The sequence below is a fragment of the Phaenicophaeus curvirostris genome, chromosome Z (genome assembly GCF_032191515.1).
Source record: "Phaenicophaeus curvirostris isolate KB17595 chromosome Z, BPBGC_Pcur_1.0, whole genome shotgun sequence".
NCBI lineage: Eukaryota > Metazoa > Chordata > Aves > Cuculiformes > Cuculidae > Phaenicophaeus > Phaenicophaeus curvirostris.
The window spans coordinates 62,893,102-63,135,023 of NC_091431.1; the positions used below are offsets into that span (position 1 = coordinate 62,893,102).

Genomic DNA, 241,922 nt, shown 5'->3' on the forward strand with positions numbered 1-241,922 from the left:
AGGAGTGGCCAGGGTGCAAAACTTAGCAGTGGGAACAATTATTTCCAAATGAAAGGGCAAGTTTCTTCAAAGAGCCATTCCAATGCATGAATCTGTGACTTTGAGTGAAGTCTCAAACTGTCTTTCTCCAGAGTGGCAGCAAAGAAATCAGAAGTAAATACCTTCTGTTCCTGTTGAAAAAAAAAAATTAAAATCCTGTTTTAGCCAAGTATCAAAGTCTCCTTAAGATCACAGTGGGAAGCTGGGGACAAGAGGGTGACTTTGAAACCTTGTCCTAAATGGCTTGTGAAAACTGTCATGCTTGGCTTTTGTGTTGGATGATAGTTGCAGCATCACAGTTAGTAAATGTTAATGCATTTCCTGCGATGCACAAACGTTAAGAATATTAGGTTGGCGCAACAACAATTGCCATTTTTAACCATCAACTTCAAGGCAGAATATCTCAGCTTAGAATAAAATTTATTAGCTGAAATAAGAACCGTTAGAATCTACCCATTTTTGCCAGCAAGAAGCAAGTCTGTTGATTCTGGTAGCACAGGATTCTGGAGTCATGGAACTGATGAATTCGTCTGAGGCATTTTGAGCTGCTGCTTGGCTGCGGAAAGCCTTCCCTTGCAGGAAGAGGTTGCGATGCTTGAGAATGTGGTAATTGATGGGAGAGAGGCCTGGTGAGGAAGATGGGTGAGGTAGAGTTTCGTAGCCCAGTTTGTGCAGCTTCTGCAGAGTCATTTGTGAGAATTGTGGTTAGATGTTACCATGAAAAACTTGGTCCTTTCCGACTGACCATGCTGGATGTAAACACTGCAGTTCTCAGTGCATTTTGTTGATGTCCCGGCAATACTTCTCTACCGTGATGGTTTCACCGGGATTTAAGAAGTTGTAGTGGATGATTCCACTTGCCGACCACCAGGCAGTGTCCAGAACGCTTTTTTGATGCCACTTTGGGTTAGGGAGGTGTTCTGGTGCTTCACCTTCGTCCAACCACTGCACAGAATGCTGTCAGTTGTCATATAGAATCCGTTTTCTCTCACTTGTCACAATACAATCAAGAAATGGATTTTTTTTTTTTTGCACAAATAAATGAAGCAGGGAGCAGATTTTGTAACAGCAATTTCTGTTTTCATTCAGTTTGTATGGCACCCATTTGTTGAGCTTTGTTGGTTACCCATTTTGGTGCAGATGTTGAACAACCATTGAACGGTGAACATTTAATTCTTCTGCAACCTCTGCAGTTGCTTTTCTGGGGTCTGCTTCAATACTGGCCCCCAGTCAGTTGTCGTCTGTCACAGAAGGATGTCCATGACCCTCCTAATCTTCAAGGCTCTTGTTTCTGTTACAAAGTTTTTGGAACCAATGTTAAGCTCTGTGTTCATTGACAGTCTTCTGGCCAAATGCTTGGTTGATATTGCTGGCAGTTTTCACTGCTTTCCATCCTGTTTTGAATTCATACACCCAAATGCTTGAATTCACTTTTTTCCATCTTTAATTTGACAGCGTAACGTGAAACAGAATAAATGATGAAACCAAAACCATTAACATAAATCAGTGGAGTGAATTTCATACTTCAAAATGCTTCACTACATCAACAAAGTTAAATAAAAAATTAATCCGAAATAAGCAACAGAGTTTACAGTGACAAAACCAGCAATTATTCTTTCACCAACCTAATAATAATTTTTAAAACTCCTCTTTAGATAAGACTGGAGATAACAACTGTGATGGTGATCTAGTGGTTGAGTTATACAGGTTACCAAGAGATTGTACATGCTCCCCATGAAGAGGCTTCACTTGTTTGTCAACAGAACATGTACATGAAGAATTTAGACCTTGACAGCAGATGTCTGAAGATGAAAATGTTTAGGTAGATAAGTCTGGGGGGAGGACAAGGAAATGCAGAAATATTAATTTACTGAAAATATTGAAAGGCTGTAGCATGGCCTTCCTGGAGCCTTCTGTCCTCCAGACCGAACAACACCAACTCTCTCAGCCTTTCCTCATAGGAGTTACAGACCTCTGATAATTTTTGTGGCCCTGCCCTGTGCTCATTCCAAGTCCATGTCTTTCCTGTGCTGAGGGCTCCAGATTTGGACACAGTACTCCAGTTAGGCTCTCACCAGTGGAGCACAGGGGCAGAATTACCTTCCTCAACCTGCTAGCAACAATTCTGATGATGCAGCCCAGGGTTCAGTTGACTTTCTGTGCTCTGTGTCCAGCTTTTGGTCTGCTGGTCTTTCTCTGCAGGGCTGCTCTTACTCCCTTCTTCCCTCATCATATATTGATACCCGGGATTTCCCCAACCCAGGTGCAGGACCTAAGACTTGGCCTTGTTGAACCTCATGAGTTCACATGGACCTGGTTTGTCCAGGTCCCTCAGACACATTGACTGCAACACTCAGCTTGGTGTCTTTTGCAAATTTTCTGAGGGTGCCCAAAATCCTACTTTCTCTCTTACTGAAGAAGATATTAAACCGTACTGGTCACACTTCAGATTCCTGAGGGACACCACTCGTGACTGATCTCCAGGCAGACACTGAGCCATTGACCACTACCTAGATGTGACCAGCCAGCCAGTTCCTGATCCACTGAACAGCCAATCTGCCACTCCATTTCCTTCCAGTGTAGAGAGAAGGATGTTTTGGGGGATCATGTCAAAGTCCTTACAGAAGCCCAGAGAAATGACATCTGTGGGTCTTCCCTTGTCCACTGATGTGGTCCCTCCATCATGGAAGGCCACGAGGTTGGTCAGGCAGGACTTACCCTTGGTGAAGCCTTGCTGGCTGCCTCAAATCACCTTCCTGTCCTCCGTGAGCCTTAAAATAACATCTAGGAGGATCTGCTCCATGATTTTCCTGGGTACAGAGGTTGACAGGTTGGTAGTTTCCTTTCCTTTCTACCCTTTCTAAAGATGGGCACAATGTTTCCCTTTTTCCAGTCACTGGGGACTTATCCTCATTGCCAGGACTTTTCAAATAGCATGGAGAGTGGCTTGGCCACCACATCGGCCAATTCCCTCAGGACTCCGGGTTCTCATTTGTACCCATAGATTTACATATACTCAAGTTCCTCAGGGGATCTTGGCCATAATCTCTTACACGAAGACTTTGCTCCCTCAGTCATTGTCTTGAGGTCCATCTGCTCAAGAGCTGTGGGAAAAGAGTTTGCCAGTGACGACTGAGACAAAGAATCTGTTGGATACCTTGGCTTTCTCCTTGCCAAGTCATGTTCGCCATAGGAATATGCTTCCTTTAACCTCCATTTTCTGGATGATACACTTCCAGAAACCCTTCATATTCTTTGTGTCCTTTGCCAAGTTCAGCTCCTACTGTCCCTCAGCCATTGCACCCCCATCCCTGTACAACTGGGCAGCATTCCTATGCTCTTCACAGGATACCTGTCCCTGCTTCCACTCTGTGTATTGGATTCTTGCCCTTTAGTTTGACCACTATGTGTGTTTGCCCCAACACCTGCAGTCCAATACTCCTCTGACAGGCTTCCTCCAGCCTCACTTTTCCTCTAGAGTTCTTCCTCCTGCCACTGTCCTCTAGTGAGTTCTATGATTGCACATCCTGACTCACAAAATGCCTCTCCCTTCTTCTGTCAGCCAAGGAAAAACAGCAATTTTGTATATTCAGGAGATTCCTATTCAAATGTGACTTCCACGTGGTAGTTCTACAAGCAGCCAACAATTCTTTGAGGCCAGTGATTCTCTGGACCCACAATGACACCAGCAAGTTCTGAGAGCAGGAAATAAAAAAACCCCACAAAATTAGGAGATCAAACATGATATAATGCAATTTATCAGAGGAAGAAGGAGCAAATAAATAACAAGCAATTCCAATGAAACATATTGTATTTGTTCATGTTCTGGTCAAATTCTTCTCCACCTCCCTCTGGACATTTGCCAAAAACTTGGCAAGCACACCACATGTGCTCATTGGAAATAGGAGACGTCAGCAGCTTCACGCCTCTGGCTGCAGGTTTGTCTCTGTTGCTCATGAAATACAGAATTGCTTTATCAACACAGAGAGACAAAGCCTCAAAATACAAAGTACGTTTCCTTGTAACAGTGATTTCCTCATTTGCTGTTGCTCTTGGGGAGAAGAAAGTAACGACTTCTTGCCTTGCCTGTGTTAAACATTAAAAGTCGTTACCATGACCAGCAAGAACCAGGCTGCATTCAGAAAGGCCGGCACAGAAATACCACATTCAATAACTTACATCTAACAAGCTTTATGTAAACATCAGTGAAGCCATTAGGGGTGGGAGAATCACAGCCTAACACAGCGGTTTTCTTGTAGTGTTTCTGAACCGTGCAGAATCAAAGTGGATGGAAGAAATAAACCCAAACTACTCCATCATGCCAACATCCACTTTTCCTAAGCAGGTAGATGATAGCATCGCATTCTCTTCAAAAGCATCACATTCCTCTTCATCAAAGAGAAATCAGCAATAAAACACGGATGAGCCTGTGTTAAAATTTGCCATTAGGTTATCAGTAAAGAAATACTTTAGACACTGAATGTCTGTGCCATTGTGTTTTGTACTAAGTACAAGTGTTCTTCCTTCTTTTTTGTTTTTCAAGTAGGAGGGGGTGGAGCTTTTCCTTCCAAGTAAGGGAAGGTTTCGTTGCATCAAAAATAAACAACCTTTCATCAGCACTGACATGAGGTAAAAAGTGCAACAGTTGATGAACACAATTTCTGGGCCACTTCGTTAGAAGGAAAGTCTGCAAAGCAGCAAATAACAGTGTGATGGAGTGTGGCTATTTCACTTGGAAAAGCAAGTGGCGGCCAGCTCAGCAATGCTTTGCTAATAAAAAAAATGTTTACAATTGCCTTAAATTCTGCAGCTCAGGTAGGTGGCTACACTGGTCTCCCTGATGATGGAGCTAACCTCTGTCTATCATGAGAACAGATTTCAAGTCAAGATAGACACCGAAGAGTGATGCAAGACCAAGGCATCATTTTGAGCTGTTTTAACATACAAACAGGTTGGAGACTGTAAATAGTTGGAGCATTTTCTGTTGGCCATTTTCCTCTGAGAACATAACAGTCAGGTGTGAACAGTAGGTGATGATTTCATGGGAGGCAAGCCAAAAAAAAAATATCTTCAAAACCAGATTCTGTTTTGTTCAGAGTAAACACTGATCCTGTCTATTAAAAGATCCTTATCTGCAGAAATATTCTGGTGAACCAGTTGAAGTATCCCCCTCTTCTTTTTGGTGAGGGGAAATGCTGCTGTAATTGGATTTACTTCTGGTATCCCATGAGCAAAGAGAGGCCCAGAAACAGAACTAACATGGCAGCACATGGAGATGAACGGGCTCAGCTCTTCCTCTCCTGACTTCTAGCAGGGAAAGTAGCAAGTAAGTTTCGGAAGATCTCTGAAAGGCTCGGCAGAGGGGGTGCACCGGCTCTGACTACAAGGTGAAGGCGGAATAGGAACATCTACTTCTGTGAAAACCATCACTAGTCCAGTCCTCAGAGAGTGCGACTCCTACAAGGAAAAGTAACAGGGATGTTGTCCCTCTAGGAGAGTAGAGCAGCTTGATGTTAGCTGAACCATGGACTGAAGAGCTAACTCCAAATAAAGTTTTACTCCACCCTATGAAAGTAGCATCCACCTGTTTCCCAAGGGTCTACTGAGAGACATGCAGAGGGAGGGAAGGAGGGAAAAATCAACAGTAGCACATAATCCTGTTCTCGTGAGAGAACTTCTGGTTTATCCATTAGCCCGTTAACCAAAAGGCTCTGCAAAGAAGCCAGAGTGTGTTACGAAAAAGATCAGCTGCAGAAACACAGACACATCAATTAGCTAAGGAACTACACATGGAGATATAGAGGAGGAAAATGTGGGAAATATAAGATGTGTGTATATATAATCTTATGCATGATTAGTCAGAACAACCCAATAGAAAAATAAGAAATGGAGGAAAAGTGTTTTTTAAAAAAGGATGAATTTTTAGAACAGCTCAGTTGGGACAAGCTATAGCAATTTTTGTTTTCCTAAGGCAGAGTAACACCTTTTTGGAATCCCACCTGAGGAAACTAAAATTTCCTTTAGTGGATTAGTAGTAAGACATTTTGATCTGGCTGAGAGTTGCCAAGGTTTCATACCTTTAGGTATAAGATTATTTTATCGGGTTACATCATATCTATAGGCTTAGGGACTCAAATTTAGATATACTTTGATAAGAATGACTGGTTTTGAAATAATTTTTTCTATGTGTTGTACTTAATTTTCACACATTTTACATCTTAACTTATGTTTTCATCCTTGGTTTCTTTGTTAACTTCAGTCAGAAAACTTAAGAAAAAAGTGCTTTCTAGTTTAGATCATAATCCCCCACTTCCTTGTAGTGTTTTGTTGTAAATACCACTGATGCTTTGAGAACATAACAGGCACACTGGAGGCATAAATTATGTAAGGAACAAGTTGCTGCCTTTCAGAAGTCTCTGGGAACTGGGCACAAGTTTAATCAAGGCCTCACAAGTGTGGGTTTTGATAAAGTGAGTTCCAAAATATTTTTTTGTTAAAATTCTGAGTTTTCTGACCTGCTACTGAGCTGTTCAACACTGAGCATTTTATACAATGTGTAACAGCTATTGGAATTTTTTTTTTTTAAACCCCAGTATGTGCACAGACACTTTCTTTTCCAACCAGAACTTTTTGACAGCAAATAGAATAGATGAGAAATGACCCAAATCACTGAGAACTTGGTATTACATGAATCTGACCTGCAGATTTGTATGCGGAGGTGATGCAGGGCTGCATCAGATATGAGATGCCCAAGGCGGGCTGTTCAGAATCAAAAAATATCTCATCTCATGAATCTGAAACAAATATTTTTTTAGTCTAAGCAGGAAGCATGCAGCCATTTAATTTCTCCTCTACACATGTATTTCTGGCTTACAGGAATTCAAATTAAATCCAGGTTCTGTGTTATCTCTGTCTAAGCATAAGCCCTAACAAGAGAGCTAAACACGTAAAATAAGACAGAAAGAAAGCTGTTGCCCAAGGAAGGTGTAAGGCTTCAGCCTGTGTTTGTGAAGTGAAAATGAGGAGCAGATGAGGCCCTTTATAGGTTCTCAAAAAATAAATTAAGTAAGTGTAGTGACAGACTTGTGCTGTTACCAACAAATTTTGTAGCCCTCTCTGGTTGGGAAGATCAAATTGACAACAAGGGGTGGATGAAACTAATTCAGAAGGGTTTTTTGGGAGAAGGGAAAGGTGAAGCGTGTTAAAATTTAGCTCATTGGCCAAAAAAGTTGTTGGAGAAGTGTGTGAGGTTTACAGCCAAACTGGCCGGTGCCCTGTGCAGCACAGTTCAGTGCTGGTAAATACAACTTCCAGAAGATGGAGGCGACATCACAAGCACAGCAGCATCCTGCTTAATCATCCATCCCTGGGGAGGTGGGGCTGGAAATCAGCTGAATCATCACTCTAGATTTTAGGAAGCAGAATACTTGTTTTCAAAGCAGAAATATGAGCCTTTCAACACATTTGCACCAAGTACAGTGATGGAGAAACGCTCTTTTGAAGTCAAATAAAATTTTTTTTAAATAGTCACTGAAATCTGAGAAATATTTGCTACCCTGTGTTGGCAGCTGCAGCCAGCACAGCCAGTTATTTGGTGACACATGTTTGCAATGTCAGGGCAGCAGAGCCCCTCGCAGGGATGGACGATTGCTGAAATGCATGTCAGACAAGTACAGCCACTGCACCAGCGTTTGGTTGCCTAAGCCAGTGTTGTTCCAGGCAGGATAAACTCTCCTCTTCCACCCCTTCGGCTCCCCAAAAGCCAATGCTCAGACTAAGGACTTGTTTGAGGACAGTATTTGGAGGAGATACACAACAACTTGGGTAGCTGCAAGCAGCGTATGCAGTTGAACGCATGCTAATGGAAATTACTCCTTCCTAATACAGGGAACTCCAAAATCACGTGGGAAACCGCGTATGAATCAGGTAGAAACTAGAAACAAGGCAGTTAGGTCGGATAGTTTGCCCACAGACTGGCAAGAATTCTCTCATAATAATAATAAAATAGAATCCTTGGGTGCCTTAAAGGTGCCCCAGACAGACTTCAAGCATGGAGAGCATGATGAGGAAGCCATCAATGAAGTGTATGCGCACTCTAGGATTAAAGCTTGCAAGTTTCACTTTGGAAGGGTCCAAACCGAACTCTTAAAACATTTATTTTAAATAAATGAAATATGAAAATACTATGAATTTATTTGTATATAACAATAACACTTTAATATTTAGTCAAGGAACCATGAAATCTAAAAACTCACTACTTACATTAAGAACTCACCCATTACAACTCAGCACTTTAATGATAAGATGACAAATTATCTGTGGGATATGGGAACGCTTGGGTGATGATGGTGTGACCCTTCAGTGAGTGGAAGCACACTAGGATGTAAGACCTGTGCCTTGGCCTCTTGCCATTTCTAGGTAGTGAGCCTTCAGGAGTGTCACACAACAAAAGCATGAGGCGTTTGAACTCCATCAGAATTTATGGGGCTCAGACTTAAAACCTGTTAGCATTACAGCAAGGAGCATTGAGACTGATCCCTTCATTACCCTGGAACATTGCTAACACCCACACTGAAGCAGAGCATCAGGTGAGTCAGAGTCCATCACAAACCCTCTGGTTGTAACCTATGAACACACTGAAGAGCTATTTCAGTGCTACAAGGTATTTCATGTTAGAGCTAATGCTGAGCACAACCTAATTATTCCACTGTAACTATATTCGCACTAGTGAAAGCACAACGGCAAAACAAAGGATAAAATTTGACTCACATTTTTACTTTTTAAATGGCCACACCTCACTAAAACACCTACACTGAATATCACCCATGCCTACCTTTATAAACATTAGAGTTGTTGATACAAGCAATAAAGAACCTCAAAAAAATACAAAAGGGCATTACTGAATAATTTAAAAAAATAATTCTTTTATAATTTAAGTTTTGTTAAAAACTATTGTGATCTTTCATAGCTGCAGATAATGAAAATACTCAAGAATTATTCTGAGATTAAAAATAATCACTAAATTCTTATTTATTTAGATTGTGGAAGCATCTGTATTTTCTTAAAAAGTAAAATATGGCTAGTGTTAGCGCTGAAGGCTTGACAACACGCCTTCATTAAGTAAGCTATTGCAACAGCTTCCCACGTACAGAACTTGAACTCAAAGAGAGAAGCAGTAAGAACAAAAATATTCAATAATCATTATAGTCTTGTATGTAAAAGTCTATAGCCATACAGTGAAAAAAATATAACAAGGCTACGTCAATGCAAAGGAGTAACACTCTTGTCACTACATCAATTACTGCAGTGCAGCACTTTTTAAAAAAAGAAAACCAAAACCAAACCACACCTTTTTTCCCTTCCAACATAGAAAATCCCTAAACTGCTGGTATGTGCTGTTGCCAGTAAAGTAGCTCATGTTGGCAAAACCTCTGCTGCTCAGAGGCTGTGAGCCCATTGCTGGTGACAGCTGCAGCCTTGGGCTCTCTGCTCCACACCGCTAAAGCCGTCAGCCCAACTTCAGACAGCCAACAGGAATCTGCTTCCCAAAAAACGAACACTACCGCCTTTTTCTTTTGCATTGCAGCAAGCAGCGTGAATGTTTGCAATAGGCAAAGTAAAACTAGGTACTACTGTGGGTGGTACAGAAGGAAAAAATTCAGCTCTTAACTAGTGAGAATCTTATTAAATGTATTCAATAATCTATACTTAATTTTATAATATTATATTATAACTAAGAGATCCCATCAAGGAGCATGTACGCCCTTTGGCATATCACACAATATAGCAATGGTCCAAATCCTGTCAACTAAGACAACTTAAGACTTCAGGTTTCTAATGTTTAATTATAATTTCTTTCTAATAAATTTATTCCAATAAATACCAAGCAAATTGAAACAACAACAACAACAAAAAGTTCTCTGCTATTGGGAAAGCCATGTGACCAGGAAACAAGTTTGTTGGTGAACAAGGAAATATTCGCATTACTGATCGAAAAATAAGATGCTTTAATATATATAGCATCAGAAATGGTTAACAAACAATTCATTTTAGCCTGCATCTGTATGAAATTCTTCTTTGTATCATTAGGGAGTTTCTTGTGAAGAATTTTTTACTCTTTCTAGCAGTAACATACAGCAAGTCTTACAACCCCACTGTTCTCAAAGTATGAATTTCCCCTGTAAAAGCTGCCTCTGGCCCTGAGAATAACAGTATTTCATTGTTTGCTACATTAAATGTCCTGCTTAGAGTTCTCCCTACTTTAACAATACCTATATTAGCCCAAGGGGTGGCTTCTTGTATGGTAAAGAAAACATCATTAAGAGTGAAAAAAAAAAATGTACTAAAATATTTCTGTTCAGAAAAGCTCCAGTGGTGAAACAGCAAAAGGGCATCTCCCATAGGAACAATTACTAAGTAGATTCTGAGGAGTTATTAATCATTTCAGTTTAATGTTTTGTTTTTTTTTTCTACATGAGAATATTTTGGAATACTGTTGCTATTCCTCACAAAACAAATAACGTATTGGAATCCTGCAAGCTAGTTTAATACAAACAGCCTCCTACCATAAATTAAATTTGTAAGAGAAAAGAAACATAATAGATTTACTTATTAAGGAACACCTGTTTCAGATAAATACATTTGAAAACACAACAGGGTTTTATAGCCCCCTAAGAAGTTTAGCTGTTTTAAGTACTTTCTTTTTGCAGATACACTGCTTTTCCTACTCTCTAGGAAGGCGAGCTGCTTGTGAAAGGCTGTGGCAACGCAGCTGAAGCAAATGCTCCTGAAAGCTTTCAATAGCATTTTTTCAGTTTACAAAATGTGAAAACATCTTTCAATTAGTAAAAAAAATAGTCTAATATACAAACATTCTTAAAAAAATTCATTCGTGAAGGAATGTAGCGTAATTACGCAAACTCATACCCATTCACTCCTCAGATACCGGTAGCTATCCTCCTTTTGACACAAAACTCTATTTAAATGCAGAGAAATGCACACATGGCCAGTTAGCCCAAGCAGAAGTCATTCAGCTTTCCCCAGATTTAAACTGTCATAAATTACCATTTGGACAGCATTAGAAAGAAAATGAAGCATACAAGGAATAAACTATAGTTTCTTTTTATATCAAAATGTACTCTTGAAAATGTGTTTGGCACAGTGCTAAATCATATAGTTAATACTAAATATTGCAGGATACAATAAAACCCTGGAGTTAACTTGTGTTTACACCCTTTAAGGGATAAAAATAAAAAGATACCAATTATTCAGAAGTCAGCCTATACAAACTGTATAAACAATATTTTATGTCTTGTTTTGAAAACCACTAAAATCGTAAATTTTACATAAAAGACTGCAAAATAATATAAATGGATTTAAACAGATCTTTACAATAAGAAATTCAAATGGAAACAGACAAGTAACAAAGAGAAGTAAAAAATTTATTGCAGTATTTGTTCCACCAGATTTGCTGGGGATCCCTTTTCTTGTATTATTTCAGGGTGACCTAATACATCAAAATCTACATTTACAAAAACTCCTCCTGCAGATAGGTCATAGATACTGCATGCTTTTTTTTTTTCCTTTTTGTTCCTTTTTTTTTTTCTTGAACAGAATAAATTATATATCCAGGAGATTCTGCCATTTTACAGCCTGGAAAAACAATGCTTCCCTGGAAACTGGGCTAAGCTAAAGAAAGCCATCCGCTGCTAGGTTAAACTCCAAGAACACTTTATTAAGAACATTAACAGACTAATTTCCAACATTCACTTGTTTATTTTTTTAAACAGAAAGGTTTTTTTCAAGATATAAACAATTTTTTTGTTAAACTATAATACAGTGGGAGTAAAAATGAACTGAGAAGTTTCTGCTGCACAACAGCGAAGGAAGCTCCCACAAAAATGTTTACCAAACATTTCCTTCTTTTTTCCCGCGTCCCAGGTTCCATTCTTACTCTTCATTTAACTCTTTTTTTTTGCCAGAAAGTTGGTATTTCAAGTTTCTCTGTTATTTCATTTCATAAATTTGGCTGCATGTACAAATTCATTAGCTGGAAGTTCCATCCTTGGCGGCATACAGCGATCGTAAAGTCTGCACAACTTTATTAGTCAGCTTATTAGCACTCGTTAGAGCAATTTTTTTGTAAATAATGTCTGACTCTTTAATAGTGTCTACCCAAGGCACCAGTTTGCGGCCATCACGGCGCTTAGCCTCAGTCCAGGAGCCACTGTAGGAGCCTGCCATCCACTGAACACTGAAGCCATTGCTGGTTTTCTGTACTACTCTTGCAATTTGTGGTCGGTCTTTGTACTTTGGACAGCAAATAGCGATGACATCCATGACATCAACACTTTCATTCATCTGTGCTGCCAACTCCGTAGAGTCTGAATTTCGTTTTGACCTTCTCAATGACTAAAACATTGGGGGGAAAAAAGACCAAGTGTTACACAAAAGAACTTTAGTGAAATTATTGCTTTTATTGCTTTTAATCCCTTGACGCCGGGAGTTGGGATTTCCCGGCACACATTCCATTGCCGGCAATGAGACGCACCGCGACCGCCAGCGCCAAGGGGTTAACATATCCTTGTAAAACCACATACTCTTAATTTGTACCCGTGTCTTTATCTCTTATTGATATATAAAATTATATATACACATGAATCATAAAGCTACATAAAAACTTGGCAACAATAAAAAGGATAACACACAATACATTCCAAAGGAAAATTAATAACTTTTTATACGGGATAAATTTCATTTTCTAGTTTGTTTTTTTTTTATTGTCTTTTCTGTTAAACTTTCTACAAAAGTTGTATAAACGGTTAAGTAGAGAATCTCTATCTACAAAATGCTTTCTTTCATGTGGATTACATTACTTGGTGTACATTTAATATAATAGACTGACATTTATAAGCACATAAAAATCATTTTACGTAATACGCTGCGAAATACGTTGACTCCTCCTCCGCCTCACCCCTGAAGTGCCTCCTCCTCTATCCTCCCCATCACTTTCATCGTCCTCTGTCTCAGCTGCATTGTTTTTAGGGCTGCCTCCTCCAAGCAGCGAGGTAATTGCTTTGTTCCGAATATTTGTGCTAGCTGACACCTCTCCATCTTCTTCCTCTTCATCAGGATCCAAATGTTCCATAAGGAGCTTGAACTATTAAAAAAACATATTCATACATGTTGTAATTTTAAAAACAGACATTTATATCACACCACTTTGAAAAAAAAGCTCAAGTGACAAAGTAAAGAAACAGGATAAAACAAATGGTAGACAATGTCAAATTTGAACAGCTTATGTTTTGTTCTACAAACTTTTTACTTTCCTCTCTTTGTAGTAGATACATAAAAGCCTTCACCCGGTGTTTACAAAATAATGAGTTTTCTCTAAACGATACTTAAACAGTAGGGTGGAAGTGTGGTGTAAATACACTAGATTTAGTGACAATTCCTTTGGTGAAAATAGCCAGGATACAATGAACATGTTATATGGAGGAGGTGTACAACATGGATACCAGCAATTAGAAAATACTCTACAAAGTTGAAATGTATTTTCACTGTATTAAACCTATTAGAAGTCTTCGAAAGACAGTCTTGTTAAACATTCTGTAAGAAAGGGTTGTTCATCAGTATATTGTGTAACTGATGCAATATATCACATATGAATCTAACATTTTAAGGTGTCCATCCAATGTATCAGCATTGAGTTTATACCGTTACCTAGTCTGAAAGGATTTCAGGTTTTCTACAAAGTAATGTTACTTACATCTAAGTACTGTTTAACTATACTCCTCTTCACTTCTTCAGTGATCTTGGAATTAGCCATATCACTCCGTAGAAAATCCAGAGTTTGTTTTGGATGGAAATGCACTCCTGTCTTCCTGTTTATCGCTTTATCATAAACTTTTGCAGATTCAGATGGAGAATATTTCTGAATTTTACTGTTTAAAGAAAACAAAAGGGAAGAGCTTTGAAGGAAAGTCTACAGTAATTTCAAGGGAAAGCTTTTAAATTCTTCAATATAAGTAGTTATATTTTGGCATTTCACATACAATAGACATCTTGGTAAGAAATAAAATCACTACTTTTTCTAAGCCAAAGTTGCATTACATTCAAATTATCATGTTTATGTTTTGTTGGTTACACAAATCTATTGCTTAAACAATTAGCTGCAATCCACTTTTTAAGAAAACTTCCAAACTTAATCCTTAAAAAGAACTCACTTGATAACAAGACAGCCTATTAAATAGATATACTTACCTATCAGAAAATCCACAGAGGTTCTTTAAATGCTGTTTCAGCATCAAAAGTAATAATATGCCTTGGGAGACATTTGCAAATTCAATTAAAGGAGCAGAATTTTCTGGTAAACATTTCATCACAGCATTTATATCGTTTTCTTCATCAGAATCTGAATCAGAGTCCACTTGTTTCCGTAACCTCCGAGGCTTAGAGGCTTCCTCTTCACTTTCACTCCCACTAGCACTGTTACTGTCACTCTCAGTTTCCTCCTCCGATGAAGGTTTTCTTTCCTTTTTTTTATCTTTCACCATAGACTGCAAGACAGAGAAGTTAACACATATTTCAAAATGAGTGTAAGTAGCATCATGTATGTTTCTAAAAAATCTTAGCAAATCACTATTGATATATATTAAATTAGCAAGAATTCCCTGAAATATGTTACTAATTTATAAATCAATATTCAAATCTAAAATTATATATGGCAAAAATGCTGAAAAATCGAGCCAAAGTCCACATTTTTTGCAAGGCGGTTACAGAAGGACATTAAGCAGCAAGTACTCCACTAACATGTTACATTCTTAAAAGATTGCTCAAGTTCATTAGCAGTGACAGTAAAATGCAGTAAAAGGCCAAATACAATAAAACAAAATTCCATTTCACCTGGATATAATTTTTCACAGGTATTTCCATATGTATTTTGGTATAGACTAGTCCAAGCTGGTTTTAATTTTTGTATCTTAAAATTCTATGATGCTCATTATACTGTTGACCAGAGAAACCCTCAAGTGATCATACACAGTATCAATAATAATCAGTTCTACTATGTGTAGATGTACAGAATTTCCCATGTGCACTGTTACTGCACTCAGCATGATTCTTCATAACAGACTAAATATGTCCTAAGCAGGATGGCATCCTTTCTGTGCAGGGTGCTACACACTGGTCCCCAATCTGTCTCTTTCGAGCACATTAAAAATTGACTTTGGTGGGGTGAGAATTCAAAGCCATTTACTTCCCAGACATCAACTCTGACTAGTCAGATTGGACATTCTAGAAATGGGTTTGCTTCCTGGAAGTTTCCGCTTTCTACTGTTAAAGTTGTCTAGGAAATGAAGACACTGAAGTGTTTAAGAAGCAGAAGCCTTTTTCTTACAGAGTTCTGTATTGTCATAACAACAGATTCTATTCCATGATTCAGGTTCTTATATGGTACCTTAAGAAAAGGCAACATATTGTGCACTCTTTTCTTGCACTAAACAATATATTTAAGATATCTCAGAGGATATACAAGCAGCTGTCACCAGATACTTGGCAACAAAACAAAGAGCTAGCTGGATTTCATTATTAAAATTACACAGACAATCACAATAGACTAGTATTTCATGATGATTCTGAATTCATGTGTTGCCAGATGCATGCAATTAATTATTATTCAGAAAATGAAACAGATTTGATATTAAGATCTTAAACATTGTTGTTCTTTTTTAATAATGTGAGCAGCAATATAAGGAAAGTTTTACACTAGTATCTACCAGATGCAGACCAGAACAGAAAAGGCTGCTTGTTTTTAGCTACTGGTTACAAAACAATGCCACTGGTCCATATCATAATAATAGTACTGTATGCACTGAAAATCTGACCAAATTCCAGAGAAGCCTATGTTGCCATCATAATAAATATACTAAAACATAAATGCACATACCTCTTTAAATGACTGTAATAGGTTGCTACCAGAAACTGACAACGTAATGTCTATATGATGCATTATAAACAGTGGCTCTTCCTGTGTTTGATAAGGAAAACAGGCTAGATTGTCTGCTATGTACAACAGCATATTCACCTCTGTTTTCTGGAAGGTGAAAAAAAAAAGTACATATAAATACACATACAAATATCTTAGGTTTACACACACACCCTGTGTTCTTAACAGTCTAGAGCAAAGACATGATCATGAATTTTTTTGTACGTACCTGTCCGAACCTACTCTAAACATGTACAGATACAAAATTTAGTGATACCTGAAGAAACATTATTTCTAATCAGTTAAAACTGGATACAGAAAGGTACAGAATGATGCAAAAATAACAAATTCATCCTATTATACAGGTAATATTAGATAAATGAATACCTCAATACTACAAAGCAAAGTAAAGTAAGTATACTAGGGAAATAGAGTAATCAGTAATTATGTTATAAAAATACATTGTAAAAGAGAATTTTAGCTTGTAGTGCTGATTTTAATTTCTTTTTAAGTGGAGAAAATGTGATGCTTACTGCAGTGTCATCAAAGAGGTTGAGTAAAGAAATTAGAAACGCTCGTCTGTGCTGACGGTTCCCTCGGATCATGGAGTATAGATGTGAACACAATGCACTGGATGATTCATCATGTCTAAAACCTCTCACAGGATCTTTTGGGCAGGTATTAATTGCCTGTTGTACTTGGTAAGACATCTTCATACCAGCCACGGCTTTCATCTGAAATGGAAATGTACTTGTTTTCAAACCGCTACCTTCAAAGCAGTAAAACTTACTCCCTTTAAGTGGATGCTCACCTAAAGTTTAACCTTAAAACACGCATTGAGGCAACGTTACCTCTTCAGTGTGAATGGATTAAATCAGAGCTTGTGTCAGTGATTAGAATGTCTTGTGATTTACTTGCACTCTATAAATTCAGTTAGAAGCATATCACTAATCTCTTTACTCAGTACTGCCTGGTGTTCCAATTTAAACCATTTTCAAGAATACTGAAATGTTTTCACACATGAACAGAAAATTTTAGCTTTGTGCCCCTTGAGTGAAATAAACAACTGAGTGCATGTTAGTACAACAGGACTAACAAACAGAAAATGAGGCTTTTTTGCATATAACCTGTAATTTCCAGATTATTTTACTTACTTAAGGGCTCCCACTCTAGTTTCAGAACAAACTGCATCTCTAGTCAGGCTGCATATCCAACTCTTGTCATACTACCTATGCTGCAAAGTTGTCTCTTTATCTATACAGTGTCTTAAATCCCATTTGCCTCTGTAGCCAATTTCACCTGCTAGACTTCTCTTAGTGGACTAGTTACGTGTTTGGATGACATCAACATTCCAGTGCTCCGCTGTAGTGGAATACATGCAGATAAAAGACATCCCACAATGTGGTACACACACTGAACCTAGACTGGGGACTCCTGAAATAAGGAGAGGGTGCTGCAGTTTAGTTTCAGATCTCAGGCACAATTACTGGCACTATGCCACCACTCCACATGTGCTCACGTGGCCCTCAGATTTTCCTTTCAGCAAGATCCCTTAGATCTAAGCAGTTTCCTATGTTCCTTCTGCTTAGATCACAATTTATAAAGCCTAGATGCCCTAATGTTCTAATCCTTGTTAGAGTATTTAGTGTATAAAGTGTTCTTTTCTCTAGTCCACTGATACAGGAAAATCATTGCTAAATATTACAAAATGGCTGTCCTTACCTCTTACCAAATAAATGCTCTTAAGCACTGCTCAGTGCACAAGGTACTACTGTGAATTACAACTTGAAGAAAATTTTGGACTGGAAGAGACAACTCAAATTTTTATATCCTTTCTGTTTATAACAACAGAAATCTCCAAACAGCAGAAAGAGTCTAGATCATCTTCACAACTGCTTACAGTTATTGTTTATTTGTTACTTCACATTCTTTTTCTGCAGCTGAGTCATATTCAGATGTTAAACTAATAGAGAAGATAACAGCATTTTGCAAAATGTTAAATTAGAGTTACTTACGTGAATGAACCCAGCATATTTTTTGTCTATTTCCACCAACTGCTGGTCAGCTTTATTTCGCATAGAAGGCTCTGGATCTGTGCCCATTGCAATTAAGTACGGCACACACTTGAAAAACAAATGAAAGTATTATTCTGAGTCATTGCACCTCCTTTTTTCTCAGTTTTTGTTCTTCTAGTACATTATTTTTCTTGTTATATTCCAATTACTGCAGAAACTAGGAAACTCTATGCAATCTACTACCTGACTACTTTTTGCAGGCAAACAGTACAAAATACACAAGAAACCAGAATAATATTAATAGAAATCAAGTGAGGCTTCAGGTATTTCCCTTTCTCGCAAACTCTGAAGTCAATTTATGCTACAAAAAATGTGATTCAGAAAAAGGAAACCAAAACACATCACTTATGACTGAACATGCACAATGGCTGCAGTATGAAGAAAAATTACAAAATCATTGTATAAGAAAGGAATAATGCAGATGTTGACTGAAGTCCTGACATTGCCTGTGGAATTCCATAGTGCTTGGAGGAGATGAGGATTGAGTTGGAGGCAAGCTAACACATTCTGTAGGATAAGGAATCAAATGAATACAACTTGGCATGCGCCTGAAAATTACAACAGAAATATGCTCCAAAGTGCATCTGTACGTGCTCTTGAGGCACTGGCTGGGCTTTTACATCTTCACCCAGAAATACAAAATACAGTATTTGGAATCTCACTAGCTAAACAACATAAAATGGATTTCAAAATATGCTTTCTATAAAATAAGAAATACGCTAAAATAAGAAAATACTGTAACAAGCTGGAAGAGAAAAACTGCAAGTTTATGTAACAAGTGTAAAACCTTCTGAAAATTGGAATAGAAACCTCCCATCATAAAAGGCTACCATACCTGAACAGGATGGATGAGACCCTGGTTTAACGTCAGTGCAATGACATTTAGAGCAAAGTGGCGAACACTGGACTGGGTATGAAAAAAAGCCTCAAGGACCTGTTTGAGGTACAGCTGCATGATGGAACTACTCATCCCTGAGGATATATCACCCATTTCTTTCAGGTCTTCCTGTTTTGCTACTTTTTTCCCTGTAAGAAGGACAAAGGCAATAGCACACTCACCACAGTATAATAATTTTCTTGATGCATGCTGATCTTTAAGCTTTACAATATACGCACATTTCAGCTGTCTCAAATATGGGTTTACGATCTCATGGAATGTAGAACAGTTGGATAGTACATTGTAAATCAAAAACGAAAAGCGAAGTGACTTTAATGAAAGTCTCATTCCATAATAAAGGTTTTTCATTTAAAAGTTGTATTTATTATTTCATATCTGAAAATTAACCTTAGAGGAGATTTTGATAAAGATGTATTACTACTATCATTACAACAATTACGCACTCTGGATGGCTTCTAGGGTTTATACATCTTTGAAGTAAATAACATACCTGTTGTGTGTACGTGTTTACAAGCATAATGAATTTTTGAAAAGTATTCTAAGATACTTTTTGTACAATACTACCGACCTAATAACAACCTTAAGTGAGTCAGTTCACATACAGAATAATCCTATGCAAGGAAGTTAGGTTTTGCATCCCTCATAACCACAGAAGCACTCAACACTTACAGTCTCTGTCTGCCTGCTGCATACGTGTATCCTCCTCCTGCAAGTAGGTCTGGAGGTTTTTCAACACCTGGATTTTTAAGTTTACTGAACAGTTCTTATCTGAAAGAATGCTGTTGTATAGAGTCTTCACTTCCTGTTCAAACATTAAACTTGGGTGTTGTATAAACGCAAATCCTAAGAGTGGGAAAAAAAAGGAAATAATCCTTGTTACTGTCATCTAGAAATTGCATTTCTATAGAATTATGGTATTTATGTCCTCCCAACAGCACAGCTTTTTTTAGTCCAAACAGTACTGCTTTTCTATATGGACACCATCCATAGCTTATAAGGACTACTTCTTACAAGAATACGTCCCAAAGGAAAGGCTAAACCAGTTGAGTATCCTTACTGAAATGACACACTAGTAATTGCTGATACGGAAGTCCACACTCTTCACATGACAGGTTCATTATGTTTATGTCTTTAATCAGGTTGTTATTCCTTTTCACCTTATTGCTGCACACAAATGTTGAATGGGTTTGACAATTTGCTCAATTACCAGCTTATAAGGCAGAACTTTGCACTGTCTACTACATTTCCATACACCCAACAGCTACCCTTAAAATGAAATCAGTATAGATGAGATCAGTACATCACTGAAAATGGTTGTTGAAGGTTTAATTAAAAGGAAATTGGATAAGCTTACAGGCAGAGTAAGAGAAAAAAACTCTGAAGACTACCTACTGACAGCCACCCTCTATTCTGCCCCCTTACCACAAACTGATCACAGCTCAGTCTATAATTTAGAAACATCTTTTGCGAATGCAATATTCTCTAAATCCACAAGCAAAGCAATCCTATCTATCATTAGGAAGACAGCCCCTATTCCACATGCACTATTCTGTAGAAGACAGTTATACTGGGCTAGAGTACCATAAGTGTTGTGCACCTTGTTATAACGCCTAGAAAAACTCCCAAGTAGTCCAGAAAGCTGCAGCATTGCTCTTGCAGGAGAGGCAACTCTAAAGCTATTAATCCTGCTCAGCTGCCTGAAGTGGTTTCTCATAAAATATGAAATCAAGATTCAGTCTTGGTTCTTATCCTTGGACCCCTCCCTAGTCTCAACTGAAGCAAGATATCTAAAAAGCCACCTACGCAGCAACATAAAGGCAAATTCCTATCCATAGTTAAACTATATGATACAAATTCACAAGGCCTGGGAGACAGCTTTCTTTACATTAAGCCATAACCACAAACACAACACTTAGAGAAGCCAAAGCCTATCTGCCTGAACAAGATTCTCTCACAGGAACAGTTTTTGTCCTTAAACAGAGGACGAACATGATACAAACCACTCAAGAACAGTTCATGTGCTACTGCAAGTCACTGAAATGCCACACTAGTGCCTTCATATCAAGAATCTATTTAAAAGTGAAATACAGTTAAAATCCCGAAACAAACTAATATCTGGACTGACGTCATCTCAATGCCTTGTGAAATTTCACATAGCATGCCCCAGCTGGCCTAAACTATCAGAGTTCCCTTGACTCGTGCGCAGAATATCTGTTCATACAGTTCAAATGTTCAAAGTTTTCCCAGCACTTTTTCTGGTTGTTCTTTAACAATAAATTGTGGACTGAAAAACAAGATTCGGAGATACAAGATATTTGCATGTGGAGAAAAAAATAACACTTCCATTACTCTGAAAATCTGTTGCACTTTTAAGACTTGATCACACATCAAAAGGTACTCACTGTCAAAAGCTACCACACTTTTGCAGAAGCATGCTTTCACTTTTCTACAGCCAATTCTCAAGTAAAACATTTAGTAAGTTCTACTCCCTTGTCACTACACATATACATGAACTCCTACTGATACGTGTGGATTTTTAAATATCAAACCAAAAATATTAACACTTCTTACCAAGGCCAATAATGGCTTTTGTTTGTACTTCTTCATCTGAATGCTTCGTAAAGTACATCAGCAGTTCAAGTACTTTATCCTTAATGTTAACCTGAACGAAATAAAACAAAAATAGCTACTTGAAGATAAAGAGACGTTTCAAGTCTCTTATAAAAAACATAAATACAAAAAAGAAAAGGAAATACAGTCTTAGTGTATGGTCTTTGAAAAACTATGTATTTAAAACTCCAAAAGCTATACTGTATGCTTTACGATAAAATGCATAGTTTGAGGTACTAGGCATAATTAAAGGGAAATATTCTATATATCTAAGGCATGGGGAGTAAATACAAGTCACTTTACCTTGCTGTTGCCCTTAAAATCTTCCTGATCAAAATCAAAATGCCGACACAGTGCTCCAACAGTGAAAAGTGATCTAAGGAGTGCTGGTTTATTGGCAGTAAGTATTGTACTATTGGGGTCTTCTTGGTGTTCACTTTTCAATTTCGAAAGTGCACCTACAGTAAGATAAAAGTTTTGATCACAGTGGTTAATCATGGTGCATCCCTAAGATCAGACTTGTAGCCAGAACTGGAAAGTTACAATTACATGATATGATTTTACTTACCATAGTATCTATTAAAACAGGCCCACACAAATTTATAGTTCTGCGTGACCTTGTTCACAACAGCCCCAAGACAGCTCACACAATGCTGAACAACCTAGAGGCAAGAAAGAACAGACGAATTACATATTTCTAAGTTAAAATTGAGAATTTTGTGGCTGTATATAGGAAAAACCTATGCTGAACTACAGCCACTGTTGTAATGGATGCAATGTCAATCTCCCAGACTGCTTTGAAAACCTGCTCACACTCATTGAAACGTAACAACAATGCACACAAACTCCAGTAAATCAAGTACACTGTATTCTCATGCCTCAGAAATTATCTTCATAATGAAGACAGACTGTCTTAAAAGCGAAACCGTGTATTTCACAATGTGAAATTGAATAAACTAGATACAAAAGCTTACCGTCATGCCATATTTGATGATGAGTTTCATGAGGTCTTCCTCAATAGTGGCAAGAAATGTCTCACTTGGGTGCTCCATTAGCGGCACTACAAGCTCTAAGATTTTTGCAACATTGCAGATCACCATGAAATCATTCTGGGTCTGAAACAACAGTATTTATAGCATTTAACATTTTTGGCTGTTACCTATACACTAAATATTATTAATATGAACTGATAGTCAAAATTCCCAACTTATTTAAGACACTTGGTAAATATCCAAAAGAATATTTACGTAGTTTATATCTGCTATTAAATTACATATTATTATGAAAGCTAGTTCTGTCTTCTAGAAAACTTCTAGAAAAAAAATGTCTGTATGAGTAGAACATCACATCTCATCAGGCTGTGACAGACCTGAAAACTTTTGGTTGTGCTATGAGTCAATGTGCCTTAAACACGATGGGTAATAAAGTGCACAAATGTAGAAATAACAACTAAAATTATTACTGGTTTACATTATCATGACTGTACATGTATTCTAAATGAGAAATCTATGAAAAACATTTATCTATTAAAGACACATCTTGACTTTTTTTGACAAATCAAGCTCCCCAATGAGCAAAGAATAATGCCCAAATGCTACTATGCAGCTATTTAACATATTCAATAACAGTGGTAATTCTACAATTCACCTCTACCTATATAAGTACAAAACCAATGTAACCCACTAAATCGGTTACAGCAAGTAAATAATCATAAACCTTTTTCCTATACTGTTTGACCAGAAGCAGCTTTAAAAGTCTGTTGTAAACATGCCTAGAGAACACATGAGGGCTAAGCCTGGAAAATGCTAGGCTATACCTACAATCTAAGCGATTAGAGTTACTTCTCAAGCTTGCCCTGGGCAGCTGACCCTAGGTAATGTGTTGCTGCCACTCAAGGAGAAGCGTGGTTGAGTGATCCTGCCCTGTTCCTTCTGCCACATCACGGTTTCACCACAACATTCACTGAGACAACCATGCAAATTAAAACGGCAGAAAGTGCCACAATGTTTCAGAGGAGTGGGACTGTTTTACCAGACCGGGGGTGGTGGTGTCAACGTTACTCTCTACTATTTTTCTGACATAAACTGTCTTACCAGGGAACACAAAAACTAGAGTTAGGGAAGTGAGAAGCAAAGTGTGGAAGAGGATGGAGCACAACATTTTCCTTCTGATGTTTGCTGTATGTTACATTATTTTACCTTATGGAACTGTATCTTTAGTCTTGAGATCTGTATGCTAAATATTAACCACTTTTAAGAGGGTGACTATAAACCAAAACAATTTACAGAAGTTATTTCGTAACAAGTGAAAAACTGGGTCTCAGTCCTCAAGGGTAAGAGGCAGGTTACAGTTTCATTTGGTGTAAAATGTGCAGGTAGAGGGTGAGGAATAGCATCTTAGAAGCTAAAGACATTATTAGAAGCACCTAGCATCTTCCAAAGCTGTGACGCCCATGGAATAAAAACATAATTTCTCTTTTCCTACCTTCAATTTCATCAAGTATACAAAACAGCCATTCATTTCTATGCTTTTGTTTCTGGGGGAAAAAAGGACCGGTTTTCTCTACTTACACTACACTTAGTGGTCAGGTATGGTTGCATGGTCATGGCATGTTTGACCATTAGCTGTGGCCTGATTTTGCTGAATAAGAACAAAGTGGTTATGCAAGCAACCAAGCGACCAGAATTCACACCTTTGCTGTCAGAATCTGCAACAGATAGAAAATACAAAAAGGATATCAAGTTCAAGTAATGTTTGAGCAATGAAAGACATATGGCTTAAACATTATTTGAATATCTTTTCCACTACATCTCTTCCAAGATCAATACAGAATATTCTTATTATATTAGAGATGAGAACAAAATGTGTTAACATTTGTATGTGATCACAAAACGTGAAAAAAGAAACAAATACACTTCAAAGACATCACTAGTTTTTAAACTACTTACTGCACACAGAACACTGCCTCAGCAAATGATTCCTATTACAACTGTAGAATATACTAATGCAAATAAAACTTGCTATGTTTGTTTAGATTCTAGTGATCTAAAAGTTTGAAGAAGTTATTTCAAAAGTAGTTCTGTTATTGTGAACAGCTAGTGAAAATTAGGATAAGCCTTATTATTATGCAGTGCTCAAAAGTTCACAATGAATTTAAAACCAATAATTTATTACCACCTTTTCTTAACAGGAATTCTACAGTAATTTTTTTGCAACAGTAATTTGAACAACTACTGTTACAGTACCATATAAAACTCAAAGGAACTTGGCTACTGGGTTGTACATAATATTACCTGATAAAGATTCCTCGTATTTAAGAATGTGCTCAACCAAATTGTCAACAAGCTGAGTACAAGCTTTCTTCACAGGTTTATATGAGGCATCCTCTTCTGACTTCAAGAGCTGTAGTGGATGAAACAGAAAGTTATGTAGTACTAAGGCTGCATTCATATACACAGGATATATGCTGGTTTTATAACAATTACTATAAATACACAAGGTTTTTACACTACAAAAGTATTTCTGTAACTTCTCCACAAAAGTGGTATGTTAAAGAAAAAATTAAGGGAAGTAAAAAAAAAATCAAATAAAAATGCAAGAGAAGTAAAGGAATGTTAACTGCAATAAAAAACCAGAAAAGTTCTACTGATTTCTGTATTGGGATGAAAGTTAACTTTGTGCTCAATGAAATAATGCAGAAAATAATGTAGCCATATGTGCCAGCAGTAGCTAGTAGAAGCTAGAAGGCTGTTAAAATGTTTAGGAAAAAAAGAGCAAATTCAAAAGGAATGTAGTTTTCAACACTAAGCAAAAACATGAAACAAAGATGAAACATCGTTTAACAAACATTTTAAGCAGTTAGCTTTCTTTGATATCACTTTAGGTACTGAAATTGTGTCTATGAAGATTCTTTAGTATCGAAGAAGAGCTGAGACCATACTGTAGCCTCTTCTTCAGTACAGCCATTAAGAGACTCTGGTTTACTCAGCTACTTACTTCCAATGCCACTCCAGGCTAAAGTAAAATCAAAAGTGTTTCTTTTGCTTGAAAATTAACCAGTGCATACATGATGTAGAGGACAATGATAACACAAGCTAAACTCAATTCTTGGAAATATCAGAATAAATATGATGTATACTCTGAAGAATCACAGCTTCTATGCGACTAAACTATGCACAGATACATTGGATGTGAAAAAAACCTATATGCCATTTATAAAAAATAAATCTATATTACACTAGGTGCCTCAATTGATAATTAAGTATCTTAGCTGTGGAATTCATCTTACGTCACTCACTATTGAGCAGACTACAAAATTAAAAATAAAATCATACCCAAAACCAAGAAGTATTTTTAAAATGGATCATATAGAAAGACAGAAACTAATGTCAGAGACAGAAAACTGCACCAACAAAGACCAAAAAAGTCAGATGTTTAAAGGGCATGGATTGAATTTGTCTACTGTGAAGGACTGAGCTTGCAGTCCCCCTTCTATGTGTTTCAGTACAAAAAGAAATGTTAAAACTCTAACAATGATTGTACTACACATTCAAAATTTACTACTTACATTTTGAAGAAGCTGTTCAAACCAATCGTACCCTGTATCTCTACAAGCTGCAACCTAAAAGTATTTTTGAGAATAAACTGGTTAGTAAAAAAGGCATCTGAGGAAAAATTACTTCAATACAGAAAGGCCAGTAGGCATACATAGGTATATTTTCAGATGCTTTCAGTACAAGGATTTTATGTCTTTGGAGAAGAGAAGCTGTCTTCTGCATTTGAAAAATAGTTCCCACCATTTCAGTGACTCCACAATTTGCATTACATACAACACAAAGTGTACACATTCTACTGGAGGTCATTGGTCCAAATGTAAACCAAATTTTGTTTTTGTAGATTAAAGCACAAAAGCACAATTACAGATTAAAGCACAACTATGAACCTGACATTTTAAAAATGAACTCGTGTGTATATATATGTATATACACACTATTTTATCAAAAAAACCCAAGCCTTCCACTGGTATCATATGTCAGGAGCAGCTCACAAGTGCCCCACAGTAGAAGTAGCAGGAGAACTGAGAATTAAACTGAAGTCAAACTAACTTCTCAGCCTAGAAAATCACTGTAGACTACCACTTTGTAAAAATATTGAAAAGCAAGATGAAGTTAAAACCATAATTGTAAAGAATGAAGCAAGTATATTTAATCGATATTTACATTTTGGTATAATTGATATGAAAACACGTTCTCAACATAGCGTTTTTACAAAACACACTTTCACTACAAATTAAAGCATTTTACTTGAAAGAGATTTTGTTTATTTTGGAGTCATGCTATTGAATTTGCTAAAAGTAGTTGTTATTATGCAGATACTAGTTTACACTGACCCACTAATTATAAAATGGCTTATTAACCTTTCAAAATAAATGTTATTATTTTCCAAGGAATATTTTCTTTCAAGAGACAACTTCTTAGTTAGGCTTAACCATATGATGCTACCAGCAATTCCTGGAAGATGTTAGATATAATAAATATTTTTGTGCTTTAACTGAACAAGTATTTATACAATCTGAATACAGTGTGGTCCCAGTTCCCACCACCAGCAGAATCAGTGAGCGTTTAAAGTTTCCTACAGCCTATTCCATCAGATGACTAATTTTGGCATGTATTCAATGTCAAATTACATTCTAGAACACTACAGACAATACTTCAAAGATGCTAGAAACATAAGGAAATTTTGCATGCAATTTAACACAAATTTGTTTAACATACCACATCAGTGATGTTTAGTATTTTCCTTGTCATTGCTTCTTTGTCATGGTGTGGAGTTGGAGTAAACCAGAGCTTCTGGAAGGTCTCATTTACCAATTTCTGAAGGACAAAAATATTAGCAGAAATAACCAAACTTTTCTTGGTACATACGTATTATTTCTAATACATCCATACAACAGATTTGGTTGATGATACATGCCATTTCATAAGGAATTATTCAACATAAGGGAGACTGTTGTAGGAAATGTTATCTGAGACACACTCAGATCCACTATTACAGGATTTATATGGACCTCTCAGCAAACTTCAGCAAAATGTTCACATGGAATGGATGCTACAGAAAATGGAGTTACCACCTTCCTGCACTGATTTGCATTCCTCAGGCAAACACAGTACCCTGAGAAGCTGACAACTGAACACATGCACCTCCCTACTCAAACACGGCAAGTATACTCCCTTCCAATGTTTTTTGATGGAGGAGAAAATTGAATAGAGTGAAAGCAAACAAAACTATTCACAAATTACTTATAAAGCATCTGGTTTTAAGAAGCTCTCCTCATTCATGGGAACATAAAAATACATTGAAGATAATGCTTCATTTTTCCTGATGTTGTTGGAAAGGCAATGGCAACGGGCAGAAGGAGGAAGAACAAGGTCATCCTCCTTCCCCAGAAGCACTCTGGATGCAGATGTTCATTTACTTGATTAACAGTCTTCTCACAAAGCCACGTGGCATTACCCTATCTCAAGAGGTAAACATATGCTGCAGCTTTAAAGTTGCAGATTTCAAATCCTACTGAAAGTCTCATACAAAAAAATTACAGGTGTGTTCTTAATTAACCAACAATTTTAAAACTGCTTTAAAAAAAAATCACACAAGCCTCTAATTGTCTAGTTTATGACTTAACACATAATCCTAGACTTGTGCCCTGTACATACACATTGCAGAGTAGAGTATGATCACGTAAGTAACATTTTAGAGGGAATAACTGATCAATTGAAAACTGAGAATTAACACAAAATTAGTACAGGTTAATACTTTAGAATTTCTGTATGCAAAACTTTTAGAATTTGCATTGAAGTACTTAATTTTGTCTTGTAGTTTATTTTGTTTGCAGAAAAAGGTTTTATATGGCAATCTTAATTGTTAGCAAAGAGAAGTACCACAAACAATATTTGGAAGAAGACAAAGAATTCTAGAAAATAACTTTCAGAAGTATTTTCATTGTAACCACAACTTCAAGAAAGCTGAAGACAGTAAAGAAAGAAAAACAAGTCAGAGAGCATTTCAGAAAGCTAAAATATTTGCTCTCAAAAATTGAAACAACAGAAGTCAAACATTACAAAGTAGCACTGCAATACTTTTTGATTTTTTTTGTCAAAGTATCGAAATATTAAAATGACAATAATTAGAATTCTGAAGGATGTGTTTCATCCTACCTTAATGCCTTCTTCATCATTGACTCTCCGAATCATTTTCACACACATCTCTGTAATTTTGGGAAATGTTGGTTGTTCAATGCAGATATCCCTAAGTATCTTTATGACTCTCTTTCTGACACTGATACCAGTATCCTGTGAAGAGAAAAGCATTACACTCTCGAAAACAAATCAGAAAAATGAATTAATTTACCTACTATATGAATTCATATTTGAAGATCACCAAAACTGACTAGCAAAAGCCATTTAGAAAAGGCAGATAAAATATTCTGGAGTGCATTTATGTAAAAAGTCAGTATAACTTGTACCACTTTAAATGCAACAATTCTAAAGGTTCGGGCTGAGTCTCCATAACACTGAGATGCTTTCCTCAATTTATTCCCTCCCATCTAAGAGCTCATGATGTTGCAATTGTAGGATTCTACAGCTTACAAGCTAGATGTGATGATGCTTTAGCTATTTTGTTAAAACACAAGAGTCTTTTTAGATCTGGGCTGTAATACTTCAAGCCTTTGTATAAACCTTATCGAAAGATACATGTAGCAATCTTCTCTACATTCCTAGTTTTTGTCTAAGGAGATGGATGAGGAAATTCACTTCATACCACCTTATTCAAAATCTGCTGAATCTGAATGTCAGGATGAACTGCTTTATGCATGCTCATATGCATATGAAGCTACTTATCAACAAAACCTTCATAAACAGGTTTTGTCATCTAACTATGCAAAACAGGGGTGTTTGACAAAAAACTTAAAATGGATGCTTAAAGCTAATGTTATCTTACAATTAAATTAACATCTAATTTTACCTGAACACCCAGACAAAAAAAATTTCTGTAAAAAAACTCTAATAAGAAGTCTTTCAAAACACTAAAATAGCATAGAAAAGCAAAGTAGTTCTACCTTTTTTTTTTTTCTTATTTTACATTACAAATGGTATCTTTAGATTACTGTGTTGCAGATCTTTCTTCATCACCCATAGTACTGAACTGCTCTCAATGACCCATATCTCAGACTCCAGAGATGTGGCAAAATTCTTCATTTCACCTAGGTTGTAACTTAACTATTGTAACAAAAGGAATACAATTGTGGCCCTGATGCAGTACAACTTTCTATATATGTATACCTTCTGATATAACAAAGCCTCACTGGACACAAGTGATGCATTTTACAAGATTGGTCTAAAAAGCATTATGTTCTCCAAGTGTAAATTTATCTAACTGTTTTAATAACAACACGATATAATTCACACATGGGATAATAATTCAATATAATTAAACACAACCCAAATTTTCCAATGTCACTTATTTTATCATAAATATCACTAGTCACCATACCAAAATTCTTTCAATCAGCATGTCATAATACTGCTCAGCAAGCTGAGGACGACAGAGCACAAATCGGCCAAGCAGCTCCACAGCAGCTTCTCGTACACTAGTAGAGTTATCCATTAAACGTCCATGAACACCTCGTTGCATATCCAGCTAAAAAGAATTAAACACAGATTCAAAATAAGAAATGAAGATTTTTTTAAGCATGACAGAAGAAACTACGTGCATGATGTGTATTTCCTTCTTTACCCTGGCTAGAATACTGGGGTCCACAGCAACAACCTCGGACAAACACTTCATGGCTTTTGTTCGAACAGCAATTGCATTTTCACCAAGTACACGCAGAATCTAATAAGAGAACAAAACCAAAGATTCATTTGCTTTGGGAAGGTAGAAAACAATATTTACCACGCAAAAATGCAGCAGAATAACATGCAAACAATTTAAATAAAATAAGAATTCCTTCCAACTAAAAATTTAATGTTCTCAGACAGTAAAAAGGAGCATGTGGGCCATGTTCCATGGCATTAATGACCAAGCATGGATATTTACTATGATTTGCTACATCTGTAACACTGGTCCAAACAGGATTTACACAGGGTCCATATGTTCATTAGGAAAAAATTCTTCACAGAAAGGGTCATTGGGCACTGGAACAGGCTGCCCAGGGAGGTGGTTGAGTCACCTTCCCTGGAGGTGTTTAAAGCACGGGTGGACGAGGTGCTGAGGGGCATGGTGTAGTGTTTGATAGGAATGGTTGGACTCGATGATCCGGTGGGTCTCTTCCAACCTGGTTATTCTATGATTCTATGTTCCCTTAAAGATCCTTCACTTTAAACTCTACTTTTGTCATTCAGCTGTAGTTTTCACCATGGGTCTTTTAACAGGTGAGTTGGACTTGCGGACAATATTTTAAGAATAGCTCTGTATACAGATCAAAACTATGAACGTAAACTACGAAAACTATTTCAACATTTTGGAATTATCCTCTTATTGCGTACATCTCTAATCATAATAATTTTGCTATACGCATACTTGGACAAATAAGTAATGTATGTACAATATGATATAGGAAATACATACAAGAAAAACATGATCTCTTACGTCATCAATACAGACTACAAAAGCACACCGTGTTATCATGGCCTATGCTTAACAATGCAGATATGGCATGCACAGAAGGTGCTTGGAATCAGCAACTAACTGTATTTCACTGTATTAAGACTTCTGGCACAGTTTACCTGTGTCAAATAAATATCGAAGCTCTGGGCAAACGGCCTCATAGAGGCCAAGTAGCGAACAATCAAACATGCATCTTCATAGTCCACAGTATCAGAATTCATCCTGTAACAAATTCCAAGTCTTAATTAGGACTTGTCTATCAAAAACAACTTAAAACATCAAATGCATGACTAAGAAGAAATAAATAGTACAGAAACATACTTCAATGTACTGAACTGAGATGGTGCCGTTTTAATGATGCTGCGAAGAAACTTTTTGCGACTTTCTGCTCTGTGCATGATTTGTCCTGTGGTCTCAACATCTTTTGCATGATGAGTTCCTTCAGATGAATCCTCATCCTTCTGAGATTTAATTGCTTTCTCTGTCTCCATAGTGGTATCACGGAACCACTGCGCTATATAAAACTTCCGAGAAAACTGAAGAAATATAGCAGGATGCATAGAAAAAAACCCAAAAGATATAGAAAAGGAAAATTAACAATATTTCTGAAAATCCACAGTATTTTGGAAAACACAATCGATGTTATATGTTAGGGTGACATTTTAATTGAAGCACTAATATGCACAACCAAAAATAGTATTATTCAGTACACATTACTGAAATTATTTTTCTATACACTTGATGTGAGAAAGGTGAAATTTACCACTAATGATGCATCAGTTTCTGTGTTCTCATCCAGATAATCTAGCAAAGCCTTTTGCAGCTGTTGAATTTCATCTTCTCCTCCTGAAGCCTGCCAGAAGTAAAAAGATAAGTTACGAGCAGAGTAACACTGACAGATTTGATTAGTTTTCATCCTATGATCTTGTGTGAAGACCCTCTGTCAGAAGAAAAAAGAAGGGCTGAAATCACACATAGCACAAGAGTTAACATATAAAAGTCAGCATTAGCTGCTTCCCCAATATTAAGCACTGAAAGAGTGACTTCTCAGGTGAAGAAGAAATAAAAGGCAAAAAAGTAAAATAAAAAGAAACATGAAACAGAAAACAGTAAAAAGGTATGGGAAACATCAAAGAAATAAAAATAACTTATCTATCGTTTTGTAAAGATACCTGTTACAACTGTTTTCAGGGATAAAGCATCCATATAGAGAAAGCTCAGCAAGTGTGCACGGTCTAGGAAAGAACTTTAACAGAGATTGTTCCCTGACATATCTTGAGCTCCAGCACTGATGTTCATGTTCTCTGAGATTCAACTAAGTTTACAGCAGTCAAAATACTTGAGAACGAATACACATTACATACAAAATATTCATCCAAAAACTAGTGCTGGAGACCATGTAATTAATAATGTCTAAATTGTATAACAATTAAACAAATAAGGCATTTTTTTCCAAGAGGCTATTTAATAAGATATATTTATACTTCCCATACATATGTGTGTGTGTGTATATATATATACACACACACAAAAGACCCACTGCGGACAGAGATGCGATTCAAGACAGCCAGCATGGCTTCATCAAGGGCAAATCCTGCCTGCCTGACTTACTGGCCTTGTATAATGGAATGGCTACCTCAGTGGACAAGGGAAGACTAAGTATATCTACTATGTGGATTCTGTAAGGCCTTTGGCACGGTTCTCTGTAACATCCTTCTCTCTAAATTGGAAAGAGAAGGATTTTATGGATGGACTCTTCGGTGGATAAGAAGTTGGCTGGATGATCACATCCAGAAAGTAGTGGTCAATGGCTCAATGTCTGTATGAAGAACAGTGATGACTGGTGTCCCTCAGGGTTCATACTGGGACCAGTACTGTTTACTGTCTTCATCAATGACATAGACAGTGGGATCGAGTGCACCCTCAGCAAGTTTGCAGACGACGGCAAGCTGAGTACTGTGGCTGACAGTCTCAAGGGACTGGATGCCATCCAGAGGGACCTGGATCAGCTTGAGAAGTGGGTCCATGTGAACCTCATGAGGTTCAAAAGTGCGAAGTGCAAGGTCCCGCACCTGGGCTGGCACACAGAATGAGGGATGAAGAGATCGAGAGCAGCCCTGATGAGAAGGACTTGGGGTACTGGTGGATGAAAAGCTGGATGTGAGCTGGCAATGCACACTTGCAGCCCAGAAGACCAATGTATCCTGAGCTGATCAAAGGAAGCACAGTCAGCAGACTGGGGGAGGCGAGTCTTGCCATTTACTCCACTCTGATGAGACCTCACCTGGAATACTGCATCCAGCTCTGGAGTCCTCAGCACAGGAAAGACATGGACCTGTTGGAAAGAGTCCAGAGGAGGACCATTAAAATGATCAGAGGGGTGGAACACCCACCTAGGAGGACAGGCTGAGAGTTGTGGTTTTTCAGCCTGGAGAAGAGAGGGCTCTGGAAAGACCTTATTGTAGCCTTTCAAAACTTAGAATGAGCTTAAAAGAAAGATGTGGACAGATTTTTCAGTAAGGACTTGCAACGGGACAATGGGTAATGGTTTTAAACTAAGAAAGGGTATATTTAGACTAGATATAAGGAAGAAATTTTTTACAATGAGGGCTGTGAAACACAGATTGCCCAGAGAGGTGATGGATCTGTGGGAACATTGAAGATCAGGTTGGATGGGGCTCCGAGCAACACGACCTGGTTGAACATGTCTGTACTCACTCCAGAAGGGTTGGACAAAATGACCTTCAAGAAGTCCCTTCCAAGAAATCATTCTATGATTCCACATATACTCTGATCTATTAAATGCTCCTAGCCTATGTAAATTGAACAATTACCTTGTATGTAATCATAAGACAATGTACCCCTCCCCATATACAGGTTACAGAGATTAAATCAGTATCAATGAACTTGTGCATGAGTCAGAAACTACCTTTCTCCACATTTACAAGAAAGCACAATACCAAACCTATAAACCCCTTAGTGTTATACTGAAATATGCAGGTCCTTGAAGTTGTTGACAAACAACTAGCAGACAAGTTCAAGAGTTCAAAACATGCCTATGATGCACTTAATATTGACATGGGCTTACATATAACTTTGGCACCCCAAAGGTATTCTTGTCTTCAACCAATGTTAAATTCCATGGCTAGCTGGCTGAATAAAAGGGTTGTTTGATGAGCCTTAACTGCCTATTTTCAAACAAGTAAAAATATGGGACAAAGAAGGAGGAATGCTGAAGCCCATGACAAATCATATTCAACACTGATAATAAAAGCAGAAAGAGTAATTTCTTGCTTAAAATTCTTGAGCTGCAAAACAATTTTCTTCATCAGCAATAAAACTTATAATCATCTTAATTTCACTATGAACTGCAAAGATGGAAAATCTTCTCACAAATACAACACAAAACACAGCTTGCAAATACCAGCAAGTGGAGAAGAGTACAGTTACAAGTCCAGAACATCAGTGTACCAAATGATCATACCAATGAAAAGCATGTACATGTGTTCAAATCAACTTGACAATCCATGACAGATTTCTACAAAAAAAGATCTACCGTTAGAAAATGTCCAAACAGAATAAATTTCCTCCTACATCTAATTTTATGGGTCATGAGTCCAAACCAGAGTAGAAAGAGTTATAGCACTCATTAATCACTTGGGACTATACTGGTAATTATGTTGGAGCATAGAAGGAAATATCCATCAGCGATAAGTATGCAATTCAGTAGGAAAGAAAAATCCGTACAGGTATAAGTTAAATTTCTGAAAGGAAACAATAATTTAAGTTTCTGATGACCAAAGCTGAATATGTCTATCAATAGATCTTCTAATTTTCTCACCATTTGAACAGCAAACTGAAGCTTAGCTGTCATGTACACATTTTCAAGTATTTACCTGTTCTTATGGTACAATAACTATAAACAACGCGCTGTCTACCTTGACTGAGAGTACTGGATAGCATACAACCTCCATAATGCACGGACCTACCACCACTGATGTAAAACTTCCTGAGTAAATGAAAGAAATGCCTTTACCATTATATTAAGAAAAAGATCTGACACTATATGTTCTAGAATATTCCAGTTGCCAGAAGTTATGGAAAGAATCAGACTCATAAAGGAGTGGAAGAACTTAGATTCTATATTCGAATGCCTGTAAAGTGCAGATTTTCTTTCAACATAAAGTACATGTTATACATCAATGGTCCTTTTTTTCAGGTAATTGAAAAGAAAATGAACCTGATAAGACTACTCAACTTTAGATCATTCTGAGAACAGTTAGTGGTTCAGAAAGAAACATGTAGCATCCATAAGAAAAAGTGTAAGTCCAGATTTTTTAAAGGAGGCAAAAGATCTGGTAGTTTCTCATCACCAATGTACTGTACAGAGCCCAAATGCATATATTGCTCAAATACTTGCTGCCACTCTTGCAGATATGGAGGAGCATTAGCAGAAATACAAATCTGCACTCTAGTAAAAGATATATGCAAGTCCAGTTTAAAAAGGAAAAGAAAGATGACCAATATCAGCTAAATCAGAGAAAAACTACTCTTATGGGCCTAACAGTTTAAATCTGTAAAGCCTGTAAGTGAGTGCCACAAGTTCAGTTACCACTTTGCAATAGCAAATGGACATACATACATATTTTTAAGGCCTCTTGAGACAGAAACCAACCTTGCCCCTGTACTGTCAGAAGAAAAAAAATGTCTTAACCAGTGTAATTAACCACTTCCTAAGATCACTATGGAGATGGTGCAATGAAGACATACACTAACAAATGTCGTACCTAGAAACTGAGTATATTTGATTCAAAAATCTAAACAAAGAAAACTCATTCTCTCAAATGCCAGTTTGTCAGATATCTTTAAAATTTTCATGCATTTCAATGGATACATTTCAATCCTGCTGTGCGGGATCTCTCACATACCTGTTTGAGGATTCTAGCGATAGATCCTTGATCCATTTTGCTAGTGACTGCATCTTTCCTTAGTCTTGCAGCTACAGTTCCAAGATAGTCAAGTGATGCAACTCTTAATGCCATTTCTGTAGATTTGTTACTGAATTGGTGAACCTAAGAAAACAGAATAAACTTCTAAAAACAAATATTTATTTATGCAACTGAGATTCTTCTTACAAAAGACTGCTTGACCTTATTAAAAATTCCACCTTACCTCCATACTGCATAGAATGATGTAATTTATTGTTACATTACAGATACACTACTTAACTTCACATTAATGTTTCCTCCCTTATTGGGTTTCCCTCTGTACAACTATGCCTGTTAAGAGTTTTTTAAAATACATATTTTCATAAAATACCTAGATGATGAGTACAACTGTTATGTATTTCAATAGCTTAAATCTTAAGCAATGTAATGCACCCTCCTCATTATTCACATGTTACCAGGAACAGGACCGTAAAATTCTTTTCCAAGAAACTGCTCAAATTACTGTGATAATTGCATTGTAATATTGAAGAACGACTCTCAAAATAAGTCAAGAAAAATATTTACATTCTGTAAAATACGAGAAGTAAATGCAAATATTGGTAAAAAACCAAACCACTTAATTGTTTTCAAGTTCTGTGCTAAAGGAATAGTGCAGAGCAGATCTTTAACATGAATTACTACAACTATTAATCTGACTTCATTCTAAATGAATATCTACACTTACTAGATGCTAGCCATTGCTTTTTTTTATGTTGAAAATACCACAGAATAGCGGAAGTGGACTGCTGTTAGAAACTGTATGCATACCTGATCTTTAACAACTTCCATATCAATGGCCCTTTAACACAAATTTAATTATCTATGTATTATTACATACTTGTGATACACATAAGAAAATCCTTAAATGATGTATGTGTGTCAATATCAAAAAAGCGTTCCTGTAGTAGTTTCAGTTGAAATAAACAAGTCTTCACTGTAATAAGAAATAAGTGAATATAACAGTTAAAACCAAGAATCCCTTACCAATAACCTTCCTAATAAGCTAAGTAGTAACTCTGCGGCTGGCCATTCTGGTTTATTGACTGTGGAAAGAAGATCTTGAATAAAGTTCTCAAATAGTGGCCTGTAATCTTCTTCCCCTTGTTTACTGCCACACCTGTTTAAAAGAAAATGCATTTTGTAAGCCAATCTAAGAGCCATTTAAGCTTTTCTTCTGATGTAAACAAAAGTAATCCTATGTTTAATAAGAAAAAGTTTTATGCAATTCTAAAAAAAAAGATAATCTGAAAAATTAGCAGAAAATTTCTTTTACTAATTTACGGAGAAATAGTTAAAACAGTGATCACTCCAAGTTGCACTGCAAGTGAAGCAGCTAATCCATGATAACAGAATTTTCTTATAAAGATTTTTTTTTTTTTACTTTCAGTCTGCATTAACGTGGGTGGTGGACAAAGTAGGTAAAATTGTAAAGCTGAAATTGGAGTAGGGTATTTAGAAGGCGTTGCATCTATATTCCTTAAGCTTGATCTGATTTATCTGATAGTGATAAGATGTCTCAGTATTTATGCTCCACAAAGCTTAAAACTAGAACGTAAAAAATGCAAAAGACAATATACTGATTGTTTTTCACCTCAAAGTGGCATCTCTAACTTTAAAGAGGTATGCAGAGATTGCTAGACAGCTATTTAATAGTCTTCCAGCTTAAGAGTAATAATTAACATGATAAAAACCTCATGGCTTATTCTCAGAACTTGTTTGGTTATTCAGCTATACTAGATTTTTTTTCCACTGTTGAGACACTGACATTCCTAACTTCAGCCAAACAAAAGTACTTCTTAGGGTTTTTGATATCTTTATAATGTTGATGACTGAATGAATCCGGTTTCACTACTTAAATATTCACTCAGTCTCCTCTTCCAGGCTTCTGAGGAGCAATGGACCTCTAATAAAAGGATCCTACGTGAACTATCAAACAGATTCTTAAATGTATAAAGAACTCTCTGCAAAATATCTATTCCAGAAAAATTTTTGTCCAGATGGGTACCTCTCTTAGGGATCTATGAAATACACTGTCATAAATAACTTTATGAGTAGATATACAGCATTGCAAAGTGGTTGGGTTTGTCTTAAAGGATGTAGGAGCTCACTTCATCAATATACTAAAGAACGCAACAGTACTTACTTCTTAAGGAAAATAGAAAGGAAGTTTTGTGCTGTTCTCATGGCCGTTTCATAAGAGTTAGTAATAAGCACATCTTGATCCACCTAAAAATAACAAGATGCATTTATCTGTTATTTTAGCATACAGAGAAATATAATTTCCAGATCAGCATTTCTCATGCATCAATTAATTACCACAGTTACAGAACTACAATATTTGGTTACTAGAGCACCATAATAAAATATAATACTTAGAAACACACAAAACAATTTCAACACAGAAAAAAATCATGGCTTTTAAGAAGTATCGTACCTTTTTGTTTGATTCCTCGTCTGAGTTAGAATCTTTTTCTCCTGATGGTAAGTGTACCACACACTGAATAAGCTGCAGAACTAGTGCTGTTACCATCTGAATGTACATAGGCTCTCCATCAGTGTCACTGCTGTTCAATCTGTTAATAAGAAAAGACAGCGTTAACCCTAACACTAAACAAGGAAGACAAACAAAAACGTTGGTCCTAAATAATACCTGTCTAAAATTATTAACACAGCCAGAAATCTATATTCCAGACATTCATCCAGTCATTTGCTTCTCTCTTATGTAGTGTAAAATCTGGTCTAACAAAACCAGTAAGTATTATTCTCAGGCAGAAGAGCTGAACTGAAACAGCCCATGGGCAGCTATCAGAATACTTGTGAAGTTCAGCAGCCAAAAAATGCACAGGAATATTTAATAAATCAAACACCTACATGCTAAGGCACTTACTAATAGGCTTATTAGATATGCCATATCAGTTTCTAACATAATACCAAAAAAAAAAATCAAAAAACTTGAGCCTCTACACTTTATTACTTATATATTACCTCATATATGTGAAATGTGCAGGCCTTATAACAAGAGAAAATAGTGACTATGACCTAGACTGACTTCTACATGAGTTACACCTATGATAATCTGTGGTAGCACAACATGCTATGAACTTCGGCACACAAGTGTCTTTTAAGCATGTCTTAACTGTGTCTTTACATTGGTAAGACCACTATGAATACCTCCACATTTCTCTCGTGACATAACTTAAGAAACAGCATGGTGTTTACTACCCACACAATACATCAACACTACCACCCTTAACAATATGAAAATGTGATAATCACTGATAACATTCTCCTCAAATTATCCAATACTAGCTGGGCACATATTAGATTGTATCTTTGGCTACTTCTAGAGAGAAAACCCCTTCATATAAAGTTTTGTGTAACCTGTACCCTTCATGACTGTAGTCGCAGTTATAGAACACTCCTTAAAAGACCACAGTTACGACTCTACAGATAAACATTGTAGTCCTGAGACAGTGACTTCCTTCTAGCATGTCTCCTAATTCAAAAAGCGTATCTACCATTTACACTCCTACTCCTACTACGTTGGTATTTGCTATATCTCCATGCGTTTATAATGAAAACAATAGGAAGTAAGAGGAACAAGCACTTATGTTAATGTTAGGGTCAATTCAACTTCGGTATTTCAGTGTACTTTTTTTCCTGGATATTTCCTGTTCACCCACTCCAGTCTAGGCAAAACATTTAATTGACAATTTGTCTGCTTCTGGGGGCTAGATACATGCAAGCAATGAACAAAATCAACCTTGATTTTAACTGAAATCCAGTTCAGGTCAGATTCTTTCTCAGACTGAACCTGAACCTGTGCTATTATTCTGAAGACATTGAAATCCAGCTGAAGTGCTTGAAAGACAATTAAAATGGATAAAGTAGTTTCAAAATGAAACTCATTCAAAGTGATATTAGATTGATTTCCCCACTGGAAAGAGTTCTCGGAGCGTGTCCTTAAAGAAATTCAACCAGTATTTTCCTATTTAGCTTTAGCAACTAAGAAATTGTGTAACTCCATACTGACAGAACCAAAGAATTTTCCAATAAAAAAACCTCTGAAAGCACACTAACATTACACCCATTTACATGCTTGGTGAGACAAGTAAGAGGATATTTCATTACTATTTTTGTAAGCATGCACAAATACAACGGCATAAGTAGCAGTGATTATTACAAGACATTTGTCAGACAATTTTGCTCTCATTGGTTTGAAATATCAACCTGTAATAAAGTGCAGCTTGTGGAGTTGCAGATTTTTAAAGTACTTAATAGTAATTCTACAATCCTACAGTAAATGCTACTGTCTACAAGTTATTAATCTATGTCAGGCATTACCTGAAGTTTCTCAGACTCCTCTTGCTAGTTGGTAGTCTTGCAAGGGAAGTGAAAATTTCCTCTAGTATTAACTGTCTATGTTTTTCATACCTGGAGAACACCTATTCAACAGTTACAGGATTGTTAGAACACTTTTTACTGTTACATAAAATACTGCTTGTTAAATCTATTGTTAAGAATTGTATATAGGAACATATACTTGGATATGAAAAATTTTAACTAATGCATACCTTGCTTTTAATACATTACTTAGTTTTTTCAATGCAAACATTTCTTTATAAAATACATAAACCCTTTTCCAAATAAAGACTTTCTAAAATTTTCAAATAACATTAAATGTGTAACAGTTCTTAAAAATAGCTTACATTTTAAAAACTTCCGTCAATGTTAGAATACACATATAGGGAAGTCTAAGCTTTCAGCTCCAGTACAGAGTAAAACTCTGTGGTAACATAAATTAAGCAAACTTGTGTTCAGTTATAAAGCACATTTGAGAAAGCAGTTTTAGTTCATATCGTAAGTTTTCATGTTTGCCTGATATGACATATTCCTTCCATTTAAAAGCTCAGGATGGCAGAGTCTGCCTCTCCTTTTGTACCGGAAGGATACTGGAGTATGTTATCCTATAAAGATGGAAAACTCACTTGAACAAGCACATCTGAGTTGTGCTGCATTTTTCCTGAAATAATATTTTATATGCCCCATGCATCTTTCACATAGCCACCTCTTCCAAGGAAAAGAATTTATACTATTACCAAGAAGTATCCTACTAGTTCTGTGCCTTATTCCATTGCATAAATTCAAATCTTAACATAGGATATAAGAAAAACTACACTGCTAAGATTTCTTAAGATAAGAAAGGACTGGTTAAAATAAGGGGGTTTGTGTTTACCCTTTAAATGACATAACCAAAATTATGAAGTAGGGTTTTTCTTCCTACAGAGTACTCTGCAAATACAGGCAGCTGAGGTAGATTTAACACTGTTCCTAGATTATGATAACAAACTGTACTTAGAAAAAAACAAAAAAACCCCTAAATTTATGAAAGTTAGTTCTAAATGCCAATTCTATATGAAAGAGAATTACAGTCTATGTAAATGCTCTAATACCTTTCAGAATCACAGGAACACGAAACTGCAAATTAAAAAGTACTTACTGCAGTCACTAATTTGATGGCACATAACTGTAGTTCACTGACATTTTCTACAAAGAAAGGTGTTATCCCCATAGAAGACACCTATCAATGGAAAGAAATTATTGTAAGTTTATTTAACTAATAGATTGATATGTGTTTTCACAAGTAGGTTGTTCATTCAGCAAGTAAGGTATTCAACAAGATGTATTACTTCATCTTAGTTGCAAATAAAGTTACTAAGATATTAGAGAACAAGTCTTATGAGGGGCAGCTGAGGGAACTGGAGCTGTTTAGTCTGGAGAAAAGGAGGCTGAGACCTTATTGCTCTCTAGACCTACCTGAAAGAAGGTTGTAAAGAGGTAGGTATTGGTCTCTTCTGCCAGGTCACAAGCAATAGGACGAGAGGAAATTTCCTCTGGTGCTAGGTTGGGCCAGAGGAAGTTTAGATAGGGTATTGCAAAAAATTTCTTCACTGAAAGGGTTGTCAAGTTTGGGAACAGCCTGCCCAGGGAAGTGGTGGTCACCACCCCTGAGGTACTTTAAACAGATGTGTAGATGTGGTGCTTAAGAACACGGTTTAGTGGTGGACTGAGTAGTGGTAGGTTAATGGCTGGACTTGAAAGATTTGAAGGATCTTTTCCAACATAAATGATTCTATGAATCTGTATTTGAACACAATCAGGTTCAACTTTTGTAAAGTGTACAAGAAAAGTCATTAAAGTTTTAAACATTACATGCTTTTCTCCTGCAGATTACCTACTATACAACAAACCAGTCACTCTGAAGTTAGTAAGTTGTAAGTTTGTACTGATTTCATACATCATGTCACTGAGACAAATACTTTTTACATCCTCTCTGGGAAAAGAAAAACACCCACAGGCAGAGCTTCTGATAAACTTACCTGAAGAATAGTTGTATCAGTAAGAAGCTGTATCTCTAGCAACTCTGATAAGCTGCTGACAATGTCACAAACTTTGTTATACAACATCACTATAACTCTTTGCTTGTGGGTGGAACACTTGGCACGTTTTGCTTTTGAACTTAAAAGACCACCTAGGAAAGAAAAAGTAGCTTCAATATGTTTTTCAATATTTCACATCATGTATTAGAAAGATGATCTTCCTCAAAAAGTATCTCCAAAACAACTGCATGACAACAGCTTTGTAAAAGCAATTGCTTATCAAAGAAAACACCTAATCAGTAGCATCAGCTGGAAAGGAAGAATTTCCCATGATATTAATTTTTCATAGTTGCTCTAAAGTCTGCATCCAAGATTTTTAAAAAAGGTTCTTGGATACCTGCATGTAAAGGCATACACATGATAACTAAACACTAAATAGTTTTATCCACACAGAGATTATGACTATAAGATGACTGATAATATCTATACACAGAAGCTGAACTGCAAACAAACTTGTAAATACTTTAAATAATTTGGTTACATTGACATTATTGCAGTAAACCAAGCATGACTAAGATATTCAGGACACATTTCATTATCCTTTTTTACTCTACATTTCATCATACTCAAACTAACACAAAGCATTAATTCAGGATGCTGTACGTGATATGTAAGAACTGTCATTATATGAGTTGAATATAAAAATCTTATTCCAAAAGGTCATATCCCTTGCATCACCATACAGTAGATTATGTTTTGACATATTTTAATGTGGAAAGATCTTTAAAAATTTCTTGGCATACTAACCACCATGAGGATCCACTCTATATACAGGATCATACTGAGGATAGAGAGTATTCTGCAAATGAAATTTTGTGTATTGAATAACTCTTTCTATTACATCCTCAATATATACAGCTTTAGGCATATTTGGTGACGTCATAATATTGATAGCAGTAAGACAAGCATCAGCAGATTTTGTCACTCTTTCCATGATAAGATCTCTCCATAATCTCTCCTCATCTTCAGTGTCATTGTTCTGTAATAGTCAAGAAAAACAGGATAATGTGAACAAAGTTTTATCCCGACCAAGTAAGAGATAGTAACACTACCTTAACATACTCAACTCACAGATGCAATGTATAAAATGTTCTACTTCCTTTTTGATAGAAAAATAGTTCATTTTGGAAATCAACTAATGCTCGTTTTACTTGCAACACGTTTGTCATGTATTTCCCTAAGTTACGAGTCTTCAGTCTCACTGCATTCTTCTGCTAGAACACAAAGAAGCTCTCTCCGCACCACTGGTAAACACTATGAGGGAAGATTGCCACATAATCTTCTTAGGACTGATGTCCCTTCAACAATATCTAAACTTGTTTATCTAGTGTTCACTTCAGTGGCCTACCCTCACCAGCTGCTGCCTTCATCAGTCTAATTCTTGCCACTAGAGGGAATTCTTACACAAAAAGACTGTTACAAGCCACATGAAACTCCAGACACAACTTTGTCTGCTTCATAGGCCAACCCACCTATCATCAATGGGTTTAAAACATGTCATATCAAATATGTCCATTTAGATGTAGCACAGGGTATGGGATATCTGTATTTCTGTGTTAATACAAGTTACAAAAACAAACACACAGAAGCTTAATTCAGAACTGTATACTGTAACTTTGAAAACCATACAAACTACCTGGATGGAATTACTTAGGTACAAATAATGTGCCTCTGGTTTTCATCTGCAAGTCCAAATTCTTTCTTTTCTATGTGAATAATTACTCTCTGCAGATCAAGGGGTTTTATTCCATAAAACTCAAGAACTCTACTCATGCTAAAATATTGTTTTGACTAGAAAGTGTAGAAATAAAGAAATAAATGCGAAATATCACACATTGACCTCATAAAAACTCCAAATCCCCAAGTAGTTTCAGGTGTATCAGGACAAAACTTCTAAAACATTAAACTGCTTGTTAATTTTGTTTACTTTGACAAATTTGCAGCATAGAAACAGGCTTCAAAAACAACAAATCACTTCCCCCTTTCTCAATGCTCAGGAGAAGAATAAACTCTATCTTAAAGTTGTGGTGTTTCTTTTATTGTGTATGGGATGTATTATGGACATGTGGCAAAGAAATATCCAATGGTTCACATTACACCACTTCCCATGTGTATTTCAGGATGGAAGTGTAATACTTAAAATTAAAAATTAAAAGAAAATTCAGTTGCTCCTTGTTAGTTATCATTACTATAGCAAAACATGTTTAGGTCTGAAAAAATATAATCAATTAAATTTTACCTCAAATCTTAAAACTTGGCAATTTCAATCATATACATATTGTGTGAGAAATTCCCCTCACACACACAGAGAGTATTTGAAACCATCAATAAACAGGACTCAAGTGAAGAAAACTGTTCTACACAATGTAGTGAAATTACGTAATTTAAACTCACATGGTTAAGTAATGTAGAAAGCTTTGATCCATCTTGAATATTCTTTTCCAAAATATTCAGGACTTTTACTGTTTTATCTGTTGAGAGCTAAAACAAGAAAAGAAATACATCAAACAGCTGCAGGAAAATAAAGGCTTCCAGACTACTGAAAACAATGTCCACAGATGAAAGACGGAACTTCTAACATAATCTGAAACACTTACATTGCATGGAATTTGAAATAAGGATCATGTCTTGACTTTGGTAGTTTCCAACACAGCACAACTGAGAACGCTGATAATAAGTAAACTAGTTAAACATATTCTAAGATAGCAATTAAACTGTGTTTTCAACCAGCAAAATCCATAGAAACAGATTTAGGATTGTGTATCTGGTGTTAATGTTGTATAGTTACACTTTGCTTCTAGAAAAAGAAAGTATCAATCACAAATCCTAACCGTCCTGTTATTCTAATATTATTAGAACATTATTCTAATAAAGCTTTACTAGCAGAAAATTGGGATTCCATGAGCAAGCAGAAATAAAATTCCTCGATATTTAAGTGCTAAGAAAAAAGAAATGTGTTCTTAACATTAGTGCTACCTTCAAAGAACTAGCACGTTGAAAAAAGTAATGCAACCTCACTTACTAATCTTCTACAGAATTGTGACTAAATAATTTGTAGAACATGCTAAACTGGACCACAGCCAGTTTCACTCATGTAGATACTACTGGGTATCTACATGATAGATACATGATAGATGTAGATACTACTGGGTATCTACATGACACCCAGTATCTGCTGGAAGTACAATAGAGCAGAAAGGAAGCAGTCTAGGAGGTTCCTGGAGTGAGTGGGAGACAACTTCCTCGCACAGCTGGTGAATGAACCAACAAGGGAGGGTGCCCTCCTGGACCTGCTGTTGGTGAACAGAGAAGGCCTTGTGGGGGATGTGGCAGTAGGTGGACGCCTAGGACTAAGCGACCATGAGATGATAGGGTTTTCTGTTCTAGGTGAAGTGAAGAGGGTGGTTAGCAAGACGGTAGCATTAAATTTCCAGAGGGCAGACTTTGTTCTCTTCAGAAGGCTGGTTGGCGAAGTCTCATGGGAGACAGTACTCAAGGGCAAGGGACCCCAGGAGGGCTGGGAGCTCTTCAAAAGGGTGGTCCTAGCAGCTCAGGAGAAAGCCATCCCCGTGGTCCAGAAAAAAAGCCGGCAGGGGAGAAAGCCAGCTTGGTTGAACAGAGAGATCTTGAGGGATATCAAGAAGAAGAGAAATATTTATGGGCTCTGGAAGAAGGGACAGGCCTCTTGGGTGGACTACAGGAGGGAAGTGAGATTGTGTAGGGAAAAAACCAGAAGGGCTAAGGCTCAGCTAGAAATTGGATTGGCCAAGTCTGTGAAAGATAACAAAAAATCTTTCTACAAGTACATAAATAATAAAAGGCGGACTAGGGAGACCATAAAGTCCCTATTGGACGCAGAAGGAACAGCAGTGACAGGGGATGAGGAAAAGGCTGAGGTACTTAATGCCTTCTTTGCCTCAGTCTTTAGTCGTAAGGAGGGTCGTTCCATCTGTGTACTAACCCAGGAGCTAGAGGAGCATAATGAGGCTCCCGTGATCCAAGAGGAGGTGGTCAGAGCCTTGCTAGCCCGACTGGACAGCCACAAGTCTATGGGGCCGGACGGGATTCACCCTAGGGTACTGAAGGAGCTGGCGGATGTGCTGGCCAAACCCCTTTCCATCATCTTCCAACAGTCCTGGAAGACTGGGGAAGTCCCACTGGACTGGAGGCTGGCTGATGTCGTGCCCATCTACAAAAAGGGCCGCAGGGAGGATCCAGGGAACTACAGGCCTGTCAGTCTGACCTCAGTGCCAGGGAAAGTCATGGAGCAGGTGATCTTGAGTGCTATCATGAAGCACATGCAAGAGAACCGGGTGATCAGGCCCAGTCAACATGGGTTCACAAAAGGCAGGTCCTGCCAGACTAACCTGATCGCCTTCTATGACAAAGTGACTCGGCTGCTGGATGAGGGAAAGGCTGCGGATGTGGTCTTCCTGGACTTCAGCAAAGCCTTTGACACAGTTTCTCACAGCATTCTGCTTGAGAAACTGTCAGCCTCTGGCCTGGACAGGCACACACTCTCCTGGGTGGAAAACTGGTTGGATGGCCGAGCCCAGAGAGTGGTGGTAAATGGTGTGAAATCCAGCTGGAGGCCAGTGACAAGTGGGGTTCCCCAGGGCTCGGTGCTGGGTCCAGCCCTGTTCAATGTCTTTATCAATGACCTGGATGAAGGCATCGAGTGCACCCTTAGCAAGTTTGCAGACGACACTAAGCTGGGTGGAAGTGTCGATCTGCTGGAGGGTAGGGAGGCTCTGCAAAGGGATCTTAACAGGCTGGACCGCTGGGCAGAGTCCAATGGGATAAGGTTTAACAAGGCCAAGTGCCGGGTCCTGCACTTGGGGCACAACAACCCTATGCAGTGCTACAGACTAGGAGAAGTCTGTCTAGAAAGCTGCCTGGAGGAGAGGGACCTGGGGGTGTTGGTTGACAACCGACTGAATATGAGCCAGCAGCGTGCCCAGGTGGCCAAGAAGGCCAACGGCATCTTGGCTTGTATCAGAAACGGTGTGACCAGCAGGTCCAGGGAGGTTATTCTCCCTCTGTACTCGGCACTGGTGAGACCACTCCTCGAATCCTGTGTTCAGTTCTGGGCCCCTCACTACAAGAAGGATGTTGAGGCTCTGGAACGAGTCCAGAGAAGAGCAACAAAGCTGGTGAAGGGGCTGGAGAACAGGCCTTATGAGGAGCGGCTAAGAGAGCTGGGGTTGTTTAGCCTGGAGAAGAGGAGGCTGAGGGGTGACCTTATTGCTCTCTACAACTACCTGAAAGGAGGTTGTAGAGAGGAGGGTGATGGCCTCTTCTCCCAAGTCACAGGGGACAGGACAAGAGGGAATGGCCTCAAGCTCCACCAGGGGAGGTTTAGGCTGAACATTAGGAAAAAATTCTTTACAGAAAGGGTCATTGGGCACTGGAACAGGCTGCCCAGGGAGGTGGTTGAGTCACCTTCCCTGGAGGTGTTTAAGGCACGGGTGGATGAGGTGCTGAGGGATATGGTTTAGTGTTTGATAGGAATGGTTGGACTCAATGATCTGGTGGGTCTCTTCCAACCTGGTTATTCTGTGATTCTGTGATACTGGCTCTCACTTTTGAAGCAACGATATTCTCATTTTATATACTTCTATGTAAGTATATTCGATAAACTGGGAATAGAATTTAAGGGAGAGAACTATCAAGAATGAGAAACACTCAGGTCAACAACACGCAGCAAAGGAAGGCAGAGAGATCAAAGTAATATCCAGAGGAAGAATACCTAAATTTTAGATTTAACAAAATCCTTCAGTGCTACTTCTGTAATATATAGCTTCACAAGACACTCAATAAACAGAGTAAGAGTTGTTATCATCTGGGGTGTTAAATACTCTAAAGTTTGAAGGGTTGTTTTGGAGAGATGGAGGAAGTACGCAATTCAGCGTGATGATGGCTGAACATCATACATTTACATTGCACTGATGGCATATAACAGAAAGCGTAGATTTTTTCACTTTGCCAGCAGGTTCTGATTTACTGTTAAAAACGAAGTCTATAGATTGATGTGCTTTTGTGAAAACAGATTAATTATTTTAGATTTTACTGCTTGAGGCATGGATATTACACATTGGCATACCCTCAGTACTGACACAAAGAATCACCGTTCAATAAAACTGCCTCATCTTCAGAAGCAGCAATAGTTAAGACATGGTAACTTTTTAAGCACTTTAGCTAAGTCCCGAGAAGCACAACTATTCACCAGTACCTGTCATGTGCATGCCTGAAGACGGTGGAATGTTATGAGAGAGGACATAAGTTTTTATATGCTTAATAAAATTATACATTCAAAAGAGTTAAAGACTACAAAGAAATACCTTGTCCATAATGCCCATTGCCTTGATTTTGGCAGATTCACTACCCAACTCACTAAGCTGATGTTTTCCCAGTAGCAATTCCTGTGGAATTTCATCATCATCACCTTTAAAAAAGAATTAAGAAATTAACAGTCATATTTCTAATTAGACTTCAAAGAAATCAGTATTTTACAGTAAATAAGAAAAAGCAAACTGACAAAACGCAATGATTTTCAAAAAAACTAATATCTAATAGTTCCCAAATGTTAATATCTAATATTTTCATCTAACAAAAACTGATGATGACAACTTTTGGTTGTGTTAAAACTACCTGTCAAATATAACTGATTCTGTAATATTATTTAACAACCTAATGAGAGGCATACATTTCTGGGAGTCATAAACTAAAAATTTTTAAATTAGCAAAACCTATTAATTGCAGCTTTTGTGCCATCATCCTCATTTCAGTAAAATAAAACTTATACGACTGTAGTCCTAATTTTTGAATTAAAGACTGGGAAAGGACAGCAGATGAAAAGATACATATGAAATATACATATGATTTGAGGTCTTGTACAACCTGATGATTCAATAATTCAATGAAATTAAGAACCTTGGAATACACTGTGTCTTTTATATTTACCCTTACAAAAAAAGAATGATGTTGCTAGACACCAAAAGAACACACTTCACTTCTAAGACCAAGAATACACTACTGCTTTAAAAACTGCACTTATTTTTTTACTACGCTCTTCCTCTTGTTCTAATCTTGAAAACAAGGATGGTAGGAAATAAATTAACAAATACTCTCTTATCCATTTAAACAGAAAGCTACCCTGGTAAACCTGAACTTCCTCCTTAGACCCTTAACTCTAAGCTGGCTGGTTTTCCACTGAAATGCATCACAGAATAGCTGGAAGGAACCTTAATGATCATCAAGATCCAAACCGTTTCCACTGTGGACACCTTCCACTTGATTAGGTTCCTCAGAGCCTCAACCTGGCCCTGAACACCTCTAGGGATGGGGCTTTCAAGACTTCTCTAGGCAGCCTGCACCAGTCCCTTGCCACCCTTATTGTGAAGAATTTCTTCCTTATATCTAATATACACCTACCCTCTTTCAATTTAAAGCCACTACCCCTTGTCCTACTTGTAAAAAGTCCCTCAGACTTTCTTCTAGGCCTCCTTTAGGTCTATCCTACACCTATCCTCTTTCAGTTTAAAGCCGTTACACCTTGTCCTATCAGTACATGCCCTTGAAAAAAGCCCCTCTTGGGCTTTCTTCTAGGCCTCCTTTAAGTACTGCAAGGCCACAGTAAGGCCTCCCCAAAGTCTTCTCTCTTCCAGTCTGAAGAACCCCAACTCTTTCAGCCTGCCTTCACATGAGAGGTGCTCCAGTCTTCTGACTGTCTTTGTGGCATTCCTCTGGAAATGCCCCAACAGTTCTATGTCCTTTTCACATTGGAGGTCCCAGAGCTGGACACACTACTCCAGGTAGGGTCTCATGAGTGCATAGCAGAAGGGGAGAATTCACTCCCTTGATCTGCTGGTCATGCTTCTTTCTGATGCAGTCCAGGATATGGTTGGTTTTCTGGACTGAAAGCATACATTGCCAGCTCACATTGAGCTTCTCTTCAACCAACCCTCGCAAGTCCTGCTCCTCAGAGCTTCTCTCAATGCATTCTGTGTCTAGTCTGTATTTGTACTTCTTGGGTTTGCACTGGCCTGTATGCAGGACCTTGCACTTGACCTTGTTAAATTCGTGAGGTTCGTATGGGCCCATCTCTCAAGCCTGTCCAGTCGCCTCTGGATGGCACCCCTTCCCTCCAGCGTGCTGGCCACACCACACACCTTGGTGTCAATGGCTTGCTGAGGATGCACTCAGTCCTACTGTCCGTTTCACTGACAAAGGTGGTAAACGATGCTAGCCCCAATACCGATCCCTGCATAATACTACTCATCACTTATCTCCATTTGAATATTGAGCTGTTGACCACAACTCTTGGAGTGCAACCATCCAGCGAATTCCCTATCCACTGAGTGGTCCATCCTTCAAATCCATGTCTCTCCAATACAGAGGCAAGGATGTCATGTGGGACAGTGTTAAATGCTTTGCACAAGTCCAGGTAAATGATGTCAGCTGCTCTTCCTTTATCCACCAACGCTGTAGCCCCATCATAGGAGGCCACCAAATCTGTCAGGTGCTATTTGCCCATTTTGAAGCTATGCTGGCTGTCACCCACCACTTCTTTATCTTCCAAATGCCTCAGCAGAGTTTCCAGGATGATCTGCTCCATGACCTTGTTGGGCACAGAGGTGAGACTGACTGGCCTGTAGTTCCCTGTGTCTTCCTTTTTTCCCATCACATACAGTGACAGTACCTCAGCCAAAAATGAGTAAGGACTCTGCTGCCTGAACAAAATAATCAAGCTCTGTTGGGTCAAAGACCACAACATATGCAAAATCATGTGCCTCAGACACTACTAGCAAGAGAACCATCTTATGTTAGTGTTGCTTACAAGGATACGTTTGAAAGAAGGTAACACCCTAATGACATCCCAAAGAGGTATCCTTTCCATTCCAAGGGACCACTATTTGTCTCATGATTTATGCCTCTTTTGGATTCTGCAGGGAGGAGGAAGGATGATCTTGCTTCCTGTAGCAGCAGGTGAAATGCAAAAGGTAAAGGCCACCATTCAAGGTGGAAGCCATATAAATGCAGTATTTCTAATTGGGGAAAGCATTTTGAAAATTTCTGGCACATTACCAAAAGCCGTAAAATCCATGTCTTCCAAATTTTCCAAAATATTCTCTATTGAAGCAGTAAACCTTTTGAAAGATGAAGAATCCATCAATTCTGGTAAAAAAAAAAGAAATTCATAAATCATTATTTTATCTACAAAACAGAGAATACAAATCATAGAAAATAAATCTTCTAAAGTTACCTTCAGGTGTTAGTTTAGGTTCATAAGCTTTCCTCTTCCTTTGTTTTTCTTTTTTCTTCATTTTTCTAGCAACTGATTAATAAAATAAAGAATGAAACATACACTTTCTCAAAAATGAAATCAAGGATTATTTACATTTTTTACACTTGTATTCAATACTGCCTGTAATGATGTTTAAGATTTTCAGTGAAAATGCACTAGCATTATGGTATAAAACTAAATTTTAAAAATGATCAGTTACCCTCACTGAGGCTAGAGGGAGGAGAATAATCATCCATATCAGAGTCATCAGGACTGCGATTACGGTAACGGCCACTACCAGAAGTCCTTCTTCCTTCATGATAATGACCACTTCTCCTGTGGTCACTAGAACTTCTTCTGTCATGTTCTTCATACTCCCAAGCTTCATCTCTATCCTTTTTATGTCTTTTACGAGAAGCTAGAAATGAAATGCATTTTCATTATAAGCACAAAAATCTACTTTTAGTACCTCAAAATTAAACATTTTTAAGCATTTAAGTGGTGTATATGTGGCACTCAAGGATATAGTTTAGTGGTAGACTCGGCAGTGTTAGGTTTACAGTTGGACTTCATGATCTCCGACTTTAACGATTCTATGACACGTGAGCTAAACACTACTGTATAGCTGCTTTGTAAAAGAAGATTATACTCTAAAACAGCCACATAAATTTCCGTTCTGGCATTGTTTTAACGATTTTTTTTTTAATTGCATTAAAATTGTGCCAGAAACTGGTAGAGACACTAGCGAATATTTTCAGATACAAATTTACAGGGCATTCATCCTTTTAAGGAAAGCAAGGGAAGTGGAACAAATCAAAATAAGTTTCACCTTTTCATAAGAAAACATTAAGGTATTTTCTCCAGTTATCTAAATTGTGACGACTACTGGGTGTCCATATCCCAATTCAGTGACTCCTCTGCCTGTCTAATGCAGCAAGTTCCAATGAGACTTGGCAATCTAGTTGCTTAAAAATATTCTGTTTTGACAAGACAACTAAAGTTTTGGCTTGCTATATATTGCAGGATATGCAGTTTAAAGAAGAAAACTGGGGTCACAATTCTGGGCCACAGAGCAAGTCAGTACAACAGAAAGTTGTTCTAACCAGTTTTCAGTCAGGACCCAAAAGCCTAGCAGATGTGAACATTGAAGAAACTGGGATAGATATTCTGTACAGAAACAGACATTTGGTGAAAATAAAGCAAGGGATGAGAATGGAGATTTCTCTGTTATTTGTGAAGAAAGTCTTGTATTTTGAAGGGGGTGGGTGCTAAGATGTAATAGAAGAAGGATATGGAGGAGGTACCTTCATCCATAAAATCAGCCAAGTCTCTTATCTAATGTAACAGGATAACTAGGCTAGAAAAGAGATGCGTAACACGGACTGTGCTGTGAAGATTGAAACACCTCCAATAAATTAACGTTTTAGTCTTGCAGTTTATGCTTGTGAACCTGCAGACAACAGCTGTGACATCTGTGTGTCTCCACCAAAGTCTCCGAAGTTTAGAGAGGTATGACTGTACACAAGGTTGTTTCTGAGCAAATTGGTTCCAAGCATTTATATAAAACTGGAACTGAAATGACAAGTTCTTCCCACAACCCCAGTTTACTGAGAAGCATGGGAAACACACCAAGATACAGTCACACATGTTCCTGGATAGAGTCAATAGTCAGCTGAAGCTCAGAATTAATTAAAAAAAAAAAAAATTAAACCTGAAGCAACACTAATGCTCTGCACTTCTGAAAATTAGTACAAGACTTCCGCACAGAGGTGGTCCAAGTCGTTAAGGTAATAACTATTGAGGCTTTGAGCTGTATTGCTTTTAAAAGCAATATAGTCATGCTCATGATACCTGACCTACTAACACTGTCTAAAATCATTAACTGTCTTTTTAAAAGAGTTAACTGCAATTGAAGAAATGGAAGACCATCTTGGATACCTGGAGTGAGCATATTGGAGAAGAAAGTGTTTTATGGAAAAAGACTTTATACATTTTAACAGACTCCTTTTCCACCCCATCAGATAGTATTTTGTGGAGGCAAGTGACATATTTCACAAATCACCAGTATCACTTTAAATTCTGTAGGACGAATTCTGACCTCAGCAATTCGGTATGTGCAAGAGTAATCACCATTTTGTCACTATAAACTGTGTTGCTTATTTTGGATTAAATTTTTATTTAATTGTGTTCATATAGTGAAGCATTTTGAACTATGAAATTCACTCCACTTACTCATAGTAACGGTTTTAGTTTAATTGTTTTTTAATTGTTTATTTTAATATATATTACGCTGTCAAATTAAAGATAAAAAAAAGTGAATTCAAACAATTTGGCTGCATGAATTTAAAAGGGGACATAAAGCAGTGGAAACTGCAAGCAGTATCAACTGTCAATGAACACAGAGCTTAACATTGGTTCCAAAAATTTTGTAACAGAAACAAGAGCCTTGAAGATTAGGAGGGTCATGGACATCCTTCTGTGACAGACGACAACTGACTGGGGGCCAGTATTGAAGCAGACCCCAGAAAAGCAACTGCAGAGGTTGCAGAAGAATTAAATGTTCACCGTTCAATGGTTGTTCAACATCTGCACCAAAATGGGTAACCAACAAAGCTCAACAAATGGGTGCCATACAAACTGAATGAAAACAGAAATTGCTGTTACAAAGTCTGCTCCCTGCTTCATTTGTGAAAAAAAAAAAAAAAAATCCATTTCTTGATTGTATTGTGACAAGTGAGGGAAAATGGATTCTATATGACAACTGACAGCATTCTGTGCAGTGGTCGAACGAAGGTGAAGCACCAGAACACCTCCCTAACCCAAAGTGGCATCAAAAAAGCATTCTGGACACTGCCTGGCGGTTGGCAAGTGGAATCATCCACTACAACTTCTTAAATCCCGGTGAAACCATCACAGTAGAGAAGTATTGCCGGGACATCAACAAAATGCACTGAGAACTGCAGTGTTTACATCCAGCATGGTCAGTCGGAAAGGACCAAGTTTTTCGTGATAATATCTAACCACAATTCTCACAAATGACTCTGCAGAAGCTGCACAAACTGGGCTACAAAATTCTGCCTCACCCAGTTTCCTCACCAGGCCTCTCTCCCATCAATTACCACATTCTCAAGCATCGCAACCTCTTCCTGCAAGGGAAGGCTTTCCACAGCCAAGCAGCAGCCCAAAATGCCTCAGATGAATTCATCAGTTCCATGACTCCAGAATCCTGTGCTACCAGAATCAACAGACTTGCTTCTTGCTGGCAAAAACGGGTAGATTCTAACGGTTCTTATTTCAGTTAATAAATTTCATTCTAAGCTGAGATAGTCCACTTTGAAGTTGATGGTTAAAGCAGCAATTATTGTTGCACCAACCTAATACATCTCTGTGAGAAGAAAATGCATCCAGTATTGCTTTCCAACAGAATTTTAAATTGATCGGTTTATCAATGGTGCACAACACAACAGAATGTGTTACAGCTGTGCTGGTCTGCAAGGCAAGTAAGATGAACACGCGAATAGATACCCAGAATCGCTGCTCTACAAAATTTATTTAGAAGTAGATATAACTGACTAAAAATTTAAGTATTAATAACATTTCAGGAGTTAATTATTGATTTTATACACAAATAAAGACTATTTGGAAAATAAATACACAACTTCCTTCTGAATTCAACCTTCTGCGTAATAACACATTTAACGTGTATTAGATGAATTCAATCTTTTTTTAATTTCTCATCACTGAATTAATGGAACTTCCCTTTTTCATGAGATTCTTGAAGAAATTTCTCTTCTCTATAACAATCACTATTTCATAGTTTCTAAAGCTCTATTTTAGACAACTAAAAGAATTTTGAAATACGTATTTGTAAGAATTCAAATCTATTCAGTGTACTTATCACAAATCTTTCATTCTCTTGATCATTTTGCCTCATTTTAATTTAGTATAGCTTTGAGGAATTTTTTTTTTTAAAACAGATGTCCTCACTGAATTTTTTAGAATGATGGTCAGATCTCCTGAGCAGATATAATGAACCCAGAGTCTGTTAAAACATATAATTACTGTGAAAGTTTTTCTTCATTTGCTTTACTTTGCATTTCAGAATTTCAGCAGCCAGTGTGGCTAATAGGTAGAAAGGTATCTGAAATTCTTGACAATTCTCTCTATTCTCAACCAGCTCAGAAAATTTTGCTTTACTTATTTTTTATTAATTCACCATTCCAGACTATTAATATCATAAACAGGTGATAAGACAGGGTAAAGAAAGCACACAGGATTTTGAATGAAACAAATCACCATTAATCCTTTGTCACAATCAAGACTGATTACAAATTACCTCAAAATCTCATATTCATGCTCAAAGCAGCACTATTCAGTTAAAATTAAAAGGAACAACAAACAAAAGGACATTTTTTTCTGCTTCTTTGATAAAGATCAGAAGTTTTGCTATTATAATTTTTATGTGTATATATGCATAAGTGCTGTAAGTCTGTTGGATGAGAACTGGAAACATTATGAAGCAGAACAAACAAATCTCTCTTTTGGATCCTAAGAAAGACTAAAAAGCAAAACATTGTGTTTTACAGAAGTTCATTAAGATGTTTATACAAGCAAAGGTGGGAAGAGTCTAAACTTGGGGCAAAAAACATAAGCAAGACCCCCTCTTAGGTTAGCAGCAATAGGCACTTCTGTAGCCCTGTATTGGGGCATCAAGAACTGATTGACTCCATTTCAATGTTTCTCTTCAGTGCTGGCTAACTGAACTACCATAGAGATGAACTAGTCAAATTCTTATTAGAAAGTAGGAAAATCTTCCCTAACTTAGAGGCACATAACAATCCCACTGTACAGCAGACTTCTAACTACAAGCCTCCTCTCTTCCTTTGAGAACAGTTAATCCAAGAGCAGTATCATCAAGAAATGGTATTTCAAGAACGATCAAAAGCAACTCCAGTTTTTTAAGCAATATGTCAGAGGTATAATAGAAGAAGAAATATTTTAAGAAACTTCTGGACAGTAAGATTCAAGAGGGTATTCTTCCTTTCTCTTATCAATAAAACTAAGAACAATTTGTTTATTGAAATTTCTTTGCATACCTTTGTACGCAAGTTTTCTGTGTTTTCCTTAGGCGAAAAATGCTTCACAGTACAACTGGAAAAAAAAAATCTAGGCAGTGGCTTCCTACTAACTCCCCTAAGGTAATTAGGAAAAAGAAATTTAACAACTAGGTGCTTTTCCTCTGGACTGACAAATTGAAATCAAGTAATTCTTCTTTTAAAAGCAAAAAGCTGTTCTTGACCAAGTAGTTGCTAGGACAGCAAACTCATTTTCTTACATTTTAGGGCAGCCAACTTAAAAAAAAAAAATCTTTCTGTAAATGTGGAATATTAGCTTTCTTTAGCAGTAGGAACAAAAAGATGTACTACTTACATTCAAAAGCTTCTTCACTTTCATTGTCTTCATCAGAACTGATTTCAGCGTATTTTGGTTTCTCATTAACTGTGCTACGTTTGCGCTTGTTCATTTTCACGCGTTCACAAAGTGGCATGGTGGATTCAATTTCTGCCAGGAGCTCAGGAGGCAACTCCTTTAACACTGACTGATCTATGCTACCTATTAATGGAGAGTAAGAAGAGCAAATGTGAACCTGAAGATAAAATAAAGGCCAAATACTACAGTGCTTTCACAGGAACCACCTGCAGTATACTGCAGTTAGATACACCTGGACGTATTTAACAGCCCTTTATAAAGTTGTATTTACGTTCACACTACAATTAGAAATCAGCACAATAAACTGCATACATACCTCCTTCAATAAAATACTTTGTCAGGCATTTAAATATAAACAAATCCAAACTGAGAAATTTCTTCATAAAAAGATATCCCTGCCCTCCACAAAATTTAGTCTTATTTCAGTTCATCCTCTGACTTTAACAAGTTTTTCTAACAGTGTAGGTAAATCAAGGATTCTTTGTGTCTCATTAGCAGTTACATTTATTGTCATTCATATTACTTAGTGTACACAAGGCTTCTCTTTTCCAGTAAGTTGGGACAATGTGTGGCAGAACCTCTGGGGTCTTATACAAGACAAATCCTCAATGACCCAAGCTCTGCTCAGATTTTTTTCTTACCTCCTATGAGTGGTTTTATAATGCAAGCCCATTTTTTTCTGCATTTTGGTACAAAGCAAAGATGAAAAATTTTTATTTAATATACACGAACAGTTAGCTGGACCACATCAGGTTTGTCTTCCACAGAGGTAAATAAGTAGACAACATCGTGCCATTCTCAACACATTTCGAAACTATGAGTAGAGCCACATGCAGTCAGAATGAAGGAGATCTGCAGTCAAAGTTTTTACAACTGACACAAGGGAAACCAATTAATTCAAACACACCGGGGCTTTGTTTATTTGATGCCTTGTCTTTATTTATCAAAGAATCTATTGCATGGATTTGAAGACTACTGGAATAAACTGTTAATCTTTTTCCAACAATAGAATAAACATCTTCATTACAAGCATCTCTCTCCTTCCCAAGGCATACAGTATATTTAGAGATGAAATCACTTGCCAATTGCTATACACACACACACTCTCTCCTTCAAAAAAACATCTTCTGGATTATAATTAATTTTTAATTGCATTCATTGTAACATTAACACAAGTTTCTAAAATTTATTTCCATTTTTCCACTAATATCCTATCTTCTAATCCAAAATGAGTATTTTTCTTTTTTTTCTTTCCCTCTATAAACACCTCTAACTGGAATTAGAGGAGACTTAACATAAGAAAGTAGTTTTCAGCAACAAAATTCTTACAATGTCTCATATATTACTGGTTTTATGTGTAACTACATCCACAAAAACAGCCTATAAGCAATAAAACTAATTATCAGAAAATAATTTTCCATAATTCTCAAGTATGTTCAGTAAGTCATCTCATTTAAGTGCATTTTAAAAAAAGATTTAACTTAAGGGGATTTTGAACTGAAGCAGGGAAATAGTTATAAAGTAAAACTGACAGCAAAAGTTGGCCCTGCTTCCCCTACGCTGTGGTCGCACTCAGTTATTTGCATTAAGTTCTTATCCTCATATAATCACCACCTGTCAAAGGTAGCTATATTCTCAATATTGCTTTCAAAATTGCTAGAAAAGATTTCACAGTGTCACTGACCAGGTTGCTGTGACAGGATTATTTTCTGCGTGCAAGGCACTTAACTGAAGATAGGCAGCAGTACGACAGCATGGACAGATTAATTCCTCTGTGTGCACCAACAACTGCGTGGACGACAGCCAGGTCTAATCTGGCTGCTGCACAGCCGTGCACCTGAGCAGTGGTGTCTCCACTTCATGTCTTATTGCATGCCCACTCACTGCCTGGAGAGACTTAGCTTACAGCCAGCCCCAAAATACAGGAAAACTCACATACACAAGTTTTCAGACAATTTCCACAGATGAAATTGCTATAAGACCTCAGTCCCTGGTTCTCTTAACATATACTGCCAATTCTATACACTATTGGCAATTTCACTGAAATCAGCAGGACTACATGTGTAGCATAAAGCCTATAATGAACCTGACCAAGCAAAGACATTGCGAAAGCCAGCTATAATGAAAGCAACAAAGCTGCATTAAATCCCCAAATAACAAACAAAAATCACAGGCTACTACTCTCCTACCTCCTAAGAGTATCTATCGTTGCTTTCCTTATTTATTTTGTTCCCAGGGTAGAACATTTCTAAAGATTTAAAAATAAATCAATTACCACAGTACTAATTAGACATCAGTGGAAAAATAAAAATGCAACTTCTTTAAATAATTCAAAATAAAACTTTCTTCTCAAAAGTTTCAAGTTTTCTATGTTCTCCAGTGCTAACATCAACTAATGATTGAATTGTGCCCTATCTGTATTATAGATATTGCAGATGGCAGTATAAGCTTAACAGTTTTTCTTTTGTTAGGGAATAAGTGAAGAACAATTAGAACTATTGTAAAGTTATCTGTAAGCTATCTTTAAAGTTTTTGTCTCTGTCACAATGTTCCCTGACACAAGTCTGCCTCATGCCCAGTTGCCTTAGCTGCTCAAGACTGCAAATAACTGAATCTAAAAATTTTTACTCTTGCAATGCAAACGAGTAAGCATGACTGCACACTTACCTACAATTCTGATACACGTGGAAAAGGACTCTCCATCCTTTTTTAAGAAATCAAGGGATATTACATACTGTGGTACTCCAGTCAAGAGCTTGTTAATATTTATTTTATTCTATTACTTATGTTACATTGAGTCAGGTCACCCCAATCTTCACTAGAAACATCCTACTAAACTCTTTCTTTCATACCTCTGTATTGTACAACAAAGGTACTGCTGATTTTTTTAGGGTAGTAAAGAAAAGCTGAAGAGAAACCACTGAATCCAGTCACGTGGCAAAAAACATTAGGTTATAAAATCCACGCTAATGCCTTTTCAGCTTATGGAATACTTTTCAAAAACAATTAAAAAAAGAACATACAACACAAACCCCTTCAGAAGGACCTACAAAACCATGTATGGTCACTTCTCAACTTCTTTGATAAGTTTGCTAAGACCTGATACCTACTTCTGTGTTTCCACTTTCAATAGTTATATTTGCACAGCTTTTTAAATACATAAGGGGAAAGTAACTTTACTAAAAAATTATTCCGCAAGTTAATAACAATGTTCCAGTAAATCAACTTCCTGAAGAACTGTTCTCAACAATGGAATAACTCAAGATTTTGCAATGTGTGTGGTCAGTGTACACAATATGCCTGAAATGGGCCAAAGGAAACAAGTGTTCCTCAGACATATGTTCCTCAGTATGTGTTCCACATACTCTCAAAGCTGCTCTAACTATTAAAACAAACCAAAAAGCCAGAAAAGTACCATAACAAAATCTTTGTCCCACAGTAAGAAAGAGCATCATGCTAACAAACTCCACTCCATAAATGAAACTGAAGGGAAAGTCATAGAGTAACTCTAATTCACATCAAAGAACTGCATACTTGAACACCTACTTCTTCAGTGCTTCTCGAAAGGTATGCAATGATGTCCATGACTTACACACTAGTTGCTTGCTGGAGAACAAAAAATTTGTTTTTGTTTGACAGACATTATCAAAGTTTCTTAGAGAAGCTATTCAAGGATCTTCAGCTGTCACTGAGTATACACTGACCATCAAGATACTTGTTTTCTCAGTTCCTGACAAAACATAAAGATTAGCCAGAGAAGCTTAGCTAAAAAAATCAGTCTGAAAAGCTTCTTCCACAGAATATTGTAATCTGGGAAGCTTTTGAAGGGTAAGTCAAGTACATCTCCCTGATCCAGGAAGATGAATACCTTCAAGAGAGGCTGAACCTCAAAAAAAAAAAAAAAGTAACATCATTATGGACTTTTACTGGATCAATTCATGTGGACAGCACAATTATTTTTTGCCACAACAATCAGTATCCCTATTAGTTTCACCTGGCTTGATATAACAACTTTGGACAAGCTACGGAAAAGGCAATAGTGTTTGCTGATGCTTAGGTTAGTCTTCCTGGATCAGAGAAGTCATTCTTGACATTAAATAAAATGAACACTTATGAACTCTTATTATCTCCTCATTAATGATTTATCTTTCCTTTGTAAACTATGGAAACCAGAGGTACGGTTTATATTTTATATATTTATATTATATTTATATTATATTTATATTATAGTTTATATTTATATTATAGTTTATATTTATATTATAGTTTATATTTATATTATAGCTTCTTATGAGCTAACAAGCCACCAGTATTTGAATATATTTAGAAAACTAAACTCTGAATAGGTAGTTTTATAACTACAAGAGGCAGTGTTGAAACAATGCATACCAGTTTGCTTTTAAAATACCTGTGACATCAAAATTGCCTGTTTGCACATACATCTCCTGAGGCAAATGAACAAGTGCTCAACGAAAAACTACCCCTGAAATTAATTTCAAAACTGAGGTTAGCATTAATTAAGTCTCCCATGAACACTGTCTTTCCAATTTATGCACCCAAATAGTTTTAATAAGCAAAACTGCAGTTAATGCAATTCTTATGTGTAATCTAAATATCATTTATTTTAAAATGCAACTTTTCCAACTACCAAGACATTAAAAAACCACACAACGGTCTAAAAGGGAACAGTATCGCTTGCTTGGTGTGGAAGTTTAGGTATGATGAGGTACATCTGGTCATAAGACAGAAGTTCCACTTCTAACTCAATTCTGTATCATCAATTGAAAAACATACCATCAAATAAACACTGCTGAAAACAATCTGAGAAGTAATGCATTTATTCCAGTGGCTTTCCTCCTTCCTCTCCCATTCTCTGCCTCAAAATTTATGGAACGATACATAGCTACATCCTATAAACAGGATATAACTCTCTCTTGAGACCCTGCATCCATGAAGACATAACTCCTGAGCTCAGCTCACACACACACACGCATCCCAGAAAAAGGGTGGGAGATTGAGATGCCCTTATCATCACCCAAGGGACTGCACCCACAGGATGTTCTGCTGCAAGATATTTGGCAGGAGGGAGAGAAGTAGCATTAGAAAGAAGTAAGTTCTATATCATTCTATAGCACCTGCTTTAACACATCTTTCAAAATAATTTTTCCTCATGTGCCCCAATACTGACACAAAAAGAAAGCTCCCAGCCTACAAAAGGAAAGGTTCAGATGCCCTCATTATACTCCAGTCCTTAGCTCTGGCCTTGAAAATGGAACCCAGACAGGCTGGTGGAGTCATAGAAGAATCTGGGCCCATCAACAGATTAAGTCCATGTTTCAGTAGAGGTCATCATTGTCCAAACCTAAGCAGTACAGGTTCAAAAAGGAATTTATAATAGTGCAAAACAGTCTTAGAATCAAAAAACATTTTCTGATGTATGGAAAAGATTCCCAAAGAGCATGTTGAAAGATCCATAAAGCAGCGAACATACCCAACACACACTCTCCAAAGACGTCAGGAGAACTCACATTTACATTGGAATCAGTGGTTTCCTCAAGCTATCTGACTACTAGTGGAACAACAGCCAAAAGTTAATTTAATCTTCACTGCTATTCAGTGTTTCTTTGTCTTTATAAAAAAAAATATATATATATATATCAATAAAAGGAGGCTAGAGCAGTCTGGTTTTTTAGGATACTTCACAAAAACCAAAGCAGTGCTCAGTAAAACGGAGCGAGACTGGTAACTGAAACAAACACAGTGCTGCAACAGACCCCACGTTTTTATGAATCAGAGTGAGGGCTTTTGGATTTCACTTTTACTTTTAAACACATGCACTGAAATTTAAGGCAAATCAATTTATTGTATTAAAAATTAAGGTGTTTTATACTGTTGGAAAACACAGCATGTAATTTCCTGCTACTATGAAAGTTTGGAATCCAAAATTTTTGATTGATGCATCTTCTAAGCCACGTATTCTGTTTACTTTAAAAACTGAGCCACGGGGCCTGACTTAAGAAGGAAAAATTTAATTAAATAAAATCAAATTACACTGCATAATTTTTCTTCTTAGAAAACAAAAACTCCTATGTAAGCAATGTAATACAACCAAGATCTTTGCAGAGAATACGCAAAACCTGATCTGTGAGTATGGGCTCATAAAGAAGATCTGCTTTTTCCTCACTCTACCACAGAAACATTCTCAGCCTTACCATTGAAAATATCACATGAAGCTACTCTTGTTTTGCTTCTTCAAAGTAACTTAATTACATAAGCAACAACACAAGTTTGCTTATGTTTTAGCTTTTAATATGAATATTACATGAAAGCTCCTCAGAAGATAATGAAATTAAACAGTATGTCTATTTAAGGAGACTCTATTCAATGCAAACAACAGTTTGGTTATTTGAAGAAGAAAATAGGTCATACCCTTTCCTTTTCCATTTATTGGTAATGTTCCCATGGAACAAAACTAAATTTCAAAGTTCAAGTAAACAGTTTACATTTTCTAACACAAAAAGAGTCACCTAAATCATCTGAAAATGTTGGACAACAGAAAAGCTGATTTATCAGAAGCAAATGTGAGGCTTTGCCCTATCAATATTATTCCAGATTTACTCTTTATTTAGAGGAAAATTCAAATCAAAAGTTTTCAGCACATATTCTTGTACATAAGTCAAGAAATAACATTCTTATTTAGATACTTACACATGTGAACAGGTCTGCATTGCATATGGTAATTGACATCAGACAAATTGCTGGCCCCCATTTTTACATATTGCAATGCATTGTTGTAAAAATTATTTATGCAAAATAGCCCTAGCTATTCCCAGAAGTAAGAGGAACCTGATCAAGCTTCCATGTCCATGAACTAAAGGCAGTTTCAGACCTTTAACAAATTGCGCTGACAAATTAGGTAATAGATTTCTATCGCATACATGTGTCAAAGTAGTTTTTCAAAAATGAACTAATTAAACAGTGCACTCCTAAATCTGCAGATAAAGCACTGTATTTTGGATGAATTGTCGTACCATAAAGCCAGTGGGTTTGGTCATGTTTATCGCTGCCGCTAAGAATTAGATGCACAAGATGCAAAGTTCACTCTTACTACCCAGAGAAAACTTAAGAACATCTGAGAATCTGAATATTTACTTTAGTGGCAAAGACTAAAGCAGGAAATAACAAAAGCAGCCTCCAGGCAAAGACTTGTGCTGAAAATATCTCCTATTTACTAGTAACAGTTCAACACAAGGAAAGACTCCAGCATGCAGTGGCTGAATTCCTGCTGACTACCACTATCAGATTATCCAACATTTACTTCTGATAAAATAGCAACAAAATTAAAAGCCCCGGGGAGTATGTCCATTGTCAACAGAAGTCCCAACATGCTTTCTGGGATAGCAAGGACATACCATACTTAAAAATTCCATGCAAGTAGGATTCCAGCACATAGCATGCTAGAGAAATTAGATGTTCCCAGACTATTGGATTTCATAGATTACATATAGTTTGGTTTTGCCTTTTGATTATACAATGTCTGAAATATTTTTCAAACTGCGAATCTGTTCAATCCAGAAAGCTGAAGAGTATATCGGATCCTCAGCAAATCCAACATACCTTTAAACACTTCTAAATGCCATGAGGGAGAGTCAGCCCTTCTACTAGTCCAGTTGAAAAGATTTAGTCACTAATATGTCAGAAAAGCAGAAAACCAGGAAGACTGGCGTTCTTATGAAAATGATGCTTTTTTCCTAAAACTGCTTTAGACTTTAAGAGAACTTTTAAAGACTTCAGCTGAGAAAAATTACTATAAACTTCTTCCTGTAAACAATGAAAAAAATATAAAAAGGTTTTTGTTTTTTTTTTTTTTCCCCCTTAAATGCAGCATAATTTTCTGTAGAGCCTCAGAGAAACTTAGGGCACGCTTGATCCACCTGGTGGTGCAAGACACACAGTGGGTTATTACTCTGGCCTTCCCACATGCAAATGCAGTTGCTACCAGGAACTCTAAGACACTGATTTCACATTTTCGGATCTGAGGAACTATAGACTTTCACAGTGGTGATCTTCAACAAGATCATAATCTGCAGCAAGCAAGTTGAGTTGCAGCCTTTTCTTTTCCAAAGAAAATATGTTTTTACTCCAGTTATCTCCTAGCTTAGCTGCTTGTCTCACTGATTTCAGGGGGTAAAACAGTGTATCTTTTTCAACATCAAGAGATTGCTACTTGGAAACAAATTTGAGTGAACTCCAAAATTTGCTGGACATGTTAATATCCACAACCTATTTTTCTCAAAGGTTTGCCAATTACATCCTTACAGAAGATTTATACAGGAAGGCTTGAAACAAGTGTTTGAAACTGATCCTCCTTTTTTGTCCACAGATTTCAGCTGTGCCAGAAAGTATTTGTGAGTAGGCCTGCTTTGCTGACTAGACATCTTTGAGAGGTATCATAAGTTGGCTCACTGAGTCAGCACAACAGGGATACAGCTTTTCATCCTGGAATACTCCCTGCCTTGTCACTACTACCTAGAAGATAAGCACCTAACTCATAGCACTGCTTCACAAGTGAGACTATTTGGAACAGTGGCAGAACTCAAAGATGGACCATCATATCACATACATGCCAATAGTTACTATAGGCTCTGAAAAAGTCACCTGGAATTAAAGAAAACAAACCAAAAAAAACCCCAAACCCAAGACATCACACAAGCATAGAAAAATCTAGAAGCATTGTTTTAACACTGCAACTTGAAGATGACTAAGCAGCAATTTTTTTAGTTGATCCTGTAAGAATATGCATGAAAAGCACCTTTGAAAGCATGGAAGATCTTCAATCAAATTTAAAATCATAGCAGCAGAGAATGTAGTATAGTTAGATAGACTTCTAGTGAGCAACAAAACCCAGTCTTTAAAGTTCTGTGTTGTACAGATAATGAAATCCTATAACAAACCACACAATGAAGAAGTAGCACTCAAATCAGTTCGGGTTTTTCCTTTTTCTTTAAACAAGGAACTATTTTTAGGTGATACTAAGAACCATAAGGTGCTTCCGTACAAGCCTTAAAAAACACACACTCATTTGCTTATTTTGTAAGGGCAATCCTTCAAGCATATTCTAAACCAACTCAGACATCTCCTTATACAGACAATTACAGTATCTCTCATTAATAATATCAGTGGCATATTTTAACAAAGGAAAATTTGTCTTGTTCAGAATGCAGGAACCGTGAAACAAATAACAGCTCCCATCCCAACAGAGCTGATCAGTATAGCTCTAAGAAGCAGCAGAGAAGGTATTCGCCGAGACTCTGAAAAGAAAGGATAGCAAACATGACCTCCACATTGTAGGCACAAACTCAAAGGGAAAACACTTTGACGGATCTCCCAACAACATACATTTGCATTAAAACCAGGATAAAAGGCATTCACAGATGTCAAAAAGAAAAGAGAAAAGTGCTACAATTCATTCTGACCCAGACCTAACAGGCCACCAAATTTCACCATAAGACCCCTCAAGAAAAATACCATGAAAAAAATGTCAAGCAATATTCCTCTGAGCTAGAGTGAATCTTTCAGAAAAAATGCTCAAAGATCAAAAGAAATAGAATAATAGTGCCAAAAGCGACCGTTGGGATGATTCAATATTAACAGCCATGTACTACGGCTATCCCTCCTGTTCACACACCAACTTAATTTCAAACCTTTCTATAAAATTGGATTAAAATGTTACTTTGTCTTCTGCGGTACAATGTAAGATTTATCCACATGCACAATAAAGGGATGATTCTCAAACATAAAATTTTACTGAAACACTGTAAAATGTTGCAAAGACTAAGTTTGCAGAGCATTAATTTCAGTTTAAAACAAATCAGACTTCACTGAGTTTTATAATGAATGGCCATTAGTCCCTTAAGACAGAATGAGTACCAAAATGGTGTTTTCAACTAGTTAAACTAATCCTATTTTTAACTGATTTCAGATAAATCATAGATATGACGTGACAAAGCCAGAAGATATTTTCTTGGGGAGGGATGGATGAGAAAGCAAAAACAAAGGGTAAGAAATATAAGGAAGCAAAATAAGAAAAGATAAAGCAAAACATTCGAAGCTACATGGAATAAGAGGGATGTGAGAAGTAGAATAATGATGCTAAAAGGCAACTCTAGATAAGATTTGCTACAATCTGTTAAGAAATATAGGATGAACTAAAAGAGAATGTTTATGAAAACTACATTTCCTAGTGTATTCAGCTGTTTGTAACTAAAAATGGCACAGAGTGAAACAGTGAACCCTTTTTTTCCTCTCAGTTGGAGTGATGACATAGTGGCAATGACACGATTATTTTCAGTAGCAGTCAGTTGTCGACACATAGACTTTAGCATATGAAGAGACACCTTTATAAATGATCAATCTTTTCAAACACTGGATTTCATGTCACTATTTAACACAATATAACCTAGGGAGTAAGTTAGAAGAAAGTTGGGAAAAAGAAAATACAGCAAAAATACATACGAAAAATCTGAAGTTCAAAGACACTTCTTCCAAAATCTAACTGGCTGAATACTCAAAGCTTGATTTGTAAGAGAAACAGAGGTACAACCTTATTATTTTCAATAAACCTATTCCTAGTACCATTTTAGGAACCTTATTCTCGATTCAGTAGCAAAAAGATTGATAACAGATTCAAATGTTTTCTTTTCTTGGGAAACATGTCCAAGTTGAGAGTAAGAAATACGTAACTTCAGAAAACAAAAATTATCCAAAAACGTCACAAAAAAGTTATAGATCTGACTTTAAAATTAAAGATTTTTGACACAGCCTCTAGAACCATGACAACAAGACAAGAGTCATTAAAACCTTCACAGGTTACTGAAACATTCTATATAAATAACCACATAGAATTTAGACTCAAAGTAGTACATTAGAAACATTTTAGACCGCATACATGCACTGCATATGGCTCTGAGAGCTCTAAAATTACTGATTTTCTGCACACAGGATTGTGAATTAAAAATCCATCCTTCTGAGATGAGAATTGAGTTCCACCAGAAAGTTCTCAATAGCACCTTATCAAGAACATAAAGGTTTTACCTGAAACCCTTAGGCTAAACTGACAACAAAGATGTTAAAATTTTATATCTAACTATAGGTATCTATTACTAGAAACAGAGATATTGCCTGTTCTGAATCTCAGAAAGGGACAAAGGAAATATTCATATGTCCAGAATAAAGAGAAAATATTCAACAAGGAGGCTAATATTTTACAAATAAGTAATACAAATTCTGAGTTAAGTCTTTAAGAATTAATACAAACAGGTTAGTAGATCAAGAACAGACGTAGCACAATAAATTCATCAAACGGATATCACCTCTCTACCCATGCCCATAAACACAGTTATACATTCACAAAGATGATTTCCTTATCATTTCTTATCAGGTCAACCATGTGAGAAAAAATTTTCATCTCAAATTCATTATGTACCAGGAACTGATTCATAAATCATCCTCCATACAGCAGAAATGCTCTACCCTGCCACTTGATTTGTCTATTTTGAGACAGTGCAACTCTATAAACAGAACTATGTAAGAAATTAAGATGTTTTAACTGCTAAACATTAAACTTGAAAGGCACCCTGCCCAGTTAGTAACATTGATTTCACAATGTGAAATTATCCACTTCACTCTGAAACCAAAGAAGCCAAAAATTAGAGCACCAAGAAAAGTTGGAGAAAAGTCTTAGAAAGTGTCAAGTGTTAAATCTGTGTTAAAAACTGTTATATCTGCAGAAGAGACAATCAACCAAATATGAAACCTAGAAACTATTCTGAATTATTTCCTGTTCATATTAATAATTTCAAAATGCCAGCCAATTTTCACCAGTTCCTTTCCTCTTTCTGCATACAATGGATTCTAGACACAATGACAACTGAATTCTCCTAAAGACAGAATATTTTTTACAAGCTTATTGTCCCACAGCCTCATGTGTGGAGGCTCTCCAGTGAAGTTGTATTTATAGTTTAAAAGAGGTAGATGGGACTTTGTAACTGTTCTCACTGCATTCCACCAAAACTTGTCGTGGAAAAACACATTTTGGTCCCAATTAAAAATACTAAAGAATCTCAGGGCTTGTATATATAGGTATTTCCCACCACACCAGCAACAATGATTTAGTTACAGCAGTACCAGTCCCTTATACAGACAATTACACCAGTTTAAATCATATATAACAACAGTTACATTTCCCTTGATAAATTACTAGGTTAAACTAATGCAGCTGAAGTTCAGCTTAAGACCATTTAGATGTTCCCACATCAGGTACTGCACTGGAGTAAATAAATCATTTCAGGTACATCATAGCAGGATTTCCAGTAATGACAAACCTGTAGATGAGCTTCATTTTGTTCCCCAAAATCACCATAAGCAAGCATATAAACTAACCATCAAATGTTTGTGTTTCATTTCTTACCACAGAAGTAGAAAATCTAAAAGAATAGGGGACTAAAAGATGTAATGCAATTAATATTAAAAAAGCCTTACCTTTATTAGATTTGGATGACTTGTTCTTGTTAGGTTTAAAACAAGATCCCCTTGACTTATCTTCTCTATCCTTAATAAATTTCTGAACATCATCCAAAGAAAGCTTTTGAAGGACAACTACAGGCTTAGCTCCTTTATTTAGATCTTCAACTAGTCCAATCTTCTCTACTTTGTCCTTCTGTTCACCTCTAAATTCAGTTTTCCTTGACTCCTGAGTAACATTGCCATCTTTATCACGCTTGATTTTTGGAATGACAAAATGTTTCAATGCACCAGATCTTGCCCCCAACAAATAACTGGGAAACTCTGCTTTATTGTCAGCATGTGCTTTATTACTGTCTACTTTACTCTTATTACCATCTGTCCTTCGTTCATCCTTGCTGTTGGGTGATTTAAAACCAGGTTTATCAGGTCTTGATTTACTAGTATCCCCTTTACTTTCCTGTTTAATACGAGGGCTGTCAGGTCTTGATTTCTGATCCCCAGAAGAAAACCTTTCCCTTGATTCACCAGACTCATGCCTATGTTTCCTTTCAAATTTCTCAGGTTTTGAACCATCAGATTTAATACCATGCTTAGAATCATGTTCATTTTTGTTTGAGGACCTCAAATATTCAGGCCTTCTAATCTTGGATGGATCTCCTCTGTACCTCTCTGACTCCCCCCTGTCCTCAGATCTTTGTTTAAGGCTATCATGGTCACGCCTTGGTGTATCAGAAACCGAACGCCCATCAGGCCTCTGTTTTGTTGGATCTGATCTGCTTTCAGGTTTTACCCTTGAAAGATCAGGTTTCACATCTAGTTTATGCCTAGATATTTCAATTTTCTTATCTGACAATGGTTTACTGGCATCTCTCCTATTATCATGTCTGTGTTTTGGTGTTTCGGGCCTGCCTTCACTCTTCTGTTTCGGCGTTTCGGGCCTGCCTTCGCTCTTCTGTTTCGGCGTTTCGGGCCTGCCTTCGCTCTTCTGTTTCGGCGTTTCGGGCCGCTGCCTTACTTCCTGTTTGCCATTATTTTGTTTTCCCTCATTTTGTTTCATCTCCATTTGCCTGCTCTCATTTTGTTTAGATTCTGCCTGTCTGTTCTCATTCTGTTTCACTTCCATTTGTCTGCTTTCATGCTTGCTTTCATGTCTAGCTTCTAACTGTTTATTCTCATTGTATTTACTTTCCAACCGTCTGCTCTCATTTTGCTGAAATTCCATTTGTCTATTTTCATTTTGCTGGATGTCCATCTTTTGACCTTCAAAGTCTGACTTTTTCCTAAAAATCTCAGGATGGTTTTCAGGTCTAAATTTAAGAACTCCAACAGCGTCTTCTTGGGGAACACACACAAACCCATCATTATACTGCTTAATTTCTTCAGGTTTTTTGATGGTGTCCAAATCCTGAGTTACTGTTGCCTGAGAGTCTGCTCTTCCTGCTTGCTGCAGATCAATGCTAACCATCAAAGCTGGCCGTGCCCCATTTCCTGTAGAACTTGTCTCCTGAGAAGCTGCTCTGTTTCCTCCAGTAGCACCTCCAGCCTCCTGTGGTTTGTTTTCTTGTTTTCGCTTCTTCAGAGGCTTATCTGCAAGTCAAAAGAGAAAAAAAATCACACAAATTATATATATACAGACTGGTAAATGTCCAAGCAAGAATGCTGATTCCCCTCCACTCCCATCAAATAATTCTCAGAATGTTGAGTGCAAACACCACAAAATCCATTGAATCTAAAAGCAAGAATACAACTTCTCTAGCTAATACTCCTTAATGTATTGAGACTGTCATTCATTGTCAGTCTACTGCAGGTACCAACTAATCATTAAAAAATACCACCCTTGAAACATGAAATCAGAATCCCTCTGTAATTCCTAAGAGAAACACCTAATAAAGCAGCTACAATACATGGAGTAAAAAAAAAAAACAAAAACCCAAAAAAACCCCAAAGTAATCAAATATGCTTGAAGCAAAAGTCTGCCAATATGAAGTCAGGGTGCACCTCCACAGTTACTTTTTGAGGAATACTACTATAGAACACTCTCTCCCCTGCAGATTCAGCCTGCTTCCTTATTAATGAACTAAGCAAGGATCTGCAATGATTAAGACAGAGGTTCTCACTCATTGTTTCAGTGCATCAGTTGGACTTCACACAAATTTTAGCCAGGAGACACATGAATAACAAACAAAAATTATTAAGAGAACTCCAACATCTCATACTTCTCTTTGAAGCGAAACAGTATACCAAGAGTTGGAGTCTACACCATGACACATACATATTTGATGTGAGAGCACTATGCACTTAAAAGTTTGAGTATTTTCCCTTTGCAATCATAATGAATTTCATTAATGAAATAAGTTCAGTGATAATTCTATGCAGTGTCAAGAGCTTGACTCTGCAATAAGCCCTTCAATTTACTCTAAAAAAGCATGCAGAGTAGAATACAGAAAAACTGAGCAAGCAAACCACACACCCTGTAATTTTGCTGAAATCATAGAAATGAGAAGCACATGCAAGTATCCAAAAGAGTATGTTCTATTCATTTAAACTAAAACCTACTTATATTACCAACATGGTACTCTAAACTAAAATTAACTTCTGCCATGAAAAGCAAAAGCCCTATCTGCACAAAGGCTCATATTCTCATTTTTCAGCTATCATTGTGTAATTTGCCAAAAAACAATGACTTTCTGTTATCAGGAAATATGACTTTAAGTCTAAGGAATGAGTAAACATAGGTTGGAAAATTCTGCTGTAGCTCTAAGGTCAAAATATCTACACTACAAATGCAATGTAAGAAAAGTATCTTATTTTGTGTCTAGTTTTGTGGTGCCTTATCATCAGATGCAAAAAGGCAGCTTTCTTTTGGGAAGAAGGAACAGTAAGGAAGATGCAATCAAGGAATATGGAAATAAACTCCAAGAAAAAAAATCCACCACCCTCTCAAACTGTAAATCAGAATCGTAACATACAATTATTAATTTCCTCTATATTTGTAGGAGATTTTTATTTACAAGTATTAAAACTTTGAAGGGTCATCTTCAAAATAAACATTACAACACCATAACAAGCAGTAATGTGGTCAATTCTAGTGATGTGAGACATCATTTCCATTCTAAAATCTACTGGTACATCTCTAACTTCCTAAAACTCAAAATCACATACAACATTTAATGACTGGAAGACAGTAAAGACAGATAAAATAAACTCCATGCAGAAACTGGTTAACTGCAAACAAAAAGCCCTGCAGGAACACCTACCAACCTTATGACAGACAAGTGAAGAAAAACGAATTTGCGAAATCAAATATGCAGCTTTTTAGCATGGAGATTTTTACATTTTCTGTACTACGACTGCTGGATTCATTTGAGAACTTACATAGATAAATTTCCCTACACCACTGATTAAAACAAATATATATTTTAAAAAAACTGTAACCCAGTGACAAATCATCATCTTCTCCCTATGATTAAGGGAGCCTGGACCTCACTGAGCTTCAAGGCAGGCTTTAAGAATAGTCATGGAGTACAAGCTTCCAGATTAACAGGCTTCAAAACTGATTTAAAAAAAAAAAACAAACCACAAAAACATGTTAATACACATACATCCACACAGATCACTACCTTCTCAATTAAACCCCTTTACAGTTTGAAACACAAATTGAGAAAGGTCTGTTCTTAGAAAAAAAGTCAGCCAGCTTTTTCATTTTAACCCTAAGATGTCAGCCACACTTAAATATTTCAGTAGACCTCTGATGGTGGATCCAGCAGCAGCCTATCTGCCCCTGTTATCACGTGTAGCAGAAGAGAATACACATTGGTATTTCCCATGAGTGCACCTCATTGTCCAGCGCATCATCTTAAGGTGCTAGCGGAGATGGTTTGCATTAACCAGTCAGTTAAGAGCTTGTCAGTTAATGTTTCCCTCTGCTACCTCTACTACAGCTGCAAAGCAGATGGCCAGGAGCTGTGATGCCTTAAGCAACTGTGGCTGGATCAATCAAAACTCACCTTTCAGAGCCTTCATGCTGAAGGCTCCAAGATTAAACAACCCAAACAATTCAAGTAGAGCCAATTTTCTTGCTTGAATTTCTGTAACTGGCCAGGCTTAAAATGATGCTGCTCTTCATCATGCAAAATATCAAATTGTAAGTTGAGAAGACAGAAGTAGATGATCACATCACATCACAACTTGGCATGCGTTTTCGCTCTAAATACAGAGTTCTTCTGATGAACCTTCTTTCATTTCTCTTATCAACTAAATACTTTTGTTCTAGTAAGTCACTATAATAACAGCCTGTTGCCTGTTGACATCTTGTCTGAGAAGAAAGGGACACCTTCAAGTTTTCTTTTCCTAAGTGGCAAGGTAATTCCAGACAGTTACAGATTACTCACAGCTTTCTTCATATTTACCGTGCTTGATGGTGATCCTCTGAGCTAGACTTGATCATTGCTGTTTTTCCTCTATGAGATTTCTGAATCTGGAAAGCTGTTCCAAGTATATGAAAATAGCAGCTTGAACTGGGGCATAAAAGGTAGGATGAGTACCTAGTACTGCAATCTTCATCGAACATAATGAAAAAACTCCACTGAACGAGCACAAGAACGTTTTAATTCACTGTGAAATCTAAAAGCTGCAGAAATCCAAATGCCGAACTGGGCTTCAAGAGCTTGCACTCACTTTGAACTATATGGGAAGAATTAACAGAGAGATGAGGAGAGTGCAATTATCTTCTAAAAACAGACGTCTTCAGACAGATGCAAGTTTGCATATATCTACTTTGTTAAGGCACAAGTCCTTAACAGAACCTCTTAGGGTTTTGACAAATAGCTAAACTTAGGAACTTTTACAATATCCAAACATACTTCATATCCTTCAAGGCATCAGTATCCAAGCTTCATCCACTTCATTCTATGCATAATAGAATTCCTTTTTATTATCAGGATGTAGGACTCTGCCAAAATATCAGAGTAATGAATTTTCTTTCAAATCCTGTAGACAGAGATTCAAAGCTTGCCGCAGTTCTGAACATGTAAGCTTAGAAATTCTTGAGACTAATATGTCATCAGGTGCTTCTTGCTTCACTCTCTGTAGTAAGCCACAGAAGAGCGTTCTGACTGTATGGGAGATCAAGTATCCAAGGTACCTGTTTTCAGATTCTTTCCTTTTTAGAAACATTACTCGCTTCTTCCTGCTTCCAAGAACACAGACTGATCCAAAAATGTATCTACTTTTTGTTCGATTCCTTGAACAAATTTACGACAGTTAAGACCACAGTCTGATCCCAGTTACTCTCTTATGCATATATCTCTTTGGCTTGGCAAACCCACATGGATGTTCTCTTTACACTGCAACAGGCTCAAAGGGCAGTATTTTGGTACTCTAAGCAAGATCAGAAGCTACCTTATTCCAAAAAACAGTAGAGATGCTATGTCACATTAAACAGGTCACCATGGGGCAAGAAACAAAACATTATAGGAACCACAAGTTTGAAATGGAAAAAAAGATTAGCTGGATTTCCAAGTGATTATCTCTCACCTGTCCTCTTATGAACACTACCCCTAGAGACAGGCTGTGGCCCTCATCGTTGGATAGAACTGTGTATCAACAGGACGAGACCTTTCAGATTCAGAAATTAATGAATCAAAGTGGATCCTTTGAATTATTTAAATCAGCAAGTAATATATTTAAAGAAAATATACCAGTCCTAAGCAGTTGTTATGGTCAAACCTTCCACCTTTTAACAGCCACAGCCAAGCTGACTTAGAAGCTTATCTTATTTAAGCTAACATTGAAGATTAGGAATTTTCAACAGTTAACACATGCCATACATTTAAATAACAAATCCATGTCTACTGACAACTTTTTTCTTTTCTAACTTATTTTTCACAGCTCTTCAAAGTTCTCCAGGTGCCCTGTCTCCCAAGCAACAGTGTTCTGTAGACCACAAATATCTAAACCAATCAATCTAATGTGGGTACAAGAAGGTTTAAAATTCCTTTAATGGTACTGATGGATGACCTATCAGTGGAGTGAAGGCAAATACACATTCTTATCTTTCTAGTACTTCATGAAGATTCAGCGTTCCTGACCATCAGCATTTGACCTCACCTGACCTTCCCCCAAAGTCATAGTCTAGTAAAGAAATAATTAAACAACCAGAGGTAACTCTTCCCATCAGTGGAAGAGATTCTCACAGTACTAGCTCCTCCCCTTGAAGGAGAGACTCAGCAAACATAGGTTAAAATATTTCTTCTCACTGCTTGCTCCCTTACAGAAGAAACTAAAAAAGTATAGTCATGAACCCTATATATGAAGATTTATAGAACAGAACAGAATCGCAAACTCTAAAGCATAGACCAGAAGGCTTCCAGCTGCTGCAGTTCAGAGGAAGGTTTTTCAGGGAATCTGAACAGGAAGAGCAGTTAATTTTTAGCAATCAGTTAGAAGACCTCATCAAACTTCTCGTCACTGTGCCCCGGAGAAAAGAAATAGTCCACCAGGAGTGATGTCAAAACTGAGTCAGGACAAAACACAAAGACTACTAGAGTCTCTGACGCACCTCAGGGCGTACAGACATCAAAATCTTCATTTTGGTGAAGCTTTGCTTGTTTTCTTTAATATAACAATAATGTAATCAGCATAAATGGAAAATGAAATATGATCTTACAAATCCCTATACTTAAAAATGTCTGGTAACTCATGATTCTCTATCAATTATAGTAACATAACAGAAATATTACACTAGAAAATAACAAGAACAGAGCTACAGAAAAGTATAATTAATCATCTATACTTGTTTAGAGATTGGAAATGGTAATGACCTCCTTGAATTTAATATTGCTTTTACGTCAATACGATTTTAGTTCACTTACAACATAAAATTTTCTTGCACAAATGCTGTGTTTTATCCATATGGTTGCTCTGTGAAGAATTACAGTATTGTAGAGTCAATTGTTAAAATATCTGAGCAAAATCTTAAGTGCAATTATACAACATGGCACCAAATTTCACAAGAAAAATGCAACACACCAACAGTAGGCTTAATGATCCAAGTAGTTTTTCATTCACTTGTATGAACAGCAAACTTCAGAAATAAGCAATGACTTTGGAATATCCCTTCTAGATGTAGATTTTACACTGACACCATACTCCGCATTCAAAAATATCTTCAAACAACTAGATCCGGCAACATTTATACTGCATGATAATGAAAAGAAGTCTGTTTTTTTTCTTATGCTGGTGTCAGAGTGAACTTAGTGAATATGAACTATAGAAATGCTGGCCTTAAGCTCTTAACAAGGTTTATTAATTATACCTGCCATTTCTTTATCAAAATTTAAGTTCATTATAGAGAACTGAACATCCTACAACAAAATTAAGTAATTATTAGTAAGTAATATTATAAATCCTCCTATCCATCTAACAGGTACAATCAAGGGCATATGCTACATGCAGATTATATTTGACTTTATAATCTAAAGTGTAAGCTACTGATTTAAAAAATAGACTTCTTACCAATCTAGCTAGGTTTTGTTTATTTTCTACACTTGCTCAGAAGACCAAGTTTCTGTGCTACCTTAAGTAAAGCACAGTCAGTCTGGAAATAAATGGGGAAATTTGTTTTCATGTTACACAAGAGCACCAAAATAACGTAAATGCTATTTTAAAAGTATGCCTCTACTTAAACCAAAACAAAACTACAAACAAATAACAAAACCAAACCAAAACCAGTATTTAGTTCTTTATAAAAAATATATAAGAAAGTAACTTTTCCTAGACAGACGGAAACATTTCAGCATTTCTTTGATATTTCTCTATATAGAAGAGGAATTTCTTCCCTGAACTTTTCTTAAAAAGTGTCTGAACACAGAGACACTAAAAAATATATCATCCATAGGAACTGGAGGTTGCAAAGCTGTGTTTTCCTGGCAAAGCTATACGAGGTGCTAGTTTCATCCATTATGTCACACTATAAAATGCAGACCAAATGAAAGCTTATATACACAAAATACACGATACCTAATTCTCACACTGTCCTACTACATAAACACAGATGTTTATATTTCACACTGTCTCATTTAATATTCTGGTACTAGTGACTTATCTTCTGCCAGATTACAAATGTCTACACTTGTAACCCCATTTTTAATGAAATAAACCTCCCGTAACATATTTTTGAATGCTAATATAGTGGTTATAATTACACATTCTGTCATTTCATCAATTGGCTACATAAAAGAGAATGAAAACAAACTATTCATTCTTAATAGTGGTCTTCTATCAGTTTCCTGGTTTTGGAACTTCTGGGGGGAGATGGGTAATTGGGAAAAAGGAAGAGGAGCTGCACAAGAACTTAAAAGGTAAGAGAAAAATGTTACTTACCTATAACTGAAGTTTTGAGAGTTTTGCTCCGGCAGATTCACACTCTTGGGATGTGTGTCTCTGCTGCTATGGGCTTGAAACGAACTTAAAAAAGCAGGGCCCACAGCAGGCATCCAAATGCCCCCTAACTGATCCAATTATTGAAAATACAGTTATTATAGCTTCACTTCTTCCTAATTCAAAGAATCCACTGTAAGATTTAAAGATTCCACAGTAAGAAGTGGGTAAAATGGATCCTCAAAGGTAAAATATATAGGGAAAAAAACAGAGATACAAGCAGGTTTGGCTTATTTTAAATAGGTTTCTAACACTTCAAAGTTTTTTTTAAAAAATATTAGCCTCCCAATGAAATAGTGATTAATGATTTCATTAGTCTTCTCACAAACTCCAGAGAACAGTGCCTTTTACAAGTAGAAGTACAACTCCTTCATCTGATAAAACAGATGCATTATTTTGAAGTGTCTTTGAAGGAGGCTAAAACCTAACAGTGAATACAATACTAAGTGCAAATTAAAACTTAGCAAATAAAATAAAAAATAACAGAAATTTTAAAAAGAGTCTCTGAAAAAAAGTAGATTATTTTCTGTTTTTCCGAGTAATTTTCAATGCTACTATCCCTTTTCCCCTTATTAGAATACTCAGAGCTCCTCTTAACATTATAATCTTAAATACCTTTGATTTACAGTTTTTGAGGTATAAAACATGAACCCAGAAATTAATTCAGTAGCAGGTCTAAATTGTGAAGAGCAAGAACTTTAAGTAATGTTCTAGGAAAGTTTCAGAGTGAAGGTGTCTAACTAGCTACCAACTACTTGATGATACACAGAAATAACCCACTCCTATCTGAACAGTGGCAAAACACAAATTAACTCGAAGAACAGAGGTTAACAAAATGAAATTTGTCCCTAAACATAGACCCCAAGAATCAGAGGAAAAGAAGATTCATGAGAAGAAGAGAAATACCTGACACAATTTTCTAAAACTCAACAGGATTCCTGTATTTTCCTGGAGTAGTCAACTTCAGAATGTGAAGAAAGCACAACTCCAGTTAAGTGAACAGAACAGGCTGAAGAAGTATTCAACAGCACCAACTACAGGAAATGTGACTACTGCTTAGAAAAGAAAGTGTGGGTAAAGCTTTATTACCTTTCTGAAGATATTACATCCTCAAAATATCACAATGCACCTAAGCAGAGGATTGTTGCATTTTTGTCTACAGTTGTGTAAAAAGACAATCTGTCTCCGAATCACTTTGTTTTCAACTCAGACAATCTGAGTCTTGATAAATAATAGCTAGACCTATCTGTAATACTAGACATCCTTTCAAAAGAGAAGATATGGTCTAGTATTGACTGGCAACTTGTATCTGCTGAGGGCATAGAGGCCACTGCAAGGGGGGCAATGGGAAATGAAGATCTTAAATCTGTCACGTTCTGTGAACTTATTTCTTTGTTCTGAGGCTATTAAACCTAAGAGATCTATTAGAATGTAACTTTTGGTGCCAGGTACCTTCATCTGCAAAATATCCTATTCCTTTCATTAACAGATACAGACAAATTATTTGCAAGATTAATCAATACAGACAGATATCTTCTACGGAAAAAGTAGAAAGAGGAGATGGGCTCTTGTCCTTCCAAACAGAGGATAAGGATGAAAATAACTTTTTCAAAATTCACACCTCTCTGTCATGATGGAAAGACCATATAATCCACTTAATCCAAGATGTAAATAGACCAAAAGGATAGAATTATAGAGACAGAACTCTGAAAAGCACTTTGATACAAGGCAAAAGGTCTATAATATAAAAACACTCCTCATGCAAATCTGAAATGCATTAGGTCAAATCTGCCAGATTTTGCACTAGCGACTTTTGCACTAAGAATTCCTTTTTCAGAAAGCAAAAGTATGACAATCAGGTTCTAGAAAGATAAGCTGCTTTTCAAAGAAGGCAGTTCTCCAAAACTCAGGGTTAGTTCAGTCTCTGAATCATAGACTGCCTCCCACCTTGAGACAGACTCTGATCGGTGGAAGCTAAATATTTGAACAGTTTTGTTAAAATTAACATCTATTACAGAAAGTACTATTATTACTAAAGCGCTCCAATCCCCATTTCCCACCTTTACAAACATTATAAAAGGACTTCAGCAACAGAAAAAAACCCCACAAAACAACCCAAAACCCCTTAGCATTGTCTTAGGCAAGTGTAGCAGCTGTACAACTTTAGCAAGAACCCCTGTGCTCCTTATATATCTGCCTCTCTCCTAGAATAAACAGTTCTACTGCACTACTGATTCCAACCCTCAGAAAGAATGTGTCACATCCAACCAAAGCCTTACTGTTAAAAAGAAAGTATCTGAAAACTTCGATAAAACACAGTACTATTGAGGTTTCACGTCTAAAAAAATGGACAGATGAGACCATAAATCTTCCACCAACATTTGTGAGTACAATTCTATTCAAAATAATTTATGGAAGAAAAATACCAACGTGCACCTACACAGACAGCGTGGCTTTAATACGTATTCCCATGTTTCAATTACAAAAATAGTGAAGATGCTTCCATGTAGATTAGCATGTGCTACATCTCAAGTAATATCACTAGAGAGACACTTACTGTTGTAAAGCTTCAGCTCACACTATGCATTCCCGCTCTAATTAGGCCGAGTACTTGATACAGTCACACTACTCTCTTGAAATGATTTGATCTGAAGTTACAGTGTATGTACTAAAACACATGAATAGTGTGCTTCTGCATAAGTAAAGTAAGTGGCTTTGTGAAAAGGAATCCCATATTTAGGAGTTATTGGATATTTCTAACAGATTTATTCACATAGGAACAGTAGATGAAGCTTCTTCCTTCAGTCACACCAAACCAAACAGCCATAACTAGGACAATCCCGCAGTGTATCAACTTGCAGACGTAGTATAAACTTAAACGCAATGGTAAACACATTACCCAAAAGTAAGAACCATATTTGTCCAATGTAAGAGCTTTTCAGAAAATGTGTACCAAGACTACAAAACCCCCTTCTACTCAATGCTATTCATTCATGGCTGAAACCTCAGCAGTCAAGGTGATAAGAGCTGCTGTCTAGCTTAGGGCAACTCACCACCAGTGAATAAGTGGTGATCATTTGTCCCAGTCATAAGGCAGCAACTCTTGTACCCAATTCACAGGAATTGCAGGAACTCACGAAAGACTGCAACCCGCCAGAAGATGCAAGTAGAAGGGAGGCATAAGGTAGAATCCTGATTTGGGAAAACATTCATTGAGCAGTGGTGAAATGAAGAGATCACATTCTATAAAAATCACTCCTTTCCCTACAAGAAACAAACCAGAGCCTGCCCATGGCTGTGTGATTATGGTAAACAAATGTTACAACTAATGCTCAATATTTCTTGACAGACAGAACAGAAAAGAAAGGGTGTTTTAGACCTGCTGTAAGTCTTTGAAGGCTGTTGTGCATCATCAAAAATACAGAGCATTTTTCCAGATGCTTCTCAGCTAAAACATGCCAGAGATTCTACTCGAACTGTGTGGATATAAAAGTAGCTTTTGAACTATTAGGAGACACAAGCCACAGGCTCTTCTTCAATAAACATTAAGTCAACAGAAGAGATATAAGCAAACTAACAAATCCCTCATTTCATTAACTCAAAATTAAAGGCAGTATTAGAGGTATCTTCTGAGGTAAGCACACATGTTCTCCACATAGTCACAAACATTTCCTAAAAAGCCTTGATTAGTTACTAAATAAGAAATATCTAGGAAGTTAAACCTTTTAGTAATTGCAGCAACCACATTTACAAACGCATACATAAACTCACTCTCTCTCTCCTCCCTCCACCCCCAACACCTTTAAAAACAGAAAAAACCCCAATTTGAATAGAGAGAAAATTTGTGTTCTTTCTCCTGGTTAAAGACCCAAACTGCATGTAAAATCAGGTGCATCTATGCAAGTACGTCCCATATTGACCACTTTCACCTATGAATTTTGAAAATCAGAATACGTGCCGTTTTACAATCTGTGTGATTTTTAGCATTATATTATAGATGATTTTTAACTCAGAAATGAAACAGTGCAGAGGAAGCTTCTAAAAAATACTTGTATTAACCTGTCACTATCTAATTTATAAAATATATATTATCCTCAAGATTTACACATGGGCTTTACATCTACTTTTGAGATTTGTGAAGACGAAGACCTTCAAGCCAGTTTAATAAAAAAACCAAAAAAAACAACCAACTAAAAATCCCAAATAGGATAGATTGAATGAAATCAATTAAAGACAACTGGTACAGCCATTTGAAGCAGAAAAGAAAATATTTCAGAGCCTCAACCAGTTCTGTGCTAAAGATCATATAGATATGGGGTAGTTCTCTAAAGCTTGTAATGCCTACATGATAAAAACTATCCGGCTGAACAAACATTGGAGACAGCATGGTAGCATGTATTTCCCAATCGTTATACTGCCTTTAGAAGAACAGATGTGATTTTAACCTAACACCTCCATCACATTAGGCTCAAATGGGGATATGAATAGAAGTGGGCTAAGAGTCCTCCTGTATTTTCTTAAATTAGGCAACATAGGTAGTTAATTAGTAATTCAACTACTAAAACTTATTGCAAATTTTCACTTACGGTATACTGCTGGGATTTTAGAAACTATAAGCAGCATCAATGGTACTTCATTCAGTCTCATGATTCAAAATAGGAGTAGCTTTAAATGAATTTTGAAAAATAAGAACTTCACTTTCCAACCCTTAAAGCCCAAAATAAAGATACCAGATACAAAAAAAAGCATATATGAGAGATTACAGTTCATTGTTGGAGAGGAATGGAGATGAATGTTGCAGAGGAACCTACACTGAGTAAACAGAATTGAACTATGTGACAATGACAAGAAGTTTTTGTGTATATATATATATATGGTGTTTCATGCATACATATATATTTATATAATATATATAGTGTATACACACACACAATCCTTTTACCTTTATCTTGCACTTCTTTTGAAAATCGCTCCCTTTCAATAGCTGATTCACGTTCTATCCGCTCAATTTCAGCCAATGCATCCAATTCTACTTCATCATATGACGTTATGGTTCCTTGTTGCGAAACCTGTTGCTGTGTCTGTACCACAGGGGTCTGAGGTTGTTTTGCAGCAATTGAAGTGTTCTGTTGTAAAACAGGCACTTGTTGTGCCTGAAGGAAAGCTGTCTGTTCGTGCTGCGGCAAACACTGAGCAGCGTTTAGTGGGCGGTTAACATCCTGTGGAGTAACGGGTGTTTTAGAAGTCTGTCCTGGGTACTGCACATTAAAAGGAATATCACCCTCTGACACACTGCTGTTTTCCAAACCAGAAAGCATATCATCCTGCTGGTCCATATCCGAAGATCTTACACGAGACAGTCTTAATGTAAGCTTAGTGGAGTCCTTGGAAGGAGAACTAATGATATCATACATTGCAGCTTTTTCAGTCTGGTCTTTTTCATCCTTGCCTAACTTCATTTTCTTTTGTTTCTTTTGCTTTCTTTCTGGAGAATCTAACAATATGTCTGGGGGAACATCTCTAGGTGATGAGTAAGGTGGAGGCTGAGACTGTTGGATTAAAGGTTGTCTTGATCCTAGAATAATAATTCAGAAAAACTGAACAGTTATGTTGTTTCATGTTTATATAAAAACACACTAAATATAACCTACAAAATTTTAATTTGTATTTCTACGCGTATCTGTGTTCACAAACGTCTAAATAAGATTGGTAGGAAGCACATCATTCCTAGATCAAGATGTAATTCAGAGAGTTGTAGTGTATTCCTAGGTATTTCAGCAGTCCACTGCTGGTAGAGAAAGGATCATTTGAGAGAAGATGAAAAAAAAACCAACCCACCACCAAAAAAGAACAAACAAAAATAGTATCTGCAGGTTCAGAATATCAGCTATTAGAAAATGGTCAATGAAAGCAAGTTGAATACAGAAAAGGGAAAGATCAAAAGGATTCTTAACAAGGTCTAGTAAAGAAGACAATGATTTTGTATATGCATTAGCCATTTCAAATTTTTAATTGAAAAAAATCAAAATATATACAACATCCTTAAATGTGTTCCTGACAGTTCATTTTCAACTTCTTTTTATTTTTTTTTTTTAAATTGAAGTAGACTTATCCCAACTTCCCCCACCCATGCCTATATGGAAAACATGAACTGTCACAAGGCCTTTTTCTACCACTCCCTGCCTTATCTTGCTTCCCTTTTTTTTTACCTCTACTTGCACTCATTCCAGGTTCTGAGTAAATCTAGAGAAATTTTTAGAAGAGGATATTTTTAATTAAAAGCATTTTCCAATTAATAACATAGAATTTTTTTGTTCCTTGAATTAAACTAGCTCCCTATAACTGTGAGCCCAGAAAAAAAAGCTATGTAAAACTGAGAAGCTTTTCAATATGTCCCAGTTATCATTTTCAGCTATAATTTTTGGAATACCCGTGGGGTAAGCCTCTTAGCCGCACCAGTAGAGCCAGCCTCCTCTTAACACAAACATTTATCAGATACCATTCATCCATTGGAGAATATGTAACTTCAGAAAGCAGTGACTGAGATTATTATTAGTCACTCTGGTTCAGATCATGATAGGTCAGTACTTATAACACCAATAAAAACTAATGGGAATACAGGTCCCCATGTGCTTCATTCAAGAAATAGCATTAAGCAAGAAAGCAGCTTTATTCTGCAGCTTCAATTTCTACTGGTATTTAAAAAAATATTATGAATCATTAAGCAACGTACTGACCTGTAGATGAAAATCAGAATGGATGTCTTTAGCAAAGCTTCAATTCACATGAAAGGTGTGTATTTACTGGTGGCTTCTTTGCATAGATGGCTATACTGCAATTACTTTTGGCAATTACTTTTGGCAATTACTTTTCTCTCCCTACTACATCCTGTGAGAAGTTCTATAACTTCTGTATGCAGAGACCAGGGTATCAAATGGCCTTATCTTTCCCCTTTCTTGACCACCAGTAACAACTCTATATTCTGCCAATAGCACCCACACCATTGGGATGCCCTGTTTTGACTCATCTTGATTCTCTAGATCTTTCCATTATTCCACTTCCCCTCCTAAAATTAAATACCACACTCAACCACCAGTACTATTCACACGATGCTACTCCTTCCCACCCACCAACTACTGTCTCTTTTGCTAAGTGACCAAATTGTCTTAGTGTAATGTATAGCAAAAATCATTAGCAATCAATTTCTTTTATGATAACGATTACTACACAGGAAATACTTGCTGTGTATTTATTTCTACAAATATTACAGGTAGCTCAAAACTCTTCAAAGAGATATTACTGACATCTTAACTCTTTAATTATCTCTTACACAAATACTTCACAGGTTGCAACAATGGAACATGTACTGGTTTGCACAGTTAGACTTCAAATAGAGGACACAAACCTGATTATCTCTTGTCCTAAACTTTTAAGTAAACATGACAAGATTGTTCTGATTTGGTATTAATTTGGTATTTGGCATGCTGAAAAATAACACTGCAGCAACAGATAAGGAGATTCTTTTCATTTTTGGGTAGACTTGAGGAGGTCAGAAGGATTTCAGTGCATTCCATTGAATATACTTAGAATCCAGTAAATGAAGAAATAAAAGTAAAGTTTTCCCTCTCCTAGGCAGCACTACGAACAGGTGTTTGAAAGTATCTTCCTACTGAAGGAAATTCTTGAAAGGTGTTGATAGTAAGGCCTGTAAGTTGTGTTTTAAGGGTACATGTTTGGCAATAACTGCACATATTTCTCAGATTCTAATGATGGTTTCTAGCAACAAGGATGTTTAGAAGTTACAATGTCTATATACTGAGCTGAAAAGAAACAGAAAAAGATGAAGCATTCTGAAACAGCTTCATTCCACTACAGACATCAGCAGCTTTGAATAGGTATCATACATTGAACATGTACCTCATTCTGTTAGATGCTTAGACTTCAGACAAAAACCATCACCCATTATACAGAGAGTTGTGCCTATTACTGTTGATGTCTGTCAGGGATATTTCCTATGGGAGAAGGCTTCAGCCATTATATGTTGAGGACAAAGCTCATGTAAGACTTGTTGATAACAAAAGAAATGTTTTTGTGTAAAGAATACACAGACAAGACAGGCATGATCTGTTTGCTGAACCAGTTGAGATGCCAAAGCTGAGAAGGTTTGTCCTAGAAAATGCTGTCACTGTAGTAAAAATAACACAATAATCTTCAGAAATGATCTTCAGGAACAAACCGAATTTCAGAATATTATTTTAGAACAGTGAAATATGTAGGCAGCTGTTGAGTCTAAATCTAGAACTGTGCAGTAATTCAGGAGAAAAAAAAAAATCAGACTTTCTGTAGCTGATCTTTCATGGTATCAGTAAAAGAACTTCGTGCAATCTCTTTCTATATGGCTCTGAGGCGTGTCCAGAGAAGAGCAATGAAGCTGGAGAACAAGTTGTACAAGGAGCAGCTGAGAGAGCTGGGGTTGTTTAGCCCTGAGAAGAGGAGGCTGAGGGGAGACCTTATTGCTCTTTACAATTACCTGAAAGAAGGTTGTAGAGAGGAGGGAGCTGGCCTCTCCCCCTAAGTGACAGGGGACAGAATGAGGAGGAGTGACGTCAGGCTGCACCTGGGGAGGTTGAGGCTGGACATCAGGAAAAAATTTTTCACAGAAAGGGTCATTGGGCACTGGGAGAGGCTGCCCAGGGACTTGGCTGAGTCACCATCCCTGGAGATGTTTAAAAGACAGGTAGACAAATTGCTCAAGGACATGGTTTAGTGGCAGATAGGAATGGTTGGACTCAATGATCTGGGAGGTCTTTTCCAACCTGGTGGTTCTGTGAAAGTTTTACATATTCCTGCCATATAGAAAGAGACAGTGACTTTGGGAAGGTCACTGTATCATTACTGAACAGCAAATACCGGTGGTCAGCCAGATAACACCAAAGAGACACTTCTACAGAGGACAAACATGCACATCATCAATACCTCCACATCCTTTCAGTAACAGTTGTCCTGACCACCCATGACAATCCTGGGCCCAGTTCTCTATAATGATTCCTAGCAGTAGATGGCACTGAGTATGAAAGAAGTTTTATCAGCTGCTGCATCAACTTGTAAACACCTTTTTTTCTGTGACTCTTGACTGATTTCTTATCAAATCCTTTAAAATGAAAGCAACTATAAAATGCATTGCATTGACAGCGACTTAAGTATTCTCAAAAATGTTAAATCATTTCTTGTTTGTTTACCCCTGGAATGGCTTCACTTAACATGCATTGGTAACTTGTGTAGCAAACAAATAAGCTTCTGTCCATGTAACTACACACATCACTGACATCCCCGTCTTATGGTTTTTGTCTTTACACTTTCTAATCACAACACCACACTTGTATCATTTAAGCATTCACGACACTATCTCTGAAAATCTCTGAGCCTCTTTGAGAAAAGACCACTTGCCTTTCAAAGCTGATGCACCAAAGTCACACTGATGCTCACATTCTTTGTCATGATCCACATGGTTAAAATAGAACTATTAAGATTACCAGGAACTCAGAATTCACATATTTCACAAAATTTTAAAGACTTACTATCTTTCCATTTGCACAACAATAACTTCCAGAGGGTAACTTAAAACCGTATCCTCATATTCCTCTAACTCCCTTTCAGATAAGGGTTCTCAGGTGTTAACGGAAAGTCCTTCACCAATGTTACACCCTCTTTTGCCAGAAGCATTGTTCCCAATGCATGACAGCTGGAAAAAAACTGCCAGTGAGCAAATGAAGACTAATGTCTAATACTTGGTTCAGAACAAACTTGAAATCAACTTCAGGAACATTCAAATGCTATGTCTTTTTAAATCCATAGCAACATGACCCTCAGGACTCCAGAAATATTCTTTAAGTGTGTTTCAAATTGTTGTGCAAACCTGGATGCAGAATTCCATGCTTTTTACTAGAAAAATCTTTGGAAAGAGGGACTTTACAGAATGCATATGTGCTATGTGTGGATTATTAGCCTTCACATCCGAATAATTATATTGTAAATAAGTTCCTAAGGGCAGAAGCCAGAGAAGGAGAAAAGAACCAGAGCACCCATATTGCTTTCATACTGATGTTTGCCGTAAAAGCTAAGAACCTGGTGATGATGGAACCTGAGGACACATTACTGCCAAAAGATTTTAAGAGACTGCAGTTACAGTGCATAAATGGAAGCACCTCAGGGTTTTTTTTTAATTTAATATTTACCTATTTACCAGTTTCACATCAACGGAATGCCTTCATGAAAATGGGATCAAAGAAATTCAGCCTAGAACTCTGGCTACCTCAATCTCAGAGCTGGTAATAACCATCGTGAAAATTTATGCCTTCAGTGGGCTCAAAAAGGCAAAACCAGTCCCTTTGAAAGATGGTAAATGATTGACCAGAGTATTATATATAGTTCATATGATTTAGGCACATACTAGAAGCACAATTTCTCTGTAAAGATTGAGACAATAATAAAGAGGTCATATTGCAAAGCTGATTTCTTAAGAATAAATATAATCTAATCAAAGCAATTTTATTCTGTAAAGCAATAGGTCTTCTGTACAGCTTCTCATAACAATTTCACTAACAAGCCAAGGAAGTATGATTTAGTCAAAAATTAAGATTGAGCTATACCCCATTGGAAATCTGTATTCATAGACCAACGATTATTCTCTGTAAAATGGGACGAAAGGAGTACGGGTGAACAAGTGCAGCCTCCCAGAGTACTGTAATAAGAATAGTAGTTTAAAGCATTTTTCATTGGTAGCTTCTTGTGCGACAGACAGTATTTTATTAATATAAAGATCCTAACAGCTTTTGGTGTTGAGGCTTTGAGAGAGAAGCCAAGAATTGCTTTTAAAAACAGAATAAAAAAATGACAGCTTTCTTGCTTTATTTGAATAACCTTGTGAAACAAAAGAAATTCAGTGAAAAGCAGCAGAAACTTTTTATTAATCTGAGCAAAAGCAATTTTAACAACACAAAAGGAAGACAGATAAGCTCCAGAAAAACAGTAATATACTTAAACCAAATTGCAATACAAATCTAAGTTATCATTAGTGGGTATAATACTGTCATACACAAGAGCGGTATCATACAAAGTTGTCTGCTGCACTTTTCTGACTACTTATCCTTCTAAGTATTCAAACACAGTTGTATCTACAACTTAGGACAGTAAACATCAAGACAAATCTAGACTAATTAGAATTCAGATAAAAACATCAAAGACAATTAGAAGCTCAGAAATGATGACATGTGAAGATGATAGAAAAAAATCGTGCTGTTCAGTCTGTATATTAGATTAGTGCAAGACATGGCAAAATTCTTTGATCTACAGAAGACTGCTATAGAAAAAAAAAAAGACACGAATTGTTTTTCCTTGCCCACAGGAAAGAAGCTAAGAAGTGTCCTGCCTAACTGCAGCAAAACTGATTCAGGCTAAGCATTAGGAGAAAGGTTTACTAGCACTAAGAATTTGAAGAGGTTGCATGGCAAGAGTAAGGGAAGTCCATAATTGACATTTTAACAGTACATGGAAGCTATCTGGAGTAATACTGGAACAGTTCATCTGGTATGATGGTAAGAAGATGGGAAGCCCTCAAGTCCTTTCCTGCTGTGTTTTCTAAAACCACAGAATCTGCCCTGGAAATCTATCCAAGACTTGTACTAGGTATAAAGAAATTATTATTTCTTTTGACTAAACAAGTGTTGAAATTGATTTTTGAAGAGCATAACTTAATTCAAAACTCAAACTGAAAGGGATAGCATACTAGACAGACAAAGAAGAACATATATTTGGGAGATTTTTGGGGACAGATTTTATTCGCTGTCCACATATTCTGTCAGTAGTTTTCAGGGAAGTGTCCCACCACTTTCTCCAGAGCTTCAAATGTCTGATGAAAAACTCAGCTTTGGCTATTTAAGGTCAGAACTGCTGTAATTCAGAAGCATCTTCACATAAAAAAAATACGATTTGAAGAAAGAAAGAATGAATATTCATTTTGGCCCTGTCATAAAAAGGTCTTTGAACAAACTTCTCTCACCTTGTTTTGAAAGGGAGAGTATAAAATGACTATTTTTCATAACAAGTAGCTTTGAGAGCACTGAAGTCTGTACTACAGATTAAGAAGATTCCTAATTCTTTTTGCTACGCACTATACATTCAGAGATCCAGCTCAGAAGAATCTTGCTGAAGAACTCATGTAAACCCCTCAGAAAGGAAAAGTAATTATTCAGAAAAACAAATATCCATTAACAATTTCTGGAGAGAATATAACTTATTTCTGGAAAAGAGTGCAAAGTTACATACTTTCCTAAGGGTTGTTCATTGTCCTTATGGATGTTACCCCATGTTTATGGATGTTTAGAAGACTATGTGAAAACAGGATTGTAAATTATATGATCTCTGTTCTTTGGAAATCAAAAGTCTAAAAACATTCTAGAAGGTTTTCTTTCATACAAATCTTTAGATTTCTGAATAAAAAAAATAATATTTTCTGAGGTTCCAGAACAGTAGGGAAGTGGAACAAATGGATAAAGGATTTTAATTGATTTTGGGTAGTAGAAGCCACGGAATATTTTGAGATCAATAAAAAGAAAATACTCCGTGTTAACTCTTCACAGATGAATTCATAGAAATGATTTTTTTAAGAAATCAGATGTGATAACAGATGATAGCATGAAAGCAGAGTCATTATTCTGTTTGCATAGCTAAAAACATAAAACTTACATAAAAAAATAAAGGATAGAGATCAGCCTAGAACTTCTGCATAAAACTTCAGCTGCTCTCGTACTGTTAGAGAAGCTGAAGTGAAGCAAAGATTTCTGTAACAGAGAAATTTTACTCCACTGAGTAAGTGGATAACCAACCACAATAAGAAATACAATTTCTGCCACCTCTCAAATACTTGCTCAAGCTGCAATCAAAACTTTTCTCTCATTCAGATGCTATCAGACAGCTATATTAGTCTTAAAGTCATCCACAACTGTGCAATCACATTCTCCATGTCTCCAGAAGTCCTTACTACTTGCATGACAAGCACAGAAATGCACCCTGTTCCTGCATCTTCAACAATTGCCTCAAGTTTCTATGTTATATAAGAAAGCTTAGATATTACAACATCCTTACTGAGATCTCTCTCTGAACTGGTGATGTCTCATGTCATTCTCTTTGTCCTCCCAAACAAACAATTATGTATTTCGCCCATTTTCTTTTCACAAAAAGTTCAGCATAGATCCTTGCTGTTTGTTCATCAATGGAAAACTTATCAGCACAACTTTCACTCCAAAAATATACATAAACCCCACACTGTCAGGGATCTCATTCTCCAAATAACATGGTAATTATCCACAGCTCTTCCATATATTTCTAAAATACAAGATTAGAGGAGGTAAATAAACATCTGGCAAGATTCTTGCAGAATCAAGAACAAGTTCTCCCAGTCATGGTTCACTGCTCTCTTTAAGAGGGCCAAACAGTAGCACCATTAGAAACAGTATTTCAGCCGTGTGCTTTATCGATGGGAAAAGTAAAGCTAATATACAGGCAAATAAATAAAAAAGCCGCTCTTGCACTTTTTCAGTCCCTGTAATGCTCAAACATTACAATCTGAACTGTACAATCAGACTGTTTGCAGAAAATAAATCTGAAAAAGTATCCCTTCAAAAAGGGTTTCTGAAAAAGCAGTGACTTTAAATGAAAAATAATTCAAATATTCTTCTGTCTGAGCGGTAGTCATGTACCTGAGTGGAAGTAGCTTAGATTTACAATGTTGTCAAACTGATAAGCTCAACAAAGACAGAAAATCAACCACATTTAGTCCTCAACATCTACACCTCTTAAAAAAGTACTTTAAGCACAAGATCCCTGAAATAACTGATGCTGCTGTCATGCTATACACATATGTACTTCTCACTTGCCACTTGAACCACATTTCTTTCATCACTGTTCAACACAGTATACACCTACAGAAGGTGAACCACAGAGATCACTTAGCAGTCACAGGATCACAGTATAATTCAATTAGAGGGGATCTCAGGAGGGCTTTAGTCCACCTTCATGCTCAAAGCAGGGTGAGCAAGACTACAGTATGCAAAGCTTTATGCACTCCGATCATGTAAACCTCCCAAGGACAGAAAACACACAGATTCTCTGGCAAGACTGAATGATCCGATAGTGGAAAAAGTTCTTCTTTTGACCTAGTTAGAACCTCCCATTTAAATTATTCCATTATATCTCATCCTTCCTTCACAATACTGAAAAGTCTGACTCAAGTCTTCCTGATAATCTCTTTACAGGTACAGGAAGGCTGCCAAAGAAGTCTCTTACCCTGGCTACACAAAAGCAATACCTTCATGTTCTTTGGAATCTCCCGGATCTCTTGGTCTCCTTCTTTCCACCTAATCTGACCATCCAGAAAAATTTAATTTTATTTTGAGGCTGTATAGAAGCAAGCACTGTGGCATCTTTCTTCTACTGCCATATAAACATATAAGCACAAAAATGTAGATGAGCAAGAGTATGCCCAAACTCATACTTTGCTAAATCTCATATATCTCAGTCGTTGCTTCTTAGGGTTAATACTGAAAACAGCAGTGTGCAGTCCAGATTTCAGCATAGAGTTATTTTTGAGAAGATTTTTTTCTTTTCACTTTGAGCTGACTGACTCCTTCACAGTTAAGGTTTTTGGGCTTAAATTATGCTGTATGTATTGAGTTCAATGAACTACCCTTAATTTCATGTTCTTAAAATTTCGTGATAGCAATTATGACAAGCACTGCATGTCAAAATACTTCTGAGCTGGTTAAAAGTTCAATACTCGTAATGCTGCCTTTAAACCATTTCTTATGGAGAGCAACTGAAACCATTTTTTAGAAAATTTAATCTTCAGATTGTAAAGGATTTTAAATCCTTCTGTCCTCCATGAATTTGAGCTTTGATTTGGAGAATGATTAGTCAGTTTTCAGACCTCGAGAAATTTCTTCTGGATCAGGGCTCAAAGTAATTTTGCATCCAAAACAATGACACATTGTCTAGTGCTATTTGAATACAGAAGTCAAGAGGTATAACTAAGTATCTCTTTAAAGTCTCTGTTCTTTAAAATTGGGAAAAAAAAAATACATTGATATATATGACTACCAGACTACCTTTAAGGGTTCCATCACTTCCAGCTGGAGAGCAGACTGACTGTGGTGACCTCAAGGAAAAAGATGCAGCATTCCTCATTGAAGGATCACCATCCTAAAGTGACAGTGATAAAAATAACGTTATGAACATGGACACTTGATAAAACACAGTTTGAAATCAGTATGTACACTGATAAAACGGATTGGATCACAACAGCATACAAAAAATATTATAAAAATATTTATTTACGAGAAATCTTTGTAATTTAGATTGCTATTAGACTACTACACAGGCAATACTCCAAAGCACCATCAGCCCAAAGAAGAATCTATAACCAGAACATGCCCACAAAAATATTGTGTACAAGGCTTCTAGCTGAATAACCACTTTTGGTTTACACCAAGACTCTTTTAAAAACATTTTGTTACAAGCACTCATAGTAAAGAGCTGAAAAGCAGATACAATACCAACTAAAACAAACTGAGCATAAAACGCAGATTTTTAACACAAACTCACAATTTTTTCACTTATCCTACACTTAAAGCTTACCTAGAATTTGACCTTATTTTTACAGCTAAACATATTAACATTTTGTAATTTATATCCTCCAGCATACACACATCAGCACTGAACAAAATCTCTGGCACTCCTACTGTAGCAGCTGAGGCTGTCTCAGGTAAAACATAACTGGAGTGACTCTAGCTTGATATTTACCCATCTCAACAGTTAAACAGTTAACAACTGAGCGTCAATATGAAGCACTTCCTCAGCATGGCAAACAAGTTCTACTGCCTTCTCAGTTTTGCATAGAACAATCTGCTGCAATAGAATTAATAATTTCTGACAAATATATTCATAATACAATACTAGTTCTAATGTAATAATGTTCCTTCTCTTTCTTTTAGAATGTGTGTCTTTTTTACCCCCACATTATCTTGAAATTAAATATGAAACCCACCATTCAGATTGCCCTTAAATGTTCTACACGTGTTTTTTATTGCTTTTATGGAGCCCTCTGTTGGTCACGAGTATACTCATTCCCTCAATGCTCTAATAAGCACTGTTACAAAACAGTGTTTCCCACATTTAGCACTGTTTTTTACACAACAACTATGGGAATGTTTTGGAAAACAACGAACTAACAACCTCTACATCTATAAGGAGAAAATTTCTACAATTATAGACAAATTGCGATTACTCTTTTAAAGAGTAAAATCATAGACAGGAAGTCTCCAAAGATGTTATTTAATCTGTTTCCAAATTAAATTGGTTATTTCAGTAGCTAATATTCTAGCATTCCTCCTATTGCACTACCTGAACACATGCAGTTCTTTCATGTAACTTCTTTTCCCCAAACCCAAATTGTCTGTCTGATAAATACCTTTTATCACTTTGACCAATGTCAACCCAATTAAAAGAATGCTAGAACGCCCAACTATCATTAAGATTTTACAAGTCTGTATGAAAAAAAAAAAAAGCAGCAGCCAGTACTAAGTTAGAAAGCCGAACTGGCACTTCCAAGAGACAGAAGCCTGCATAGATGGGCGAGAACACACTCCCTCTGACAATGGCCAAACAGCTGATTGCCACGTGCAGAGCCATAGACCACACATTGTATGTGCTACACCTTGTGAAGGCATGTTTACGCTGCTTACGGAAAAAGACTGAAGGTGCTTACATTTCAAAGAATATAAATCTGTAAGAAATCAGATTCCACCAATTTCACCATCCAAAAAATAACCTTTAAATCGGGTGTATGTCCCGAGTCCTTAAGGGTTTAGTTGCTGATTTTGTAGAACCATATATCGCAAACACACAGTATCCTGCCACTACTATTTAAGTAATAAAATTCTAAAACTAAGAATTAAAAAAACTATTCTAAAGTTTTATGATTTCATAATCCTCATTCTATTTAATAATCCTCAGAACTATCTTCATAGGTCACACTACTTCTGAAAAGGCTGCAACATTACGATAAAGCTTATTATTCATGCAGAGATGTAAAATTTTAATTAATCCAAATTCTTCAAATTGTTTTCTGCAAGGTAGCCACCAAAATCAGCTTTTAAAGGTGTAATTACAAATCAAATAAATATGTTCCACTACGAAAATGCATAAAGAGATAGAAGTGTGAGTTTACAATGTTTGCTACTTCTGCAACTAAACTGACCAATGAGAGTACGCTTTATGTTTGCACAGTATGTAGATTTTGAAAGAGTTTAACTTCTAAGTTCTGGTGAACTAGCACGTGGCAGCATTGCTTGGATGACAAATTAGGGTTGAATATTTTCAAAGACTTCCTCTTTAAAAATTATGAAATATACTATCCTAATTAAGTTTAAAAAAAATCTTAACAAAACCAATATTCTCTTGACAATGCACCTTTAACACAGTTGGGGGGGTAAGTGTAAGTTTAATGAAAGTAACACGTTCCCATTTTTAAGAATTTGCACTGCTGAAGCAAAGACTAATAAAAACATTTGATGGCTGTGCATTATGAGAGATTCCTTCATTACAACAGTGTCTTGTTTAAGATTCTACTACTTAGCTAGTATTGTTAATCAGCATATTTCTTGTACTAAAAAAAAGAGACAACTACTAAAACTAACAACTCTTTTGTTGGAGTTCTACTGTATTAATCTCAGGAAGAGATGTAGGGAGACTGGTGAACAGTTGAATATAATACATTTCTGCTTCCAAAAGCTAGTTTAAGAAGACAGGAGCTGCCCATGGTTTTTGTAAGGTGAATAAAACACATGCAGAATCACAGAAAAAGAAGAGGCCTGCTTGCACCAGGTTTTAATAACAAAATGAAAATGAAAATTCAGTGCTCTTCCCTTAAGAGCTGGTAAGACACTGTGTGCCAAAATTATAAAGAAGAATCCCAACAAGCTCCACCCACAGGATGAGACACTGATTAAAAAGATTAACCAGTAGTTCAAAATATTGTGGGAGAAATTTGAGGGTTTTTTTCCTTTATATTCAAGATATCAGAAGGAATTTCACCCACATGGAAGGAACTTAGTATGGGAAAACTTCTTATGAAGAAACCAGGCCATAAGAAAACCACAGAGCAGTAATAAAACATGTCCATAGGAATTCTTGCCTTTGACAGTAGTACTATATCAACCAATAGGTTACTCAAATATGTCAAATCTAATTGGCAGCTGTGGTGGTCTTTGGACATACATGTATTTAGAACCTAGTACTGTTTTCATCAACCTATTGCCACTGCTACTGTAGAGACAGTTTACTGTTTCTTTAAAATAAACTCATATATGAGATTACGTGAAGATTTTTTTTTTCCTGATTTCATCAGAATGAACGTTACAAACTGTTCCAAAGAAAAGAGAGATCTAGAAAAAAAATAAATCTCACACATTAAAGCCGCATAGTTGAATGTGCACACCTTAAACTGAAATGTATTTGCAGTGGCTCTATACATCATCAACAACACAGTAAAATATTTGACTTCCAAGGCAGTTGAACATATACGTGCTTTATCCTAGTAAGTATTTGCTTTATTATAATAAACTGATTTAGATCACATACATCACTACTTAGTCTGTGGACCATCTGTAGGTAGTCTTCATTTGAGCCATGTCTAGAATTATCAGCATGATGATTAGCTGAATTTCCAGATAACTGACTTGAAACTTTATTTTCATGGAGATTCCTCATCCCAGCTGTGACGATGGGACTCGATACTGAAGCTGAAATACCAAACACAGAAGTAACTATACTGACATATTCACATACATTAACTCTAAGTTTCAGAGAAAACATCACATTAGTGGATATTAATGAGCTGGATGCAAGGGGTCTGGAATCTGAACAAGAACCGGACTTTTGGATTGTATCCTGTTGCCTCAAACACCTCGATAAAGATATCGAAGATTTCTCATTTTTAAGAGGATTTAAAACCTATATTCTATGTACAGACTAACCAAGTTTCTCTCCACTTTTATCCTAATTACAGTCAGTATCATACACTTACTGGTTACAGAAAACTTTGTTTTCCTCTATATAATTTGTGTTCATTACTCTTAGTAACTTCCAAGGTATTCATGCGACACATATTACATACAGAACAGCTACATATATTCTAAGCACAATGCTAAACTTTAAGAACAAATTATGTATAAGAATCTAATGAGAATTCTACTTGCCAAATAAAAAAATGCCTAGATACAGTAACAGTGTTCATGTTGTTCAAGATTGTTCTTCCCTTTTGTAAAAACAAAGGCGTTGATTCTGAAGGTCACCTTTGCCATCCTGCATACCTTCAGCATAATTCTAACCAACCTAGAATTAACTTAGTCAACATTACAAAAGTTTTGTAAGGCTAAATATGCTGGTAGTACAACTCATGTTACATTAGCAAAAATGAGTTTTCACTAGTACAGGTAAATTATGGCCATAGATAATAAATTAAAGTTTGGGGGTTGTTTTGATTTTTTTTGTCTGTCATCTACACATAGTCATTGCAAAATGGGAGCAATGCAACATGAACATGTGTTTTACCTCCTCTTCTTCCCCCCCGCCCCAAATAAAGTATATGCTACCCCTCTGAACAGTCAGGAAAGCAAAGCTCAGATATGCCTGCCAACTCAAAGATTTGCATCAAGCATGTGACTCCTTCAAAGAAAGCAGAAAGATGTGAAACGCACATAATGGTGAAGTTGACAGGAGACAGGAGACTAAAACAGACATCATTGACTTACCTTGCTGCATCTGAGGATGTGGTGTATAACTTGGAGGATGTGAATATGGCATATATCCTGCAGGGCTTTGAGGAGCATATGGACTAGGCACTGGACTGTTCTGTTGTGCCAAAAATCTATTACCAGAGCTTGTCTGTGGTGGCACAAACCGGCTAAAAATAAAAATAAAAAATTTAAAAGTCAGAAAAGCAAATTTAGCTCTATTTTTTATTTCTTTTCAAATATTACACATTCAGAAAATTATAACTTATTTAAGATATACTATTTTAAGTTACTGATACCATCCCAATTTTGATTATTACTTAATGGCCACAGCTTAGGTACTATATCAGTAAAAGAAAAGAACAGAATAAAAAGCATTCATAGCACCTCCACCTAGGGAAAGGAAACAATGACACAAATACGTACCAAAATAAGATCCACAACTTCCAAAAGTTAGTCTGAGAAGTTTGAATAAAAGTGACTGCTAAGTTTCAGTTAACAACTAGGTCACTAGAATTAACGAGGAGCTATCTACTCTAACTGTGATTTTTCCACTAAGCCTTCAAAGGACTTCATCTAACAACTGTACAGAGATACAGGAATGTGATAAGGAGTTTGGTGGGACTTAAACCAGAGCCCACTGAAACAAGTTCTTCTTTCCCTGGCTTTATCTTACACTAATCATACAAGAAAGGGAGCCATAAATATAATACAGGCTTGTGACAACAATACATGCACATTATAACTTAGTTCTTACAACAGCTTTTGAAAATAAAAGTAAGCCAAGTAAATGCTTCAGAAGTACATTACACACTTTTACAACCCTTGGTTCTAGACAGCAGCTCCATAAAAGTACGCTTACACAGAAAGAAATAGCAAGAATTTTGCAACAATTTTGAGAAGACTTTGCAATATTCACAATTTTAAAAAACCTTCAATATCTCTTTTAGATATAAAAGTAAAAATTGTACTGTTTTGTGTGCGGATACAGAGTTTTGCCAAAACAATTACAGTAACAAACTGAAATTTGAAGGAAGTTTGCTTTAGTAAATGTATTTACTAACTGAATATGAAATCTATTAAAGCTCAGTAACTGGGTTAAAACTCTTCCCCCTAGTCCAGAGTTACGTTTACATGCTACTTGCTAACACTCAGAAGTTTAAAAAAGAAGTAGGAAGTTGAGGAGGATGCTGCTTGAAGCCCGGCCAAACAACTAGGCCTATCCTCTTCCGAGTGCCCTTTTGTGTAACTGTTACAGCAACACTCCATGCTTTTACAAGCCTTCTTTCCTGTCCTCCTGTCACACTGGTACTGCTACACGTGCTGGAACACATTAGCCTCTTCTCTCCTATCCTCCTGCCACCAGTCTCAGTCTCTGCAATGCACAGAAAAGAACTGGAGGGGTAGCAGGAGACAGGGAGACTCCCTAAGCAGGAAACAAAGTTTGCCAAAATGATGGGAGGGGGCAAGAGAAGAAAATCATGACTAATCCTTAGAATATAATGATTAATTCACTAATAGATATCTCTTTGCCAGCTGAAGACACTCACCCTGCTGTCAAATAAATGCAAAATTTGTCTTGACAATGATCACCTTCCACTCACACATTTGCTAGAAGAACTGACTGCCACTGCAGGAAGAACTTGCAGCTCCCTGTCCCTCCCACCCCATTTAAAAGAAAGTGTTACCTGGAAGGGCTATGTGAGATAGTGGTTTGTTGATAATTGGAAGATGCAGGACTACCACGCATGGAATTCTGAGAAATATTAAACTGTGACATCATCATCCCTATTAAAAAGAAGATAGCAGCATTACTTTACATACAATTCCTTTTAAATCAATGCAGTCTCTCATTTCAGAAATTATTATGCACTAAGACATTACAAACTTCACAGACAACACTGTCTACCCACAACTCCTACAAAGCACTAGGAATTATTGATTCCATGCAAGATGTCCATTTTTTATAACGACATAAAAAAAAAAGTTTTCCCTAAAGCACTGTTAATTCAGTTATAACTATTAACAGTAGTTCCTTACTCTGTTCCCAAGAGCCTCCGAAGCCAAAACCAACTAGTAACTAGAAGCATTTTATTACAGGACATACTCCACACCCCAGGTTGATGTGTACAGTACTTATTGTGTCAATAAAAAGATTTGGAAACTTCAGAAGTGAGAAGAACAGAAATTTTTAGAGCAAGCACAGCAAACAACAATCTTGGGCTGAGTGTTGCAAGATATTCTCATCACTCCCATAATGTCTTTATATTTCATTTCTACCAAGGGACAAAACCTTTCTATTTCACCTCCATTACGCCTACAAGGGATGCTATCAAAGAGGGTGCTGAAATATTTCACTTGCAAAGCAGAACCAATATCCCAGCTGTAGCCTTCCAGAGACTGTCGATCCCCACAGTCATGCTTGGAAATTCAGGACTTGTACTAGACGTCATGCCAGAAGTACCAATGTGTTTGAAAATAATTTAAGAGGCATTTGGACAACGCCTTCATTTGACTGACTTTTCAGTCAGCCGTGAAGTGCAGGCTGATGGCCTTCGTGAAGTGGTCAGGCTGATGGCCTTGATGATCACTGTAGGTTCCTTCCAATCCTATTCCATTCCTGTCTTGTCCGTTTCAGGTCTAGTCCATTTCTGGTCTGCATTATCATTACGGAGAATTTAAAGGAACCTCATTTTCGCTCTCTTCAATATAGGTATAAAGAATTGCCTTACTGCATGATAGTGGATGTTGAACTGACGCCACGTCACAAAAAACTTAAATGAATTTCAAGTTATTTTAATGTTCGAATTTTAATATCTTGCAGCTGAAACATTGTCAGATTCATGTGCACACTGCAGTTTGGGAACACACGGTAAGTGATCCACAACTATGGGCAAAAAGCACATCAACAACACAAATTTTTAAACTAAAGGTTAGAGAAAAGGCTGATAGAAGTCCTGAGTCTGGAGTGTTAAGGAGCTGCTAATTCTTGACTTGCTACCCCCGATTTCAATTACGGTGATTTTCACACAAGCAAAACTGGTTTCAGAAATCCACCCTCCTCCACCCCCCATCCGGCACCCCCTTTTCTCTTCCCCTCTCCCCAGCAAAGAAAAGATGTGATAATCCTCAAGGAATGCAGCCATTACTACCTCCTGGTAAGTGTGAAGTGCTGCATTCCAAGTACATTAGCACAAGAGAAGGAGCTCAGAGCAGGAGTTCAAGTTCCATGTTGTGCTGAAAAAACACCAGACACCTCCATACTTCGATACAGAGGACATTTAAATGTCCCAAGTAACAAAAGGCTACTCTCTAGCTCCTGCAGAATTTGGATACTAGTTACCTGACAGAGAAGCCAGCGAGGAGGAAACTCCAGGGCTCTCTCGATGGAGCCACTGCCGGCTCACCTCTCACTGCCCCACTCCGGGCAGGTCAGTATAATACAGTGCGTTTGTCTAACTACGAGCTCTTTAACATTCACATACCAAAAACTGACAATGTGCCTGCATGAGCATAAAACTATACAGATGAAGTTTCAATTTATGTTTAAAGCACAGATTGCACTTTTAAGAGAGTTTAAAAGTATTTTCTCCTTCCTAAATTTAAAACACCTTTTGAACCATAGATATGGTAAGTTTTGGTTTAAAAGAATGATGCAAAATATCTGCACGAATCTATGTTAAATGTCAGTTAAGAAAAACCTAAACCTTATTCTATGATGGACAGTTCTCACTTCTCTCATCTCTGTTGAGGGCAGCTGGGACACTGGAGGCACAATCTAGGTTAACTTAAAAGAAAGAAGAAAGGAAAAAAAAACCCAACAAAAAACCCCAAAACCAACACAAAAATCAACAAGCAAAGAACAATGAAACACTCCAGTGTTTCCAAAGTTTCCTGAGAGAGAACGAGTATACCCGATAATGCTGTAATGAGAAAGAATTAAAAATAAGACCCAAACATGTATTATTAAAAAGTCATTGAAATTAGTCTGTGGCACTAAAATATCTTCTTGTGCACCTTCTACACTGGTGTCATATCACTAGGCAACAGATTTATGGTTCCACAGTGCATTTCCATACCTTAAATATTTCAGAATTTCTTTTAAACTCAATATTAATTTTGAATGCTTGTAAGTTCAAGTTTGAGAAAACATCATCCTAGTAGTAACTACTAAAATGTGTTTCCTTAACATGTACTCCTGGTCTTGATTATAATTTTTTTGCTTGGAAATTTGACATGAATAAGTCCATTGTAGTATTCCTACTAAATGCCAAAGGATGCACTACATGAAACACAGCTCAAAGTCACAGAAAAAAATTTGTATGATCACACTGCATTACAGCATCATGCATGACTGCTCACCAACAGGTGATTTTTCAGTTAAATACACACTCCTATTGAAAGTGTACATCTGCAAAGTTTTTATCTTTTACAAGTGCATGCGCACTAAAATTCTTCTATAAATGAAAAAAATTATCCAAGTAAATGGTGTTTATGGAAAGATGTATAAATTTTAATCCTCCAAAATTCACAAGTTCTGATAAAGAGCTTAAAATGAATACTAAGTCCTTTCTGAATCCTAAGGGATTCTATGAACACTAATCAACTGCAATACACTATTTTAACTGATCTCCTAACACATATCTGCCGAAAGCCAAAGCTGAGGTGTTGAGAGGGAAAACAGAAAAAAATACTCTGAAAATCAAACTAAATAATGCATTAATTTTAAATAATTATAAAGAAATCCACTTCACTCATAGGCTGTAATATATAAGTCAGATTTAGTTAAAGATGGCACCCATAACCTTCTATGTCACCTGGTGAAAAAGGTCTAAAATAAAATTAACATTTTTGCCCCCAGTACAAAGTTAAGCTAAGCTGTCTGAATACGGTTTCAACAATGGGATTGTTATCAAAGGACAGGAAAGGTGTTCAAACATTCTGTTACATTAGCCGAAATACATCAGTAAGGGGGCAGAGAAGGCTGAAATTGCCTGCTCAGGACACAGAGCGAATTAAGTGTCCACATAATACATCCTTCTTGAACTATTTGTTCATCGTAACTACAAATGATTCTTATTCTAAACTTACCATTGAACTATAGATCAACATGAACTCAGGAAAAATAATGAGCACAGAAATCTGCCTGTGCTCTACTTTCTATCCACAAGAACTCAAAACACAGTACTCGACTTTCTGAAGATGCCTTTATTTCCTGACAAACCATACCAAATTAAGAATTTTATTCTGTTTTTTATGTAATTCTTTAGCCCTGTGATCGTCCTGTACTTGCATAAGAAAAGAAGACTAGAAGAAACAAATCCAAGTTCACTTTGTCCACACTAATGCTGGAACTGACAATGAAGGCATCATGGTGCACAGACCCATCCTAGGCAGAGTAAATGTCCTGCTGCCTACATTCCTTCTTAACTCTGAGCATTACAGATACCATGTCACAGTACCCAGTGCTGACTCCACCGCATGCTGGACTCAACAGAACGTGGAAAGACAATATTCGTAAGACAGTAAAGAAAACAGAAGAGATTAATTTAAAATACTAGAAAAGAGCCTAGATGTCATTATTCTAGCTGACAAAATGCATTACATAAGGTCTCCTACCAAACCAGTAATTGTTCTACAAATCATGACTCTACAGAGACTACTGTATCTCTTCAGAAAGGAGAAGAAAACATCACCTTTGCTGCCCTAACACATCAGTGTAGTCTCTCTTGGCCCTGGAGATCTGAATGGGACACAGAAACAGCTAATAAGGCTACCACAATTTGCAAGCTTCTAGCTTAAATATACACCTATTTCCAGGTAAAACTATGGCCCTTTTCCATTTTTAGTGAAGTCACAATTCGCCCAGCTCTTTCAAACATTCATTCCATGGCCTTCATCCTCTACGTGGTCCCACAGCTATGCTTTTCCCTTTTTCCTTAATTTTCTCCAGTTTTCAGATTTCACACTTACATTGCAAAGCTTGCATTTGTACAAGGATTCAAAATTAGGTAATATAAAATTAAATATTCAAAGGAGTTTTAAAGCCCCATCTCTCCTGGTTCTCTGAAACCATTTCATTAACTTTCTTAAAATAACATCAACTATTCTTTTAAGTTTAATGTTGTATTACTTTTTACATGTATACTAATACATGTATACTAATACCTTCCTTCAATCATAGGACAAAACATTTTCTAAAGATACAGGTGATTTTATCTAACTAAGGATTATTCTTAACCTGCAGAACCAAGTTGCAAAAATGCTTCACCCTCTGAGGCACAGAATGAGCAAAAATTTGGAATAAATTAACCTTTGGAATAAATTAAATTTTTCCTCTCAAAAGCCTCGCTGGAACAGATAATTTCAAAATTGACATCTCCCATTTTCACTGACAAAAAATTATTTTAATCTATAAAACTAGTGGAAAACTCTAAAAGCCTGTATTCTTTGCAGGACCACTCTGCAAACTGGCAGGACAGTCACAACTCTTGCCGTGGCTGGGAAAATCACACTAAACACTGGATCTGGAGACTGTCTTCAGAGCTTAAATTTCAGGATATACCTATCAATGAATTTACAAATTTGTAACACTGTGTTTCACATTTTCATTCCAGGAAATTTCTGCGTTCTTTCAAGAAATGTTACATGTTCCACTCTTGGCAAGCTCTTTTCAAATACTGTATGGCTTCTTAATCACCATCCTAGCTCAAAGAACTTAATAATCTCATTATTTTTTCTTTCCAAAACCACCCTGCACCTGCTGGAATCCAGTAATACTCCTAGCTATATCTTTACAGTGCTAGCAAAGCTTTATCCTCTCACTGTGGAAACTCTGGAAATTTTCCTACTCGTTTCACAGTGTGGTGTTTAAAGAACATACTTCAGGTACAAGTCTCCAGATCTACAATTAGAATCTGTCCAATTAATGCTTTGCTTGGCCTCTCTCCATCTTCGCTATCCATCAGAATCTTTCATTACAACTCAGAAAAGAATTAGCTCTCAAAACAGTAAAATCTGCAGGGCATCAGAAATTGCTGAGAAAAGGAATGGCAGGGAGGAGCTGTTAAGTGTCATTCATTCAGTCTTATCCCATACCCTAAGAACTACTGTGGCAATGATACACTGGAATTGCATAGATTTACAGTAACATTAAGACATACTTTTCCAACTTAAATTCTTTACTGAGACAAATGCATGAAACTAGCCATAGAGAAATGAAAATAAAGTTATTATAAAATAAAATCCAATCGCTCATCTTGGAGATTAAACTTTACAGTGGAATTAAACATATTTTTACAAAAATTCCTGGTAGAGTTTATTTCAACGCTTATCTAACAGAATCACTCTTAGAAGACACCAAGGTACACAGCTTTGTATCACTACCAAATACAAGGTAAGGTATAAATATCACAGTTGTGCTTTGAATATATTTGTGGTTAGTATTACATCACCTAAGCATACAGAAGAACATAAAATACAATCAATAAATAACCAAAAGTCCTTACCGCTTTGCACTCCGTATCTGTTTTGCATGCTTTTCTCCCTGAAAACATTAGGATTCCTTGCCAGGATAGCCTGCAGCAAGACTGGTATATCTCCCTCGGGATCATCACTGCCAAGGTTATCTTTCAACTCTCTGGAATTGTGGAAGTAAGCAAATAAAGAGGCAAATGCATTTTCAAATTATAAGAAACTATGAGTCAAGTAAAAAAAAAAAGAAATAACCAAAATCCAAAAAACAAAACCAAAATGAAAGAAGACAATTTACTGTTAAAACATAGCAAAAACCGAAGTCTGCAAAGCACTGTTCCCTGCCTTTACCTTCCATGCCCCCCCTTCCTTAAGGAATGGTAGAAGTATTCCTACTAGTTTTCAAAAATTATTTTCTGTTATTAAGCACTTAAAACCACACAGCTGTCTGTTTCAGACTATTATAGGAAGTTTCTTATGCCCACTTTTATATCTTGAACTTCTCCATAAAAGAATTCTTCTGCATAACATCAATAAAGCATTACTGTTCGAGTGAAAATAAAGATATGCACATTCAGCTTGCAGCCCAATGCTCTGAGAATCTTTTATTTGGAAAAGGGAAATTGGCATATCTTTGACATCACAGGATTCCCTCTGAATCATAAATTATGTAATGGATTTTCTATGAATGCATCTATGTTTTCACTTATTGCAGTTTTGAGGAGTTACAAAAAGTAGCTCCATTTGTTCAAAACAATTGTTTGGAATATGTAGGAAAAAGACATATAATGCAAGAGAATGCAATAAGACAGACCATAAGACAATTCAAAGAACATCAGGGAACATTTTTTTAAAAAAAAAGAAAAAAAAAACACAGAAAGGGAATATGTTAGCATACTTGCTGTGTCAACTCATTAAAATATCTAAGTACAATACCTAATCAGAGTTGACGTGAGTCTTAAATGCATCACAAATATTTCCTTTTTGTGCAATACTGGGTATATAATTTACCTATGTGCATTATTAATCGACGTGGAACATAAGTGAGTATTGCACAACGAACACCACAAAGTCTGCATTCCTAACTATCAAGAACAGAAGAAGCAGCACATCTATAAAATAACCTCCAAAACTATGCATAAGGGGCGCCAGACATTTATTAATGTTCTGACAAACTGAAACATTTGACTCACATACAGCAGTCATCTGCTAAGCCAACCTAACAAAAAACCCACATATTCCGATTTCCAGATTCTCACAAACATCCTAAATCCAGTCAATTTTGATTGTGAGCAATAAAGATGGTGAGATAACATAGCTGAAGTTCAAAATACATACATGTGATCTGTTGACACCTGATTGAGACTGTGGATGAGCTGTGAAACCAGATTTTCATCCCTGCAGGCCAAAAGGCAGTTCACCTCTTCAGCTATCCGTCCATTGAAAAGCAGACTTTTTGTTGTTGTAGCAGGTAAAGGTGATGGAAGAGGCAGCTGGTTCAAAACTGTTACATGAAAACAGAAAAGAGGTTAGAATCATTTCATAATACGCAAACATACAAACATGCACACTTTTGTCCTTCACATTATTAAGAAGAAATGACAACTCCATTTGAAATATAGGGAAGATTCCTGGATTTTTTTTTAATAATGAATGTAAACACAAAGCCTGGACTCTGTTTCAAACAAAGTAATGCAGTCAAATCCAAAAGTTACATTACTAAATTACTGTAAAATATTTAACTGTGCTAAGGCAAGTATTATGAATAAAAACATACTTTTAAACATTCCAGAATATTATGTTATTTAGTATGTTCTGACAGCTTTCTCTTGGAACCAAAAACATTGATGAAAGAATGAAATGCAAAATGCTTACAGTTGTGTGCAGTACTATAAGCATATTGAGTATATACTTCAAGTTTTCTACTCTCATCTTCATTAGTGTTCCTACTTTGTATGGTCAGAGTAGATGAAAAACAAAAACAAAAAAACCTCAACCCACCAGAAAACCCCAAACAACTCAACAACCAATTTAAGCCACCAAATCAATTCTCAGTTTATTCTCTTGTTGTGTTCATTTCTACGTAAGTATATTCTCAAGAAAAGGGTAGCATTGTTGGCTGGTATGATCACTAAAATGTCATTTCAGTCAATATACCTATTAATCACCCTTAGTAAAAAGATTGAATGAAAACACCATCATAGTATTTCAATCAGATTATAAATGAGCATACTGTACTTTCAGAGGGCCTTCTAGAAAGGAAGTGCGCCACACAAGAAGCCCTGACTAGATGACTAGAAGAGCTACACAGACAAGGGGAGAACAAGCCAAAAGTGCCAAAAGGCCAAAAAGCTAGCTACGTAGAAAAGTCACTTCCATCGGTCCGCAAAAACAAACTGACCCTAAAGTTCCCAGGCAGATTAAAGTTCTGAGAAAAAAAGTTTTAACAGAGAAATAAGTAGCTCCAGGAAAATAAAAAAAACCCCCAAACACACCAAACCTTAGGTGAAACATACTCTTTGGCTCTTTTAGATTTTGAAATTCTTTATTAAAAAAAGGAAAGAGGGGAGAGAAGATGCCAGTATTTTTCCCCCCATATAATGTATATCATTACCGTATTTAGAAATAAATTGCAGTTCAAATAGAAGTGTATAATATATTATAACGGCTACCTTTCATTACAAGCATCAGATTACCTTGAATGTGTCAGTAACTTGGAAAGATTAGCAAGACCAGCAAAACATATTAAAAGAGTAAAAATGTCCTCCACGTTTTCAGGACAACAGGTCTTGCCCATTCCAGTTTCTTCTTGTCACACATAGAAAAATAAGGTGAAGCACTGACAAGCTTTCTCTTTCAGCTGTTCTTAAGTTTCTTATCACAAGGGCTGATCCCACCAACACCAGGAGTCTGGTCAGTTTTAGCGATTAAGGCACAGACCCTGTCCACAAGGCACCAAGTGAGATCACCTTTGTTGAGAGGATGTAAACTTTACATAGTGTTTCTGTATCCAGTCAGCAGCTACCCAAGTGAATTTCCACCTGTGAGAAGCCCACAGTTACAGCGATAGAGTGCAACCCACTATTTACCACAGATGTGCCCCTCATCTTCACGTTTTCCGTGTAATGCATTCTTTTCTTATTAACTCATGGGTCTTAGTAAAAACTCCAAGGTCTCATAAGCTAGCAAGCATGAGAACACTGGCCGTTTGCTCTGTGCTTGCTGCTAATGTTATGGGTAAGCCAAGACATCGGCTTCTTGTCCCAGCATACACACCACAGTGAAATCTTTCATGCCTGCAGTCAGTGACTTCCACCACCTAAGTATTTTAACTTTCTTTAGCACCTTATATGCAAATACTTACTGATGGAAAACAACCTACAGCCTGGAAAATTATTATTTGCATCCTCGTGGTTCATTTAGACATAAATAATTATAAATACACACACAAACACACAGGTGGCATCTTCCAATTTGATATTTTAGAATATCAGAATGACAAGAAGTGGATTTTTTTCCTCAAATGCATCTGTTTTTTTTTACTGTAGGCAATTAAACTGAATTGCTGGGTATATATTTAAGTGTCTCTTGGAAAGTCTCCAAAATTCAGCAGTATAATAATAAAAACAAGAGCTCAGAAGCAGCACCTGGGTCACTGAGTCCAATTATTCTCAGACAGGCTACTGAGCTACAAACTGTCTTACACTTTACAAACAACATGTGCCTTAGCCTCAGCTGCCCTTATTGCAATAGTTGTTGTAGAACCTCATTACAGCAATAATAAATCTGTTAATTTTCACTAGAAATTTATTTTTGGTCACATTATAACCGTCTGGGTTTGTGCCAGTATCAGCTTCTAATGTAAACAGTTCTTTTCCTTTCCTTGCATTTTGTCTTCCTGACATTTAAAGATCATACACACACCTCATCTGCTCCGTTTCTAGGCTGAACAGCTAAGGAAGAACACTCGTAGGTTCAGCTGGTTATTTCCATTCTAGGAGACATTCTTGCACCAATTAATCACAGCAACTTTTTTGAGTTTCACTTTGTCCAAAACTATGGAATTAGGTTTCAAATATATTCAGGATACTCCACAACTCTTCTTTAATAAGCTAAGCATCCGGCTAATCCTCTTTTTTTGCAGTGAAGATGATGAGATATATATTTTGGAGAAGTGTTTTATCATTTATGTTTTCATTATTTGTGGACTATCCAGATATGCTACTGAATGATATTGCAAATGAACAATGAATTCCTTTATTCTGTCTCAGGGTTCCTCAAGGCTTTTTTAAACATACATGTCATTTCATGTTTAAATTACCATGTTTTATTTGAACAGAGTTCTACAATTCAAGCAATCACAAAATTAACATTCTTAATTCCAAATCTGATTGTCACCAGATTTACCTTTAGGGACTTTTAAAATACAAGTATTTTTACTATTTTGAAAATGCAGGTATTTATCAAAGAAGTAGAAAACAGCATAGAAAAGACAAGGAAAAAAAAATAGTACTTACGGTCTGTAAGACTAGCAATCCCTGCGAGAGTAGTGATGGGAACATGAGGCATATCCCCATTCATCCTGAAGTTCTGGGATGGTAGTGCTTACACAGATATTTTAGTTCAGGTGCCAGCTATCATTACTTCCCATCTCCCAAGCACTAAAATAATAATAAAAAAAACCAAAATCCAATGAAAATTCTCAATTTACTTTTTTAGAATTTTAAAATCAGTGACATAAATGAAACATACATCATATCCTCAACTGCATGCTAAGTAAATTTGGTCAAGAATGGGTAAAACAATGTAGACTTTAAATATTAAGCAGTATTGAACAATTAAAAAGCAAACTTCTGGTGTCAGCAGCAGATCTCTTAGCCAAAAAACATGTAACATAAGGCAATCAAAAGAAAATTTGTGAGGTTATACAGTACCACCTCAAAAACTGGTAAGAAAACTTCTGTTAATTCACATGGGAGTGGATAGCATTGAATGCATAACCAGTTTAAGTAACTAGCTACTATTTCAGTTCCTTGTTTTACAGACGGAGATATTTTTCATACAAGGAGAGGCTAGCAGAAAAAAATTTACAGATGCAAAAATCAAGGAGTAAATACAATAACAAATCCAAAATCTCAGTATATTTTAGAAGTAGCAGATATTTCAAAATTGTTCTGAAATTCTCTTTACTCTTGAACACTGCCTGCATGGGCAAACTACCACCAGAATATGGTTTACCCGCCATTGAACTAGTTCACTTATATCCAGTAAAACAGCATAGTTTATATTCAACTATTGTCACTCAGTTGTCACTAATTAGACAGACTCCAACTGTAATGAAGTCCACAATATTAAAAAAAGGGTCATCACAGTAACTTCAACTGCAGTTCCAAAGCAACAAAAATTTTCAAAGATCACATATTACAATCCACTATTGTAGTAATGCCATTACAGAAATTTAATGTATTTTCTGAAGACAAAATAAATTAAAGGAAAGGAGGAATTTTTATATATGCAGTTACCTATTATAGGTAGGCACCCATGCTAACAGTTTGAGAAATTGTAAAAAGACTTCTTCTGTAAACATTTTTGTCATCTACTTAAGATACCAAAATCATTATTTGTTTACACTTATTTATCAGCCAACATTTTTGAGAATTACACATACAATACATACAAGTCAGAAGATCACTCTCATCTTCTTAATTTTTATCTCATTCTCTTCTTATACCATGCTAATTGCAATGTAGAGGACAGCACTGCTAATAACTATGTGCAGACTCCAAGCAAGACAAGGAAACAAAGTGTTCCAAGTCTTTTTCCTGCTCAGAATTTTCAAGAACTTGTGAAGCTAACTTTTCAAAATTTCCCTATCTACATACAACTGAATTCTTGGAAAAAAAAAAACCAACACTGATGTTAAACAGAACTGACCCTGAGCTGACTTCCTCGGCTGCACCAGCCATGGTCTCATTCTCACCATAGAATTACATTTGTTCATTAAAAATATAATACATTACAGGTACAGAAACTGAGTTAAGGAAACTGTTGCAGATAGATATGCTATGTGGGTTGTTGTCCTTCTATTTTTTTTTTTATCCAGGAGAAAAAACAGCTTTCAAATACCTAGAGCAATTTCAAATACTACTCAATACTTGAGGTTTTCTACCTGAAACAAATACTGATATACAAAGAATTTCAGTGGTTTCTCATTTACATAAATGAGAAATACTTTTTTAAAAAATAAGACTTTGCAACAGCAAATCCAAGGAGCTAACACTTTTAGAATTTAAGTTTTCATTAAACTGTTAATAATTTAAAAAGCAAACAACATCTTTCATACATAAATTAAATGCACAATAAAAAGGTCATGCCCAGTGATCTCTTATCTCCTGCCTGAAACTGCATCAAAGCTGACTAAGGCCATGTCACTAGTCAGTATTACTGGGAAACCTGCATGTAACGTAGAAATGACTGAACAAGAACAAACCCAAATCTGTTCACTTTATCCTCCTGATCACCTGTGAAAGCCATGAGGATCACAGGCTGCCACTACTAGTTCAAGTTCTTTCCTGGTATTACTGCCAAAATAATCGAATTATACAGATATACAACAGGAAAACGTCCTCCAGAACCAGACACTTTGATTAGAAACCTTCTGCACAGATATATGACAAGAAACCTGAACTGTCAAGATCCAGACCTGAGAGTGGAGCAAATGCAGTGAAGTAGGATGGTCAGGGGAAGAGTAAACTTTCCTTGCAAGAGTATAGTAGAAAGGGTTGATTTGTTTAGCTAACAAAACAAAAGGTAAAGAGGGGATGTGGTTGCTCTCTAATGCAGTCAAAGAAGGTTCCAAAGGAAGAATGCTACAGGGCAATGCTAACACAACAACAAAAAAAGGATGAATGCAGGCAAGAAGAAAATGAGGACAGAGCTGCTCACCTTCAGAGCTGCCAGTTTCTGGAACAGCCTGCCATTAGGAGTAGTAGAGATAAACAACAGCATTACTTCAACGATGTATCATGCAGATGTTACAGAAGAGACAGGATGTGGTTGCCTGCATCAGCTGGGAACCAAGCAGGGCATTTCAAAAAGTCTGTCTCTTAAACTACGAAGTTTTTCTAAGTACAATGGTGTGAGTAAACAGATGAGAGTAAACAAAAGACAAAGAGACTGATGGTACTAAGTGACAGGATTAGTTTATGCAATGAACACAATATGAAGAAACCATATATAATATATGGGTCCAAATATCACACCTGTTGTATTGAGGGGAAAGCTGTCTGTTATACCACTGGCAAACAAGCTGGGATTCACTGCTAGAACTGGAGACTGAGATCCAGTTGAACTAGAACTCAAATTTTATTTGAATGAGAACATTAGTAAACTCCCTCACTTAAATAATTTAAAATACCAAGCAGTTAGGGGAAAAAAACTCACAGTTCAAGGTGAAATAGGTTCTTTCACACAAAACATCAGAACAGCATCCAACAATTAATGGCTTAACTGCCAGACAAGTTTTGTCATGTGTTTTCTTTTTTTCATTCCTCAATGGCAACAAGAGTTGAAAGTACTACACTGTAGCAGCTCACTAGAAGAATCACCATTTCTCAATATTTGGAATATTTTGCCTTATCAGCTTGGTCCAGTAGCTGCTACCAGTAGTACAGCATTTCTTCTCAAAGAATGAAAAAATGAAATTTGTAGTTACATTAGCTGAATTAAGGAAATCAAAGCACTGTTGTATGGGAAAATTTTAAACAACGTATCACAGAGTGTAAAGTAAGAGTTCAAACAGGGACGTAGAAATCCAATTTACACATGTGTGAAGGAGGTCTAGCATATTCAGTGCATATGTATTTAGGCTCTTGCTTCTTTATAAGAAACAACAGATATTGCAAAGAAGTTTCAGACATTTCTATCACAAAGGAAGTGATACAAAGAAACCCTCAGTGAAAGGAAAACAGAGAAAGGGCAGCATATATTGAGAATAATACATGAAAGAGCTAACATTGTAATACACGCTAATGGAGTGTAGCTAAGCCAAGGAAAGGAATATTTAAAAAGTTTATGCTATGGATAATAAGTATATGCTTAAAGTGCTACTTCTGTATGTTATCTTCTTCCTTTTTTTCTTGTCAATTATGCATATTCTCCTTTAGTGCAAATTAATATTCCAAAGAAAATTCCGATCAAAGTGTTAAATTTACAGTGTGGAGGATTGTTGAGGGTTTTGGTGTCATCTTTCTTGCAAAGCAGGAAGTAAATATATGGTTGGTCAAATAGTCCATGACATGGATACAGAAAATACTGTCTGCCTTAAGTGGCACAAGGTCTGGGCTGCATCATGTGGATCCTCTCATCTCTTTCTATATCCTGGATTTCTCACCATAGCACTCTGTTACTGACAGAGCAGAAAACTAACAAGGAAAAAAAAATCTCTCTAGAAAGAAGAGATGGCCTGGGTAAAATTAAAGTAGGAAGACAGGATAAAAGTTGTCAACAACTTAGGTAAAGAGTCAGTGATCACCCAGTGAAAAGTAAGGAGACCAAAAACAGGGAATGGGGGAAAAAAACCCCACCATAACAACAAACCCAAGCAAACACATAGAAAAAAAGGCATCACAAGAAAACTACAACAAATACGAAACAAACTGCAACTGTATTTTGTCAGATAGTGCAGCATCTGACTATCAATGAAAGAACAGGATTCTGACCACTGGTTATCATACGAAGGTTCAAGCTCTGCATTTACGAAGTTTATTTATACATGTTTAATTTAGGTTAATTACAAAATCTTTATGTAAAATGAAAATACTTTAAAAATTGGGTTTTGTTTCTTATTTCCTGAGTAGCATTGTACTGATGTAACCACAGCACCATGATGAAAGTTGATTTATGCAGCTGCACACTCAAAGTAAAGCAGTACAACTCATATACTAGCTATTAAATAATTCAGGTGAGTAGTGGACTTTTAATCAGCAAACATGGCATTAAAAAGTCAAGAAGCCTTGCCTCACAATTTGAAACTTCAACATCTTGCAATAAGCTACTTTTCTTGTTAGTTACTAAATGAATCTGCTATTTATGAGACCATAAACTGCCCTTACAAACGTCCCCTCTAAAAAAAAACCTAACAGAACTTCCCCCCAAAACCCAAACCAAAACATACCACTCAGAGAATGAGGGAGAAAGGCAGAAAGAGAATCAGTGAATACACTCTAGTTCTCATTCAAATAACATCATGTGATAATGTACGCCATACAGATTTACCCACAAGAGGGCAGATTTCTGTTTTCCATACCACAACTTCACTTTGATACAATGTCAGTAATTCTGTTGCAAGCTTCCAGAGCTACATGCTTTAAAAAATAATTCCAAAAATACTAGGGAAGGAGATACAGTTGCCTAGATAGTCTAACACTTAAACACCTGGGGGGACACACCAAGTCATACACGTTACAATATAAAGCATCTTAAACAAATTCAAACTCCTAACAAGTCAGCATTGGAAATAAACAGTAATTAATAACTGATGCAGCTGTCTGAGGTTAAAATAGTAATTCAAGAAACTATGAAGCCATCTCATGTTCACTTAACTCAAACAACCAAGAGGGGTGGTGGTTGAGGTGGAGAGACAGTGTGTGGAGGTCTGTGGGTCACAAACCCAGAAAACCTGTTATTAATAACAAAAGCCCATGAAAACACATCAGTGTCTACAAAACCAGTAAATTCACAGTGCATACAAAATAGTTCTACCTTCTACAATATTTGGCACAAAAATATTAAGCGTGAAAACACAGATACAGAGACCCCAGAAGCAGACAACAAGATGAAATTAAATGCACTAGCGAAATCTGAATGTTTGGTCATAAAGTGGTTAGCCAGTAGTATCAGTGATGCTGACAAAGCAAGTGAAAAAAAGTTTGAGAGAAAAATTACTTAGTATAATTCCTAAACCAATTAGCACATGTTTTTCTAAAACCGTTCTAGGAGCAGGTGCTCAAATCATACAAACTACAACCACCGTAAGAAAAGAAATCTTGGTGAAAAATACAGTACTAGGTCAATCATAAGTTGCTTCTGAATATAAACCAACCTTTAGGAAAAAAATTTAGAGCAGCCAGCTTCCTTCTTTGTGGCTGCTGTTACATCGCTTTGCCCTTCGCTGTTCTGACAGACAGCAATGACACTGTTGTCTCAGCTGCCTACATTTCTATCTAGGTAAATTAACATAAAGCATACATTGTACTTTACACTTACAGTAACTATTCCTGGGGTAGGAGAGGAGGGGAATTGGCAGAATTGGACTGCTACAGAAAGAAAATCTGACTAAGTCACATGCAGACAACAGACACCTGTGGGTAGTACACAGCTTCACTGATACACACCACCTGAACGTCTAGTACGAAACACTGACCTCTCTTGCTACTTTGCAATTACAAAGGGTAAAAATTCATTAGAACACAACTCCCTGAAAAGAAAGAACTGGTCCCTAGCAGTATTAGGACTGGAGCATGGCGAAGAGGAGCGTGACAAAGAGGTGCGGGGCAGTTTGAGTGGCAGGGCGAACAGGCAGGGCGCAGAGAGGACCTAGAGACTAGACAGAAGACACCGAGGACCATGGTGGCCACCCGGCAGAAGATTAAAGCTGCTCTGTGTGCTGCAGCAGGCAGGGTGGATGCTGCCACTCAGACAGAGCCACAGTGGGTGCATGCAGCTACCCAGACGCTGGGCTGCAGGCAGTGCCCCCCTCCCACACCGCCTCGTGCCTCTGGTACTGGCCCCACTTGTGAAAGCTGCGCTCGAGTCAGGGAACTCCTTCACATGGTGGAGGAGTTAAGGGAGGAGGTAAAGAGGCTGAGGACCATCAGGGAGTGTGAGAGGGAGATAGACCAGTGGAGCAGGGTCCTCTCACTAACTCAGCAGCCTGCTCGAGCTGGTGTGTCCGAACACCATCCACCTGCAAGGTTGGGGGAACAAGAGATTGGGAATGGCAGCAAGTTCCTGCCAGACGAAGGAAAGCTGCTCCCCTCACCCAGACACCAAACCCCCAGATCCCCCTGGTGAACAAGTACCAGGTGCTGCAGGTGGAATCCAGCCCTGAGGATGAGGATGGTGGCTCCCACAGCCTAGAATCCTTCCCTAGGCCGCACCATCCTCAGAAAAAGATAAAAACATCCTCCATTAAGAAGAAGAGGAGGGTGATTGTTGTAAGGGACTCCCTCCTAAAAGGAACAGAGGGACCCATTTGCAGACCGGACCCGCTCCACAGAGAGGTCTGCTGCTTACCGGGGGCATCAGTGAAGGAGGTAGCTAGAAAACTTCCTTCCCTGGTCCACGAGACAGACTACTATCCTCTGATAGTAGTCCAAACTGGTAACGATGATCTAGTAAACAAAAAGACCAAAACCATCAAGAATGACTTCAGGGCCACTGGGAAAATGATGGAGGGCTCTGGGGCACAAATAGTATTCTGCTCCATCCCAAGGCTAAACAGAGAGGAGTGGGAAGTCAGGAAGAAGAATTCCATTAATGCCTGGCTCCAAGCCTGGTGCGAGGAGAGGGGCTTTGGCTTCTTTGATCTGGGGTGGCTCACGCACCCCCATGCTTTCTTGCTAAGGATGGGACACTTGTGTCTCCTAGGGGGACTTGCTAAAAACTCATAAATAGAGCTTTAAACTAGATGTGAAGGGGGAGGGGATTGAGCCCAGGCTAGACAAGAATGAGCCTGGATGTGGGACAATGGTGATTCGGAGAAGGGGTGTTGGTGTGGACCACCAGTACCTCACCACACAGAAAGTTGGGGTGAACACACCGGAGGGTGCTAAGGGAGATATGGGCACTCTGGAGCTAGCTACTCCAGTTACCAGGCAATTGGGAACGAACTCTGTTCCCTCTAAGAGGGCTGATGGCTCAGCAGCTCAGCTGAAGTGCATTTACACCAATGCACGCAGCATGGGGAATAAGAAGGAAGAGCTGGAAACTGTCGTAGGGCAAGGAGCCTATGATGTCGTTGCCATCACGGAAACATGGTGGGATGACTCATACAACTGGAGTGCAGCTATGGTGGGGTACAAACTCTTCAGGCGGGACAGGAAGGGTAGGAGAGGAGGCGGGGTAGCCCTCTTTGTAAGGAAGGACTTGGACTCCATTGAGATGGATTGTGGTGCTGAGGAGATTGAGTGCCTGTGCGTTAAAATCAGAGGAGCCCACCAGAAGGTAGATTTTGTGACGGGAGTCTGTTACAGACCACCCAGCCAAGGAGAAGCAGCTGATGAGCTCTTCTATAAAGAGCTGGGTTAATCTCTAGATCAATGCCTCTCATTCTTGTGGGAGACTTCAATCTTCCTGATATCTGCTCGAAGTACAATAGAGCAGAAAGGAAGCAGTCTAGGAGGTTCCTGGAGTGCGTGGGAGACAACTTCCTCGCACAGCTGGTGAATGAACCAACAAGGGAAGGTGCCCTCCTGGACCTGCTGTTTGTGAACAGAGAAGGCCTTGTGGGGGATGTGGCAGTAGGTGGACGCCTAGGACAAAGCGATCATGAGATGATAGGGTTTTCTGTTCTAGGTGAAGTGAAGAGGGTGGTTAGCAGGACAGTAGCATTAAATTTCCAGAGGGCAGACTTTGAACTCTTCAGAAGGCTGGTTGGCAAAGTCTCATGGGAGACAGTACTTAAGGGCAAGGGAGCCCAGGAGGGCTCGGAGCTCTTCAAAAAGGAAATCCTAGCAGCTCAGGAGAAAGCCATCCCCGTGGTCCGGAAAAAAAGCCGGCAGGGGAGAAAACCAGTTTGGTTGAACAGAGAGATCTTGAGTGATATCAAGAAGAAGAGAAACGTTTATGGGCTCTGGAAGAGGGGACAGGCCTCTTGGGTGGACTACAGGAGGGAAGTGAGATTGTGTAGAGAAAAAATCAGAAGGGCTAAGGCTCAACTAGAAATCAAATTGGCTGTCTGTGAAAGATAACAAAAAAATCTTTCTACAAATATATAAATAATAAGAGGAGGACTAGGGAGACCATACAGTCCCTACTGGACACAGAAGGAACAACAGTGACAGGGGATGAGGAAAAGGCTGAGGTACTTAATGCCTTCTTTGCCTCAGTCTTTAGTTGTAAGGAGGGTCGTTCCGTCTGTGTACTAACCCAGGAGCTAGAGGAGCATAATGAGGCTCCCATGATCCAAGAGGAGGTGGTCAGAGCCTTGCTAGCCCGACTGGACAGCCACAAGTCTATGGGGCCGGACAGGATTCACCCTAGGGTACTGAAGGAGCTGGCGGATGTGCTGGCCAAACCCCTTTCCATCATCTCCCAACAGTCCTGGAAGACTGGGGAAGTCCCACTGGACTGGAGGCTGGCTGACGTTGTGCCCATCTACAAGAAGGGCCACAGGGAGGATCCAGGGAACTACAGGCCTGTCAGTCTGACCTCAGTGCCAGGGAAAGTCATGGAGCAGGTGATCTTGAGTGCTATCATGAAGCACGTGCAAGAGAACCGGGTGATCAGGCCCAGTCAACATGGGTTCACAAAAGGCAGATCTTGCCAAACTAACCTGATCGCTTTCTATGACAAAGTGACTCGGTTGCTGGATGAGGGAAAGGCTGTGGATCTTCCTGGACTTCAGTAAAGCTTTTGACACAGTTTCTCACAGCATTCTGCTCAGGAAACTGTCAGCCTCTGGCCTGGACAGGCGCACACTCTCCTGGGTGGAAAACTGGTTGGCTGGCCGGGCCCAGAGAGTGGTGGGAAATGGTGTGAAATCCAGCTGGAGGCCAGTGACAAGTGGGGTTCCCCAGGGTTCAGTGCTGGGTCCAGCACTGTTCAATGTCTTTATCAATGACCTGGATGAAAGCATCGAGTGCACCCTTAGCAAGTTTGCGGACGACACTAAGCTGGGTGGAAGTGTCGACCTGCTGGAGGGTAGGGAGGCTCTGCAAAGGGATCTGAACAGGCTGGACCGCTGGGCTGAGTCCAATGGGATGAGGTTTAACAAGGCCAAATGCCAGGTCCTGCACTTGGGGCACAACAACTCTGTGCAGCTACAGACTAGGAGAAGTCTGTCTAGAAAGCTGCCTGGAGGAGAGGGACCTGGGTGTGTTGGATGACAGCCGACTGAACATGAGCCAGCAGTGGCCCAGGTGGCCAAGAAGGCCAATGGCATCTTGGCTTGGATCAGAAACGGTGTGACCAGCAGGTCCAGGGAGGTTATTCTCCCTCTGTACTCGGCACTGGTGAGACCGCTCCTCGAATCCTGTGTTCAGTTCTGGGCCCCTCACCACAAGGAGGATGTTGAGGCTCTGGAGCGAGTCCAGAGAAGAGCAACAAAGCTGGTGAGAGGGCTAGAGAACAAGTCTTTCGAGGAGCAGCTGAGAGAGCTGGGGTTGTTTAGCCAGGAGAAGAGGAGGCTGAGGGGAGACCTCATTGCTCTCTATAACTACCTGAAAGGAGATTGTGGAGAGGAGGGTGCTGGCCTCTTCTCCCAAGTGACGGGGGACAGGACAAGAAGGAATGGCCTCAAGCTCCGCCAGGGGAGACTTAGGCTGGACATTAGGAAAAAAATTTTCACAGAAAGGGTCATTGGGCACTGGAACAGGCTGCCCAGGGAGGTGGTTGAGTCACCTTCCCTGGAGGTGTTTAATGCACGGGTGGACAAGGTGCTAACGGGCATGGTTTAGTGTTTGATAGGAATGGTTGGACTTGATGATCCGGTGGGTCTCTTCCAACCTGGTTATTCTATGATTCTATGATTCACGCTAAAGCCATTTGTCTTTGAAACACAGGGAACTCTCCCATTTTATTAATTTTATGTAAAAATTACAAAAACCCTTACAAACAGTGTTCTGCACTTAAAAATAACATCTCAGATATTTAATTCAGCTGTCTTAGCACAAAGAACAACAAGTAAATGCCTTTTTCATTCAGGAAACACAAAAAACCCCAAAATTTGCAGAAAGTCAAATTACATTTACAGAGTATTGAGATGATCTAAGTGCAGCTTATTTCAGCAAGGTAGAAAAATGCATATCTCAGAACTGCTGACTTTCACTGAAAACACCCAATGCATCAATGGGTCTATGTAAATAACAAAGAACACTGTTCTACAGGAAGGCATATGTCCTGCTATTTCAGTAGAGAACTAACGCAACAAAGAATCTGTTTAAAAAGCCTTACTGTTAGGCACCTCAGCTGTCATCTTAAAACATGGGGATAAATTTAAAGTGAATGGAAAACAAAACTTGTACCTGGTTCCAAAATAAGATACTACTGGCTAATTCTCATTAGAAAACTGATACAAGATCAAGTCCTACTGATAAGGTAGCAAAACCTAAACTAAACAACTGGTACAATTAAAAAAGTTAACCTGTATACAATACACATTATTTTTGCAGAGAGAATAACATTAATAGCTACTAGGCATGAAATACTTCTGTAGGGTAGTTACATTCACCAGTTCGGCAGAATAAAGCAGTTAAAAGTTCTGACAGGGTGAATCCAATTATTCTGGGAGTTTATTAGTGCTCTTTTTCCATCTTTTTTAGTAATAAATATTCTCTTTATGAGGCTCTCCTTTCACATCAAAAATCCAGAAGCTATTGAGAATTACTGAATTCTTTCTGTTCTGCAGAAGCAAACATAGAATTAAACTGTAAAAATCTAACTTTCTTGGGAACAGTCATGACATTGAGTGTAGCTGGAAAACTCAAACACGAAGTGGCTTCAGTAGTTCATACATTTATTTCTCACTTTCACTACATATGTTTAGGAGACTGGTTGACCAAGTCCCTTGGAGGACAGTCCTGAAGGGCAAAGAAGACCAGGAAGGCAGGACATTCTTCAAGAAGGAAATTTTAAAGTGCAGGAACAGGTTGTCTCCATGTGGCAAACGATGAGCCAGCAGCGAAGAAGCCTGGCTGAACAGAGAGATCTGGTGGGAACTCAGGAAAAAAAAAGGAGAGTTTATGTGTGCTGGAGGAAGGGCAGGCAACTCAGGACGGCTACAAGGATTTTGTGAAGTTATGCAGGGAAAAAAGTAGAAGGGTTAAAGCCCTACTAGAACTAAATCTGGCTACTAAGGTAAAAGAGAAAAAGATGTTTCTATAAATATATCAGCAGCAAAACGAGGGCAAGGGAGAATCTCCAGCCTTCAGTGGATGGGGGAGAGGATGACCCATAGTGACAAAGAACGAGGAAAATGCTAAGGTAACTAATGTCTTCTTTGCCTTGGTCATTCACAGTAGGACTAGTTGTTCTCTAGGTATATAGACCTGCCCTGGAAGACAGGGACGGGTAGCAGAATGGAGCCTCCACAATCCAAGGGGAAATGAGCAGTGACCTGCTGCTCCACCTAGAGACACACGTCTATGGTGCCAGATGGTATCCACACAAGGACACTGAAGGAACTGGTGGAAGTGCTCACAAAGCCAATCTGCGTAAGAGTAGGAAGACTCTACAAAGGGAACTGGACAAGCTGGATTGATAGGCTTAGGCCAGTTGTATAGTGTTCAACAAGGCCAAGTGCTGGGTCTTACACCTGGGACACAACAACCCCATGCAATCCTATAGGACTGCAGAAGGGTGACCAGAAAGCTGCCTGTTGGAAAAGGACCTAAGGGTGTTGGTTGACAGTCAGCTGAAAGTGAGCTAGAACTGTGTCCAGGTGCTCAAGGTCAAAAGCTTCCTGGCTTGGATGAAAGATGTATGAAAGCAGGACTAGGGAAAGGGATCGTCCCTCTGTACCTGCACCTCAAATGCTGTATTCAGTTTTGCGCCCCTCACTGCAAGAAAGACACTGCAATGCTGGCGCGTGTCCAGAGGAGGGCAGTGAAGCTGGTGAAGTGTCTGGAGCACAAGTCTTAAGTGGAGTGGCTGGCGAACTCAGGCTGTTTAGCTCAGCCAACAAAAGGCTGATGAGAGACTTTATCGCTCTCTACACCTACTTGAAAGGTGGTGGTAGCGAGGTGGGACTCTTCTCCCAACTTATAAGTGATAGGAGGACAGGAAATGGCCTGAAGTTGCACCAGGGGAGGTTCAGACTGGATATTAGAAAATACTACTTTACAGAGAGGATTCTCAAGCACTGGACAGGCTGCCCAGGGTGGTCACCGTCCCTGGAGATATTTAGCAGGCTTGTAGATATGGTGCTTAAGGACATGGTTTAGTGGTGGACTTGGCAGTGCCAGGATAACTGTTGTACTCCATGATCTTAAAGGTCCTTTCCAACCTAAACAATTCTGTGATTCCACATGCAATTTCTATTCCAAAGAAAGTACATCTGTATTTGTCCATCTGCGTGTGTATTGTGTATTTTTTGGTGAGCACAGCCCTTTTCATTGCTCAGGCACACACACAGCAGCTTATAGTAAATAGTGTTCATTATATAGAAAGAAAACTGCTAAGAGATTTGTAGCAGAGCAAGAGCAATTTAAAAGGTTTGTTAGGTCAGCTTTCTCAAGTGCAGAAAGCTTTAGGTTGGAACACACACCTTTGATAAAAAACCAGTTGTGACAGGTATGAGAGAGGACATAGTAGCTTTTCTTTTTTTCCAGCTTTTTCTTGAACACCTCATGCATGCAAGCCGGTGCTGCCCTTTTCTAAAAGGGGTTCTATACTGTCACGTACTTATATTTTCAGGACTTCTCATTCCTCAATTGGGTTTCCTCTTAACCAGGCTAAAAACCTAGTGACTGAGCACTGAACCAAAACCTATTTAATTCAGGGCTCTCTTTGATTTTTTAATCTTGTATTTCTGTCCTTGAATGCTCTCTGATTCAGAGCCTTTATTAAAAAATTGAGGAAGAAATAAACCTGTTGAGATAGCTGCTAATTTTGGACAATTCTTCTAGTCACACATCTTACGCCTCTCAACTCTGAAAAACAATTAAAATCCCCTTAAGCTTCTTTAACACACACTAAGAAAACAGATGCACATGTGTAACATTTCTTTAGAGATCCAAAATGAATGCCATTGTAAATGCCTATATAAAAGCATTACTGTGCTACATTCCAAAAGCACCTCACTGCGCTTTTATATTCGAATTACTATTGACCTGTGGTATGTTATTCCCTTTCTCCTAACACTCATCTTGTTGCCTGTTTTTCTACTTATGCTCCATACACATTTAAGAAAGTTGCTGTATAGCAGTGCACGTGGTTAAGATGCTTTTCTTCTGGATTGCTGTATTATTTCCCCTCATCCCTCTCACCACAATTCCTCTGTCCAAGGGCTCTATAAAGACAGACCTCTGTAACACACCCAGTTCCCTCCTGTTAGCTCACATCCATTCCCACACCACTCAACTGCTAGATGGAAGAGACACAGCACATGCTGCAGCCTCCTCCTCAATGGTGACACGAGTACCTCCTCTATCCAAGAACCAACTTTCACAAACTAAGCTGTCTTGAAACTTCCACCCCTCTAAAATGTAACTGAAATTACCTGATGTGTTCCAAAATTATTAGACGGAGGAACTTTACAGATGAAGAAGCATCACAATCATTAGGCAGAAAATTATTAAATATATCAGTGCTTTCACTAACCGTGTAGAAGCAAAGAGAGCTTTGTTTGCACTGTCCTACTGTAAGCATTTGCACAATTACTGCTAATATAATTATTTTCATAATTTTATAGCATTCACTACCAAAAATTTATACCATTTTGTTCATTTTACAAAAGGCAGTTTAGATTGCTCATGCAACATATGAATAGGATGCACTCTCTCTAAAGGAAAATTTGCTAACATTTAAAAGACAAAATAATCAACAAAATTTAATATTTTAATTAAGATTGCAAAAGCACCTTGCAAAAACACTTGCTTGGAAAGACTGAGAGTATCAGTAAAACTAAGGGTTTTTTTTAAAACTCCATGTGTCTAATAAATAATTGTGTAAGAATCTCAAAACATGTAAATATTTTCATCTCTTGATAACTGATTTTAGTTAGTATTTATATACTAAAATTGAGGATTAGATAAGCTTTTTTGCACACACGAGCCAACTCAACAATACGAAAAATATAGACTCCATGACTTTGCGACTACAAAAGTCTGACTACAGTCAGGAATCCCTCAGTTTTTCCTTTATGGCATTTTTAAAATTTATCTTCCAATCCTACTTACTTACCATTCCTAGTAACACTCTAAACTAAGAGATAATCAACAAGCATGTATAACAATATCAGTACTCAGCCAAGTTAGTACTTGTTCTCAAGTGCACACAGAGTCTGCTCACTGAAGTCTTTTTCTTCACATGAACACTACAGTCAGCTAAACTTTTGGAGAACAATGAACTCAAAGACATAGTGCAGGAAACAAATGGAAACTACAGTTGGAAAAATCACATATATTCAAAGTTACTAACAATCTCTGAAGCATACAGCACACAACATCTAGAAGCATTGTGTTGGAATTATTGCTAAACAGCTGAGGTGATGACCAGCTCACCTTGAGCACCTGGGACTAGATTTAAAAATCAGGGATCTCTCAATAGACAGGAAAATACTATATCGCGGTATGGCATCTATAGGTCTGGGGATGGATTCATATAGTTACATAGGGAAGAACCCTATGTGATACTGAACTGTTGCTGCTGTTGCTAGTTCTCCTATGTCAGCGGCACAAGCACAACCGAAGTTTCTCAAGCTTGCAAACCATGTCAAAAGGGGTGATGAAGCTCCAAGAAAATCATTTGTCTGAAGTGGTGTATCCTTCACCTTACTGATCCTCTTCCATACCCTACCCTGGATAGCCTGCAGATGTTGCAATTCTAAACCAAAGCTACCTAGGAGTTGCAGAAATTGCCCTGCAAAGCTGCTTGCAGGCTTAGTCAAGCTCCCAGCTTCTATGAAGCTTAAAACTTTCAAATTTTCCAGAATTACCAATGTCACAGCTTAAAAAATAAACATTCCATCAATAACTATCGGGGGAATCTCAAAATTATGAAGACCATGCACAAAAAACCTTGAGGATTTTCAGTATTCGACCTGTCCATGTTAAACATTCACAGCTCACCTCCACAGTACCGCCACAGTTTAAGGAAACACAGAAGAGCTCTCAACAGCAAAACCACACTTGTAAAGTAATAATTTGGAGCCAAACAAAAGCTAAATATTTGTGTGGATAGGACTACCACAGCCTAGTTAATATAAAACAGTTGCAATGAAGATACTACTTCGAAGAAAATCTCCTTATAAAAGAGATTCCTGAAAATACTCATCCTATTGGGTTTTTTTATTCTAACAAACTTTACAGTCTAAAACCTGTTCAGAAATTGTCTTCATATTTAGACAGAGTTCATTCAATGCAACTTAATTTTATTGAAAATAAAACCAACTAATTTCAAGCTACTAATTCTGAATAAGAATATAAACTCAAATGTTTAACGTAGGACAACTAAATCACTTTAATTCCTTCTGTTAATTTACATTAAAAGCCTTAAGTGTTGTTACATAGACAAGGTTTGAATAATCCCTTTATTTCTAATTATTTGGATAAAGTCAGTCACACATCTTGAAACAGTTCAGCTGAACACCAATAATACATCAGTGAACTACCTTCAATTTTGTTTTTCAAAAAACCAGGGAAAATTCTAAGTTTCACATTGCAAATTTCTATCATAACTTTTGGCAAAGACTTATCAAGCACAACAGAAGTGGGTAGAACAAACAGAAGAAAACAGAAGATTCCTCATGAAATTTCAAGACTGAACCACTGTCAATTTAAAGGGACAGCAATGTTAAAACCAAGGGACAACACTGGAGACCAAGTGAAAACACTGCAGGTCGTAGAATGAGATCAGACTGTGAACAATCAATAGTAGAATTTATTTTCATCCTAAAGAGCAAAGCTGGACTGTGGTCCATGACAAAAAGCTGAGAAACCCTCCCACTGTGAAGCTCTGCTAAAAATTTTCACTTAATTTACATATTATTTTGAAAAACACAGAACATGACACTTGTATAATTCCTACCTCCTACTTCCCCAGCAATTCCAGAAGACAAAAGGCTACAGGAGACAAAGAAGGCCAAAGAGCTTACAGAACAATCTATGAAACTAAGGTGATTACTAAGCAAACAAGTTATCCTTTGCTACCCTTTTGCCCATAGCCAAGATTTATTTTTTTAGATGTAATGTCTTTGTGTTTTAGTTCGTTTTTATTCTGCTCCTTTGGGTCCTTGAGGTCCAACACACACAAAAAAAAAAAAAAAAAAAAAAAAGCCCCCAGACTGTGCCTGTACCTTTATTTATTTAACAAATTAAGAAAATCAAGTACCTTCACCTTCAGAATAGTTCCTATCTGAGGTGACACACAGCTGCACATGATGCTGCCAAAATTCAAAGCAATTCCACAGGACATCCTATGGAAGGCTGTTGAAGATCATAATTTTTGCTTTCACATCTTCTACCAACAAAAAATGGGTTTGTTTGAGCAACGACTGGATCTTTGGAATCTCTCTACTGTATGCCTCAATCAGAAATTGAGACATCTTCAACACAGATTTTTTCAGTTTCACACGAAACTTGATGTTTACTCGCTGTTCACACTCTTGTACACTGACATTTTCTGATCAAGGGTAAGAAAATGTCTACATCTGAAAACACATCCACTCATACTGAGGGAAGCGTTGGAATTGAGTCTTGCCTTACCATAAGAGGTTAGATGTTCTACAACCATCTCTTTGTCTCTCCCCTCCAGCTCTTAGTCCCCAAGATACAGTTACTCTTGTGATTTTTTGTGTCATACCTGATATGTTTTGCTAGCTGTCTTTCTTAATTCCCAAGAATGAAACTGATTCAGAGTTGGAAAGCTGCAACTCAGTTACCCAGGCAGGTGGGCACACATACCGAGATTGAGGAGAAAGATGGAAGAACTGCTTTAGATACATACAATCAGTAAATGGGATTCATGCCTTCTTACAGAATAAGCCTTCTGCTAACTCAGAGGACACCACAAAGGCAATAGTGTAAAAAGGAAGACATTTACATTTCTTAAAACTTTTATGAGCACAGCCTTTAGCTCACTGAAGACACAACACAAACTTACTGTTTCCTGACCTGCCTTTCTCCTGCCCCAACTGCTTATAATTTTCCTTATGATTTATGTATTAACCCCATTCCTCCACAAAACATGGTCTGCCTATGCAGATATTTTTGCAGAGCTTTCCTTTACAGTATGCAACATAAAGAACAGCAGAAAACAGGTCACTTTAAATGTGACAGGATTAAAAATTACCATCAAGCAAACACTGCAACTACTATGCACTGTATTGAACAACATCTTTTAGTACCAATGAGGTAGTCTATGACAGCAAATACTAGAGACACTGCCTATACTCTATTTTTTTTAACTTCTCTTTGAAAAGTGGGAATTTTCTCCATTTTATTTTAAAGAAAAGTAGCAAGACTTTAAGATTACAAAGACCCCAAGGAAAGTTGCATCTAGCGCTTCTAATCTTGACACTGGTAGAAAGAAAACAAAAACTTTCCATAAAGATCAACACGCTGAAGTCTTTACATCAAGTGAGTTACAAACAACACATAACCACACACCAAGATTACATAGAGTTAAAAATTCATATGAATGTAAAAAAAGCATCAGTAATCCAGAAATCACACTAAGTTCTGCAAAGAATTAAGTCTATACTTTAATTATACTTAAGTTTGCTTGTTTCCCCAAGCTATTTCATCTAGCAGTTTTCACTTTTGGCTTTTAATCCTATTCATGTATTACTTTAACGGACGGCAGAATCTAAGTTACTTGCTTGAAGAGAGCTGATGTGAACTCCAAACAAACTTTAAAAAAAAAGAAAAAAATCCTTTTTACTGAAAGAAAAAAAAACAAACAAAGCAAGCCCCCAAGCCACCAGAGGTTTTTAAAATGGATCCTGCAAGAAGAAACAGGTAACTCAACATCTCCAACTGGAATGGTCTTTCTAAACAAAGTTCGAAACATACATAATGACAGAGGCATATTCTCCTATGCAGTAGTGGATGCGCCAAAGTCTTCACTGTTCTATTCACAGACATATGGATCTGAAAGACACTCAGCTTTCAGCTTTAACTTTAAGTGAAAGTACTTAATAAAAGCCAAAGGCTTCCTATTCTTGGTTTGGCAAATACGAAGACATTTGGTTAAATCAATCTCTCTGCAACCAGATTAAGTGCATGAACTGGAAACACTGGACCAAAGGACCTAAGTTTTCTACTTCCCTAATTAGACAATAGCTATAGTTTAGTACAAACACTACAATTACTCAACCAACATGAAAAATAGCTATGTTCATCCTCAAAGAAAAAGTCTCCAACCAGCAAAGCCATGCCCTTTATAACTGGAGGGGGAAAAATGTTGTAAAATAGCTGTGTACTACACTAAGTTGCCACATGGCATTAAAATAGTTTAAATATAAAACTTCTATTTTGTTCAAATTTCATTCACTATCTGCAGTTTTAATGATGATAAATTACCTTGAATAATACATGACGCACTACAAAACTGAGCCTTAAACTTAAACGTCACATGACATTACAGTTATAAGATGTTATCAATCACTATCTAATCAAACCTAACTACTCCATCTGCTACTTCTGTTGTACCTGCCACCTATCTCTCTCTTTTGGAGAATATGTAATACAGTTTGCAAATATAAATTATAATTAAAAGGGTAAAATCTTGACTAAAATGCCCATAACTTTGCTACAATCAGTAAGAGAAATTAAGAGCTACAGTAATATCAAACCATTTACAATAAGGTGCACTGCTGCACAAAGATGAAAATCTACCTGTTCCTAATTTTTCTCTTTTCCCAGCAACTCTTCTCTGAGATCACTAAGTACAATGCCTTTGATCTGATGAAGTAACCATTATAAACACTCAGCACACAGATTCACAAGCAAAAGGTTGGCTTCCCAAGCATTGAAAGAACAAAATGTTTTGCCCAACTGCTAAATTCTTCCAAAATAACTTCTACTGCATGTGTATGCCTGAAACCGTTTTTTACCAGTTTGAAAGCAATGGTCATAACCTTTATAATGACCATCTGACTTCCTTGACTGACTTCACTCAATTAAATTCAGTCTTCAAGCAGAGTTCTGCAGATGAGCACCTTCTCCCAAGGGACTCTATGCTACCCGTCAACAAAAACTTGACAGTACATAACCCAAAGCCTAAATGATACTGAAAATTGCATCCCAGGTTAACAAAAAAAACCAAACAACAAACACACAAGTATACACACACACCCCCTGCAAAATTAAGACAGCAGGTTTTAGCAATGCCTTCATTAGACCTCAGTTCCTCTTGGAAGAACAAACCCCTTCACCACAAATTTTAAAATTAGATGGAAACAGGACTGGGACAGCAAGAGCTCTTGAGCTGATTCCAAGTTCTCAGTTCAGAAGGCAATTTCGATATCTAGCCTTCATAAACCATGCAAAATCTCTAATTCAAGTGTGATTTTAGTGTCCAGGATATTATGTGAGACAGGCAGTCTTGGAAAGCTGTAAGAAGTCAATCACTCTCACAAAACTTCCATTATGTTTGTCTACCTCTTTTGAAGCATATTTAGTAAGGAAGACTTCAGTGCTTATTAACACACAGAGGACAAAGTTTTCTAATATCAAAGCAAGGCTGAATTCCACTGCATATCACACAAGAACAAATTCTAGCTGGAAATAAATTTTGGATAGTAATAATAATTTGAGGAAACTGGAAAGGTTCACACTACCAGTCTCTAAAGTGACAATTTCCTCTGTCACTTAGGACATAAAGCCTTTAGAAGACCTAGTTTATCTTTTTTTCCCAAATCCAGAATGACTACGCTTACTCTATCAGTACGTAAAACAATTAGAGGGCATAACCACTCATGAAGCAGATGTTTTTATCAAACATTCCACTCCAATTAAATACAATGAAACCCAAAATAATTTTCAACAGTTCAACAGCAATATTTTTTTCACAATTGTCACAAGAAACACTTAGGAACTTTCCTCAGTTTCCATGAGTTCTCAGTACCATCTGCACCAACTACATGTTTTCCTTTTTGAATGACTACATCTTCTGTTACAGAGAAATTAGGGATCAAACTAATTTCAGTTTCTTGTTGTCATTTTTATTCCCTAGAATGAAGTATCAGTCTAGACTGCATACATGAGGGCTGTAGAATGTGGCCCCTAAGCTCAAAGGCCTGTTTTAACTCTTTGGCAGAAAGCTGTCATCATGATTCCCACTAAGACACCTAAGAATTTTAAAGCTGCCCCCAGTTACCTACTGAATACTTAATGGCTTTCCAAGGAAAAATAAGAGGAGTGAAAAAAAGACATTTTTAATTAGCAAAATTAGCACATGTGACAGGAACTCAGGCAAAAATGCCAGGAGGCCTGCATGGATAAGCAAGGAACAAACCCGACAAACTCAAACACAACAAGGAAGCCTACAGAGGGTGGAAGCAAGGACAAGTAGCCTGGGAGGAATACAGAGTTGTCTGAGCAGTCAGGGATCAGGTTAGGAAAGCTAAAGCCCTGATAGAATTACATCTGGCCAAGCATGTTAAGGACAACATGAAAAGCTTCTATACGTATTTTGGTGGTAAAAGGAAGACTAGGGAGCATGTGGGCCCTCTGCAGAAGCAAACAGGAGACCTGGTTGCCCAGGATATGGAAAAGGCTGACATAACGATTTTTTTGCCTCCGTGTTCAGCAGGAAGGGCTCAAGACACACTGCCCAAGTCACAGAAGACACAGGGAAGGACTGGGAGACAGAAAAACTGCCCACTGTAGGAGAGGATCAGGTTTGAAACCACCTAAGGAAACAGAAGATGCCCAAGTCCATGGGACCTGAGAAGAAGCATCTGCAGGTCCAAAGGAAACAAGCAGATAAGTTGCTAACACACTAGCCACCCTATTTAAGCTGTGGCAGTCTGGTGAAGTCCCCACTGACTGGAAAGGGGGAAACAAACTCTCATCTTTAAAAAAGGAGAAGACGACCTGGGGAACTATAGGCCAGTCAGTCTCACCTTTGTGCCCAACAAGATCATGGAGCAGATCATCCCGGAAATGCTGCTGAGGCACATGAGAAATAAAGAGGTGATTTGTGACAGCCAACATGGGTTCATGAAGGGCAAATCGTCCCTGATAAATGTGGTGGCCTTCTATGACAGGGCTACAATGTCGGTGGATAAAGGAGGAGTAACTGATATCATCTACCTGGACTTGTGAAAGCATTTGACATTGTCCCACATGACATCCTTGTCTCTGCATTGGAGAGACATGGCTTGAAGGATGGACCACCCAGCGGATAAGGAATTGGCTGGATGACCACACTCAGAGTTGTGGTCAACAGCTCAATGTCCTAGTGGAGATCAGTGATGACTGGCATTCCACAGGTGTCAGTATTGGGACTGCGACTGTTTAACATCTTTGCTGTAGACATGGACAGTGGGATTGAATTTATTCTCAGCCAGCTGACAACACCAAGCCGCGTGCTGCAGTTGACATGATGAAGGGAAGAGATACTACCCAGAGGGACCCTGACAGATTTGAGAGGTGGGCCCATAGGAACATCATGAAGTTCAATGAGGCCATGTGCAAGGTCCTGCACATGGGTCCCAAGCACAAATACAGACTGTGCAGAGAACAGACTGAGAGAAACCCCGAGGAGCACAGACTTGGGGCTGCTGGTGGATGAAAAGCTGGCAATGTGTGCTTACACTCTAGAAATCCAACTGTATCCTGGGCTTCATCAGAAGAAACGTGACCAGCAGGTCAAGGTGATTTTGCCCGTCTACTCTGCTCTGATGAGTCCTCAGCACAGGAAAGACAGAGACCTGTTATATGATTCCAGAGGAAGGCCATGAAAATGATCAGAGAGCAGAAGAACCTCCATGTAAGGACAGGCTGAGAGAGTTGGAGTTGTTCAGCTTGCAAAAGGGTCTGGGCAGACTGTATAGCAGCCTTCCAGTACTTAAAGGGGGCCTAGAGAGAAGCTGGGGAGGGGCTCTTTATCAGGAAGTGCAGTGACAGGACGAGGGGGAATGGTTTTAAGATGAAAGAGGGGTGATTTAGATTAGATATTAGGAAGAAATTTTTTACTGTCAGAGTGGCAAGGCACTGGAATAGGTGGCCCAGAGAAGCTGTGGATCCCCTATCCCTGGAGATGTTGAAGGCCAGGTTGGATCGGGCTTAGAGCAGCATGATCCAATTGGAAGTGTTCCTGCCCATGGCACTGGGGTTGGAACTGGATGATCTTTAAGTTCCCTTCCAACCCAAACTACTCTATCATGTATTTTTAAAAAATACCACATCCCATAAAGCTTCCAATACAAGCTAAAGCAAGAGCTTTAGAAGTAAAAAGGTGATAAAGTGTCCAGGCAATGAATTGCCACTTCTGAAACATATGTGGCACAAGAAGAGGATTTTACGTTTCATGGCAATAAAATTCATGTGAAAGGTAAGTTACTTAAGTCAGGAATTAATGCTATAAAAGTATTTTGCAATAGACAGCTGGCACTTATCAGCTGTGATGACTTGCACAACATGAGTATGTTTTTCCATCTTAGGGGAATTGCATATAAAAAAAAAATCTTAGAATCCCAAAATGGTTAAGGTTGGAAGGTAGACCTCTAGTCTATTCCTCCTGCTCAAAGCAGGGTCAGCCACAGCAAGTTGCTCAGAGCTGTGTCCTGTCAGGTTTTGAATAACTCCAAGCTTAGGCTCTACTATAACCTCTCATATTCCAATGTTTGTCCACCCGTAAGTTAAACAGCTTCTCCTCTAAACGGATTTTCTTGTATACCAGTTTGTGCCTGTTGTCTCTTGCCCCGCCAAAGGACACCACTGAGCAGAGTCTTGCTCCATCACATATTTTAGCAACGTATCAATAAAATCCCTCTTCTCTGCCTCAGGCTGAACAGTTCCACTCCTGTTGGATTCTCCTCAAATACCAGTTGCTCCTAACCCTTAAGTACATTCTTGGCCCTTCACTAGACTCAATTCAGTATGTTCATGTCTTTCTTGTGCTGGGGAGGCCAGAATTGAATTCCAGATGAGTCTCGCCATTGATGAGCAGAGCAGAATTATCTCTCTTGACTTTCTGTCAATGCTCCTCTTAATAAAGCACAGGATGCTGCTTGCCCTTATTCGCCACAGGGAACATCACTGGCTCACATTCTGCTCTATCCACCATGACTCCTAGGTCTTTTCTGCCAACCTGCTTCCCAGCTGGCTGGCTCTCAGCCGCTACTGTTATATAGGGTTATCCACTCCCAGATGCAGAACCTGGCACCTCCCTTTGTTGAATTGATGGATGTTTCTGTCTGCCCAGTTCTCCAGCACATTGAGGTCTTTCTGAATAGCAGCATGCTGATTTAGCATATCAACCATTCCTTCCCATTTTGTCTGCAAACTGGCTGAAACTACACCGTGTCTCATCATCCAGGTCATTAATGAAGATGCTAAACACCACTGGCTCCAGCATCAAACCTTGGATCACATCACTGATGACCAGCTTCCAGCTGCACTTCATGCCGCTGTTTACAGTGCTTTGAGTTCAGCAGTTCAGTCAGTTTTTGATACACTTTACTGTCCACTTATCTAGTCTGCACTTTATTCATTTGTCTATGGACGTACAGTGTTGAAAGCCTTACTAAAGTGAAAAATGAACATGCCTTCATGCACACCACTAGTCATGTCATCATAGAAGGTAAATCAGGCTTATTAAGAATGATCTCTGCTCCACAGATCTATGCTGACTATACCTCATCACCTTCATGTCCATGTTTTTGGAAACAGTTTGCAGGATTAGTTGCTGCCATCAACCTCCCAGGAATCGAGGTACAGTCGACTGGCCTTCAGTTTTCCTTCCCCTTGCCCTTCTTGAAGGCAGGGGTGATATTTGCTTTCTTTCAGTCCTCTGGTGCTTCCCTCGATTACCATGACATTTCAAAGATTACTGAGAGTGGTCTCACAATGATATTGATCTGCTTCTTTGGTGCCTGTGGATGCATCTCACCATGTCCCGTGGACTTGTGCTTCCCCAGTTTGTTTAGACGTTCCCTAGCATGATCCTGCTCTACCAAGTGTAAGTCTTCATCGCTTCTGACTTTTCCACTGGCCTCAACATCTGGGACCCCTGCAGGCGAGTTTTACCACATAAGACCAAGACAAAGAAAACAGAGTGCTTCAACCTTTTTCATGTCCTTTGTCACCAGGGTCCCTATGCTTATTCAGCAGTGAGCCCTCATTTTCCCTAGGCTTCCTTTTGCTGCTGATGTACTCATAGAAACCTTTCTTGTTGTCCACCACATTTTCACAGCACACAGCTCCAGACGGGATGTGGCTTCTCTAAACCCCATCCCTGCATGCTCAGACAGACCTGCATATCCCTGTGTCACCTGACCCTGCTTACGCTTCTTCTACACTTCCTTTTCACATCAGTGTTTTGGTCCTCCATGCTGACCTCCTGCTACTTTTGCTCAACTTACTGCATGTCAGGATGGACCATTTTTGAGCTGAGTGCGCGATCCTTGGGAAAAAAATAAAAAATAAAAATCAACCAGCTTTCTGGATCCCTCTTCTTTCCACAACTGTACCCTAAGAGAATCTTCCAAGCAGATCCCTGAATAATCTAAGGCCTGTTATTCTCAATTCCACGGTTATGATCCTGCTGTTTGCCTTGCTCCCTCCTCTCAGGATCCTAAACTCCACCATCTCATATTGCTTCAGCCAAGGCTGCCTTAGCCTGGATCCCCAACCAGTTTTTCCTTGTTTGCAAGGAGGAGGTCTAGCAGAGCATCTCCTCTGGCAGCCAGTCAGTAACCAGTGTCAAGAAGTCATTGCCAATTAACTCTAGAAACCTCCTGACCTACTTGTGCCCTGCAATGGTGTCGCTCCAGCAGATAGCACAGTAGTTAAAGTCCTCCATGAGTACAAGGGCCTGTGGAAATAAGGATCCTTCCAGTTGTCTAAAGAAGGCCTCCGCTGGTATATCTTCCTGACTTTTTAAATCCAAGAATTATATAAACATGGAAAATACTACTACAGATTCTGCTTTTGAGTGTATAACTTAAACCAGATTTTAAACTGTATCCAGATGACCTGTAAAAGAATTCATATAGAATGTGGTGATGAAGGAGAGGCAGGCAGTTAAATTAAATCCTGAAATCTATGAGTAACATAAAACATCTAATACACTTGGCCTTTAGATAACAGCAGCATTGCCAAGTCCTATACAGAGATACCAAGAAAACAAAAATATCTCCAGGTACAGAAGAACTATCAGATGATGGACGACTTCCTGAATTTCACACCATCATCAGTCTTGTCAAATACTGTAAGACAGTTTCCCACTTCTTAGCACATTTTATTGTCAAATACAGGAGTGTATCACAATACAGGAACTGCTTCAATCAGTGTGATTAATAGCAAGGATTTGGTGGCATTCATCTGACAGGTTTGAAAGGACTGAAGATCAAAGAACAAACTGAAATATGCAAATGATCCAGGTCTCTCAAGGCAAGCACAGTGGTCAAAACTGCGTAACTCTTTTAAAAGGCACTGAACAACCTTGTGGTTTCCAATACCACCACATCCTACTTTCAGAATTAGAAGTAGTTTAAACACTCATTAAAACATAAATCTAATAAATATGCAGCTATGATACTCAGAAATCAAGCTCCACAACTCATGAAGATTCTCAGTTACGGCATTTACCTGCAAGAATTACATAAGCATGAGAAGTACAACTGCAAATAATGCTTCTGAATATATAAATCACAACTGATTTCAAATGGTTTCTAGAACAACCTGCAAGATACTTTTTAACAGAAACTGGTGACCATGCAGAAGGAAGCAAATAAATTAAAAGCTGATCAAGGCTTCTTTTTTTAAAAGATGAAAGAGTAAATGATGAGAGCTTAGCATAGACACTGATGAGAAACTCCACAAAACTATCAAAGGCATTATCAAAATTTGCAGCATATTGTTTCCTCATCTGGCTTTAACCACCTAATTCAATATTACATGTTCTTCCAACACTAGCAGAAAGAACACAAGAGAACACCACAAAAGAATAACAAAAATCAGAAGGGGTCTAACATTATTCCTATAAACTAAAGTCAGGGAGAAACAGACTATCTTTCATTGCTAAAATCTGACAAAGTTTCCCTCTTTCACATTCCACTGCTGAAGAGCACAGAACTTCCCAGTCTTTTTTTATCCAGTACGAATTAATACAAACCAGGGACGAGACACATGATTACAAAATGTTCAAAAGAAAGAAAAAGCACAGGCAGTCAGAAAGTCAGTTTTCCTCTGACTGCTGCTTCAGTCTGCATTTAAGGTTTAGCTATGAAAAAAGCATAATTTTGTGGGCATGAAGGATTTCACTGTGGCGTGTATGCTGGGACAAGCTGCCAATGCCTTGGCTTACCCGTGACATTAGCAGCAAGCACAGAGCAAACGGCCAATGTTCTCATGCTTGCTAGCTTGTGAGACCTTGGAATCTTTACTAAGACCTATGAGTTAATAAGAACGTGAAGATAAGGGGCACATCTGTGGTAAATAGCGGGTTGCACTCTATCGCTGTATCTGCGGGTTTCTCACAGGTGGAAATTCACTGGGGTAGCTGCTGACTGGATACAGAAACACTACAAAAGGTTTGCATCCATTCACTAAAGGTGATCTCGCCTGTTGCCTCATCTAGGGGTCCCTGCCTTAATCGCTACCTAATTCCCTAGTTCAGCATCTTCTGTTAAGAGTACATTTTAGATATATTCTGTATCAATTCACTGACATAAATTACCCACCAGCAAAAGTTACATCTTTTACTAGGACCACCAAGAAAACATCAACATATAAATTCATAACAACTGTGTTTGCAAAAGTTTCTAGTGCATTGTCCCCCTCAGATAACTATAAAGTGCATTAATGTTGTCTCCTTATCCGAAATTCCATTAGGAAAAGTGATTTTACAAAGAAAAGACCGAAACAAAGTTATAACCACAAGGAGAAATTTAGTATTTAGAGAAAAGGTTTCTGTTGGTGAGCCTTTTCAGAGATAACCACTTCAAAAAAAGTAAAATGCAGCTGGGAATTGAAATGTGCCTGTTCCATAACAAATAGGATGATCAATTAAAAAACAGTTAAAAGCTAATAGGACTGCTCTAATTCATTATTAAGCTAGAGAAGCAAATGCTACCTTAAGTAAGGGTGCTAAGAAAGTGAAAAGTCATACATTTAAATATGCAATTTTTTAGTATTCTTTCACATTTAATTTTAGGAATTATGAAATCATAACTTACGCTTAGGGTATATCAATGTACTACAACAGATTTTTAAAACTTTAAGGATAAACACTTAAAAAAATACTCCACCTCCAAAACAGAAACTTACACACACCCCGTAGAAATTAGTAATGAAAGTCTCTCCTAAATAATCAGAAGCAATATAAAATTTTCTCTGTCAGCTGACAAATGGCACATAAATTAATTACAAAATGCCAAATATGGACTTAGTGGTCCACAGAACAGTTTTGGTGTAGCTACTGGAACTTCTAACCACTACACACAGGACCTTTCAGTGACACAATTCAGCAGCAAAGAAATAGCAAGGCCAGTGCTTTAACTGGGAAGTTAAAACTGCAAAAAAAGCCTCTATCCTGCCATTCATCATCTCTTTATCCACTGTTTTACACTTGCATTCCCAGGTGTTAAATATCTTGTTCAACTCACTCTGTTTTGCAGCTGTAATGGCTAAGCTTGATAGAGTGTGAGGAATTTTTGCTGTTAAAGCTGATGTAATTGGAGGAGGAGGAAGAGGTGAGGAAAAACACGCAGGAACTTCACAAACACACACAGTGTAAGTAAAGGGAGATACAAATGACAGTTGCAGGAGGCAGGATCAGCAGGACCATCACATTTTTCAAGAGATATTTGCTTTTAAGAATGTACCATTACTCTAGGAGATCTCAGCAGATTCCTCTTTGAAACAGAACAGTTTGTGTAACTTTGGAATTTTTGTTGCCTGCTTCGGAACAGGTATGTTAAAACTGCCATCATCCATGGCATCACATATATATGGCATTACCTGACTGATGAATAAGAAATCACATCAGTAGGAGGTGAAGATGAATAAAAATGGATAATGGTCAGCCACAGAATCAGAATGGTCAGAGCTGCAAGGAACCCCTGGACATCATCTTGTCCAGCCCTTGCTAAAGCAGGTTCACCTACAGCAGGTAGTTACAGCAGGTAGTCATTCACAAGTCTACATACCTCTTCTCTCTTCACTAATTCTTACTTGAAAGAGTATTTTGCTCTGTTATTTGACTAACTTTTCCACTTTTTTGAAACATCTTTAACAGACAGCAGGGTACGTCTGTAGTGGTGAAAACACAGCATAGCTACCACACAAAACCAAGTCCTCAGTTCAATAATGCGTATTACTAGCCTTACAGTCAAGAGTTTAAGCACAAAGAGGTCAATTTGTTTCCTTTTAAATTTTGGTTAAAACACCAGAAAGGCATTATGATGTGTCCTGCTCAACTCTACAGCCTACAGACAATTCTACTTGCATCAGTACAGTTTCTTTAAAGCACACAATATTTTAAAAATGCAAATTTTGTATGGCTGTACTTTCTAGAAAGCATCAAGATACATTAAAACTGTGCTTTAAAAGCAGTAGCTCTTGCTAATTCACCATCCACATTTTACAAGTTAACTCCAAGAGGCACAAAAGCATGAATATACACTGCATACCTCCAAGCAACTAAAAGAATTTGTCTTTCAAATCAAGTACTTTCCTTTAAAAGCACTGATTAAAAAAAACCTTCCCTTTTCCCCATTAGAATAAGGTAGGTTTTTGTGGGTGTTTTCAACTGTGTGGTTTTGTTTGGTGGGTTTGTTTTTTTTCTCCATAAGCTCTCTCTGGTGTCCTCCTCCCAACCCAGTGATTCATATACTTGGGCTAAGATTTTTTTCATTTAAAACTTCACACTGAAGTACCACTTGTTTAAGAAATTTACTACTCACTTTGCAAGAAAAATGTCACCATCAGTTCCTGCAACCAGAAATTATGTGCAGATAGTCCTGCTGAAAATTATCATACAGTACATGTATTGCACAAGGTGTTATTTCACACAGGAAAGCAAGAAGAAAAGGATGGGAAGAATAGACTGATTAGAAGAGGGTAAAGAGGCATCAAATCTTACAAGTCTCAGCCTCCTTCAGTAACAGAAACTACCACTCCGTTCTCCCATCTACTCCTCTCTAACAAGTGTCAGACTTCTTCATGATTAAACCCTACCACCAACACCCCCTCAACCCTGGAGAAGAGGGAAAAAAAAAACAAGACCAGAACAAAAAAAAGGAAAAACCACTTTTGTCTCCCTGCATGGTAATGCTATCAGACTGGAATTATGAGACAAACAGAAATGGTACGTGGAATGAGCTGCTTGTGAGGCAGACATCCATTGTACCATTATCTCATGCAGGAGACAAAACTGATGGCCTACGTGGCCCCTACCACACCCACGTCAGCCTAACTTGTTGGAGAAATTATGAGGAATGAAAGTTACCTTTCTTCAACTATCAAAGCCAAATACACTGTCACTGTGCAACTGAACATTTTGAAGGTATCTTTAAGAACGTCTCCCTGTCCTCCACCTCTGCTGAGCTACCTTAAACTTCATGCATGAAATTTACTTAAGTACAGCATGATAAAGATTTTTCCAAACACCTGTAAGGGATAGAGAATGGATTGTGAATGACAACAGCAGTCTGGCAAGACTATGTAATGCAAAATGCTATGGGGAACACTGCTGTACCAGGGATTAGGGTAAAGGATGCTGCGGGGCTGTGGTGCGCACTACAGGACAGCAGCAATAATTTCAGCATTTCAACGTTGATGCTAAAAATGTATGAAAACCTTACTCACACTTCACCCACACCCACCCACACTCAAACATAAGGGCTTCAACTGTGCATTTAAATGGATTGAAATACAAAACTAAACAACTATAGCTGGAGTAAATTTAATCACTAATATGTATTTGCAAGTGTAGAGGCTGAGTGGTTTAGGCATCCTCTTCCTTCCAGCACAGGATGGTTTTTGATGGAGAGGTGAAAGGCTTTACCCATACAGTAACATTCCAGAGTAGCATTTAAACTGAAATATGTGGCCCATTGTGTCCGTTTACTGACATAATGGAGAACACAAGCTTATACTACCACCTCGAGGCTTTATTTACATGTATCTTCCACAGCTGAAAAGGTTTAACTTTACAGGAAAAGAAATTAAAAATAAAACCAAAAAATAAAACCCAAAAAATAAAACCCAAAATCTCAGTTCCTTCCTAATGACCTGAAAGTGTTATGGCTCTTCACACCAAGCAATTCACCCAGTACCACCTGAAAAGAGGTTTACATGTCTAACCTCCAACCAACCAACCTTAAATGAGATACCTAACACCTCATTTAAATTGCAGAAGAAATTTTGTTTCTTTTGTGGATTTAAGAAAGAATTGTCTAAACTGAAACTAAAAATCTGGACTGTTAGATAATATTTTAAACAATCAAAACAAATCCATAGCAGAAAGTGTAAATTCTTTATTCCAGCATGTGGAATAAAGAATCTCTCTGTAACTAAACGGCTATTTTTTAGGAACTACTTGAAAGACACAGTTTCAAATGTAGTTACAAGCTGAGCTTACACCTTCTAAACCAGCATCTAATGAAAAGTCTCAAATTACCTCATATTCGCCGTCAAAGATTATGGGCTTGGGGGCTTTCTGTATTGATTTCGGAAAAAGAAAAGGGTATAAGGAGATAGCAATAGAAGACATGCATCCACTATGAATGCAGAGTTTCAGTCTGACTACCTTTTACTTAGCTTCAGAAGCTAATAGGAACGAAGCAGCATGATTTCAACGTTCTCTGAAAGGTGGTGAAAACTTTCATTAAATAGGGTTTATCCACATGCAGTTTTAAGTCTAGGGCATTACAAAACACACATTATCTAAACTATATTCAGCTGAAGTTTTTTCAAGCCAACAAGTACAGACAAAAAACAAGGAGCTGCTTTCCAGAAGTCCCTACCATGTCCCCACAAACACACTTCCATGGGTCCATGTAAGCCTATTAAAAATGTACCCCCCAGCAGCTAGCTCTTCTTCCTTGTGTCTGTTCAGAGTATCACAGCTCTTCAAAAGATCAGCAAGAGACTGAGTGAAAACATTTACATAAACCTTCTAGAACACTGGTTCAGAAAGCTTGCCGACTCCAAATGATTTTTTTAAAGTAAGACTTTATGCAAAGAGACAAACAAAAATATTTCAGCAGGTATTATATGGGAAAAAAAATTGCTCTCCTAAAGAGAGTCTTAAGTGTCTTCAAACGCACATGGGAAGTTCTACCAATTTCCTTTTCTGTTAAAAGGATACCATCATAATTATTGGCCATAATCCAGAGGCACCCAGCCTCAGTATGCTTCCTTTGCCCTATGGAGAGAATCAACAATGCAAACTTCATCAAGACAGTGAAGCCACGTATAAAAAGCACATACGGTGAGCAGAAAAGCTCTCTACATACAAAAGCTTGCCATAACGGCAGGGGGGACAATGTATAACCCAAAAAAGAACTCAAATCCACCATTTTCAATTTTAATGTTCCTACTTAATCCAAAACAGGGACTTTGGCTTCAACAGAGTAGATGTTTGGCTGGTGAACTGCTTCAGTTTTGTAATTGTTTAACAAAATCTAATGACTAACTTGAAAAGAAAGTGGCAACAGTCACATTTTAAAGATCATTTTAAAAAAAACCAAAACAGAACAGCTTAGAAATCCACTAGAATATTTTTCCACAATAAGCTGTAATTTGATGAAAACACTGCTCACTTTAACAGAGCATTGGTTACACTGGCAAATCACAAAACCAAAGATCAATTAGAGTTTAGAAAAAGGCAAAGACCTCTGCAACATGCATGAAATCTCAGGTTTTAATACACTAAAGATCAAATAAAACCAGAAAGCACTGTGAAACAAAAGCAAAATTCTAATACCAGAAACACTGGCAAGGATCAATGAGATTCTTTGTGTTTGACTAATGATATTGACTCAGTTGCAATACTGTGCCTTTCAAAAAGAAGGATGTCTCAGAACTTAATTTTACAAATTACATTACAAAATTTCATGCTTCATGTCAACCATTACATAATGTACGTACAATTTTAACTGCAGGTAAGTGCAACTTCGCCAGTAATTCTGGCTGGACATACAAAACATTAAAAAGTTTCAGGGTAATACTACCACCCTTCCCAAGCACTGGACCACCGTGAACAGCCAGGATCTCAGCATAAGGTTCCTTCTGACACAAAAACTTTATCACAGTTTTTCTGTGTAACTAAAATCTTGTCTTTGAAAACCTCTATGAAATAGGATGATAGAAATTTTAATTTTTTATCATCTAATTAAGTTTAATCTCCCACCAAAGCACCAATCAAATCAGTACCTCACCTGATAAAGAATGCCTTATAAGAGAGATACTAAGAATCTCCTTGGATTTGATGCCAATTGACTTCCAGTAAGCTTCGTTCTACATCTTCCAGTTACCAATTACCTACAGATTAACAAAACGTTAAATTCTTCTATCTTCTAAAGAGATAATTCCCAGCAATCTTCTTTTAATAAATGCTTACCCTAAAAATCACAGCACTGGCTCCTTCTCTGAGGGAGGGTAAAGCCATCAGATATGCTTCAAATGGGCAAATTCAGACAACCACTTTTGAGAACATTAAAAAATAAAAAAAGTCTGCATGTATTAAGCAGTCAATGGAAGAACTATTCATGATCCCCTGACACTTATTTTAGACACTTCCTGCTGTTTTCAGTACAAATTCTACCTCAGAAAGCTAAACAAATACTGGCCCTTGCAATTCTGAAACACATGACAGTTCTGTGGGTATCCAGTTTTGTTCTGGCTTTGTTTGTTGTTGTTGCATTGTTGTTTTTTTTTTAAATCTAGCTACTTGGTAATGCAAGATTCATTTTTAGCTGTTAGTTACAGAGTTTCTGGATGCGAAGAATTCCACTTATCAACTACTGGACTGCTGCTTTGTACTATCTGTGCAGAGGTACACTACTTTTTTCTTTCTGCTGTGGACGTAACTGAGTGTTTTACAAATTATTCTGATTTTTATACGGTTCAGCAATACTTTACACATTTTATAAGGAACCACATAACTGATCACTAATCAGCTTACGTTATTCTTCTTCACCAGAGTACCGAGGACTAAAAAAGTCAAGTGTTTAGACCATAAAGTACTGGTTTTCTCATTTGTCCCTCTTAGTTCCTGCAGTTGTTGAGGGAACTTCTAAAGGTCTATCGTTCACCTCAATCTGAGTGGACTGACTTTTATTTTCACATAGAATATCCCTCAAAAAATGACTTCATTGATCACTACCTTGAGAATGTTTGGTTTAGTTTTCATACACTTTTTCCTTCTAAAAACATTTTAGTAACTTATAATGACTCACACAGTTCCAGCGGCCTGGTCAAAACCAAGGAAACTAATGTAGGTCAAGATTTCAGAAGTAGGGAGGAATTTATGGCAGAAAAAAAAATAAACTAAACTTGCATACTTTGACTGTAAAATTGACAGGCAAAAGAAATCCTCAGTGGATATCCCAGACAGATTAAAAACTAATGAAAGTAATAGATACGATCAAAACAGTTTAGAATATCAGTAAAAGATAAAATCTACACAAATTAATGTGATCTAGAAATGTATTTTTTTAAAATTCGAATGTAACATTGTTTCAGTTTAAATATCCTAAGATAACTAAAGGATGATTTAAAGAATATAGTGCAGAATTATCATGCTGGAATGGAAATACAATGCTACAGCACTCTCAGTCTTAACAAACATTTATCAGCAGATAACAGAAATACTACAGGAAATGACATACGTTAGTCAGCAAGTTTAACACACCAGCAACTTAATTCAGAGGTAGAGGTGACATCAAATCCTTCATTAAAAAGAACAGACCACATGATGAAATGTTGTTACACTATCAAGTTATGAAAGGATGACGGTATAGCCAACAATGATCTAGATAATTAAAGTAATATAATTGAAATCTCATTCAACCTCTTAATTTTTTGCTTTATCTCACTGATATAACTGAATCTGCTTGCATAAACTTCTAAATTTTACAAACTTAGAAATACTGTCTAGTTTCACATGAATTTTATAAACTTCAAGAATTTCAAATATTTAATCTTTCTGTAGCTGTCAAACATAAAATTTATGTTTGAAATTATTTCCAAGTAATCAAAAGACATATGGGGGAAAAAAACCACAATAGAATCAGCTACTACTCTAAAAGTTCACACTTATTTTACTGTCAGGGACAGAAACTGTGTACTGCTGACTGCAAGGAAACCAGACAAAATGAGCAATACTATCTGAAAATTTCATTACATTAAGACCAAGAACAGAATAAAGATACAGCCAAATATCACGACACTATTCACTCTATTTACTAAGTTTTTGGGATACTGGAATTGGAGAAGTGTGTTCCACTCTTTAGCTAAGGAGGTCTGACTTTGCTGGGGAAAGCAGGGAAGATTCATCACCAAGTCCTTTGCTTTTATTATAGGTCTGCAGTCCAAAGTGGTGACAAAACTCTTCTGTTCTCCAACTGTCATAGAATAAAGGTTTCTCTATCATAATCAACGTGTTCTTTAGCTCCCAGTGTTTGGATTGAAATTATAGCAAAGGAATGGGGCTCCGAACTGGACTAGAAAGACCAGGATTCCCTTTTTTGGCAATCTATTAATTTACTATTTGAATTTGGTCTAGTCAATTATAGCTCTTGGTGCCTCAGTTTTTCTTCAAATTTGGAACAGCTTTAGACACTTCTGCCATAAGAAAAAGAACACAAAAATCCTTATGCTCCCTCACCCCTTCTGCACATATTTCTAAAACCAATAAAACATGGTCATTCACAAAGGCATTCAAACAGAAATGTGCTCTCTGAAAAGCTATGAAGACAAACTAGAACTATTTTGGACTAGACATGAAACAGACAAAGCTATTCCCTTGAACAAAGAAATGCACCTCAGCAACACAAATAGTTTTGGTAAAGAGAACAGGTAATACACTATGTAAGCTTTCCAAAACTGGGTCTTAACTACTTTTTCGTGAGTCACACAGCACAATGCCATTCTCATGTCCCAAGCAAATAGCTCCTGCAGCAGAATGACTACAATCAACACCACAATTCATTATATTCATCGCATAAAAAGAGCAACATGCAGCACTAGTTGGCTTGTTTTGTCCAGTGTCCAACTACAGACAGAGCATCAAACCAGGTTCTTTCTTTCAAATACGCCACTTCTTTAGGTTCTGCATTATACTTTGACAAATCCTTCAGTAAAAACAGTTCAACACTATAAATACTTGTTTCATTTACACCTTAAGATATTGGGACATCTTAATCCTATTATCACCGATGGATTTATATATGAATATTAAGTTCTAGCTAAGCAAAGTGAAGGGGACAAATTAATCTCAGCTTCTAGCAGTAGGGGAAAAAAAAAACAACAGAAGCTTTAGCTATCGATCTAGACATATAATGTTCAGAATACATTTCAGAAAGCTATCAGAATACACTAGATATAAAGTTCACTTTCAAAGAGAGGTACAGTCTAACAGTACCAGAAGCTGAAGGTGTAACAGTAATTCCATGGCAATGAATATGGGAAAAGATAGCAGTCCTGTAAAATAATTATCGAGATCTTTTAACTTTCATTATTTACAGATCTTATCTTTTCACATTAAATACATCAGAAATTATTTAACAGCTTATCCCACTACTTGCTTAAGAAGTAGGGATTTCCGTGATCAAAAAGTCCAGAGTCTTATAATTCATATCACATAATGTATTTCAAGCATTTTGTAATTTCATCGACTTTTCTTCCTTCACTAGTTAAACATTTTGCCTTCATCATTCTTTTCAGAAGATAACTCGAGTATCTAACTCTCTTGTATTTTAGAGCTTTATATCAATTTCCAGACTGGAATTATTCAGAGTCAGTTTATATTCCCTTTTTCTTACATAGTCTTTTCCTGTAGCTCCTCTCCTTTCCAGATGTGAACCCTTTCAAAATATCTAGAGTGCTTATTTTACCATCCCTCAACAATCCCCTAATGACGGAACTATAGAACACAAGCAGTTCACAGATTTGACAAGTTTAGCAGGAGAAGCATTGCTTCCCAAAAAGGCACAGTCACAGGCTCAGAAATGCAACAAGAAAGCAGAAAAGCTTGCGGGCTGTTGCATGAATAGGTGAGTATTAGGACTGCCACTCAGGAAACACCCTGAGATAGTCTGACATGAGCCAGCTGTAGCCCAGAAGCCATGTAAACAAATTAGTTTAGACTGCTACTGCTGCACTCTAAGTTGTGCTGAGTCTCCTCCTACAAAATAAGTTCTCACATAAAATAATTTTTCCCAACCTTCTTACTAACTTCCATATTTGATACTATCCGATTATTTCTTTCCTGAGGACAAAGGAACCATGCACCAACGCAATCTTAATGCAAATACTCTGGCACATTAACATCTCCACATTGACCTACCTTTCCTGATAAAAAAACAGCATACACTTTTGAATGGTCTCATTTTACTGATGACTGACTTGGTATTTTGTAATAAAATTAGTACACACAGATCTTACGCTTCCTCTATTACACCCAGCTGAAAAAACCATCTGCTTATAGCAGAAATTCAAGTAACGAATCTCTAAATGTATCAACATTTGGCACTTAAATTTCATCCCACTTCTACATCTCCCAGGGTTGTCAGTTTTTTCCAGACAGGTATTCCCATTCTGCCTTGTACTGACAACAGCTAGCAACAGTTAGCATCCACAAATGATACAATTAGCCTATTCTTTTATTCACGGACTTTTAAATAAATCTTAAACAGCCTGTACATCCCTCTGCAGAACCTGTATTTAGTATTATCCAACTTGTAATGTTTAACACTATTCTACAAGGCAAGTGAATTCCTTCTTGCACTTACTTACGAGCCCCTATACCGGCACATAACCTTTCACTAGCTAAAAGAATAAAATACATTCTTTAGAAAAGATCAAGTTATATTCTTTAAATAACACTACTGTGAAAGAACTCTGGATTAAAGCTATATAGCAGCCTCTGTCTACAAAAAAGCCCATCTACAGGAACAGGAGACAAAGAATGAAACTACTAGGAAAAAACTGAACTTGTAAGCATGATTGCTTTGAGTAATACCCTGTAGGAACTATTCTCTACTATTCCCACTCTTTCTTTCATCATTTCAACATAGAATTTCAAAACCAGATATGCAAATACAGTAAGTTAGATACAGCAACTTGAAATTGCATTTTAAAAGCTATTTTTAAGATAAACATCTCAGTCTAAACAAAATATTTAAACTTCATCAAAGCCTTGAGAGGTGCCACATACCTCATTGTAGAAAGGAGAACAACTTACAAGCATTGTGCTTAAATGGAACTTTGCATTCATACTCTGATTGTATTGAATATATCATACAAGTAAGATTTAAGTGGTTCAGTATTTTAACAATGCTTTCCCTTGATAACTCCTGTTACTGCAAGTATATGATAACGATTCTAAACAGAAAATCATGTACCTGTTTAGGCTTAGAGGGACCTCTGGATCTCTCTGCTTAAAGCAGAATCAATTTCAAAGTTACATCAGTCTACTAAGGGCCTTCCCAGTCAACTTCTGAGTACTTCCAAGGCCAAGGAGTCACTGAATTTTCCACCTCTTTAAATCCAATCAGTACTTCCCTTTTTGCAACAGCAGCTGTTCCTTCTTTTGTTGTACAGCCCAGAGGAGCTTGCATTGTCTTCTATCTAAACACTCATTACCTAGTTAAGGACAGCATTTCAATGACCCTTAGCTTTCTCTTCACCAGAGTAAAGAAACCCAGCTACCTCACTCTCCTTCTACACGTCATGTTCCAGCCTTCAAACCATCTCAGAGTCCTTTGCCCTCTGCCACACTCGCTCCAGTTTGTCAACAACTTTTTTCTTAACTGATCATGTTATTCACATTCTGGTTTCACTTCCACACTTTGTCTCACATCACACTTCATTCCACCTCCTCCAGTGTCAATAAGGCCAGGTCCCTCTACCATCTACCATTTGACTCTTTCACACTAATAGTCAAATGCTTTGTTCTGTCATCTGGATAGAAAGTACATTTCCTAGGTTCACCACAAATCCTTTGCATTCTCTAGCCTAGAATCTCCTTCAAACAATGTGGCCAGCAGATCAAGGGAGGTGATTCTGCCCCTCTACTCCTCTCTTGTGAGAGCCCACCTGGAGTATTGTGTCCAGTTCTGGAATCCCCAGCTTAAGAAAGATATAGAACTGTTGGGATGGGTCCATGGAGGGACTATGAAGATGATTAGAAGAATGGAGCACCTCCCATATGAGGACAGGCTGAGAGAGTTGGGGTTGTTCAGCCTGGAGAAGAGAAGGCTGCAGGGAGGCCTTAGAGCAGTATCTGAAGGGGAAAGCTAGGGAGGGACATTTTAGAAGGGCATGAAGCAATAGGAAAAGGGAGAATGGCTTTAAATTGGAAGTGGGAAGATTTAGGCCAAGCTGGATGAGGCCTTGAGCAGCCTGGCCTGGTGGGAAGTGTGCCTGCCCATGGAACTGGATGATCTTCAAGGTCCCTTCCAGCCCAAATCGTCCTATGATTCTACTGCTCTCTTTGAAAAGCATGGAGCATCTGCTGATTGTCATACACAAAACCAGTATACTCTATTTATATAAACTTAGAAACATAACCCCATTTACTTACTTTATGTACTCACAAATCATCCCACCTTTCCTGAGACTGAAAGGTTACTGCAGCTTTTCGTTTAGAAGGCAGTAGCACAGCTGAGGCAATGGGCTACTATTTCACCACTTTTGAAAACCGCTTATTTCAGGAATGCATTTTATCATTTTCCCGATAAACTGCTAAATTTTAATTTAGTTCAGTAAAAGAATTGTCTTCATCAATACTTCCTCCATACATACACTATAAACATTCTGTCTTAGGGCTTTTCTTCAGGTTCCTGTGCATTGACTGAGCTAAGGTAACTGCATGTGACTCCTGCAACTGATACACAGTAAAAAGCAAATATGCCTGTCAGTATACAAAACCAAAATCAAAGTTTAGACCTACAAAACATATGCTTAAAACATCAGTAATCTTTTCGTTTTATTTACTTCTGCAGTAGCGTGGTGGTTTTATTAAAATATGTGTTTCCGATTGCAAGTTTGGATTAAAGACACAGAAGCAGTAGTCTGACTCAGGTAGCTGTTATGCATATATTTTTAATTTAAGACCATTCACAACATAAATTAATTTAAATGACTTGCTGCATTGTGTACATAAACAGAAGAACTGGAGCAAGAAGTAGCACGATCAGTTGACAAAAGTTGGTGCCATGACTTCCTCTAAATTAATGCATCAGGAAACAGGAACAGTAAATAGAATTTAATATACAAGACAATAAATGCAGGACAATCTGAGAACCAGAGATGCTTTGTGAAAGTAGCAGCACTAAAGGTGCTCACAAAAAGCACTGAATAAAGTTCAATGTAACAGCTGAACTGTTTCAGTGTCTTACTGCGACTGAAAGCTACTGCTCTTACAGCCCTGTCTCCAATTCATTATTCATTTCAGCAAGAAAGGACAATATAGTGCACACATAGGAGGGTAAGAATGAGATGATCTAATCTTATCCTGAAAGGGGGTACTCAAGAATAAATCTGCAACAACTGGCAACTCTTCAAAAACACTGTTTTGCAAAAATCTTTCCTCAAATTTATCTATTCTGCATCTTACTGCTTTCCCTTGCTTTCAGTTGTATTCATTAGCCAGGTTTTGTTCCACACTGTCCCTACTGCTCCATGCAGAAATTAAGAGTAACTATAACTACAGAAATGCCAAGAACAACTAGAATTAATCCTGCTCTGTTTGTTCCCTAAGGAGAGGAGGCCAGCACTGTAGTGTATCAATATCAGTGTTAGTAGAAACAACAGAAAGAAACTGATGTAATTGCTGAGAGCACAGACATGCTGTGTTCTTCTGTTCAGTCTACAGGTATTTCCAAAGTCTTAATTACTATACGGTAACAATTTAAACCTGAGATGTGTGCCTGACCCCAGATACATGTGGGCAAAAAGCTACAATAACAAAAAAAATTTTAAAAAAATATATAAACCATACACAAAATAGAGAAAGGACATGGAGAACTGACTAACAATGATGAAAATGCCTTTCTAATGAGAAGCCTCTGATCTCCAAGTCCTACCAAAACTATCTGGTGACCCAAAGCATGTAATTTTTTGTTTCGTCTGGTGCTACCACCTTATCAAGAGTTGGTCTGTGAGGGGAAATGGGTCACGTCAAACGCTCACATCCCAATGTACAGTCCACTGTCAAACATCATATCTAGTCCCACACACCTGACAAAAAGCCTTCAGCTAGTCTAATGCAATCCTAGTGTAATCTGTACCTCTGGCAGGACAATTTTATAGTGATAAGCATCAGTATGCTAAAAATCATGTGCAAGAACCATATAAAATAAACACCATATACTGTATCCACATTAAAATAAAGGCATACATCCCCTATTACAGCCACTGTTCAAACTTACTTGGGTCACTGAAGAATTTCTATCATGCTGTTCTGCAGAATGCAAAAAACTTTATGCTGTTCTGCAGAATGCAAAAAACTTTATGCTGTTCTGCAGCACAACAGCATAACAACACCGGCAAGCTCTAGCCATTTTCACTGGTACTACTGTAGAGAAAACACCAGAGACTTAGCCAAGTTACTCCTACTTACTGCAGACTGGGAAGTCAGCAAAATTATCACAATTTCTATTTTTATACTGTACAGGAATTACCCACAGTGGTCTCTGGAGAATCAAACAAATTCAAATTCCACCTGATGTTTCACTTGCCAACAACCCTCTAGCAGTTCACTGGAAGGAAGTTTTGGTGTACTGAATAAACTGACTGAAATCAACTCTCAGCTGAGCTCTGAAACATCTGTTTATATGCAGATAGTTAACCCACTACATAATGTTAAGTAAACAGCACTCACAGCAGACTTGTAAATTAATTCTTACTGTCCACTAAAAGTGCCTCATTGCGTACAGGTTCCTGCTTCAGATATGGAGGGCAGGCTCTTCCCTAACTTGAGTTCTAGTCAGTGACAGCCTGATCTCCAACTCCAAATTACGTGTACATGCCTTCAAAGCAGTAAAATCTTCTGGCTGAAACTTCAAGAAAATTTTGGCAACATCTCCAACACTGTCATGTAATCCTCTTAAAAAAGCTTAATGACCCAAAACATGATTCATAGAATCATAGAATAACCAGGTTGGAAGAGACCCACCAGATCATCAAGTCCAACCATTCCTATCAAAGGAATTCACACGTAACAGTGCTAGTAAGTATTAGAAAATATGTAACACTTCCATGAAGATGCAAGTAAAGTCTTGGCTTGCATAGTTCTGTTTCTCAGAAATGTTCACAGGTCCTGCATACTTGTTCACTGACCTGTCAAAGAGCAGAAAGCTGTCAGTTTTAGAAGACAGTAGGTAGAGATGCACAATTAACAGAAGATGTGGTGGACAGGGAGAGGCTCTGTTCATTAAACTGCATGTAGTTGTTTCCAGCCTTTAACAAAAAGATCTTATGCTTGAATTCTGCAAACAAGACAAAGCTTGTACAATGACATCAATCCCACACCTCTCTCTCTCTTTTCCATCTTTCTGGAAATTCACAAAATTAAACATATTATCACACGACTAAGAATAAGCAGTTTTGAAATCCAATCTCTGACACAGTTTTGTTTTGTTGCTTTTCTCTCCCTTGACTAAAGTGGGATAATTTCAAACACAGTATGTGCTGACAGTTGTAATATCAAAATATGAAAAAAACTCACAGCTGGAGGTCATGCTGTCCACTGAATAGAGAGGAAAGCTAATGAAATTAGTTGGTCTCAGTTTGATGCAGTCCCTATGCTTTGTGCTAACATAGGCAATTTGTGGTATTTCTGTTACCCTGTTATGAAGACACACCAAAGGGAAAAAAAGATGTTTAAAAGAAGGTAAGCAGCAGTGTATCATTGGTATTTCATCACTCTCTGCGAGGGGTGACAGTGTACTGCAGCCTTCTGTAAGGGACGGAGGCTGTTGAGGTATTAGCTGACTTGTAGAAACTTGCTTAGGTCACCGCAAGTTTTGCAGTATCTGTGCAAGAGAACGGTTTCTGCAGTTCCTTGGTCACACGGAGATCTTTGTAGGAGTAAACTTGAAAATTATTTTAAAAACAAGGACAGCAGAAACTGGAGGAGTAAAAAAATCGGCTTGGGAGAACACAGCTTTTAGAATGGTTTCCAGTATTTTGCCATCACTGAATGCACTTCGACTTTTCAACAGTGTGACATTTTCAGGTGTAATATTTTTCTCTACTATTTTTTTTTTCTGAACAGTAAGAATCATAGGCTGTGCCAGTTTTTTATACTATTCACAATCAGATAACACTGCACTAGTAACAGAGTTCAATTAAGAACAGATCCCATGTTACATAACAACAAACACAAATGAAAACACTCTTCTTATCCAAAAGCTTTTCTTTAATTCTTTTTTCAGTTAATTGTTAAAATTACAACACCTGTTCATTGTTTTAATTCATCTGAAAAGCAATTTTATTGCCTAGGTCAGCTGACAAAGATTTCTCTCACTTTCACCAGTTTCAGCCTGCATGTTAAAAGCACCTGGCGCTTCAGAGAAATTATGACCAAGCATTTTAAGTCAAGTCTTTCGCTGTTTTAGCCACTTGCTCTTCAAGCTAAGAATTTGAAAAGCTAAGAAATGACACTGCACAGGTAACCTGAAGTACAGAAAAGCGTAACATGATTACTGTTAATATTAAGGTCTGGTCTTGTACAGTCTCTCAGTGGTTTAATACATCCAGTTGGATAGACAAACCCCTAAGACAAAATATAAGTAATTTGCAACACATTGAGACATGTCCTCCATAGTTTCAGAAAACAGGCTGAAAGGCAACTGACATCATCCTGAAATAATCAAATATTCTAAAGGACTTTTTTTTTGGAATAGGAAGGGACATTTTATGTTAGAGTCACAGCTTAACTGCCTACTAGTTGGGGCTTTTTTCTGCTCAGTACTCAAATTGCTTTCCACATTATACATTTGTCAGTTCTCTTTGTATTACATACAGACACACACTCAGACAGATAACACAAGCAGGATTAATGCTATGAATTCCATCATAAAAATTTCTAGCAAGTAACACTTCCCCAGAAACAGTACCTAAATTAACAACAATTTTAAGTCTAGGCAAATTAAAGCTGTTGTTACGGGCACAGTTGGACAAGCAATACCAAAATAAGCTTTAAGAGAAAAAATACTGTAAAACTAAGAAATTATATTAGAGGATTTCAGATTTTATTAGTGTTTTTCTAAGGTAAACTCTTGCATATGACAATCTATTTGGTAATATGATTTAAAACAAACACAACTCCCTAAATTATCCACCTCAAACAAAAAATAAGGGACGGGGGAAACACAATGTTGAATGGACTCTTCAGCCAACACGTAACGACTGTACCCAGCAGCACTTCCACATATGTTTTAATCTACTTTTTAGAGATTGTCCTTTTCACTGATTTAAATTGAGCTGCAGTGTTAAGGAGGGCTCTTACCACAAAATGTAGACGAAACCAATACAGGTTTTAGTCATCAATTTTGAATAAAAGTGTTTTCATTACTTTTCCAGCTCCAGAGAGTCAGAAGATCATGGCCCGGTATATCAACTATTTCTCACTACAACTCAACAGTTCAGAACGAACTAGTTCAATACTAGCAATTTTCCAAACCCCTGTTCTACATATTGAGGAGAAAGTATTACTATACAAGTAAACAAAATGAGTAAACAAAGTAACCATTCAATAATTTAGGACAGGGTGTGCGCTGACAAAGCATGGTCACTAACAAGCACTCATACTCTGAAAAGGGATCCTAACTTCATTTCACATTATCCACAGAAGCGTGTATTAATGAGTTTTATGCTCCAAGTACTGTACTGTCAAACTTGTACAGTTAAACTGCCAATTTTATAGTACAAGAAATTAGAGAATTCAGCTATGAAGTTATACTTCATTGAAGACCATAGTTTCCTTAAGTGGCCTTGATAATCACTGCATATACAATATTTTTTTAGGCTAAAGGAAATTTAGATACGAAGATGGGAAACAGCACAAACATGTGACTGCTGTCCTCTTATGTGTCCTTCATACCAGAAGAACAGGATGTCATCCAGAGGGATCTGGACAAGCTGGAGCAGTGAGCCTGTATGAACCTCATAAAGTTCAACAAGGCCAAGTGCAAGGTCCTACACCTGGGTCGGGGCAATCCACAATTTCAGTACAGGATGCAGGATGATGTGATTGAGAGCTGCCCTGCGAAGAAGGATGTGGGGATGCTTATTGATGAGAAGCTAAATGTGAGTCATTAACGTGTGCTCACAGCCCAGAAAGCCAACTGTATCCTGGGCTGCATCAAAAGAAGCGTGGCCAGCAGATAGAGGTAGGTGATTCTGCCCCCCTACTCTGCACTCTGGAGACCCCACCTGGAATATTATGTCTGGTTCTGGAATCAGCAACCTAAGAAAGAACACAGAACTGTTGGAATGGTTCCAGAGTAGGGCTACGAAGATGATCAAAGGGCTAGAGCCCCTCTGCTATTAGGACAGGCTGAGAGAGTTGGCGTTGTTCAGCCTGGAGAAGTGAAGGCTCCAGAGAGACATTATAGCAACCTCCCAGTAACTGAAGGGGCCTACAAGACAGTTGTGGAGTCACATTTTAGAAGGGCATAGAGTGACAGAACAAAGGGGAATGGCTGTAAGTTGGAGGAGGGATGATTTAGACTAGACATTAGAAAGAAATGCTTCAATATGAAGGTGTTAAGGCACTGGAACATGTTGGACACAGAAGTTGTGGATGCCTGGTTGGATGAGGCCTAGACTGGCGGGAAATCTCCCTGCCCATGGCAGGGGGTTTAGAACTGGACAATCTTTAAGGTCCCTTCCAACCCAAACCATTCTATGATTCTATGATATGAACCTGACAAGAAAAGCACAGTAGATAGGGTTATGGATGAGAAGTGACAAACCGAACTACAGACACCACAACACTCTGTGTCTTGTATTTTCTAAATTCACATTCAGGAAACAGGGAACTTTTATTTGATAAAGGAATATCAATAAAATCTACATTAGTGCCAAGACAAATGAACCACCTCCAAAAGTACCCGCCACCTCCTCTTAGGAAACCTGCCTAGTTAGAAAAATTTAAAATAATTTGTGAGATCAAAGCTGTCTGAGGCTCTCTAAAGTAGACTGTGGTAGGATCTAGAAAATAACAAGAGAAGCAAGAATCACATGAAAGATCTGGATGACATCTTACAGCTACTATCTTCTCATACATGTACAAAAAGAGAAATCATTTGATAGCCATAAGTTTAAGAGCATTATTCAGATTACATTACAGCATACAGACCCCTATGAATAAAGTAAAGGGGAGATAACTGGTGGAATCGTACTTTCCTCACAATTAATGACCAGCGGGAAAGGATTTATGCAGATCCCCTCTCCCAGACAGCTGTCCATTAAACTGACTGAGAATTTCTGAAATTAGAACTTTTCACTGAAAAGTGTCATTTGCCAAAATGGACATAGCTTAGAAAATACTTCCATTTAAACAGACTGTATTTTAAAATAACAGAACCACAGCCTTTCAGCTTTCTACCAGTACAATACTTCAAAAATAAAACACTTCAGTTACACTCAAATTACAGATATAAACCACTTTTGACTTATTTATATTTCCCACAAATACCACTATGCTGTTTTCAAATGTCAATCTAAGTACTTTTACGAACTTTTCCAGGAATTTGAACAGAGGTGCTATACATTGTTTTTATTCTGCATTGAAGTAGTGTCACTGAAAACTGTACAACATACCAAGCAGAGAGTAAGTTCACACTGGTTGATGTTATTTCTAAAACTAAATACAAGCAAACAATATTCATGTGTGCTAATCCATATGTGCCCAAAAGCCAAGGAAATAACAAGTCTAATTAAAAAAACCCCAACCCATGCTGATTTATGTATTCTACTACACTGAAATATCTAGGTTGTTAACATCAGCCTAAACACTTCTCAGGATCTATCTTATAACACAATTTCAAAGTCAGTATTCCTAAATAATTTACACATACTTCTAGTCAAATACTGCAATACTATAAAACAAATTATGAAATTACTGCAAATCAACAGTCATGTGCACTCAGAAAGCCCTCAGAAATAAAGCTTTCTCACACAAACCTACTCGACCCACCCAAGCCAAAATACGTGTTCACTTCACACACTTGCAAAGCCCTCAGTTCATGACCTGTTAATGCAGAGACCAGAGAAAGATGGCCTCATTCATACTTCCTCTGACCAGCCTCCTCTGTCAATGCTCCAAATTAAAACAAGGTGAGAAAGATTTTTATTTTTCTCCACTCCCAGAATGGTCTTTTATTACACAGCTTCTTCAGTGGTTTAGGAGAACTCGTTATTAAACAGCCAGAAACTGGGGGGAGAATGGGAAGGGAAAAAGACGCGTAAGTCTTCACTGAAAAAGAAGAGTTATAATTCTAAAATAGTAGGATAGTTATATCAACATCAAAGAAAAACAGAAATTTAAGCCTGAGAATCCAAGTGGCTTGTTTTGGTTTAGTTAAGCCTGTTTCTAACTTCAGTTACTTAAGTATTCTCGTGACCTTTCCAGAAAGCATATTCTAATTGTGTCACATATACAAGCTCTCACTTACAAAAGCAAGGAGATACTAAGGTTAACAAATATAAAACATAGCAAAAAAAAGGAAAAAGAAATTGATCTTAAAATTACTTCTTCAAAGAAGTAACAAAATTTCAGCGGATAAAGGCACTGCTACTAGTTCTCTGTTTATTAGTATGTTACAATTTTTTTCCATCATTTAAATAAGTGAGTCACACCCTTCAATATGGAAAGTTGGTCATCGATTAATGACACAGCAAAAATTGCAATTTCCTATTTGTAAACTTTATGAGTTGCAGATATCATATTATCGATTAAATAAAATTCCATGTCCACTCTATAAATACATCTCTAAATTCTAAATTGACATGCAAAAGTTAAAAAGAAGGATATTTTAGGCCAGCAACACAGTTCCAAGTTGCTGTCTGAACCACCAAGCTAACTACATTATGGGCATATGGAGAAGGCCCAGGAACTGCTCCTTGAAGGTCAGATTAGTCCTCACAGGATCACACCAAGACAATACACACAGACCCCTTCTATCCCTGCCTGTATCCAACCCAGAGATGTTCCGCATACCTTCTATGTACTTTATTCCCCAGGCACTTAATTCCAAACTATGACCATCTTATTTTCTTAAAGGGTCTAAAACTCACTACTCGGGAAGAGAGCACCAATTATAGCCCTCAATTTCTCTGAGTCTCTACTACAAAACTTTCTACCACAGAATTCAGACAGCAGTATTGTCCTAGCTGTCACTAAGGTAAAAGTGAAATGCGGCCCAAATATACAAACCACAATTAACCATGCAGATAAATCAAATTAATAAATTAATTGAAGACTAGATTACTCAGTCATGCTTATTTTTTAAATGGAATTTACACAACTGGATATTGAGCACTTTATTTTCATAACTTGTTCAACTGCAACATTTTGCAATTAAGTAGTCCTTTTTTCTGTCATGAGGATGGATTTTAAAAACACAGGTAAGCTGTATTTGAAGGGTCACAAAGGGAATAAACAGAAAAACCCCACTGAAATTGGATTATCACCAGCATATTATATTACTTAAAAACTAAACGCTTTAAAATATCCTAAAATAAATGTGATACGTATTCCAGGTCATTCTGTTACGAGAAACATGCACTTATAGCTGTTTGCCTACCACCATTCACTGATGAATCAAAATGAGCATGCAAAGACCAAGATGTAAACAACAGTACTGTTATAAATACAGATTTGTACAGCAGCACCTCTGAGGGAAAACTAAAGCTCACCTTTGCAGTATTTCCTGAGATGCAGGTGGTAATATCCACCTTTTAGAGAGGCAGCTTAATCTTTCTACGTTATTTCACAAGTCACAGGCCCATTTTGTAGAAGGTTTTCAGTTCTCTGCAGCTTTGCTGTTGCAGAAGGAATAGAATCTATTTGCTTTCTTTCCAATTGGAAATTACTTTAGCACAGAGGAGACCCAGAGGCTACCCATTAAAAAAGAAGCATGATACCCTTCCAGTTTCATTCACATACCATTTGAACCGAAACCAGAAGCAGCTGAAATGCATCAGGCCTCAACCACCTTAAACTGGCATCAAGACTGACATGTATACACAAGTAGCAACAAGTTCTCAGTCTTTCCTCCTTACATCGGATGCTGAGGAACCTATACAGATAGGGAGACTGTCCTTTGCTGGCTGTTCATCCAGGCTGTCAAACTACAGAAATTCTGTCCTGTTTTCCAGTAGTATCATCACCAGATATCACAGTTTAGCCCTGACCCAGCTTGACTGCAAGCTAAACATGAGCAGTTAGTGTTTGCCCCTCTCCCAGGGAAAGGGAAATGAGAGAAAGACTCATAATAAACAACAACAACGGTAATAAACTACTACTAAAAAGAAAATCATACAACATATATACAAATATATTGCTCTCCCCATAGCAACTACATCACCACAGGTGCTGCAGAGGAGCCATGAGGAAAAGGGGCCAAACCTGACTCAGGAACTGGATTCAGTTCCTGGATCTGGGATCAGGGCAAACACAGACAAGGTCCTCGCTGGATGTCAGCCATTAAAGAAGAGAACATGACCTTTGTGATGCCTCAATTTTATACTCAGTGTGACGTATATGGGATGGAATACTCTGTTGGTCACTCTGGGGTCACCTGTCCTGTCCACTCCCTCCTGCAGGTGCAACCCCTTTTTGACCCTTTCACTTACAGCTCCAGCAGCCTGAGAATGGCCCCGGTTACTACACAAATAAGTAAAAGCAGTGACCTTCCTGCATACCAATGTTATTATTAGAGACAAACACTGACTGAAAAACATGCAGTTACCTTTCAGAAAATGAAGTTACTTAGATGAGGCTTAGCTGAAGTTAGAAAACTGATTCTACTTAAGCTCAAACCAGAACACCAACTTAGCACCAACTTCTGTGATAATACATAGAGCTGAGATGACAGCAACAAAGCAGCATCAACAAGGAAAAGATCTGTTCCTCTGGCAACAAACAACTTATGTTCACAAAACAATAACTTCAACTCTTAGCATTAAATCACAGGATATGATCCAAGGACACATCTGTAGCATACAGGACAATGGATACAGCTACCAGACAAAACAACTGCCAGGAGCTGAACCTGCCTGAACAGGTGCAAGTTTCGGCGGGAAAATAAGGGGCAGAGTTAGTGAAATGAGCCTATTAGCAAGGCACAAGCAAAAGTGAGATTTGGAGAATGCTTTCCCACCAAAATGAACATTAGACTGAAGGGATGCCCCAGTGCCATGGGAGCAGATATCTTTATCTCTCTCTCTTCCCTTCTCTATTTCCTTTTTCAAAGCATGCCTCATAACCAAAGAAACAGTGGCACGTGACCTCATTTGAGTCCTAACTCTTTGTCCAAGTATACAAGCTAAACATATTCGTATCTTTACTGCATGTATCAACATCTCAATTCAAAATGCTTTTTTTTCGCTTTAAAGCTTGCCATGGGAGACCATAAATTAGAGCTCACAGAACCACAAGTGGCCTTCCCAGGCCACGCGTTTGACATTATTGTCTGCAAGCTTTGGCACACATGATAATATTTAAGTCTGAGACACAAGCCTATTCTGACAGTAGTATTCTGTGAGTACTAAACTGCTGTCTCACATACTCCAATACTCATTTACATTTGTGTTTTCTAGGTTCATGGTACAAGGAACTTGAGCTCCCCCCACTGCTAATTATTCCTAATGTTTATTCACAGCAAACATCCTCTTCTAGATCTTCTAAGACAGTGGCTGTCAAGTAGGTATTTCTTATTTCTGAGAGACATTAAGGCAAATTTTCAAACACACCTCTGTCCTTTTCAGTGGGCAAATATCTGAGTTATTACCCAAACATATATATAAGCCTTTTACACAGGTGATTATAAAAAAAAAATCTTTCAAGTTACATGAAGCTAATTAACACAAACTAACATACCACTGATGAGTATGTTAGTTTAATAAATTGAACACTTGTGTAGCTTACTATGTTCAGAGTCAGGAAGTTTTTACAAAGAAACCACAAGTGGGAGCCTACCACAGCTTATTAGCAATAAGTACTCCAGGCCACCCCCACCCCATGCTACCCAAATACAAGCATCATTAATTTACAGATTCATAAAATGCTTAACAATGAATACGACAAGCCCCAACGTAACTACAGAACAATACTAAGTAACTATGACAGAATCACTAAGGATATTAAGGGTCTTAACAGGGTAAACCTAATCTACAAAAAGATTATGTGTTTCTTAAAGAAAACCAAAAATGCTTCTTCACTAGTCTTGTGTGCCAAGACTATTTACTACTATAATCTTCGAGTTCAATTAATAAGTATCTTACACCTTAACATTTAGGGACTAAGCTATTTGAAGTCAGCTGAAATTCTAACTTATTTCAGGTAGTAAATACATTGATATCTATAAATTTCAAGTAATTATACCTGGGTAAATCCACTGAAAGCAATCCTTTTGCAGAAGTATAATCATAAGCATTATTTGACACACAAGCCCACCAATGAACCCACATGTTACTTGATTTAAAACATATTTGTCACAATCAGGCACATTAAAATAAAGTGAACTCTTTTTAGCAAGGTGAATGCAATTTTACTAATAAAAACTCTGAGTTCTGTACAGCAAATGCAAAGTCTTTGGTAACTGATGCAATTTCTACAGGCTCATCTTTAAAACTAAAGTACGGCTATTTTCTAATTTTTGTTTCTCGTTACAAAATAGCATAAGCATTTAAACTGTTTCATTATAAAACAGATAAAGTGTCTCTGGTTTTGTTTAAAACAGTTACCTGTTTATATCAATAGCAAGCTTTACTATACCTTCTAAGAGGATTTCAAAATCAGTGAATTTTACAAGATATTTAATCCATTTACACTGTCCTTTCTAAAACACTCACTAAAATTTATACCAGTATCAGTAATTAGGTGCAGGCAGAAAACCTTCAACAGCTTTGTTTAAAATAAGTTCTATTCTCTCCCAGAATTCATAGAGCGTTATGTGGAATATCAGCCACATTTCGGCAAGTTTATTAGCCCAGACTCCCACCTTACTGTGTATCAGCTGACTTTCAATAATTGTGCAGATACACTGAACCCATGGAAAAAATGCAAACTAATTCAACCTTTCTCAGCCAGCAATGAAACATGGGTAAATTAAATCAAGTTGTGTGCAGCTGCAACTGACTACATACACAAAATTATATACCACAGCTGAGCATGCAACAATTTCAAATTATCAGGACTTAACAAGTTATGTTGAATCCTCTGAAGTTCATCTACAGAGCTTTTTATAAGACTTAATTGGCTAATTATTTATCAAGACGCGATTAGGATTTGCTTAATCCCATGACATCATATGTCTACTTTGAGCCTAGAAATAGGATTTGTCAGGAATAAACACAAACATTTACAGAAAGAGAGAGAATTCCTATTCTGAAGTTTACTGATTCAATTTACTTATTTAACATGGCACTGAAGTAAGTAAGTATTCTTTCTCCAGGTCGCAGGCTAAGATTATAGTGTAATGTGAAAACTGAGAATGTTTACCTTCCAGTATTATGATAGTTTGTTCATGTAATGACATTTAAGGAATTACAGACAAAACAGCTTTTAAACCATACCATTTTTATTGCAATTCCTTGAACTTTTTAATGATGTTTTCCACGGTAAAAAGAAATGATTTATTTCTGCAAATAAAATGACTAAACTTTACATCATGCTAGACAGAACCAGAGGGAATTACTCCAGTGAGTAAATATGCAGAACTATAACTCTAAACAATCCTTCGTAATAGTGACCCTAGAGTGTACAGTGTGTTCCTACAACTCTCTAAGCCATTAGTCACCAACATTATCACAAGGAAACTTCACCTACAGCTTTGCCTAAGTGTATACCAGAATTGCCACTATTTTTTTAGAACTAAGCATCTTGATGCCTGTTTTATGCCTAAGCCTCTGCAAGATCTTCAGAATAGGGGAAGTCCAGTCAGACGCACACTCTGAACATGACTAACACACAAAACTGATTACACTTCACGCTGTGTGCCTGCCACCACCTCCAAGCCTTCCCTCAAAATCTTGGCAAGATACAGGAAGAGCATTTGCTCAGGATATCACACAGATTCTAAAATCCTCCCCAGTAGCAGGGGGTTCAAACATGCATTTGTCACTATTCATTAAAGACTTCAACTGGCTCTACGATTCTATGGAGTAGCAAGCATACCTTTCTCGTCTCATTGCAGGGGTACTACCATCACAGCACAAAGAAAAATAATTGGTACAGTGAAAATGCCCAAAAGAGAATATGATTATCAAATAAATTGATTTAAAGTTTCTTTCAGGAGGCAAAAATCTCTCTAATGTTTTCTATTGACTAACCAATATGGAACCCTTAGTCAGCACCACAGGAGACAAGTTCCATTTTCCATGTTCACACACCTCAAACTTTTGATTGACTCTTGAGGGCTGACCAGTTCAGCAGCAGTATCACAATAAAAAAGTGCTTTTTGATCTCAGTCCAACTTCTTTTCATGATGCAGAAATGGAGATTAAAAATTTTACTTACTGCACTGTGACAGCTGGTTTACAAGGCAACACTTAAAAAGATTTTATACTGAATGTATTTTCGTATGTTAAAATTCCTATCATTAAAAATGTTAAAGACTTGACTTTAAAAAATCCTCTAAACCAGAACATGTAACACAGAAAAGTTTACATCAGCAAATATTCAAACATTTTTTCTGTGTATCAACTCAAAGCTTTCTAGATTTCTACCAGGAAATCCCACACCCTCAGGCTGAAAGATCACATTTGCAAACTCAAAATAAATGTTCCTTGTGCTCAAGAATTCTGACACAGTCATTGGATTAAATAATTGTCTAACATTCCCCTCCCACACCCTGGCCCAGGATTCATTCATTTTACAGGCGGGATCCAATCTGTAAATGAATCAGAGGATACTCATACGGCTACCAGTTCTGTTGCACACATGACTCTCCAACTTCAAATAAAAACGAAAGAGATGCATGAAGGGAAAGAGAAAGACAGCAAGATCACATAGCAAGAAACAGAAAAATGCCACTCTTCGTAACCTCATTCTATTGCTATTACTAATGGTAAGTGTTTGTGTTCCTTTTTTCCTGCATGCTCTGAAGCCCAATTGAAGCAGCACTGATTAGTCACATTTGTAACCAAAATTAACAGAACCTGTTATAATATTATCACACATATTATGATGCACAAAAATGCAAGCTAATTTAAAAGTCAGGTCCTACAGCCACTCCAGTTAAGACTTCTGAAGTCATAAAGACCAACTTTTGGATTTCAGTTCCCAGCTTGCATGATTACATGCTCTCCTCAAAAACATTTAAAAAGTAAGTATTTATGAACTATTTCAATATTACAATACAGAAAAGCCCATGAGGAAATCAAGAATGATATCTCTAAGGCAGAGTTTAATGATGTGAAGTGATCAAGACAAAGGACTACACAACGAACACCAAAGAGAAATCAAACTACTTAATCATAAAAGACAGAGGTGGAAGCAATCTCAAGAGTCTGTCTATCCCTTTCCCCAAAGTAGAATCAACAACATCCAAAACATTAATATAACCTGTTGTGTTTGGCTTTTTTTTCAAAAAAACTCCAAGCCTCTCCATTAAGGATGCTACAGTCATTCCACATTCAGTGAAACAGGCACACTGTTGTAAGAAAAAAAAGTGACTACAGACTTAAAGACTGCCACAGTGCATTCATGAAGATGCAGACTAACAGGAATGTGAACTACAGAATTCTCTGCTGTAAGAAGTACTCCACACTTCTGAGCTTTTAATTTTTTTTCTTTTTTACTGTGTGATTTCCTTTTTTAATAATAGAAAAACAAAACAAAACAAAACCACAAAAAAAGACAATACAAACAATGAACTCCTCTCTATGGAATAACCTTTCTTTGCCCAGCAAATTCCTGTTCTGGTAGCTCAGGCAATTTTTTCTTCTTTCCCTATCTGGCCTCTCTCAGTACATACTTCCCACCCATTCCCATTCCTGAACTGCTTCCCTTGACTGTACATCCAATGCCAGAATACCCTTCTCTCTCAGCTTCTTACTAAGGCTGTTTCACAGCTCTTCCTGTATTTTTACTAAGGACGCTTGTATCTATCCCGTCAGCTCCTTTATGCCATCCTCACAGTTTAGTCATTACTTCCTTAGGGACTACAAGCTCCTACCCTCCTCCCAATTCCTGCCCTTCAAACTCTTATTCCGTTGTCATTCTGTGCAAGTCTGGTTCCAATTCACCACTCTCCTCCTTATGTTCACTCTTCCACCCACCTGCAACTTCAATCAGCACTGTGGATAAGCAGGGAACACACACCAGAAACCTAACGCTCCATACTATATCTCACTGCCTAGAATTATACTTACTACAAAACTCCTGCTGTGCACCCAAAATTTTTTGAATATTAAAGTGTACAATCAGAGAAGTCAGTCAATTTTTCAGACACTTAGCTTCCTAATTTTGGGGTAGGTTTTCAAATGGCAACAAAATGCATACCCCTAATGCAGAAAGTCACCTTCACTCTCAAATGTTAGATTTCTTTCTCAAAGAATTAAGGTGTTCTATTTACTTGAATAAATAACTTTCAAACAATTTTTTTATCTAACATATCTCTTAGGAGCCATCAAACTATTTCAGCTTTAAGCTTTATTAAAAAAGTGAGTCAACAAAGGGCAGTCACCCAAAGCATATCTGAAGGAAAAAGAGTACGAAACATACCTGAATGGAAAGTAACGTGAAAGAAAGAGTGACAGTCTCTATAAACACCTAAGACTTGAAAACAAAATTTCAGGGATAAAGTATACGTAACATCATCCTCTCTGAGTACCTGGCCAACACAGTGGTGAGATATTTAGCTCACAGATGAGAGATAGAGACTATAATACCACTGACACGTTTACAGCTTAATAAATTGCATCTTGGCTTGGATCAGAAACGGTGTGACCAGCAGGTCCAGGGAGGTTATTCTCCCTCTCTACTCTGCACTGGTGAGACCGCTCCTCGAATCCTGTGTTCAGTTCTGGGCCCCTCACCACAAGAAGGATGTTGAGGCTCTGGAGCGAGTCCAGAGAAGAGCAATGAAGCTGGTGAGGGGGCTGGAGAACAGGCCTTATGAGAAGTGGCTAAGAGAGCTGTGGTCGTTTAGCCTGGAGGCTGAGGGGAGACCTCACTGCTCTCTACAACTACCTGAAAGGAGGTTGTGGAGAGGAGGGTGCTGGCCTCTTCTCCCAAGTGACAGGGGACAGGACAAGAGGGAATGGCCTCAAGCTCCACCAGGGGAGGTTCAGGCTGGACATCAGAAAAAAATTTTTCACAGAAAGGGTCACTGGGCACTGGCAGAGGCTGCCCAGGGAGGTGGTTAAGTCACCATCCCAGGAGGTGTTTAAAAGACGGGTGGATGAAGTGCTGAGGGGCATGGCTTAGTGATTGATAGGAATGGTTGGACTCAATGATCCAGTGGGTCTTTTCGAACATACTGATTCTGTGAAATTACACTACATTTTTTTTAAAAAAAAAGAGAAAAGTTTATTACTATAAATCTAAGCACTAGTATTAAGAAATGTTAGGATTATGGTTGCTTGCATCTACAACATAGTCCCTTGTGCATTGTGATAGTCATTCACTAAATGCTCATGCACCGGTTCATGTTATTCACAGGATCTCTGCCTCATACACGCTACACAACACATATGCATTGAAACAAATCAGAAATGCGAAGTAAAAGGAGGTACCTTCTGTGAGACATTACCCTTCTTTACTAAGAAATCTGGATAAAAATACGTAATAAATCCAACCAATTAAAACCAGTTTCCCATCCAAGTGATCTTTTTCTGGAAACTGAAACTGCCATTTATAAAAATCAACACTTCTTTAAAAGAAAAAAAAAACTTTAAAAAAAAAAACCTCAACAACTTATTTTCACAGAAAACTTCCATCACAATGAAAGCAAAGAAAAAGGAAAAAGGAAAAAATGAGCACTACTTATTCTACCTGTTTCTTAACATACTCTGAGTCTCTGGGCCAAGCCTAGAGCATATGACATCAAAAGTTATAAGGGGAGGAAAAAAGCTCAAGAACTACTCTGCCAGATACAGATTAGGTATTCGCACCTGCACTTCCTGCATCCCAAAAGCCAAGTTCTTCCTAGGAATTCACTTACTACACCTCAGAACAGTCTTGCTTTTCTAACAGAGCCACAGAGCAGCTGGATCACAGACTTGGTATCATAATGAAGTAGTCTGACCACCAGGCTTCAAAGGTTTCTGCGCAGCAGTTTACATCAACTGCAACAATTACCAGTTTAAGAGGCGGAGTTTTACCCTGAACAACCCACAACCAATACTTAGGATACCCTCCAGGGTCGCTAGTTCCGGCTGGAAGTTAACAGTAACATTTTGAATCCCATTGCCCAATACTGAAGGCAAGCCATTTAATTACTTGTGGGACTTGGGTCATTATCTCGTTGTCTCTGATCTTCCTGATTAATAGATTTTGGGTTTCTCACAACATGGAGGGTGATTCTTTTTAATTTTTCAGGACAGAAAAATGTATTCTTATGCAGCTGCTGGTATGATCAAGACAGTTAAAACTTTATATGAAGTTTAGAGCTACCAGCAAAACCCTATCCTATGCTTCCTAGGCATTCTGCATGAGAAACAATGAGTCTCATATGTTGAAATGCAGTGCACTCACAATGACAAAGTCAACGAGAGCAATGTTACGAACTTACTAAATGCTGTAAAGTAATTCTGAAAGTCTGAAGACTAAAACATGTCAAGTTACAAAAGACTTAAAAGCACTTTTAAAACTCATTATTTGGATTCAGTTTCAGTCTTCCACCTATAAAATGGAAATAATACTTTATTGATGTACAAAAGAACCCAGTTCTCTAATGTTTGTGAAGCACAAGTATTTATTTTGAAATAACTCCTACAACTTCATCCCAACAAATGAAAATGCTAGTGTTCATTAAAGATTTGGAGGTATACAGCAGGTAATAAGGCAGTGGGCTGCAGAACGAATGACAAAGAAAAACAAACATATATAGGAAGTTATAACAGAGCAGCAGTCAGCTGTCATTTCCCAGGCACTGTATGAGGCACTGAACTGTGGCTATGAGAGCAAGGAGGAACACAATAACATAGTTAAAGGCCCAGCATATGGAGAAGGGGGTTGGATTATTCTTGTTTCTGTAATCTTAGTTTGCCATTTCCTTATCTGTAACCCTTACTTTGCAGCCTAGGATATTTTAACAGCACTCCTCTGAAATGCATTGCGTATCTACGTAAACACACCCCTACAAAAAAAAAAAAAAAGTGCTTCAAACCTAACCACAGCACTAATCTGAAAAATTAAAATATCTACCCATGAAGAATTTTTATATCTGTTTGGAAAACCACTTAGAACCAACTGATACACATACTAAAAGCCATAAACCAAACTTTTTTTAGATTTTTGTTTTTCTGAGTTTAACATGAAAAATGGTCTTCAGTGTTTACGTTTTTTAAAGTTAGTTGTGTACACCAAATACTCTCCTTCAAGTCCAAGAACAAATGCATTCAATTTGACTGGGACTCCTTCTAGTTTCTACACAGAGTTTTGCTAAAATCCTTCTTGCCCTTCCTTTCTCTAGTGACATTTTCCACAGTGAGCATAGGGACAGGAAGTGAGACACAAATCACAAATCCTGCACAAGCTCCTCAAACACAATTTCCTTGCTCCTAGGGTACAGCAGACGTCAATATAAAGCACTTCTCCCACATATACTTTGAGGGTCAGCATCAGCTACTAATAAGGATGCTTGTAACACTACAAAAATAAAACCACAACAACAGATTAATTATATTAAAGGTTTTTAAAATATAGGCCCTTAACAGTTGCCATTTAAAAAGGACTTTATTTTGTGAATATAGAAGAAGGATCATTATCGTACAGGCTTATCATCAATAATGCACAGGTACCACCAATATCCTGGTAGGTATTTCTGTGCAACCCAGTGTTCATTACCACTGATGATTCAAAATTAGAAGGTAACCTAATCTGTATTACTTCTAACAAAAGCATATGAAAAGCAGGATTGGAAGTAAGCAGTACTGTATTGAAACGGCCATGTCAGTATGTCAAATATTTCTTGTGATGTACTTTGTGACACCCTGGGGGGGCCTGACATGCCACACACTGGGGGCCTGAGCTGCACACCCCTCCCCTACCCAGAGCATGATCTCCCCACCCCCAGTGCCTGTCCTGCTAATCCAACACTTGACGACCCACCTGATACCTACCAGGCATCAGACTCTAAAGCTGTTGCTACTCATATTTTTTCAAATTAAGTTTGCCAATAATTATTGCCGAAGTGTCCACACATTCATTAATATTATACACTCCTCTAGAATAATTTCTAGAAAGCATAGATGTCTGCATTTGAAGACTTAATTTATTTCCTAGGTGCAGCTATTCAGAATAGAAGTATACTTTTTCATTCTAGTTACAGCAACTATCCACTAACTTTAGATTTCTTGTGCAATACTTATGAAGTAAATGTTAACATAAATTCAATATTATGACTTTAACACTTTGTAGTATAATACACACATAAAAATAATACATTTCCCACTGCACACATTGAAAATTGCAACAGGAAACTTGTTATAACACTCCCTCTCTCGAATCAATTCACACTTTGACTATTTTTTCATCTTGTCTCCTTCAAAATATAGTATATATTCTTCTACAATATACACAAACAGAAAACATTTAGAATTAAGGCTGTGTTACCTTAATCATCATACAAACAAAACAACCCCCCATGCTTTTATCTCAAGGAAGTTATTACCTATTGCCTTGATTCTGCAAGAAGAGTCATATGAACACCTTCCTAGTGGGAGGTTTCCCTGCCCATGGGAGGGGGGTTGGAACTGGATCTTTACCGTCCCTTCCAACCCAAACCATGTGATTAACGTGCACGAAGTCTCAAACACGCAATGGGGCTGTACTCACACATATTCTTATGTACAGCAGGGATCTGAAAAGGGGCTTAGTGATATAGTTTTGCTCTTTGATTTTGTTCCATTTCTCGTAAACAAAAACTCACACATTTCAAATGTGAAAAAACAATATTCCTGGTATGCCTCTTTCTATGTCTTTATTTCAAAAAAGTATAAGAGTAGACTTAAAAGACAGCAAAAGCCTCCAGGGAAGGCTTTTTTTTTTGTTGGAATAACTTCAGGTAAAATGTTTAAGCAGTTCAAAGGGAAAAAACCCAAAAAACAAACAGCCCTGTACACAGGAAGCAAATTAAAAAATTTAAAAAGTAGTCAAGAGTGCAAAATAAAAGGTAACAAGGAGATAGTATTCTCCTCTTTCAGTTAAAAGAATTGTTACAACTAGTATCTTGAGAATAGTTAATTTGTATTTCTATAACATGAATAAAGTATCTATATCCTCCTTGAGCAGCTAGCTGTTGTGATAAACACTGGGTCAATATAAACTCATGGGTATAGGGAAAAAGAAGCATAAAAGTGACATAGTCCTACCTCACACACACTCATGTAAATATGTTAAAAAATCCAACCTAAACCAAAAATAACTCATCTTATGGTCATTTCCACATTAAATATTTCTGTATGCTAAATACATATTTTCCTGATATAAAGAAATTTACAACTACATAAAATGTGCTAAAGCAACTAATTCATAGTTAATCACATGTGTCTCAGAATAACAAACCCAAAAAACTCATTACAAATCACAGACAGCATCTTAAATTTCTCTCTGGTTTTCATACCAGAAAAATGCATGCTTTCCAATAAAGAGGAAAAAAAGGCAGCATAAACACAACCCTGGCAAGATAAACTTGACAGGAACTACATAACTACAGTAGCTCATTTCCTGCTCCTATCTGGTATATTTAAAGCAAAACTCCTTAAATGAAAAATAAGCCGGAGAAGTTCACTAGTGTTAGCTTATCAAACCCGCTTTTGTTAAGAGGAGAGCTGTTTGAAACAAGATGAGGACAGAAACGCTGCAGCTAGCGTCGCTTCCTGATGATGAAAACTACCCAAGAGCTACAACTACTTCTGCACAGTCCTTTCTTTCCTGTAAAGCAGAGTTACACTCGGCCTCTATGCATGCTACGGACCAGAAGAAAACAGCAATTCTGCTGCCACACACTGAGGCAGGGACAGCCAGAGACAACTAGTGGCTCCCTCTGCAATTCACAAAGTTTAAAAATAAAAAGCTGCTTTTTCGAAGTGTAAATGGTTTCTCTCCACGCACGTAGGCCTGAGGCCCTGTTGCAAACAGTGTCTAACAGGACCAGGCAGCACAAAGACAGGAATGGGAGATTAGTGGGAGGGAGGGAGGCCGGGATTGGGGCTCAGCAGGATCTTCAGGCTTTTTAAAATTCAAACTGCTCCCTGACCAATACAAATCACGGACACGCTACTGACTACTACACGGATTTACAGCATTAAAAACACGCCTTCTACGTGACAGCTATATTAACTTGACCCTTTTAAACATGTATCAGGGCACTCGGAGGCAGGATAGCACAGTTTTATTATGAGACTCTAAACACAGCACCAGCAAGTTACTCTATTAGATACACTCCCCACTTAGTATTACAACAGATCTGCCTGAACAAAAAACCCACTAAAACCCCAAACAAATTATGTAATGTTGATACTTGTTTGACATGTAGAAGTTTCCTTTCTATATGAAAAATGAAACTTGGTATCCTAAAATTTCCCTCAATTAGGCAATTTCTGTAGGATTATTTTTATTAGTCCACAGGGTGACTGTTTTATATCTACCTCAATTTTTAGTAACACTCTCAACTCTTAACAACTCTAACACACAGAAGTCTGGGATTTACTCTACTGTAAATTCACCACCATTTATTTATAAAGACCTGATACTTGAAATCAACAGTCACTTACAAAACACATTTGACCTGTTAAAATGACACCTAATTACATATTCAAACATCACGGACACAAACAGCCAATAACAACTTCAGGATCTCAAAGTGATTTGGCCTGACAAGAAAGGATAACACCTTTTAAGTATTCTTCACTTTCCCTTAATTAAATTTACGTTTGATTCTCAGATACTTCTGATTAAGTCTCATGTTCACCTTGGTCCCTTAAACAACATAAATGCTGCAATTTACACACCCCCCCCCCTCATTTTCTGTTTGCTAGGAAGCATAAAATTGTATTTCTTCTGAACGTCATAAATATTCCTGTGCGGTACACAGCACACAGACACCGAGATTGTGCAAGGTACCTGATACAATATGCTTGCCTATCTGCATTTCCTGGGTCCGCAGGTGTCTGTGTTGTGTCGATCATCCCACAAGCGCTAGTTTTATGCTATAAATACACTAATCGCTATATTATTTCGAGATTAAATCTCTGCGTATTTTAAATCCATAAGCATTCTAACTTCTGAACGTTCAGAAGGCAGTTGGTTATGAGAAGGTAACAGCGGAGAGAACCGATATTTTTGTTCCTGAGTATTTACATTGTTTCCCTCTTCCCCTATTCCTCCACTTACTCTTTCCCCACTTTAGCGTGCTGTCTGCGCTGGGACCTTCCTTCCTCGCCCCGGCGAAGTTATAAATACGGCAAAGGATCAGCGCACATTTGCGGCTAATTGTATTGTTTCCTCCTCCTGCTCCAGCTCCTCTCCGGGTTGAGGCCTGTCACCGAGGAGCCGCTTCGCCTTTCTAATCCCCGAGCTGGAGTGAAGGCGCTGGCCGGCGGGCCTGCGCTCTCCACCGGGCCTGGGCCTCCCGGCAGCCGGGGAGGAACCAGCCTCCTCCGCCGAACCCGGCCGAACACGAAGCGGGGCGGCGAAAATAAACACCTCCGGCCGCGGCCGATCGCCCCGTACCCCGGATAACAGCTAATCCCCTCCGCTCCCGGGCCGCCGGGCCGCCGGGGCCGGGAGGCCGGGCCCGCCGCCGGCGAGGGCAGGGAGGAGAAGGGGAGACGAGCGGGGCGGGGGGGATTACCTGAGCAAATCGGCGTCCGAATCCAACGAGAATCCGAGAGAGGGGGAAGAGAAATCCACCCCCCTCCCTCCTCAGAGGAGCCGCCGCCGCTGGGCCGCCGCCGCCGCCGCGGAGCAGGAGGAGGAGGGGAGATAATATAACAACAATAATCCGGGCCGGGAGGGGGGCTGGCTCCTCTTCCGTCTCCTCCTCAGTGCAGCGAACATGTAGAGCCGGGGGTGAGCGGCCGACGCGAGTCCCTTCCCCCCCCCGAGCCCGCTTCACGACATCCGCGCGGGCCGGGCCGCGCCGAACCGGTTCGGCGGCGCGGGGGGCGCCGGGGGCAGCGCCGCCGCCTCTGCGCGCGGGGCGGGGGCTCGGGCGGCCGGTACCGAGCGGGGGGCGGGCGAGAGGAGGAGGCGCGGGGCTGGGGGGGGGGGAACGATCCCGTGCGCGTCTCTCGCTCCCTCTCAGAACAAAATGCCGACCGGAAGTGCAGCTGCGGGAACGACTCCCTCCGCCGGCGCCAAACACCAGCGGCCTCTCCCAGCGCCGCCGGAGCGGCTCCCCGCCCCCCGCTCGTGCTCCCCTGGCGGCGCGCTGGCCGGGCCGGGCGGCCGCCGCAAAACCCCCCCGGGTTGGGCTTTATTTACGACCCTCCGCACGGAGCGCGGCGAGGGGCGCACCCGGGAGGGCGCCCCAGGGTGAGCGGGGCCGGACGCCCCCGCGGGAGGAGCGAGGCCGCGGCGCAGGAACTGCAGCACCGCCGGGAGAGCGATTGATTTCCAGGTGGACGCACCGCGCCGGAGCGGCGTTTAAAAACCACCTTTTTTGGGACGAGCACGGGGGGAAACGCGGCTGTTCGGGCGCAGGGGCCTTCGCTGGAGCCTGATGCTCCGCGCTGCTACCAGAGCTACTGGAAGCGGTCCGACTGCGGGTTGCGAAGGGCCGTTCGGAGAGTGTCTGACTCTGAAAGATTTTCTGGTGTTCATCTGCATAGGTAGCACTGTGAATAACCACGGCGTGGGATAACAGTGAAGCAGCATATCCTTCCCATGACTTAACTACGCCTTTTCGTACTCACTTGTGTGGTTTCGCTCCTCGGTACTTGGACAAAAATCCCGGCATTTCTAAAGGAAGCTCCAGGATTCAGCCGTACAGTTTTGTTGGACGTGGCTGTAAAGACCCTGAGACACAGAAACACACCCGTTCAGCTCCGGATGGATATTATTTGCACAAAGGGATAATAACTAACACCAAGGCATTTGAATCTTTCCAAGCTTTCGGATTTCCTGAACTGTGCTCTGATACAGATTTAAAATGCCTCTGTCAACCCTAAACAACTATTCAGTTTGTAATGTTGGATGAATCAAAGTTCATTCTACAACTGCATGTGGTTTTGTTTGAAAGTACAAAACTGAAGATGGCACTGGAGAACACGGTAACTCAGTACTGGAACTACTGATGCCTAATGGGGTACTCGCTCATCCAAGTTCAACGGAGAGGGATTAAACCGGGCCCTGAAAAAATGTATTATGTACCTTTGCTCCAAGTTAATATAAAACATCCTAAGCCTATAACTGTTTATGCATTTACAACTTCAAGTTACCCATTTGAAATAAAGGGAAATAATTGGTGTAGTAAATTAAGCGTGTTCATAAGTCTTTGTGCTTAATTTAATACAGTGCAACTCTAACTCAGGGGGGGAAATATTTCTCTTGGTAATAAACTTAAGTTTAATGGACTACTACCTATTTGGAGTTCACATACCCATGTGTATGTGGACATACGTGCCAACATATGCACAGGAAAATGTAATTCTAAAATTACAAACTTGGCCCAGCAACACCACATCAGTCTACTTCTAACTGACTGTTACCTATTCATGGCAACGTAGTATTTCTGCAATTTTAGTAATTTATAACTTTTCTTTTCCTTACTTGGTGACTTAGTGTGTAGATAAAATTTAAATACTGGCTTGGGTTTTTGTTACTGTTTCAGTCAGAATTTTGCAGGGATACTGCCATTGGATCATTTTAGGCTTCTACAATCCCATTCAACTAAAAGAATTTGTAGCAATGGCTATTTTGCTCAAGTACTATGATATTATTACCCACACAAGAAAACAATTAATTTAGGTGATTAGTTGTTTTAGAAGGTGGTGGTGTAATATATGTGAACAAATCAGGATTTTTTTTTTCCTTAACGGCAATAAAATATTTTTTATTCCATTAGATACTACTGTAATTCAGTTTTTAAAAGGAAAGGTCAAATTCTTCAGCTGCATTCAGGCAAGGGGTTCCTTTTACTCCTGTTGTCTTCAAGGGTCCACTGACAGTGATTTATTGCAGAACGGAGGCTCACTATGTTCCTAAAAAATACTTTCATATGCATGGGGTTCATCTCATTATGCCTGAAATGGCCAGAAATCGGGATAAATCGAGTATTTCAGAATATTGGCTAAAAACATATCAAGATCCTTTAAACCCTGTTTCTGTTCCGGGCCTTAGTCATGGGGTGGGGATAGTCCTTTACGGTATGGGAGGAGCTCTGCTCTGTCGTCACACAGCGATGGCTGTGGCACACCGAGGAGGAGGGGGCACCGCACTGAACAAAGCTGGTGGCAGTGCAGAGGAAAGCAAAACTCCCTGAATTCTACGTATAAATCCACACCTATATAGTCCTGAAAATGAACTGCTTGTTTCAGGGTCAAGCTGTAGAACCTAATCCTACTCCCTTCGATGTCAAAGGAGAATGTCCCTTTTGCCCTACACAAATGATTTGGCTCCCATAACTCTAAGCTATTTGCACAGGCAGTTATTGTGACTTGTTTCTTGTTCTTCAAAGAGTATTTAAATGCAACCATAAAAGGCATGAATTAGAAATCTTCATGTAGTCAGTAGTTTAACAAACGTACTTTTCAATCCATTTTCACAAAATACACAGTAAGTCATAGGTTTGCTCTTGCTGCTGTTTACAACTGCACCCTGAGCTAAGCCCACATGAAATCACAATATGTGTGTGTGTGCTCTGTTAAAAATAATGAAGAGACCTCTTTGTGCTCTTCATGCTGATGCTAACTTCTCTGACAGCTACATGTTGTTATTCAGCTTCATAAATTATGGACAGCATGTAATATCACAGTGAAAATACACCTGGCAGCAGTGTTTTCTTAGAGGTCGCTTGTTGTCATTTGATTTTTTCCTATAGAATGAATGAAAAGTATATTGTGCTGGTATAACATACAGCAGGTAGTTATCATTTTAAGTTGTCAATGTGATCCACAAACATGGTTATATTTTACCTTTTAGTAAATTATAGTTAGTATATATTTCTAAGCAGATTTTTAAAATAAATGTGGTGTGTCAGTAAAGTAAAAAGTAACATTATTGTATGATTTTTATATTTTTTCAATAACTGGAAAGAACTTCCCCATAAAATTTTGGGAGGTCATTATCTGAATGTAATATAGTAATGTAATCATTATCTATCATCCTAAATCTAAGTATTCAGATTATTTAGAGTCTGGTATTAAGGCTGGAGTACAACAGTGAGTACACAGAATGTAATAATGAATGCTGCATGACAAATAATATAAAATTATGTTCTTTGCAGTGACTTTAGTTCACAGGAGCAAATAATGGCACCATACAATTAGTTCACTGGGGAACATTCACTTCACTTTGAGAAGCAAGCAACCTAAATATCAGAAGAGGCCTTCAGTGACAGAGATAAAATAAAAAGCCAAGGATGCCTGTAAAGTGGGGAGTAAAATATTTGTGCAGTTACGTTCTCTAAGTTTAAAACTTGATGGTAACCTCTGATTTTTATTTTTTTTTTCTGGTAAGCCAGATGGAGGGGTTATTTTTTCCCCTTCTTCTAAATATTTGTTATAATTTACCACAAAGAATTTAATACAAAATTAAAAAAATACTGTTTCACTTTTTTCCTGGTCACAAACTTGCACTGCTTCTACTATGTTAAGACTACTTCTGCTTGTATGAAGACACGGTATGAATTCTATGGCAGATACATCTTTTAAAATGTTGACTTGTGAAAAACATTTCTCTGTGGAGGAAAAATTATGGAAGACAAAGTTCTAGTACCCTCATTTTAATGTTACAGAGTCAGTTCTTATTATGCAAAGCAGCAGGGATTCTGAAAAAATGTTAAAACATAGATAATGTAAAACATGCCATTTAGCTATAAAACAGAAAAAGAGATCAGTGATCTCCTCTGCTGGACAAGGAGACTGTCCCAGTACTGTTCTATAAGGGCCATAAGAACAGACCTAGTAACAGTTGTTTTTGTAGGGAAGAAAAAAGATTCTATATTGTCACTGAAAGAAATCTGAATCTGACTAAAGATGCTCTTTCGGCTCTTTTCTGTGGATTCACCATTGGTGAAACAAAGCGGGTACCATTCCTGCTCTAAGTTCCTTAACTTCGCATATTCATTTTCTTAACTTTACTTCCTTATTTGTTTTTGGGTTTGGTTTTTTTCTGTTTTATTTGATCCTAATGTAACTCTATTCTCTCAAATGTCATTTTGGATAGGCACTGGGAAAACAATTTACTGTCATATTTTATAAGAGAGCTATAGAATTGCATGTTGGTTACATGAGAAATCCTGTGCAATTTCTTCAAAGAGCTATGAGGGCCACTATAGGTTATTTTGAGAGATAAAGATAAAAACATTCCAGTGATTACTTCTTCTTTCACTTTTCAAGGTATAAAGGTAAATCAATACAGCTTCACGGGCCAGCAAGTCAATGTGGACATCCATCTTCTGGCAAGGACAGAAGTTAAAAATTGGCTTTACAGTTTTATTCAGCACAACCCTAAAGACACACTTTCATGGATTACAGAAATCTGAGCACATCATATCATGCTTAAAATGCCTTCTCACTCTGTTCTTAACGAATTTCCCAATAAAAAGAAGATTTGAGATGGAGATATGATGATCTAAATCACGTATGTTTAAAAAAGCTCCTTGGGCTTTGAATTTATAAGCTGCTTCTTTGAAAGAAAGCAGAACCTTTCCATTCTACAGATACTGAAGCGTTAACCATCTCAGCCAAAAGATTCAATGGCTACCTATAAACTAAGAGAACTAACAGGTTAAACATGACTGGGACTGTGTTCTGGCATTGAGGCTGGTAGCCACATAATGTTCCATGCCTATATTATTACGCCTTTTTATTCTTCAAAACAGAATAGTCACGTGCATCTATTGCCCATTGGGAATGGTTCCTGACTCACACTGACTCCCAAACTATGCCCAAGAATTGTTTGGGAAAGTGCTAGGTGGCATGCTTTCAGCCTGTGCCAAGGTCTGTTCAAACACTTTAATACATGGTTTTCAGAAAAACAGTTTCCAATGTCCATGAATGTTTTGTGATGGTTTCATTTACATTGTGTTTTATAGTCACACCTAAGGCAGTCTCCTCAGAGGGATTAGCCAAAATGAAGGTAAAAGGGAACTGTGATCCCCCACGTAGAGATAAATCACGTTTGTATTTCCAACTAGTTCTTTATAGAAGTACCTAATGACCTTTTTTAATCAAAGAAAAATTATAAAGAAATTGATTGATATTTGGCTATTATCAAGTTAGCTATCTGTTCATGTGAAGACATTTTAAAGTCCTGTATAATGGCTGAAAGAGCCTTCTAACATGCAGCAGATGCCCCTTTTCCTTTTAGACATCCTTGGCCCTTAAGAAAGGATGTTGCAGTGAGAACAGGAAGAGAATGCACACCTTGTGCAATAAAATGAAATAAGTAACTTGCGGGCATGAAAGATTTCACTGTGGCGTGTATGCTGGGACAAGCTGCCAATGCCTTGGCTTACCCGTGACATTAGCAGCAAGCACAGAGCAAACGGCCAGTGTTCTCATGCTTGCTAGCTTGTGAGACCTTGGAATCTTTCCGAAGACCCATGAGTTAATAAGAAAAGAATACATTGGACAGAACATGAAGATAAGGGGCACATCTGTGGTAAATAGTGGGTTGCACTCTATCGCTGTAACTGCGGGTTTCTCACAGGTGGAAATTCACTGGGGTAGCTGCTGACTGGATACAGAAACACTGTATAAGGTTTGCATCCTCTCAATAAAGGTGATCTCGCCTGTTGCCTTATGGATGGGGTCCATGCCTTAATCGCTACAGTAACTATTGCAGTCCTTTAAATTATGGCTGTTAACATAAATCTGTAATTAAACTAACTTATAAATTATAATTTATTTAATTTAAGATAGAATGGAAGAGGGATAAGAATAAATGAAACATCATTGGGTATTTTCTAAATGCTGAGTATTCCCCTTAAAACTTTCTTTTTTGTAAAAAAAGACTATTTCATTTCGTAACTGGACATGTGTTGGCAATTTCCTTCTCAGTGTGACCATAGGGACAAACATCAGGCCATCTACTTTGTCAGCACTTCAGAAGATGTGTGGGTGCTCCATCAGTGAGCCAGAAAGCAGTATTGACTTGTCACAGATTTAATTTCTCACAGACTTGCAATGTGATGCATTCTGAAGCACAAAGCTTTTTAAAGTTGTTTTAAAACTTTTGACAAGAACAATCAGTGGTCCAGAAAACTGAATTGTTATCCTGGAGAAGCTGCCTAGGCTTTTACAGTGCAGTTAAATACAAATAGATGTCTCTGCCTAGGTGGTGCAACCTGCTTGCAATGAAGAAAAAAAAAAAGACCGAAAGAAGAATTCACCTATTCTATAATGAAAGACCACTACTGTGCACAGCTTTGTTAATTTATGCTAAGCTATAGTTTTGAGTTACTATGGAACATTTTGTAGACTTGCCAACTTTCTCTACAGTAGTCCCACTGAAGGCTACAATCCAGTGCAAGTACTCATATCAAAGGGGATACAATGACTCTCCTGAAGAGGCTGCAATATGTATACCTGAGCTTTTGCTAGTATGTTTTCCATGCAGGGTTCAATTCATTGAGGCAGTCTGTTAAACAGCCAGTTCTTAAAGACAGTACTTTAAAATCACTTACATCTTTAAATGTAAGAAGTAGTTAAACTTTCTGAAAAAAGAACACCAACCACGAGAACATGGGTACATATCACCACCTGAAACTAATACACATGTGGGTGGCACATGTTTTGTTGGGTATTTGAGGATAGGCAAGTCTGAGGAAAAAAAAAGAAAAGACAAGATGCAGAGAAGACGCAGAAACCCATACACAGGGCAGAGCAGTCACAGAACGTAGCTCTAAGAAAAATGGAGCCGAAGAGATTCAAAATGACTATCAACCAGAAGACTTGAGACTCAGAGTGAAATCTTTGCATGTCTTCAGAGGAAAACAATGTATGCACAATCTTTAGAAACAGAGTGCACAAAAACATCTGATGCCATCATGTATTTCTTCTGACAGAGACACTGCACTAGCCACTCAGGTCAAAGCAGGTAAGAATACATTTCCAGTTTTAATGACGCTTGCCTTCTAAATAGATCCATAAATTACAATAACCTGGCAGTATTCAAAATATTAATTTTCCTGACAGGAAAATATACAACTGTGTATCATAAACCACTTTTTTATACTTTCATTCATTAGATTTTTTTTCCCTGAATTTACTCATTGTTTTCACACCTTCCAGAGTTCCATTGCTGTTGCCCCTCATTGCCTGACTTCAGTCTTGTGTTTATTCCAGACCACAGTTCTGATCAATTCTTTCTGGTCAAAGAGCTTCTTTTAGGCTGCATTTTCCCTAATATTTTGGATTATTTCCTTAATTGCTCCCAAAGGCAGAAACAGCAAGTAACAGTCCTTACTTTCCTTCTTTTCCTATTTTGAATCTTCCTCATTGCCAAAAATAATTCAGAATATGAATCTGCACCTGTTTCTCTTAAAGAATCCACTGGCTTAAAAGATACCCTCTCTATCAGCAATGATCTTACTGTTTTTTTTTTCTGGCAATTGTGTTTACAGACTAGTCAAATGCTCACACAGGCCAAAGAAGGATGTACAATGTCTTTGAGTAAACAGTGAATGTAAAACTTCCTTTGGTGGGGATGCCATTTTAATGTTATAGAAAAGGTATTTGTGTTTGAATAATGTTTGGATTAAAAAGTCAGTTAAATAATACAGGATAATCTGTAAGTAAAGAGATTAATTGTAAAACTCATGCTGTAAAATTTATATTTGTAGTATAGCATAAAGTACTTAAAAGAAAAAAGTTTCACAAAAATTGTTATACGTGCACGGACTTGAAAATGTTATCTACTTTCCATTTTTTCACAGTTTCAGAAATATCATTTATAATACAGAGTGCAAATGTTTCGTTTAATTTTTTATTTAAAATGTAAATGTGCTGTGTTTATAATTGTGAATAACTTAGCATGTTACTTACTATGAAAACTTGGATTTTGCTTCATCATCTTCAGAAGTACTGAAGTTGACTATCCAGCCTAGGGGCATGTTAAGTAGAGATAGACATGCTACATATTTCAATGTTATTATCCTCATCATTTAATGATTGATAGGAACGGTTGGACTCGATGATCCAGTGGGTCTTTTTCAACCTAGCGATTCTGTGATTCTGTGACCTGAGTTTTCCTCAAGAACACAGTTTCATGAAAAACTGGTCATCTGAGCAAGTACTAATAGAAGTTTGGAGTGTTTGTTTTGTTTATTTTAGAACTAGATTAATAAAGGTAAATGCAGCTCATTCTAGTCCATTTGAATTCTGAATGGGAAGCATTAGGTTTTGTTTTAGTTAGTCATGATATTCTTATGAACCCGTCATTTCGTAAATCTTTTAATGAATACCAGCTAGAACTTGAAAAGTGAGAAAAATGCTTAGTGTTCCTACATTGTTGATAATTTAAAAAATGTAACGTGGTCTGCGGGGGAGGGAATGTTGCATATATATTTCATAGCCTGTTTGTGAGGCTTTGTTTTACTATTATGAACACTGTGTTACACAGCATTCTGATAACCTCCGTGGTGATATGTAGTATAAAACTGCGTTAACTGTCAAACGTTCAGTATCTATCAAAATGATTATCCTTAGCACTTACTTACATCTTTACCTTTTTACTCTTTTCTACTCTTCTAATAACCTTCCCTCCCAACAATAAAAAGAAATGTGTGTATTTAAGATTTCTCTTACCAGGCCTCTATCAGGTTTGCCCTCTTCTAAAAGCAGTTCAGAGATGTCTACATGAAACTTCTTTATGGGTGGTGTTCTTCACATGATACAATTTGTTCAGTTCCCAAAAATTTCATTCAAAATGCTACATACTGATGTCAAAATGTCTGAAATAGAAAATTCACATGTAATTTCAAGGATCTTATGCAGCAGTAATAATCTGGCTACAAAAATACAACTACATGTTGAGGTAACTGTAGAATTATCGCTACTTCTTACCCTTAGGAGTATGTTTTCATCTGCAGAAATTTGAAGGACAAGTTCTTAGAACTACGTCCCCCCCCAGTTACTATTAATCTAAAAGCTTTCCTCCAGCATACAAACTTCTGTCTAATCTAAAGAACATACTGCAACTTTTTCTGAATTATATTCTATTTTTAGTTATGTGTCAATATGGAGCTCAGGAAAGGTTCTGGATTGCTACGTTATTGCACTAAGGTCCCTATTTATTCACAAAAGCAAAGACTGCAGGAACAATGATTAAAGCAAACTTCCTGGTGCTGTTTGACTGGTGTTCCCAAGAGACCACCATTAAGATTATAATGTAATTCAACCTCACATCTTTCTCTTGAGTATGTGGCCTGTCTGTAGCTACCATGTTACCACAGCATTACTGCTAATGCTGCTCATTTGGTACTTCAGTGTAATTTCACACACAAGAACAGTTCTTATTAATCACACAGAAGAAAACATCAGTCACCAAATTTTATGCTCCTAATTTGGTTATTCCACATGGTTTTGGTTTGCCCATGTTTCACAGTTTCTCTGTGGCAGTGGGCTTGGCGTGTTGGTGCTGCACATGCTTAGGATGGTACCGAAATATTTTCAGTATGATGGAAAGCTCTGAAACCAGCTACTTCATGAGCGTTTCCAGGCTCGATTGGGCTGCGAGCAGCCTGGTCTGCTGGGAGGTATCCGTGTCTGTGGCAGGGGCGGTGGAACTGGACCACAGAGTAATAGAATGGTTTGAGTTGGGAGGGACCTTAAAGATCACTTAGTTCAACACCCCCTGCTATGACACCTACCACTAGATCAGGCAGTTTGACACCAGTGTGGTTTGACTTTTTATTTACTGAGGGTATGTATACCTTCCACAACAGGGTCTGTCTTTCAGGACTAGCATGGGTTTGTGCAAATTAATTTATAAGTTTTCCTGCAGCTGGTTTGTATGTTTAAGTATTTCGTCACATAAATCTGTCTTCTAAGATTAACTGGTTCAGGTTGAGAGATAACCTGTCTTAGGGCTGCAAGAATTTATTGATATGCTTAGTTGTCTTGTAAGATATAGCTGGTTTAGGTCACGAGATAACCTGAAGGGAGTCTCCAGACATGGTTGGATAATCTAAAGAATGAATATCCTTTGAAGATTTACACAGATCTTTGTCTAAAACTAGTACATATACCCAACTAGTATATAGAATCGTAGAATCACAGAATAGTTTGGGTTGGAAGGGACCTTAAAGATCATCCAGTTCCAACACCTTTCTTTCCTACAGGCAGGGACGCCTCCCACTAGATCAAGCTGCCCAAGGCCTCATCTAACCTGGCCTTGAACACTTCCAGGGATGGCGCAGACAGAACTTCCCTGGGCAACATGTGCCAGTTCCTCACCACCCTCATCATGAACAATTTTTTCCTTATGTCTAGAATTCTTCCTTATGTCTAGGAACACTGCTTTTGTAAGATGGTATGCCTTTTTTAGAAGGGCATCCAATTCAGTGCTGAATTGTAAAATAAAAATATTATCGCCTTTGCTTCCAAGACTTTTGTCCTTTCCAATATTTTACGAGTGAATGAGTGTTTCTCACAGGCTGACGGGCAGGAAAAGCAACAACAGTATATGCATTGGTCAATAACGTCATTGGATGCTGGTCCTTTCGGGAGCAGTTGCTGTATCAGAAATGGCGTGACCAGCAGGTCCAGGGAGGTTATTCTCCCTCTGTACTCGGCACTGGCAAAAGCACACCTCGAATACTGTGTTCAGCTCTGGGCCCCTCACCACAAGAAGGATGTCGAGGCTCTGGAGTGTGTCCAGAGAAGAGCAATGAAGCTGGTGAAGGGGCTGGAGAACAAGTCTTGCGAAAAGTGGCTGAGCGAGCTGGGGTTGTTTAGCCTGGAGAAAAGGAGGCTGAGAGGCAACCTCATTGCTCTCTGCAACTACATGAAAGGAGGCTGTAGAGAGGAGGGTGCTGGCCTCTTCTCCCAGGTGACGGGGACAGGACAAGAGGGAATGACCTCAAGCTGTGCCAGGGGAGCTTCAGACTGGACATCAGAAAAAAAATTCCACAGAAAGGATCACTGAGCACTAGAACAGGCTGCCCAGGGAGGTGGTGGAGTTACCTTCCCTGGAGGTGTTTAAAAGACGGGTGGATGAGGTGCTCAGGGACATGGTTTAGAGGCAGACTGATCCTATGATACATTTGCCACAGCCCTGTCACACGTCCCGGAGGAGCTCTAGGAGCAAGAACAGCAACCACCTCAAGGGTGACCTTTAAGGTCCCTTCCAAACCAAACGAGCCCACCACTCCGTGATTCCACGCGCCCTCACTTTCTCTTGGATCAAGGAGCTTATCCCAGGAGACGCCGGCGCGCGCCTCTTCCCCTCACGTCTGCCCCCTCCCCGCCTCCCGCCGCAACCGAACCCGTTTGTTCCCCCACCTCCCGCCTCACCAAAGCGGCACCGGCGCTGCCTTCCCCGCTTCTCCAAACACCCCCCAACCCCTCCGTCTCTCTCTCTCCCGTCACCAACTCTCTCCTCAGGGGGCCCGCAACGAGCAGCCGCTGAGGAGGAAAACATCCAAGCGCCCCGCCAAGCCGCCACCGCGCCTCCCGCGCGCTCCCGGTCCCCGTCCCGGCGCGGTGGAACCGGCCGAAGCGGGGGAAACGGGAGAGGTGGCCTTAAGTTTTATTGCGTCGTGAGCCCCTCTTTCCAGCCACAGATCTCCTCCTCGTGCTTTACAATGACTGCTCATGGCTCTCCTTTGGAATTTAAGGTGGTTTTTTTCGTTAATTTTACAGCGAATAATTAACAATGTGTAAGTATCCTCCACTCTCCCCCCCGCCGCTCCCACAATGGAACAGCCCGCTGGCGGGGAGAAGGGCGCTCTGCTTTTAACCCCTTCTCTGCCGAAGCCCAGCCCTACCCCTATAAAAAGTAATTTATTTTATAGACCCATAGAATGCTCTGGTTCTGAAGGGACCTGAAAGATCATCCAGCTCAAACCTGTCCTACCATGAACAGGAACATAGAATTATGGAATCATAGAATCATGGAATAGTTTGAGTTCGAAGGGACCTTAATGATCATCCAGTTCCAAGTCCCCTGCCATGGGCAGAGACTCGTCCCACTAGACCAGGCTGCCCAAGGCCCCATCCAACCTGACTCTGAACACCTCCAAGGATGGGGCAGACAGATCTTCCCTGAGCAACCTGTTCCAGTGCCTCACCACTCTCGTGGTGAAGAAATTCCTCCTTATGTCTCCTCTAAATCTGCCTCTCTTCAGTTTATACACATTTCCCCTAGTCCTGTCACTACAAGCCTTTGTAAACAGTCCCTCCTCAGCTTTCTTGTAGCCCCTTCAGGCATTAGAAGGTCACTAAAAGGTCTCCTCAGCGCCTTCTCTTCTACAGGCTGAACAACCCCAACTCTCTCAGCCTGTCCTCATATGGGAGGTGCTCCAGCACCTCATCTTTGTAGCCCTCCTCTGGACCTGTTCCAACAGCTGCATATTCTTCTTATGTTGAGGATTCCCAAACTGGACACAATACGCTAGGTGAGGTGCCACAAGAGAGGAATAGAGGGGCAGAATCACCTTCCTCGACTTGCTGGCCACGCTTCTTTTGATACAGCCCTGGACATGGTTGGCCTTCTGGGCTGCAAGTGCACATTGCCGACTCACATCAAGTTTGTCATCAACCAGCACCCCCAAGTCCTTCTCTGCAGGGCTGCTCTCAATCACATCATCCCCCATCATGTACTGAAATTGGGGATTGCCCCGACCCAGGTGTAGGACGTTGCTCTTGGCCTTGTTGAACCTCATGAGGTTCTCACAGGCCCACTTCTCCAGCCTGTCCAGGTCCCTCTGGATGACATCTCATCCTTCTGGTGTGGCAACTGCACCACTCAGCTTCATGTCATCTGCAAACTTACTGACAGTGCACTCAATCTCGCAGTCTATATCATCGACATCTTACAGTAGATCAGGTAGCTCAAAGCCCCATCCAGCCTGGCCTTGAACACTTCCAGGGATGGGGCATCCACGATTTCTCTGGGCAACCTGTGCCAGTGCCTCGCCACCCTCACAGTACAAAATTTCTTCTTAATATCTAAGCTATATGTCTGCCTTCTTTCAGTTTAAAACCATTCCTCCTCATTCTGTCCCTGCAGCCTCTGATAAAGAACTCCTCCTAAGACACCTTTCAAAGTCATAGAATCATTAGGTTGGAAAAGATCTTAGAGACCGTCAACTCCAACTTCTTTTTTTTTTTCCTGAGCAGTAACTGGTGACATAGAGGTGTACTGAACTATGACCTGGGATCTTAACTTGCATTGCTCAATTTAAGCACGTAAGTGTCTGTGGTAAGATAGCATGGCTTTTGATAGGCAGTCCTTCCCAATTCCAGTTGCTGGGGTGTTAAAGAAGATTTTAGTAAATGTACATACTTTTTGAGATACTGTAATGTGAGAGGTCACTCAGGTCATCAGATTTCTGTTTCTTCAACTATTCCTTCATTTCTCTATTCCTTTTCCCCCTCAAATTCAAGTGGAATTCAATCCCTCAAAAAGGTTCAGAATAGTTTTGTTTAGATTGGGAAAGACCTCTAAGATCGTAAAGTCCAACCATTAACCTAGCACTGCCAAGTTCATCACTAAACCGTGTCCCTAAGCACCACATTTACAAGTCTTTCAACTTTCTCCAGAGATGGTGATTGAACCATCCACTTCCCTCCGTAGCCTGTCCCAGTGCTTGACAGCCTTTTTGGTGAATAAAGTTTTGCTTATAACCAGGCCAGACCTTCCCTGATGCAGCTTGAGGCCATTTCTTCTCATCCTATCACTTGTTCCTTGGGAGAAGAGACCAACACTCACCTCACTACAGCCTCCTTTCAGGTAGTTGGAGAGAGTGATAGGGTCTCCCCTCAGCTTCTTTTTCTCTATGCTAAATAGCCCCAGTTCCTGTGCCTGCTCCTCTTAAGACTTGCTCTTCAAACCCTTCACCAGCTTTGTTGCTCTCCTCTGGATACACTTCAGCAACTCAGTGTCCTTCTTGTAGTGAGGGGCCCAAAAGTGAACACAGAATTTGAGTTGCACTTCCCTGGTCCTGCTGGCCACTCTATTTCTGATACAAGTTAGGATGTTGTTTGCTTTCTTCACCATTTGGACACACTGCTGGCTCACGTTCAGCCGGTTGTCAACTAACACCCCCAGGGTCCTTTTCCACTGGGCAGCTTTCCAGCCACTCTTCCCTAAGCCTGTCATGTTGCCTAGGTTTGTTGTGACCCAAGCGCAGGACCCGTCACCAAGCACTGTTGAACCCCATACAACTGGCCTTGGCCTATTGATCCAGCCTGTCCAGATCCATCTGTAGAGCCTTACTGCCCTCAAGCAGATCAACTTTCCCACACAACTTAGTGTTGTCTGCAAACTTACTGAGGAAGCACTTGCTGCCTTAGTCCAGATCATTGGTAAAGATATTAAACAGAACTCACACCAGTGCTGAGCCCTGGGAAGCACCACTTGTTGTTGGCCACCAACTGGATTTAACTCCATTCACCACAACTCTTTGGGCACAGCAATCCCTCCATGTTTTTTACCCAGCAAAGAGTAAGCCTGTCCAAACCATGAGCAGCCAGTTTCTCCAGGAGAATGCTGTGGGAAGTGGTGTCACAGCCTTTACAGAATTCCAAGTAGAAGATATCCACAGAATTTCCCATATCTAAGTGGGTCACTGTGTCATAAAGGAGATCAGGTTAGTCAGGCAACATGTGCCTTTCCTAAACCCATGATGACTGGACCTGATCAGCTGGATATCATGTAAGTGCCACGTAATGGCACTCAGGATGACCTGTGGGTAATCTTCCCTGGCACAGAGGTCAGTCTGACAGGTCTGTAGTTCCCCAGATCCTCCTTCTGGTCCTTATTGCAGATGGGTGTCACATTTGCTAACCTTCAGTCAAGCGGGACCTCCCTTGTTAACCAGGACTGCTGAGAAGCGGTGGAAAGTGGCTTGATGAGCACTTCAGCCAGTTCCTGTAGTACCCTCAGGCGGATCCCATCTGATACCCTTATGCGTGTCTAGGTGGAGCAGCAGCTTGCTAAACATTTCTCTTTAGATTATGGGGGATCCATTCTGTTCCCCATCCCTGTCTTCCAGCTCAGGGAGCTGACTACCCAGAGAACAACTGGTCTGACTATTAAAGACTGTGTCAAATAAGGCATTATACATACTTACGTACCTCAGATTTTTTCTTATCCTTTGTCACTACGCTCCTCTTCCCCTGATCCACTAAAGGCTGGAGATTCTCCTTCACCCTCCTTTTGCTGCTGATGTATCTATAGAAATATTCTTTTTATTGTCCTTTACCTCAGTAGCCAGATTCAGTTCTAGTTGGGCCTTGGCCCTTCTAGTTTCCTCCCTGCATAACCTCACAACACTCTTGTAGTCCTCCTGATTTGCCTGCCCTTCCTCCAAAGGTCATAAACTCTTCTTTTTTTCCTGAATTCCAGCCAAAGCCCTCTGTTCAGCCAGGCCAGTCTTCTTCTCCACCACCTCATGTTTTAGCACATGGGGACAGCCTGCTCACGGTACGTCTTCTTGGTCTCCTTTGCCCTTCAGGACTGCCTCCCAAGGGACATTGTCAGCTAGGTTCCTAAACAGGCCAAAGTCTGCGATCTACAAATCCAAAGTGGCTGTTCTGCTGACCCTCCTCCCCACTTCTCAAGGAACCAAAACCTTTATCATTTCATGATCTCTATGCTGAAAACAACCCTCCAACCATCACATTGCTTGCACATACTCCTCTGTTTGTAAACAACAGGTCCAGTGTGTGCGTTCCCTGGTTGGCTTACTCACCAGCTGTGTCAGAAAGTTATCTTCCACATGGTCCAGGAACCTCCTGGACTCTTTCCTCCCTGCTGGGTTGTATTTCTAGCAGGCACCTGGCAGGTTGTAGTCCCCTCTTGGACAAGGGGTAGAGATCATAAGGCTCCTTTCAGCTGCTTATAGTATAATTTGTCTGTCTCTTCATCCTCCAAGCTAGATGAACCATTGTCCTTGTTACTGTTTGATTCCACTTGCTGTGTGTTGTGCCTGTTGTACCAGGGCATGTGGGAAGGTGGGACAGTCAGGGGAGATGCACTTGCTGCACTGACCAGGAACTATTCGCCATTCCCTCCATCCCTTAAGTCCCTGCATTCTGCTAGATGGAGAGAGGATAGGGAATCCTCCATATCACGCATCCTGTCTGCCTGTCAGGCCTGTCTCAGGGAAGATGGAGTGCAATTCCAATAGTTTATCTCTCCCTCTCATGTTCACTGAAATTCTTCAACCTATTCGCCTTTTCCCAGATCCCTGCCATTACATAGAGGAATTCTTCTACCTGGATGCTTCTCCCATGGGTGTGCTCACTGCTGCCATCTGATGCAGTCTGACATCTGGGTCAGGTTAACCCACAAGATGATGTTCTGAACTACCCTGAACTGCAAAGTAGTCATCATTTACATTTTTTTAGGAAGAAAGAGGCATATAGCTTAAAGCAAATGCAGAAGAAAATTGTTACTTTTAGTCCAAGGTATTAATTTCATTAGGTGTGTGTTGGTGGTGGGAAACTTGTAGAAACAGTTCTGGTAGAACTTCTACAAGCAGTTTGTGCCCCCTGTGCTACTGCAAAAGAGATTTTTCCAAGTCTCCCAGGTTCTATGAATGAATGTACAGATTGCAGGTCCTAGGCAGCTTGAGGCTGAGCAGGTGAGTTACTTCTGCTGGTGTCTGACAACTCATGAATATTGGTATCATATTTCCTATAACAAACTAGGCATTATTTCAGCTACATAACTACTTGTCTGAAAAGCATTCTGCACATTTGGTTTTTATTTCAACATTAGGCCTAATTTTCTAAGCTAGGAAGCACACATGGTGTACAATTGCAACCACAGTCCTTAAAAGTAAAAGGAGAAGGAAACCATTTTGCAAAATAACAACAATAAATTGCAAGATTTTGTTTAATACAACACATACGAGAAATGTCTGCTTTTGTTTGGAGAACTTGTGCAAGTTTTTTTTTTAAAAAGTGAATTTTGTTGTTTGCTTCTCTTCAGTCAAATGTAGAGCTTTCCTTTTCTTATGAGCAAGGGTTGGGAGTACTGGGAACCTTTGAGGTGGTGCTTGATTCTGTTGACCTCCTGATCTCCTCTCTAGTTAGACTCCAGAAAGGATCTTTTTACTCTCACAATACAGCCTGCAGATGGCTATGATTCTTTGAGATTTTGTTGTGGGGTTTTTTTTTTGTTGTTATAATCCACTGCTTGTTTTTCTTCCTTCAGAAATAAATAAGTAGATAATATAAAAAAATTGTATCTAATTTCTGAGTACAAGAAGGACATTGAGTTGCTGGCATGTATCCAGAGGAGAGCAACGAAGGCAGTGAAGGGTTTGGAGAACAAGTATTATAAGGAATGATCGAGGGAACTGGAATTGTTTAGCCTGGAGAAAGAGGCTGAGGGGAGTTCTTATTGCTTTCTACAACTACCTGAAAGGAGGCTGTAGCAAAGTAGGTGCTGGTCTCTTCTCCCAAGGAATGAGTGATAGGAGGAGGAGAAATGGCCTCAAGTTGCACCAGGGGAGTTTTAGGTTGGGTATTAGAACAAATTTCTTTACCAAAAAGGCTGTCAAGCATCGGAACAGACTGCCCAGGGAAGTGATGGAGGTGTTTGAAAAACAGGCATATGTGGCATTTTGTGACATAATTTAGTAGACACAGTGATTTGGGGCTGATGATTAGACTTGATGATCTTTTCCAGCCTTAATGATTCTATGATTCTATACTCTGGGTTCAGTCTTTCAGAACAGTCATAAACCTTCCCTTGTGGAAGACACCTTCGCCACCTTTGTTTGATATTTATGGTTGCCCACATCCATGCTTTTTTTGCAGTGCTTTAAACTGAACTGAATGTTCCTTATGGTATCTGTCGTCTTTTGTCTAGTTCTCACGTCAAGAAATTTAGTATTAGGATTACATTTACAAGAAATGTATTAAGGTATGGAAGTACATAGCTACACTAGAAAAAGAACTCTAAACTCTATTGACATGTGAAAGGAGAAATCACAGCCTTTAGGTGCTGAGTTGTAGTTGGGAAGCATGTAGACCACAAAACTCCAACCCCAGTAAAAATTGCAGAATAATTACCATGTCTAATGCTGCTGAAAACATCAATACAGCTTTTAATTGTTAGTCCTATTGGATATAAAATTTGTCCTGGAACCCAATTTTTCCTTTATCATTTTGTTGGAATTACTGCTTTGAAGCTGCAGAAAGGAAAGAAGTGTTAGAAGTCTTCCCCTGTTATTTGAATTTTTGTCCCAAAGACACATATTTCTATTACTGTCACCTTCTTGTCCTTGTTTCAGGGGCTGAGTAAATTATGTTCAGTTGTTTTACTTCCCTAAAATAGTTGTGACATCTTTGTGGCTCATTTATTTACAAGAAACCTGTTATTTGAAATGAATTTTTACTCCAAATAGCAGTTAAAGAACAGTTTCTAATTTTTAACCTCTAAGCACAGAATTTATGGCATTCAAATCCACTCTGTTTCTGTCTGAATTGGTAAAAGATGAAATAAGGCTGAACTGGTAAAAAGATGAAAAAAGATGTACCCAGAGCTGTTGGGCCGGGTTTTTGACTTGTCTGGTCTGCTGTTCCACTTAGTTTCCTATCTGAGATTTAACCTCAGGATAAAAGATGCTGGCAGGCAGGAATCCTCCGGCACTTCCCAGCCCTTTCCCACTAGATGGTGATAGAGGAGCGGCTCCGGCACCTCTGGCTGTACTTTCAAACAAACATTTCCCTGTTCTGTGGAAAGTGCAGTCTATGATAAGATTGTAAAGAAGGCTGAACTTAATCAATGCAGAGGAGGTATTCAAGACTGAGTAATTACCGTGTAAATATGTGAGGTGATAATATTAATGTGAAAATTTTGGAGGAAGGCATATCTTAGATATTTGACATTGTAAGTGGCATCAGTCATAATATTTTGCCTAACTACAAAAAGAATGGCTTATTTCAGCACACAACAGCCTTCCAGTTCATATGACATAAATGATTCTGTGGAATGGCTTAGTTATTTCAGAGAGAGCAGTGTGCGAAACTGCTCTTTGTACAGGGTTTCAGGTACGTAAAGAAAGCAGGAGGTGTTGGAGCTATGAGTATATTTAGAAAGACAGATACTTAAAAAATACATGGTATAAATATTAGGCAACTGGACATTACAGAGCTGTGAGAAAGTAATGATACATCTGGTAAGGAACTGGTAACAGCTCAGTCTCACGCTTCTTTCTTACATGTGGAACTTCAGTTTCTTTAAAAGAAACAGGCAAAAAACATCTTAACTTTTGCACTTTTATAAGTGTGGACCACTTTCAAAATATTTACTCCACAGCTCTTACTCCCCAGTAATTTTCTGCTCCTTCTTCTGAGCCTCTACATGTTATCTAAGCCTTTATCTTGAAGACCTGTTAGGCTACACCCATGAAAATATAACATTGTATATAGAACCACTGAACAATAAAGTTAGTTTGGAAAGCTTGGGTTTGCAGTCAGAAAGAGAACCTTGCACCTAAGTGCAATCTACGTAGAGGAGGTAACTCCCTAAATACAGCCAGAAATTGAAACTTATCATAGTCGAAGTGCACTGTCACCATCATTGTCTCTACGACAAGTATGTAATTCATCATGTTTTCTAAAAAAATGAATCTGAGAAATTTTACAAGCCACTGGTAAGAATATTTGAGATGCAAAGTTACTGTAGTTCAGTGCCTTTAAAATGAGGGCTCAGGTTTTATTCCTGCTTTGACTTGCTCTGATTGAAAATGAAATCTGAATCTTATCAGCTTAATGATGGACACATTAATTTCCCTTCCTATCACATAAGGCCTCACGAATAGCTAATATTTATGCTGTTACATCTGCATTTATGTAATATTTATGTTTATAATAATGTTTGTGACATTAATATAATAATTTGTAAAGTAGTTTAAGCCTTTAACGATTAAACCATAGGTAACTCTGAATTCAACATGCTGTACAACTTCAAAAAATTAGCAATGGAAGGAAAACTATAATTAAATATACCACAAAGTTAGGTTTTTATTCTATTATAAACAATTAAAATTAGGTTATCTGAAAGGCATTTGCTTGGATAGAAGACTTTGTAATATCTTAGTTTTCATTACCTTATTGACACAAAAGCTAAAAGCATCTGAAAAGCTTTTACAGGAAATTTTCACATTCAGCATACTGCTGTCTGAAAACCAGTGGATTTATCTTTCCAGAATTAGGTATATATACAAAATTACTGCTATTTTAATTAAAATTTTCTATAGATAAGATTTTATCTGTTTCTCTAAACCAGATTTTAAAATATCAAGATTTTAAAATGTAATAAAATTAAAATGTTCAAAATAATAAACTAAATTAATTGCTGAGTGGTTAAACAAATCAAACAATAGCTTCACTCCCTACCACCTGCTGGAAAACATGACCCACCTAGCAATCTGGAGTTAACTCAGGCTGTTCTGCCAAAGGAAGGAAGGCTCAAGGTGGCTCTCATAATTGTGTTCAAATAGGCGAAGTGTATGTGAAGATGGTAAAAGGAACACCTGTGTTTGCTCAGGATGGGACAAGAAGCAACAGCTCAGTTTGCAGGAAGAAAGATTTACATTAAGCATTAAAGAAAAAAGAAAGCCACAATTTTCACACTCAGGTATATAAATACTGATGTCGATGGTCTAGACAGAGTGCAGAATCTTTGTCACTGAAGGTTTAAGAATAGGTGCTGTGAATAGTTCTTGGTTTTGGGCAAGAGAATGGACTCAATGAGTTTATTTCAATACTTTATTATTCTTAGATGTTATAACTGCCTTACAGAATTAAGTCAGCTGTGAGAATGAGGTACAGGGTAGTGGCAAGATAAACAAACATTTTTTCTGTCTTAATGATTGTTCTCTATTAATGCAGGTGGAAATTTGCATTGTGATTTTAAAAGCAGAAGACTTACGTTTTTAGATTCCAGCTGGAATGTAAGTTTATTACAAAGAATATGAACAAATTTAATCTCTTGAATGAGACATTGACTATGAACATTTTTTTTATAATAATAATACATTGTATTCTGGAGCTAATCGGATTTGTACCAATATGCATATATTTCCTGTAGATACACAGTAATATAAGGAAGGTAAGGCCCAAATTCTTTCTCAAGGAGGAATGATTTGATATAGTCTTTTGATTTACAAATTTAAATCATCAGGTTATACCTATTACAAAATAATTTATTGCTAATAAATCTGCATTAGGCAACAGCTGCAAAGCACCACCTGTAAATGCGAACCCTACCACTGCAATGCCTTTCTTGAGGCTAGTCTTGATTGTGTTACTAAATTTAGAATATTAAACTGTATTAAATCAAATTTAAAGTGTGGAGCTGCATCCAAGAAGCTCTTTGGCATTAAGACTATGAACATTGATGAATAATAAGTTTTATTGTGTTTTAACTTTTTATTGTTTGGTGGTTTTTTTATTTTTTTCTCACAGATGGCAGCAAGTCATAGATGATACAGGTCTTTCTTAAGCTGAAAAGAGGAAGGAGTTTGCTATCAAAAATTGCTTTTGATTAATTGATTTGCTCGTGATGCTTTCCGCTTTGTTATTATATTTCCTTTATTATTTATGAGCCACATTTCAGATACTATAAAATGAATGTGATAGCTGCAATGGTTTCAGGCTGAGTGGTTTTAAGCTGAAATCGTCCAGGCTACTTAGGGGTTGTAGATTTTTAAACCCAATGGTGATGATGATGATTTTCCTGTGTAAGCATTGGAAGTACTTCCTAATTAGGCTGCTTTCTTTTTTTATATGTGTTGGATGTGTCCTATTTCAAGTAACACATGCCAGTGTCTTCCCTGTTTTAGCTAATATGTGCGCTATGGTTGCGCTATAGTCTTGCTCTTTGTATTTGATGCATTTTCTTGATGAATCATTCAGGGATTAAAAAGAGCTTTACCTAAAATCCAATACCGTCTGTAAAAATTTCCTATGCACTTAAATGGAAGCAGAGCCAGGCTCTAAAGAGGTTAGCATGGCTTTCTTGAGCAGGTTTTATTCTAACAAGCTATCACAATTTTGCTCTTGCATTGTGTTACACAACCTTTGTACACTTGTGATATTAGGAAAGACAAAGATTGTAGAGGTAATCTCCAGAATGCAAATTCACTTTTTTCAAAAGTATCATTTTTATTTCTTCTGTTTAAGATTATCCAAGGAAAGGTAACCATAAAAGGAAATCCATACTAATCTGATTTTGTTTCTTTGCATATTTGGTACAAGTTTTTTGTGCCTGTGGTCACCTGTAGCGATTAAGGCACAGACCCCATCCATAAGGCAACAAGCGAGATCACCTTTATTGAGAGGATGCAAACCTTATACAGTGTTTCTGTATCCAGTCAGCAGCTACCCCAGTGAATTTCCATCTGTGAGAAACCCGCAGTTACAGTGATAGAGTGCAACTCACTATTTACCACAGATGTGCCCCTTATCTTCATGTTCTGTCCAATGTATTCTTTTTTTATTAACTCATGGGTCTTCGGAAAGATTCCAAGGTCTCACAAGCTAGCAAGCATGAGAACACTGGCCGTTTGCTCTGTGCTTGCTGCTAATGTCACGGGTAAGCCAAGGCATTGGCAGCTTGTCCCAGCATACACGCCACAGTGAAATCTTTCATGCCCGCAGTCACCAGTTGAAGTAAATTACTAAGTAGCTGTATTTAACTGTATTTTACTCTTCACAAATTTAGAGAAAGCACCTTGAAGAAGTACAGGAAAAAACATTTCTAGATAACTATGTAGCTACTGTGTTCTGTTGCATTTTCCAAAGTGAAAAAAATGAACAATATTCTCGTGTCATACTCATTCAGTATTTCGTTATTGCAGTAGAAAGAACCACTGCCTATCTACTAGTTTTTATTACTATCAACTCTCCTGCTTTACTAGATTTCAGATGTATAGGAAGTCTGATTTCTGTTTTTGCCTTAGAAACTTTCACAGACTCTTTTCCCCAGCAAGCACCTGATCCTTTCAGGCAGCATCCATTTTTTTTTCTCTCCTCTTATCCCTGTGATTGGGAAAAACCCTTGTTACAAAACTAATGAAGATTTTTTTTCACAATTATTTCCAAATATTTTCTTGTAATACTTATAATGATTATACTCTGCTTATTGTTAGCAACAGTTATGTATATAATTTTGCATAATTTTGTTAGCTGCTGCTACTTTGTTGTCCATTTCCTTGTGCCAACCTTATCTATTTAATTTCTTTGTATTTGGAAGTGATACTGCAAGCTTTTTAACACACTCTTTATTTTTGCTCCTTATTTTGATCAAGACTCGGGTGGTGGATAACCCAAATAGTAATAGTAAACAAGAAAAGGGACACCTTGTTGGTTTCAGTAGGACTTCAAATCATGCCTTACACAATCTGAGTATCTGGTCTGAGAAGTTACCTAATCATATTCCTTTTGGGCCATCTGTGTTTTTCTAGGGATAAAGTTAGCAAGTTTCTGTACACTAGCACTTAGTTAAACTTGACTCAAATTAATATTTAAATTCTAAACTTTCATGTAAATTGGTTTCTTTATAGAAATGTGACACACTTTAAAAAGAAAAACTGGGTAAACATTATTAGGTTTTATTTCCCCGAATTATCTCCTGGTTTTCTCGATGTTTACAATACCTTTCCTTTAAGGCAATGTTTCTTTAAAAAAGTTCTTTCTACACTACTCTATGATTAGGCCATGATATTACTTCCATATTCAATTGGCATCCCTGGACTAATTAAAAGTGCACTTTCAGTTTTTTTAGTTTTGAAGCACCAATCTCGCTTGCTTTCGCATTACAAAACAGGGGAGGCTGAACCAGGATGTGCACACCAGTGCAGCTCCAGCAGTGTAGCTGCTGATGGCCAGTCAGGCCATGGGACTGAGGCCCCGCAACACAGTCAGAAAGGACATGAGTCCTCAGCACCCATGATTTCACTGCACAAACTGACTCACTTTGCCTTGTGCTACTTGCTGACACAGCATTTGTTTCATTCTTTGAAGTGTTCTTATGTGAAAGAATTATTACTGTAGGATGCAAGCAACTGTCACAGTAGTTTATGAAAAATCGTGGTCTCTTGTAATGAGAGACAAAAGGAAAACTGCACTTTAGAAAATGCGTGAATCAGAAGTTGTGGCATTTAATCTTTTTGCTTTTTCCTAATGCTGTCAAAATTCATTTAGTGATGCTTAACTGATGCTATACTTTGTCTGAGAGTATTACTCCAAACAGTTTCCTGTTAATTTTTGCAATAATCCTGGCGACTTTGAGAAAAATATGTTACATGCAGTCCCTGTGGAAGACGAGACTGCAAAGCTGTGAGCTGAGGAAAGGAAATTATTTCAGCTCCCAAATCCTTCATGTCCCATAGGTGTATACTCACAAGTTTGCAGCTCATGCAAGATCAATTAATTTTCACCATGAAACCACACCATTTTCATCAGTTCATCACATTTAAAATATTAATTCCACCAAAGGACGATAATTTAAAATAATGTATTTTAATGTAGGAAACAAAATTATGGGTTTGATGACTGTATGTTTTACAGAGCTTTGAAGTGATTTTGACATGGAAGGCACTATGAAAATGAAGATTGCATGTTTTCCTTCTGTTACTGTAGCATTATTCCAGTTCACTTGCAGTCACTATTGGGATTGTAAGATGGGAAACAAAGTCCCATGAAGATGGATGATGGAGTGAAGTTATGATAGTAATTACTCTGTATATTCAATAACAGTTTTCCAAATTTACAAATACTACAGTTTTCTAACATAGTAAAATGGCTCCATGTACTAGCTGCTTGAAAATATTACTTCTTAAATGTTAAGTTGAAACCAGGAGATTATTTTTGACTCAGTAGGAAGAAGCAGGAATCCACACACAGTTTTTAGAAAAGAAAGAAATAAATATTCCATCTTTACTAATCACATATTATTCACAAAGTCCCAGGCTATTTTGTAGTATTGGAATATTACAGATTGCATAGTGGATTTTAAATTAGAAAGTCAAGAAAGTCAGCCTTAATTGCCAGAGCATTCTGTGCATTATTATAACAACAGTTTGCTCTCTGATTTTTTTCCCAGTCATTAAATCTGTCAGTCTGTGTCAGCTGAGAGGTACATTTATAATAATATATAACTTACATTAACACCTTTAAACCAGAAAGTACATTTCTTGTTATGGATAGACAAGAATAAGTTCAATGGCCATGAATGTGATCACCTTTGGGGTGAAATGTGACAATGTAACCGAATGAAGTAACGCTTCTTAGGTGTCTTTAATGAGAACAAAGATGATTGTAGTGCAACAAAACCTGCAAGAATAATTTGAGTAAAAGTGATTTTATTACTCAGGATATAGTTTGATGAAATCAACAGAAGAAAATGTCATGCTGTTCTTAATGATAGGGTTTCCTAGAAGTGCAAATGGAACATGGGTGCCAAAGAAGATTCAAGCATTGTCTGCAGCAGATGTATTTCTGACAGTCCTCAATTCAAAGGCTGGCCAGCTTGACCTAATTTAGCTTCTCGTGTAATTTGTGATAATGGTAAAAGAGTGAGAGCAAAACCATATCTTTTTAATTTCCACTAACTTATAAACAATATGTAAATTGTTGCTTGCGGTGATGCAATTCACTGATTCTTCCATATTTCATAAGAGACACTAAATATGTGCCTTTTGCACATAGCCGTTCCAGTTAAGTACAGCTTATCATTGTATAATATCTATCGCTTTTTCTGGTTGCTGTTTTATGAAGTTTTTGGTAATAATTACTTCAGAAATTAGGGTTCTGATGTCTTGTATCACTATTCTCACTCATCTGTGACGCTATATTATTGATACTTTTGAAACATCACAACCCCCCTGAGCTTTATTGTTCGGCATCTCCATTGTGCCCATTTGTTTATCCTCTGGACTATGACTTAAATATGTGGATTCATATTGCCTCCACTTCTGCTGTGGTCCTTATTCATTCCATGGCTATTTCCTATTGTCAACCTTACAGTTCTTACTTTAAAACAACCCTTAAAAAAAGACTTTCTTAAATTTTGGGAAACAAACTACTGAGCTACTTGGGAAGACTGATCGTATTAGTTTATTTAATCTTTTTGCATTTTTGTGGAGTGTTTTTTCTGAATCTATGTAACAATCCTCTCCCCTGGTGAAATTTCAGTATCCATCTTTCATTTTTATTGCCTCAGTTGCTCTGACCTTGTCCTCTTCTCAGTGATTCTTGCCCTTGTGAGAGAGGAGATGTCACAGTGCTTTTTTCTCCAGGAAAATAAATCATTGGTTCTCGTTTTAAAGCCTTCTGTTTGTCTTTGGCCTTTCCTTATTGTTTCATGATATTATGCACACTATGAATATTACAAAACAGCAGGGAGTGGATAAAGACTGTATTGTATTGTGCAGCAAAATTCAATGCATGGACAGATAGAGAGATTCCATTGTCTGTTCAAAAAATCAGATTTTTTTTTATTGAACATCCATTGCCAGCACTGATAATGTCTAACGAAAATACCTTGGTTAATGAAGCTCTGATGTTTCCTTTGTCTCCTGTGCTTTTCTTTATCAGTAATGTAATTTTACTGTAGTTATTTTATTATATTTAATAAGAAATTTCCAATTTTTGTGGTTTGAAACGATTATTTTTATTTCCTAACATCTTTCTTTTTCTGAGAAATGGATTTCTTCGGGTCCAACTTCAGACAAGATAAATGGCCTTTTTATTTTTAAAGACAATAACATTTTACTAAAGACAGTATGATTTTTCAAATACAGGCCAAAACCAGAGTGCCTTTTTTTCTGTTAATCACTCAGTTAGGGAAAGAACCCAAAATAAAGGTAAAGTAACATCATCTGTAACACTTCAACTCTACATAACAGTTTGAAGCTTCCTGTTGAGTTACAGCTTACTGGTTTTGTTGCAGGTCAGTCCCATTCTTTCCTATTGTCCCACAATGGGAAATGCTGTGTACAACCATAACAAAACAATGGTTTCCATCCTTATAGCAGTTGCAGTAGGGTACTAGGGAGACTGAGGTAAGTAAGAATAATGAACGTGAGAAGCACTTTCAGTTAGAGGCTGAGAAAAGCAAAAATTGTTCCTGAATAAGAAAAATAATAATCACTTTTACCTTGATGTAAAGTTGAGTTTGCCTCGTTAAAATTATTAAGTCAGTTTTCAATCTGGAAGTTCAAGCGTATTCCCTGATTACCCAGGTTTCCCACTGGTATATTTGTGTCAAAAATTTTGAAGAACTGAATGAGTTTCAGGTAAATATGACAGACCTCTGTATGTGAGTTAACACTCTGTGACAGCTTCTGATCCTGCACATGCTAACCAGAATGACTGCAACTCCACAAATTTAGCGATGTAAGTTAGGGCCCTACAAACACATTTGGAATACCAATTTACTTGTTGATTAGGGATATGCCTTCGTGTTTAACTCCACAAAAGATGTACATACTCTTCTTAAGTGCATATTTATTCAAGTAGAATGTTATACATCATCACATATATTGAAGTGTCAGCTGTTCTAATGTGATAGGATGTACCTCTTAGGACTTCTTCGAAGACAATTAGTATAGGAAGTCCTAGCTTGATAAAATTTTTATATAAAACATACTACATGTTCCATTGTATTCACTATTTTCATTCTGCAAGCTAAGAAAATGACATTATTGGAACATTTTTACAGGCAAAATTAATATTTGCTAAATACCTTAGTTCTTCAAAATAATGTTGAAAAATTTGTTACTTTTTTGTTTATGTTTACAGTTTTCAAAATCTCCCATACAAATTAACAATTACTGGTGTTTCTGAAGGTCCTGTGGCTGAGCCTGTAATTCCACGAAGGAAATCATTATTAGGAATAAAATAATTCTGTTTGTCAGCTGCATGAATATCTAAAAGGTAGTTAATGAGTGTATTTAATGATGAAGGCAGTAAAAAGATTTTCATCTTGAGAACTGAAAAGAGAAGTTATCATGAGATGCTCATATCCTGAAATCTTGACCACAATAAATCCTGTTGCCAAAATTGAATATTAGCTTTCTAATCAGACAAGATTGGGTAGAGTTCAGTGTTGAAGCTCCTGATTATAGAGCTGTGAAAGTCATGTAATCTGCCTTAAGTGAAAATTGTTCAAGAGGTTTAAAGACCAGGTGCCATATCTATTTAATTCCACTGAACACAGGCAGATAGATTTATTCTCAAATGAGTGGTAAAATAATTGTGGTACCAGTAGAAGCAGAACTGGGTCAATAATTTGTAAACAACATAATTTGTTCATAGATTTTTTTCGTATGTAGCCAGTACATGTGTTTACAAAGAAATGAAACTTAGGGGGAAGTATGATGGACCAGTAAAAAGGTACCTTTGATGTAGGGGCAAACAAATCTGAAATAAAAATTCTTTAGCTATTTCTTTTTCTGATATTCTGCATTAAAAGAAGTAAGACTCCTTCTTCCGAAGTTCAGAGGAAGAGCCTGCTTTATAGCTAGTGTACGTCTTGTAATTTCTAGGCAGAGGGAAAACACCAGCGTGGGTTACAATAGTACTAAACTAAAGCGGCAGAAGAGTAACCTGGTATCAGCCTTAGCTATGAAAAGAATACTGTAACTTCTCAATATCAGTCATTGTTTTGAAAAACAATTGTCATGATGAAGTATTGTGATTTTGGGAGGGAAGAGTGTTCTTTGGGGGATTGGCTGAAATATTATGAAATTGGCTGAAATATTTGCATTTATACTTTTCACATTAGAGGAGAGATACTACTTGATTTAATCTGAGCAGTCTTACAATTAGTAGGCAAACTGTATGAGAAAATTAAAATATACACTTTATGACTGGTTGCTGAAGAATTATATGTTTACCTTATTAGCTTTTCTATTTCGTAAGTAAGTTGATTCAATATGTAGCAGCAGACAGAACATAAAATCTGGTAAATGCCATGGTTTGAACTGAAGCTGTGGAAAGATATGGGACATGTTAGCAAAATTAGTATCATTTATTGTTTTCTTTCTTTTGATTTATTCTGGCCGCAGCACAACACTCTTTTAGTATTCATCCCTTTATTACAATTGCATTGTTACTGATTACAGTCCTAAGCTAAATCCTAGTAATTTCAACAATGGCAGACTTTTTCTATGCAGCTTCTGTGGGTGCAGAACACCTGTTCTCCGTTCCACTCCTCCTGAGACATAATCTCAGTAATGTCTCTCTTACCTTCATTCATAAAGAGGCAAATATTGGATGTTTCATAAGAAAGAGAAAGCCTACACCAGCAGTGAGAAATAGGTTGCAAAAATTAGACGTGATGCAAATTATGCTGATCTCCTCAGTTCTGAAAAAAATTCCACCTTATGCTTCACTGAACAGTTTTGGTGGTCTAGAGATGGAGCAATAACAAACTTCTGTAAAACCAATCTTCTGTGCTTTGCTTGCCTGGATTTGCTTGCTTAGTTTTGTTTCTGTATTTTTTTCTGCTGGATGTGTTGAGGTATATGAAAAGTTATACTTAGGAATAGGAGCATTTGACACATTGAGGAGAGGCAGACTGTTAGACCTCAAGAGCCTTTGAGAGGTTCAATCTGCATATTTTAATCACTTTATGCTAACTGTGCTGTGTATCCTTAAATTGTGATGTTTATATGGAATGATGTTAGTGATTTACATCACATAAGGGTATGTCAGTTTATGTTTGTATTTGAGGTCTAAACACGCTAAGGAGGAATTAATTACTGGATTATAGCAATAAACTCTAAGAATGAGATTGCTTTTTGCCTTCATCTGCCTGAGAATTACATCAAGTATCTGACTACTGCACATGTTGAGAAGGCTTAGAGCTTCAAGTGAATCATGCTTTCATTTGGGAGAAAGAATATGAAAATGGAAAGTCTGTAAGTAACAGTAATCTCCCATTTTTAAAATATTTACCATTTTTATTTGCTGTTTGCCAAATACTGCCCTCTGGTGCAGCAGTTGTTGCACAAAAATCAATACAAGTCTTTTATTATTCATAGCTACTGGAAAGCTGCAAGCTAGTTTATTTCCTCTGAAATAGCAAAGCAAAATGTTTGAGGGGGTAGCAAACTACTGCTGAAGAACTTTCTCTTCATGTGGAGTATTCTGAAACTATCATTTTGATTTTCTATCCACAAGTCTTCTCTCTCCCAGTTCTTACACACTGTTGTATTTTTTTTTTCCTCTGTGCTGTTCTTCCCATCTCCTGCAGCTGCTACTGCAGACAGTGTTTGCATGGGTCATCCGTTGATCTATTATTTGTTATTATGTCCCAGCTGAACAGGGTTGAGAATTGGTACATAGATGTCCCAGTCAGGAATCAGAATGTGGCTTTTTAAAGCCAGTGTGCGTAGTTGTATTTTCAACTACAGGACAAGAGAAAATGGCCTCAAGCTCTGCCAGGGGAGGTTTAGGCTGAACATAAGGAAAAAAATTTTCACAGAAAGGGTCATTGGGCACTGGAACAGGCTGCAGAGGAAAGTGGTTGAGTCACCTTCCCTGAGGGTATTTAAGGCAGGGTGGATGAGGTGCTGAGGGACATGGTTTAGTGACTGATGGGAATGGTTGGACTCGATGATCCAGTGGGTCTCTTCCAACCTGGTGATTCTGTGATTCTATTAAAAATGAGTTCATCTAATTATAATAGAAAATAAAAGAAAGATGATTTGACAGAGGACAAAGTGGTATCAGGCAAGAGTGTTGTCCTTTGAACAGAAGCAACAAATGCTACCTGCTTTTCTTCACAACTTTTCAAGAACAGCAGAATCATTGTTTCTGAATAAGAGGACAAAGTTTTGATAAGCCTACAGCAATGAAATCTTGATTGGGTGTCTTGAGAGATGTACAAAGTTTGACTGAAGAGTGATTTGTGACTCCAGAAATAAACTAACTGAAATGGAGGTAGATGGCTTAAGATGGCATAAGCTAGCATTGTCAAAACGAAGTTGTCCTGCTCTCCTAATTCACTGCTGCTATTCACCCCTTGTCTGTCCTAGCACCAGTGTTCAGGCAGTCAGTGAACTCTATCAGCCAGTTAACTAACATTCCTCTTTGCTTGTGCTAGTTTTGCCAGGTGATTTTCTTCATGGCAGGACAAAGAATCATAGAATCATAGAATAACCAGGTTGGAAGAGACCCACCGGATCATCGAGTCCAACCATTCCTATGAAAAATGTTGTAAATGAAAATGTTGTAGAAGTGGGAACAACAAGAAGGTAAAGCTGCTTGTTTGGCAGCATCGCTGACTAACTAGCTCAAGACATATGTAAAGGTATAGCCTGCATTTCCAGACACAGCACTAAACCACAAAGAACAAGCAGAGATGAGAAGACTACCAGTGCCCTGGATGAAAAGGGTTATTTTATGCAGTAACATGGACACCTGCATCTCAAAGGGATTTGATGTGACTTCAACATAGAAATCCCACACTTTTGAGTGGGAAGGCTGGGACAGTAAGTTCAAGCATTCAGTATTACCCCAGTGTTATCTAACAGACCTAGAACTTGCCTAGTTGCCCTGTACAGGATGCAAAAAAAAAGGTTTAGGGACTAGATGACTTTATTAAACACGATGCATTATAGATTGTATATCCTATTGACAAGGATTCGAATAGAATATAAAAAACATTGTGAATTATCTGACTTTTACGTAGCACTAAGAAAATAATTACATGATTTTCATGTGGCAGGAAGAAATTAGAACACCTTTGTGTTTGCCAAGTTAGTGAAATTGCTGTTAGACAAATATGATGCTAGGTTACTGGACAATAATTACGATATAACAAGATACGCTGAGAATTGTTACAGAGCAAAGTAAGGTCAAATGTGAACATTGCATCCTGAAAACTGCTCAGGGAGAGATTTTCTGTTACGCATACAAGTAAAAAGTTTTGGCAGCATCAGTTATAAAAAATAAACCACAGAAAGACTCCACTTTCAACTTAGGTGAATTTCCTTCAGCATTGCCTGAGTAGCAAGGCACGCTGATCTGGGTCTTTCAGTGTGAAAATAAATATCAGTGACTTCTTGACATATGATGAACTTGATGACAATAGCGGACTGTGTAATGCTCTGCTAAGAATGAAAGAAAAGAACTTGTCAGTGAAGAGGAGGAAATGCCAGACAGGACTGGATTAGATCAATTTGAGACACTTAGTAACAAAGAGAGAGGAGAAATGTGAAGTGTATTGTACATGTGGAAAAAGAGAGATTATAAAAGCTTCATGATACCTATTAACTTATTTCAATTTGTTCATTCTTTATTTGCTAAATGTTTCCCTCAAAATTCCTTTACAGAGAAAAGGTGAACTTTCCTAAGGCATGTTTTCAACTAACTAGCAATAGTGAAAGGAAGGAACTGCTTGAGCAGGATTCTGAAGAAGTTTTTAGAGCAAAATTTGAAAATCTTAAAGGAAAAATGCACAATGATCCAATCTGAAGAGCTCAAGAGAGAAATTGTAGATAGCTGCTCAACAGAAAAATTTCCAAGCATCTGGAAGCAGAGAAATGCACTGAGGTTATTGAGATTAAATTTCTTCCTACAATGGCATTCTGTACAAAATATTTCATAATTCCCAGTAAGTTGTTGTGAGGCTATGTCACACCCACAAACAATTTTATTTCTGTCAGATTTATATAGACAAGTTAGAAATGTTCTTTAATAATGAATGGTTTGGGTTTATTCTTCTGGTTTCTGTAATGGATCTCTTCTGACAACAATCAGAAAACTACTGTAAAGAGGATTTTCTGTTCTCAAGTCGTGTTCCTACTTATCTATTTTGAATTAATTTTTTGCTCTTCTGAACAAACAGATACACCCAAACTCCTGTGAAGGATTTGGAAACCTAATACAGAAGCTTGCAAGTTTCTGTGTTAGAAATATGCTTTTGGAAGTACCACTAGAATACATTCACAGCAGTTCCTCACAAGCAGGAAGGTTGTTTTTATTGTCAAGATCTTGTTCAGAAGATTTTGTGATTTTGTGGAAGTCATCCTTTTCGGAATCAATTTTGCCTTTCTTTACAGTAAGCGTTTTATCTACAGATACATCTGAAGCTACTGAGCTACATGGTAGCCAGGAAGATCTGTTTTCATTACTAATGCCTCTTATATGTCTCTTACGTTTTAAAGATGCAAATACCATTTTCCATTCACTTAAATGGGATCTACACGGTACCGAAGAAAATTCAGTGAAAGAACATAGAGACTACTTTGTATGACAAAGACTGGTATCCACTTTTTCTTGCAAAAGCAGTGTTTGAATATGGGATCCCTCCTTATTGTCATGTTTGCATTTCAGAAGTGTCAAATTAATTTTTCTCCTTATTTTTAACTGTTTGTTAGAAAATACTAATGTTCTTGAAGAAGGTCAAATGAGGGAAATTGGAAAGTATTTAAACATCCTGCTTGATACTAATAGGCTATTCTATAGGATTAGATCTAAGATTAATGCACATTATTCATAGAAAAAGCTTTCTCTGTACAATTACAAGTTTCTCCTGAGTCTTAGGTGATCTGCATTTTTGCCGGTTTGTCCTCTGTGGTTTTTCTTGGTTTTGTGTTTTTCTCTTTCCCCCGGCCCCCCACCTTCTGATCAGACTAAAACCACAAATGCTTTTAGGAAAAAAGCAGGATTTCTTAGAGGAATATCAATTACATTTTATTCTATTTATTATTTAATTTCAAAGACACAGTTCCTTTAAAAGTTGACCCAGTTAATTTTCTTGAGAGTCAAATACGTCTAGAAGTTTTTTTCTTTCTAACTGTAATGAAGGCAAAGCTCCTTTCCTATAGAGCCAAATCTTCATGTGCTTTCTTGGAGCTAGATTCTCTTTTATGTAGGAGTAGAGGAAAGAATGGCTTATGAGTTTTCCCTGCTTTGGGTGGCTCATGAAAATGCCAAGTAGAATTGCAGCCTTTTTGTAGATGGGGATGGAAAGGGCTACTTTGCAGTCCTGCTCTTTCCAGTGGAGTCATAGATCTCCACTGCACTGTAAACTATGTTTAATGGATTACTTTTAATATTAAAAAAATCTGTTAGTTGTTTTGATCTGCTAGTTTTCATGAGTCCAAATAATGAAAGTAATTTTCACATTTTTATCTCTTTTCTTTTAAATCCTCAGTGCATAATTGAAAGCTAGAGGTTCATGAGAACGAAAATACCTGCAGAATGACACTACCTGTACTAAGTATCACATTCTGTTATGGAAGTCTGATAAACTGAACTTTCAATACACACTTGAGATTAGTAATGGTCAGATTTTCAGAAGAACAGTCACGTGCGATTTGTGCATTTGGATTCCAGAAAACACCACAAATATCTACGCATGATGTCTTTATTGATACAATACTACAAGGTCTGATTCAGTGGAAACCAATGTACATATCTGACTCCACGTACTTTAACTTACTCATGACAGGCTGCAATTATTTTTACTCCGCTGGATTACGGCCTGTGTTACAAACAGAGCAGACAGAAGGGAGAATCTTTGGAGAGTCTCAGGTATTATACAGGAGAATATGACATTCCAGCAGCAAGAATGTGAAGAATGAAGTGAGACCTCTGGAAGAAAATAGGAGGTTGTTCTGAGTGCAAAACAAGTGTGATTGATGTCATGTCAATATCCAGCACAGACAACTGTAAGCATTATGGGTGGAAAATACTAAGATACTGAAAATCAGAAAAAGTCCCAGCAGGAGAGATCACAGGATTAAGTGAAATTACTTTATATGAGAAAACACTGTATAGAAGGCAAGTTAATGGAAGAATAATTTAATTGCAGGTGTTATTCTTTTTGTCTTGCATTCATAACTGGAGCATTTTCTTCTACCCTTTCTCTTATTTTCTTCTACTTTATGCTCCTTCCTGCTTTGCTTCTGCTTTTTCTTCCTATTAAACTTAAATATTATTTTCTAATCTGTGATTGCTGTGATTTTATGGGATGAAATCCTCCACGTACCATATTGTTAATATATTTACTGAAGCTTTATGTGCATTTTTATTGTAAACAGAAGGAGTAAAAAGTATGTATTGTGATATGCACAGATATATTGGAAATGAATGTGAGATTCAGCAATTATTAACCTTCCAGAAGGTTCCGTATGGAAAGAATGCTGTCAGCCTGCCTGAGGGAAATTGGCTGTGGGACCTGAAACTAAAGAGCCACTATATCCTTCCACTTGGAAACAGGAAAAGCAATACTGAACCCTTTCATGACATGAAGAGTTATGTTTCCTGCAGGCTTGAAACAAAGGTATATACCTAGGTGAAAAGAAGAACAGTAATAGGACCTGCAGGTGCTTCAAAGAGGCACTACAGCCTGTGTGTGTTCCTCTCTGTGACTATAGCCAATTTGTGCCTCCACAGTCCATGCAGAGAAAGTCTTACATACTACTGAGAAATACAATGGGCAGCAGGGAAATATTTTTGCCAGTTTTAACATCCTCACTATGATTCCTTCCAACTGCAAGGTCTGAAACTAAGAACAATACAGCTCTTCTGAGGAGTCAGGTTGGTGTGGAAATGGCAGTTGCCTTTCTCTTAAAGGCTATTTGTCTTTTGCAAATGGGAGTATAAGTGGCTCCTTTCCTATCACTCTCGGGAAAAAGAGATGCAAGAGTGAAGGTGTAAGATTGAAGGACGAGGAGAACTCTTCCTCACGTGAAGTGAGATTTTTACAAGGACTTGAGGCAATATGAGAGCAGTCACTGAATTTCAAACAAGACAAAGAAAGCTCTGAGAAGAGGAGTGAGTTAAGCTCCAGTAATTCTGAAAAATGAATGCAAGTAAATTACTTTGACCTATAGTGCAAATTAAATGGATTCAGCTGCTTGTACTATGTATTTTTAATTTTCATGCCAGCTGAGGTATGAAGAGAGTAACTTTTTGCGGTTGTTACTTCTGTAGCATAGAGCTACAAGGACCAAAACAAAGCGGCAGTTATAATATAAATGAAAACAACATGGTTAAAGAGATATGTAAACATTTTATTTCATTGTGAAATTACTCATTTTGCTTAATTTAGCACGACAATCTCATCAACAAATGGAGAAGCTGCTGCACCTGCTAGGCTTACAAGCTTGCTTCACTAGTTAAGAGTGGGGGTGTTTGGTGTATAAGATACCTTACACCCTTATGGAAAATGGACACAGATGCAGAGGGTAGGAGTTAGCTTTGATTCCGATGATTATTTACTGAAAACAATACTGCGAGTTTCTGGTGCTGAAGATGTCCTAAGAGAAAATGACAGTGCTGTGATTAGTAAGTCCCACCAGGTGTTCACAGGTGGAAATACAGACTGTATGAGCAATTTCTAATAATACAGACTCTCGATATGCTGAACTGCAGTGCAGACCAAACACTCAAACTTGAGTGGGGACCACAGCTTATCATTAGACTTTCCTACCAGTGTTGCCTCTTCCATCTCTAGCTAGAGCTAGAGATTATTTTACCAAAAGGCAGGGATTGTGGCATTGTTAACATCTTCTACAGGTTTGACAATGCAATTAGAAAGACAGCATGGAATGAAATGTGTATTCCTTCCTTCCATAGTGCTCAAGGAAGATAATCTGGAGCCGGTTTATGGAAATTTCATTTTTGATTTGTTAGTTTTACAAAATCCATATCAGGCCAAACCCTTGATTAGTGTAAACTGGCTTAGTTCCTCTGAAATCAATGACAATATACAGAGGCCTTAGCTCCTGTATATAGATAATGACAAATAATCTAGCAGTGTTGCTTGATTGTTTGAAGTTGTTTGCTTTTGATGAGTGATGTAAAACATTTCCTCATCAGCCCGCCAGGTGGTAAACAGTGAACCTACACATCCCATCCAGTCCAGTGAGACATCAGAACTGGGAGTCAGGACTTGACTAAGGGCTGATTTGAATAATTTACAAAGTGTTCCACGGTGTTTATTGCTTGGGCTGCTTTTGGAATTTCTCAGACTCTTTTCCACCGATCTCACCTTGAGATAACAAAAATGAAGAGTGGTTTAAGCTTATCAGCTTTTATTTATATATTTTAATAGCTTTTCTTTTTTTGTTTTGTTTCTTTCTATTTCATAATTTACATTAATAGTAATAAATGTTCACTGATTTATTTAGTAGGATGAATTTCTAGGTGCTATTGTATTCCATCCAAGTTTGCTACATCATTCTGTAATTTGACTAGACATAAACCACAAAGAAAATTTATAACAAATGATAAAATAATAAGAAATACTCATAAAACATTACAAGCTAATGCTAATGTTTTAAATCCTGCCAAATTGTAAGTTTGTTAATTACCTTTGAAGGAAAAAAAAAGGGAGTTACAAGGCATGCTTAAATTTAAATTCAATATTTTGTTTTTCTTTTTCCTCTTCCTCTGAGTCTCTCCTGCAAAAAGTAAAAAAAAAAGGCTGAAAGAAGTTGCTACATAAATGGAAGCATCTTAGTTAAAAACTTCTGAATTTACAGCACAAGCTGAAAAACCTTCAAATGAACTTCCTGTTCCTCTCATTAGCTCCCAATTAAACATTAATTTATTAGGATATATGACTCCAGTGGCATTCATGATGAAGGATGAAAGAATCTGGATCTTACCTAGTTTCTAACAACAGGTGTGATAAAATCAGTCTTAGAGGTACAATAGAGTTTCTAACCCACCTATTAGAGCATGAGCATATGCCACCAACATTTTTTGAAGGACATAAGTAAGAGAAAATAAGAAGCAATGAATTCAATAGGATTATATACAAAATGTTTGTTGCTGTAAAATGTATGACACAGGAGAAAGTTCTAGGAGCAGAGCTTGGAAATGGGCCTTCATACAGCTGGTGATGTAATTGGACATCAAATTGACCTTTAGATCTTCTAGAAGAGAATGGGAACCATTTTTTTCAATAAAGATACTGAAATAAGAAACTATGAAAGGAAACATTTTTTTGTTTACTAATACTAGTTCAACAGTAAGGTGTATATTTGAAAAAATTATTCAATTTCTCTGGAGAATTTAATGGAACAGCATAAGAATATAAAAAAAATTGCTATCTGCTATTAAGTTTGTAATAATTCCAATTACTATAAACATAGATCTTTAATATTCGCTTTACTGTCTTGACATACACTTTATTCAGTATCTAAATCCTGCATACCTCTATATTCCAAAAGACATCTCACACTGGAGGAATTAAAAAAAATATTAGTGAGTTAGGAGAGATGACATCAGCCAGGACTTTCAGTTTAATTCTTTCTTCCCTGATTTAATAGATTTGTTCTGCAATTACAATAGTTTTTGTATAGCATTTTTTACATAGATCTTAAAGGATGAGGAATAACATTATCTTATATAATTAATTATGTGGAAGATATGTTTAGTCACACAGGAATGACTGGCCTTAACGTAACAGTCCCTTCAGCCTTAAAATTCTTGGAACGTTTGTACTTAGTATACAAATCAAGGCACAGAGAATGGAAATGAGTCAGCAGAGTGAGATGCGGTAAAGAAGAGCAGAGAAGACAGGTCTCTTATTTCTAGATCAAACACCCCTGAAATCTCTCACTGAATTCAAACAGGAATCAACTACTCTAACAATAAAGTTAGTGGCATGATTAGGGCCTCTGAGTGACAAAGGCAAAATTGGGATATCTCCTTCTACTTAGCAAACTAAAAACTCCGAAGCTGATAAGCAGCACTTGCTGGAGTCAATCACATCAAAGTCCACTTTGACAACATTTGATCTGCAAATCAATAAATTGGAAGACCATAATTACTGAGAAGCCATTGCAGTCAGTGGATCAATAGAAGTGTTTTTTGTGGACGAACTGTATTAGTTAGGCAGGAGATGTTTTTACCTGCTGTGCCGAAGGTGATAGCTTCACTGACCTTATAAAGTCCTCTGAATAACAAGCCCTATGGTCAATGACAGCTGAATCATAATTTTGCTGTTGTCAATATATGCATGCACATTATAAGTACTAAATTTTATGCATTTTTAAAAATAAAATCTTATTTGGCCTGTTGTGCCTCCTCATTCAGGTACGCTTAGCAAAGAAATTTTCAAATAATTATGTCTGTATGTCTCTGTGCTTTCTGAGCAGAGTAAAGAGTCTCTGGTTTGCAGTAAGACCACTGGACTTTGATCTGTTGCAGACTGATCAACAGGCTGAGACGATCCACAAGCTGCCATATTGTGAATTGGCACCTGATTGATAAAAGATCCATCCTGCTGACTTGGTGTAGAAGTCAGACTGACTCAGAAGAATAATGGATAGACTGTACCTAAGCTGTGGGCAGGAGCACCAGGAATGATGCTACCCTGTCAAAACTGAGCTATAGTCAAGTTCAGACTGAGATTTATGATTTTTATTATTTAACTTAGCAATGAAAGCAAGAGGAAAGGGAGGACATATACAGCACTGATGGGAAGAGAACATTAGAAACAAGGGAAAGTGATCTTGCTGGGTAGGTGTCATCTGGAAAACACATCCTTGTCCTTTCTACCAAAGTGTTTGTGTTGTCACTGTCTGTATTAGCACTTGCAAGTACTACAACGGCATATACAGTTACATCTGCATGTGCTGTGAGGGATATTTTCATAGTTACTGTATTCATGTACGCAAATAGACATAAAAGCAGCAGGGACGATTTGAGATGAGGAAAAAAGTGAACAATATGTTCATAAGAGAACTAAAGCTATTGATTTCTCTCTAAGGCTGGTCAAAAAATATACTAGGCTATTATTTTCTGAGGGAAGGAGAAATGTAGGGCAGTTGTATTTGCAACATTCTTATAGTAGCTCTGCTGGGTCACCAGCATAGATCAGTATCATTGCAGCCTTATTTAAAGACTTGGGAGGGAAGAAAAGCAGAACTGCAAGTCAGCCGCACAGAATCCGGAGAAGCTACCAGACCTGCCAAGATCAAAGCAGATTAGGACATCTGGGTAAGCAGGGCCTTTTCAGTCAATGAAGAAAGAGCACCTCAGTGAGAGAAAGTCCTTCACTAAGGAAGAGGTGTCATTTAAACACTGAAGGTTGCGTAGTTCTGACCATATTACATGGCCAAAAGATGTGCCAGGGCGGGGAAAGAGCAGAAGCTGCATAGTACCTAGAGGACCTATGCACTGCAGCCTGTGGAGTGCTTCTTCAGAACTTATGGAAGTAGTTTGCTATCCTGGTCCTTTCTCTGTGTTGAAATCCAGGCTTGATGTACTTCCAACCATACAGAGGTTCCTGTTTTGGTATTTTAAGACATACTAAGATGAGTGTGCACTCATAGTATCTAAAATAATGCAATTAAACACTCATATTACCTATAATAACCTATTTGAATGTGCATAAGACCTCAGTTACTTTCCAGTGTACTAGAAAAAAACAGAATTATTTCCTTTAATAATGGTTGAGCGTTGGCACAAGCAAGTTGTGGTAAGATAGGGCATCCCAGGATTACATTGATGGGGAGGGATAATGCACATGTATCTCTACTAGGTGTGTTTAACATTTCAGAATTTCGATATGGTAGTGCTGGTTGGAGTACTAGACATCATATTCATTATGTGGGATCCATCTGTGTATGACAAACAGAAACCTGACAAGGAATGACTGAGCTCTTGTATAAATCTCTCAGACTTACCTGCAGACAGGAAGGTAAAATTGGTAGAATTTAATCTGCCTTTCTATGCCTGGTAGGAGTCTTTCCCTAATACACATACACAACATGGCTACACCTTGAACCTTACGTGCAAATTCATGCTGTTTGTTCCCTAGGCTTCTTCTCATCTCTGTTAGATTCTGGAGTTCAGCACATACTTTTGTTTGTGCAGTGGATATTGTCAAGACATCTGAGTGCTAACTGTGTCTACATCTAATTGCCCATTTTTGTAACTTAGCATCTCTAGAAGGAGTATTTCCCTTTCCATCCTTTCTTCGCTGTGGGATTTAAGAAAGCAGAGGTGAAAATTAAGGCTGTGGTTTAAAAATAAATAAGACATATGACTCTTCTTGGTGCTGTAGAATAGTAGTCATTAAAATGTTCTTAAGTGTATGATATAGAAACTGGGAAAATGTATGCTGGTTGGACAGGTGGAGCATTTGCAATATCTTCGTAATAGCTTCAAAATTTTATTACTCTGAATGAGAAGCTATCTGTATGGAATCCATGCATTTAAATTAATATATGTTGTAAGCGGGCTTGGTCACATGGCTGACTCTGATTAAAGCCCAACATTTCTTTCTTCTGGGTTCGAAATTGAAAATCTATTAAAAAACAGGCATGGGATGCTACAAATCACGTGAGTCTTCAAGCAGCATTGACCTTAAAAATTCTGGGACCTTAGGCAAATTTGTGCCATACATTCCCCTTTCTCTCACTCTCAAGCACATCCTTTTCTGTTACAGGAGGAGTATGAAGTATGAATGCTAGACATCCCACATTTCTTGTGCACTTTATTCCAGACCAGAAGAAGGATTCGTTATGCTGATCACGTCTGCCCTCCTAGCTTTCAACTTTACTGACACTGATTGACTCTTTAGAGTCATTTTAGCCAGAGATGAAATTCTAAAACTGAAAGGTGTAAAATCATAGAATCATAGAATCATAGAATAACCAGGTTGGAAGAGACCCACCAGATCATCGAGTCCAACCGTTCCTATCAAACACTAAACCATGCCCCTTAGCACCTCGTCCACCTGTGCCTTAAACACCTCCAGGGAAGGTGACTCAACCACCTTCCTGGGCAGCCTGTTCCAGTGCCCAATCACCCTTTCTGTGAAGAATTTTTTCCTAATGTCCCGCCTAAATCTCCCGTGGTGGAGTTTGAGGCCATTCCCTCTTGTCCTGTCCCCTGTCACTTGGGAGAAGAGGCCAGCTCCCTCCTCTCTACAACCTCCTTTCAGGTAGTTATAGAGAGCAATAAGGTCTCCCCTCAGCCTCCTCTTCTCCAGGCTAAACAACCCCAGCTCTCTCAGCTGCTCCTCGTAAGACTTGTTCTCTAGCCCCTTCACCAGCTTTGTTGCTCTTCCCTGGACTCGCTCTAGAGCCTCAACATCCTTCTTGTGGTGAGGTGCCCAGAACTGAACACAGGATTCGAGGAGCGGTCTCACCAGTGCCGAGTACAGAGGGAGAATAACCTCCCTGGACCTGCTGGTCACGCCGTTTCTGATCCAAGCCAAGATGCCATTGGCCTTCTTGGCCACCTGGGCCACTGCTGGCTCATGTTCAGTTGCTGTCAACCAACATGCCCAGGTCCCTCTCCTCCAGGCAGCTTTCTAGACAGACTTCTCCTAGTCTGTAGCACTGCATAGGGTTGTTATCTTCAACTATGTTATTAGAAACTGAAAGAAGTTTTTGTACCTTGCTTTTTTGTTTTGGGTACAGCTTAACTTCTCAGAAACTATGTACTTAAAAAAATGCAGTGCATGGGCTAAAAACACTGTGGGAATTGTTCGTCTTCTTCGACACTCTCTTGTTGCATTTGGGATAAAAAAATACCTTCTAAACACTCTGCTAGATCTTGTAATGTTAAGTTTTATAAAACCTGTAATCTGGGATTCCATTTAGCTTAGCAATTTCTCATTAAAAGTATTAAACAATGAAATTTTTGTAAAAACAGTGTGAAGAGGGGGAGCCTGATTGGTTTGGGTTTTTTTTTCAGCAATGTAAATGTGCTGGAAACATCTATAAGAAAAGCTCCTCAGCTTGCAGGCATGTAGAGAGCAATAACAGGTGGGAAGACTTGCTGCTGTTGTAGACTAATGGAAAGTAACACTCAGGCATGCTATCACACTGAAGAACTTAAAGCTATTGTATTAGACAGGTCCTGTTAGAAAATACGTAGTTTTGGAAGTAACAGTGTGATCGATCTATTTTCTGTTCCTCCACTCTTTACATAAAGTTCTAAATGGAGATGTTTATAGAGCAGGCCTATGTGACAGATTCCACATAAAGATGTCTTTGCTTTGAGGTCATTGAGTATCATCTCCTTCCAATTCCCTGTTCAGTCAAGTAATTCATGATTTCAACAACACAGCTCTGCATCATGAAGCTCAAAGGCTAGGACTGTGAGAGAGATATGAGAAGAAGGAATAAGTACAATCAGATTGCCCAAGTTTAATTAAGCTATATTGATAGCATGAGAGAGCTTTAAAAGTGCAGTTTTTAAACTCTTACCCAACAGCCTTTAGGATCAGTCCCCTGAGATAAGTGTCAATTCTGCCAAGATTTCAAAAAGAGATTGGGAGCGGTCAACTTAAACACCCACTGGTACTTCAAGCAAAGGTGTTAAAATCTGAGTTAATTCATCCTTAGGGCTGCAGGTAAAGTATTTTTGTAGATTTGAAATACTGTTTTTGAAGAGAAGTAGCTGGAAAGGGATCCTAGTTTAGGATTATTTTCTTTTTTTTTATTATAAAAACAGGGTTTCAAAATTAGACATACACCTTTTTAAGAATTAGATTCTTAAGTGAAAATGCAACTGAAACCTTATGTTTGTACTCCTGCCATTTGTACTCCTGGTTCATTATTAGTTCTGAGTTGCTTTCTGGTGTGAAATGTAGTCCAGAGATGTTGATAAACTCAAGCTTCAGCTACCTGAGCAGTTGCACTAAATGCTGAGGGACATGCATAACTCACCTCAGGTCAGCGCTGTTTTGATGCCAGCTGTTTCTGTGTCTGGCAAATTTATAATGTTAGAGCCATAAATATACAATGGTTGTATATGGCTCTAAGCATTGGTTCCTTTTCTGTTCCTGCTGTCCTCACAATCTTTCTGTTACTAACACATAATGTGTCTTGTTGGCACTTTGCTTTATTCATACCATCGATAAGACTTGAACTCTTTAACTACTGCAAGACTGAATTTTGGGAAGAAATGTTCTTATGTGTGACAGAATTATGACTGTATTTATAACTAGCGAATGCTGTACATTTCTGATTAAGTTTTCAATTCAAGTGAGGCACTGTTTATATGAAAAGAAAGGACAATGATGTAAAGTTCAGAGCTCTTTTATGGACTAATATTCTTCCATGTGTATCTTGACTTAACCCTAGGTGTGCAGGCTATAGGAAACCTAGGACACACTTCAGGAAAACTGAATGCTTCCGGTTAAGAAATGGTAAATATTATTACCATTTTCTCCTCTGAACTTAAAAAGTGAAAAAAACCCCTGCTGTCAAACTTGACTAAGGCAGAATCAACAACATTTGGAAGCATCTGTTCTGCTCTATTGTGTTATAAAAGGATTCCAATCTACTTTAATTGTCCAATACTGCACCCCAGAGGTGAGAGAGCATTGCCAACTTTCTAACACGAAAGAAACCAAAACATAAAGCTTCAGTGCCCTTCTGGCCTTCAGTGCTCATTTTATGAACTCTTTAGGACGATTCTGGCCTTTCATAATCAGTATATTGCTATTGAATTTCTCCAAGTAGTGTGCTTTGTCCAGGACAAAGGATTTAGTTACTACAAGTGTTATTGCACTGCTAGTGAAACTATCACTAGCTGGTGCCTGATGATTAAAAGTGAGAAAGTAGTTGGATTTGTCAACAGTTTCTCTTTGCAGTGTGTCCTGAAGTTGCATCTTGGCTCTATTTTGTACTGGCCTGAGGACTCAAACATCAGGGGCTGGTGAAATTCCAGCTAGACCATGTGTTCCTCTTTTCTCCCCTATTCATCACATACTCTGTCATAGCCATCAAATTCTGCTGAACTGAACTGAAATCCAGAAGAAGCCTAGAGCCCAGGATATACTCAGATTCACAACTGCGTTGCAGCAAGTTTCACATCACAGAGTGCAACACACTAAACATAATGCAGCAGCAGGCAAAACACTCACTTCTCAGTGTAACTGAAAGCCCAGTAGGCTCTGGTTTGAGTAAAATTAGCCATTTTCAGTGACAGAAAAACAGAAGCATCTTGTGAAAACACTTTTAAGAAGATAAGTAGTGAAGATTGTCTGGGAAGCAGATCAGGTGGATACAGATGTGGACATCTGTTCCTAAATCCCTGATTCTTTGTGTTAACTTGGCTAAATCAGATCCCTTTATTTTCTCAGACGTTTTCCTGCCTTTTAGAAAATTCTTTCCTTAGATGGAAGATAGCATCTAAATTCAAAGCATCAGCACTGGTGCAATTCTCTCGCCTTCTGAGCTATTTCTTTTCTCATTCTCTCTGATGAGCATACTTTCTCTGCACAGAGTTTGCAGTCATTATCTGTCTGTCTTCTTTTTGGCTGGCAAGCCATTTTCTAGAAATTCCCACTTGTCTGCACAAAATAAGCACGATGTTTGAGGTTTTTAAAATGTAGTTGATTTTACCAGGCTTTGGGAACCCTGCAAACCCGTGAACGGAATGTGCCTTCCAATCCCATTGGAATTGGGAGACAATTCCTGTGTCTTCTACTGTTCATTTTTTTATTGCATACTGCAAGTTGCAGTTTCTTAACTTTCAGTGAGGGATCCCAGCCGGGTCTTTGGGCCTTCTTAGTTATATTAAGTAAATGTTACCATATTGAGACCTAGGAGATTTTAATTTCTGTAAGAGTTTTCATATGTGGGAAAGTAGGCAGTTTCCTTTGGAATGGAACAGTCTCAAACTTTGGAGAACACTAAGCAGGTTCATAAGCTGGTACTCCTGTGTTTTCAGTGCTAGAAGCCTAGAACTTTCTGCTGCCATGGGTCTTGAGGTAAATGTCTTCTTTTCCTCATTTGTTCAGGGTTATCTTAAAACGATGTCTAGACTGTCTAGGTATTGATTCTGCATAAAATCCTGTTTTCTGGATTATGATAATTCTGTTTTTCTTAAAAGCATCCTCTTAGGATCTTGCCTCTAAATGGCATTTCTTTGTAACTCAAGTCTGAGTTTTATTTAAAAAGTAAAGTGGAAAGCAAATTACTACTCAGGCAAATGAAATGAAATGAGGAATCCAGTCTCCATTTTGTAAGAATAAAAACAATATCTGGAATTGTCTACTTATTTAGCTCTCAGTTTCCCTGTAGTTCTCTCCCTTCCCATTTTGGTCACAAATTTAATCTGTTATAGATCAGCTTCCTTAAATTTAGCTGGAGAGTCAGGTCTACAGTAAACTTAGTTTTGGGTTTCTTCTGCAGAGCACTATTTGCATGTGCACAACTGGAAGAGATTCTGTACATAAAATTCTTGCCAGCAGCAGTAAGGGAATCACACACTGTTATGCCCAATCATTGCACTTCAATAGATTTTCAAAATTAACTTAAGTTTGCTCTTAGCTACAGTTAAACAACCTTTTCTGCCTGAAAATGTACTAAAAGATCATAGTTCTTTCTCTTTCTATACCCCCAGCATCCCACACCACCTCAGAGCACAAATCTAGTGAGTCAGAACAACAGGAATTATTACTGATGCTCTCTTCTCTTTTTTTTCATTTTCTCCTGAATGCCTTCTTTTGCGTATTCTGGTTGCTCCCTTGCGTTTTTTTATTTAGAATATTTATGTGCAATACAGTTCATTGTTTTCTTTGACAATTAAGATAATGAAAATGTTGAATAAATGTGATAACGTATTTTAAGTTTTGTAAAAGGTTTTTTAATATGCAAAATAATTACATTTAGAGCCGGCTGTTTCTTCCTAATGTACCTAGTAAAACCAACCTTATTACATTGCCCTCTGGTGGCATGACCTGGTAGTTTAAAACATTTTTACAGCTTGAGGAAAACGTTGCCTTGAAGAATTAAATAGAAAAAATCCAGTTAATGCAGCATCGATACTACTGCTCAATATTAATATGAAATTAAACAGCATTTGCTGCTCTGGTTGAATACACCATCATCCAAATGCTAGAAATTAGTTTGCTTGGAACAGTTGCAAAAATAATTTTGACATAAGCTGTAGTGATTTTACTGTCCTAAAAGATTCCAATATTATCACTTGTCCTAAAAGATTTTGATGTGATCCTTTACAAGAGAGAATTTAATTTTAAAGATCAAGATAACAAGAACAGTCATTCTTTCCTATAAGCACAAACAACATGCTTGCAATAAAGCCTGAATGCATATAATGAGAAGAGTTTTGTGCTATTTGTATAAAGGGCTATAAACTGTGGTAATTTCTCTGCTGCAGACAGATTATGATTCTCATGTTGAACTCACTATAGAATATGACTATGAGGTCAGTATTTTAAGTTGGTTTATTCTACCCAGAGCTCTTCTTGCCCATGTGTACTTTTCCAAAATGCATAAACTGAAATAAATAATGAGCAACCAGTGATAATGTGCCACACTTCTCATCAAATTGCAGTTTCTTATCGTGTCATGAGGGTTCTGCATGAATGTCTAGGAACATACATACCTGCCTTAAGCAGATTACCTATATTATTTTCTGTGAGAATGCAAAGTGAAATTTTTTGCTAATTATTCAGTCTGCAAAATTTTATCTTGAAGTTGTGTCCAAATTTCTTGGCATGCATTTACTCTTAGTGTTAGTAATCCTTTATCTACATCAGTATACTGCCTTCAGCTGCTTACCTACTTCATAGGAAAAAAGAGAAAAAATATTTTCTGCCATCTTTCTGTCATAGCATGCCCACCGTCTGTAGCTGAAGTTAAAAACTCTGTTCCTCTCTCTCTCCTGCCCCTACCTCCCTCAAAGAAAAGACTTCCTGATGTACAGACAAAGCGCTCAGTGTTGGTGATGCTTCTTCCTCATGTCTTAGGGTAACTGACAGTCCCCATATGCAGACTGTGTTTATGTGTGACTAGGTTAACCTCAGTTTTTAATGAGTATAGATACTTAGCAGTAATAGGCCATATTTTGACACATGTTCTTTCTTTCTTGCTTATGCTTTGAAAGGAGAAAGATGTAATTGGCTGTGGTGCAGAGGTTCTCCCAGGAGAGGCAGATGAGCACCTCAAGCTTCTGCCTTGGGTGCGGAGAGGCAATTCAGTGACCCTCACCTCTTCTCCTCCTGCTGTGTTACCTGCCTCTTGTGCAGTTACAGTGCAGCGCTGCTCTTCCACCCCCTCTTATTTCCAGCAGGGCTGTGTATCTGCTATGCCTAACAAAGGTCCTTCACAGCGGACAAGCAGTTTGCAGGTAATACATTGGTTTTCTTCTTTTCCACCACACACCTGCAGTTTGATCCAGATGAAGCGAAACTGCATCCATCACATGACATCCTGTGGCCTGGTTTGTGAGCTTGGAGTGGCAGCTTTGTGTTCTACAAGATCTCCGTGTGTTCTTGATACAAGCAATGTGTCAGCAAAAACCAAGATATGAATCTTTACCACTGACTATACCATCGTAGGCAAAAGGGAACTTTAGAAAACAAGCCATGGACAGGAATAAGTAAAATTAGCCTTAAGATTGTTCTTGGTGTGGAGAACTGGGTATTAGCTCTGACCAAATAGATGCCACCACTATTCTGAACATATTTTGGATATTGTGTACAGAACCCATCAAGCCAGTTTGTTTTTTCCTAAATATGAAATGAAAATTAATGTGTCATCTAGCAGAAATCTCATTGGATTATAATTTCTCTTAAAAATAGTAAAGTGTGCTGTAACGTAAAGCATTATTTTTGAGGCTTTTTAAAGTGATTTTTCCCTTTCCCTGGCATGTACAAAAACATGTTTCTGTTTTGGCTTTTAAATTAATGAAAATAGTGTGAAGCTCACAGGATATTTGTGCCTGCAGTCATATTGGGAGGATGGAGAAGAGTGGGCTTAAGTGATCTTTTGGGGTTTTGCCCTCCTTTTCAGGGTCTCACCAGTTCAGTAGCCACAGGTCTTTGCAGTGGGGATACTATCAGTGGAGCTATACATTTTGAGGAGAGAGAAAGGCAAGTATATTTACATTCCTTGTCATTGCTTCAGTCTTCCAAAGTAATTTATTTCTACCTGTTTCTATTACACTGGTACACGTAGTTTCAGAGTATATCTGAGGCAGGCAGAGGACCACAGCGATGTTGTATCAGATGTAACTGGAGAAAAAGACTATCTTAGTATTTGCCAAAAGCTAAGCTTTTTGCAAGACTATCTGAAGATTGCTAGATTCATTTGCAGGAAGTCTGAAGATCTGCCCTACAATTGTAATCAGGAAGCCTTTAAACTCCTGTTAGAAAGAGCACAACAACAGAGTTTAATCATTACACAAAAAGCTCAAGAAAAGATGATTAATTAAGTACAACAGTTAGACAAAAATAAACAGTTATCTCGGCATCAGCTGGTCCTTTTTCTTAACATTTGTCTCTTGCTGCTTCTGTCCCGTTTCATCTCCTGAACACAAGGACCATGGCTGCCATTGAGCTTAAAGCCAAGAGGAGATTTCCACTGTACCACAATTGGCTGTGTTCTTCTCACTTGCCCTCTCATCTCACCGCTTTCCTACCCCCACTCTCCCTTATTTTTAATGAGCTTTGCTTTGTCTGCTGAATGCTCAAAGCTCCACTAACTGCTGAGCAGTGGAGCCTGACCCAGCTGTAGCCTGGGAGAGAGCAGTTCGTAAGAAGCTGGTAATGCCAGCTGACCTCCCTCTGACCCCTGTACCGTGAACATATTACCCTGCATCTTATTTCAGCCCAAGTATCTCAGGATTTACCTCAATATGATACTAATCATTGCCTGTGTGCAGAGAGCCTGTAATTGCAGTGATCTGTGATAAGTGGCAGGACACTTTGATTGGAAAGACCAATAAAACAAGTAGATCTGCATGGCTGATTTTCTTACACTCTTCTGGGGTTCGTTTTTGTTTATTTTTTCGAGGGGTGCTTGCAATGGATTTGGTGAAGGGGACTTTATCTACCGACATCCATTCCAACTACTAGATTTTGGCACCAAGGAGCTGCATTTATTTTCTTCAGCAGATGTAAATGAACTATGTGGGCTTTTCCACAACAGCCACCACTGATGCAGTGAATTACACACATTGGGAGTGATGTTTGTCCATTTCTTCTCCTTACACTACATGAACCATACACGCTCAATGCCCTGAGCTCCCTCGTGGAAATAAAGTGACCCCAGCCTCAGTGGACAATCTCCTATGCAGTGCAAGCAGCCTTTAGTCTGTGGAGCTAAAGTTCTTGGATTTGAGTTATAAAAGAATGACACAAGAGCAGGAGGAATGAGACATGACAAGCATGAATCCTTTCTTCTAATCTAAAGCACATGTGCAGGCTCAATGTCATCGGGTAGTACAAGTGGTTATAGGCAAGAACTTGGCTTTTTTACTATTCAGTGTCTTGTACACACATCTTTTCTCTAGGTGTGTTGCACAGCTATTATTCATCCCTAGTGAAGAAGCCAAAAGTCACAGTTATGAATCTGGAATTAATTGTGATAGACAACATTGTGCTCAGACATTTCACAACTATCTGTTGTACCTACTGGAAAACAGCCTGTCTGTAGTGTTTCTCCTAATTCTGTGGATTTGCCTTCAGTGTAATTTTTTTCCTGGGAAGGATAGGAGGAGTTGGGAGGAAATCTGGAGGAAGACCGCATTGTACACCAAAGGGATTTTACATTCTTTTATTTTTTAAACTGCCAAGCAACAGTGCTTTTTAATTGTAACTGAATTTTGAAATCCATGATATAGAACAGAATCCAACTGAACAGAACAAAATAGGATCGCTCAGTTGGAGGGAACCTACGATGATCACCTAGTCCAACTGCCTGACCACTTTAAGGACAGCCAAAAGTTAAAGCATGTTGTTGAGGGTGTTTCCCAAATGACTCTGAAATACTTGACAGGCCTAGGGCATTGACCACCTCTCCGGGAAGCCTATGCCAGCACTTGACCAGCATTTCAGGAAAGAAATGCGTCCTAATGTCTGATGTAAAACTCCCCTGGTGCAGTTTTGAACCATTCTCAGTGCAATTCTTGATCCCCTAAAAAGGCTTTGGTTTGGAATAAAGAGCATACATTAACTCCGACAGAGAAGCTGGAATTATTCTGGAGTTTGCCAGTTTGTGTAAAATAAAATTCAACTTTGCCATTTCTAACTACTGACAAACATCTTTTTTCTCTGCTGCATTGAATTAGAATTGCAAGAAACAGCATCTCCTCCTAGTCACTTCAAAGACCCACTACTCTGTTTTGTAAAGTGATGAGAGAACAGTTTTTAAAACTGCTCAATGTGGGAATATCTTTGTAGTAGCAGGGGTTTAGCAGTCCTCCTTCATGCTAGTTAAGATTGTGTTATTCATGAATTTCATAAATCTTACTTTTCCAATACATGAACTGTATAACACCTGTAAAGATAAGCCTGCAGTGAAAGAAAGTTAAAGTTAGTCATAGTGCCTTACAATTTCTATGCACCCAGAGCACTCAGACAATAGTTCTCTGCAGCTCACCTGGTATGAACAAATCTGTTGACCTTTACCCACAGGAATGATGTTACTGTAATGTTGATCTAGATGGAAAATCTGAATTCTGCTTTCCTGCATAAAGCCTGGGCCAAGGATCTTTCTGGAAGGTCAGAAGTGTAACTGAAAAGCTAGGCACAGAGCTGCACAGGAATAACTACAGATTAATTCTGGGTCCCGCATGTACTTCAGTTTTGTTGTCCATGTTATCTGATAAGAAAGGCAGACCCCCAAGATGATAGTCTGTGTAGTTCACATCCCCAGGATTCTCTCCCATATAAAGCAGCATGCAGGATTAATCCTGTATAGAGAATGATGAGTAGGGACAGAATAGTGCTTAAATACTTATTTGAACAAAAGATCTGATTAAATATCTCTCAGGGCAGAACATACACTGTAATCCTATAAAGATCAATAGAAGACGAAAAAGGAAAAGGCTACATAAACTTGGTGCTTTAGGTTTGCAGTATTCTAATCTTTTAGTTAAGAGGATTATCTCCATCACTTGACTTTTGGGTCATCTCAGCTTATGCTAGTTCATCTGCCTTTGTGTTGACAGATCACAAACCAGCCTGAGTCCTTCTGATCCACCCTCCTTCCATTCACTCATTTCTCTCCTTGCTCTCATATACGAAATTAATTGTTCACCAGCTCTCACTCAGACCTCTTTATCTTTGTTCCTGAGCTATTGCTGCTCCCCAGACTTCCAGACATTAGTATTGCCACCTCCCTGCTGTTTAGCCCTCCACTGAGTCACAGTGTCTGCTTTTGCTCTGCTGCCAGGACCTGTCATTTCTGGGCCTAAATGTGGGATAACTCCACCCAGCTAATAAAGATCCTAAGAGACAGTTCAAGTATCACCAACAGTTGCAGCACTTCTGTCCTATGCCCAACTCGGTCCTTTGCCACAGTAACTACTGTGTTAGCTCCAAGTAGAGGTGGATATGTAAGGACAACCTTGTCTTGTATTCTTCTTACCCCAAAAAACCTCTTTTGCTGTTCACTGTGGTGAAATTTAGAGCCACCAGCAGAGTTTTATGAGCTTTCTGACCAGTTTTGACTGTAAGCAATCAATAGGATCTTCCAGCTAGAGATCTGTGGGATGTAAAACAGTTGAATGCTTGGGGCGAGGCTAATTTTCATGGATGCATCATGATAGTTTCTTAGCATTTAATTCTGAATCTAGCAATAGGCTTCCTCTCTCTCAAGGGTGAAAAGATGTCCTGCTGGAAGCATAGACCTCGCCGGGGCCACAGGGAAGTGTGCCAAAGATAGGAGTCTGCTCCCTTTACTTTTAAGACCTCCATTCAGGTCTTACTAGCCCTGAATGTGCCAAGGCAATGCTGGAGGCACTTTTTGTGGTTACACACAGTGTTGCAGTGGTTACAGGAGGGTTACACTGCAGTAACTCACCACAAGAAGGATGTCGAGGCTCTGGAACATGTCCAGGGAAGAGCAATGAAGCTGGTAAGGGGGCTGGAGAACAAGTCTTATGAGGAGCGGCTGAGGGAGCTCGGATTGTTTAGCCTGGAGAAGAGGAGGCTGAGGGGAGACCTTATTGCTCTCTGCAACTACCTTAAAGGAGGTTGTAGAGAGGAAGGTGCTGGCCTCTTCTCCCAAGTGACAGGGGACAGGACAAGAGGGAATGGCCTCAAGCTCCGCCAAGGGAGGTTCAGGCTTGACATCAGGAAAACATTTTTCATGGAAAGGGTGATTGGGCACTGGAACAGGCTGCCCAGGGAGGTGGTGGAATCACCATTCCTGGAGGCATTTAAAAGATGGGTGGATAAGGTGCTGAGGGGCATGGTTTAGTGATTGATAGGAATGGCTGGACTCAATGATCCAGTGAGTCTTTTCCAACCTATTGATTCTGTGATTCTGTGATTCTGTTTCCGCCTCATGCTTTGGTTTTGTTGCCCTATTTGCATTTTGCTTTGCATATTTTCAGAGAAGGGAACAGAAAGGCCAGAATTGATCCTTAATGTTCAGAAAGTATTTCAAAGATGACAACACTACTGATATTGTCACTGTAAAAATGCATCTTCCATCTCTGTCATGCATGACATCAACAGCACTTGCCTGTTTTGAGGGCACTGCTGCCAGTGCTCGGCTCTCCTAGGGAGCAGTGCAGAGTGCTGCTGCCCTGCTTGGGCTGCTTACTGAGCCATCCCTTTTAGCATCTGACTCATGCATTCTTAGGTTGGCTAAATAATTGCTGTCTGAAATTAAAATAGTCCCAGTCTATTCCCAGCAGAGATTTCTTACTTCAAATTAATGTTAAATGTTGTGTGCATGTATCCTGTACAGACTGGAAAGAGACTGGTGGGTTTGCTTTGTGGCATCCCATTGCCACATAAGATGATACGAAACTGATGAAAAAGTAGGTGCCAGGAACAGGATATTCACAGGAGGTGCAGTGGAAAATCTTCACTGTGGTGAAACTGTGGCTGCAAACGTGACTTGGGCACAGTAACCTATGAAGACAGTGAGATATTTACTTGAGTGAGCTCAAAAGGCTCAGACTGAGGCAGACTTGCTGTTTCAGGCAGAAACAGATTCCCCAGGAGACCCCAGTCATTTCAAGACATCTGCTTGCAGACTCTGACACAGGATATTTTTAGCCTAGATAACTCATCTTCACCTGATCGCTCCTATTACAAATGCCACTTTCTTCAAGCAGGAAAACAGAAAAGCTGTGCAATGACCAAACAACCTGTTCAAATAGCCAGTTAGTTAGTGCTCAAGAGGACAATAAACACATCACTGAAAATCCCAGGATCTGTGCAGAAAACTGCACACTATTCTAGCTTAAGAAAGGATGTTGGTGCATCTAGATCAGGGATTGGTTTTGGCCTCTTTCCTTCCCAGTTTGCTGATGTGATTAGGTAAATGCCTGACTGCATCAGTAGATTACTTCCCATGACGTTTGGAGACTTAAAGGTAGATCCTGCAGGAACACCTATAATCCTGCATAGGTCATAACACAATATCCTGTTGGCCACTCAGAATTTTGCTGGAGTTAATCTGCTGTTGAATTAAGATGACGTATTTCACTTATAGTTACTCAAATATGTACCGAGAAGATCCTTGATTGTGTGAGAGGAATTCAACATAGTCCGCTGCTGGCACTGACTCTCTGACAGAGGATAAACCAACACAATTTTGTACCTTGTTCTTTCCCATGCTAGAAAATGTCCTGCAAAATATTATTGCACTCCCTCTCACTTTCCTGGTTCCCCTGCCTTTTTTTCCTCTCCCTCTGCCTGATAGTGAACCAGGTTTTAATGAAGATGCTGCTGCCAGTAAAATGGTGGCTGTATTTGTTTAATGAGCCTATTCTGATGTGTTGTTTAATTGCTCCATTATTTCCTTTATCAGTTTTCTGGATAACAAAGTTATTGGTATTTGACTGATTTTTCACACTTGAATGAAAATATATCAGTAAGTACAGTGTTAGCTGCAAAAATGGAACTACCAGTAAACTATGGGGATTTAGGGAGTTGGTGATATTTTATTTTCTTCCCTCCCCCTCTCTCCTTAAGCAGTAATTACTGAATCAAATGAAACTTCCAGGAACTGTAATATAAATTGAATTTTAACTACTTGCTTCCTGGAAAGGAAGGCATCATGCTTACTGTCTGAGTGAAGCAAAACCAAGAATAAATATTGAGATAATCAGTGAAGGACTCACAGGAAAGGCAAATTTTGTGATGTTTATGCTAAATGTCATGCTTCTCATATATAGGTAGCAAAACCCAAATAACTCAAGTGAATGCTACCAATGGTTTTACCCAGGACAAGATCATCTCCTTCCCTGAGGAGGTACACTCAAAGAGCATTTCAGGTCTATTTTCTTATTTTCCTTTCCAGAGAGGGAGGAGTTTATACCATGGTCACTAGGAAATCAGAGGATAAGGCTCCAAGACAAAAATAACACAACCGTGTATCCAAATCAACAGAAACTTGAAAAGCTACCTGGGACTGGAACACAGCATTGTTATAAAACCTATGATGGCTGAAGGACAACATCCTTCCCAGCTCATTTCATTTAAGCATAAGGCAGTGGAAGGCGAGATGAAAGGAAGTCCTACTGCCAAAATAAGAACAGTGAGCAGCAGAAAAGAGTAGAGGTGGGGATTGCAGCATTCTCTGAGAGAGATAAAGAGGGGGGTTCACGTCAAGATTAATAAGGCTGCCTCTTGAGGACCATGCTCTTCCATCAGTTATTCAGGTACTTTCTACATGGTTGTTCTGACAACAGGACAGGAATTCAAGCCTGTAAGCCGATGCAACAGTTGTTACAGTGCGGACTGCAGTGGATTAGTTACCTCTGTGATGGAAAGGAGTGAAAGAAAAAATCCTAAATGCACATTTTAGGCTCTGAATTAGAATACAAAGGAGAACCTCCAAAATAAATCAGTGCTGCAGAAAAAATGTGTGAGATAGATGAAATTATATTAGCTGTCAAAATGATAAATTTATCTCTTTAAAAAAAGGATAAAGTCTAGAAAGTGTTAGTACTTTACTAAGGCCTCTTCGTGAGGAAATGCTCCATTGGAAAAGCCTTAGGAGTCCCTTACAACATGAGATAGGGGATCTCGGAGCATGGAAAGGCTCAGATTTCCACGATCAGTCTCCAGGTAATGGAGATTATAGATTTAAACAAAGAAAAAGATCATCTGCCCCTATTCTGAAAGCTTGTTACAGGACTAGTTCTTACACCCAGGGCAGGCGCACCCTCTCACAACTGTATAAAAGAAAGGTACTTTCCTTCTAATTTATCCAAGAATCAGTCAAGGAGAGGGCAGCACCCTTTTGCTGGCATTTGCAAAGGTGTCTCCTCCAGGGAGAGAAGGCTGCCCGGCAGGCAGTCACTGCTGGATTAACCTGTGAGGGCACTTGCAGGAAGACTGAAAGTGTAAAGTTACACGTTGACTGAAATTTCGTTTGATTAATCTTTGAATAGTTTTGAATACTGTGGAAACTGGTAGAATACTTGTGCTGTTCACAGATGTAATGAGTCTATTAGCTGCCTTAGGTCCTGTATACAAATTGTAGCTTTGTATGTGTTAATAGTACTTTTGAAGTAGTAATCAGAAACTGTAGGTATGAACTCCTTGGAGTGATTGAGGTGACTGAAGTTAAGTCTGTAGGATCAGAACTTCAGATGCATAAAGGAGAGGAAAAAGTAAAATACTTCAAATGGGCAGCAGGTGCATCTATTTGGTTGATAGACAGTGAGACTTTTGCTTCAATGGTTACCAGGCTTAGACAAATCTTGTGCATATTTGTTTGTAGAAGCACATGTGCCCCCATATACGTGTTGTATGACTCACTGTATTGGATACCAAGCTTCAGTCGTGGTTTAAACTCCAATTACAGAACTGCAGGGAAATTATACTGTAAATTATAATGAATAAGTTGGAATACGTAATAGTTTAAATGTTGTTAAATATATTGGAAAAAGTTCCACAAAGATTGTGAAGAAATGTAAAAGGTTTGTAAAATGTGCTATTAAGAGAGGTTGAGGGACAAGGTTTGTTTAAACTGTAAGAAAGAAGACTCTGAAACAGACATAAAGGCTAGTGTTTCATTCTGGGTGGGGGGAAAAGAGCAAGAAAAAAAATCATCTTTTGTTACAGTGAGGGCTTAAAATGAGCGGTAGGAGGTATTCCGTCTGAGTTTATTTGAAGATTTTCACATTTATGTTAGTATCTGAACGCAGGTTTGACAAACATTTGTCAAAGATAAAGTTTATTGTACTGGATCTTGCCTCTGCAGAGGCACTTCACCTACACAGATCTCTGATGCATCAGTCCAGCCTGAGATTATTACAATGTAAAGACTTGACAAAAAACAGAAGGAAGTGAGATGTGGGGACTAAATTAAACAGGATAAAACACAATGTGGATTCATGAGATGTAGATCAAGCCAAACTTGCCATATTGTTTTCTCTCTAAATAATTTTTTTCATACAAAGAATTTACAGGGTGTAATTTATTTGGTATTCAACCTAGTGTTTAGTACGATGTCTCGAATAAAATTATTAACTGAATTAAAGAAGATCAGCTTGTGTAGAGCTGCTCAGAAATTTGAGCTGCTAGTTAGAAGAGAAAAAGGGAAAAGCAACACTGAAGGGAGGGTAACTAGTGAAATTCCTTACTTGAGACAAGGTTTAGTAGTTCTATCAATGACTTTAAAAAAAAAGAAGTCAAGTGCTGATTGAATGCAATGAAATTCGTTTGTGAAAAGTGCAAAATCTTTTGTCTTAGGGACCAATAACAAGAATTTTTTCTATAAATTGGGAGATAATAAGTTGAAAATATTTAAAGGATGACTGCATGTAGAGAGAATAAGATGGTAATAAAGTAGTAAATGAGATCTTGGGATGTGTCAGTGAAGTATCTGTTAGCTATTAAGAAGAATTAATGTTTTTGTGCATGCCTAATTTAATCTTAAATACATTAGCACTTCTGCTCACTTATATGCAAGAAGGGTAAGAGTTTGAGTGTGGAAGAGGACTGCTAGCATAGTCAGGGAAGCAGAGATACGTGGAAGTAAACATGAAAACATTTGCCTTTAGTTGAACAAAAAGAAAGCTGAGAGGGAACAGTGTAACTTAATGTGGGGAGAGAGAAGAGCTACTTATGTTCCAGAAATTATCTGGAAAAAGAACAAATGGATATAAAATAGTTTGCAAACATATAAACATAAACCATAAAATGGTTTTTTTAGAAAAGAGGAAATCAAAAGGAAATCCTTAACCATTGGATAGCTTAATAAACAGCCTCCCAATTATAACGATGGATGCAAACAACCAAATCCTAATTACTGTTAAGATGTAGCCTGGTAAATTCATCACAGGAGATGTATGGTTTGGTACCAATGATAAGAGGGCATCTATCTCACAAGCGGTTGCTTTCTTGCCTTCACACACTCCAGTAATAAACATACATGTCTCTTGCTTTCAAAGTTGCTGTGGTGATTGAGGACAGGAGAACTGCGATTCTGGATAAGACTTCCAGTTAATTTCATTTGATAACTTGATTTTGGCATCACCGGTAAAACAAAGCTTCAGAAACAGTGCAAAAATGCAAATGAAGAAGTGATCTAGGGTCCTACAGAGATATTTTCCTCCTACTTGGCACACAGAGGCTAGTGGGCATCCTGAGGCATGAAACCTTCTGTACCTTTAAAAAGTTTGGGTATTAATTTATCTGATGTGAATATGGATATTCTTATTGTCTTTATAGACACAGAAACTCTTTAGATTTTGCTGAAGTCATCACCTTAATATAATCCAAAGTGTAATCTGTGAATTTTCACAGAATCACAGAATGTTCAGGATTGGAAGGGACCTCTGGGGATCATCCAGTCCAAACACCTGCTAACGCAGGTTTCATCCTGAGCAGGTTGCAGAGTAGTCCAGGCAGGTTTTGACTATATCCAGAGGAGAATCTAGAATGTCCCTGGGCAGACTGTTCCATGATCCTCAGAGTAAAGTTCATACCCATTGCCCCTTGTCCTTTCCCTGGGCACAGAGAAGAGAATATATAGCCCCATCCTCTTGACACCTGCCATTTAGCTATTTATAAATGTGTTTAAGTTTCTCATTTCATGGACTGCTACTTTGCATCTTCATTAGAAGACAATATAAATAGCACATGTTCTCTACGCTTACTGGAGATCTTGGCCACTTAATGTCTTCTTTAGGAGTACTCTGACTAGTTCTACTTCAATGCTTCTTTCAGCTGGAAGGTTTTCCATTCCTGAAATATTATTTCTCTTGCCTTTCTCAGAGTGTCTTTTTGCTGTTGTTCGGTTTGTGAAGTTATTTCACCCAAGATGAACAGTGAGCAGTAGCTATTCAGCCCATTGGAAACCCCCCCCAACTATTTTCTACTTTTATCCATAATTTCTAGGTATACACTGTTTTGATACCGCATTTTGTGCCAGTAGTTCTTGGGTATCTTTTTGAAAATTATAGGTGTAAGAGATACTAAATCCTTAAATGAGAATAATGAAAAGTGATGAGTAAGGTACAGAAAACCCAAGATTAATTTCCCCATATCACTTGTACTAAGTGCCATGTCTGAAGGTAACATGGTTACTCCAGATAATCTGTATTTTGACTGTTTTTCAAAAAACAGGATGATTGTGTAGCATAATACAGTTATTTCACTGGTCACGTGTCAGAGCTTTTCTTCCACAATATGCTTGTGCACACAGGAAATACCCATGGCAAATGATTCTCTTGAATATCACTGACACCTCTATATTTTTATTTAGGTTTCTTTCTTCACATGGAAGGAAAGTAGAATTCAAAATGCTGATGTAAATAATTTTCACGGGATAATGCTAGAAAAAGCCACAGACCTCGATGACATGATATTCAGGCTGAGTGCGTACTCTCCAAATGGGAAACAAGGAAAACGCTGTTCAGGATTGCTGGAAATGCTTCTGTTTAGGACCACTAGATGTCAGGCAGAGCAAAGAATTCTCCCTGCCTGCTTTGGGCTGAATTTCATCCTGGTGTAAGGCATCGCTTCAAAGCCTATGAATCCACCTGAGGAAAAGAGGAGAAAACAAGCTCACAGACCTTGGACAGGCTTTCTCTGCAGCGCTGTATGTCACATCTATTGCTCAGACTTTCCCTGCACTTCTTTGTACGGTGAGCTCTGCCCTTATGAAGACTGAAATTTGGTATTGTAGGGACTATGCATCTTCTGGACAAAAGCATGATGCTGAAAGGGCTTTAAATTTCTACTGTGTGGGAGCTAACAAACTCTGTGTTGCTTCTTCTCCCAGCTAACTTCATGACATGAGGATAGATGTCCACTGCACAGTCTCCAGAGGGACTTCAAGGAACCCTCTTGCTTAACGGGCAATGTACATCAATGTACAAAAAATGCCACTCCTAGCTCCAGAGAGCAAGAGGCAGGAGGGAGATGAAGAGACAACAATTAAATGAACAGAGCTGCTATCCTTTACAGTTTGCTATAAAGGGGTGCTTCATTCTGTGACGTCAGCTGAAGGAAAGGCTAATCTTGGCAAAAGCCGCTGATCCGGGCAAAGAATGATGACCCCATAACTGGGTTAATACTGTTTACAGCCCTGCCCTGTTATGAGGAGGAAAATATAAGTCTCGTATTCCATCACACATGGCATGCTACTTTAGTTAGAGACATGACATTGTATCTGGAGCCCCTAAGATTCTACTACTAGTCATATATGTGTCTGTCATGAATTCCCCCATACAGATGCATTAGAGGGGTTCAAAATGGCAGAGGTCTAATTTGCCATGTTGTACAAACTTTCTGCATGCTTTTTTTTAGAACTGCTTTTCAACACAATAAAAACTTACAATGCACAGTACAGAAGAGAGAGAAATTTTGTAGTAGTAATTGCCATTTTGTAGTAGAATATGCCATTTCTAAACATCCTTACGCTGCATTTTCAAGTGGCATGCTTTTAATAAAATGCTTTCATAGATTTGCTAACTAAAGATGAATATCGATAAAAAATTTGCACAAGAACATTTTAAATAATTATTTGTGTTAACAAATCCACAATAATATTATTTATTCAAATGATAATTTGTGTTAACAAGGCAAATGAATAAATTAGATTCAATATTCTTTGTCTTAAAGAAATTTTAAAATGAGCTCGTCAGTGATTGATACTGACAGCACTTTCATTAACAAATGATGATTTACTGAATCAAGTTGCTGTCTATCATTGCTCTCTCCAATGGAAGAAGTAGGATGAATCTGGAAAAAAAGTCTTTTTTTTTGAGGGTTTTTTTCCCCAGTCCAAATAAGTTTTTTAAGTTTTTAAAGAGAGTATTGCATGAAGTGGCAGAAAGATGAGAATCACAAAAGCAATGTTTCAGGAACATGCCTGTAGATGAGCTGAAGCGTCTGTGCTTCATACTTTGGGCTTTCTGTGTGTGAGTGGACTGTCTAGAAAACAGCAGAGTACAGCTTTGTATTCACAATTACCAGGCTGTTCCGAAAGGAGGTTGGATTTACTAAAATTGATTAAGGAACAGAAAAACGCAAGATGAGAAGATGTAACATTTTGTTCACCATTTAACCTGGCCCTTCTTGCATTGCCCAGACTGCAAAATGGTACTTAACTAGGAGATCTAGGAAGCAAGTCTTGGTGCTCCTGGTCTAGAAGAGAGGTTTGTGTCTAGGGAAGTCGTGTCAGTTTTGTGAAAGATTTGCAAACACGGGAACTTTGTAACATACTGAAAGGAAGATCATGCACATGAGCACACGCAACATTGCAGCTGTGAAAGCAGATAATAGTTCTTCCTGAAAGATCTTAACTATTACTTTACAGCTCCAGGGTGCAGAACTTCAAGACATGAGTCAGCGATACGGAAAGCCACAGAAGGAGCTAGTGGTGCCATGGGATACTTGTCAGCACATAAAGAATGGGCTGTGTTGTGTTGCTCAAATGCCTGCTGTTGTAGGACAGGTGGAAAAAAGTAAACACATTAGAAATGTCCTGCTAGTTCAGACCAATGCTCTGTTAAACCCAGTGTATCCTCACTGGCCTGTGAAGAGTTAAGATATTATTTAGTGAAGGCATGGCCACTTCTATGGGTGACTTTCTTAACCTCTAAAGATCATAGAATCATAGAATAACCAGGTTGGAAGAGACCCACCAGATCATCGAGTCCAACCATTCCTATCAAACACTAAACCATGCCCCTCAGCACCTCGTCCACCAGTGCCTTAAACACCTCCAGGGAAGGTGACTCAACCACCTCCCTGGGCAGCCTGTTCCAGTGCCCAATCACCCTTTCTGTGAAAAATTTTTTCCTAATGTCCAGCCTAAACCTCCCCTGGCAGAGCTTGAGGCCATTCCCTCTTGTCCTGTCCCCTGTGACTTGGGAGAAGAGGCCAGCACCCTCCTCTCCACAACCTCCTTTCAGGTAGTTGTAGAGAGCAATGAGGTCTCCCCTCAGCCTCCTCTTCTCCAGGCTAAACAACCCCAGCTCTCTCAGCTGCTCCTCATAAGACCTGTTCACCAGCCCCTTCACCAGCATTGTTGCTCTTCTCTGGACTCGCTCCAGAGCCTCAACATCCTCCTTGTGGTGAGGGGCCCAGAACTGAACACAGTATTCGAGGAGCGGTCTCACCAGTGCCGAGTACAGAGGGAGAATAACCTCCCTGGACCTGCTGGTCATGCCGTTTCTGATCCAAGCCAAGATGCCATTGGCCTTCTTGGCCACCTGGGCCACTGCTGGCTCATGTTCAGTCGCTGTCAACCAACACCCCCAGGTCCCTCTCCTCCAGGCAGCTTTCTAGACAGACTTCTCCTAGTCTGTAGCACTGCATAGGGTTGTTGTGCCCCAAGTGCAGGACCCGGCATTTGGCCTTGTTAAACCTCATGCCGTTGGACTCAGCCCAGCGGTCCAGCCTGTTCAGATCCCTTTGCAGAGCCTCCCTACCCTCCAGCAGATCAACACTTCCACCCAGCTTAGTGTCGTCCGCAAACTTGCTAAGGGTGCACTCGATGCCTTCATCCAGGTCATTGATAAAGACATTGAACAGGGCTGGACCCAGCACTGAGCCCTGGGGAACCCCACTTGTCACTGGCAGTGAGGATGCTGGAGGGTTTGCCCTTCTGTATTCTTTTAAGTATATGATTTTAGGCTTGTTCATGAAAGCATATACTTGCTTTTTGAACCTGTGGACACTGTTGCCTCCACTGTGATACTGTCTGCCTACATGTCCTGGGACAACCAAGTTCCATGTTTCACTCAGTGCTTTGCAAATTTGTACTCTCTTTTAACTAGTTTAAATTCTCTATTTTAAATTACTTTCTAAGTATTGTCATCAAATTCCCCCCTCTGTCTAGTGGTGTCAGATGTGATGGACTGCAGTTCTACATTAACCTTGTCCATTGCCTTCTTGATTTTGTTATTCTTCATCATACAACCTCTCCAAGTGAGGAATGCCAGCCTTTTTGTATCACCCCATCAGGCAGCTTTTTTACGTCCATGCTTATTTCTCTGTATCTCTTTTAATTCCTGTATGTCCTTCTTGAAATGCTCAGACTTGGACTATCTATTGGACTCCCCGTGTGGCTACAACAAAGCCTACATGTAGCAGCAAAATTACGTCCTTTGTTCTTATTCTTACATTTTTGCAGAGGACACCCAGCATCTTGCTGCCATTTTGGGCCAGTGTATTGTTCCAATGACTTCAGGAAATTGTCACTGATATCTCTGAGGTCCTTTCCCTGCCTCATAACTGTCAGTATTGAGTTCAGCATTATTCAGACTTGGTTTAGAATTTTTTTTTCCATAGATGTACTACATTATGTTTGTCTAAAGGGAAACTTACCTGGAACACTTTCATCTACTCAGTTTTGTAGGCTCCTTCTGGAATTTGGTGCCACTGGCAAAGAATTTAACTACTTGAAAGGGCATAATGTTATCTGCACACTTAAAGAGATTTCAATGCAAATTTCTTTCTGCAGGGGATTGATAAAGGCATTCAATAAAACCATCACCAGTTTCTGGGATGACTTGCTTTGGACACTTCTTCATCCTCAGAAATGTTGCCCTTCCTACCATTTTATCTTTTATCAACCTTTAAACCCACAAAAGATCTATCTTCCTGTCCATGGCAACTTATTTTCTGAATTAAACTTTGGTGTAGGACATCATAAATATCTCTTTTTAAATCTAAATGTATTGGAGCCACTGTTTTCCTTACTAGTGCACTTAGACAAGTTCAGCAGGTCCACAAGGCAGGTATTCTTTTTGCAGAAACTTCAGCTTCTTTGCAATACTCTGTATTTGTCCACGTTCTGAGTGGGTTTGTGTGATCATCTTACCATCACAGCAAGTTAGAATTGCTGCTCTGTCGTCCCCAGTATCCCCTCCAGCACACTTTCACCCTTCCAATACTGGCTTTTTTGTTTTCACAGCTGAGTTTATATCTGGAGGGTGCTTTGCCCATCTGACTAAAGTATACCATGAGATCTCATGGATTGAAAGTAAAGAAAGAACTAGCAAAGCTTGACACTACAGTTTATTGTTTATGGCTCTCAAACAGAAGTAAACAATGTCCTGCTCATGCTCCTGAAATTATTTTCGCAATTTTAAAAGTCTTTATAATTTTAGCAGTTGATGCACTTTTTGATACTGGTGGAATTTCATGGTGGTTTGGTTGCGGCTAAACTGTGACAGACCTGGTGCAGTTTGACAAGGGCATTATTTTAGTAGGCTTCAGTACTACAGACATAGGATTCAGAATTAGAGACATCAAATGTTCAATGTCTTGGGTTAGGCCCTTTTAAGACCGACATAAAAGTAAAAATTTGGAAGTCTTTTTATTAGCTTTCTGGTCCTTTATGTCACCTCATGCTTTTAGACAGCAATGAGGGCTGGGGAAGTATTTTAAGACAGAGTAAGCAAAATCCTTCTAATTCTGACTCTAGCAGTCTTCAATACTGTACTTAGTACTGCAAGAGTTGGCAGCACTCCTTGTGTGCCCAGTTAAAACTCAGGCCCTGGCCAGGCAAGCAGAGACCACCCTCGAAGACCTCACCTGACTCATCTGCACTTTGAAGTCGTTCAGAGATTTTGAGGCAAATCATCAGCCCACGAGGAGGAAACACAATGAAGAAAAATTGAGGGCTCAAGCTTCGTTTGTACTTTGAGGGGCTCTGTAACCTGTTGGCTGGTTAGAGCTCTTCTTTCAGGGAACTAGCCGGGGCTCAGTCTCCTTAGGAGAAAGGAAACTTAAAAGGTTTGTATGTTCTTTTCATCATATATATCAAACGCTCTTTGGCCACAGCTGGCAGCTTGAATGATACATTTTTCAGTTTGGTATTAATCAAGGGTTCCTGTAGAAAGACTAGTATTTGACCTGGCTCTCATGCCCCTTCAAAACGCATTCTGTCAGTGTGCTGTCTGTATCTGCCAGTGGGGAGGTTTGGCATGAATAGATTCCAAATGTGCATATATAGCATTTTCATAGCACCTTCAGGGACAACAGTTTACCAAGAGAAAGCCCCTTCAATGAGAAACAATTGAGACTGGAAAAGAGATTAATAACTGCGTGAAACTCCACTGTGTTAGCAATTAGCCCTAGCAAATTAGCCCATACACCACCATTCCCCCAGTACCTAAAAGAATGTTTCAGGAACCAGGGCACATATTTTCCCCAAGACACCTTCATCTTCTCTGAGAGATTCACAGATAAAGCACAGACAAATGAATACATACATGAAAGAATCACTGTAAGAATTAGGGTGTTCACAGCTGAATCACTTTAAGGCTGCGCTGAACAGAGGACGAGATGAATATGTTCTTTATGTGAATAAATTGAATGATAATAATGATGATAATAACAATTACAATAATAACAAAAGCATTCTGCAGCTGAAGCAAACATTGAGCGTTGTGCTCAACTGTTCATCAGAGGGTTTAACTTAATTTCTTTAATTGGAGAGGGAATACTACCTGTTAAAAATCTTTGCCACACGATGGCAGCATAATCTAATGAGACAAAAATTTTGGCTGTCATTGCTGGGAAACATTTTGCAGTTTTTAGGAGGCTGATTGTTACACAGGCACAGTACATCTAAAAATGAAGCGTTGGCAGCATCTGAATAGCTCTTTTGCACTGTGGAGGCTAAGTGGCACAGTGGATTAGTGCCGTAGTCTTTTTCTTCTGCAGACTCAGCCTTACATCCTGGCTTAGCCTGTAACTGAAAGCGAGTTGGGTGGCCTCATCCCGGTCCTCATTTGTGCGTATCAGAAAAACACCAGGCAATTTGGCATGGCCAGGAGTTGCTGCCTGGGAGAGGAGTGGGATTTGAATAGGAGAGGAACTGCAGGTCACGAGCAAGGTGAACCGGCAGATCCATGAAGGGAGTTTTATGTAGCACCTGCTCAGACTGAATTGCAGTCACCATCTGTCATCAATACCGATTTTATTCTGAATAGATTTGCACTGTAGTTTATTCCCCGTTTGCAAAATCTGAGTCACGTCTTTAATTTTTCCTTCCTCCTTTTGCTATTCATGGGAGTTTTTCCAGTGAAAATCAGCAAACAGCACAGGATTTGGCCAGATTTTATGTACAATTATGACAAACAAATTAATTTAAGATTTGTTTTGAAGAGGAAGTAGTGTAAATTCTTAAATACACCTTAAGTATCTACAATACAGGAGGTAATAGTACAAAGGTAATAGGCATCGGGGCAAATCCATGCACGAGACCTGACACAGGTGTGTGTCAGGTCCATTGTAGAGGCTTTCCACAGTCTTGATTTCTCTGAAAACAAGCCTGGTTCTAGGGCAATGCTATTGCACCCATTTTATTGGTTGAGAACCAAAACAGAGAAAGGCTGACTCGTGTCTAGATTTGTGAAGGAGACCAAGGATAAGAAGCTGTAAAAATGAAGAGTAAAACCAAGAGAGAAAATGGGATAGATGGAGAGAAGAATACGGTACTGCAGAAAATAGGAAGCTGTTTGAGATATTGAAAAAAAATATGGTGCAAAAAATGAACACAGGTTTAAGAGCAAAAATAGTAGTAATGATATTGGAAAAATATAATGAAATAGTTGTTTTTAAAATAATTTTTAGCAAATATCAGAAGTTTAAAGGAGCTCTTAAAAAGCCAGTAAAACAATGAAGAAAAAATCCAAGTAACCAGGAAAAGCAGAAAAATGTGCAATGTCTGGAGAAATGAAGTTGTAAAGAACAAAGAAAAAGCATTAATATAAAAGTATACTGCAGAAAAATGCAGCTTTGAGGCAAGTACTTGTGAAACTGTGCCAAATTCTGTAAGTACAATTGGCTTTAAATTGAGGAGATGTAGTAAAATGTTGAAACATTTCATTTTGACATTTTCCTAGCAAAACAGTTCAACGTTTTGTTTCTGAGTCACAGTTTATTTTACATCTGAGTTTAGTTTAAAATTCAGTAAAAACAATTAAGGAGTGAGACAGGATGTTTAAAGAAGAGAAGAATGAAACATTTCATTATACCTGGAAGAGACTGTTCTTTTTTTTAAGTAATAAAAGGATAGTTTCACGATGCCCTGTAAGAATTACTCAGTTTTTCAGTTCTCTCACTGAAGTGAAAAATCAGTTATTTGTGCAGCCCTAGTTGTGTAATGAGGCATGTTAAAGAAAAACTTTGGTTTGAGATGCAAGTGCTCCTGTACTACAATTTTGGAATGTTAGATGCTTCCGAAGGAGAGACATGAGGAGACGGGTGAGGGCACGGGATAGGAAGGAGCTCACCGTGCAAGATTATATTATCTGACTGCAGCTCTCTTTGTTATCAGAAGGAATCTTGCACCTCCATTGATGTTGCAAGTCTGGGTTTCAGCTTGGCTTGAAGGTGTTTAAGTCTTTCTCCATCTTACTCCATGCTCCCAGGTTAAGACAATTGCTTTAAAAAGATGACAACAAAAATCCAAACAGGGAGTGTTCTATCAGTTCATCTCTGATCTTTTATCTCTTTCTGGGAAGTAGCTGATCACACTAGAAGCAAGTGGATCACACATTTTTGATCATAAACAGCACACTGTTGATCACAATGGAAGCAAGATATACTCTTCTACTGTTTCCATTGTGACGTAATTAAAACACACACATTACAGAGTTAGTTGAAAAAAAATGCCCTATATTTCGTATCAGTTGTGCCTGTGTTGAAACACAAATGTCACTTGTACAAACTCAGTCCTTCAGAAGGGAAGATAGAAATGCTTTC

At 38.2% G+C, this 241,922-nt stretch overlaps 1 protein-coding gene across 6 annotated transcripts; it reads right to left on the bottom strand.

Moving 5' to 3' along the window:
* Nucleotides 1-10,730: 10,730 nt before the first annotated feature.
* NIPBL (NIPBL cohesin loading factor) lies at nucleotides 10,731-173,628 on the bottom strand. 6 transcript variants are annotated; one of them, XM_069880066.1, is made up of 47 exons: nucleotides 173,305-173,628; nucleotides 110,279-110,422; nucleotides 107,100-107,265; nucleotides 105,797-105,927; nucleotides 99,977-100,076; nucleotides 98,307-98,458; nucleotides 97,135-97,295; nucleotides 93,603-93,696; nucleotides 83,384-84,016; nucleotides 70,018-71,589; nucleotides 57,418-57,600; nucleotides 52,208-52,405; nucleotides 51,967-52,038; nucleotides 51,789-51,878; nucleotides 49,043-49,146; nucleotides 45,096-45,182; nucleotides 43,449-43,680; nucleotides 42,642-42,793; nucleotides 41,762-41,842; nucleotides 40,606-40,706; nucleotides 38,696-38,834; nucleotides 38,405-38,487; nucleotides 37,246-37,378; nucleotides 36,202-36,345; nucleotides 32,037-32,126; nucleotides 31,595-31,809; nucleotides 31,393-31,495; nucleotides 30,401-30,499; nucleotides 30,158-30,304; nucleotides 28,822-28,956; nucleotides 27,382-27,480; nucleotides 26,175-26,228; nucleotides 24,901-25,009; nucleotides 24,178-24,314; nucleotides 22,582-22,722; nucleotides 22,176-22,269; nucleotides 21,911-22,065; nucleotides 21,569-21,659; nucleotides 19,667-19,840; nucleotides 18,935-19,125; nucleotides 18,040-18,147; nucleotides 16,558-16,758; nucleotides 15,986-16,132; nucleotides 14,302-14,597; nucleotides 13,808-13,982; nucleotides 13,013-13,198; nucleotides 10,731-12,450 (listed from the first exon to the last, which is right to left on the bottom strand). In XM_069880066.1, the coding sequence occupies exons 2-47, from the start codon at nucleotides 110,340-110,342 to the stop codon at nucleotides 12,085-12,087; spliced, it is 8,385 nt and encodes a 2,794-aa protein (XP_069736167.1). In that variant the 5' UTR covers nucleotides 110,343-110,422; nucleotides 173,305-173,628; the 3' UTR covers nucleotides 10,731-12,084. The 6 variants fall into 6 exon arrangements, with proteins under 6 accessions (XP_069736167.1, XP_069736170.1, XP_069736171.1 ...); XM_069880067.1 differs by having other exon boundaries at nucleotides 12,310-12,450; nucleotides 12,972-13,198; XM_069880069.1 differs by lacking the exon at nucleotides 83,384-84,016 and having other exon boundaries at nucleotides 10,732-12,450; nucleotides 173,305-173,625.
* Between the last annotated feature and the right edge of the window lie 68,294 nt (nucleotides 173,629-241,922).

Bases quoted from the DNA above. Each gene is read 5' to 3' on its own strand.
- NIPBL (XM_069880066.1), bottom strand. From the start codon at position 110,342: ATGAATGGGGATATGCCTCATGTTCCCATCACTACTCTCGCAGGGATT. The intron at 100,077-105,796 runs GTAAGGACTTTT...TCTTTTTAATAG, and splicing joins CAGATACGGAGTGCAAAGCG to GGATGATGATGTCACAGTTT. The intron at 13,199-13,807 runs GTAAGTAACATT...TTTTTTTAATAG, and splicing joins TAGTTAAACAGTACTTAGAT to TTCAAGCTCCTTATGGAACA.